This window comes from Balaenoptera musculus, chromosome 21 (genome assembly GCF_009873245.2).
Source record: "Balaenoptera musculus isolate JJ_BM4_2016_0621 chromosome 21, mBalMus1.pri.v3, whole genome shotgun sequence".
Taxonomy (NCBI): domain Eukaryota; kingdom Metazoa; phylum Chordata; class Mammalia; order Artiodactyla; family Balaenopteridae; genus Balaenoptera; species Balaenoptera musculus.
The window spans coordinates 29,049,888-29,338,245 of NC_045805.1; the positions used below are offsets into that span (position 1 = coordinate 29,049,888).

Below are 288,358 nucleotides of genomic sequence, written 5' to 3' on the forward strand. Positions count from 1 at the left end.
GCTCCCTGACTTCAGACTATACTACAAAGCTACAGTAATCAAGACAGTATGGTACTGGCACAGATACAGAAATCTAGATCAACGAAACAGGATAGAAAGCCCAGAGATAAACCCACGCACTTATGGTCACCTTATCTTTGATAAAGGAGGCAAGAATATACAATGGAGAAAAGACAGTCTCTTCAATAAGTGGTGCTGGGAAAACTGGACAGCTACGTGTAAAAGAATGAAATTAGAACACTCCCTAACACCATACACAAAAATAAACTTGAAATGGATTAAAGACCTAAATGTAAGGGCAGACACCATCAAACTCTTAGAGGAAAACATAGGCAGAACACTCTAAGATATTAATTACAGCAAGATCCTTTTTGACCCACCTCCTAGAGAAATGGAAATAAAACCAAAAATAAACAAATGGGATCTAATGAAACTTAAAAGCTTATGCACAGCAAAGGAAACCATAAACAAGATGAAAAGACAGCCCTCAGAATGGGAGAAAATATTTGCAAATGAAGCAACTGACAAAGGATTAATCTCCAAAATATACAAGCAGCTCATGCAGCTCAATATTAAAAAACAAACAACCCAGTCCAAAAATGGGCAGAAGACCTAAATAGACATTTCTCCAAAGAAGATATACAGATTGCCAACAAACACATGAAAGGATGCTCAACATCACTAATCATTAGAGAAATGCAAATCAAAACTACAGTGAGGTATCACCTCACACCGGTCAGAATGGCCATCATCAAAAAATCTACAAACAATAAATGCTGGAGACGGTGTGGAGAAAAGGGAACTCTCTTGCACTGTTGGTGGGAATGTAAATTGATACAGCCACTATGGAGAACAGTATGGAGGTTCCTTAAAAAACTAAAAATAGAACTACCATATGACCCAGCAATCCCACTATTTGGCATATACCCTGAGAAAACCATAAATCAAAAAGAGTCATGTACCACCTTGTTCACTGCAGCACTATTTACAATAGCCAGGACATGGAAGCAACTTAGGTGTCCATCGACAGATGAATGGATAAAGAAGATGTGGCACATATATACAATGGAATATTACTCAGCCATAAAAAGAAACGAAATTGAGTTATCTGTAGTGAGGTGGATGGACTTAGAGTCTGTCATACAGAGTGAAGTAAGTCAGAAAGAGAAAAACAAATACCGTATGCTAACATATATATGGAATCTAAAAAGAAAAAATGGTTCTGTAGAACCTAGGCACAGGACAGGAATAAAGACACAGATGTAGAGAATGGACTTGAGGACACGGGGAGGGGGAAGGGTAAACTGGGACGAAGTGAGAGAGCGGCATGGACATATATACACTACCAAATGTAAAATAGATAGCTAGTGGGAAGCAGCCGCATAGCACAGGGAGATCAGCTGGGTGCTTTGTGACCACCTAGAGGGGTGGGATAGGGAGGGTGGGAGGGAGGGAGATGCAAGAGGGAGGGGATATGGGCATATATGTATAAGTATAGCTGATTCACTTTTTTATACAACAGCAACTAACACAACAATGTAAAGCAATTATACTCCAATAAAGATGTTAAAAATAAATAATATTCAATGGATGGCAATTCTGAATTTAGTGAAATATGATTTATTTCGAACATGTACAACTGTGTTTAAAATCCAGCAGTAAGCAAAGGATAAACATGAAATAATGCATGTTGATGTATACATTTGTCAGTTTTTGCTGTGGCAGCAAGCAAACTCAGGATCTCAGCAGTTTATAACACAAACCTGTCTTTTTTACTCGTGCGTCTGTGGATTGGGTGTTGCTCTTCTGCGTCCAACAGGGCTTGGATGGGCTTGGTGCCACGTTTGGGTTCAGGTCTGCTCTGTTAGTCTTTATTCTGGGAACCAGGCTCAAGGAGCAGCCACTATTTGGGGTGTGCTGTTCTGGCGACCGAGTGCAGAAGTTCAAGAGGATGAGCAAAAACATGGAATTCCTCTTAAATCCTTCACCTGGAGCTGCCAAGCTGCCCACATTTCATTGTTCCATGCAAGTCAGATAACCAAGCCCAGAGTCAATGGAGCCTGGAAGGTGTGGTACAGTAAATATCTATATCTATATCTATATCTATATCTATATATCTATATATCTATATATCTATATCTATATATCTATCTATATCTATATCTATATCTATATAGATATATAGATATATAGATATAGATATTGATATTTTGTCCTTGTCCCTGGTTGTTGTCAGAGCTCCCCAAACTCTTGGATTTTACTGGGGGTTTTTGTATGCTAATGAAATGAATCACAGGGACGGAGGTCCTAGGTAGCTTTAGGATGGGGACTGGTCACCAGAAAAATCAGCCATGTGAATACAGAATGAGAACTTTCAGCCCGACCCCCCCTCCAGGGAGGGACAAGGGGATGGCAGTTGGGTTCAATCACAGATGTCTTAGGATTTAACCAAGTGTGCCCATGTGATAAAAGCCCCATAAGAACGCCTTGATGGGTTCAAGGAGCTTCCTGGTTGGTGGAACCATTGATGTGCTGGGATGGTGGTGTGCCTGGAGAGAGCACGGAAGTTCTGCACCTCTGCCCTCCCACATTTCCCTACCCATCTCTTCCATTTGGCTGTTCTTGAATTGTATCCTTTATAATAAACCGGTTGCTTAAGTGAAGTGCTTTCCTGAGTTCTGTGAATCATTCTAGCAAATTATGGAACCTGAGCGAGCAGGCTGTTGGAACCCCTGAACTGGTAGTCAGCAGGCAGAAGTGTGGGTCACCGGGGCTGCCATTTGCAGCTGACATCTGAAGTGGGGCAGTCTTGTGGGACAGAGCCCTTAACCCATAGGGTCTGCACTGACTATGGTAATCAGTGTCAGAACTGAATTGTTGGACACCCACTCAGTGTTGAAGAATTGGAGACTTAAACATATTAAGAATTGGAGACTTAACATATTTAGTGTTAGAAAAGGCCACACAGAAGGGTATTCCAATCAAGAGAAAGCAAGCCTAAGGAATGAATAAATACTTATGAACAAATAATACAATTGGCCACAAGGGACTTTGGATCAGGTTTAAATGCATTAAAAATATTTAGCACTGTCGAGGATCCTCAAATCCCAATCCCCCAGTCTACTCCCCATCTAACAATATCATCTCATTTTTTCATAAAAACATCAACATCACTCAGCATTAGCCAGAGGAGGTCCTCTGTTTCCAAGTAAACATTTCATGTAACTTGAAATAATAAAGAAGAATTATGGGGATATATTCTGTGTCCCTAGTGAGGCTTTGGGTACCTGAAAGAAGATTCTTCATCTTATGTATTCCCTGGGCTGATTTATACAAACTCTGGTGTGTAGTGCCAGGTACCTTTAGCTCACCGGCATCCTATACTTCTAGGTGGCAGACCTTTCACTCCTACCTGTATAATTATAAAGGTATCTACTTAAGGAGCGTTTAAAAGAGTACCCTGAAGAATATCATGTACTTGTTTTCTCAAGCCCTATACACATCTCTGCTTGTCTCCCACTCAAGTTACAGAGGAAAAAAAAAGACAAAGAAATTTAAAACAACACAAGTTCAACACAGTCTTGGATGCTTCCTTTCCTTACCTCCTTTTGATCCTCATGATAGTTCTGTAAAGCGGATGCCATCACCTCCACATTGACCCCTCCCCCAGTTGTCCAGATAGAAACTGAGACTCAGAGACATAAGGGATTTCCCCACAGTGACTCAACTAGCATGGAATAGAACCAACATTTGAACTTAGTCCTGTTCAACAGAAGCTTTTCTCTCTACTCAACATTGTTCCACAGAAAAGGTCCCAGGCTTGAACTCATCTCAAGAAAAGACCAAGGAAGTAATGCTGGCATGTACATCATGAAATCTATCAAATGCATTTGGAGAAGAAAGGGGTAAAGTAAGACTATGTTAACCTGAATAAAAGAAGCTGGTGCTAGATATCTCTGGCATACAATATTGTTCACACCTAAGGTTTCTTTGCTTCTTTTCCAGAGCCTTCTATGTACCTTACTATGCACTCTACAAGTATACAAATAACCCCCAGAAGTGGGCAAAAGATCTGAGCAGACAATTCACCGAAGATAAACAGATGGCAAATAAGCACATGAAAAGACACCCAACATCACTAGTCATTAGGGAAATGCAAATTAAAACCACAAAGAGCTAGTACAACACAATCCAATACACATATTAGAATGGCTGAAGTGAAAAAAGAACAGACAATAACAGGCATTGACAAGTATGTAGAGTCCACTGGAACTCTTATACACAGATGCAAAGTAAAATTCTATGACCAAAATTGTACGACCACTTTGTAAAACAGTTTGCAGTTTTTTTAAATGGTAAACAAACCATATGACTCGAATATTTGACTACTAGATATTTACACAATAAAAATAAAAATACATGTATACAAAGAATGTTTATATCCAAATGTTCTTAGCAACCTTATTTGTAACAACTGAAACCTGGACAGCTCAAATACCCATCAACAGAATACTTGTTGTATATCCATACAATGGAATACTACTCAGTGATAAAAATGAATGGACTCCACACAAAACAACATGGATGAATCCCAGAATATTTATACTGAGTGAAATAAGCCAGACTCCCCCCTCATGCCTTCATTCACAATGTGAGAGTTATATTAGAAAAACACAGTCTGTTCTGTGTGAAGTTAAATCATTTCTACTAAAGAAGGCTTTTGATAATTCCTAATGAGCCACAGTAATTTAGCATTACTGAGCTCAAGAGTTTTCAGTTTTCTCCCCCCAGCCATCTTCCCTTTTCACCTATCCTGAATGCTGAATGGTACTCAAAAGTTTCTGAATATTTCACTGTTTCTTGGGGAACTGGAAGAGAAGCTAGACCAACTCTCAGGTTAAAGAGAATGCACATGCTTTGGCAGTTGGGTCAATTGCCCAGATATTAAAGAAATAATTATTTTCTCTTCACTTCATTATGCATGCACCATGGTGTTCTAATATCATTGCTAGGTAGTTCACCATCAGGGTGTAGAGATTCCTGTTGAGACCCCCAAACCCTGTAGGAAGTGGCCTTGGGAATGTAATAATTTACCAGTTTCTCTTTAGGTTCAAGCCATGGGCAGGTAAAGATGTGTCCTGAAAGCACTGGGCCAGGAAAGTCACCAGGAAGGTCCCTGTAAGCTGCATCTTAGGTGAGTATGTGCAAGTAACTGCATTTGAAAGTTCGATCAGGGCTGAATGGTGAACTAAAAGACAAGGAGGAAAGTAAAACTCTACAAAGATTAGGCTTGAAGAACACTAGTGCTTTCAACATCACCAAGATTTTTAACTACACTACTCTGGTAACTTTCATCTTCATTATTTAACCTCAAGATCTTTTGCTCTCAACTTTGTCCTGGCTACCTTATACATACTCTCTATATCACAGTCAAGGGACAAAGGGGGGAAAGGGTGAAATTCATGTCATTTTATCTTTATCGGGTATGAATTTTACTGCTTTTTGCCACTTTCTTAGTGATGCTTTGTATGGAAGTTAAAAGAGAAGGTTGAATTCAGGTTGGATCAAATGGGATCCTTGTCCTCATATCTACAAATAATCAAACAAAATGCAACTTCAGTCAAGGCAGGGAAACTATCTGGTTCACCATTGCATCCCCAGAACCTAGAACATGCTGACCAATTGACCACGCTGTACTTTAAAGAGAAACAGAGACAAAATTCTATTTTATATGCTGTGAAATAGTTATTCATCCACCTCTATTTCAGAAATAGGAGAAATAAGATATAGACTATAAGTGATTTTACAAAGAACAAAAAGCTAAAAAGTCACAGAGCCAATATTTTTATAAGGAAACCTTTTATTGGAGTATAACAAGCATACAAAAATGCCCACCCATCATTAAGTATCTAGCTGGATGAATTTCACAGATTGAATATATTTATGTGACTGTCACCCAAATCAAAAAAATTTAAAAAACACCTGCACCCCAGAAGCCTTTCTCAGCAAATACTTTTCCACCAATTAACCATTATTCTAACAACTAGTATCATAGATTACTTTTCCTTACTTTTGAACTTCATATAAATGAAATGATATAGTATTTTTTTTAAGAGCAGTTTCTTTCACTCATCATCACGTGTGTGAGATTCATACATGTTGTACATGCAAGTTTGTTCACTATGCTTGTTGTCTCATACTCTAAATATATCACCATTTATTTATCTGCATTACTGCTGATGGACATTTAGATTTTTTGCAGTTTGAGGCTGTTACAAATAGTGCTACAATGAATGTTCATGAACATGTGTTTATCTCCTGGGTATGTAACTAGGTGTGGAGATGTTGGGTCCTGGGATACACACATATACTCAGCTTTAGTAGGTATTGCCAAACAGATTTCTAAAATGATTGTTCCAATTTACACTTCTACCAGAAGTGTGTGAGAGTTCTAATTGTTTCACATTCTTGTTAACACTTAAAATGTTCATTTTAGCAATTATGGTGAGTCTGCTATGGTACTTCTTTGTAGTTTTAATTTGCATATTCATGATGACTCATGAAGTTGAGTACCTTTAGATATATTTATTGGCCATATGGATAACCCCTTTGTGAATTGCTTCTTCAAGACCATTGCCTATTTTTTTCTACTGAACTTTCTTATTGATTTGTCTAGCATCTTTATATATTCTGGATGTGAATCTTTTGATGAAATTATGTATTGCAAATATCTCTCTCCACCCTGTGACTTGCCTTTTTGTTTTCAAACATATATTTGACAAGTAAAGGTCTTAATTTTAATAGGTTTTCTTCTATCAATCAATTATTTTATGATTAGTACTTTTTTGGTCCTATTTAAGAAATTTTTGCCTAGTCTATTGTATATTTGTTTTCTACTTCATTAATTTCTACTCCCACATTGATTGTTTCATTTTTTCTATTTTCTTTAGGTTTATTAAGCTATCTTTTTCCTAACATCTTGATTTTGAGTCTCAGATAATTAATTTTTAGCCTTTCTTTAAAAAAAAGTATACATATACAATGAATTACACTCTAAAGAACATCTTCCGTTCCATTCCACAAGTTTTGGTATGTTGTATTTTTATTGTCATCCACACAGCAGGATTTAAATCCAGAATTTCTAATTTTAATCCAGAATTCTTTCAACTAAAGTGTACTACTCTTTTCTTTGTCATACATAAATGAATGGTTTTCAAACTTCTATGTGAAAAACTTAGATACCGAAAGGAATACAATTGCCATTTTTAGTTTGCACATTCTGGGCCAGTAAGTGGTCAAGCTTTTTCTTTATTTATATTTTTATATTTAACACTAACAATACCTTGGGGGTATGCACTGTTATCTCCTCTCTACAAATGGAGAAACATGTTCAAGGAGATTAAGGGGTTGCGCCCATCTGACTAACATGTAGTGGAACCAGGATTTGAAGATATCCAAGATAAACTTCGCTGCCTCTAAGGTCTCTGTTCCTTTTCTTTCATGCTCTCCTACTCCATGCCCCTTCTACACACAGACCATGCATTTGAGTCATGGAATCTAAGAATTATAGCTAGAATGAGCAAAGTGTATCAGACCCTTATATTTTGCAGGTAAGAAAACTACATTCCAGAGAAGCTGTGTGGCTCATCCATCCAGATTTCTAGCACAGTGATTTTTCTGCCCTTCCAAATTGCTTCACAGTTCACCTTTCAGGAGAAGTCAACAGTGCCACACCATCAACGACACTTACATAAGCAGTCAGTTCACTTGGCTGCAAAACTTGAAAGGTAAATTTGTCAGTAGTAGTACAAAAAAAAATACAGAACCCTGATACTAGTCCCCATTACCCACTTAAAAATATTTTCGTAACTTCTTTAAAAGTTTTCTTGCCTCTCACTGGTTGTCACTGAGGGGAGTTAACACGGAGAACAGAGAATGAGAGCTCCCAGGTTGTCAGCAAGAGTACTTCCTGGGCATGCTCCAAACTGTCATCTGGGTTGAAAATTGACTTTGGGGAACAGAGTTCCGGTGTGTGGATTCTATTAAGGCTGACTGATAAAACTCCATCTGCTAGTGTTTTGTTTGTTTGTGTGTGTGTGTGTGTGTGTGTGTGTTTTATCTCTTGGCCTCTGGCACTTTTAGTAGCTTACCCCCTTGCTCACCAGGGAATTCTACTAAGGGTACCCAGTGCTTTGATACGGGGTCCCTGTGGGCTGTGATAGGAAAAAGGAGATTGCACCTGCATGATTTAATTTCTCTTCACTATCCAGACTCCTTGCCAGAGAGAATCTCTGTCACATAGTCTAAAGGCAGAGATAAAGCCCATGAGAGAAACTATAAGCTGTAATACTCTATTCTGAGAAAAGACATCATTCCCATGAATGCCTTGTAGCTTTTGCTGAAAGACAAAAAATGTTACTGCTCTACAGTAAGGAGAAATGAGAACTCCTTTTCCCAAGGGAGAGAAAATACATCTCCATGTATGACAAGTAGTTAACATTCTGGATTGCATCTGCCTGGGCTCTTATCATGATGTAAATCTGTTTTCTATTCACTGGCTTGAACAGTAACAAAATCATACTGAAATGTGAATGAAGCACCAGCTACACATTTTATTACAACTTCCCTGGTAATCTGACTGGGGGGGGAAAGTTTAGGAGAGAACAAAAGCAGAGAGCAGTTAATCAACTCTAGTATTTGTACCCTACATTGGAAAGCCAATCTGTTTATTAGTAACAAGCCAAATGCTTCTTGAAATGAATAATTTTTTAAAGCTTTGCCAACATTATACAATCGGAGTTTACGTAAAGTTCCTAAAGTGCTAACAAGTACTAACTTGTTGACAAGACTGTTTATCATCCCTTTTGGATGAAACATAAAATGAAATCTTGGCCACAAGGCTCATAAAAACTAACTTATGCCTGTTTTTCTTTTTCCCCCCCTAGGAGTAGATGTACTAGTTGTGAGGTTCTGGATAAATCTACTTCAGATTTATTCTTCATATTAAACTGCTCAGAGACAGGACTCATATTTCTTATAAACCTAGTATAGCACATAAGTTTAGGTGAGTTTGAAGGTGTGCACTGACAATAATGTATGTACTGGGGACTTTTAAGACTTACGAGATGATAACAAAACTCCTTCTTGAAGTGAACTCTAGCATTTCAAGTGGAAATGGGAGATTTTATTAATTATTTTTAATACTTCATATACATGCTTTCCTCAGGTGTATGGCCTGTTAGAGAGCGGCTCATGTTTATCACGGGGCTAACCACTTTTAAGAAGTGGAGATATATGTTTACTCACTGCTAGGTTAGATGCTTACCAATCCTTACTTGGAAAAGGAAAATATTCGATACATGACAAAGCCTGAGAAGTGAGGTCACTGGATGAGAGAAATGAACATTCCTAATGTTTCTTCTAAGGACATATCAGAGTCAACGTGTCCTAAGGAACTGTAATAAGACCTCTGTATACTGGTGAGGAATATAAGCAAATACTGCATATTTATTTAATATCGTGTGGCCAATAACAAAAATCATAATTTCAAGTATTATTCTCCTTAACATATTCAGTTTTTTAAAAAATGGGTGCTGAAAGGGATACCAAATAATGTAAGGAAGTGAGACTATATTGTTAGGAAAGTCAATACATTTACTGGAAAAATACACTTTTAAGTTGTTGGCATGAAAAAGGTCAATCCTGAGGGAACCTGAGTGACAGTGGCATCGGGCTGCATGAAACATAAGGAGGGATGAGGTTGTAACACAGGTAACGGAGAGAAGAGCAGAGAGAGAGAGAACAGAGGGAGAGACAGAGAAAGAACAGAGGGGGAGAGAGGGAGAAAGAGAGAACAGAGAGGGAGAGGGACATAGAAAACTGGGGAAAGGGCAGGAATAGTAGAGGACTTCAAATGACAGTCAGCCCTGCTATTGGAATTTGGGCAGCTTCACAGATATGAGTGATGGCAGGGCGGGATGCAGCTGACATTTGGACCATGTGTGTGCAGTATAACAACATTGTACAATTTTGTGGAGATCTCCCTCTCTCTCTATATATAAATATATATATATACACACACACTCATATATATATTATGTAATCCCTTCACAAATATATATGAAGGGATTACATACATACATAAGGAAATTACATATATATGTTAAGGAATTATATCAAATATTGGTATTTTTTGTCTCTCTGGGTGACAATGTTATATGAGATTTTCATTTCTATATTGATCCATTCTTTATTTTCCAAATTTTCTATAATAAATATTTATTATTTTAAAATACATAATTAACTATAATTTTCCTAACAAAGTCTAAAGTTATTGAGTATCTGTAGCTAACTTCTGAAAATGTAAGAACTTGAACACACTTTAATCACATTTAAATCAAGTATCTCGCCTCCCTGCATCTTGCTAGGTGTTCAGAGACTGTATTGCTAATTTTTAATGAAAATAGTAATTTTTACCAGTTAACCAAATTTATGATTCTATTTTATTTATGTCGCTGTCACTGTTATTTCTTGCATTCTTGCTTTTTTTCCTCAGCATTTCCTTTCCTCATGCTGAAGTATTACTTTTAAAATATCTTTCAGAGGGAGATTATGAACGAATGGTTAACTTTCTTAATCTTTGTCTATTTGAAAATGTCTTCATTTTACCCCTTATTTTTTAAATGATATGTTAGGTGGGTATAAAATTCTGAGTTGTCAATCATGTTTCCTTCAAACTATAAAGATACTACATTGTCTTCTGCCCTTTATTATACTGTTGAGAAAACTGTCAGTCTACTTTTTTTGTTTTTAGTTAGAAATCTGCCATTTCTGGTAGGAATTTTTTAAATTTCCACATTTAAAATATTTCAGATACATCACACATTCAGAAAGGTGCATTAAATATTTATGCCTTGTTTAAGGAAGGTAAGCACCCATATAACTACTATCTCAGCCAACCCATAAAATATCACCAGCATCTTAGAAGCTAATGATGTGTCCGGTCCCAATCAGAGTCTCTGCTCCTCTCTCGAGAAGTAACCAATATCTTGACATTTAGGATTGTCATGTTTTGAGGCTTTTTTTTAATTAGAGGAGTTTTACCAGGGGGTATTATACCTCTAAACAGTATAGTATAGTTTTACCTATTTATGGAAAACATAATTAAATACCACAAAATAGACCAAGACCCCCTCCATCTCCATTAAGAAGAGAGCCAATTCCCTCTCTTTTCATTCAGTTTTCTGGTAGCTTTTCAACAGGCCCTCTTTCCTTGGTGGGCTGCAGTTTCACTGCATTGTGTCTACAGATTATTTTTCTTCATCCTTCTCATCATACAGACTGCAATTTCAATCTGAAACTCATCTTAGTTTAATATGGAAAATCCTTACCCATTATGTCTCCAAATATGGTTTCTTGGGAAGCTCCTCTATCCTTTTATCATTAAAATTCTTTTATATATATGTTGGTGTCTCAAAATTTGTGCCCCATGCCTCTTAAGTATGCATTATGTATTTTTGAAAATCTCTGTCTCTCCACATATTCTACATAATTCCCTTAGTACTACCTCTCAGTTTACTAGTTTTATGCCTGTGTTCAGTCTAGAGTTTAACTACTTTTTAAAAAAATATGTACTTCAGTAACTACATTTCTAATTTTTCTGCCTGTTCTTGTTTCATGCCTCTGTTTTTTTCTTTTCCATTGATACTCACTATACACTTAACTCCTTGATTATGTGAACATTTATAGAAATTTCTCAGGATGTTTTATTTGTTTAATATCATCTAGAGAACATTTATGTTCTGGTTATTGACATTTTGTATTTTTTCTTAGCGTGAGTTGTTTATTTGTGTTTGGGATTGTGGTTTGAGGCTACATGTGGAGGGGAGAATATCTCCTTTTTACTCTTCACTTACGCCTACTCTCTAGTTGGCAGTCTCTGTCTTTGCTCAGTTTCTTCCAAGCTCTCAGCTCAGAACTTAGTCTTATATTAGTGATCTTAAGATATCATAGATCTCATAACTGTGCCCATGGGTGGTTTGTCTCGAATTTGGTCTTAAGTCTACATCTATGTCCTTTCATCCCCTCTCTAAAGATGCAGCCTCATGGAAGTCACAGATTCTGGTAACTGTCCGCAGTAGATTTTTCCAGCTTCCTTTCACAAATGTGTTTGGGGAAAGGAACACCACTTCCCTAGTTCCTAGTTTCAATTGGTAATTTTGTGCTTTAACCATTACTTTTAAGTGTTTGGATTCCTAGAGACGCTTTTTTTATTCTTTTAACATCTTTATTGGAGTATAATTGCTTTACAATGGTGTGTTAGTTTCTGCTTTATAACATAGTGAATCAGCTATACATATACATGTATCCCCATATCTCTTCCCTCTTGCGTCTCCCTCCCACCCTCCCTATCCCACCCCTCTAGGTGGTCACAAAGCACGAAGCTGATCTCCCTGTGCTACGCGGCTGCTTCCCACTAGCTATCTATTTTACATTTGGTAGTATATATGTCCATGCCACTCTCTCATTTAGTCCCAGCTTCCCCTTCCCCCTCCCCATGTCCTCAAGTCCATTCTCTACGTCTGGAGACGCTTATTTCTGAAAATCATGTATTACTTTTATAAAATAATAATAATAATAATAATACTATGATTTTGTTTCAAACACCATTGAATGTGGGATGCATTGGCCAATGGTAGTGAAAGTCAATTTTAGGATAATCTAAGTACAGAAAGATGATCTCAGGACCTTGAGAACAATTTCAGAGAGGGAAGTGTCCACAGTTATCATGGGTTCAACTTCTTCATTTCAAAAGAGTGGGACTGAGACCTAGGGAAACTGTGAGTTGCTTCTCCAACATTTAGATCCCAAGCATGTGAGAAAGATGGGCAGAGTGAGATTTTATTCTTTATTCACCAAGGCAAAGTCTATGATAAGACTTCAAGATGAGCTCTTCTGCCTCGGAAATGCTGCCCAAGGGCCAAGGGAAATTGTCTGCACTACAGAAGGCAGAAACAAAGAAATCAAATTGTTCTAATCTACACCACCATACAAACTGCGAGGCTGGAGGAGCGAGGTCAATCAATATGTGTATTATCGCATTTAGTCCTGGCTGGAACGCTATTACAGACAAGCCTTAATTCAGGTTGCTGCTCCTTCTACCTGCAAAAGTCTGCCAGGTCCTCTGTGTTGAATTCTTATTGGTAAGTCTTCCCCCCTGCTGGAAAGCGTCAGCATTCTGTGTATGGCCAAGGCTATTCACATCTATATATTGATTCCAGGATCCAAGTGAGAACGCTTTTCAAGTGACAAGGTCAAATTAACTTAAAATACACACACTGAGAGTATATAGTAACTGGAAAAAAATATGAAGAAGATCTTGCTAAACACTCTGGGTTTCTGATCCACTTCAATAAGGAAAAAGGTACTGATAGGAATAATAGAACTTTCCAAAAAATAAATTACTTAATAGATTTAGATTTCTTCTCCTCCAATCCGGTAAGTAAATGTAATATTAAAATCTTAATAATGCTTTCTGGGTTTTACATAACTTATTCTCACTAAGACTGTGGGAATTAGTTATTGTAATAGCTACTGTGGTCCCCACTCAGATCTCCTTGTCAGGACCCATCACCCACTCAGCAGCCACAGGGGAGTATTCGCTCTGGCTGTGCATAGCTGCGCTCCCCTTGCGGCATTGCCCTTGACCTCAGGGAGCTTCCACACCTAAGATTTTGCTTCCTTCCAGAATGAGGCCTATGGCCACCTCCAAAGAGCATCCATGCTATTGATCTGGCAAATGCATTATTTTTCCTCTTTATCAGAAAAGAGGTTCAGAAACAGATCTTGCTCACCTGGGACTGACTGACCACAGAATACATTTACACTGTCACCTGTCATCCCTTCCACCCTCCAAATGGCCCTGGTCTATCTGGCCTTTTCACAGAATATTACATTGGTCCATTCTATTGATATAACGTTAATTGATCAAAGAGGGACAAAAAATGGCAATGACATTGGGGGCCTTGGTAAGAATGGGCTTCAGAGGATGGAAGATAAACCCTATGAACACTAAGGGCTCCCCTATTAGTAATGTTATTAGGGATTTGGTGGTCTGGGTTGTGCTAGGATATTCTCTCCACAGTAGAAGAAACATTGTACCTGGTACCTTCTATCACTAAAAAGGAAACACAATCCCTGTTGGATATCTTCAGGTTCTGAAGCCAGCGTATTCCCACTTGGAAATACTGCTCTTAACCATGATGAGAACCTAGGAGACCCACTACGAGCCAGGCCTGGGTCAAGATTACACATATTATGTGAACCCCATATATCCCACTCTAATGGGGGGCAGGATAACTTTGTATCCCAGAATATCAATGTCAGCATGGACCCAGTACCTAACAGTTCTTGAAAGGCCTATGTACTATTTCTCTTTCCTCAGCATACATTTACCTGAGAAAATGGTGGTAGGTCCCTCCGGGGAAGATTGGGTAATCCCTATGGTGTGTTCTTGCCAGTGTTGAGAATCCGTCTTTATTTCGACCCACCTCTTCTCCATTCTCCATTAGATTCTGGGCCCAAGAACTGGCTCACATCTGGAAACTGAGCAAGGATGCTGACCATTTAGCATCATATGGGGTAGCTTTCCTCAGCCTCCTGATCATCTGTTCTTGACTTATTTGTTGTATAAAATAGGTATCGTTCTTAGTGGCTGCCTGTCTATCTTGCCCCCAAGAATACCGTGTCCTAGTAACCATTTTCATAGCTCCCCACAGGCCAGGCCTCTCTGCTACTGCTCAGACCTTGACACTCATTACAATAATTGTGTGCACTTGACTGCACTCTATTAAGTGCAGCCACCTGGACCCTACGACATCCGATCCTATTATCCCACTGCTATCAAGGAGCCCAGTTGTGTAACATCTCCTGCTCTTCTTCCCTGGCCTGCAGAAGGCAGAGTACCACTCAGCTTTCCCATGATATTTTTGCCCAGTTCTCCAGTGTATTCCTTCTTGCTTTGGGAACTGTAGTGTCTTTCAGACCCTCTAGAATGCGGCTGGCCTTCCTCCAACATGCTCATTTCTCTGGGCGTTTTGATCCCTCCTTCCACTGTGTGCCATGGAAGTTCTAGTATCTCAGTTTAACTTAGTGTGGGCCTTAGCTTTCTCCAAGCTTTCAGGAGCATCCTATCAGGATATTCGTGTCACCTCCTCTGGTCCTCACCAGGGCATTAACTACCACATGTCCATGTCTACAAATTCTTCATAAAATCAGATAACTCTTAAGTCTGCTCCTCTGATTTCGTACCTACTGTGGGCGTCAGTCCCACATGTACGCCCCGTGCTCTTGCCAACGAAATCCTTAGCTCCTTCAGTGTACAGGCCCTTTCCTCCCTTACAGTATCCACTTCCTGGGCAGGTATCTTATGACTTGATCCTAGTTATTCTACTTCAACCAATGAGGGCTATGAAGGGGCGTGAAGGGAGACTTTGAGGGGGAGGGGGTGTTGCCATGGAAGACAGAGGTCTCTGTACAGTCTTCAAACAAATGGGGAGCACTAGTCTTCAACTGAGGGAAGTGATTCACTTCTGCAGTCTCAGAGCTTTTGAGGCAGCCTGAGGATTCAAGATTTTCTCTTTTTCTTATTGAAGTACAGCTGATTTACATATTATCTTAGTTCCTGGCATACAGGCCCATTGCAGGTTGCTTCTCTTCCTGCCCAGTAATGCTTTTTCACTTCCTAAAAGGCATGAATTCCAGGTGTTACTTCCCAGTGAACCTTCAGCATTCAACTGCCCATCTCACAGATTGTCTCCAGGGATCCCAATCTAAAAAGTTATTATTATCTTTCTCATTTGTACAGTGAGGATTGCCAAAGTCCCAGGGGGTAGTTAGCAGAGCCAGACCACTTATCCAATTTTGTTAACATCAACTCAACTCATATCCTGGTCTACCACAACGCTAGCATTTGCCCCCCGCCCTGCATTCTAGCACTGTACCTAAGGATAGGATTGAATTTCCCGTTGGCTTTTCTTTGGGCTGTGATGGCACCAAGAGAAGACATTACCTTGACAGATGGAGTAATATGCCCTTCGGAGTCAAATAACTAACTACTTAGCAGAACACTCAAGAAACCTTTCTGCAATGGCATGAGCCATTCCATATTGATGCATGAATTCACCATCTTTCTTAATACCTACTGGTATCCCACAGAGGTTGAACATCCAGTTTAAATCCTCAAAGGCTTTCCTAACTGTTCAGGTCCCATTTTTCGCTCTCCTTTAGCACAGTCATCAAGTCCTCAGTGGTAAGATAAAGTGCCAAGTGTCATTCTTTAGTAGATTCTTGGGGTGAATACTGTCTCATGTGCTCTTGCAGAAGCAGTATGGTATAGATGGGGAAAGGTTTCAGGTCATGTTGAAATTTTGACTCCACTCTTTATGAGCTATGACCTCTTAACAACTTGAGCATGTAGTAAGTTCTCTGTGTCTCGCTTACCTCGAACTGTCAAATTAAGTTAATAATAGCCACCTCATCACCCCATGATCAATCCTGACATCATAAATAGTGGGATATCAAGCCCCTGACACGCCCCCTAAAGTGTTGTACTATGATGTATAACCTCCACTTATAAATAATTGTTGTCAGAAATAATTAACCTGTCCATCCATCCATGTGGTGATGTCCCGCTCTCCCAGGCCGGACGAGGAATGGGCGTTCATGGCCAACAGGGCCGCTCTTCGTCCTGTCCGCCGTGGAAGGCGGGGTGTGGCATCCGGCCGGACTCTCGGTCTCCCGCCCCTGCCTCACGGCGTGGAAGGGGCCGGGGTCCTCTGAGCAGCAGACGCTCTCGCCTCTCAGCTCCTCTGCAAGTGCCTCGCGAGCGGCCCTCCCCGCGGTGGGGGCGGGGCGGGCCCGGCGCCGCCTGCGCGCCCACGTTGGTGCGGGAGCGTGTCCGCCCTGGGCGGTGCCCCTGCGTCCTCCCGGTCGCCCCCTGTGGTGCGGGGGGCTGAGCGGTGCCTTCGTCCTCTCGGGTGCCCGCTGCGGTGAGCAGCTCCCTTGTGGGGACGAGACGGTAAGGGAGGCGCGCTTGTCGCCCTGGCGGGGCGGGTGCCGCCTTGCCGCGTGCCGCGGGGACTGGCTTGGCCAGGCGCGCGCCGCGTGTCCCTCCTTCGCCGGGTTGCACGCGGGCGTGGGAGCGATGGCGGCGGTCCGGCGACGCGAAGGGGGCCGTCCGGCTTTCGGGACAACCTCCGACCCCGCCCCCCACCCCGGGGCAGACGGAGGAGCCTGAGGCGGCGCAGGCTTTGCCGGGCCCTGACCGTGAACGCGCACGTGGGCCCCACGCTTACGCAGGACGCCCCCCAGCTCACGCCCGGCCGGGAACTGCTTTGGACAGTGTGTATTTTTTAATACCACACATTTTGAATATTATTGGGAACATTTTTTTTTTTAGATTTATTTATTGATTGATTGATTGCTATGTTGGGTCTTCATTTCTGTGCTAGGGCTTTCTCTAGTTGTGGCGAGCGGGGGCCACTCTTCATCGCGGTGCGCGGGCCTCTCACTGTCGCGGCCTCTCTTGTTGCGGAGCACAGGCTCCAGACGCGCAGGCTCAGCAATTGTGGCTCACGGGCCCAGTTGCTCCGCGGCATGTGGAATCTTCCCAGACCAGGGCACGAACCCATGTTCCCTGCATTAGCAGGCAGATTCTCAACCACTGCGCCACCAGGGAAGCCCTGGGAACATTTTAATGTGAATTTGATATTAGATGCTATTAAGGAAATATTTCTGTATTTTGGTGCTATAGTGGTATTGTGAATGGTTATTTCAGGAACTATGCTTTTTTTTTTATGAGATGCAGCCTAAGGAATTTACGGTCAAGTGTCATGATATCTGTAATTTGGTTTTAAAAACCTAGAACAAAATAGATAAAAGCAAAATGTTAACAAATTATTAAATCTAGGCGATAGGTACATGGATGTACGCTACACTATGCTGTCTACTTTTTTACATGTTTAAATTTTTTCATTATAAAATTTTGAAATAAATCTTGCCATCTTAATGAGTATAAAATTATATGGAGGGAGAACAAATAGGGTACAGTGTAAGGTACATAGAAAGTGCTCAGTAAGTGCTCTACAGTATTCTCCTCCTACTGGGAATTCTCTGTTGTAGAGTGAGGACCCATGTGTTCCCTCAGAATAAGTGATGTGGTCCCTCTGAAATTAGTCTCACTTAGCACTCACCTATTAGGGTAATGAAGGGGAAATCAATGTTGTTTGTCAAACAAACACTATTAGCATGAGTACAGCATATGTTAATACTATTGCAGCTTGATGATAAATGATCAATAAGTGAAGTAGACACCTACAATACCAAATGAGCTGTGACTTTCCTGCCATTTGATAGGCATCCATTAAGTGATTGATGCTTATTAAAGGATTGACAGGTCAGCAAATATCTTGATTTTCTGTGCTTCAGAGATGTTCCAGTCCATGAAGGTATGATTTCAGGGGGTTAATATGCATTTAGCATATAAATAGCTTAAAAAGAGGAAGTTGCATGTTTTCTTACCACCCCATTAGGCTATTTGATAATTTTATATTCTGCGAATTGCTTTCAAAATCTACGAGAGTATAGAAATTATTTGGAACAATTCTCTCATTTCAAAGATGAAGAAACTTAAGTTCAGGGAAATCTAAGGGCTGCCCAGACCAGAAAATAGGACCTTCAGTTTTCAGTTCTGTGTCGTGATATATAAAATGCATACCAAGGATGCTTTAAAACAAAACAAAACTTTGGATGGGACTTTAACATAACGTGGAAATTACTCTGTATTATAGTCTCAAATAATTTTGGTTCCATCAAATACATATTAATTGTTTACCATTGTTGACAAGCGCTCAGGATGCTACAGGAAATGAACTGTGTTTCTTGCCTTCAGCAAGCTCACAAGCTAGTGAGGAAATGAAATGAACAACGGTAAACAAGTCAGCTGAGAGCTGTGGCGACATCCAATAGAGAGGAATGGATTATGCCAGAGTTGGCCACGCAAACAGAGTAGCTGTCATGGAGGAACTGGGTTTAATCCAGGTCGCAAAGACAATAAACTTTTATTCCCTGGATGAAGTAAGAATGACAAGGGACAGTATGACTAATGACACAAAAACGTAAAAGGGCTTGGTGCCTTCAGAGAAAAATGAAGCATGTGGTGCAGTTTGGTGTGTGCACTAGGAAGGTGGGGTATCAGGAGATGAAGTTACCTGGGAATGGTCCTCAACTCTGGCTTTGTATTAGAATCACCTGGCAACTTTCAAAAAATACTGATGTCCAGGCCCCACTTCCAAACCAAATGGTACCTGGAGGGCGGCTGCAGGCACGGGTATTTGAAGTTCCCCAGGTGATTCTTGTGTACGAGGTTGAATGCCAGTGAATTTAGGTGAGCTTGCTATGAAAGGAAAAGTTTTTAGGTCAGTAGTTATCTGGATCATGCTGATCTAATCCAAGATCAGATCCTGAATATTAAATGACTTTTTCTTTCTGAGCAAGTAGTCTCAACATAAAGAGAGTAGCTTTGATGACTCAGGGACCTAACTTTTGCTGAAACTACTAGTTTTAGTTGTTAAAACACTTCCTAACTCTCCATAATAAAATAAAATCTCAGAATCAGGGTAAGAAACTCAAAACTTAAAAATTAAAAGATTCTATTTGCTCAAATTTAATTCCCACTCAGATAACTAGGGACACTAGTATCAAAGAAAGCCCAATGTAGGATAATTTAAACTTTCCTGGATTTTCCAGATTCTCATATTACAAACCCAACCCGGGAGTTCTCCAGTGTTGTTTTAATTCAATCATTTAACTTTCATTTATTTAAAAAATATTTATGTGTATCTATGGTGTGGCAGGCACTGACCCAAGCTCTCCAGACACAGCTGTGAATAAGACACCCCAGCTGTGTGTCACAGAGCTCACATTCCATCAGAGGACTCCCTTCTTTCATTTCACTTCAGCACGTCTGATTCCACACTCTACTTCTTTGAACAACATAAGCAACTCAGAACGAATTTTGGATTTGATTAAAATATGTAATCATTTTTTCATCCCTCTTCCTACTGTCCGTCTTCTACTTTTCTTATTAATCTCTTAAAAACACCACTGTCACTACATGTCACTCCCAGTTCAAAGGTCTCCAGTAGATCCCCATGACTTATGGCAGTGAATCTGTGGTCAGTTTTTAACCTCCTCTCCCATCCCAGCCCTTTTTTGAGGACCACTGTTATGTCAGCTTCTGTTATTGAGATGAATAGGGCACGTTCCCCTGGTGTATCAGGTTGGAGAATAAAGTACAAATCCCTTATGCTAACTTCAGCCACACCTGACCCCACAACTTGATCAACCTCTGATACAGGAACATTAGTGCACTTGGTGTTACGTATTTTCTACATCCCTGCCTGGAGTCTCTTTCTTTGCTCTTTTTCTTCTACCGTAAAGGCCCCAGTGCTTTCAGCATCTTCCACTCTTCAGCAATTACATTTTCTGTTTTCTTCAAATATTTTTCATGTTCTTATTTTCATCTCTATTTACTTCAACAGATGAATAGCCTCTTGAGGGATCAGGACGGATTTCATAAATATGTGCATTGTTCATAGCCCATGGAAGTGCTGGGCACACAGAGGCAGTACAGGATGAATACAAGAGCTTTGGGCTTAGAATCTGACAGACTGAAGAAGAGGAGGAAAAACTATATCGTTTTTAAAAATCGCAAATCTGAGTCTGTTAACTTGCCAACAAGGGAACATACAGCAGTGAAGAAATTCACTTAGTTGTTCATTGGATAGAAAAAGAAATAAAGGGATTTTAAGTGCCTGAAAGTCAGAGTTAATGGTGGCTGTGTCAGATACTTGTTAACTGAAGGCTGGCATTGTAGATAGAACAGAATGAGTCCATGGATCCAGCACAATTGGTTGAAATAAGCCTCATTGTTCATTTTTATGGACAGTGTCTTCAGTTAGGTCTGTAGGGATCTAGAACACTGGGATCATTCAAAGTTCATATCTTCTATTTGCTTCAGCTGTTTAGAGTCGGGTATTATGACACACAACAGTGAATTTTGATATCTCCTCCAAATTTACTACCTTAAGTGGAAAGTGTCCTCTGTGAAGGTTTGTTTAAAACTTTTAAAATAGTTAGCATGTATACATTGTCTAGCATGTTGTACACACTTAATACAATTAATGTGACATTTTTATTAAATAATACTTACTAATTGATTAATTTTTAAATCAGTCCCAAAAGGCATGTCCTTAATTTTTATTATCTTTGGAAAGAATTTGGAGAATGAGGAGAGCTGAATGTATTGATTTTAATAAGTATATTAAGGGGTTATATATAATTCATTTGTAGTTGGACAATGCAATCTGACTTAATTTTTCTTTAAATTTATTGATGTTGGATTTATGGCCCAAATGTGGTTTATCTTCTATGAAAATGGATTCTATCCTGATCATTGGTCATATTGAGTTTTTCTATATTCATGCTGATTTTCTGTCCAAGCATTTTACTAATTATTAAAAGAAGGGTGTTGATTTCTCCACGTATAATTATGTCTTCTATTTCTCCTTTCAGTTCTATCAGGTTTTCTTAAAATCGACTTTATTTTTTAGAGCAGTTTTCAGTTCACAGCAAAAGTGAGTAGAAGGTACAGAGATTCCCATATATTCCTTGTCCTGACACACGCACAGCCTCTCCCTTTATCAATATCCCCCACCAGAGGGGTACATTTTTTACAGTCGGCGAACTTGCATTGACACATCAGTATAATCCAAAGTCCGTGGTTTACATATAATTACATACAACACAAAGGTTTTTAGTTGTACTTAGGAGGAATAGGGGAAATTGTCTAATTTATCTTCTCAGAAGTGGGAATCCCAATGCAATATTTAAAAAATCAAAATGTATGCCAAAAATCCATGTAAACAAAACGTCAGAACTTTAAAATAAAGACAGGATCAGTATTACTGAATTTCCCCTTATTTCGAGCTCCAGTGTGACCCTTCACAGCACTGTTATTGATATTCTTTATATTTAAAATTTAGGATTTACCTTCATATAGCAAACAAACAACCAGTGGCTTAAATAAGAGAGCAGTTTCTTTGTTGCATAGGGAAAGTCCTGAGTCAGCAGCTCTGGGCTGGGAGAGAGCTCCATGGCACTAGCAGGACTTCGGGCTCCTGACTTTTCATCCCACCACTTTCAGCCTATGCTTTTTTTTTTTTTTTCCCAAGGTCACCTTGTGATGTGCATCACTGTGTTGAGTGAGAAGAAGGAGAAATGACAGAAGAGCACAGAGGGGTCCTCTCTCAGCTGAGACAGCACTTTTCAAGGAGCCTTTCCACAATTCTACACGTTTCCACATGCATCTTCTTGGTAAAGATTCATCCCTTTGCCATTTCTAGCTGGTAAAGAAGGTTGGGGGTAGAGTCTTTTATTCTGGGGTGCAATGTGCTCAGCCGAAAATCAGAGTTCCCTATTTAAACAAGAGGAGACCAGATGTTGGGGGAAGGGAATTAGCAATCTCTAACAAACATATAATACCGTGCTAGATCCCAAAGTATGAAGGAGGCTGACCCAATTCCTGTTTATTTCATAATGCCATAAATATTGGTAAATAGCGATAATTTTCTTTGGAGGAAAATGTAAAGTCAAATGCACTAAGTATAGGTTCAAGAATTCTAAGGTACATGCATACTGAGAATAGCTGGAAAATATCAACGCTAACAGTTTCGCTCACTATCTTCCTAGGGCTGATTTGGAGGTTCTACCTTATCATCCTGGTCAATATGAGTGGGTGTGACTTTAGATCCAAGGGGTAGTTTGTCCCATTTACTGGGAAAATATATGTGTTTTTTTTTTTCTTCATGTCAGGCCCATTGCTCTGAATATTAAAGAGGCAAGTTCTCATCAGCTTCACGATACTGTGGTTGATGTCAGTATGTTCTCACTTTCTGAGCTTAAATCCCCTTACTTCTAACTGCTGACAGCTGTCTAGCAGGGCTGTAAAGTTTTCCAGGGCAACTATTCAGTCCAGAGCAGCATATCTGTTTGAGGAAGAAACTTACATTGTAACAATTTTGAACAAGGTTAATAGGTTTTTTGTTTTGTTTTGTTGTCGGGCTGGGAGCTCCAAACCAGTGCTAAAAGGCAGGATTTTATTAAATCTTTAAGGGAAAACACAATAAAGCCATGGATCTGCAATAGGAAAAGTTTTGTTTGTTTAAAGGCCAAAATACATCAATCATTTCATCAATCACAGAAAAAAAATATAAAGCACACATGGAGTAAAATATACCATTTTAGTTTCATTGCTTATATTTACCTGATTTATAGATTTTGATGGAACAGAGCATGTTAAAGACAATTTCAGAGAACATTTCAGTATACCTCAATTTGGGGGAACAAGGGCAGAAAAGAAAGAAAGAACTATTAAAAAGACTTGGTTAATCAGAAAACACTATTCAGATGCTAGGAATAGGATGCTGACGTCTCCAAAACATGAGTGATAAACACTTGGTACCATCTCTCAAAGAGATGAAGATAATCCCTTAAAGTTACACGTTAGGAATGAGTCAGAGGCAGGGCTTGAACCTTCTAACTACAGAAAAACATGCTGCTGTCCAGGTCGGGGGACATAGCAGGCATGAAAAGTAGTGGGGCAAAGGGGCAGCCAGGCCCATGCTTGAGAAGAGCAGAGAGGCAGGAGGGGGCAGCCCAAGGGTCCCCCAGTGTCGTTAGATCACTGACGTGCGCTCTGCCGTCCGCTTGAGCTGAGGGTCTCAACATTTCTTTCACCTCTTACCACGGTTTTCTGAAATGTGATATTCCTGCATCACTGTTCATAGTTCTTCAGTTCTCTTCTACTCTTAAGCCACTGAAAGTGCCCACAGTGGTGAATTAGGAGGAACTTGTCCACAGGATTAAACAAAAATGGCCATATCCTCTTAACCCTGGAAGAAAATGAAATTAAGGTGAAGGGCCTTTCCTCTCCTAGGCTGGTGGCTTTGCACCCTGATTTACGGGCTGGTAGGAAAAAGCCATTCTGCGCCCCGCTCCACTTTACACATACATCACATGCCTGCAGCGCACAGCCCCACGGAGGGGGCAACAACTGCCCGATTTGTCTTTGGAAAGTTTCTGTCTCTCCCTCCTGTGACTGGCTCATCTCCGCTTGCCGATGCTGTCCGTGTGGGGGTCACCGGTACCAGGGCCCTCCTGAGATGGTGATGCAGGCTTCTACTCTCAGAATCCATCACGCTAACTTTCCCTTTATCCCTGTTCTATAATTTCCCAGAAAATAGTTGTGTAATTCATTGGTGACTTGCTAGGACTGAGTTGCTGCAATTAATTCTTATGAGAGATGTTAAATTTAACAAGAGAACCCAAGAAAGAAATCTCTTAGTCCACAGGTACTTGCTGGTGAATAAAATGTCATGGAGAAAATAGATAGGGCTGTTAGGATTTCGAGTCACTCTCTAGAGATTTCTGCCAGGATTAACCTGCTCCCCAGGGGAGAATCGGGAGCTCCCTGGCTACCAACAGCTCCCTGGTTGTCCTTCCAACTTGAAGGAAATGCATGGACCATGGCCATATTCTGTCCTCAGAAGCTCCACTGGACTCTCTAGTCACCTCAAAGCCCAGGGGCTGAGAATGGGAAAGAAGAAACTTATATAATTAGGAGAAATGTCTATAGCTGCAACTTCAGCCTCCTGGATTCCAGAAGATCTGTTCCGTGTTCCACATTGTAATTCAAGACTGCATGAGTAGGAAGAAAATATATGTGGCATGGAAGAAGCGTGAAGTAAAGTTTAAAATAGTAAAGTAATATATATTCAGTCACAACACTGTAGATAATCCTGTTTAAGAAATGTTTCTTTCCTTTGTTTAATTTAGTCCATCAGATGTCTGTGGCATCATCGTAAGATTTTAAACCAAAGAGATGAGTTCACTATGTTAAAGGAGAAAAATTCTCTTCAGAAATGTTAGCAAAAATGGGTTGAAATGTTGAATATCATTCTCTCAGATAAATCTGACAGAATACAAATCTCTCTTAATAGGTCTTATCCTCTTTTGAAAAATGCACCGGGAAAAAAATGGTCTCTTCTCTTCACATGCTTTGAATGGATTTAATCCTCCTCATTTGTCTCCTGACTTTTAGCTGCAAAACAAAGGACATGGAAGACCAAGGTAGGAGCTTAGATTCCTGCATAAAATGGGATTTGGGATTTATTCAGGATGTAGCCCAATCCAGAAGAAATCATAACCCAGAGCAGTTGCCAAACTAGAAGCCAGTTTTGAGTTTTCCTGTCACCTGATATTTTCTGACCTTGCATTTTGTTCAGACTCAGAATTCATTTGGACTTTAATCAAATTTGTAGAGTAATCAAGCTGGCAGCATCAACAAATGCAGTGTATATAGATTTTCTGTTCCTCAGAACATGGGCAGTCCCTACCAGGAGTTGATTCTTGTATTTTTTTGGTGGTGGGGTGGAGGGACTGAATTGAATGATTTCTTCTTTATTAAAGAAATAATACTCAGGACTTTGAGATCATACTGTCTTTGGTTGAGTTATAAGCTTTTATAATGCAGTATCCCTTAATGTTGACCAAATTAATAATTATGTTTACCTCTTCCTTAAGTTTCCTGAATTCTTTTTTCCTAGCTTTATTGAGATATAATTGACATAATGACATTGTGTGAGTTTAAGGTGTACAAGGTGATTTGATACATGTATATATTGCTAAATGCTTACCACAATAAGGTTAGTTAACAAGGTTAGTTCACGTAATTACCGTTTTCTTGTTGTTGTTTCTGTTGTTATGGTGAGAACATTAAAGCTCTAATTTCATAGCAACATTCAAGTATCCAATACAGTATCGTTAACTATGGTCACCACGCTGTACCCTGGAGCCCTGGATCTTATTCATCTTTTTTTATTTTTTATTTTTTTTAATTTTTTTTTTTTAATTATTTTTTTTAATGCTATTCTTGTCTGCTTACATTCTTTTTATTTATGTATGTATGTATGGCTGTGTTGGGTCTTCGTTTCTGTGCGAGGGCTTTCTCTAGTTGTGGCAAGCGGGGGCCACTCTTCATCGCGGTGCGGGGGCCACTCTTCATCGCGGTGCGCGGGCCTCTCACCATCGCAGCCTCTCGTTGCCGAGCACAGGCTCCAGACGCGCAGGCTCAGTAGTTGTGGCTCACGGGCCGAGTTGCTCCGCGGCATGTGGGATCTTCCCAGACCAGGGCTCGAACCCGTGTCCCCTGCATTGGCAGGCAGATTCTCAACCACTGCGCCACCAGGGAAGCCCTATTCATCTTATAACTGAAAGTTTGCACCCTTTGACCAGTATCTCGCCATTTCCCCAACTCCTCAAGCCCTGGCAATCACCATTCCCATGGTGATATTTATTTATTTAGTTTTATTCCCGTGGTAATATTTATTTTATTTTATTATTTGGAAACTTTCTGTTTCTATGAGGTCAATGTTTTTAAGTTCCACATATAATTGAGATTATACGCTTGGTAAGAGTTGGGAACCCCCATTCATGTCCAAAACAACAAACTCTTGGTTTAAAATACATACATTTTCCCAGAATAAAGAAGAGAATTTGCTGTAAGATATTCTTCACTTAAAGTTTAAATCAGTAAATATTGAAAAGAACAAAATTCCTGAAACCTAAAATATAAAATATATTTTAACAAGCCAAGGATTCTACTGTATTGATCATATAAGTCACTGGAATAATCCAAATGTGATTCCTTTCTCATATTAGAAACACTATTTCAGCAAGGTAGTCAACGTTTGAGTCAATGTTTGGTAGAGACCTGTGCTTGCATGTGTGAGTGTTACTGAACCAGTATGATCCAATCACTTTAAAAATTTCTTATATTCTCAGAACTAGGCAGTTTGGGCTCGGTGAGGATTCATGAGAATTGCTCTGTCAATTAACAGTAGAAGAACGGAGAGAGTTAGATACCCTAAAGCTCAGAAAATCTTTAGGATTCACAATGGTGAGATATTTTAAGGTAGAAATCAATCATGTGGATTTCAATTTTAGATTCCTAAGAACAGATGCAACAGAGGATGTCAGGTGTGGACTGATGAGCCCTCCTTCTCACGGGTTACACAGCGAAACAGGTTATTGAGAAGTAGGGGCTACGCTGAGACAGAGAGTTATGATGTCCTACAGTTCATAAGTATGTGTTCAACAACAGGCACTCTAAGTAACACGAAAAAGCCTGAAGATTTCTGGAGAAAACTTGGAATACTTCATGGCTAAGCTAAGTCTGTATGAAGATTACTAAGAGATGTCACAACAGAGTCATTATAGCATCGTGCCTGTAATTAACAGTACTGCATTATACACTGAAAAATTTGCCGAGAGGGTAGAGCTCATGTTAAATGTTCTTACCACAATTTTAAAAAACTGATAAACTTATTTTAAAAAGAAGTACAAAGAAATCTTAAACTTTATTCAGTAATTTTAGTCCCGTGGTAATATTTATTTTATTTTATGATTTTGAAACTTTCTTGTGAATATTGTATTATGCTACAAATAGTCATTTCCATATTATATGTCATGATTTCAATGTATGGGAAAAGAGACACAAATCTGAAGTTCAAGAAATTAAGTTAAATCTTATGTTAAACTTGAAATGAAAATTATATAAACTCAAGATTTTTTTAAAAAAATAATGCATCCATGAAAGGGCCCATGAACAGGAATATCCAAGTAGAACTGAGTACCACTTGTATCCAAAGTTTGTTTTCTAAATACTGTTCTCCACTAAAGGGGACAGAGTTCTTTTCTTAAAATGGCTGCCTTCAGATCTGATAGGGAAAGTACAAGGTATTGGGACATCTTTTTGTACCAGAAAGCGAAGAGGCATTCAAAGACCAATGGAGTTCTGTCAGAAGGACCCAGGACCCAGTTGAAAGGGCTTCTACTGACAAAACTTGAAACAATATGAGCAAAAATAATAATAATAAATGCATTTCATTGCAGCATGTTGAATATATACAATTTCAGTCCACTGAAACACACACACACACACACACACACACACACACACAGATAGATAGGTAGGTAGATATATAGATGTATATATATCTCATTGTGGATTGAAATTTGAATTTGAAATTGAAATTACACACACATTAAAAAAAAAAAAGCTTTCACTGGAGATGACAGTTACACCAACTTCTCACTTTAAAAGTAAATTAACAAGAAAGAATTAATTAGGCATTTATACTTTTATTTTAGTGACTATGAAATGTCACCAAATGGCCCTAATTGATGAGGAAACACTATTTTATTATAAAATCAGCTAATGATTATAGATGAAATGACAGGGAGAAAAACACCACCATTGAATAGCTCCAAATAGATACTCGAGTCAGGCAAGGATCATTGGTGAATGCTAAAATCATTAAGTGAAAAGTGGGTGTGCTGAAAATACTGCCACCCTGATTAATTCCCAGTTGTAAAGGGGAAAATGTACCTTTACAGTGGAGAAATCTGTTTGTCACTCTCATGAGTAATGAGTCAACTAGTCATTTTGTGCCTCCAGATATGATGCAATATAAAGTACTCAGCATCACCAATGAGTTATTTTGTTAAAATTGTGATAAAATATACATAACATAAAATTTATTGTTTTAACCATTTCTAAGCACACAGTTCAATGGCATTAAGTACATTCAACATTGTTGTGCAGCCATCACCACTACCCATCACTAGAACTTGCTTTCATCATCCCACACTGAAACTTGGTAGCCGCTAAACTTGACTTCCCATTCCTCCCTTCCCCAAGACCCTGGGAACAACCATACCACTCTCTGTCTTTAAGAATTTGACCATTCTAGAAACTTCATATGTGTGGAATCATACAATATTTGTCCTTTTGTGATTGGTTTATTTCACTTAGTATAATGTCATCAAGATTTATTATCCATGTTATGGAGTGTGTCAGAATTTCCTTCTTTTTAAGGTTGAATAATATTCCTTTCTACATATATAAAAACATATTTTGTTTATCCACTCACTTATTGACAGGCATTTAAATGTGAGACTGCCCGTCATGCTCTTCTTTTTCCATATTGTTTTGGGTATTCAGGGTGCCTTAAGAATCCATATAAAATTTAGAATAGATTTTTCTACATCTGCAAGAAACATCATTGGGATTTTTATAGGGATTGCATTGAGGCTGTAGATTGCTTTGGGTAGTATTGGCATCTTAACAATACAGAGCCTTCCAATCCAGGAACACAGAATATTTTTCCATTTGTTTTCTTTCATTTCTTTCAGAAGTGTTCTGTAGTTTTCAATGTACAAGTCTTTTAACTCCTTGGTTAAGTTTATTCTTAAGTATTTTATCCTTTGGGATGCTCTTGAGAATGTAATTGTTTTCTTAATTTCCTTTTTGGGTTGTTCATTGTCCACCTATAGAAATGCAGCTGATTTTTGCATGTTGACTTTGTATTCTGCAACTTCACTGAATTAGTTTATTAGTTCTAACAGGTTTTACAAAAATCTTGAGTGTTTTCTACATATAAGATCATGTTGTCTGTGAACTGAGATATTTTACTTTTTGCTTTCCAATTTGGATGACTTTTCTTTCTTTATTTTTCTTGCCCAATTTCTCTGGCTAGGACGTCCAGTCCTATGTTAAATAGGAGTGGCAAAAGTAGGGCTTTTTGTCTTATTCTTAATGCAAGAGGAAAAACTTTGCATCTTTCACCATTGAGCATGATGTTAGCTGTGAGTTTTTCATATATGAATTTTATTATTTTAAGGTAGTTTCCTTCAATTCCTAGTTAGTTGAGTGTTTTTATCATGAAAGTGTGTTGAATTTTTTCAAATTTTTTTTGAAATAATAATTTTCTTTCTTTCTGTTATTGTGGTGTTTCACATGGATCAATTTTTGTATGTTGAACCAACCATGCCTTCCAGGTATAAACCCTTGTTAATCATGGGCATATCTTTTTAACATGCTGTTGGATTCAGTTTGCTAGTATTTTGTTGGGAATATTTGGATCAATATTCATTAGCCATATTGGTATGTAGTTTTCTTTCCTTGTAGCGTCTTTGTCCCGCTTTGGAATCAGGGTCATTCTGGCCTCATAGAATGAATTAGGAAATGTTCCCTCCCCTTCAACTTTTTGGAAGAATTTGAGATTCTGTTAATTCTTTTCAAACGTTTGGTAAAATTCACTAGTGAAGCCATCTGGCCTGAAACTTGTTTGTTCTGGTTTTTTTTTTTAATTACTGATGAAGTATCCTTATTTCTTATTGGTCTTTTGAGATTTTCTAATTCTCGATGATTAGACTTAGCAAGTTGTATGCATCTAGGAATTTGTGCATTTCTTGCAGGTTATCAAATTTGTTGGCATGTAATTCTTCATAGTAGTCCCTTGTGACTATTTTTACTTCTGTAAAGTAAGTACTAATGTCCCCACTTTTATTTCTGATTTTATTTATTGGAGACTTTTCTCTTTTTTTGTTAAGTTAATCTAGCTAAAGAGTGTTAATTTTCTGATCTTTTTGAAGCAGAAACAAGGATCTTGGTTTCATTGATTTTCTCTATTGTCTTTCTATTGTCTATTTTATTTCTCTCTGCTCTAATATTTACTATGTTCTTCCTTCTAGCTTTGAATTTAGTTTTTTCTTCTTTTTCTAGTTCTTTAAGGTATAAAGTTAGGCTGTTCATTTGTGACATTTGTTCTTTTTTAATATAAGCACTTAGAACTATAAATTTCTCTCAGCTGAAAATGTCTGATTTTAAAAATTTGTATATGGATTTTATGTTTTCTAATATTATACATATATCTATGTATGTGAGCCGTGTAGCATGTATATATGATACAAATATGGCAAAATGTTGACAATTTGATTTAGGTGGTGAGATATGGAGGATGCTTGTATTGTTCTTCTTGCTTTTAAATATGTTTAATATTGTTAGAAATAAAATGCTTAGGGACTTCCCTGGCGGTCCAGTGGTTAGGACATCGCCTTCCAGTGCAGGGGGTGCAGGCTCGATCACTGGTCGGGGAGCCAAGATCCCACATGCCTCGCAGCCAAAAAAACAAAACATAAAACAGAAGCAATATTGCAACAAATTCAACAAAGACTTTAAAAATGTTCCACATCAAAAACAAAATCTTTAAAAAAAATGCTTAAAATTCAAGAGGTTATCCTAGTTGGGTGGAACAAGATTAAAGAGGATTTGGAAACCCCTCAGAAGAGCTTAGACTATGGTGGAAATAAACAGGGAGCTGAAGTAGCTAAACGAAGTTCATTGTGGTTCAAATGCTCCCCACTTCCAATAACCTCTCATTCACGTCTCTCTAGCATATGTGTGTTTGATGGTTATAAGCGGGGTGCTGATGTTTTTCTTCCCAGTAGATTATAAGGAGCTTGAATATAGCAACATAATACTCCTTGTAGCATCTACACATTCAGGTACTGCAATAATTGTAAGTCACCAAGAGACTCATGAAAACTGCAAGCGGGAGATGCTAGATTACCAAAAAAAAATGCTATACTCCTCCACTCCGACCTTTATCTATGCCTCTTTGCAATGTGACTTTACAGGACTTCCAGCAAGAGGCAGAACCTATTCCTCAGTCTCTGCATCTGGACTGTACTTGCTTTGACCACAGAACATGGCAGGAATGATGCTGTACCAGTTCTGGGCTTACTTCTCAAGAGGCCCAGCATGCCTCCTTCTCTCCCGGAACCCTCCCAGCCACTGTGTGAACTGACAGAGGCTGGCCTGCTGTGTATTAAAAGATAGTTTCTCTGTTGTCCCCGATACCTCAGCTAAGAAGCAGCCAAGCCTCAGAAGCAGAGCCTGCTCACTGACCAGAAGCTGACCTCAGGTGCACTGAGGAACCAAACTGAGCACAGAAGTGCTGACGCACAGAGCTGGAAGCTAAATAAATGTTTGTTGTTTTAAGTTACTCTGTTTACGGTGCTGTTTTGCACAGAGAAAGATAAGTGATGCGAGGGAAGAAGGGGAGAAATAAGAAAAAGAAGAGAGAAGGAGGCAGGAAGGGAGAAGAGAGGACCTGAACATATGGATGACTTTCTTCATGAAGTCCTGAATCCTATATTTTATTTAATCAGGGTTGCTGCTGTATTGGTAGCATTCAGCAGAGTCACAAAAGTTATGTTGCATTCCTTCTATTTTATCAAACTTGAGATTTGAAGTATTCATACAGATAAAAGAACACATTACAATTCAGGAGAAATTTCTTCATTTGCCATTAGTTCAGAGGCAGCATCTGGCTTCCAGCAATGGGGAGGTGCTTAGTCTCACCGAACAATTTTTCCTTCGATTAAGCCCACATACCAGAACATTATTGCTTTCCTGTGTCTATTAGGATACTGATGCTTTACTTTTGCAAGGCTGTTGATAGAGGTTTGAGTGAGGTGATCTTTTGTAAAGACATTGACCAGATTCCTGAATCCACAGGAATTCTGGACGCTAATCAGAAGGCTCTAATTTCTTTTTATCCTCTCCTCCATCCACCTCCTCTGAGTATAACAAATATGTACATCAGGAAACACATGTGGGGCATTATCCAGTGAAAACTACCGATAAAGACCTGAAAAATATTGATCAATATCAAAGTTGAGTTTATCAAAGTTTATAATTATCTATTTGACCTACCATCGGAATGTCAGTGTTCTATCTTGATGCTATGCAAAGACCTCAAAGAATATCTATGGACAGAGGAGCTTAAAGAAAAAAGTAGAAGAGGTAAAATTAGAGAAATATCAAACTGAATAATCACTCAATTGCTTACCTCCCTGCTGAGGGTTTTGAAAATTTGCAAGAAGCTTGGGTAACTAAGAGGCAGAGGTGCTTGTGTTATCAGAGAATAGATTGGAGAAAACAGAGGAGACCTGGGACAGAGACATCTGAGCTGCTTTTGCTTCTGTAATTTTGGCTTCAGCCATCTTTCTTTTAGATCTTGATCTTTTCATTCAGTGGACTCCTCTAGCAGATCAAAAAAACATTACTAATGCCAATAAATTTAATTTTATTTATCAGTTTTCCTGGACCTGTTAAGCAGTCACGTCAATGCATTTCCATGCCCCTCCCATCCCTCCCTCACTCCAGGGTAAGAAGGGCTGGAGGAGACCAATGGTTCCCAACACGTTTGTGCAATGGAATTGCGCTAGACGTTTTAAAACATATAGATGTCCATCTAGATGGACATCTCTGAGGGCAGGAGCCTGATAACCTAAATTCAGAAAACTCCCCCAGTTAATTTTCCTGCAGCCATCCAGGTGCTGGTTCATGACCAGATTTTTGGAAACCACTGGACAAGATGAAATTATGGCCAAGAGTCTATGATAAGGTATTTGTAGAGCTTTTGGTAGATTGATTTCTGTAGCATTAGTTTGGGCACTTACGTGAATACACCATTTGAGTGAGGTTCTAAAGCAGAGAATACAAGCATAAATACCTACAGAATGAAGTGGGCAAGTGGAAAGTATAAAAAACTGGAGACTGATGTCCCCTCTAAAAGTCATAGCCTATTCCTGCCATTTAGGAACGAGGGTGCATTTTTTTTAAGACATCCAGAAATCCGGATATTTTAAAGTGAAATTTCTTGATTTAAAAAGGTTAAGCACTTATTTTTTAAAGCTTAAAACACTGCCTTTGGGCCCAACTTGATATTTCTCTGTGCTTGAACGTAACTACCCTATGAGCTACCTTAGGGTATCTGCAGATGCGATGTTGCCTTTGCGGGTGTCGACTCTACTAAAAGTTCTGAAGTATTCCAAGCATCAGAAGACTTTAAGGACAACAAGGAAATTACACCAGATTGAATGATGACTAATCTTTACAAAATAGAATTTTTTCACCTTGGTATGCATTAGTGAAATATGACCTCATCCTAAAGACACACTGATGGGATTCTGAAACACTGCTCTCCCCACACGTAAACTCAAGCATGAGCACTTATTTCTCTTTCAGTGTCTGTTTGTGTGAGTTTATGTATATGGCTTGTTTGTTTTTGGCTGGAGGAAGTCATGTTATACAGAGGCATTGGGTGTAAAAAGGTAATGGAACAATGGCTCCCACTCTCGGTGTTTTCTGAGCTGCAGTTTTTCAGTTCTCATGGAGAATGGTGTTAAAAACCACAGGATAAAATCATTATTTCCTTGAGACATCTTGTGAGGTTCTGAGCCCAGAAAGCACCCAGGTGAGAACGTCTACACAGAGTCAGGAAGATGGTCATTCTCTCTGTTGCTCTCCTGGTTATCACATGGGTCTAGCACTTGGAGGACTCAAAGACAATACAGCTTCATTTGGCATCTCAAGGATGTGGAAGCTCTTAGTAGGTTGGGTCAGGGATTCAGCATCTTATCAAGGATGGCACTGAAAGTGACAAATGACCTATTTTGCGACATTTGGCAGCAGGCACCATCCACAAGGAGACAGAGTTGACATAAGCCAACTCATTCCTGCATATCAGTGAAACCATCAAGGGAATAACCAGAAAATTGATCCCTGCCCACTATATACCCGCCACCATCACCATCTGTGGCCCTACTGAATGCATCATTCACCCTAATGATATCTTTATTAAGGCTGACCTAGGCTAATCCGCTCTTCAAGTCGTTAGGTTCTTTTCGGTGAATATTGGTTGCCTCTGGTGATTAGTGATGGTTGGAGCCATTTGTTTTCTCTGCAATGTTATTGCCAGATATTATGTTTTAAAGAAAGCAAAAGCCATACCTAAGTACCAATATCGATTAGTGAGCAGGCATCAAGACATGTGAATAATGAGGTCTTGCAAGTCAGGTGAAGTCCCCACTCTCCATCCTTTCCACCCTGTTCTCTAGGCACTCCACGAGTCTCTTGAACTAAAGGCTCATCCAGCCACAACAAGTATTCTGATGGCAGAAACAGCTATGTTCCTCGTTTGATTAGAGCAAAGAATTCTCTCTCAAATGGGGAACTCTGGAATGAGTGGAGTTCTAAACCTAGGATACTACTCAAAAAATATTAGCCTGCTGGGATTGTCAGAGTGTTAATCATGCAAGTGTAGATTTTTCTGTACACATCTTTCTGCCTGACACATACTGACACTATTCATTTCTCCAATGACATAATTTAATATTCTTTACATTAATTAATAAACCCTCCAGTGCCAAATCAGACTGATATGTGTAAGGGGAGCTATACAATAAGGTTTTCAGATTCTAACCAACCAGTTCTGATATATTCTGAAATGTAAGTTACCGAGCAGCTTACTTCACATACTATGTGACCATTCCTGCACTCTAGATCAATGTTAATTTAGATATGCACACACACCTTACACTGCCAAACTGAAGCACTTCAAATAAATTTTAGAAAATAGAGTAATATTCCAAGGAACTCACTTTTCAGTGAATTCACTTTACAGTGAAAGAATCCAAGCCCTTGGGATTCACTGATCTTACCCTCCAATCCAACATCTAGAAACAGCTAGTTCTATAAGTCAGTAGAATGCCTTGTTAGGACCCAGTGTTAACTAGGGGAAAACACCAAGCAAGAGAGGGGTGCTGTACCTAGAATTGGAATTCACTCCACACCAACAACCAGAAATGGGGCTCTTTCTCCCTGAAGGCACAAGTGTAAGATCCAAGAGGTCAAAGTGAAAGGGTCCCCTCTTAGTTTTACACACATAATAACCATCGCACAAATTTCATCTTGTGCAGTAGCACAACGTATTAATCAACACCCATGTTCTTGATCAATATTTCTATATCACAGACAGTTCTTTTTGTTTAGTCAATTGCTGGAAAAGCTCAGGGTAGCCAGGTGTGTTACAGCTTCAGATTCAGTGGGACCATTGCTGAGTCTTTTAGTGGAAGCACTATTCTCCTGAAATATTGAAATATTGAAACCATAGGAGCCCAGGGTCTGTCTTGATATTGGATAACAAAAGAATGGTAGGTAGCAGTAATAACACTTTCTTCCTGATTATAATTTGAATCTCCTTTCAGTATTTGGGGAATTTCTCGTATTATGAGTGGAAGAGACGCAGAGCCTACTTGTCGTTCTAGAAGCTCAGGTGCTCCCTTTCCAGGCCCCCTGTGTAGTTAGCACATGGGCACATGATCGCAAAACCAATAACAAGCACTCACTCTGGAACTTGAAGGCGAAACTGGTAAAGCAAAAAATCAAGACAGGAGGGAACTTCTCTGAAAGTAGATGTGGGATGCATCCAGTTTCCAAGAGCACCAACATCTGAAATGCCAACAGCAGCATTCAGTTGAAGGTCCTGACTCTTCTGGTGTTTAGAGCCCACATCAGTGTCCTGTTGCTGTGTAACACGTTACAGCCATCTTAGCACCTTAAAACAATGCAAATGTATTCTCTTTACAGTTCTGTAGGTCAGAAGTCTGGGTAGACTTGACTGATTTCTTCACTCTGGGTCTTATAAGAAAGAAATCAAGGTGGTGTCCTGCCTGAGGCCTGATCTGGAGGCTCAGAGGGACAATCCGTGTATGGGAATGGCTCTGCCATGCACTCTGCTGACCCTGCAGGTTTCCACGTAGACCAGGCAGGCAGAGGCTTGAACCACAGCTCATCTGAGCCTTGGCAGAATGCCTGTGATCCTCCCAGAGCAGGAGAGCGTGGGAGGATCGTAAGGAGCTTCTGTGAGGTCATCTCCCCCGGACCTGTCTCCCCATAAGACATTTCCTCATCACCTCCCAGGTTATGATGAGGTATGGGGCTTTCTTCCCTGTCCCTTGCCCCCATCAGAATAGATTTGTAGGGTATAAAACTGCTGAGCTGTAGCCTAGAATTGGCTCCTCAGCAACGAGATACTCCACAGTTTGCGTTAGAGTCGCCTGGCCCCTTTTGCTTAGTGTCATCCTTTCTGGTGTGTGGGACAAGGACCGTGGGCAGCCGGAGCCTTTGGCTAGTCTTCCATGTGCTGATTATGTAAGTAATAAACGTCTGAATCCAAAAGTGGCTCACTGTATCTTTGCCAGTCGAAGCAGTCGGGTCTTGGTCTTGGCCTTGCCTTTTCTTGGGTGTGATTGATGATCCACTTCTAAGGTCGTCAGGTTGTTAGCAGAATTCAGTTCCTTGTAGTAGTAGGTTGAGCTCCCCATGCTTTGGCCAGCTGTCATCTGGGACCCTCTCTCAGCTCCTTAAGGCCACGTGCACTCCTCATCGTGTTGCTGCCTCCGATGGTGTAGCGTCTTACTCATGCTTCCAGTCTCTGTGACTCTTCCCTGTGCCATATCTCTTCTGCCTCCAGTCAGAAAAGTTCTCTACTTCAGGGTTCATGTGATGAGATGGGACCCACCCGGATAAAATAAGGTAGTCTCTTTATCTTAGAGTCCATTACCTTAAATACATCTGCAAAGCCCCTTTTGCCATGTAAAGTATTATATTTATAGGTTCTGGGGATTGGGATGTGGACATCCTTGGGGTTCCATTTTGCCAACCACGGTTGGCCATGATGTTGGTTTCCCAACAGACCAGATTTGTGGTGCTGTTTGGACTATTGCTTTGGCTGTGTGGTCCACAAGCTTACTTGTCCAGCATTCTCAGCTACTCAAGCTACTGGGAGTAGCTAATATTCTTATATAAATTTATTTTCTTTTCGTCAGGGTCGTTTTCTGTTTCTTGCAACTAAAACTCAAACTGAAAAAGATACACGTGATTTTCAGCACTGTTGACAAGTATTGGATGAAATTTCTTGGGACTTAAAAGTCTTCTCCAAATTATTACAGCTCCTAGTCTGGCTTACAGATAACTTCTTTGCAACTCTTTGGTAGAAATAACAGCTTACATGTCCTTTTGTTTGTTGAGACAGTTTCGCTTAAGACTTGTGGTATCCGTGTCTATAACTCTAGCTTATGAAATAATTCCTGTATTCATGATTGTCTATTAGAATAGAAAATGATTGAGAAAATACGTACCCAAAGACCAACACCTTGCTTCTCAATCCCAAGGAGAATCTTCCAACCTGCTCCCCCTCCCTCAGTCCTAGCCCCATCGTGACTGTGGTACAAACATCACGTGGAGTTGCAGAGAACGGTCACTCCACATCATTTAGTTAATTTCTTGGGACTATAGCTGGAAATAAGTGCTCTCCTTCCTTTAGGAGAGCACCAACGATAATCCCACAATGCCCTGCTTCCCCGCTTATTGAAGCACCATGTGTACTCTCATCTCTTTACTGCTGTCTCCACTCTCATCCTCTTCCTGTTTAGGACATCTTATCATCTGGTACATTCCCCATACCTCCCTGCCCCTGCAAAGCCTCTGCTGTGAACCTTGGATCCCTTTTTCTGGAAACCGTAAACCTTCCTCTAACTCTTGACCTTTACTGAAATCTGTCTCTCTCTAGAGAGCTCCATTTCTCCCACATTTTCTGAGTCAGAGGCCCCTTATCTCCCTCTCATCCCCGACCCTGCAGGGCAGTGGGGCAGTGTGAGTGTTCTCCTTCCCACTGCCTCTTCCACACCACTCCTCCCTCCTTCCGCACTATCCCAGCCCCTCTGATACTCAGGCCATCAGCACAGACCAGAGGTGCCACCCCTCCTGACTGCTGTCCCCTACAAACATCTTGCTCTTTCTCATTCCTTCGCTGAGGAGGTGACTCTTGTGGCCTCTGCTCAGACGCCATCTTCTTAGAGGAGCTTTCTAGGACCACCCCATCAGAAGTCAATCGACTTCCTCCCCATTTCTTCTCTAACTTATCACCTTGTTCCTTTCCTTCGTAGCATTTATATTGTAAACTGTTTATTAATTTATTTTTCATTCATTTAGTGTGTGGTTCTCTTGCTAGAATAAATCAGAGTTTTTGTCTACTTATTTCACAGTTGTATCCTCGATACCCAAAACAGAATCTGACACTTTAAGTAAAATTGCCTACCTGAAATTGGGTTAAAATAGCTATACACAAACTTCATAGTTATATGAAGTTCTACCTCGATATTTTATCTAAGTAGCCAATTTTCCATACTATTCATAGAATAATAGGCTTCCTCCTCACTCACCTGCAGTGTTTTCTCTATTACACATTACATGTTTACATAAGGTCTATTTTATGATTTCCTACTCTGTCACTTAGATGCATATGCCTGATAGTTTCACCAAAGTCAATCCATTTTAATCACTGTGAATTGATAAATTTTGCAATAAATGAGAAGGGCAAGTTATTACTTTTTCCCTTTTAAGCTTTTCATAGAACATCTTCTCCAGATGAACAGTAGAGTTCAGATTTGGGGGCACCTTCAAGGTAGAATGAAATGGAACAAATCATGAAGGGAAAAAATCCTATATTTGTTTATTTAAAAATATGAACTCTGTACACTGGGAAACATCAGTAATGAACTTGGGGAAAGTATTTGCAGGATACGTAGCAGTATTTGGGTAGCGGTCAGACCGATGCTGTGAGTCCTCGTGACATCGGGTTGTAGCGCCCCCTCCGGTGCTCTGGAGGGAACAGCCTGCTGACAAGCTACCCAACTGCCACGGTGCATTCAGGAGAGGAAAGGGATGCTCCAGTCTGCCTTGCACTTGGAGAGCGTTAGGAGCCAGTCTGAAAGAGAGAATGTGAATATCGAACACACTTAAATGTGTCTGCAGATCTGACAGATGGACTGGACAGAAAGGGGAAAATTGTGGAGTATGTCTGGAAGAAAGTGCCAGAACCTAGAGATCAGTGGGGAGACGGGTTCCAAGAGGAGTGTGAAGGTGGCCTGGCCACCGCCTGCCACAGCACCACCTTCGCACTTGGAGCACCTGTGCTGCCTGCGAAGGGGACACCAGCCTGCAAGATAATTGAGGAATCCGACTACCCTGGTGTGGAAAACTCTTCCAAAGAGCTGGGTAAGAACATAGAGGAACCTATCAGCTGGCCGGCCAGAGAGAACAGCCCCGATGTTGGCTCGGGAATATGGAGAAAAGCATCAGGCTGGGTGTCAAGGACTTGGAGACAGAAGGAGCAGCCACCACGGAAATGTATGGTTGTCTGATCTTTATGTGAGTTCCTCTCCTTCCCTAACCAGGTTCCTAAAGAATAATGTGGACCCCAGAAGTGCCTGAGTAAAGGGGGAGGCTCTGAACATTAAGACTTGTGGAACTGCAGAAAATCTGTAATCACTGGTAGGTGAGACCAGGACATCTACGGATTACCAACAAAAGAGACAAAGGGTTAATAATATCATTAATATAAAAGATGTTCCTGGACTTCCCTGGTGCTCCATTGAGTAAGACTCCGTGCTCCCAATGCAGGGGGCCCGGGTTTGATCCCTGGTCGGGGAACCAGATCCCACATGCATGCCGCAACTAGGAAGTCCGCCTGCCGCGACTGGAGGATCCCGCGTGCCGCAACTAAGGGTCCTGCATGCCAGAACGAAGATCCCGCTTAACACGACCGAGACCTGGCCCAGCCAAAATTACCTAATTAATTAATTAAAGAAAAAAGATATTCCTAACACTGAAACAAAGACAAGACTGTCTTTCCAATGGAAGAAACGTCAATGAATATCAACAGATAATTTACTAGTGAATAAAGGAAACCAGAATATGTCACCCCAGAATATGCCTCTTTGACATAAAAATTATTTTGAGCTGAAGGCAGTTAAGAAGCAGTAAACACAGAAAAAGCTCCCCCCCTTTTTTTTTTGCCTATAGGAAGGATATAAATTCTCCTTTACTGTATACAGACTCTTATCAGCCCAGAGATGGCACCAGTGGACTCTGCAAACAAACCTTTGTTAAGCCCTTAGCTTCCTAGTTACTTCTCCACCGTTTACGACCTCTAGTCCAAACCCTTTTGTCTTGTCAATTCTTTGCAAATGTATTGATTCTTTGTCTAAAAGGCATAAAAGCTTCCTGCTTTGGTCACTTCTTTGGGTCCCTTCCTCTCTCGTGAAGGCTCCCTTGTGCATGTAAAAATTCAATAAAATCTGTGTGCTTTTCTCTGAACATCTTTGTCAGTTTAATTTTCAGACCCAGTAAGGGACCATAAGAAGGTTGAGGAAAAACATTTTTCTGCCCTGCATGAAGAACTGTGACTTATAAATGCACGTGTACAAACATTCAATTTAAACATGAAACAAGAAATAAAAATTAAAATGATAAGATACAATAAATTATCTACTGAACAGACACATGAAAAATGTTAACTACAACAATGTGGGTGGAAGAGAGAAGACCCAGGAGCTCCAGTGGGAATGTAAATGACAGAGCTTTCTAAGAAAAGGTTCGACAATAAATATCAAACATTTTGAAAATGCTCATGTTGTTTGACATAGTAATTTCATTTTTTAGGATTCAATCCAAGGACGTCACTCGAGTAGGGGACAAATATATACAAAGATATTTATTGCAGCATTTTTATAATGAAAAACATTGAAAACCTAAATACCTAGGAAATGGCTAAATAATTAATATAATACGTGTTACACAGTCATTGAAACATGTTTTAAAGTAATTTCAGTGACATGGAAAATATTCACTATCTAATGTACAGTTGAAGGAGAAAAAATGAAAAGATGCACAACTGTATATAGTATGATTACCTATGAGCCATAAAATCACTGAACTGTATCTTAGGCATCACCCAGGCCCCTTCAGTCATTTTATCTTATCTGTACCATATCATCAATAATTTAAGAAATACGCATTCCTGTGGGAAATGTCCCAAGGCCTTCTCAAGTCCGCAAATTTGAAAATACTGCCGTTATCTATCGTTCTCTCCATAAAATGCCATAATGTATAACTTAAAATTTTAAGTGACCCCCTTAGACAACTAATGATTCTATAACTTCAGTACTAAAGTCCTTCTTTATACAGCTATTCAAATTAATCCTGGTGGAAGCAATTGTAAAATAGTTTCACTGATGGCCTACTCTTGACTCTCTGTAGAATACATCATAGTTCTGAGTTGAACTCACCATTTGACTCCTTAATATTATTTTCTGGCTGAGAAACATAACCTTTGGAGCAGCTTAACTTTTATCCCAAACTTAGTTGATTTTCTCTCAAGGTAGTTTTTCAAAAGATCTAAAATTGTCATTTTTTTTGGTCTTGTTTTAATTTTTAAACTTAATCATGAGCTGTAGTGAATAGGTAGGGCCAAGCAGACAATAGAGTTGAGTCGAAGTTTAGATACAGGGGAGCCTAGTAAGCTCACCCACCAAGAGACTTGGCATTTTAGCCAGTTCTAGATTGTCAAGTTCAATTTCACGAGGCCTGCAAAATTACTAATGACTACTGCATGTTCCCAGATAATTGAAATCTTAAATGTTATTCACAAAGGCCAAGAATCCATTGTTTTGTTTTCTTATGGTTCTTGATTCCCAGTAAGATACTTTATCTGTAGTCTTTTTAAGTTATTATTATCCATGACCATCTTATTCCCCTTCCAAATAGCTTAGATAGAAGTCAGTGTCTTTGGGATCTAGCCATTTTCCAGCCTCTCCTTTACAGTAGTCCTGGATGCTGGGTGTTCTGATACCTAATTTACTCAAGGATGCTAGTTACCTTGTCTAAGATCATAGACCTAGTCAGGGGTAGAAGCCCCGACCTTTAGGTCCCGAAGCATGTGTTCTTTCCTTTAAACTATGTCTCCTCTTAATTTCAGTGCTCGATTCTATAAAAGAGAAATGAGATTTACAGATCAGTTTCTAAAAAAGAGATCAGCGGGGAAGGGGGGGATTCATCATTTTTAAAGCATCCCAGATGATTCTAATACGCAGACAGAGCTGAGAACCAAGCTTCCCAAGTGGTCTGGGTCCGCTTACCTTGTTTCTGCTCCCTCTCCCCTCTGCATACATGTTCATTCTTGCATTTCATGACATTTTCTCATCTGTTTCCTTCATCCTCTAAATTCTACCCACTCCTCCTTAAAAATCTTATCTGGTCTCATGTCCCTCTTTAGGGCTGCACCCCTGAGGTTCTAATTAAGTACTAAAAGCCTCTTCATAGTTTCTCACTGTTTTTTGTGTGTTTGCCTTTGCTGCACAGCAATCTCCTCCACTAAACTCATCTTTTAAAGTGTGAACAGTTTCTGCAAGATGCAGTGGAGGAGACAAAAGAAGATCTATAAATCTCAGCTGACTGATTTTTTTTTTTCATTTATCAAAATGAAATGAATATGCAAGAAGTAAATGCCTACAGCTAGCCTGACCCTAAACAAGGAACTTGCACCTTCAAAGTATATAATTCCAGCTACAAACTTCAAGTACTCAATGGCATATGATGTATTGTAGGTTATATTATATGCCCTGCCCAGTGCATTTCAGCGCATTGGGGCTATTTCCCTGTTCTGAACAGTTTCCAGCGTTGAGACCTCAAATAGAAGTATTTCTACGTGACCTGGGCCAGCCGCCCAGCGTCCTCTCCTTCCTGTCTCCCAGGAGGTGGCCACTGCCATTAAAGCATCACACCATCCTAGTCTGACTTCTCCTTAGAAGAGCTGTCCTCCGTGCAGGCTGCAAAATGCTGCTAATTAGGTGTGTTGACTGGCCTCTCCCTTTCAGTGTGCCTTACCTTCCCTTTTCTCCAACCCCCATCCACTTCTTTCCTCCTTAGACTGAAGAGCTCCCCTTAGATACAACGTGATTTCGAAATCAGAGCGGTGGAGGCAATCAGGATAGTTACATAAGGCCATTAAAGGTCCTTCATTAGCATCGAGTGCCCCTTTGTAGTGAACAGTGAGGCCTGGGAGGAGGAGGCTTGAACCTCTCTGCGGGGAAGCAGCCTCAGAAGCTGAAGCCTTCCCCGCCCAGGATAAAGGCAGCAGCCTGTATGTAACAGACCAGTCTGTAAGGCAGCATTGCTTACCAGTGATGCAGAGGGGGGAAAGGTTTGCTCAGTCCTTCTAGGGTCCCTGGCTTGATCTGAAAATTAAACTGACAAAGACAGAGAAAAGCATACAAATTTCATTGAATTTCTACATGTAGATGAGAGAGTCTTCACAAGAAAATGAAGACCAAAAAAGTGACCAGAGCCAGAAGTTTTTCTACCTTTTCGACAAGGAAATAGTAAATTTGTGAAGAATTGGAAAGACAAAGGGGTTTGGGCCAGGGGTAGTTAATGGTGAAGGAGTAACTAGGAAGGTGAAGGTTAGTTTAGCAAGGTTTGCTTATACAGCCTGCTTGGCCCTAAATTTTCTATCTCTGGTGATAAGAAAGTCTTCTTTCTGCCCTGTACAGGGAGGGTAGCTTTCACAGGGGACTTTTATGACCTGTTTCAGGGAAGAAGGGTGACAAGGCAGGGAAGAGTGACCTTCTTGCTTCTGCCTGTTGTTTAAAAATTCCTTAAGATATTTAATATGCCAAGATGCCATATTTGGGGGTGACCTGTCCTGAACCCCGTCAGTGAGAACACTGATTCTGGAGTCAGCTGGACTGGGGCCTGGGCTTTGAATCCACATCACCACTTGTTAGCTTAGAGACCTTGGGCAAATTGCTGAATTTCTCTGGACTTCAAATCTTTCATCTCTGAAGTAGGGGAATTTATATCTATCGTACACAGTTGTGATGATTTAGTGAGACAGTCTGCATAAAGTGTTTAATATGGAGCCTATGTTCAAAAAATGACAGCTATTATTATTGAGTGTCCAAAGTGCTGTCCCACTGAGGGCTTAATTCTTTAAATTTACAAGGTGCTTTTTCTCATAGTACCTAACGTGACCCTCATGCAATCTGTGAGATAGACATTTCCAAGGTAGGTATTTTATCTCCTAGGAGACTTTTTTCCCCAGATCTGGTAAGTAGCAAAGTCAAGACTCAAAGCCATCACTTGAGGGTCCAGGGCACTGACCCCTGGCCACAAAGTACCTCTTGACTCTCCAGGGGAAGAGCCAGCATCTGCAGAGACTGTGGTTCCCCTGTGACTAATGAGTTTCTAAATGATGTGCAGTGGTGTGTTCTGGTTGTTTTCATTCCATCTGCTTGACTCAGCCAGGAAGCATTAAAGCTGAGAACTCCAGCTCTCACATGCTGTCAATTTGTTTAATGATTATTCTAGGAGCAGGTGATTTCTATTAGAAGGCAAGTGACAGATTGCCTATTAGAAAGAAGTGCATGTTTTTCAAACTAGGGACCCTCAGCACTCAGGGAAGCAGAGCTGGCTCTTCCCAACCCCGCACTCAATAGCCAGGTTAATGATGTGATTATCTGAATGTTATTTGGCCAGGGTGGGGTACTAGACTCTGAGCATCCCCATTGCCAACTGCTGCTTCACTCCAGAAGCAGGTGGGAGACGTAGGGTGAGAAAGAATAACAACCAGTGTGTGGCGGGTTTAGAAAAAATCTGGAAACCAAAAGGGCTCCCAGCAACTTATTTGCCAGTTAGAGAAGGGATTAGAGGAGGACTCACAAAGCCAAGGGGGAGAGTCCTGGACCATCTTTCTTACAGCACCGCTGACTTTCTAGGGGACACTTGTTGAATTTCTTCTACCTTTCTGTGCTTTGTTTTGTATCATCTCATTAAATGGGGAAATTTTTAAAGATTCCCCTATTTCTTGATTTTTGGGGTAGACCTGGATTGTCTATGATTGAGATCACTCTTATAAAATGGTCTTTGCAGCAAGAGAAGCCCAAGCAGAAGACAGCATTTTGAGCGGAGACGCAATAAAATGATTTACTATTTTGGTTCTTTCATTAGATTTTGTAATCCAAGGATGGTGCTTCAGGGCAAGGATTAATTTTGCAAACATAAGTAACAATTCTCTGATGTATGGAAATCCAGAGAGGAGAGGTATCCAGAGCAACCTTTCCCAGACTAATGAGATTCCTGTGCACAGCCCCAAACATCTGTCCCTCCTCCGACTTCCCGGAGCTGAGCCGAGGCATTTGCAGACAGAGAGAGACAGGCTCTCCTTTACCCACTGTTTCTCAGGACTCCATTTCTTCCCCCTACTCAGAGCAGGAAACTGCAAAGGTGTGATTTTAGAAGGTTTTATTCGTATGTGCCCCAAAGCAAAAAAAAGCCTAACTTTTCCCTTAAAAAAAAAGGATAGGGGTTCAAGGCGGACCTTCAAGGCCAAAGTTAGTCAGTGTTGCTCCCTAGTGGCAAGATTTCCAAAGAGCAACCTTTGCTTTGGTGAGTACAGTAGTCCCTGGGGTCCCGGGAATGTTGGTTCCAGGACCACCTCATACCAGAATCCCCGGATGCTCAAGTCTCATATAAAATGGTGTGATAAAGTTGCCCTCCGTAGCTGCCAAGTTCCACATCTGCAGATATGGAGGGCTGACTGTAAGTGCAGTGACACTTGTCACTGGCCCTTGGCACTGGTGATTATAGACAGTGTAAATGAGGAGGGGGAGGGGTCCTTGCTCAACGATGGCCGTTCCATGGAGTTTGGCTTTCTCAACCAGCAAATGAAATCTTGCCACCAGATTGCTTTCTCCTTTCACTATCTCTTGGCCAGAAAGGATGTGACCCATATCCCTTTTGTAGCACTCTTCCCATGCCTCACCCCCCTGCCCAACCAGCAATCAGTTCAATGCTTGTTAGAAGTGAGATCAAAAGATGTTTTAAAATACTCAGGAGGCCCAAAGATTTTACTGAAGAAGCTGACCATTAGTGCTTGATGACTACTCACCATCCTAGGGTTATCTTTTTCCTCCAAAATGCTGTGCATTTGGATGGGCGGGGGTAGCTCTGCTTTCACAAATGGAAGACTATATTCCTCTGCCTTGATCTCGGTTTCCTCATTTTAAAAAAAATAAGTAGAACTTGGGGAATGAACAGATTTAATGCTCAGTAATTCTTGTACCTCAGTGCTTATCTATATAGTTTTTACATATTCCAAAAGGCCCTTACTTCAAGGACATACTGAAAGAAGAAAATAAGTGTATTAATGCAGTAGCTACATTAAAACTCTATATCAAGGGTATTGCTTATAGAGGCAGTTTTTCGACAAATGCAATGAAAATCACAATGCTGATGAAGAAAGTCAGAAATACTAATAAAGAGGGCAACATTACCCTGTGATGGGAGAAATAATAGAGCTACGCGAATAAGCCAAGCTCTGTTTTAGCAGATGTTAACCAGTCTCAGAGCATTTCATTTGCCTTGTGCATGCATATCACTTGTTTGGATTTTCTTTAAAAATACGTAGATAAAAAGAAACTTGGTTTCTAGGAAGTTATTTTGTGTCTCTAGAGATTTCATTTCCCTCCTGACATAATTGGAAAACTGCTGGGTTGTTCCCCACACCAAAGATGGAGCTAAAATCCAGTCCTTGCATCTCCTGCCAAAACTCGCAAAGAGACGGGTATTTGGAGAGGGGTGTTTGGGTTAGCGTGCCAATTCAACGGGAGCTGATACAGAAAAGATGGCTTTCATCTCCTCTGCTGTCGGTGACAACTCAGTTTTTCAATCTGATCTCCAAGTTGGATATGATTGCCTGGAGACTCTGACACACAGTTCGTTGAAATTGGGATTTTGGAAACACACTCACACAGCACCCAGAAGAATCATGCAACCAGCTGCTGGGACAATGCTTGGTGATCCACCTTAGCTTGTCCATGGTAGACCAGTAGTTCCAAACAGGAGCAGTAGACAGAATGGGCAAAGCAATGGCCTCGTGATCCCTGCATTGGAACCATGGCCAGAATCGCTGGGTGGAGCTGCCAACATGAACCTCCCCGTTGTTGCTCTCACACCACTCTTGCTGGTGGGCATTAAGCATTCCAGTGAAATCACCAGCTTCATGTTCAGCTGGGCTGATTGCTGAAGAAGCTGATTGCATTATTCATTCTCATGAAAAGATTTTTCGGACTCTCAAGGATCCATGGAGATTATATTGAAAAAAAAAAAAAACCCCAAACTCCAGAGTTATCAACAGTCTAATTTATCCTTCTATTCTTTCAAAAAGGACAGAGTCACAGAGGATAAATAGAGAAAGCCTGAACAGAAAATGGGTTTTTGGTTAGAAGCCCTGTATTAGGGCTTCTAACCAAAAGAAGCCCTGTAATTTGTACGATTTGTCTCTTGGTTTTTGTTTTTCATTTCTCCTTTCTACTTCTTTTCCGGGCGGTTCTTCCATCTTCTTAAAAACAACAACAAAACCAGAACCAACCAACCAAACAAAACCCTGCTGGTTATTTCCCTATGAAATACTTCCATCTACTGGTCAAATGGAGAAGGCTCATGTGTCAACTTGTTTGTTCTACTTGTACTAGGATTTATGAAGACCACCCTCCAAACATCTAGTACAATAATCAGAAATCACAAATCAGAAAATTAAAGAGGTTGAGGAAATTCTTCACTTTGAACCTAGCAATTCACCCAAGTAAACCTCCATGTATTTGACACACATATGCAGTTTGCAGTCACCCAGAATAAAGTATAACTCTGCAGTATCACAGAAAGCAAATTAGTGAGAAGAAGGGATGAGAGGCCAGGCAGAGAGATGGGAAGAGATGGCCTCTCTGGCAAAACAGTTAGCATCTTTCTAATCAGATCACATGGAACGAGGCTCTGGGTTCAGAGATGGAATCAGAGATTATGGCCTAGGTAACCATAATTCCTCTATGAAGAAAAGTAATTCCATGAGAGCTGAAAAGAAAGAAAGTTGTGTTCCAAATTAACTTATCAAAGGGGACACCCTTTCAATAAAAAACCCTCAGAAATGATGCTTCTTCCTTCTTGTTCATTTTTTTTTTTTTTTTTTTACATTTCATACCTGTGCTTCATTTATTATATTTTGCTTCTGGAAGTTTACACCTCTTAATCCCCCTCACCTATTTCTCTTTTCCTCCATCACTTCCTCTTTATCCATTCATCTATTGATGGGCACCTAGGTCGCTTCCATATCTTGGCTATTGTAAGTAATGCTGCAATGAACATAGGTGTGTGTGTGTACCTTTTCAAATTAGTGTTTTTTCGTTTTCTTTGGCTAAAATACCCAGGAGTGGAATCGCTGGATCATGTGATAGTTCTATTTTTAGTGTTTTGAGGTATCTCCATACCGTTTTCCGTAATGGCTGAACCAATTTACACTTCCACCAACAGTGCACGAGGGTTTCCTTTTCTCCACATCCTTCCTACTTCTTTTCGATGATAGCCATTCTGACGGGTGTGAGGTGGTGTCTCATGGTGGTCTTGATTTGCATTTCCTTGACGATTAGTGATATTGAGCATCTCTTCATGTGTCTCTTGGCCATCTGTATGTCTTCTTTGGAAAAAATACCTATTAAGATCCTCTGCCCGTTTTTTAATTGGGTTGTTTGGGTTTTTTTGATGTTGAGTTGTATGAGTTTCTTGTTCATTTTTTTATTTATTTATTTTTTTATTTATGACTGTGTTGAGTCTTCGCTTCTGCGCGAGGGCTTTCTCTAGTTGCGGCAAGTGGGGACCACTCTTCATCGCGGTGCGCGGGCCTCTCACCATCGCGGCCTCTCTTGCTGCGGAGCACAGGCTCCAGACGCGCAGGCTCAGTAATTGTGGCTCACGGGCCCAGTTGCTCCGTGGCATGTGGGATCTTCCCAGACCAGGGCTCGAACCCGTGTCCCCTGCATTGGCAGGCAGATTCTCAACCACTGCGCCACCAGGGAAGCCCCTCTTGTTCATTTTTAAAAAGAATCCATATGGGAAATGAGGTCAGACAGTGGAATACGGAAAGGTGTTTCCAATCTATTAGAGAACTAACCTGGGCTTATAGAATCAAAGATTCATAATGTGTCAAAGCTGGTAGGAATCTCAAACACCAGAGCAGCCTCCTTATTTTACTGATGAGAGAACTAGGATTGGAGGAGCATGAGAATCCTGTGGAAAGACTTCTATTTCAGAAGTAAACCAACAAATCCAACAAAAGGTAAAAACAAAACTCAAGGTTTCTGTATGGATTTTAAATACAAGTACATTGTTTATACCAGCCTCTCCAGAGCCGATAATTTCTAAAAAACAAACCCATATGCTCACCAAAATAGCATGGACATTCTACTGGGCTAAAATAACTACCACAGTGGACCATCTTCTGTGCTTTGTCCACTTAGAATAAATAGGGAATGACAGAGTGAAGAAAAAAGTACGGTGCCTTTTTTAAGTACGGTGCCTTTTTTAAGTACGGTGAGTTTCAATAGATCATGGATCTAAATAGAACCTGGACTAAATCATATTCCCTCAAAAGAAATCTCTCTTTAAAATTGGTTCATCTACTATCTCTCCTATTCCATGCAACTTTAAGGAGAGGAATTAAACCAAAATTGAAAACTGAAGAAGGTGAAAGGTAAAGATCTGGTGCCTAAAATAGCTTCATGGAAATACCTTGAGAGACAGTGCAACGTTTCCAAAGTGATAGACATATTAAGTCAACAAGAAGATGCTTACCTCAGACACAGCTTCCACTGTGATATGAGTGTCCTGGGGAGGTAAAACCATCTTCATCCTTGACTTTAGACCTGATTTTGTCATTGACTAGCTGCCTGAACTGAGGCCTCGTATGTCTTCACCAGTGTGTTTGACCAATGGTGTAGATGTCCCTTGGGGTATGAAATAAACCCCTGCTTTTTGAAATAGAAGAAGGTAGGGTTAAACCATTAACTAGGATGGATGGTTTCAGGCCCTTAAAAGATACCATTACCATATTATTCATTACTTTCAGAAGCGTTCAAAACACACACATTCACGAGTGCTGCTCTGTCCACTTCAAAAATGAAGTTCTTTCTCAGATACGGCACGTTTCTTGAAGAGAGCAAATTTTTGAAATGAAACATTTATTTAGTCTCATTATAAAGTATAATTTTTCCAGAATATCTGAGTGCCCAGAGGTAAATTACAGAGATGTGTACAAAGTGAAGCTGTTTTTCTAATCAAATCACTGGCATGGTAAAAAATTCATCTGAACTGAAAAATAAAAAGTTCATCAGTAGCAGAGTCTTCATTTCTTAAGCCTCATCTTCAAGGCGCAGCAGTGACAGGCCCCAACGACCACCTGGAAGTACCAGCCGGAGGGCGGGGTCAGCCTTGACGCATCCTCCTCCCCACGTGCAGACCTGACCCCTGGACTGGACTTCGCTCACACCTGCCCACTCGACTCCACCCAGCAGCACCTGGGTCTCACCTGCACTAGCCTGCACTCACTCCGACCAGTGTCTTCTCTGTAGGGAAGCCAGGACCATCCTTTCAATCACTTAGCTCCCTTCTTTAAAATCCTTCAGCTGTTTCCTCTTAAGATAACATTTTTTGTTTGTTCGTATTTCTTTTTATCTTAAACTGGAACACAAAGGTTCCCTTCTGACACTGCCAGCCTTCTCTTGGGCCACTGCTTTCCAGCCAACCAGCATCTCCAGAAGTGCCATTTCCCTTCCCACCTTTGCCCACGAGAATCCCCCAGCCTCCCAAGGTTTGTCCCAGCTTCCCGAAGCCCACTGGGGCTCCGGGCCCAGGTAGCTTCTCACGCTTCAGACCCCAGCTTCAAACACGACATACTTGAGGCAGCCTCCTCACCACCTCTAGGGATCCTCACCTGGGTGAGGGTCCTCCTTCCACTACTTGGCTTCTTCCCCAGACACTTTACAAGTTTCTAATTGTAAACGTCTTCCTCCAGTAACTGTATCCCCTGGGAGGGGATGAACTAGGTTTGTTCTGTTCACCACTGTGCTGCCAGTGCTTGGAACATAGTAGTTGCTCAATGCGGATGCGCACATGCGCATAGACACACACATCATGTCACTGTGTACACCCACACATATACACACCACACACCACGCCCTATGCATATACACACTGCTGATGGCACTTCCTTTGGAGGACAGTTTGTAGTGAGACGTGGGAAATATGGAGTAGGAAGGTGTGATTAACTTAAGATCCATGTATCAATAGATTCAGTAATTCATTCACCTAACAAATATTTTGACAAATCGATGATTTATTCATTCAGTCACCAGTTATTTACTAAGTTCATGTGATTTGCCTGGTATGTGCTGGGTGTATGATTGGACACAGGGTACTTGGTGAAGAAGACAAGAGGTAGGATCCCCAAACTTGTGGAGCTTATGGTCTGGTGAGGGAAGACAGAAAATAAACCAGGGAACAAGGAAATAACACAACTATAAGTGCTATGACGTGCTAAGGAAGAGGGGGTTGGGATGCCGTAACAGAATCCTGGAGCTGGGCCCTCCTTTTTGTAGGATGGTCAAGAGGTCGTGAAGGGACATTCAAATGAAGACTTGAAAACAGCAGCTGCTAGAGATGGGAGTGGGTGATCCAGGCAGAGAGAACAGTGTTGTAAAGGCTGGAAAAAGCAAAGCCTGCGTGTTCTTGTAGCTAAGAGGAAGCAGTGCGGCTGGAGCACAGTGTGGATGAGGCAGCATGGGGTGCAGGGTGATCAGCTAGCCCAGTTTGTCTCCCAGGGTGCTGGATTTTCACTACTGAACCTGAGGCAGTCCTGGGGAAACGGAGATGGGTGCACGGCCTAGGTTCAGGATGAATTTGGAGAGACTGATTTGAAACCATCCACACATTTTTGGACTCACCACAGAAGCTAATAATATTATCACAGTAAAAGAACATTAGAGAAACAAACTACCTGTCTGTTTAAATTGAATTAAACATTTTTCTGTTCTCATAGGTCAGTTTCCAGGAAAAGGGGAAAAGGTGCCTAGACAGCATCTTGGAAAGAATTTGTAATACTTTGACAATATTCAATCACAAAAGTTAGGAAGTGAGAAAATTTCATTGATGGTGACAGCTTAATCAGACTGAGTCAATGATGTGAATGAACTTTGACTTGGAAACTGTGATCTTATTTTCCAAATACCTATAGGCGTATAGTGTGTATGTGATATAAACAAATAAATCCCTCCCTTCCTCCCTCCGTCCCTTCCTTCCCCTCCCCTCCCTTCCCTTCCTTCCTTTATCCTCCTGTCTCTTCCTTTCTTTATGATCAATGCCATTCAGAAAAAGAACTCTAATAGCTAACAGTACCTTTTCTTGTATTGAGTTTTATACTTTTCTAAATATGATCCCACTACCTTGTTGAACCTCAATGATTCTATCAAGTCTGTATTATCATAAAATAAGACTATGAAAAATTAAAGTGACTTGGTAGGCACCACACAGTAACTTAACAGAAGAGCTGGGGCTGGAGCTCAGAGCTCTGAACTCCTAGAGCACAGTTCTTTATCATGCTGCCCTCTGCTAGTTAGCTAGCTTAATGACGGCATTTTTTGCAAATTATAGGTAAACTTAAAGGAAGGAAATATACCTGTGGTAGCATTTCTAGGAAATGCTATCGTTAGGTCTGCCACTGGTAGCAGAGTCATGACAGACCCCAAAGGACAACAACATTTCTCCTGGGTCTCATCAGCTCATGTCAGGTCATCTTCACAATAACTAAGAGGAACTAGCCCCTCCCTCGGGCACTGACATTTCGCCTGCCACTCGTGCACGCTGAAAGGCATGACATTTCTTACACCTTTGAAAACATCAGAGGAAATAAAGGCTATTGCTCTCATTTTGAACTCTACCTCCGCTGGACCAAAGGGTTTGCTGACAGGGTGGGGATAAAAGCAAGAAAGGGGAGGATCCCGTAAGGAAGAGATAAGGGGAACAGATTCCTGAGCTCAAAAGCAACCAACCAACGTTCACCCGGGTGAAATTGCTTCCTGCAGCTCCTGCAGTCTGTACCATGCCTTTCCGACTGAGAGGATATGCAGAAATCCTGAAGTACTTTTCTCATCCGTCCTTCTGTGGTTACTGAGAATGTGGCATCACTTAGAAGAATCAGCACGTTGACACACATGTGGTTGGAAGTCATTTCACTCAAAAAGAGTTGTCCTGCTTGAAGTTGTTTGCACAAACCAAATAGATGACCCTTTGACCATAGCCACAAAGGATACAATTTCCTCAGGGTCGTGGAGAAAGTCAGTAACAGCCTCCAATCTAGAATTCTGGTCTTCCGAAGACCTACGTCGTGGACCTTCTGCCGTTCATTCATTTGCGTCCTGTGAGTCGGCACCTCGGTTGGTACTGGACCCTCTGGCTGTTACTGCACGGGGCTTAGGACTCTAATACACCGAAGTCCAAGTCCTGGAATCATTACCATGTGATCATGACATCATAGAAGAAGCAGCCCGACAATTCTGTCTCCTGATGTGTCTAAGCAAGTCAGAGGACAATAGTGGGGAAGCCCTGGGGAAAATGTCTTGTACAGCTGAGATCCAAGCAGCGTTTATTCTTTCCTCCCTTGTGACCTTCTTCAGCGGACTCCTCATCTTATTAATATCCAGGCTTATCTGGAGGAGCATTAAAAAATGGCAAAAGAGCGAGGGAAAAGGAATTTTCTTGGTCAGTTCCCCTGTATGAAGATCAGAGATAGGTTTGGCATGCGTTTGTGTTTAGAAGACCATGGAGGCTTCACTCAGTTTTCCCGGGTTAACCGCCAGCTCTGATGCTGTGGCTTAGACACGGGTCCATCCTGCTCAGGGGTGGAAAACAGGACCCCAGGCCACCATGCCAAAGGGTGCAGCTGCAGGGCCAGGCCTCCTCTCCCACCACTGGGAGAAGCAATGCCTTGTGTGGATGACGATGCATGTGAGCTCTGGAAACAGACGTCATTGTTTTGAAAAAACCATCCGCTAACATGAGGTCTATGCCTCTATTTCAAATTTTAAAATGCCAGTTGTGTTGGGTACCACGAGGAAGGAAGAAAGGAGCATCAGTGTCAACCTCGCCTTCATGGATCATTCACACAGGATGCTCATGTACTCACAAGTATACATTGCCTTTTATACACGTTAATACAACACACGGAGTTGTGCACACATGCAGAAACCCATGCATACGTGCACATGCCATCCAGCCACAAACTCAGGGACACTTCTTTACACCCAAACAAGCTTTGCAAGGGTGGGCACTATTGAATAGCAACTGGCAAATGATGATGGTAAGAATAATGGTATCCTATCCAGGTAAGACTCTGCTTAAGAGAATAAAAACGCTCAAATGTTACATAATGGCTGTTCTGGTACCAATGGTTGAAAGCAAAGATCTGTTCACGGTTTTTCTTTCCCCAATTTTATTTTTCTGATTTCCATAACAGAACACATCAACTGTGTTTTGTAATTAATACTGAAAAGTTGCTTGAAACATTGCCTCTTGATGCTAAACATTGACATAAAATAAAAGAATTTATAACTTGGTAACTTTTTAAGGTCATTGCCAGTGTCATCATATGAAATTCAGGTGTCTGCATTCTAGAAGTGCCCAACATGGAATTTTATAGATTTTGTCGCTAAATGAGTTTATGCTGTGACTAATTATTTCTAGATTAAAGACAATAAGCAGTGGCATAGCAATGGGGGAATGAATCCTGGGGTTCTGGTTTCTTAACAACACTGACGGTGCGTGAACGGGCACTGGATATGGTGAACATGCCTTCTGCCTTTTTTTTTCAGTGCACAACTGAGTTGGTGGAATTGTTTAATCTCCTTAGACTTCTGCTCCAGGAAATGTATCTTCTTCCTCATTATATTCATTTTTGTGTGGTTACAAAAATGTGAGAACGCATTTGTCCATAAACATTTGCTGTATTTTTCATTTCATTCTTTTGATATAATTTATGTCTGCCCTCCAGTCCAGAGGTACCTTTTCATTTCATATAGGAAGCAGATGTTACAAAATGTTAATAAGCAGGGTCTGAGCAACCAGAAGACTATACTGTTCCGCTTTTAAATCTTGAGGAGAGAGTTTCCTAACAGTTGAGTGACTTCTTTATAATTCACTGTGTCTAATTAAATTGAGAGTGTTGTATTTTTCTCTAAGCCTTTGGGAAAGTTGGCCTAATGCAAAATTGTCAGAAATCTAAGTACTGTGGAAAGTTCTTTTAAAAATTATTTGGAGAGTCATAATTTTCTCCTTAAATGTGCATTTTAAAAGATTTACTACATTCATAAGTATGATTTTATTATATCTTAGGGCCAGTTTGTTTTGCCACAAAAGGCACCTCAGTTTTATAATGGAATTCAAATGAGTGTTCCATATTCATGCCATTGAATAGTTTTTTAAAAAGTCAATGCCCAGACCACTTCCCAGGCATGCACAGGATGAGTCATGTGTATTCGTGGCAATCGTTGGTCAAGGTATAAACTCGGTCAAAGAGCCATTTAATGAGACTTCTCTTCTTACCATTCAGAAAATACGAATAGAAAAATTTAATCATTTCAAAAGCCTGGCTCCACATAAAATGAGCTTTTCTAAAAGTCAGAGGTCTTAGTCTGCATGGTGTGGTCAATCCCGGTTCACTTGTGTCTTTCTCAGGGGTAGTTCAAGACTGTCAACAGACACAGAGGCTAGTTCAGACTCCAGACTGTCCTCATTGCCTGCCCACCGGCAGGTCATTTAATTTCTCTGTACCTCGGTTTCCTTATCAATAGAAAATGGATTAAATCAGACTTACTTTGGCTACCTCATAGGATTATTATAAATTTCAAAGACAGTGGTCCCTTTGTATCCCTTTGTGGTTGCAGGACACACCCCCAAAATCTGAGGATGCTCAAGTCCCTTATATAAAATAGCATAGTACTTACATATAACTTGTGCACATACACTTCAAATCATTTCTAGATTAGTTATAATACCTAATACAATGTAAATGCTGTGCAAATACTTGTAAATATAATGCAAATGCTATGTAAATAGTTGTCAGCACCCCATAAATTCAAGCTTTGTTTTCTGGAACTTTCTGAAATTTCTTTTTTTAAATATTTTCTATCCGACGTTGGTTGAATATGCAGTTGCAGAACCCGCGGATACAGAGTGGGGATTGTATAAAAAGTAAAGATAGTTTGTAAATTTGAGGAAGGATCATAATTTCAACAGGATGTGATACCAAATAAGGAATTAAAATCAACATAAAATGGCGAAAAGTTTCCTTCTTCTTTCTCACTCAAAAAAGCAAATACTTAAGTAATCACCTAGAAAGCCATTTGTAATTTTTTCCTTTGTCTGTGTATCTTGATAGAAAAGGATAAGACACTTATTCCCAGAACAGAGAGAAGCTCGCTGCTCCCAACCCTGATCATAACAATAGTGTCAGTGTGAAGGGTCTGGGGCTGAGAGTATGTGAGATGGGCATGCTGAAGACTGCAGAATTCAGAATGAAGATACTGCCAAAGAGCAGTAAAATGCAAACCCAGTAAAATTCATCGTGTGAAATGGGGAATAAGTGAGTTCGGGGTTCCCGGGGTTGGACAAGGTGTAGCGCGTTCTGGCTGACGCTCCAGCAGGAGACACCATCAACACGCATAAAACAGATGACCTTCTCTGAGACCCAGCTCACTCTCGATTTCTTTCTCTTGCCTCTAGGAAGTAATGTCACGTAGCATGGACCGTAAACGTTCAAGAAGTCTCACTTTCCAGGGAGTCTTTCGTGATCGTGTAGAAATGTTGCTCTCGGCACAGACCTTTGTGGGACAGGTGTTGGTGAGTACATTTCCAGTGCTCACGTGCTAACGAACTTTAGCCACGAGTGTGATGTATGGTCAGTGTGAAAGCATCTGCTGGCCTTATCTAAAATATCACTACCTCCCAACGGCTGTCTCCTTTTGTCTATGCTCTCTACTGATGATTCTGCTTGCTTTTTCTTTGGAGTGAATATAATTACTTGGCATTACATTTTCTATTTGTTGTCAGCCTATCCACTAGAAGAAAGACTTTATTAGGGCAAAGGTTGTGTGCATTTCATTCTCCTTGTATGTAGATGGATGTCTGGCATGCAGCTGTTGCTCAAAAAATGTTGGTTTTTAGTGGATTCTCTGCCCTGTGAGGTACAACTATTTTCCCCTCCTTTGATTCCAACAGCTTCCTTTCTTCATTTTACAAACTGGTCTTTTTTGCCCCTCTATGATATTTATCATTTACTTCCTGTTTTAATCTAGGTAAACACTGACATATTAAAACTCAGTCCAGGCATCATCTCCTTAGGCAAATTTTACCTTATCTCCATATTAAGCTAAGAGTCCCCCTCTCTAAGTTTCTATCATTTCCATTGAACGCTGTTAAATTAAAATTATCTGTGCATAAGCCTGTCTACCCTAGTGCACTGTGGACTCCTTGAGAGAAAAGACTGTCAGGGAAATGCTTACACCCCATTGTCTGGAAATAGCAGATGCCCTGTAAATGAATATTGCCCCATCGTCATTTCAGTAGTATCGTTTGATCTGAAACATTCAAAAACAATCTGTAATTTGAGGGTATGCTGCCATCCCATGGTGGCATGGTGGAAGGAGACGTATGTGAACTAAAGATTATCCTCTGCTTTTTGTAATTAGTACAAACATTGTTCTTTTCTAGTTAATGTTGTTTAATTCCGATCTAACTAATTTTTAAACCTTATCTTAAAGTACATAAGTAAAACTGCTTTGATAAACTCTGCAGGGAATACTGAATCATCTGGAAATGTGTCTCTCCTTTTTTTTCCTTCTGAAGTTTTGGTCTCTTTTTTGAAATCCTTGTCCCTATGACCTGTTAGAGAAGAATTTTGTGATTCTCTATGATTTTTATCAGGGATTTGTTAGGATCTCTTCAAGTGTTCAAATCTTGTTGGATTATATGTGGATAATGTTGGAAATAAGGTAGTAAAGGACCCTGGGGTGAGGCAGAAGAGAACTTCCACCATCTACAATGTAAGCACTGCATATAGGGATTGGGTGGGGAAGGAATGATCATTGACTACATATCAATAAAAATTATTTCTTTAATGATGGAAAAATTGTTCTTTCAGTCTGTTACAGCTTATGATTAAATGGTTGGAACAACAGGAAGCATGGAGTAAAGGTTAAATTAGAATGAATAGTCTAGCATTGAAACACAGAATTGAGACTCTCAGTGAGGGTTCCAAGCAAGTGTTTTATGAAAGGATGAGAAAGAAAAAAAAGTGGCTTATAGATTTCCTTCCTTCCACCCATCCGTCCTTTGTAATTTCCTTCCTTCTTTCTTTCAACAAATATTTACTGCTTGCCAACTACATGCAAAGCATATACTCTAGACATGATGAAATATGCAGGCAAAAATCTTGCACTTATGGGACTTAAATTCTAGTGGGGGTAGAGATGATGAATGTGTACGTAAATAGATAAGATAAATTCACATGATGATCAGTGCTGTGAGGGAATGATGAGTGATGTGTTTGTGAGTTTCGGTGGTTTTGGTGTTAGATCACATTAGATACAGTGATCTGAGAGGAAATCTCTGGAAAGGTAAGATTTGAGCTGAGACTTGAAGAATCAGAAAGATAAAGTGATTGAACAGTGGAAGGAGCAGGTTTCCCAATAGAGAGAAGAGACTTGTGGATGTAAAGGGCTCAGATTACTACAAGTACCAAATGAGGTTCCTGTGCTAGAGGCCAGGAGGGCAGAGGGCTCTGAGGTCTGAGTGGAGACAGGAGAACCATGCAGTGCTTTGCACTTTGTAGCAAGGAGCTAGGCTATTCAAATGGAATAATTGTATTCTAGTGCAAAGGGGAGTCACCGAGGGGTTTTAAAGCATGGGTTGACATGGTCTAATTATGTTTTAGAAATTCAAGAGGCACTAAAGTTTGAAAATAAAGGAATTGTCAAAGGCATACTAGGCAAATGACAATAGTGTGAGTTCAAGGCAAAAAAACAATAAACGAAGCCAAGTAGCCTGTATTAGTTTCCTAGGATTGTTGTAACAAAGTACCACAAACTGAGTGGCTTAAACAACAGAAATATATTGTCTCACAGTTTTGGAGGCTAGAAGTCTAAGATCAAAGGTTGGTTCCTTCTGAGGGCTGGGAGAGAGAGTCAACTGCCTGCCTGTCTCCTAGATTCTGGTGGTTTGTTGGTAATCTTTGGCATTCCTGGGCTTGTAAATGCACCCAGGTCTCTGGCTTCATTTTCACATGGTATTCACATCGTGTTTCTTCTGTTCATGCCTGTGTCCAAATGTCCCCTTTTTATAGGGACACCAGTCATATTAGATTAGAGTTCATCCTTATGACCTTATTTTAGCTTGAATACATCTGCAAAGACCCTATTTCCAAACTAGGTCACTTTCTGAGGTACTAAGGGTTAGGACTTCAACATACCTTTTTGGGGACACAATTCAACACATAATTTTGTAATGAAAATTTGTAACTAACTTCAACCAAGATATAACATCATGAGTATCATTATACCAAAAATATAACTTCAAGATAATTAATAAATAAAAAATTACAAGAAATAAAAAAGCAATAGAAAAGGAGAAGAAGGAGAAGGATAAAGAAGACCAAAGTAAATTAATTAATAACAAAGAGCTGACTGAAATGATCAAACTCCATATGGTAAAAACATAAATTAAACCTACAAATGTCTACAAACTATTTGTAAAAATTCAGTATATATTAATAGGCCCCCAAAAAACAATCCCAATTAAAAAACTTACAAAGTAGAGGCAGAGGACATAAACTGAACACAGTACAATAAATGGACAGGAAAATAATAAACTCAGAAAAAAAGAACCAAAAACAAATAATTTACAGCTAAAAAATTGTAAATATCTCTTTCTAAAATGACTCTTGACTCAGAGAAATCAAACTTAAAATTGCAGAATATTTAGAGAGTAAAGATGATGAAAACATCACATATCCCTTGCACCTACATTATAAGTTGGGAATTGTTCTAAGTTAAATGCATAACGTTAACAACTTATCTTGATAAATAAAAAATAATTAAAGTAAGTGAATTATCAATGTCGAAAAGTCAGAGAAAGAAAACACATTAAATCTAAGGAGAATAAATAAGAAAGCTAGAAATTAACAAATTATAAAAGAGCTGATTACTTGAAACAAACAATAAAATAGAGAAATCAATAGGTAGGCTAAACAATCCAAGAGGGGAAAAGCAAAATATACGGAATAAGACATTAAAATGAGAAAATAAATACAGATAAAAAGGAAATTGAAAGATATATCCACAATTAAGTATGAAAACCAAATGATTCCTTAGGACAACATAAATAAGCAAAACTGACCATGAAAAAAAGAAAGAAACTTAAACAGACCAAATAACTGGAAGATACAAAGATATTGTCAAAGACTTTATCAACATCACCACCACTACCCTTCTCCCCCTCTGCCTATGGGAGACCCAGACAATTTCAAGGTCCAGTCTGCTAGATCTTCAAATAGTGAATCTCTCTAATGTTAATTAAATAGTCCCAGGGCATAGAAAATACAAGAAAGAAAGTATCTGATTTTCTTTTTCAATGAAGGCGCAGTATCTATATCAAAACCCACAATGATGGCAAATTTAATAACATCTGTAGACTAATGTCTTAAACACGTGGATACGTGGCCAACAACACAGTGTAAGAAGAAAAAGGAAGGAGGAGGATGAGGAGGAGAGTAAGTTGTTGTTTAAAAAAAAAAGAAGGATGAAATGAAAAAGAAGGAAAATGAAAAGGAGAGGAAAATGCAAATAGTCAAAGGGAAAGAAAATATTATCTTCAAAACCGGAGACCTTCTGAGATCCTTCTAGAGATAAAACACGGCAATGTGCCGATCACCTCTGAGCATCTTTGGGCTTGTTGCTTTAGTTATCACAAGCGTGTTTTTACAGCTACCTGTGGGAGATTTTCTATTGAATTTAGTCCCAAAGAGTCCTATTCCTAAACTGTTCCTTCTTTTGGATGCTATTAATTGTGTAACTGTGTTTCTCTGTTGTTTTGATAGCTGAAACATTTAAGAACCAAAAATATGGCTCATCTTTAGTAAGTGTATCTACTTTTAGCATCATCCTAGGCACCACTTTATGTCCATCTTCTATTTTTCTGTCTTCTCTGGCAGGATGAGTATAAGCCCAGGTTTTTGCAGGTTGTCCTGGTGTAACTGTTTAATAGAGTCTCTTTCATTCTTAAAAGTGTATGTGTTGTGACAACAAATGACATAGCTGCCTTAGCTTTAAGTGAAAAGTTCTGTTTTTCAAAGCCACAGGACATCTTCCAGGGAAAATGAGCCATTGAAGAGAATGTAACTTTGCAGGTCTCCTCGACTGCTCTGTAGCTTCAACTCCACCTTTCTCCTTTGACTAGAAAGCATGATTTTTTTTTCTCTTTCTACTCCTAACTGACACCATTCCCCTCTCATGATGGGCCATGTCCCTCCCTTTTGGTCACATGTAGCCTTGCTGGAGATTTATACATTTCATGATATACATATATATATCGTGTGTAATTAATATCACTTTTATCCTTCTTGATTTCAATATCCTGTTGCTAGCCAACCAGGAAGCCACCGTGCTGGTTGGCTACCATCACTGGGACCTGGTAGGAATGGGCACCTTTGAGGACGGGTCCCCGCCCATCCCAGGCTCAGTTTTTCAGTGCCCCGTGGAAGGAGTGCAGGAGTTAATGTTAGGTGGTTGCCTGTTCCTCTGCAGAAGCAGCGTGGTACTTCTCAGGCTGCTTCTTTTTCAGACCTTCCTCATTCTGTCAGAGGGTCCTGGCCAGTACTTCGTTTCCTCCTAAATCATCATGTTGGTCAATTTCCTGATCACTGGCTTTATTTTCGTCGCTGGGGCAGCTTTGATGAGCTGAGTCTTCCCGCGCTCACGCTCACACTTCCTCCCAGTCAGCTCTGCCAAGGGCTGCCGGTCGTCTTCCTTGTCAACCTGGGGATCCCTGTATCCAGGATCCCGGAGGCTCCACCCGGCAGGGCTCAGCCTGGAAGCCGCGGGACAGCACTGTGCATGCCCAGCACCAGGTCCCGCCAAGCCTGCGCAGCCTTCACCCTGGACAGCCCTCTGGGCTGGCCTCTTTTTAACAGATTTTTCAGTTGAATTTCATTTATAGAATTTTTTTCCTCAGAGCGCTTCTTTGGTCACATCTCATAGACCTTGGCAAGTAATGTTCTTATTTTTAGTAATGCCCAGTTCGTCTTTAGGTTAAGTTTTAATTTTGATTTCTTGCTTGATTCATCATCTGTTGTGAGGAGTGTTGTATGCTTTTGTTTCCTTGGTGTTGGACTGGCTCTCTTTTCTACTTTGGTAAAATTTATGGTCCAAGAATATCACTGCCTTTATGATCCCTAGTTTATGGAATTTATGGGGAAATTCTTTGTTGCCTAGTACATGATCAATTTTTATTACTGTGTAATGGACTTTTGAGAGAATCTGTGTATATTTTCCATATCCTTAATTATTTGCTGACTGAAAAGGGCATGTCAACATTTTTCATTTATGATTTTATAGTTTTATCAAATATCTTACATTTCTAACAGATTTTGAGTTATATATTTTATATAACATCAGTCAATGCATAGAGTTACCTGTTATAACTCCTTGGTCAATGGTGCCTTTTACTGATATGAAATATCCATTTTTGTCACATTGAGTGGGTTTTTGTTGTTGTTGTGTTTTTGTTTTTGTTTTTTTACCCAAGGGATACTTTAGAACATAATGTTAGCCAGTAACATTGCTTTCATTTTATTCATACTTGATTAGGATGTCTTTGCCCAGCTCTCTTTCAGTCTTTCTGTCTTATTACCTCTTAAGTGTGTCTCTTTAAATATCATGTAGCTGCACTTTTGTGTTTATTGATTTAAGAATGCATTTATTTGTTCATTTACTGGAGAATTTAATTATTCTCCTTTATGGTGATCTGTTTCATTGGTCTTTATAATATTTAGGGATTGAATTTACTGCATAATAGACTATCTAAATTTCTGTGGCTTAAACAAACAGGGGGTGTGTTGGTAAAGAAAGGGAGAATGGGTATTGGATAAACAACTAGGACCTTTGTGACATCTCAGTTCCTTGTCTTACTGGAGAAGCGGAATGACATGGTGATTGAGAATTTTGAGAGACATGACCTTAAGCATTGGCTTCTCCACTTCATCTTGAACAAGTTAATTTTCCCGAATTGTACTTCTTTCATATAATGTGAATAACCTCCTTAAAATACTGTAGGGAGTATTGTAAACCCTTCAAGGGTGTAGTAAGTACTGACCCTTGGCTGATATTTACATTCCTTATTTGTTCCTTTTTGTTAATTTTATTTATTTTCTTTTGTATCTTTTGACTTGGGATTTTCCATTTTTAATAGAATATCATAGGTATATCAGTAAATGAAATTCAGAACAAACTTCCCACCTGTATTTCTCTCTAATAATATCTCTGCATGTTTTATATCTATATACTGCTCTCGCCTGAGACCTTTGGCATGTTTTTCCTCCACACCACCCCTCCTTCCTTGCAGAAATTGTTGAATTAATCTGAACACTCAGTTCCAGATTGCTACTGTGTTTTTTAGTTTTTTTGGCTTTTAGCATTGTACAGCTGGTCAGATTTTCTTCTTAATATTTGCTTTAGAGTTAAAAATTCCATTAATTTTACCAGTTTTATTAGGCACCATTTTTTCTTACATAACTTATTTTATCTTTCTAATTTTTTTTTTCTTGAGTACTTGCCATATTCACTTGCAAGGGAAATTGTGGGTAGTACACTTTCCGAATTGTTGAATGTCCCCAAATTTCTTTCCCTTGCTCTCATAAGTGAACAATAATTTGGCTGGGTTTAGAATTCTTGGCTTGTAATCCTTTTTCCTAAAACCTCTGTAAATGCTGTTCTAAGTGTTCTAGCTACTTAAGGATACCAAACTCTTGTCTCTCAGCTCCAAATCCACCCTCTCTCCTCTGCTTTGTGATGTGAGGCTAGTACGCAGCAACCACACGTCTCTTTGGTCAGCTCCCTTGTGCTCTAGAGGAGGGGAAGGGAACTGCCTTTCTGTGTTTTACATCTAGTTTTTTCAGCCTCACTTCAACAATGGCTTTTTCTTCCGGTAGCAGTGCTTGGTTTCAGTTTCCAGGCTTTTCCAACAGTACCAGGACCAGCTCACAGTGTCTCTTCAGATGTACCATTACCAGCCAACCCAGGACCCCTCCTCCCAAGTCTGAAGCCCCCCTCCAAAGGGCACCTCTTTGATGCCCTTTGGCATCAAATGTTTTTAAATGTTGAGAATCCCAACCTCCCTTTGTTGATCTCCCAGCCAGTCCTTGGGGGTGCAGCTTCTTGCAGTTACTACCTCTGTGTCACCCCCATGTTCCTTGGTCTTTCCAGTCCTCCAGTACTACTTAACAGCTTTTTAGAATCTCACCAGCAACACTAATTGTAATTCTTAAATGTTTAATTACATATCCTATGCTCACTCTTTCACTGGAGGTTATCTCATCTGTTCTGTGTGCCTGGTCCTCCTGTTTTCTTATACCTCCCGTATAACTGGCAATTTTCTGGTGTCCTCTCATATTCACAAGTGAAGATTTAGAGTATTCATAGCGCCCCTTGTTAACTGCGTTGGTGGCTGTCTGGATTCTGAACACGCCCATAACCATCCACCAACTAAACGGGCTTTAAGCCCCACTGTAGAAATCACAGCTCAGGTGGCGGGCTTCCTACCCCTCCCAAATAGCCAGCGCTTCCAGACTTTGCCCCTTCAACCCAAGGGAAATTCATAAGTCCTCTCAGAATATCTCCCATTTCTACCTGACTCACCAAACAGCCTTCACAAGCTGTTAGCTCCCAGTGCTTTATTTTGGTTTGGTACACATTTTGTTGCTTATTATATATAATTTCTGGATCATCCTTTTTAGGTTTGTGGCATGAAGTTGATATTGTTCTTAGATTGAATAAAACTAAAATTTTCTTCTTTTATTTATTTATTTTTGTTAACTTTATGGTGTGGAGGACTATAAATATATGACCTTGTTACCATATTTCTGGAAGCCTGTCAGTACATGATTTATAGATGAAGAATCACGTATGGGATTTAGTAAGAGAAAAAATATGTAATCATATGTAAGGAGAAGAAAAACAATTTCATTGAAACTATTAATAAATCTATCTATATATATATATATACACACACATACGCATATCCACTCCCAGCATTTTTCCTGAGCTTCAGACTACATTTGTAACCAAATATCTCCATGAGACCCACAGTCTTAGTGATATCTCCATCAACACTTGATTCAGATGTTAAAATGGAACGGACAGTAAGAGTTGAGACCCCAAGAAAAATAGATGCCACTAACTCCCATTAACCTTCAGCACTGCCACTTACAAAGCAGTTGGAAGAAGACCAGTTGAAGCTCTTAGCATCTTGACCAACCCAATGTAAATTTGGGCAAGCTGGAAATTGAAGAGGATTTGGAACAAGCTCTTATTGTGGCAGAGGTATTGGGGGGGTGGTTTTCCTCCCCTGTCAAGCAAGGGACCACTTAGAAAGGTCAGCTGGCATCTCTTGGAACTCTGGGGACATAGAGAGCTGATGTCTGGCTCGTTGGTGAAGAGGGATGGCCACACTGAAGAGAATCTGTCCTTCTAGTGTTTGTTGGGGCAAAGAGTGCTTGAGCTGGTCCGTGGGCCAGATGTGGGTCACATGTGAGAGTCTTCTCAAACCTGCCCAAGTAGGCATCTGGAGGGGGAAGAGTTCCAGTAGAATACAAGAGTGCAAGGTGCACTGAGAAAAGAATTGTGAGCAACCAGTGAGAGGATGCTTTCACTCAGCTCAAGGGAACCGCAGAGGGGACGCTTAGCGATTAAATATTATCAAGCTGCAGCCCGTCTGCCCCCTCCCCTTGCACTTCTGATCTGTTTAAGTTGCTCTCCTTTATTTCCCTAGCATGCATATTCTCACATACCACCTAAGGTACATATTAATTACTATTTATTGTCTAGACCATAAGCTCCGTAAAGGCAGGGATATTTGTATATGTTGTTGAATGATGTTTCCCAATCACCAGAATAATACTTGAGACATGATAGGTACTAAAGAAATATCTGTTGAATTTAAATATGAATTGAATTGGGAATCTCCAACAACCCAGGAAAATAAACAGTAAAAAGTCCAGCATTTCCTGCTATTAGCTCCCCTTTCTGTTCACGGCCTGACACTGACCTACGATTCTCAGAGGCCAGAGGTAGCCTAGTCAGTAGGCAGCTGGGACTAAAAAAACAAAAAGGGTTAACGGAGAAGAAACGAATCCCTTTTTGCATGCTAGTAGCCTGCTCAAGGAACACCTGAACTGGAAGGGAGTGAAGCTTTAATTGTAAATAAAATACAGTTTTACACAGGACTGAACATATTTTTTTAAATGTTTGGAAACTAGAAATAACTGATTACCTACAGTTGACCTAAAAATTCACCGAGGCTGCAAAATATTTCATCCAAATGTATTGAGGGTTTTAAATGGGCAAATTTCTGATTATATTCCACAAATTCTTATTTTACAGACCAGATATATTGGCAAGTTAAAGCGCTCATTTTCTCTTCTCACTTTATAGCATGTTCCCTCCTGTCAGAATTCTGCCCATCCTTTAGATGGGCATGTTTGGGACTGTTTCTTCTCCAACATCATAGGCAATTCAAGTTCAGAGTCTGTATCCCACGGCCCTCATTTTCTAGCGTGTAATAAAGTGCATAACTCATATTAAGCACTTAATAAATGTTTGATGAGTGAGTGAATGAATAAACAACAGGACTTCTTGAGCTCAGAAAACCTTAGGAGCAGCAGAAAGGACAAATTGTTTATTCTGAAGTGTGTGAAAGTTAAAATTAGGTAGGTAAAATGGATAGGTACATGTCCATTTATTGAATACCCAGTAAAGGTCCAATCAGTTTTTGTTGAGTGAATGAATGAATGCTAACATAAATGAATGTGTGGGGAAAAATGGCTACAGATGTATAGGCAAGGGAAAAAGGTAAAACACAATTTTGTTGGTATGTTTATTCATCTCTGTTCATGCTAATAGAATGGATCTGTACATTTGTCTGTGTTTTTTTTTGTTTTGTATTTTTCAGGTGATCCTTGTCTTTGTGCTAAGCATTGGGTCTCTTATAATCTATTTCATCAACTCCACTGAGTGAGTAAAATCCCTAGTCAATCTTGTCTGCTCATATCAGTAGCTTACCAGCTAATTTGGAATATTCTGTCAGGAATAATGCTTAATATACTTTCACGTAAACTCACACACACAAGCTCATAAGAAAAGGATAAGTGTTTAGTTTCCCCTAGGAAGTACTAAACCCAACTCCACAAACAAACAAAAACATGCATGAGTTTCTCCTGTATCCTGTCATTCTACGCTGCTAGGAGCTGGGGTGCTGTGCATATGTCTATTCTAGTTTCTGTGACTACAAGCCTCCAGCTGTTGTCTCCGCCTTTGGACCGTTTATGTGGGCCTTACGTGCCTTTGGATTCCTTAGGTGTTAAAGCAGAAGTTCTCTAGTCATTTCAGGGTTTCTCATAGGTTCTCGACAAGTTTGGATGGTCTGAGGAAAGAAAATGCTAGACCTCACCGGGGATGTAGGAGCAAACTATCCTCTGTTCTTTTCTGAAGGCATTCCCTTCTCCTGTGCCAAAGTTAGGACAGCTTCTTGGACACAACCCAACCTAATCTGAGCTCCATGCTGATCCTCCGGGAATTTTATTGGATTTCCAGCTAAAGTAAAACTGGGATTACAGGGCCACACAGGTCAGGCCACTTTAGAGATCCTACAGAAACTAGGAGTCCTTGTTTTGTGGATTCCTTACTGACCTTTTAGGAACATTTCCTTGGAATTTGCTTCAGATCAGTTCATGTGACGTAGAGTAGCTCTCTATCAGAAGTATACTGAAGCCAAAATGTTGTCCTGGCTGGGTAAGATGGTCTTGCACACCAAAAAGAGCCACATAACCTCTGTGCCTCTGAATCCCACTGATAAAATGAAAATGGAACCAATAAACTCTATGAAAAGAAGAGCAGGTAATTCTTCTGTTATTTTCAGCTACATTCACGGCCCAGTGGTTTTGTTCATTGCATACCTCTACTCCCAAGAGAAAAGTAATTTCCTTGAGATGTGCATGTAAGTGTCTGGGTTGACCATTCATGGTAAATAAATAGAAAATTGCCCACCCGTTCTCTTTATTTGGTCCTCTGTAGCCACAGCTTTTAAAATGTCCACCTTTATAAACTGTCTTTGTTTCTTTTCCAGCCCTGTTAGAAGCTGTTCTTCATACCAGGACAAAACCATCCCGATTGATTTGACTTTCAATGCTTTCTTTAGTTTCTATTTTGGATTGAGAGTAAGTACCTATTGAACATGGGAGTAAACGGGAATACAACAGGCGCACTGTAAAGAGATCTGTATTATACAAAGAGATGCCTTCCTTAGACAATCTGCCTATGCTTTCAGGCTCTAAAGCCAGAGGGTCTGAGCCCTAAATTGTCAAATGTATAATGAGACCCCCAAACTCTCTCCTGCACTTGAAACTGTAAACCAGGTCAACAATTTTAGCACAAATGAAAAGGATGCCTTGTTAAAATATCATCACCCTATCACCCTGTCCTTCTTATTGGCTTCCCACTTGCCACTCAGAAGAGTGACTAGTAATCACAAGAGAGCAGAACCTGAGTAACAAGCCTCTGAAAATGTCATTGGCTCCACTGATGGCATATGTGCCATATAACTCTATAAAATACTCTTGTGCCTTTAATTTTGTTGCATTCATGTATTCAGTAGTTCTCTCATTCCACAAGCACTTTTTGAGGGCCCACCCTAGATCTAGATTCTAGATTTATCTATCTCATGTTTGTGAGATAGATATACACACACACACACATATACACACACACATATATATACCCACATATACACACACACATACACATATATATACACACACACATATATATAAACACATACACACACACAAATATATACACACATATACACACACATATATACACACATATACACACACATATATACACACACATATACACACACACATATATATACCCATATATACACAGAGACATACACACACACACATATATACACACAGACACACATACACACATATACACACACAAATATACACACATATACACACACACACATATATACCCATATATACACACAGACACACATACACACACACACATATACACAGACACACATATACACACATACGCACACATATACACACACATATATACACACATATACACACACAGACACACACATATATGCACACATATACACACACAAATATATATACATATACACACACATATATATGTACCCATATACACACACACATATATATACACACACACACATATATATACACACATACACACATATATACACATATATATATACCCACACACATATATACATACACATATACACATATATGTACCCGTATACACACATATACACACAGGTATACATGTATACACACACATATACACATACACACACGTATATATATACACACACCTACACACGTATATATACACACATATACGCACACACATATATGCACACACATATATATACACACATACACAAACGTATATATATACACACACATACACATGTATATATACACATATATTCACACAAATATATATACACATATATACACACGTACACACACAAACATATACACACATACATACACACATACATACACACAGAGGTATATGTACGCACATATAAGTGTGTATGTATGTAATATGTATGTGTGTATGAAAGGTATGTTATATATGTATTTCTATGACCTTCCTTCAAACTTATTTCAACCACAGTGGCCATCACAGTCTTATTTTTACAGCAGCCCCTCCCTTCTGGAAGCGCCTGCTTTCTTAATCCAAATGGGGAAGCTCATAAACACAAGCCTTGGCCAACCAAACTTCTAGACCTTTTCCATTGAAGACCATCCTAAATCTTGTATCTTCCTTGCTCACAAATAGGGGGTTTTATCTATGTAATTATATATATATATCAGGAAGTTCTAGGAGCAGTAGGAAGGTCAAAGTGATTATTCTGAAGTAGGAGAGTTAAGATCTGGTAAGTAAGGTGGATTCGTGTTCATTCATTGAATACCCACTAAAGGTACAATCTCTTTATCTATATGAATATATAGGTGTGTATATATATATATATATATAAATGTGTATTTACTTATATAGCTATATAAATATATATGAGTGTATGTATGTATACATTGTATGTATGTAATAGAATGCGGTCAGAGCTTCAGTTGGTGGATGAAGTGTACCTGAAAAAAGCCACTCTTGTGTTCACTGTAAAATTTTTGAGGGTAACAGAATTTGGGGACTTCTGTTTTCATTTCATAGTTTGTGGCAGCTGATGACAAGGTCAAGTTCTGGTTGGAGATGAATTCGATTGTAGACATCTTTACCATTCCACCAACCTTTATTTCTTATTATTTGAAGAGTAATTGGCTAGGTAGGTGAGTTGTGGGAATGAGCAGCAATCTCAAAAAAAACCCCTCAACATTCATCCGTAAGTATCCTTTCATTTTCCTTTAAAGCCTAAATGACGTTTAAAAAAATTCCTCCCCGTGATTGTATGGTTTTGTAAGACATTTTCAGAACCCATTCTTTTTTTTACCCCAGTCCCTGGCGATGGGCCTGATGCCAGTAGGTGTACGAGGTTGTTTATTGTTTATGGATTATCTGCACCTGAGGGGCAGGGCCCCAACATCCTCGCCCCCTGTGGCACCTTTGTGCCGAGATCCCACATGACTGGGAGAAGTGAAAAGCCTCCCGTGGTCTTTAAAAAGTATAAATCATCATATCCAGACACGCGGTGACCTGTTAGAGATTTTTTTAATTAGTTACTTTGTCTTTAAGGTGGATGTATTGACAGTACGTGGGCATTCTGTGGCTTTTGTCAGTTTTTATGTAATCTTATATTATTATTTATTATCTACAAAATATTTCTTACTAGTGTTACTATCAAACTACATAAAGGCGAACAACACGCAAACCCTGGGGAGCGTATCACAGAGACTCTATAGTCAGGAGTTAAAGTGGTTTATGGATCATTTGTTCTCCATTCTAAAGAAGAGTTAAATAGAGTAAAATGTGAGCTGTGCTTATTGCATACTTTGTAATAATAATACTCAGCAACGCTTCGAGGTAGGTGTCATTATAATTCCCATTTTACAGATGAGGAACTAGAGAAGCTCAGGGCGTTGCTTTAGATTACAACAGCCATTAAGTGAACCAGAATTTGAACCAGTGCTCAGGTCTTAAACTGATGACATTGTAAGATATTATACTTGAGCATTTCAGGGAAAGAAAGAACGTAAGCAGTCCCAGGTGTGGTATAATTCAGACTGCTCCCTTTGTGACCCTCATCTTTCGGCAGCTTTCTTTTTTTGATTGCTTTGTAGGTTTAAGGTTCTTAAGAGCATTGCGGCTGCTGGAACTCCCTCAAATCTTGCAAATTCTGAGAGCCATCAGGACCAGGTAAATGCCAGCCCTGCCTCAAGTACTACTTACTCATTCGGATTAGGAAATTCAAATGTTAACTGAACCTTCAACTCAGCTCATTTCCCATCAGAAACTTCAGTGCAGAAGTCACGAAATCCCTTACTTTCCAAGATACCATTTGCTTACTTTTCTCTCACTGCATTAACCTCACACACTGGCTGGAAAGTTTGCAATCATCTTGAAGAGTGTGTTTCTTCTCTGTTTCTTGGACCTACAGTGTGTCAGTCCATTTAGGCTTAATTCTCCCCCGCACCGAAAAAAAAATTTTTTTAATCAAAGCAATTCAGACAAAATAGACTTTAAAATAAAGACTGTTACAACAGATAAGGAAGGACACAACATAATGATCAAGGGATCAATCCAAGAAGAAGATATAACAACTGTAAATATTTGTGCACCCAACATAGGAGCACCTCAATATATAAGGCAAATGCTAACAGCCATAAAAGGGGAAATCGACAGTAACACAACAATTGTGGGGGACAGATCGTCCTGACAGAGAATAAGGAAACGCAAGCCTTAAATGACACGTTAGACCAGATAGACTTAATTGATATTTATAGGACATTCCATCCGAAAGCAGCAGAATACACTTTCTTTCTCAAGTGCACACAGAACGTTCTCCAGGATAGATCACATCTTGGGTTGCAAATCAAGCCTTGGTGAATATAAGATAATTCAGATCCTATCAAGCATCTTTTCTGACCACAACACTATGAGATTAGAAATCAGTTATAGGAAAAAAACTATAAAAAACACAAACACATGAAGGCTAAACAATATGTTACTAAATAATCAGTGGATCACTGAAGAAATCAGACACTTTGAGTCTATACATTCGTTGGCATGAATCAATCCACTGCTGTCTAGGAATGTAAGACAATTCCTCCAAGCCTGAGAGCTGCCCAGCAGCAGCAGTGAGTTCTTGCTTACAGAAATAGAGCTACCTAAATATCTCCAAAAAATTAAAATTACAGTTAAAAAAAAAAATCCAACCTACCTTTAAGCAGCAATCCTGTTAAAGTTTTAGGCAATTTGGTCTAACATTACCCACTCACAATCCCCATGCCTCTGCATTCTCACTAGAAGCATCTAATAGTACCGGCCAGGTGGGTCTCACTGCTAAGGGTTTATGCTTTATGGAGCATTTGTGATCGGAAAGGGCTGTTCTTGTGTGGTCGGTAGCCTTGCTGAGAACCACAGAGATTTCAGCTAAACTCTAGGGCTTCCCTTAGGAGACAGGAGCTTGTTTGATCCTCTTCATTCAAAGATGCTGGTGTGAGTTTAGCAATATGGAACTACATTTCTGTGATCTACTCACAATTTCATTTTGCAAGCCCACTCTCTGCATCCTTGGGACACTGCCCTTTTTCAATATAATATTAGGCTAGTGGAGATCATCAGAACCTAAGCTTTTGGAACACGTGTGTGTGACGGGGTGTGCCTGAGAGTTGTGCATCTCCGATTTTAATATGTAGACGAAGCAAGCAGGGGATCCTGTAACAATGCAGATCAATCGGTCAAGGCAGGGCGTGGGATGCTGCATTTCCAGTGTGCTCCCAGGGAAGTGTAACATTGCTCCTGGTCCATGACCGACACTTTGGGGAGCGAGAGTTTAGAGGACGAGGTATTTGTGTTGTTCGGGAACCTGTCAGAACCCAGCAGCTCTTTGTCTTTCTTCCCCTAGCAATTCAGTGAAGTTTTCCAAGCTGTTATCCATCGTTCTGAGTACCTTGTTCACTGCTGCCGGATTCATTCACCTGGTGAGCATCTCATCCAGCTCCCTGATGCTGCGAGTGAGCGTGAATGTCTTTTATGTGAAAAACGGAGGCAAACCTTCTGAGCGCCTGTCTCCATCACTGTAAGCAGTGTGAGGTTTTTCTTCTCACCTCCTTTGGATGGGTTTTCTCCACCCCATACTTCTCACAGATATGTATCTCCTACACTCACGGTATCGACGTTCCTTCTTCCAACTTTCAAAACCTGCTCTTAGGAGAGGATTTAATAAGTTTACTCTTCTAAGGTATAAGCAATAGGTAACGTTTATTACTGTACCATCATAGGGGTTCCAGCAATTTGAAAAAGAATAAAGGGTCAGAGAAATGAAGCCAGTGAGAGAATTTTGTACTTACAAAAGCTGCAGAGTTGGGTGAGGGAGCAGTTGCTGAGTTGCGAAGGGGAGTTTGGAGACTTTCTTGGTTCTCCTGGAATCAATCTGTATACATACCTGCCTCCTTCGCGTACAAGAAAGGTTAGTTCTCACGCCATATAGTCGGCAACATAATAAATGGACTTCAACAATAGGAAAGAAACTCCTGGATGTTATTGCTCCAGGAAAGTTGAAGAGAAATCATTAGAAAATGCAGAAATTGAAGTGGGATGTTAAAAGCCTGCAAAGGCCTTTGAGAAAAGCAAAACCGAACAAAAAAATAGAGCAGAAGTCTTTTCCACTTGAGCCCTTCTCTCAAAATTAATTTAAAAATCACAAGGAAAAGGAAAAAAAAAGTTTAAAAAAAACCCATGTTCAGTTCATCAAGAAAAGTGTCAACCACCAAATGTGTTTGGTGTTTCAAGAAACAGATACAAACTACTATGCATAAAATAGGTAAGTAACAAGGATTTACTTTATAGCACAGGGAATTATATTCAATATCTTGTAATAACCTGTAATGGAAAATAATCAGGAAAAATTACTGAATCACTATGCTGTACACCTGAAACGAACACAATATTGTAAATCAACTATACTTCAATTAAAAAAAAAAGAAATCTGAAACAAGCCACATCCTTCCTCATCATGCAAGCAGGAGACAGATTTTTCTGGAGAAGAAGTGTCACAGCAGTAAAGGTAGATCCCTGCATCTGGAGGTTTAGCCCAAGGGGCATGGGTCTACACTGGGAGAAGCAGTCACCAGTGTTCCCGTAGAGACCTGTTGGCCATGACAGAACGGTAGGCAAGAGGATGCTAAAGGAGAAACCATGGTACAGGTTTTTTTGGGTTTTTTTTTTTTTTTTTTTGCCTTTAATAGTGGTTCCAATGAGGGGCTCTCAGGCTGAATGGGGCCTACAGGCATATTTTATTGGACCTAAGATGTTTGTATTATCTGTTTGCTATTTTTGTATTGGTTGCTACGTTTTTTAAGAGAGCTCACATTAAAAAAACCTGGATTTCTGGATTCTTTGCGAAAACACAAGATTCTGGCAACCGACTCTCCCAAGGCCACCAACAGCCCTAGCTGAAGATTAGCTGCTCCCTGTAAATCTCACAGGTGTCTGGTTTGAACACGGTCTCAGGCCCCTCTAAGCACGTGATCATGTGCTCCTATGGGGCGTCCGGTCACCCTGGGGAGGAGACCTCCAGCGAGGATGTGTGCAGAGAAAGAGGGAGAAGCCACCAGATGGTTTTGGACTCAGGGCCATCTACTGTGGGTCACACCAACATCTGAAATGTGAAAAACCTAGAAAAGCTGTAACCCAGAGCAAAAAGTTAGCAGATTTTGTTCAGAGGATATTTGAAATGACAAACTGAAATAAAAGCTATGATTGTCCCAACTGTCCCAAGTTATCCCTTCCCGTGCTCACACTGTCCTTCAGCTAAAAGTTGATACCATTGGAGGGTGAGTGTCCACCAGAAAGGAATCAACATGGTGCCTATGCTAAAATTCTGCCCAAAACAGGGAGTGTGTTGGAAAGCAGAGACATCAGTATAACAATTACATCACATAACGGCTGTCAGAGCAACAATAACAAGATAATTTGCCCAACGGAACAAAGGAAATGTTAAGGAAAAGCCCTGCGTATACAAGGCTTTAAAAAACTGAAAATGGTACTTGAAACAAAATACTTAAGGTTTTAAATAAAAGATTACTAAACAATAGCAGGAGAACAGCCCAAAGATACCAGAGAAAAAGAAGAAAAAAGTTTTACAGGGCCAAAAATCACATTAGAGGGGACACAAATGTAATAAGTGTGACAGAAATATGCTCAGAAACATGGTGGACAGGATTGAGGCAAAAACACTGCCATAGAACAGGACAAAGATACTTAAGTGATCTGGAGAAAAAACATGAAAGATGGGTCACGTTGATTTAACATACTGTAAAATTCATGTTCCTGAAGAAGAGGACACAAATATGGTATCAGAAAAATGTTTGAATATAAAGTATTGAATCTGTAGATTAGAGGGTATACGGTATCCCAGGAGAAATAACCCTAAATGAGTCCAACCATAGTTTGGAACAATTACCAACCTTTACGGGTAAGGAGAGAATCTAAGCAGAACAAAGAAAGGTCTATATTAGGGGGGAAATGAAACTAGCCTCAGGTATCTTGCCAACATCAGTCAGTGCAGGAGGTGACAGAGCAGTGTCTGCCAAGGTTGTGTGCAAGTGTAACCCATCCGTCATTTTAAGCACATGGAAGAGAGAAGAGCATCATGAGTCCCTTTAAAAAATGACCTTGATGATAAAATCCAGCCACATAGGAGACGAGTCAAAACCAAGATCTCAAGAATGAGGAAACCATGATAAAAAGGAGTGATGGTGATTACTGACTGAATTGAAAACAGAACAAAGACACGACCAAGGGAATCGTGGGTGCAGACTAGAACACACATGTACCATGTAAAAATAATAAAACCAACATAAATAATGGAGAGGGAGGCAGGGATGGGAGAGTGTCCTCACGTCCTCTGCCTCCGTAGCACAGCTCACCTAAGGTTGAAACATAAGGTTTAAAAGTGTAAAGTTTCAGTTTTGAAATGTGACATTAAAAATAGGTAACAATTCAGTATATTCACATTGGCCCATAATCCTTCATCTTTAAGTTATTTCCCATCTGGGGCTGAGGGTCGACGCTAACATGGTCCAGGGCAAGAGCAGGGTGGCCAGGTAGACCAGCAGGAGCTGACAGGTCTTAGGAGTGGGGAGGGGTTTGCAGCACTAAAGCAGTACTTCCAAAGAGGGTGAGTTAAATGGGAAAGGGTTATTTAACTTACTGTGAAGGAGATTTCTAGGTTGAAATAAGTTTAGTTTCAGTTTGTAAAACATGTTGTACAAGGGTATGATGGAAGCCCTGTGCTAAGATGTTTACAAGACACTATGGAGTTTTAGCTTAAAGCAAACTGTCCCAAGCAACACTTCAACTCCTGGAAAAAATATATATATACACACATATGTATATACATATATATTATAGTATATATATCATATATATGATTTTTAAAGTTGAAGTATAGTTGCTGTACAGTATTATATGCTACAGTGTATAATATCATGATTCACAGTTTTTAAAGGTTATACTCCATTTATAGTTATTACAAAATATTGGCTATATGCCCCATGATGTACAATATATTCTTGTAGCTTATTTTATACCTAATAGTTTGTACCTCTTACTCCCCTACCCCTATATTGCCCCTCATCCCTTCCCTCTCCCCACTGGTAACCACTAGTTTGTCTCTATATCTGTGAATCTATTCATTCTTTGTTATATTCATTAGTTTGTTGTATTTTTTAGATTCCACATATGAGATCATTCAGTATTTATCTTTCTCTATCTAACTTATTTCACTTAGCATAGTACCGTCCAAGTCCATCCATGTTGCTGCAAATGGTAGAATGTCATTCTTTTTTATGGCTGAGTAGTATTTCATTGTATATATATATATACCACATCTTTTTCCATTCATCTGTTGTTGCACACTTAGGTTGCTTCCCTATCTTGGCAATTGTAAATAATGCTGCTATGAACATTGGGTTGCATGTATCTTTTTGAATTAGTGTTTTTTAGTTTTTTTTTTCTCAGATATATACCCAGGAGTGGAATTGCTGGGTCATATAGTTGTTCTATTTTTAATTTTTTGAGGAACCTCCATACTGTTCTCTACAGTGGCAGCACCAATTTACATTCCCACCAACAGTGTAGGAGGATTCCATTTTCTCCACATCCTCACCAACATTTGTCATTTGTGTTTTTTTTGATGATGGCTGTTCTGACAGGTGTGAGATGACATCTCATTGTGGTTTGGATTTGCATTTGATTTGCAACATGATTAATGATGTTGAGCATCTTTTAATGTGCCTGTTGGCCATCTGCATGTCCTCTTTGGAAAAATGTCTACTCACGTCTTTGGCCCATTTTTTAATTGTTTTTTTCGTTTGTTTTTTTGATGTTGAATTGTAGGAACTGTTTATATATTTTGGATATTGACCCCTTATCGGTCATATCATTTGCAAATATTTTCTCCCATTCAGTAAGTTGTCTTTTCATTTTGTAGATGGTTTCCTTCACTGTGCAAAAGCTTTTAAGTTTAATTAGGTCCCATTTGTTTATTTTTATTTTTATTTCCTTTGCTTTAGGAGACAGATCCAAAAAACTATTGCTTCGATTTATGTCAGAGTGTTCTGCCTATGTTTTCCTCTAGGAGTTTTACCTGTGTGATTTAAACTTGGTTTTCTTACAGTACAATAATCTTAGAAAGCAGTAAAGGCTCCAGATCCGTGGAAGCTGATTAGTAGACTTTGCAACCAAATCTACTACCAGCCCTGAGAGTTAGGTATAGACATGCAATCTCCTTATTTGGGAGTGGAATATTAGAGGAGCCCACACTCTTAACCTACTCATCCAACTTAAGAAGGAGGCAGCAGTTGGCACACCACTTTAAAAAAGTGATCGAATACCTAAGCAAACTACATTATTTCTAGTTTTCGTTCTGGTTCTTAGCAACAAAACAAAAAACCTACTTTCCCTAGCCATCTCTAGCATTTTACCGTCTCTCGTGGAAAAATGGAAATGGAAAACATCTAGGAAATAAGTACTATTTTGGGAAAAAAATGTCTAAAAACGGAAACACAAAGGAAATTTTGTATATGTGCTATATAATTAATGTTTGTTATATATCATAACAAATGATATATATGTATAAATTTATATATATATTCTATAAAGTGTAATGCCATTGCCTAAGTTACTCTTTTTGTTTAATGTAAAAAAAAAATCGGATAAACCTAGGTTTCTTAAAATGTGAAGACTTAGGGGGAAAATCAGAGGAAGATTTTTCCAGAGTTTCTTTTTTTTTTTTATTTGAAGTATAGTTTATGTACAATATTATATGTTACAGGTGTACAATATAGTGCTTCACAATTTTTAAAGGTTATACTCTGTTTATAGTTACTATAAAATATAGGCTATATGTCCCATATTGTACAGTATATCCTTGTAGCTTATTTCAGAGTTTCTTTTTTATCACTGAAAAGATTTTTGCAAGGAGAGAGGAAAGTAATCTGCAAAACTTGTTTGCTCTTCCTGAGACTCCAGCATTTATGCGCTTAAGCTCACTGAGATGAAGTGCCCATTTAAGTGCTGCTTTCCTTCATGATGATCCTGATCTGGTGTAAAATGAGGGTGAATAATAATTGCTCAGTCTGACAGCCTCTGAATCCTGTGGCTCCAGGATGGGAGGATGTGCCCACAGGAAAAGAGATGTCAGCCATCCCCCCCATTGAGCATCTCCATTGTGGGCTCAAGCTACACACCCCTCAGATTTGAGCAGTAATCACCATGAAGGGAAACAAGACTTCACAGTTACTACCCACAATCTGCAAACCCTTCACAGTGACCTGGGAATCATTTACTCTTTCATTTGGATTGAATTAAATGAAACAAATCGAAAGTTGTGCTTATTCTTTATAAACTTTCCCTTGGATTCCATTCAGAGACCTTTCCTGAGTCCTCTCTCTTTGGACAGGTGGAAAATTCTGGTGATCCCTGGCTCAAAGGTAGAAATTCACAGAATATTTCATATTTTGAGTCCATTTACCTGGTCATGGCAACGACGTCGACTGTCGGCTTTGGAGATGTGGTAGCCAAGACATCCCTAGGACGGACCTTCATCATGGTCTTCACCCTGGGGAGTTTGGTGAAGAATGTTTTTATATCTTTTGAATATAGCTACATAAACCAAAAACATTTGGTTAATGGTGAGAAACAAAGTGAAATAGGTTTGAGAGTGAATGTTGCATTTTTCAGAGCGGGTGTCAAATGAAAATGAAGAGATATATGAATCCCATATTTTCCAAACTGCATCCCCTGGAGCACATGATGTAATTGTTCAATTGCCAGGGATGAGAGTGGTAGACAAAGGAGAGCAGACTTTCCTAATTAGCCTCTGCATTGATTTGAGCAACTGCATCTTCCTTCATCTTTTGCCCATCGGATTATAGTCTTTCTTCCAAAGAGGAAGGGGATTTGAGATTTGATCTGCAGGAAGTTGTGTTCTTTCCAGCCCAAATGAGTAAACTCTCTCTAAACCAGCATTTTACTGGAGATAAGTGAACATCTGTGCTTGGTTCAGGAGTGTGTCAAGGACAAAGGAAGCCTCCTTTTCTTTTAGTGACTTTAATGTCAATTCCTTAATAACCATGGCCGAGTTCTCCACTCTACCTTTCTGATATCCCCCTGTCCACATCACTGTTACATCCCCTCATTTCTGTCATTTTCCCTTAACCCTACTCTGTCCCATATGCTTTGTTTTTTCCCCAAGCCCCAAATAGTATCAAGTGAAAGAGTCAGAAGGGCAGTTAGAAGTGATGAGAGGACAAAATGGGTGGGGAGGTTGCCTTACTGCTTGTCTTTGCTTTCATCTTTTTGAAGGATGAAAAGCATTTTATTAAATTTTAACCAAATCCAAAGGCCGAAGTAAGGAAGAAAATTGGTCTCCCTTTAAAAGCACAGTTCCCAGTCATGCCTTTCTTAGAAGAGGGAAAGTTTTACGTACCTGCTTTCTCCTTTGTAATCTTGGAATTTTGGAGTATCCTTGGAAGTAATGAGACCTCAGGTTTTATTTGCCGATCATTTTAGGTTCTGTTTGCGAACTACGTCCCTGAAATGGTGGAACTTTTTGGTAACAAGAGGAAATACACCAGTTCCTATGAAGTGGTCAAAGGAAAGAAGTAAGTAGCTTTCAAGTATAATTTCTACAGTTTGAGGTATTCTACTAAGTCACTCTCTCTTTCGAAACACTATTGCCTGGCCTAGGTGGATATATTTGCAAGGTCCTCATTCACTAAAGAGGGCCGTGCTGGAATAAATACCATGAGAAGATATTTGCTACTCGATACACACTACCATCTAGATGCTCATAAGAGGATTAAATAAACTAGAATGACAGATATGTTGTCATTCGGTGTCACATGCTGATTGTGCCAATATTTGTACATTCCGTATCTCAGACTGTTCTCTTATATCCATTACTGATTGTCTTACTCATTTTAACCACGTGGTTGACTCATGGCTAACTTTACATAATGGATCAAATTAAAGTCACAGTTCGAATTTAAAATAATTCAATTCTGTTGTCTTAGCCCAAACTCCCCTAAAGCTCATCCATGGGAAGAGGTTTGCTAGAGTGAGGAGGGGCTTCAGCCTGTCCTCCAGTCCTTCACAGATCACCTGTCTGTCCATGCCACAGCTGTTTGTTCCCGGGAGCGAAGTGGATTTGGAGTTGTTTTTACTCTATTTCTCTGTGGATATGTGTTACCTCCATTGCCATTATGATTTTTCATACCTAAGAAGAAGATAAGGAATTGGAAATCTTAAATTCAAAGCGATTCTTTTTTATTTAGTCTCTTACCTGCTGTAGAGGAAAGAGGCGCAGTGGAGATAAACTCCTTTGGGGTGATGTCTTAACACAGTTGGATAAAAACCAACATTGATCCAGGAGTATGAAGAGGAAGGTAACAAAATGAAATGAATGAAAAACAAATATTGAAAACAATGAAATAAGCTAGATAAGCCAAAGTCTAACCCAGTTCATCTCACACATGCTAAATAGGCCAATGAGGTCTGGAAAATATAAGTTTAACTTAGGCTAAAATTACGCTTTCAGTTTTCTTACATGACTAATGGGAGGAAAATAGCTTCTTTATGTATATGAAACCTAAGGAAATTGACAACTATTTTTCAACATAGAAGTTGCATGCATAGATTTGTGGACCTGTCTCTCCATTGGACTCACTTTTTTTGTGAATACTAGATAATTTTAGATGCAGAAGATAAACTGAAATAACCTAGATTCTGGTGCTGCCTCAGCCATAGTATTTGACTATGGGAAAATCAGTGAGCCATTCTGAGCTCAGTCGTTCCTCAGTGAAAAAAGATGACACCAGCCAATCAGGAGTCAAGTGGAAAATCAAGTGAAATTAACACACGTGCAACTCCATTATAAATTATAAATAACCGAGAAAAATCTAGCAGTTACGATAGTTATCCTTAAATGCCTGAAAAGCTATGTGTAATTCAAATGTGTGGAATCATTCCCTACAGAAATCTGATGCTCCTTTTGTATATTGGAGATGCAGTCCTTGGTGTTTCTAAGTTTAAAATCTAGGTGGAACAAATACCAACTTTTTTTTTTAACATCTTTATTGGAGTATAATTGCTTTACAATGTTGTGTTAGTTTCTGCTGTATAACAAAGTGAATCAGCTATATGCATACATATAACCCCATATCCTCTCCCTCTTATGTCTCCCCCCCACCCTCCTTATCCCACCCTTCTACGTCATTGTCATTGCAAAGCACCGAGCTGATCTCCCTGTGCTATGCAGCTGCTTCCCACTAGCTATCTACTTTACATCTGGTAGTGTATATATGTCCATGCCACTCTCTCACTTCGTCCCAGCTTCCCCTTCCCCTTCCCCGTGTCCTCAAGTCCATTCTCTTCGTCAGCATCTTTATTCCTGTCCTGCCCCTAGGTTCTTCAGAACCATTTTTTTTTTTTAAATTCCATATATATGTGTTAGCATACGGTATTTGTTTTTCTCTTTCTGACTTACACACTTCCTAACACCATACACAAAAGTAAACTCAAAATAGATTAAAGACCTAAATGTAAAGCCAGACAATGTAAAACTCTTAGAGGAAAACATAGGCAGAACACTCTATGACATAAATCACAGCAAGATCCTTTTTGACCCACCTCCTAGAGAAATGGAAATAAAAACAAAAATAAACAAATGGGACCTAATGAAACTTAAAAGCTTTTGCACAGCAAAGGAAACCATAAACAAGACGAAAGGACAACCCTCAGAACGGGAGAAAATATTTGCAAACGAAGCAACTGACAAAGGATTAACCTCCAAAATATACAAGCAGCTCATGCAGCTCAATATGAAAAACACAACCCACCCAATCCAAAAATGGGCAGAAGACCTAAATAGACATTTCTCCAAAGAAGATATACAGATTGCCAACAAACACATGAAAGGATGCTCAACATCATTAATCATTAGAGAAATGCAAATCAAAACTACAATGAGGTATCAAATACCAACTTTTATTTCAAACTAAGTTTAAGCTAATTGTCCATCTCTAAATCTAGACAGGAAGATACTTTTGTTCCTGGGATGATCCACCTCCCATGTTTTCACTTTCTAGGTTCATTGTGGTCTGTGGAAACATCACTGTGGACAGTGTGACGGCTTTCCTGAGGAATTTTCTCCGCCATAAGGCAGGGGAGATCAATACTGAGATTGTTTTCCTGGGAGAGTAAGTGTATCTGTATGACCCGTGGGCAGGGAATACTTGAAATACGTGTGAATATTTGTAATGGAAGAAAATTGCCCTTGCGGTATTAATTTTTAAAATTCGGAAATAATAGTAAGCAATAAGTAAGGAAAAAGCAGTTCATGACCAGAGTTAACCTCTGAAAATATATCTTGCCAGATGTTTTTCCCAGTGAAGCACTGGGAAATGCCTATTTAATACAAAAAGAGTTTTAAGTAGGCAACATGGTTTCTAACTGTTCTATTTTACAATTTTGGTTCCTAATGAGATTGAGCAATTTTTGTGTGTTTTGATGGTTCGTGGTTTTTTTGAAGTGGCTCTTCATTTCTCTTATCCTCTTTTCTATGAGGAGGGTCCTCTGTTACTTTGCTGACTTTTAAGCACTCATTATATTCTTATATTAGCTGCTTTGTGTCATATGTCGTAAGTATTTTTTCCTCTCCCTTTGCTTTTTAATTTTTATGCATACTTTTGTTGTAAATCGAATACGGAAGCATCCTATTTACATGGACTGTAATCCATCCACTCTTTCCTTTTGGCTTTCTGCTTTTCTGACATTCTTAGACCCCTGTGTCCTAGAATTAAGTAACTATCTCTCTAGCATTTTTAGGTTTTCATATTGAAATGTTTTATATTTAAGCTCTCTGGAATTGACTTTGTGTAATGTGTAGGGAACTAACTTCTTTATTTTTTTCCAAATGGTCAATCCGTTATCCAGACGTCACTCACTAAATAAGTCACCCAGATATGAAATGGCATTTTGATTTTATCCAGGATTGCCTATCGGATCACCTCGGCCTTCACGCATTTCGTAGTTGAACACTGTACACTCTTTACATTCTGACACCTTCAACCCACCGTTACCTTGGGCTCTCAGGTGTAAGATAACCAGTAAGCATTTTGAATTTCTTTATGGTGCTGTTGACAGACAGCCAAGAGTTCTTCTTCAGAATCATTGTCATGCCTGTCTGTTCAATAATTTGTGTATTACTTGAATTCTTACTTAAAAAATAGTAAAAAAAAACAAAACAAAACCAAAACCAAAGCGCTTAAACCAGTGATAAGAGGCTAATAATTGTAACCCAGCTGAGACAAAGAGGAAATCATTAAATGTGTGGAAAGTAACTTCTTTTATCTGCTGATGTATTTTCATAGCCTAATGTAGGTTATTGTAGGTACTCGTCGAGGTAATGAATGAAATTTCTTAAATGGTACAAAATGTTGGAAATGTCTATCTAGAATTTTGTCAATTACGTCTATACTCTGAAGACTCCAAAACTGATGTCCCCCACTAGACATTCTCTGTGGCTTCATAGTCACACAACTAATTGCTTACTGGGTATTTCCACCCCAGTGTTTCAAAGACCCCTCAGACTCAACATTTTCAAAAGTAAACTCATGATTTAATGTCCAACATTTACATCTCACAAGGCAAATTAAAAAATTAAAAATTAAAAAACAAGAAGGAAAGGAAACAGCTTTTCCTGTCTCAGCAAGTGGGACCTCATCAATGCCGGTCCTTAAAACAGAAAACTAGGCGTTGTCTTTGACTTTACTGTCTCCCTCAAACCCTGTGTACATGTTCATCATCATCAATTGCATCTCCTACATAAATCCTAATTCTACCATTTTGTCTCCGCTCTCACAACCCTATTCAAAGTTCCTATCTTGTCTCTCCTGAACTTCTGTAAAGGCTACTTTATTGGTCTGTTCTTTCTGCTCAAAAGCTCTTCTGCTTTATGTGACTGATTTATTTTCATCTCCCAGCACTCAGAGTCCTTCCCTGGCCAAGTTATCTAAATTAATGTCTTCTAATCCTCCTATCTCATCACCCCATTTATTTGCTTTAAAGCAATTATCAGAGTCTGTGATTGCGGTGGATTTTCCTTTGGTGCAGAGGTTCACATTACCTTTCCTTACTGTACATTCATGCTGCTCCTCTCAATAAACCTGTGCTGGCCTTTGACTTAACTTGAGAAATAAAATTCAGCAGAGGGAAGACTGTGGTAGATTGTTTTTTAAAAGATGGCTACCAGAAACCCCTTCCAAATGTTTACACATATTCTCCCTCCTCCCACCAAAAGTGGAGTCTTCTAGCTTCCCTTCTATTGATCTGGGCTGGCCTTTTGACTCATTTTAACCAATGAAACATGTGTAAATGACTGAGCCAGTTAAAGGACCACCCCATAAGGAGCCTGTTACCTTCTGCGCTCAGTGTCTTGAAACCCTGGACCACTATGTAAGAAGTTCACCTCCTCCTCTAGGGGGAGGAGGCCCATTTCAGCTGCCAGCTCCTCCAGAAGCCCAGCTGAGGTAACAGACCTGTAAGTGATGCCATCTCAGAGGTTCTGGCCCACTAGAGCTCTCAGCTAAACAGAGTCATGTCTCCAACAAAACCGCATGGAGCAGAAGACTGACTGAGCTGAGCCCAGTCAAAACAGAGAATTCAAGAAATAATAACTCATTATTTTAAGCCACAAAGGTTGTGCCAGATTTTGTGCAAACCTAGGGAACTGATACAGAAATTAACACTTTTCTTTCTTTGGTTACTTGCTTATTATTTAAAGCAAAACAATATCCAAGATATTATGTTCTGAAATGTCATAAAGGTAAAATATTAATTTATGTTTCTATAATTCAGGATAAGTAGTAGCATGCAATGAAAACTAACTATGGCTAAATTAACAGAAAAAAAAATTGATATTATATAGCTGTCAAAACATCCAGAAGAGCCAGATAACTAGGCTTAGAGAATACACAACAATGAACAATGATGAGATATTTATTTCCTTGAGTAATTTGTATTGTTATTGTGCCTGAGTGGGTACATAAATATTGATTTATTATTCTTTATATTGAATGCATACATCCTATACACTTTGTATATGTGCAGTTTTTCACAATCAAATGAAAAGACGAAAACTTTCTAGAGTTGAAAAAAAGATATCAGTTCTCAGATTGGAAAGGTACAATAATGCTGATCAGGGTAAATGAAAATCATGTACACACCGGCACGTTGTCATAACATGTAAGGCCGGGGTCCTCACCCCACCTGTCCGCAGCCTGTTAGGAACCAGGCCGCACAGCAGGAGGTGAGCAGCAGGCGAGCGAGCGGAGCTTCATCTGTATTTACAGCCGCTCCCCATCGCTCACATTACCGCCTGAGCCGTCCACCGCCCCGCCTCCCATCCATGGAAGAATTGTCTTCCATGAAACCGGTCCCTGGTGCCAGAAAGGTTGCGGACCGCTGATGTAAGGGTCACCTAATTCAGCAGTTGTTGAGGGATGGGGCAGATCCGTGTAGGAATCCAGAAGATAGTACTATTCCAGAAAGTAATATATGAACATAACTTACACATCAAATAGCAGAACACTTATCACCAAATATTTAACCCCTTCCTATTTTTCCAGTCTTACTGCTCAGAGATAACTGTTTCTTCTAAGTTTAAATCTATGTTTTATCACTCTTTTGACTCCTCAGTTGTACACAGTATTTATTCATCACCTGATATTTTGCAGATATATATTATTCAGCCCTCTGCACCACTTTCCCTTCTTCAGTTGTTCCATTATAGTTATCTTCTAATTTGTAATTACAGCGACAGTGTTTATATCATTATGGCTAATAAATGTTGGTCTTTGATAACAGTACATTTCCTCAAATTTTTTTCCAGTACTTAATGATCGCCTGCTTTTTATATGTCTATCATTAAATATTTTGCAATAGATATATCACATGCATAGCAATAAATATTTTCCAACTTTTTCAGCATTAAATAATCTCATAAGAACAAAAGTTGAGTGAAAAATTCCCAAGAGTTGCACAGGAGTCACTGGAGCATAGAAAAAATATCTTAGAACTTAACATTTATTTTTAAAATAGCAAGGTAATAATTAAGCAGTATGTTTAAAACTCTTTATCCCAAATTATAACTCAGAAAGAAAATTACATAGAATTACAATATACATTAAAATGAATTACTGTGAAGTGAACACCCATGTAACCACCACCCAAATCAAGATATATTCTGTTGCCAACACCCCAGGAAAACCCTCCCCAATTATAACCCAATCTTTAGTCCCTAGAGATAATTATGATTTTGACTTTATATCTTACATTTATTAATTGTCCTATCTCCTGTGTTTATTTAGAATACTTAAGTTTTTCCTGTTTTTAAATTCACATAAATGGAATATAAATTTATTTACCTCAATGTTGTGTTTGTAAGATTCATCCTTGTTGCAGCTGGGTGTAGCTGTACCTATTCATTTTCATTTCTGTGTAGTAGAGCATTCCATTATATGAATACACCACAATTTTTCTTAATCCATTCTACTGTTGGTTGACATTTCTCCTCAATTTTGGCTATTATGAAGAATGTTGCTTTGAAAATTCTTATATATGTGTCCTGATCCCCAGGCATTAAATTGCAGGGTAGTAAATCTTCCTGTAACAGAACTGTCAGTCATTGAAAATGCTTTTTCTGGTCTGCACTTCCACCAGCAGCCCTGAGAGCTCCTTTCACCATACAGCCTTACTACCGCTTGGAAATGTAGCTTCCTATCCTACCTAACACTTAGAAACGTCAGTCTTTTTAGTTTTAGCCATTCTTTGGGATAGTGTTTTGCAAGACAGTGTATCTTATTGTGGTTTATAATCTCATTTTTCTGGTTAGTAATGAGGCCAAGCATATATTCATATGTATAAGCCATTTGGGTTCCCTCTTATGAAATGGCTGTTATCTTGCCCATTTTTTAAATTAGAATATAGTTGATTTACAACGTTGTGTTAGTTTCTGGTATACAGTAAGGTGATTTAATATATACATATTCTTCTTCCTATTATTTTCTATTATGCTTCTTTTTGGCCATTTTTATCCTAAATTAAGTGCAGATCTGCCAGTGACAAGCTCTTTTTTTTTTTTAATGTAAGGACATCTTTATTTTCTTTTCATTCTTGAAAGATAATTTTATGGATATAGAGTTCTAAGCTGCTGCATTTTATCCTTAAGAACCATGAAAGTATTATTCTGTTGATTTCTGGCTTTTGTTGTCGCTGTTAAAGAAGTCTGTTAAACTATCTTCTTTAATGAATTATCTTCTTAAAAAAATTATGTATTGTACTTAATGTGAAAGTATGTTATACATTTACTATGATGTGTGTAGTTTTGAATTTCTGATAATTTATTGTGCTTAGTATTCATGAGTCTTCCTGAGTCTCGGGGTTGGTGTTTTCCACCATTTCTGGAAGATTCTCAATAATTTCTTCAAATATTGCCCTTGTCACTATGTTCTTTCTCCTCCTTTTCTGGGAATTCAGTTATAAGTATGTTAGTCCTTTTGTTACTGTGCCAAATATATTTCTTACCCTCTGTTTTGTATTTCTCCTCTTTTTTGTATCTCTGTATTACATTCTGGATACTTTATTCTGAACTACCTTCCAGGTTCCTACTTCTCTCATTTTTTAAAAAAAATTAATTAATTAATTAATTAATTTTTGGCTGTGTTGGGTCTTCATTTCTGTGCGAGGGCTTTCTCTAGTTGTGGCAAGTGGGGGCCACTGTTCATCGCGGTGTGCGGGCCTCTCACTGTCGTGGCCTCTCTTGTTGCGGAGCACAGGCTCCAGACGCACAGGCTCAGTAGTTGTGGCTCACGGGCCCAGTTGCTCCGCGGCATGTGGGATCCTCCCAGACCAGGGCTCGAACCCGTGTCCCCTGCATCGGCAGGCAGATTCTCAACCACTGCGCCACCAGGGAAGCCCCTACTTCTCTCTTTATCTGTGTTTAATCTATTTACAAACTCATTCATTGAGTTTTTAATTTGAGTTATTGTGTTTTTCAGTTCCGGAATTTATATTTGGTTCTTTATCAAATATTCTCTGTTTTCATAGTTTCTTGTGTTTCCAAGGTTACCTTTTATTTATTTCAGTAAAATAAACATAATTATGTTGTAGTTTGTGTCCCATAATTCAGTGTCTTAAGTCTTTGGTTTTTCTTGTCTGTTGTTTCCACTGGTTGTTACACATAGTATCTTCTTTTCTTTGTGTGCTTTTTTGTCTTAGATTATGTGCTTATTCTTCTATTAAAAAATATTTATAGAAATAACTTGTAGCCTAGAAAAATATTACATTCTTCCAGAGAGGATTTTTTTTTAAATTTTATTTATTTATTTATGGCTGTGTTGGGTCTTCGTTTCTGTGCGAGGGCTTTCTCTAGTTGTGGCAAGCGGGGGCCACTCTTCATCGTGGCGCGCGGGCCTCTCACTATCGCGGCCTCTCTTGTTGCGGAGACACGCAGGCTCAGCAATTGGGGCTCACGGGCCTAGTTGCTCCACGGCATGTGGGATCTTCCCAGACCAGGGCTCGAACCCATGTCCCCTGCATTGGCAGGCAGATTCTCAACCACTGCACCACCAGGGAAGCCCCCAGAGAGGATATTTATTTACTTCTTCCAAGTACAATGGGGCACTTGTGCGTTAGGACCACGTAAATCCAAATTCAACGCTAGAGGTTCACTGTACTACCCAGGTGACAAACTCAGAATGAAAGTACATCTGAAAACTAATTTATTCAATTTTACACTTCTTCTATGCCTGCATACCTTTGTTATGCCAGGTTAAAATTTGGAGGAGTTACTAAAGTCTTCATTTTGTGTGTCAGGGGAGCTGGAAGTTTTTGGACCCCTTACCTTATGACATCACCAGAATGTTAGCTCAGTTTGGTAGCTGTATCTTCTGAATTACTAAATGCTTTGGTGGGTGGGGGGACTGGACTTAACCTCCAAGACCTAGATTTCTTCTAGATTTTGGCCTGGAAATTCTTCACGGTCTGGTTATGTCTTTCATGATTTATTAGATATTTTTATATTTCGTCCAGCATTTTTATATATCCTTAGTAGAAGGTTGGCTGAAATTACCTAGTTTACTATGCCTGAAAACAAAGGCCCCAGCTCTAGTGATGTTTAATATATGAAAACCTGCAAAGCTCTCACTTGTTCACATATGTTTTAAAGGAATAGGGGAAGTTTTACTCATGAGGATTGACAAGTTCAGAGAATTTCCAAATATTGCAGTTGATAGTGGGCCAGATAACAAAAGTATTGTATAGTCTATTATAAGGTTTTGGCTTTAAGGAAGTTGCCTTTTCTCCAAGTCAGTTCTGAATTCTTGGAGGACTTTCAGCAGAGGGATGACATAACTAGATTTAGTTTTCTTCTTTAGTGTTGGGAAATTAGAATTGGATTTATCGTAATTCTTACAACAGCCTTTGTACTTGACTTATACATAAGCACATTTTGGTTGTTTGTTTTTGTAAGTAGCTGTTTTTAATAATGCTCTAAGCACCAGTACATGAACTCACCATCAAGACAAAATTTAGGACAGAACCCATATCTAACTATATGATCCTACCCACATTTCATACTTCTCTCAATTGTTTTGTACATCATCATCATTCTTTATCTCTCCTATAGTTTTCTTGCAATTATGTACAGTCTTAAAATGTTTAGCTATGTTTAACTTACAGAAGGAAGATCACACCAATGGAATCTTGTGGTACTTAGATTTTCCTCATTTTATATTTCTAAGATACACTCATTTTTCTGAGTGTTGCTGTAGTTGTTTACTGTTATATGATATTTCATTGACAGAGTAAACCTTAGTTTATTTATCCACTCTTGGTGTGATTTGCATTGTTTCTAGATTTTTCTATTGGAAATAATTTTGTTATTAACATGGCTTCTGTGTGGCTCTTAGTGGACCTGTGCAAGAGTGTCTGTGTATGTGTGTGGGGGGGGAGGGTGGTTTAATGGTGTGAAGAATGTGAATGTTCATTTTTAAGAGATAGTATCATTTTTTTACTAGTGGTTGCACCATTTTTCAAGCTTATCAGCAATGTGTAAGTGACTTTGTGTAGCTATACATCTACATTCTTTCTAACAATTGGCGTGGTCATACTTTTTAATCTTTGCAGTGGAATCAGTGTAAAGTGGAATCTCATCATGGTTTTGATTTATAGCCTCTTATCACTAAGTATGTAGTTTCTCTTCGTGTTTATTAGCTAGACTTGTTTCCTCTTTCTGTGAAAAGCCTATTCATGCATTTTACCTGTTTTTCTATTGGATTGTTTGTGGGGTTTTTCTTATTTAATTTCTAGGAGTGCTTAATGTATTCTTGACACTAACTCTTCATCAGTGATCTGAATTGTAACTATATTTTTCCAGTTTATAACTTGTCTTTTCACTGAGTATTAGAAGTATTTTGATATTCAAAAGTTTTTAATATTATAGTTCAAATTTTCAATCATTTCAATTGTATTTAATGATTTTTTTGGTTCTTGTTTAGGAATTTTTCCGTATCCCAATATTTAAAAGATATTTAATTACATTTCCTATTAAGAATTTTTAATTTTTTTTTGATGTTTAAATCTCTAATTATACTGGAATTTGTTTTTTTATGGCATGACGCATGAATAAAACTTCAGCTTCTTCCATAGATAACCATTTTATCAATGCTAGTTATTGAATAAACCCTTTTCCCCTCACTGATCTGACATGCTACCAGTATAAATAGGTCTATTCTGTGTATTTTTTAATCAATTTATCTCTTACTGCACTAATACTATACTTTTTTAATTGCTAAAGATTCATAATTAATCCTTATATATCTTAGGGCAGGTTTTCCCCCCTTGCTCTTCTTTTTTCAATAGTTGACAAGCTCTTCTTGGCCCTTTATCTTTCATATAAATTTTATAATCATTTTACCATGAACTATGAAAAACCCTGTGGAAATTGATGGGAGGAATCTAATTGAAACTTTGGTTTAAAATTGATTCTTTGTGTTACAAATTCTTTCTAACTCTGAATATACTATGGTTGTCTACTTATTTAGATCTCATTTAGTGTCTCAATAATATTGTATAATTTCCCAGGCTTGCTGATGTTTATTATATATTATGTAATTTTACATATGTATATATGTAATAAATATATGTGACATATATATTTATAAGTACTTGATATTTTCTGACATATTTGAAATAGTGTCTTATTGTATTTTCTACTTGTTTGCTTTTGGTATGAAAAACCAGAATTGACCTTTGTATATTAATCTTCCATTCGTCCATATTGTTAAATTAGCCTCTACTTATTTTTCTGTAGTGTTTAGGGGTTTCTATGTAAATAATCATATTAGTTCAGATAAAGAGAGTTTATTTCTTCCTTTCTAATCCTTATGTGTACAGTGTATCTTTATTTTCTTATTGCTCTTGCTAAGACATCAAATATAATGTTGAGAAAAAAGCAATAGTTGTATCTCTTCTTCATTTCTCATTTTAAAGAAAACTTTTCTAATATTTTCCCACTAAGGCCATCCTTTTTATTTTAGAGATACTCTTTATTTGGTTAAGGATATTCTTTTCTCTTCCTAACATACCATGAGTTTTATTTCTTAACTGTGAAAAGATATTTTAATCAATTTTTTCTCTGCATCTGAGGTGGCTGTGTAATTTTTAATTTGTTAATGTGGTGAATTAAATTAATAGTTTTGCTATAATGGTTATTTTGGCTTTGTAATATTTGCTGGGGACCATTCTCTATTTTTAAGGTGTTTGAAAGACTTTGTATAAAAATGGGATTATTTGTTGCTTGAAAGTGCAGTAGAAGTTGCCTGCTAAACCATTTAGAACTGGTGGTTTTAAAAATTTTGTTTAATGTGTGGGTCTATGTATGTGTTTTGTTCATTTTTGTTTCATTTTGAGAGATTTTAAACTAAACTTCATTTCCTTTAATAGTCTTCTAGAGTTAGTTCTGGTAAGATTTATTTTTAGTAATTTGTCTATTTTGTCTAAGTTTTAAAAGCTGTTGCATTTGGTTGGTTGTTGTATTCTTTGATTATTATTTTTCATCTCTACTTTGCCTGTAGGTATTTTTATCTTCTTTCAATATTATGAGTCATTTTTGTCTTCTCTTTTTCTCCATCAATTTTACTACAGCTTTGCCTATTATATTAGTGATTTTTTTTTTCAAAGAACCAGCCTTTGTTTTTGTTCATCTTCTCTCTTTTATTTTTCTTTTCTGTTTCACTGTTTGCACTCTTGTGTATATTGTCTCTTTTCTTCTTATTTCTTTGGGTTTATTCCAATATTAATGTCCAAAGCTGTAACTTTCCCCTAAAGCATGCTTTTATTGTATCCAAAGACTTAGATATTTAGTGTTTTCACATAATTAATTTCTAAGAATTTTATAAACTTCATTATAATTTCTTCATAGCTCATGAGATTTTTAGCAGTCTGTTTTTCAAAATTTCCAACTATGATGAATATTTTTAAATTTTTTTGTTATTAACTTTTACTTTAATTGTACTGTGATCAGAGGTCATTATATGTACAGCAGCTTTTTTTTTTGCAGTGTGTTGAGGCTTTCCTTATTGGTCAAGTAAATTATCATTTTGGTAAATATTTTTGTGCTGTTGAGGAAAATTAGAATTATTCACAGTAGCCATTATATGGAAACAACCTAAGTTTCCATCTATGGATGAATGAATAAAGAAGATGTGGTATATATATTTGAATGATATGAAATATCATTCAGCCCTAAAAATATTCAGCCCTAAAAAAGGAAGGAAGTCCTGTCACTTGCAACAACATGGATGAACCTGGCAGGCATTATAAGCTGGTGAAATAAGCCAGAGAGAAAAAGACAAATACATGGTGTCACTTATATCTGGAATTTTTTTAAAAAGCCACACTTATAGAAACAGAAAGTAGGAAGATGGTTTGCCAGGGTCTGGGGATTGGGGGAAATAGGGAGAGGTTGGTAAAAAGAATACAGACTTTCAGTTTTAAGATGAATAAAGTCTGAGGATCTAATGTAAAACATGGTGACTATAGTTGATAACACTGTATTGTATAATTGAAATTTGCTAGGAGAGTAGAATTTAAATGTCATCACCCCCCAAAAAGGTAAATATGTGAGGTGATGGATGTGTTAATTAAATAATGGGAGGGATCCTTTCACAATGTATACATACATCAAATCATCATGTTGTACACTAAATATCTTACAATTTTAACTGTCAGTTTTGCCTCAATAAAGGTGAAAAAATTTTAAATTAGATATCCTAAATATTGTTTGCAGAATTTATAAATATCAAACTTGATGATTATTTTTTCTCCTTGATCTGTCAGTAATTGAGAGAGATGCATTGAAATCTGTCATTACAGTGGCAGGTTCATCTATTTCTCTTGTTTTGTTAAAATTTTTTGTATATTTAGAAGCTATTTTATCAAATTCATAGTTGTTTTAGAATGCTATGTCTTTTTGAATAATTGAAATGTTTTCATTGATCCTGAACTTCTTTGTTCTTAGTAATTCCCCCCCCTTTTTTTTTGCATTAATCGGATTTGTATTTTTTCATGTCTCTGTGATTGATTACCCCTGAGCTTCAGACCCATTTCTGGAATTAGGCTAGTGGTATCTACATCACCTAAGGACGTGGATTAATAATGGAGGATGGATGTTTTCCAAGAGAAGATTAGAGTTTTTATTAAATGCACTAAATACTACAACAATCTCTAAACCAAAGCCAATCTTCTTTTTCCGTATCTGGCACTATGTTCTTTGTCCAGGGTTCCTCCTTCTTTGGAATTGGAAACCATATTTAAGTGCTACATGGCCTATACAACTTTCATTTCTGGATCTGCACTGAAGTGGGAGGATCTGAGGCGAGTTGCGGTGAGATCTAGTTCTTTTCCTCCTTGTCATTTTCCTAAGCTGCAGCAATTAAGACAATAGTGTGTATTGCTCTTCCCAAAGGATTACTCCAGACTCTTGAATTGGGGGAAATACGACTTCTTCAACTTTAAAAACTGATCATAAAGAAATGTTAGTAATTGACCTCCAAATCCTTCTTGACAGATACCAAGCAGACCTCACTATTTACCTACATTTATATTTAAATTTTTTAATTTCACTAAATTCTCTATCTAGCACAGTTTTATGTTATCAGTCTAAGAGATCTGAAAAAGTTGTGGATAGCAGAAGTCTGTTAAATCTTTCTATCCAAGTGGGATTCTTACCAGATGACAGATTTCTAGGAGTCTGTCAGCTTTTACCAGCTTCTCCTAAACACACTGATATGCCCTCTGATAGGAAAGGCACGAAGGAAAATAGCAGAGATCCCAATTAGGCTGAGACTAAAAGAGATGAGCAACAGCCAACCCTCTAGACATCTTGCGTTTAAGATCAAGGCCAACTTCCTCTCATGTTTTAGGTTTCGCACAATCATATGGAGCAAAAGGTTCAGTTTTTTTAAAGCAGAGATCTATAGAGTCAACACAAAGAATTGAAGCAAAAATTGACAAACACAGTATAATCTTTCTCTTTCCTGCCACTTGGGGTTATAAGAGCCACTTCAATAATTTTTTTGCTATTCTGAAAGGTAAATAAATATACGGGAAGTTGCTTAAAAAGATCTTATTACTCATCACTAGTCATAAATTGATGTTTCTGGATGACAGGAAAAATATCATTATGCACTTGTTCCATTTTAAAGCAATCTACATCTATGTTGGAGACCCTGGTCCGTCTGTGCAGCCCCTTTCAGCATTTGCTGGACTGTGATTCTGATGTAAAGACATCCTTATCACAAGTCCTTCCCAAGTGTGCTCTCTTTCTTATTGGAAATTGTATGATGAAACCATAAGAAAACCCCAAAGGGGAACACGTGAGCATTTCCCATATATAATTAACAAGGTGGCTGCTGTTTAATCTTGAAGAATAGGTGGACTCTGCAGAAGCATGCCTGATTATAGCCAACCCTCTGTGCAGTGATTCACATGCTGAAGACACTTCAAACATCATGAGGTAAGAAGCTGGCACTGTGTCTTACATGCTCCAATGCTGATCTTATTTTTACCTCTTTTAAAATAAAGCCCCGTGCATAGGACTAAACAGATGTCATGTATCACAGCACAGGGTTCATCATATTCCAGGTTTCTGCCTTATTTTTTGGCCCCAGAGACTGTGCAGATGTATGAAAAAGGAAGTCAGGATAGAGTTTACTGTGTGTCAGTGTGCTTCTCCACTTACTTTCCTGGAGTTCTGTAGGGATAATAGCTGTCTAAATTTAAAAAGCAAGCATACGAATAACTGATAACTGTTCAGATAGCACCATTCTAACTAACAGCCCCTCAAAAATAAAGACGGCATTTGTGGTTTGTGAACCTTATTTGTAGACTTTATTTACTGGGGTTTTTCTCCAGTAGTCCTAGTGAAAGATTGTGCATGGTTGAGTATGATGTGCTTTTGACTATTGGCAGTATTTTCAAGATGGCTAGGGTTAGTGTTACCATCTTGAACTGTGAACTATCTGTGAGCAGGAACTCAATTTGTGGTAAGAGATTCAAACTGTCATTGTGAGGGCAATGCCATTGTACCTAACCCAGATGAACTGTTGGCCCCCAGAGCAAAATAAATACACAGAGCTGAAGGTGACTCTACAAAAAACAAGAAAAGGCTGAGAACTTGTAACATGCAGTAAATATAAGATAGATCTTAGTTTCTTAATTTGTAAAATAAGAAAGTTGCATTAGACAGTCTGTTAGCTACTTTGAGCTATAGATAGCAATTCAGTCTTTGTTTTTTTCTGTAATTAATGTGTTTGAGTTTGAAGACTAAAATATATGAAACTGATTATTTCCTCCTCAAGAATTGCTCCCAGAAGACCACTCTTAATACCAAAAGCTTACCTTTCCATAGATTTAATTTACTAAGTCACTAAAACCATAGCACTCTTCTGTGTGTGTGCTATTAAAGATCATAACACTGACCTTTATAATGTGCTGTTTTCCTGTGCTTACCCACACATTAACTTAACTTTGAATTGAATTATATTATAAAGACATTGGATATGGCACATCACTAATGAGCATATTTGTTATTTTTGTAGGGTGCTCTCTATCAAGAACTATTACCCTAATACCAGAGTCATCATACAGATACTTCAGTCCCATAACAAGGTATTGTAACATTATAGCCTGTTCAGTCGCCTCCCTTTTTAGTTTGTAGAACTAAATGAACTTAGTTCATCTAAGTAATGTATGAACTTATTACTTTATAATGAGTCTACACACAAAAAGCTTTTGCCAGTTGCAGGTGAAATTTGGAGCCCCATTAATATTGTTAATCACATAAAAATGCAAATTTGGAAAGAGTTATGTTTACATACTTTAAAAGCTATTGCCTGATGGTCTGGAGTCCAGTCATTCTGAATTTAGGTGCTGACTGAGATCCTCCCCTTTGGGACATGGACAGGTCTTGGCACACCCTTAAGTACTGGGAGCCACTAAAAATAAAGTAGGCAGATTGGACAATGACAAGGGTTTGAGAAACAACCAAGGGCTAGGGCAGGGTTGAACAGTAAGATTCATCTACTGCACAAGTCCACTCATTCAAGACAGGGAGAGGTGGCTTTTTTGTCTCATGCACAGAAACCAACACAGAGAGTCAAATAAAAGGAAGAAACAGAGGAATATCTTCCAAACAAAAGAACAAGACAAAACCTCAGAAAAAGACCTTAATGAAAAGGATATAAGTTACTTTCTGATAGAGAGTTTAAAGTAACAGTCATAAAGATGCTCACTGAGCTCAGGAGAAGAATGGATGAACAAAGTAAAAATTTCGACAGAGAGATAGAAAATATTAAAAAGTACCAAATAGAAGTCACAGTGCTGAGGAATACAATAACTGAACTGAAAAAAAAAAACGTAATAGAGAGGTTCAACAGCAGACCAGAGGAGGCAGAAGAAAGGATCAGCAAACCTGAAGACAGGATAGAGAGTGTAGACCTCACATAATCAGAGCAGCAGAAAGAAAAAAGAATGAAAAAGAGTGAAGATAGCTTAAAGGGACTTATGGGACAACATCAAGTGGACCAACATTCACATTATAGGAGTCCCAGAAGGAAAAGGGAGAGAGAAAGGGGTAGAGAACTGACTTGAAGAAATAATGGCTGTCAGCTTTCCTAAACAGGTATTCAGATCCACAAAGCCAGAAAGTTCCAAATAAAAGGAACCCAAAGAGACCCATATCAAGCACATTCTAATTAAAGTGTCAAAAGTTGAGGACAAGGAGAGAATTTTAAAAGCAGCAAGAGAAAAATAACTTGTTACATATAAGGGAACTCCCATAAGATTATCAGCAGATTTTCAACAGAAACTTTGCAGGACAGAAGGCAGTGCCACAATATATTCAAAGTGCTAAAAGAAAAAAAAAAACAACTGCCAACCAAGGATACTTTACCCAGCAAAGTTATCATTCAGAATCAAAGGAATGGTAAAGAGGTTTCCAGACATGCAAAAGTTAAAGGAGTTTATCACCAATAGACAAACCTTACAAGAAATGTTAAAGGAACTTCTTTAAGCTATAATGAAAGGGGTAATTAGTAAAAGGTAAACATATGAAAGTATAAATCTCACTGGTAAAGGTAAATATTTAGTAAAATTCCAAATATTCTAATGTTGTAAAGGTGATGGATTACTTACAAAGCTAGTATGAAGATTAAAAGACAAAAGTAGTAAGTAACTACAATAATTTGTAAAATGTTACATAAAATAAAAAGATGTAAATTGTAATATCAAAAACAAAACTTGGGTTGTGGGGATAAAAATACAGAGCTTTTGATGTGATCAAACTTAAGTTATTATCAACTTGAAAGAGACTTGTATGTTGTTTTATGCAAGCTTCATGGTAACCACAAAGCAAAAATTTATAGTAAATAAGATAGAAAGGAATCTAAGCATACTGCTACAGAAAGTCATCAAATCAAAGATGAAGAGAGCAAGAGGAGAAGAAAGGAACAGTGGAATTACAAAACTTTCAGAAAACACTTGACAAATGGCAGTAAATACATACTTACCAATAATTACTTTAAATATAAATGGACTAAATTTTCTAATCAAAAGACATAGAGTGGCTGAATACACCAAAAAAATAAGACCCATCTATACGCTGCCTACAAGAAACTTAGATATGAGGACACACACAGACTGAAAGTGAGGGGATGGAAAAATAGATTCCATGCCAATGGAAAGCAAAAGAAATCTGGGGAAGCTATACCTACATCAGACAAAATAGACTTTAAAACAAAGACTGTAATAAGAGAAAAAGAAGGGCATTACATTATCAAAAGGGTCAATCCTGCAAGAGGATATAACATTTGTAAATATTTATGACACCAGCATAGGAGGACCTAAATTTATAAAGCAGATGTTAACAAATCTAAACGGAGAAATAGACAGCAATACAATAATAGTTGGGGACTTTAATACCCTACTTTCTTCAATGGATAGATCATCCAGATAAAAAAATCAATAAGGTAACATTGGCCTTAGACAACATATTATACCGCATGACTTAGACAAATACAGAACATTGCATTCAAAAGCACCAGAATACACAGTCTTCTCAAAAAGTATAAAAAAGAATAAAATGTTGCCATTTGCAACAACACGAGTGGACCTCAAGGGCATAATGCTAAGTGAAATGAGTCAGACAGAGAAAAACAAATACCATATGATCTCATTCATATGTTGAATAACAACAAAAAAAGAAACTCTGAGCTCATAGATTCACAGAACAGGTTGGTGGTTGCCAGAGGTGGGGGTGGGCAAAATGGGGGAACGGGGACAAAAGGTATAAATTTCTAGTATAAAAGAGTCATGGTGACTATAGTTAATAATACTTTATTTTATATTTAAATGTTGCTAAGGGAATAGAATTTCAAAGTTCCATCACAAGAAAAAATAACTTGTAATTACAGTAGTGATGGATGTTAACTGGACTTATTGTGGTCATCATTTGACAATATATACAAATATTGAACGTTGTACACCTGAAACTAATATAATGTTATATGTTAATTATATTTCAAAAACATAAAACAAGCAAACAAAATGATTGCAAACTCTGGGAACTTTCTTGAGGTATATTTCTTTCTAATATTTGACTTTCTTTTCTTTTACTGAAGTACAGTTGATTTACAATATCATATTAGTTTCAGGTGTACAACATAGTGATTCAATATTTTTATAGATTATACTCCATTTAAGTTATTACAAAATAATGACTATATTTCCCTGTGCTGTACATTATGTCCTTGTTGCTTATTTACTTTATACATAGTAGTTTGTATCTCCTAATCCCCTTCCCCTGTCTTGCCCCTCCCTCTTTCCCTCTCCTCACTGGTAACCACTAGTTTGTTCTCTGTATCCACAAGTCTGTTTCTACTACTTTCTACCATGAAACAGGTTTTTCTGCCAAAGATCCCCAGCTGGAACTGGAATACTGGAGACAACATCATCTGCTTTGCTGAATTAAAGCTTGGATTTATCGCCCAAGGCTGTTTGGTGCCAGGCTTGTGTACCTTTCTAACATCTCTATTTGTTGAGCAAAACAAGAAGGTAACCTTGTAAACTGATGTTGAATCTTGGCTCTGTCCCCATGTCCTCATAAATTAATATCAGAAATAGAACATAAAAATTGAGGGAAGCAAGAAGGCCCCAAGAAATGAGATTTGACTTCTACTTGAGCTGGGAAGGGATTGAGACATCTAGATTGAAGTCCCAAGTACCACACTGACCTTGAAGAAGTTGTTTATCTTATTGTTGCCTAAGAATATTTACCTGCAAAATAGAAATCATAACCCTGCTTCCTCCTGGCAATCCATGACATTATGATAGTAAATGTATTCATAAATATAGAAGCACTTTGAGTTATTGAAGGTAGAAATATAAATAATGGTTATGTTATTAGTGGAGAAATCATACATTTAAATATATGTTAAATACCAAGTAATTGACATAATAATAGATTATATTCATCAAAGAGAAATAATAATACAAATAATATTAAAATCTAATTTTCCGGGTTATTTTGGGATATTCTATGCAGTAATAATAATAATAGCCACATGTTGAATGCCTACTGTGTGTCATGCATTTTAAGTACATTGTGTTTCCCTCGATATTTCAAGGTAGTATCCCAGTCATGGCCGCTAACTAACAGTAAGTTAGTGAGTAGCAGATGTAGAATTGTCTGACTTACAGTCTCACCGCTATGCCCTGTGCCTCTGGCTGTTAGATATCTTCTCCCAGTCTTCTACATCAGGTCTTTTGATACCTTTGAGACAAAATAAATGGCTAAATGGACTACTGGGATGAAATACTGTAGCACATAGTATGCCTTCCAAATGCCGTCCCTGTGAAATGCTCTGGGAAAGATGTTCTAACCCTCAGCTGGGCCTGGTATCCTGTTGTCCAAAGCCTCTCCAGAGGGTCACCTTTCTCTCCATTTAATTATGCATCCACATTTGCCTCTTCTTATACCCAATTTTCTTCTTGGCTTCTCTTTGCACTTTATTTCTTTTGTCCAATAAATTAAAAAAAATCTGTACACCTTTTCTGATCCCTTCCTTGGTGCTGTTAAGGAAAAGCAAAAGAGGTATAAGATTCAAGAGATACTCTGGTCAGCAAAATGCTAACTGGAAACCACAGCATTCTCTAGTAATTCCCCCTGTGAATGTGAGGAGATGCCAAATACAGAGAAATAAAATTGACCATCAGGCAGTAGGAATGAGCCTTGGTGATGATACAGCAAACATGCTTTAACCTTCGCTTAGTGGTCACTGTGTGTAGCCCAGGAAATGGCTTGTGAGGACATTGCCTGTGTGTTGTAAGCTTAGAAAGTGCAGAATAATTGCAATATGTGTTGTGAGGATTGTGATTTTTAATCTCTGCGTCTAGAGAAAATGGAGTGTGAACTCTATATGAAAACTTTGTCTCCTTCATGGAAATATAGAAGGTAAGAGATGTACAACCTGCCCTGTTGTGGTTTTATTGCTGTTGTTGTTTGTTGGGTTTTGGGGGTTTTTTTTGATTGTTTGTTTATCTAAAGTTGGAACCTCCTCAGTGATGATGGTCACCTGTCAATATTCATAAGGTGGCTTTTGGAAGATAGGAATTAAGAGAGATTTGTGGTCATGATAATTTTTTGGTCTGGGGGAGTGAAGTCTGAAACTCTTTCAGAAATTCTAAACAGGGCAAGATTTTTTCATGTTGTACTCTGCTCTGGTGATTTAGATTCTGTAATTAATTAAATTAATTAACTAAAATTAATTTAGTTACTTAAACCTATTAACTTAGGTTTAACGATCAGGATGCTAGTGTCTTATGTCCAGTTTTGCTCAGATTAGGCACTTAAACTTTCTCTTGTCAGTTTCTGCATCTGTGAAATAAGACTTGCTAATCTACTCATAACCTGATTTTTTTCCAGGTATTGAGTGAAGATTTGTAAACTTCTGGGCAGTCAGATTAGAAGGCCTTGGGTCAATGCCACGTATTCTGACTCTGTTGATCTATATTGATTATATGGAGAGAAATTGTAGTCTGAGGAGCATCTCCAGTTGGTTCTAGGCACAGAGAATTGCCTTAAGCTTAAATTTAGATTAGATCTAATCTAACTGATTTTTTCACGCTCCCGATTCTACTATCCAAATCCAAAATCCATCTTGTCATCCTGTTTCCCTTTCTGATTTTAAAAAAACTGACTCAGGTCCATCCATCTCACTACAAGTAACTCAATTTCATTTCTTTTTATGGCTGAGTAATATTCCATTGCATATATGTGCCACATCTTCTTTATCCATTCATCTGTTGATGGACACTTAGGTTGCTTCCATGTCCTGGCTATTGTAAATAGTGCTGCAATGAACATTGTGGTACATGTCCCTTTTTGAATTATGGTTTTCTCAGGGTATATGCCCAGTAGTGGGATTGCTGGGTCATATGGTAGTTCTGTTTTTAGTTTTTTCTAGAGTCTGTCATACAGAGTGAAGTAAGTCAGAAAGAGAAAGACAAATACCGTATGCTAACACATATATATGGAATCTAACAACAACAAAAAAAGGTTCTGAAGAACCTAGGGACAGGACAGGAATAAAGACGCAGACATAGAGAATGGACTTGAGGACACGGGGAGGGGGAAAGGTAAGCTGGCACGAAGTGAGAGAGTGGCATGGACATATATACACTACCAAATGTAAAATAGATAGCTAGTGGGAAGCAGCTGCATAGCACAGTGAGATCAGCTTGGTGCTTTGTGACCACCTAGAGGTGGTCACCACCTAGAGGGGTGGGATAGGGAGGGTGGGAGGGAGACGCAAGAGGGAGGGGATGTGGGGATATATGTCTATGTATAGCTGATTCACTTTGTTATACAGCAGAAACTAACACACCATTGTAAAGCAATTATACTCCAATAAAGATGTTAAATAAATAAATAAATAAAATAAGTCTTTATTGCAAAAAAAAAAAAAAAAACTGACTCAGGACATCTTCATCTCTACGGTTATTTTTTACCCTCTTGCAAAACCTGGAACATTTGGATTAGCAGCACTAAGCCAGTTTCTTTGGTCACGAGGACTTAGTGACTTGAACTGCACAGGGAGAGGACTTTAAGAAAGGGGGAAAATGCAGGAGAGTCAGCTGTATCTTGAGACGGTGATGAGGTGTATTGGAAAGAGGTGGTCCTTTTTATCAGCAGGGCAGAATTTTTTTGTTGTGTGTTTGTTTTTGTTTTGTTCTTCCTAAACCACAAGATGGCCATCTGAGGAGTGTTTCTGAGCTGGCCTTTACTCTCCACTGCCATGGTGTTTCTGAGTTCCTAGGAATTCCAGGCTTTCATTGGAGATTCTGGGCTTTAAGGGGCCAGTCGTGCCCGGTCAGAGCAGCGTGGTGGTGATTCTCATGGCTGCGGATGGAGGAGGATGAGGAGGATGCAAAGAGAGCAAAACAGAATCCCTGGGGGTCTCACACGGATGTCAGAGATGAGTTACTCAGCAACATCTGCCCCCCGCCCCCCAGTTAGACAACATTTAGCTCTTTTTGAGAGAAATCCTTTTGTCACATCCCCCATTTCTCTAGAAGCCTACCACTGCCCTTGATTTTTATGTGCTCATTTCCATTGATCAGGATGTGAGTAGAAAACTAACATGTTCTTTAAAAAAATCTTAAACAGCCGTATCTAGGGGGAGACGAGTTAGATTCCACATTATTCTTCCCATCTTACTGTTCCTGACTCAAACAGGACTTACTGTTCCTGGTTCAGTCTACCTTGCTGAAATTATTGGAAGAAGAATTAATTTCCAGCAGGAGGGGTGGATGCCATCTGGGGAGGAACTAAGTCGTGACGCTCCTACTTCATTCTGGAAGTAGTTGAGATGTATGTTAGAGTTTTTGTTCTTCCTTTGACATTTCTCTAGTTAAGCACGAAGACAAGTCTCCTTTCTGGGACCTGAATGCAGTGGGTACTGGTTTGGTGCTGAGCAGAATACACAATTTGTATATTGAATATCCCATTTCCCACATCACTGTGCCTCATGTGGTCTGACTGTGTGTTACAGATCTGCCCTAAAGAGCCCTGGCAGAAGCATTTCTTTAGCGGCCTGAGGAACAAAATCCTGACTCAACGCCTCTCTGATGACTTTGCTGGAATGAGCTTTCCTGATGTTTGCCGGTAAGTTAAGGGAAACACTTTCCTCATTTTCGTGCAATGCATTCTTTCCCCAGTGTTCACAAAGGGCTCACTGTAGACCAGGCTCAGTGACAAAACACAGAAGGTATAAGGATGAATAAGTCTGAGTGTCTGCAGCCTGGAGGTTTACAGTCTGTGCGGGACAGGTTCACCTCTGTCCCAGTTGGTGCACTGGCTCTGCGTTACTCCAGGATGGATTCAGTTTCAAGTGAACATTCCATATTTGAGGGGCTCTCCCTGCGGAGGGGGTGGTGTCCTCCCAGGCAAAGAGCATAGAGTGTCCGTCGTATTGTTGTGACCTGGTGCTGTGCTGTCCTCTCTTGCCTCACCGTTGCTTGTCTTCCTTCCCAGGCTCTGCTTCGTGAAGATGCACCTCATGCTGATAGCCATCGAACACAAGTCCGTGTGTCACGGTTACTGGTACCAATGAGACTTCAAATCGCTTCAGAGTCTTTGAGGAGAATCTTTATGATTAAGATTCTTCCAAACATACAGCCGTAACTAAGCTTTTTGCTATTTGTTGAGAGCCGGCCTCAGGCTCTCAAGGCACCCAGGCTGCTGTGGTGCATTTAATACTGTCTTTAATGATTGAGGTTAGAATGGTTGCCCTAGTGGGTGGGCAGGAGCTCTGCCTTTGTTCCTATGGCCTTGCCCCAGTTGTGTCTCATGATCAGGAGACAGAAGAAATGGTCACCTTCTCAGATCTGTTCCTCAGTATATTACCAGATCTTGTAAGTCTTGACCATGAAACCATACCATGAAATAGAATTATTTGTGATAAAAATGTTCCCACAAACTCTAGCCTTAGAAACTAATCCACAAAATATGGAAAAATGGGAATTTGGCCTGCTGGGCAAAGTGTGCTGTTGATAAAGGAAAGAGGTAACCTTATCAGACCATCAGCATTTCCTGAAAATACGTACTGAATAATATAAGTAAGAGAAGTTATCATATAATAAAAAAGAAATCCAGAATCAGCCACAATGATATAGAGATAAAAGATGCTGAAAAATAAGAAGTGAGGCTTAAGTGGGATGGGGAACAAGAAACACTTACGTTGGCTTCTGTGTGTTTTTTAGTGAAAAACTACCTTGGATTAAATTGGAATCAATAGGCTAGATTCTGATCCTGATTATGATTTGCCAGCCCAGTGGCCGTAGAGAAGTGTCCATCACCTGTAAAAGGAGGGAGCCACATTAATTAATCTCTAAGACCCCTTCCAGCTCAAAGACTGACATTACCAGGAACCCTAAAATCATAGGGAAACAGTCAAAATTCAATAATTTTGAATGATATCAGAGGGACTACAAAGTATATGAAAGGCTAGAAAGAAGAAACTGTGTCAATTAGAGAGGATGTAGAAGGTATCTGAGCAAAAGGGGTCAGTGGGATACAGTACAGAGCAAGTGCTTAAGGAGAGTAAAGAATAGTACCATCTGGCTGGCTGAATCTTACTTAACAATTCTGCCATGCTCATGGAAATCTCGAAATCGAAACCCATGTACAAGTGCCCTTTCTACAGGAAATAGGTGAGAGTAAAGAGGATGGTGTCTTAGCCTCACGAGCCAGGTAGTTTGGGTTTCAGACCAGCCCAAAACTTGATCAGGTTTTAACATCTTTGGCCTTCAATGACCTGGGTTATGCATCGGAATTATTTGCAAAGTTTGAAAGACATAGAATTCAAAACCTCACTTCTGACTTTATAAAACCAAAATCTATGAATTTTTTTGAGTCCCCATGATATAGTCATTTTATTCACTGGCATTCAGAAACTTATACCAAGTGCTCTTAATATCCTTTCCACATTTAACATCCTAGATTTCTATAAACTTTATTAGAATGACTGTCAGGACATTGTGGACCAGAAACATGAATAAGCAGCTAAGTTCTACATATATTCAAGAAGTTCTGGTGCTATTACTACCTAGCGTACATCTACCTCCAATAAAAGAGGCAGCTGCTCCAACAGAGATTTAATTTTGGTTTCTCACCAAAGAGTCAGATGCATCAAAAGAATTAAATCCTGATTTGGCAAAGATATTGGTAATAGCAGTCTTACATGATTGCTACTTCATGACTGACACTGCTTTAGGCACTTCACTTACATTAACTCCCGAATCCTCCCAACAATGCTGTAAGAAGGGTACAATTAGCCCCATTTTTACGGAGGAGAAGCCAAGAAAAGTTAAATAATTTCCCCAAGCTTGCACCACACCCAGGGGCCAAGTGAGAATGTGAACTTACTCTGGGGGCACTTCTGATCACCAGGCTGTGCTAAATCCACCACAGTCACTGTACACGGAAGGAAAATAGGGCATCTCAAAGCTGGGCTTCAGGCAAGTATATTGAAAAACTAGGGGAAAACCTATTTTTTCTCACCTTTTATTTTTTCTTCTAATTGATGCGCCTGACTAGACTCTAAGATGTGCAAAAGCTCTGGATAATCCTCAGGATCTGTCTTAGGGAACAGTTTGTCACCTGGTAAGAGGTGAAGCTGGATCTGACCCCAGTCAGAGAATGTTGAGTTAGTTCCAGTGGCCTGCGTTCTCTAATAGAGCAGCTGGCCGTGGTTCATGAAGGGGGCGGGGGGGAGGATCCAGCAATAACTTCTTTGAAAGATGTTCACCTCTTCTTTCAAATGCAACCAGAGAAATTATTATGACAGTATCTTCATAACTAAGCATTTAACGTGAGCTCAGAGGACCCTGCCTTTAAAAAAGGAGGTATGAAGATACAACTTAAACATACGCATGTTAGGTAGTGAATATCAACCGATGATACTGGGGTGAGGGAGGCACAAATCCATGTCCTTTCCTTTTCAAAGTTAAAAGCAGTGATTGCAGGGACATGTGAGTGTCAGTCAGTCAGAAAGTGCCACACGATGTCTCGTGCAATCATCTGCCTGACCTCAGCTCTTCAGCATCTTTTGCTCTTGGCACAGAGCTGAAGACCTCTTGTTGCACAAGCTCTTTTGTTTTTGTAAGGCTCTGACGCCTGCATGTTACTTTGGAATATCCTAACAACAGACTAAGCTTTGCCCAAAGGAAGACTTGACCTCTTTCCAATGTGAATACGAAAGGAGAGGTGTGTTTTAAAGGAGGAAAGGAGTACTTTGACCATGCACACACAAAGCGAGGGGAGGTATAGGGTTGTAAGACCTCACCTTGCTGGAGGTCTGAATGAAAGGAAATGAAAACGGGAGATCCTGACCAGCAGGGAGAAACGTGAGGAGCTCAGATAATCATAATGGAGCACCCTATCAAAAAATATCACGGATGAAGTTTATAAGGCAGCGTTTTCAAACACACAAAACCATAGTAAAATAGACAATCAAGATATTCAAGTAGTGTAGAAATAGAAACAATTCACGTGGTTCCTGCTCTCAAAAATCTTGCAATCAAGATACACAAAAGTGAAGTCAGGGATAAACAAGTTCAAAAATTGTATAGGCAAATAAAAGGAACTTTTGAATCCAGCTAGTTAATTAGATGAATTTAATTTTAAAGGACAAATAGCCTAAGGATGTACACCACTAGGATGACCATAAGACTAGCAGCTGTGTGGCCTTGGCCTGTTTGGCCTCGGATAGTTTCCATCAGCAAGGCCTCCTGCACCTGAACTGCTTTGACCATTTCTGATGCAGGAAACAGTCTGGGGAGTGTATGCAGCTCAGCAGTTGGGTTGTGACCTGGCCCCCCTCAGTATATTCAGCAGCAGTCGATGAATTAAATGCAGTCAGATTCACATTTTCTACTGTAAATTTTGGCAGTCAAAAGGGATTGAGTCCTATTAACTCTGCAACTTAGAGAATCCTTTGGTAAAAACAGATATTGCCCCAGAAATTGGAGGGGAAAATTACTGTATTATTATTTTCTGTTTCCAGTGGGCTGATACTAAATCCACCTGCTCAAGTTAAGCTCCGTAAGAACACGCTAGGGTTCTTTATTGCTGAATCTGCAAAGGATGTCAAAAGGTAAATTTTTTTTTATTACTTTAACGGGGAGAAAGTCCTAAAGCGAATACAACTTAATGGCAGGCAGACTGAGTCAGCCCCGTGTTTCTTTAGTGTGAAGCCTCACATAAGTCATTCTTGATTTGCTTTCATTGTCCAGAGCCTTCTTTTACTGTGCCGTCTGTCACAGTGATGTGTATACTCCCGAGCTAATTGGAAAATGTAGCTGCAAAAGCAAGAATCCTCGACACAGGACAGGTAACTGCGCTTTCTGTCTGGCTGTCCTCAGCCCAGCTTCTGGGGGCGTGGCCAAGGAAAGGGGAGGGACTCTATCTCCTGAAAGACAGTGTCCACTTGAACTTGGCCAAGAAGTGGCAGATACTTCCCCACTGGGCATCCAAGACCTGAGAATCAGTCTTTTAGAGCTGGAAGAAACCTTACTAGTTCTCTAGTTCAACCCCTTCACAGGCCATGCAAATGAGCTCCAAAAGAGATTCAGTAATTTTGTCCAAAGTCACATAGCCAGCTGGAGGCACCTTCCAAGTCAATTCCACACATGCTGATGATTAGCCTCTTGCTTTTTCTCTACGTCACGCAGGTCTTCCCACCTTCAGTCTAAAAGTTCAGCCTGTATCTGACTGCTTCGTTGGGTATAAGGATACCCCCTCATGACCATTTCTATTTTTTTTTAATTTTATTGGGATGTCTTTGACATACAACATTGTTGAGTTTAAGGTGTACAACATGATTTGATACATTTATATTGCAATACGATTGCCACTGTAGCATTAGCTAACCCCTCTATCACCAGCATAATTATCATTTCTTCTAGTGTTGAGAACAAAACCGTTCCTTGAGTAGTCTGTTCCTTAATGGATTGTAGGGAGCTTAAAATGTACTCATTCTGGCATAGTGATGAAGAAATGAAACTTTTCCCCTTTGCTCAAGCTGAACTCGATAGCTCACCAACAACCCTTACCACTTAAAGCAGGAAGAGAAAAGTTGATCTCGAGCATTCATGATAACTTAATCACTTCTGGTTTGAAACTTAGTCTCTTCCAGGTATGTTAAGATTTTTTGGGTAAAATCCCAGTGTTTTAGCGTTTAAACTTAATTCAGAATTTGAATTTCCTATCAGGGCTCTCCTTCTCTCTAAGGTTCTTCTCTTCTGTTCTCCCCAGTAGTATTCTGTCTAAATGCAGGAGAAAACTTGCCTAACCATATGGTATTCTCATAGTGGACAGCCAAGCATCCTTTCATGAGAGTCCTCCTTACTGGTTCCTGAGGTCTGTAAGTGTCAACTTCTGTGACCTCTGCATTGGCAACCAGTGACTCTGTTCCTCCTGGATTTAGGTCACGTACTGTCGTTTGTTACTGAAATCCATCGTCCCTGCCATTGCCTCTGGTCTTTTTTTTCAGATAGAATTTTCTTTTTTAAAAAAATTTATTTATTTTTTGTTGAAGTGTAGTTGATTTACAATGCTGTGTTAGGTTCAGGTGTACAGCAGAGTGATTTAGTTATATATATATATGTGCATGTGTGTGTATGTATATATATATATATATATATATACACGCACATATATATATTTTTTCAGATTATTTTCCCATATAGATTATTACAGAATATTGAGTATAGTTCCCTGTGCTATATAGTAGGTCCTCATTTATCAATTTTATATATAGTTGTGTGTATATGTTACTCCCAAACTCCTAATTTATCCCCCTACCTTTCCCCTTTGGTAACCATAAGTTTGTTTTCTATGTCTCTGAGTCTGTTTCTGTTTTGTAAATAAGTTCATTTGTATCATTTCTTTAGATTCCACATATAAGTGATATCATAAAATATTTGTCTTCCTCTGTCTGACTTACTTCACTTAGTATGACAATCTCTAGGTCCTTCCATGTTGCTACAAATGGCATTATTTGGGGTTTTTTTTATGGCTGAGTAGTATTCCATTGTATATATGTACCACATCTTCTTTATCCAGTCATCTGTCAATAGACATTTACATTGCTTCCATGTCTTGGCTATTGTAAATAATGCTGCAATGAACATTGGGGTGCAGGTATCTTTCTGAATTATGGTTTTCTCTGGATACATGCCCAGGATTGGGATTGCTGGATCCTATGGTAACTATGTTTACTTTTTGAGGAACCTCCATACTGTTCTGCATGGTGGCTGCACCAATTTACATTGCCACCAACAGTGCCAGAGGGTTCCCTTTTCTCCACACCCTCTCCAGCAGTTATTGTTTGTAGGCTTTTTGATGATGCCCATTCTGACCAGTGTGAGGTGGTGCCTCATTGTAGTTTTTAGCCTCTGGTCTTGAGGTCTACAAAGTCCCCTTTTCCTTTACTCCTAGTCTTTTTATTCCATATGTTATTTCGGTCTCTCTGCTCTGTGGGATTTGTCAGTCTCCCCACATTCGTAGGTGTGCGTGTCAGGATGTGGGAACCTAGGTGGTGCCCTCAGGCCGTCTTCTGCTTAAACACACACGTGCCGCCATCAGCTCTTCTCTAGTCATCTTGCACTGTTACTAAATACTCCTCTAAGTGCGCCCACCAGGATCCATATGAAGAGGGTTTTCCTATGGATTTTCTCCCCTTACACACCATAAAATTATCCTATGTTCCTTGTCTCACCACCTCTCACCTTCCTGAGACACCAGGTGTGTGTGTTGGTTGGGAGGGACTAAGGGTTTTCTCAGGGGTCCAGGCTCTGTCATTTTTGGTTGATAGCTTTATCGAGATATAATTCAAAAACTATGAAATAAATACCAAATCCTTTTAAAGGGTCCAGCAATTCAGTGGGTTTTAGTATATCAGCAGGTTTACACAACCATCACCACAATCAATCTTAGGACATTTCCATACCTCAAAAGGAAGCTCCATACCCAGCAGCAATCATTCCCCGTCCTCCTCTCCCTGGCAGCCACTAGCCTACTTTCTGCCTCTACAGATTTGCCTCTTCCGGCCACGTCATAAAGAGGGGGTGATACAGTACGGGGCCTTCTGCATCTGGCTCCTTTCACATAGCCCTGTTGTAGCATGTATCAATACCTCACTTCTTTCCATGGGGAATAATGTTCTATTGTGTGGATACACTTCCTTTTGTTTACTCATTCATCTGTCGATGGACACTTGGATTATCTCCAGCTTTTGGATATTGTGGATAATGTTGCTATGAATATTGGCACAGAGATATCTGTTTGAGTTCCTCTTTTAATTTTTGTGTATACATCTAGAAGTAGAATTGCTATATCAAATATTAAGTCTATGTCTAATTTTTTGAGGAACCACCATAGTGTTTTACACAGCAGCTGCATCATTTTACATTCCTACCAGCAGTGCACAAGAACAAGGGTTGCCATTTCTCCACATGCTAACCAACACTTATTATTTTCCTTTTTTAAAAAAAATAATAGCTGTTCTAATGAGTGTAAAGTGGTATCTTACTGTGATTTTTAACTTAATTTCCCTAATGGCTACAGATGTTGAGCATCTTTTAATAAGGATCTTATTAGCCATTTGTTTATCTTCTTTGAAGAAATGTCTATTCAAATCCTCTGCCCATTTTTAAATTGGGCTATTGTCTTTCTATTATTAAGTTGCATTAGGTCTTTAAATATCCTAGATACATGTCCCTTATCAGATATGTGATTTGCAAATATTTCCTCCCATCCTGTGGTTTGGCTTTTCATTTTCTTCAAATAATTTGAAGCACAAACTTTTCGTTGTAGCAACTCTGGACACCAGGGATGGTACTGTCGTTTCTTGTTGGGTTAGTGGGTTAGTGGCTTGGCTGGACTATTTCATTGAACTCTATTTCCCCTGCGGTGTGAAGCCTCTGGTGTTGCCCATCAGAGAGTATAGCCTTGGGATGCACATAGTCACCCTGGGATGACAGTGGTTTTAACTGGGCTCTTTTTAATTGTCTCCTTTCCTGACTCTCTGTTAAGCTCTCTGCCTCTGTTAGTATCACACCCAGCTCTTAGGCTACACTCATTGGCTGCCAGTGACTCTTATTATTTTTGACAATACCCTGAGGCATATATTGCTTTACAATATTATCCAATTAAATTTGAGCCCCTTTGCAGGAGTAGTTTCTGAGGCTAGTCTGAGGTTTGTTCTGACTCTGAGAGAGCACTTATTAGCTGTCTCTTTCCTGGTTCACTATGGTAAATTCTGGCCCATGGTTTACCTTGTTGCTCTCATGGAACTACCAGCATCCACTTAATGATTTGCCACCAAAATCACTATTGTTTTCAAGAACATCCTTGGACTTGAGCTCCTCCACACTCTACTCCAAGTAAAGCCAATTCCCTTGGGAAGAATATCAGAGCTCTGTATTGTAGTGACCTGCCTCTCCCTTTGGGCAGAATCTCTGAGCCACTGCCCAGGAGCTGTGGGGTAGAAACGGTCGTCCACCTCTCTGGAATTGACACATCTGCTTTTTGAGCGGGTCTCTGGGCAGTGGCGGTAGCTTCTGGTCTTGGTTTGCCTCTCCCACTGTAAAACCTTGGCCTTGGGTGTGAGCTGGGATGAGGCTATTCAGTGCTCCATGGTTTTCACCCTGTGATGCTGGGGCAGGGCCTCTGCCCCATGAGTGAGGGCTGTGTGGAGGAAGGGAGCCTCCATCCTCTTGGTTGTACTCACCTGAAACTTAGCCTCTGCATCATGGGGCTGGGAGAATGAGAAATGCTGGTGCCCTGCCCCTCCCCGAGACACACCATAGCCCTCGCCTGGAAGCTGGAGGGAAGGGTAGCTCTGTATTTCCGGGCACACGTACCCAGAATGGAGCTTCTGTCACACTTAGTTGGGGTTGGAGGAAAGGAAGCTGTTTGTGGCTCAAGTGCCTGTGGCTCTTGTAGCTCTTCCTAAGGTTTGGTATAATTTTTTGAATAAATTGTCTACATTTGCTACATGCCTGTAGGACAATTTCTAGAGATTTTAATTGGGCTTGTATGTGTGTGTATGTGTGTGTGTTTCAATTTTCACTAGTTACTGTTGTTTCATGGAGAAGCAGGTCCATGGAACTTTTCATGCTTCCATCCCACATTCCGAACTAAAGGCTCTATCTTAACCATATCTATTTTTTCTGACTCTTTAACTTTTTTTGTGAAAATCTAAGACAGTTTTGGGCATAGAAGGAAACTATTCCTATGCCATTTCCTGAAATCCCTATTACCTAGAGGGCTTGCAACGGAACGCTTGACTCTAAAGAATACTGTTAATTAAATGGGCTTCAAGAGCCTATTTGGGATTCAAAAGTTAAACATTGACTCTTTTGCATTCTATAACAATATGAGTCATTCTTTTTTTGTAATTTATTTATTTTTGGCTGTGTTGGGTCTTTGTTGCTGTGCGTGGGCTTTCTCTAGTTGCGGTGAGCGGGGGCTACTCTTCGTGGCGGTGTGCGGGCTTCTCGTTGCGGTGGCTTCTCTTGTTGCAGAGCACGGGCTCTAGGCACGTGGGCTCGGTAGTTGTGGCTCGCGGGCTCAGTAGTTGTGGCGCACGGGCTTAGTTGCCCCGCGGCATGTGGGATCTTCCCGGACCAGGGCTCAAACCTGTGTCCCCTGCATTGGCAGGCGGATTCGTAACCACTGCGCCACCAGGGAGACCCAATATGAATCATTCTTGAGGCAATGGGTGAGGCTGACTAAATGGAGAAATGTCCCATTAAAGAGGTGTGAATAAGAAATAAAAAAATAATACATTAAGATTATTGTCTCATTACACATATCTTTATCCCATATGAAAATGCAGCATTGTTTCATGCAGTAGACATACCCCTGTAAACACAGTGTACAAATCAAACTTTTGCACATAAGTTATACACTCATATGCATGCACTGCTGTCAGTCATTTTATAAAACAAAAACTTTTATAAATTGAATAATCATTTAGCTGACTTTTAAGTGTGTTTTTGTTATAAATATTTTAAAGCAGGAAGTTAGTTGGTCTAGTATAAAGATGGAAAGATTTTTGTTTAAAGAAAAGGGCTCTGCATTCATATTTGTAGATATGCCAAATTTCACCCACTTCTATAACAGGTAATTTAGAGTATCTAGGGAATCAGTAAGACTTTCAATTTATAATCTGGCATTTGATCTTCCCAGGAACCTTTCATTCTTCTCATAATAGAATCATTTTTTTTTTCTTCTTGCTCCATACTGATCCTCCATCACCACTTCTACTACATCCAGGACAACTCTAATTAATCTGGTACCAAGATTCTTAAATAGCAGGCTATGAGTGAGCCAGCTGTTCTTACTTCACTCTGCCAGACGATGGCAGCAGAGTACCATGAAACACTCAGGGTCTGGTAGCCAGGGGAGTGCACTTGTGTGTGAATTTGAACCTGGAGAGTTAGTTCTAGCCAAAAATGTGCCAAAGAGGACATCATTGTAGAAGGGGACTACTTGGCCTTACAGATTTAAGAGTCATGATAATGTCTTGGAAATTCTCCCAGAGAATTAACTTTCTAAAAGGACTAAGGAACTTATCAATAGATGATAGAATAGAAAATTTACTGACTTAGAGATAGTTCAGATTCCAGGTTGAATATTTTACATTTCAGAGTCAGATGAAATGTATCCCCAGTCCACTCCCTTTAAAGAATTATCTCTTCGTTGAGTTAATTAAGCTTGCTCAGTCCCACCAACTTCTTCCACCTCCTGTACTCAACGAGAAGTCAGAAGGCTTGAATTCTGATGGCGGCAGTGCCACTGATTGGGTGCGGTTTAGGGAAGACACATCACCTTCTGGGATCTCAGTGTCATCCTTTTGAAATTCAGCAGTCCTCATCACTGCTATGGCTCTTTTCAGTTCTGATGTTCTATGATTTATAATCCCTCTTCTTTGATCACTTCCTTTTTTTTTTTTTTTCTGAATAGAACCATACCAGAGGTTCTCCCCTTAAGTTCATAATCTAACATTTTAGAGAGGCAGCAGGGTGCAGTGGTTAAAAACGTTGGATTCTGCATTGCTCACTTACTTCTTAGCTGTGTGATCTTAGGCAAGCTATTTAAGCTCTCAGAGTGTTTCAGATTTCTGGAAAATATTGGTGATAATATTACATATCTCAGAGGGTTAAATGAGAATATTAGTACATAAAGAGTATACAGGTTGAGTCTATTCATATAGAAAGCATTAAGAACAGTTCTTGGCAAATAGTAAGTACTACCTATATGGTAATTATCATAGAACCTATGGGAACACAAACTCAAAAAACAATCTCACTATTTTTCTCATCAATGAAATTCAGATGAAATAAGAATTGGCAGAGAAGTCCTGGTAGATTATACTTATCTGAACCCATTCCCCAATGTGTTTTGGATCCAGAGCATGAAGACCAGGCATAGTAGGGCCAGCCTTAAGAGCAGGAGGAATCATGTGTAATTAGATAAGTTACTGGGCAGAAACTTTCCCAGCTCCAACTCAACAGTTCACTGCCTGCCATTTCAGCACTGAATCCTCTAACGCCTAAGATTTTAGAGCGGTGGTCCTCAACCAGAGCAGGGAGAAGCACACACCGGTCTCTGGATGTGATGGCGTGGAGAGTGGGCAACGGGAGAGTGGCCTTAGGAAAGTTGTGTCCAAATTCCCCTAATCCTCACCCCCTGAGAAACGCTTTAGGTTCCTTCTTAAAATGTTAATGTTTGTGATGGAGTCACGCGTAAATGAGAGGGGAATTATGAAGAGGAAATTGGAAAGAGGGCGTGAAAAGGGGTCAGGGATGCGCAGAAATGATAAGAAATAGCTTGAATAGGAGGTCCAAACTTGAATTTACTCTACTTCATAGTTTTCTTTAGGTTTGGCCTTGGGTCATTTTTTTCGTCAGCATCCCAGACTAAGTGACCTCTTTAAGAAGGGAGTCAGCCCAGCCAGTGTTCCCTAGGGATGAGCATTCCTAACCTGGAAGGTTGAGCTCTAACCCCCGCAGTGAATCTGCCAGCTCTCCAGCTTGGCTCTCCTCCTGCACCAATGGCTATAGGTAGCAGAGAGAGCAGCGGTGTTCCTAAATGCCTCTTCTTCTCTAAAGCAGGGCCAGGGACCACATGACACCCAATTCCAACAAAAAGGAAGACAACCTGGTAATAGTCCACAAAGACCATGCACCAGTATCTTGCATTCCTGTATTCACGACAGTTGCCATCGTTCTTGTAGTCAGTCCCACCGCTGGCGGTGCGGCTTCATTTTCTCGAGTCCTTGGTGTCCATCTCCACTTTGGCCGTGGCCCTCTTTATTTCTCATCCCGATGATTATAATAGCATCCTGGCAGGTTTCCCTGGATCTAGCCTCTCTTCATGCCAATCCATGCCATCTTTCATAGCTCTAAGAATTTTCCTGAAGTTCTGATCATGAACAGATATATAAATAAAAAAATAAATAGGTGGATGAATGTTATCCCTACTTTTGCAAGACGAAGGCATCGGCTTGATCTCTTGTCCTGCTTCTTCTTCCGCTCCTGAGAGGAGTGTTTCTTATCCAGAATACATGGTATCACTTCTTAGGTGTGTCACAACGACTGGTAGATACTAAATTTTGCAACAATTGAGCTACTTAGTAAATTGGAGCAGATTCAGAATCAGCCAAATAAGGCAGGAATTATTTTCACTCATTTGGGCTATGATAAGATTTCCTGAGGGAGAGAGAGAGGAGTAGCATTATTGCTCTCCATATGGAAATCGTGTATGAGGCGTGTCTTAATATGCAATCCTATCACGTGTGCCAGGAAAGGAAAATGGTTGCCTGTAGCTGTCAAGGAAATCACTTCTTGAAGAAAAGAGAAAGATAATCAAGATGCTGGCCGTGCATAGGACTTTAATTTTTTTTTTCCAGTCACCCACAGGTCTTAGATGCCATGTCTTTTTTGATGTCTAATGCTTTATTCGGAAGCCCTCTTTAGAATATCCATAGAGAAGAAGTCATAGTAAGCCATGGCAAGCCATTAACAGTCTGGTTAGGGCGTCAGGCAAAAATCCGTTTCATTTTTCCCTTGCCTAAAATATGAAAACATAACTACTTGGACACTGTCAGCTGTAGCTAAATAGATTAAAATATAAATAAATCAAATGATCAAATGCTCTTAGAGTAAAATCAGAGAAACTTCAATTGCTTATCTACTGCCTTGAGAGAAGGGGACTTTACTTCCTAGTTTTATTTTATTCTTTGGTTTTTCTCCCAAGTGTTTGAAGCAGCAAAGAAACTGGGAGAAAGGGCAGTAATTGTTGTTGCACTTTCTTAACAGCCCTCTCTGCAACCTGGTAGAGAGGACACTTTCAGACTTTTTTGCGAAATTCATTAGGATTATAGAACTTAGAGTTGAAGGAACCAAAGAGATCACGTGGACCAGTTCTTTCCCCTTCGGGCAGCCAGCAGCACACAGCCAGAGCCTCCACCCATCCCCACGAGACTGCGCCTTCCAACCCCCGTATCCATGGACGTACTTCCATAATCATGAACGCTTCCAACATTATGCAGATCATTCATGTGTTTTCAGGAGAGATTTTATTAAGAAGGACACAAGGGAAGATTCAAAGCTTTATTGAGCAAAAATTTCTCAGGGTTCATACCTAGCACTCACCTCACCCGCATGTCCCCTCCCACCTTTTCTTAATACCTGGCAAATGTTGTTGGCTGGAGAGTGAGGCTCTGAGAAAACAGAGACTTCCCGAAAGTTCCATTGTTCCCAAGCCAGTTTAGGCATGTTGCCTTTTGCATTCCACAGCTCAGTTTCTATCACGAGTACTAAGCCGACTAGCCTTTAAAGACTGACAGTTGGTAACACGCTAGTCCTCGCTTAGATTTTTCTTCAGAAGTTCCCTTCCCAAGCTGTTCCCCCCAGGGCAAAAGGTAACCACAAAATAAGGAAACATCAATCAACCTGAAAGCCCCATCAAAATTCCATATGTAAGTGAAGGCTTCTGAGGATTACAGATAGGGAGCAATCTTATTCCATACTTGGCTGTTAGTACACCTGTATGATGCAATTACTGCTGATTTAAACCGACAAATCACATATGCAAAGGATGTCCCTCTTCTTCCAAAAGTGTGTTTTGACTCAATTGATATTTTCTGCAGATTAAAATGGCTTAGAAAGAGTTACATCAAAAGAAGAGGGATACCAAGATGTCTCTGTGGCTCTTTCTGTCTGCCATTGTCCAAAACCTGGCTCGGCGTGGGTTTAAAGGCTTGTTCCAGAGGAACTCCCCATTCTGAGTAGTCTTAAGTACAGAGAGATTCTGAAATTGACACAGGAGGAAAGGTCATGTCTCTCTTCTCCACTTAGGTGGGCAAAGGAAGAGGAGTAGCAGTGATGGCTCCTCTGACTCTGTCCATCTCCTCGATGACTTCTTCCCAGGCAGTCTTCCCATCTCTGATCACCTGGCAGTCAGGTTCAGGCAAGCAGATCATGCAGGGTTTTTGAATAGTGAAAGAAAAGCATTTAACTTCCAAAGCATCCTTTAGAATGTTACTTTTCATCACAGTACCAAGTGCCAATTCTTATTGAGCAAGGATGGCTTCCTAGCCAAGTGCGTTGAAAGGATTCCTAGGTTAAATCTCTGTTCTGGAATAAAAATGGCGTGATGGAGTGTCAACATATGGCTGCAGGAGGCTCAGGTGTCAGCTTTTTTCCATCTCAAAGCAGCTTCGGGTTGCTCATTTAGTGTTGCTCACACATTCTTGCATTTATCCTCAACAATCACCCTTTGAGGTCCTAGTCTTCTCCCTATTTTGCAGATGAGAAGATTATCTGCTTTTGTGTTATTTCCAGATGTGGAAATTCACAAATGTTTTGAGACATATCCCAGGTAAGATCAAGATTCTTCAAAAGTTAAAATAAATAATAAAGGAAGCCTTGAAGGAAAAATGAAGTAGAAAGAAGCAGTATCCAAGGAGAATGAATTGCAGGCTGACCAGTATCTGCAGAAGGGAGTAGGGGCCTTGTATAGCGATCTTTTCTTAGAGTCCTGTAGTGGCTGTAGACTGCTGGCAGCCAAAAGGCTCCCCAAGTGCTATACTTCTGGATGAGATGGGAAGAATGATGGATTAGAAAGGTGCAGAATGGGTAAGAAAGTACTCAGTAGGTACTTATTTTAAGGATACCATATGGTATTAACATCCTCACAATCATTTTCACCCACTCTCTAACTCTGTAGGAGGAAATTAAAAGAGTTTTCTACAAACCATACTCTTAGGACTAGTCTGTAGCTGAGGATTCTCAGCCTCTCCCTAGTCAAGAGGCTAGAGCTCTCTCAGCCAATAGGAACAGTCCAGAAATCCCTTATGAAGGGGTATTATGCCAACTCACCAAGATGGCTATGACATTGCAGGGGCAACAGTCATGGTGATGAGAAACAACGGAAGGGAACACTCTGGTCCCAAAACACAGGACTCCTACCCAGCGACACATATGAGCATGGCTAGCAACTTGAGCTTTACCACCAGGTAAGAGATGCAGAGAACCCTGGTCCTCTATGTTTTTTTTCTAAGAATCACTGGGCAATAAAAATTTGACTTAAACAGGAATATTTGCTTTATCAGCTCCTATACTGACTAATACAATTGTTCCTCACCAACATGAATTCATCCCAACTTCTCCCAATATGACAGAACTAAGCAAATATACCTCCCACAACATTGCTGAAATAATTTATACTTATGACAGCCAGAGGTTATGCACCCAGTTTTCTTTCAGATCACCCTCCAGGCACTCAGGAAATGTGGGTGAGGGCAAAATTTCAACTCTTCCCCCATGTTTTTTCTATTATTAATCCATGCCTTATTTCCAACAAATTGTTGATGAGATTGCTTTTGGTTTTTAAATCTGCAAAATAGGGCCAACAAATTCTTCCTCCCCTACTCTCTTTTCCCTGCATCTCTCTACTCCAAGATAACCCCGATTAAGCAGAATGCAGGGTTGGAGGTGAAGAGTGTGATCTGTTTATTGAATAATTTTTAAATAGAGGGTTGATCTAAAACTTCTGTCACCCCAAATCTTATTGTGAATAACTCTGTCATGTGTTGGCAGCATTTCAATTTAGTAGCTATAAAATACCAGGAAAATCTTTCATGATTGAGAATCGTGATTGGCAATGGGTAAGTACTGTATCGTCTTCTCTGGCATCCCACAATGTTCCATGCAAACGCTGGCCTTCCCTAAGCTGTGCGATCTTGGGTAGCTTGCATTACTTCTAGGTGTCTCAGTTTTGATATCTTAAATGAGTATAATGGTAATGAATACTCTGTAGGTTCTTTGTAAGGACTGAATGAGATGAGGTATTTAAAGCATTTTGCTTGATTCCTGACTGAGAGTAAGCATTCATTAAATGTTCCTTACTATTGCAGTGATCAATTATTGTATCTAGGAAGATGTACGAGATTGGACTGAATATGTAGTAGGCGCAGAGCCCTCCAAGGATGTGGATCTTGAAATAAATCCTTGATCCTGTTTTTGCTATAATTCACCTCTTTCTTTTAATGCATGAAGGATCATGCTTCTGTTTAACTGATGATTCTGGATAGATGGGTCTGGTTAACGGAGGTTTTGCTGTACCTGTCCAGCAGGTGAGGCAGGCGTCAAATATCTGAGCCACCAAAGGTGCCACCGCTTCATGTGTGTGCTTTCTAAGAGGAATACAAAAATCTAGGAATTATGTTTTCTGCCCTTCCCTGCCTTCCATTCCAGGATTTTATGAAATCTGAGTGGGATAATCTGTGGGAAGGGAGGGAAAGGATTAACATCTGTTTGGAGGAAAGGTTCTATGGAATTTCAGGAATTTTGCCTCACTCTTAATGACAACAGAACAGCTAGGGGTTAGCATTGGGATTTGTAGATTTTTCTTTCTTTTTAAAATGGTTGGTAAAGAGCTAAGTGTTGAGTAGCTCTGTGTGCTAAGTAGGCACTATGCTTGGTGTGCCCTTAGATGCAGAAATCATGTTTCCACCCCCATGCAACCTAGTTGGGTAAACAAGATGAATTCAGATAAATTAAATCAGAGGCCAAATGAGGCAGCATCCCTTCCAGTGCTACACTGATGATTCTGACAGCAGATCAAAGAGGAAGAGGTCAATGGGGGCTGGGTGGATTGTTCCAGAATGCTTCCTGTAGGAAGTGGGATTTGGAGAAAGGTAAGAGAAAGGGAACCTCAGTTCCTGTGGAGAACGGAACACGGGCAACGCATGGGGAAAACATGGAGCCTTCCATGTACCGAGTAGCCTGACTAGAGGTGTGGATGCGTGATGGAGTGAGAAATAACGTCTCAGATTTCTCAAGAATATGTTCTTGGTTGTTGGTATTGTGCGTGTGTGTGAATATAAGCGTGTATGTTATGTTCCGTTGATGCAAAGTTGTTGCAAAAACATGATTCCAATCTGAAAAGTGTTTTGAGACTATAAAGATAACATATGTGGTAACACATAAAATGCTCCAACCATGTTTATGCTTTCATTTATTCTTTCCCTTGTCTTCTCTGTGATAAGAGAGGATTAGCAAGTCATGGATAATCAAAACCCACAGAAGATCCTTAAATGCAATTTCAGCCATTGAGTTTCACTGACTTTTCCCACCATTCTTTAACACAGCTATACAAACAAAATCATTTAAGTTACTGATGTTTTCCCCATTTTCTTTAATCCCTTTATCGTCTATGATAAATAAGGAAATGGCCTAAAGCAGGCATCTAAAAGGAGAGTTGGTCCAGATGGCCTGGTCCATCTGTAACCTGGACCCATCAGCCCTCTCTATGGCTGGGGGATCCCTGAATATGCTTTAAAGCCCCTAAAGAAGGTCAAAGATAGTGATAGTTTGCCATCCAGATCATCTGTAAAGATGATGCTTATTCACTTGCACCTCTTAATTCAAAAGCAAGACAGATTCTCATGAACTACAGAGCTTAAAAAAAACTAATCAAAGCCAGACTGCTGATGAGATGGTCGTATGCACGTTGACAGATAAGTGCTATTTGTGAGTGAATTTCTGTGATATTTCCTCAAGGGAGTGGTCAGCTCAGTTGTTTGAAATCCAGTGTTAATGGGATATATGACAGGTACTGCTCCCACTTGGGACTACAGAATAGGGTGGGTTTTGTTTTCTGGTTTTGGGGGGTTTTTTGTTGTTTTTCTTTTTGTAAGGCAAAGATATTCCAGCTAGCAAATTAGCAAACACATGTCCTGAGTAACAATCGCGAGTGGTAAAATAGACTTGATGACTTAATAGAGACAAGTAGGCATTATTGGGGAAAAAATGTAATATGTGTGGTAGGCGCTATTTGTGATCCATTTTCGATGTGTTAATAGTATTACATGCACACTCCAAAACCAGCCTACGATTATTTATAGTTTTGCTGACAGTGGGCTTGGTGCTTTTAAAGATGTAATCTTCAGGCCACTAGTGGGTTTTCTGGTAAGTTCAGAAACTACTATCTTCTATCCTCAGTACTCGAAGCAGTACAGAGAGCCCTAACTTAGGCGAAACTTATAGTCCAATATTTCATTGCATCCCTGGTATCTTTCTTTTCCCACAGAATAAGCAACAACAAGTAACGTCATATAAACAGCAGTTTGGGTCTCAGACTAGCACACAAAACTCTGTTTAATAGATGGGGGTTGAATATGTATTCATTGAGCAAATAGACAAATACTAGTTCTGTTCACCAGCGTTCTGCGTCCTTAAATCGAGAGGTCATATAATACGAGAGGGGGAAGATGAATATTTCCTCTGACTTTTTTCAGGGTGATAAGCTTAGACCTACACCTATGCAAAATGTGGTGATAAATAAAAATGCCTCTCAAACCCTCTTGGAGCCCCTTTGCCCTCACTTCCAGTTTCTTTACTGTGGCCACCCCACTTTGGGCGAGCTTAGGAAAGTTCTGACCATTTTACTGTTGTACAGTTGTTGACTATTTTCTGTCTCCATCAAAATCCACTTCTTCAGGAAACCCGGTTTTGATTAGATATTAGAAAGAAAAGATTTAGATACAACTAACTCATGTTGTGACTGGCCAGTAACACAACAACCATACTAAGTCATTCAGTGTTTTGAAAAGTGGGTGTTTATAAACTCAAGTGGACATGGGTAGATCGCTAATCAGTGAAACAAGGAGAGGCAGAAATTTCCAAGTAGTGTCTGATAGATCTGGGTCAGGAGAGGAAACCAATTCTAATAGAAAGGTTTGTCTTCTTTGGGAATATCAGCCCTTCCCTAGAAACCCTCCCTCTGGGTCTGCCTAATTTCAACCCTTACAGACTCTACTGAAGCCTAAATAAGTTTCCACACAGTTTCCCTTCCCACTTTGTCTCTGTGAAACCCGTGACTAAGATTGCATTTATAGCATCAGCTTTGCCTTCATACTGCCCCGTTTCCTTTTAGAGATACCAGAGACCATGCGTAGTATTTTGTTCTCTCTTTCCTGATGTCTGGTCCAGCCTTAGCTCTTTAAAAGGCAAGTGGCCCATCAATACCGGCCATGAGCATTGCCCCACAGCAGGCATGAGCCCTAGATCACCACCTTCCTCAGCCTTTAGGCTTCAGTTTCCTCATCTTCAAAACAGAGATAACATTAGAACCGAAATAATTGAACTGTTATTTGTGAGGATTGAATGAGATAAAACAGATTAAATTCTTATCTAGTAAAAATTGGGCAAGTGAAAAAGGGTTCCCTGCTTGTGGCTCTGTGCCCCGCCCACCACCTCTGCCATCATTTCCCTGGCTCGTAGATGCCCATGCTTCTGCAGCCAATTTCTTTCTCATTCAAGGGGAGAGGGCTTGAAGTTTAAGACCTTCCAAAATTTCATGCACTGTCTACAGCCCCCCATCCACGGAGTGTCAGCTCAATGGAGCAGATCAACAGGGTTTTCAGTGAAGATACCTAATGTGGTACTTTCCACTGGCGCACTCACTTTGTTGCGCCCAAGTCTGTCTGTTACTTGCCATTTCCCCTCCAGAACACTCTTTCCATGGCGGTTCCAGCTCCTTCCTTAGCTCTTTCCCAGCGTCTTCCAGCTGATCCCACAGCAGTCTTCAGTTTCTGAGCAAATTACAGTCCATCAGAAGGACTGCCAGGGCATCCTCTGCCAGGCATGGCTCCTGGGACATCTGTTCCTACAAGTTCTCACTTTCGAGTACTATGCCCCTTACACACACACACACACACACACACACACACACACACACACACACACACACACACACAGACTGATGTTAGGGAAGGAAGCTGAGCCCTTCTTCTCTTTCTATTCTCAGCTCTTCATATTTATTGAATTCTGTGCCCCAGATGATCCAGGCAAGAGAAACACCATCTTTTAACCTCAGAGATGCCTGAACTCCTACTGAGGACCAGCTTCCAGTGTCTTTCCAGGGGGAGAAGCTTGGATACGAATCACCATACGTGGTTCTTCTCTCTCCACATCCTATCTGAGCTTTCTGCAGAAACTAATCAAATGAGATGATCTGAGCAGGTACTTTTTTTCCCCCTTTCTGCCATATTAAGCTTTTAAAATAACTTTTCCTCTAGACAAGCATAGGCTTTTCTGTTTGAGTACAGTATGGTCCACGACCAGTAAATCAGAAGCAGTCTTTGATTTTTTTCCTTCATGCATGCTTATTGAGTATTCTCTTACTGTAGGATTTCAAATCATGTTCTAGAGTCCATGTTTACTTAATGCCGTATAGCCAGTAATTCATCCCCAAGTTACCTTTCTCCAAGAGTCCAGGTAGCACTTATGTTCCCAATCCTATGGTTTCCTACCTTACATTTCAGAACCTCTGAAGATGCCTTCCTCATTTCAATTGGTGTTATTTGGATACATAGGAATCACTAGCAGGGGTGTATTTCGGCCATGAAGTTTAGTAAGCATCTTCATCAAGTCTCAATTAACAGTTCAAAGAAAACAGTAAGGCAAATGTATCTATGTTCAATTATAGGTATAGATACGGGGATAGGTATAAAGATAGACACAGACACATCTAGAAGTGCTATTTTTAAGTACCACGAGCCTGAGTTCCAAAGACAGATGAAAGAGTTAGGGTACCAGGGAATAGAAGAATAAAAGAATAAGAATAAGGAAAGAATTAGTAGATGCTTTCTTTTAGATCCTCTAAATACCGCCCTTCTAGTTCTTGTCCTGTACCTATAGGCAGAAATCAGATTTCTTGAGAAGCGGTGTGCCATGACTCTAGCAAAGTACCATATAGATAGGCATACCTTGTTTAACTGCGCTTTGCAGATACTGCATTTTCTACAAATTGAAGGTCTGTGGCCACCCCACATCAAAGCAAGTCTGTTGGTGCCATTCTTCCAACAGCATTTGTTCACTTTGTGTATCTGTGTCATTTTGATAATTCTTGTAATATTTCAAACTCTTCATGATTATATTTGTTATGGTGATCTGTGATCAGTGGTCTTTGACGTTGCTATTGTAATTGTTTTGGGGCACCATGAACCTCACCCATTTAAGACTATGAACTTAATTGATAAATGTTGTGTGTGTTCCGACTGCTCCACCGACCAGCTGTTCCCCCATCTCCCTCCCTCTCCTCGGGCCTCCCTCTTCCCTGAGATACAGCAATATTGAAATTAGGCCAATTAATAACCCTGCAGTGGCCTCTAAGTGTTCAAGTGACATGAAGAGTCGACGTCTCTCACTTTAAATCAAAACCCGGAAACGATTAAGCTTAGTGAGGAAAGCATGTCGAAAGCAGAGACAGGTCAAAAGCTAGGCCTCATGTGCCAAACAGTCAAGTTGTGGATGTGAAGGAAAAGTTCTTGAAAAAAATTAAAAGCGGTGCCCCGGTGAACACACGAATGATAAGAAAGTGAAACAGTCTTATTGCTGATATGGAGAAAGTTTCAGTGGTCTGGATAGAAAATCAAACCAGCCACAACATTCCTTTAAAGCCTAATCCAGAACCCTCTCCCATTCTGTGAAGGCTGGGACAGGTGAGGAAGCTGCAGAAGAAGTTTGAGGCCAGCAGAGGTTAGTTCATGAGGTTTAAGAAAAGCAGCCATCTCCACAACATCAAAGTGCAAGGTGAAGCAGCAAGTGCTGATGTAAAATTGCAGGAAGTTTCCAGAAAATCTAGCTAAGATAATTCATGCAGGTGACTGCACTATAGAACAGATTTTCAGTGTGGATGAAACAGCCTTGTAATGGAAGAAGATGCCCTAGGATTTTGATAGCCAGAGAGGAGAAGTCAATGCCTGGCTTCAAAACGTCAAAGGACAGGCTGACTCTCTTGTTAGGGGCTAACGCAGCTGGTAACTCTAAATTGAGGCCAGCGCTCATTTACCTTTCTGAAAATTCTAGGACCTTTAAAAATTATGCTAAATCTACCCTGCCTGTGCTCTATAAATGAAAACAACAAAGCCTGGGCGACAGCACATCTCTTTACAACATGGTTTACTGAATATTTTAAGCCCGCTCTTACGACCTACTTCTTAGTAAATTATTCTTTCAAAATATTTCTGCTAATTGATAATGCACCTGGTCACCCAAGAGCTCTGATGAAGATGGACAAGATTAATGTTGTCTTCATGCCTGCTGACACAACATCCATTCTGCAGCCCATGGATCAAGGAGTAATTTTGACTTTCAAGTCTTATTATTTAGGAAATACATTTTGTAATGCTATAGCTGCCATACATGGTGATTCCTGTGATGGATCTGGGCAAAATAAATTGAAAGCCTCCTGGAAAGAATTCACTATTCTTAATGCCATTAAGAACATTCATGATTCATGGGAAGAGGTTACAATATCAATATGAAGAGGAGTTTGGAAGAAGTTGATTCCAGCCCTCATGGATGACTTTGAGAGATTCAAGACTGCAGTGGAGGAAGTAACTTCAGATGTGATGGAAATAGCAAGAGAACTAGAATTAGAAGTGGATCCTGAAGATGGTACTGAATTGCTGCAATCTCACGATAAACTTGTATGGATGAGGAGTTGCTTCTCATGGATGAGCAAAGAAAGTGGTTTCTTGAGATGGAATCTACTCCTGGTTAAGATGCTGTGAAGATGGCTGAAATGACCACAAAGGATCTAGAATGTTAAATAAACTTAGTTGGTAAAGTGGCAGCAGGGTTTGAGAGGACTGACTCCAGTTTTGAAAGAAGTTCTGCCGTGGGTAAAACGCTAACAAGCAGCTTTGCGTGCTACAGGGAAGCCGATGTGGCAGACGTCAGTGCTGTCTCCTTTTAGGAAACTGCCACGGCCACCCAGCCTTCAGCAACCATCACCCCGATCAGTCAGCCGCCACCACCATGGAGGCAGGACCCTTTAGCAGCAAAAAGATTACAACTCACTGAAGTTTCAGGTGATGGTTGGAATTTTTTTATCAACGAAATATTTTTAATTGAGGGATGTACATTTTTTAGACATAATGCTATTGCACACTTAATAGACTACAGTGCAGTGTAAACGTAACTTTTACATGTGCTGGAAAACCAAAAAATTAGTGTGGCTTGCTTTACTGCGATATTCATTTTATTGTGGTCGCCTGGAAATGAACCGGCAATATCCCTGAGGTCTGCCTGTATAGGAATAATTCATCAGATATGTATTGAATAAATGAGTTCTTTATATTAAAAAACAATATTTTATTCTCATTACTTAAAAATAGAAGACAAAATAGCTTTAGGCTTCATAAAAGTGTCAGAGTAATACCATGGACAATTCAACATATTCCTTTCATTACTCTTGTCTTCCTCGCCCTGTCTGTTTGACTAGCTTAGAAGGCTGTAATGAAAGAGAGACAAAAGCCCTTTTTAAACCTCTCTGTGAATATGTGGACAGGTCTTAAGAAAAATAAAGTCACAGTCTCCTAGGACTTACGGGTACAGAAATTTCCATTGATTTAGCTGGATGGTAAGATGAGGAAGCAGCCCGGGTAATACAGGAATAAAAATTCCTGTAGGACAACTGATTATTTACTGTGTGTATGTATTTATTTGCATTAAGTAGTTAGTTTTTACATGTTTTCATTCTTCTCACTTACAGTCTCCTAAAAGGCAGGGATGAGACCTTGTCTGTTTAGGGTCATATATAAAAGACCAACTAACTCAACAAGACAAAGGTGAAGATTATGGGAGGCTTAGTCACTGTTTCTAAGTAAAACTCTATTCAGGGACTAAGGACATGCCTAGGGAAAAAGTAAATGTGACTTAGGCAGGTGCCACAGACTTTTCATTCTGCATTCTGTGCCCTCTGTTTGATGCCCATCGTCACCTCTACTCAGGACTTACAATTTCCAGCTACTCCCCATCCCCGTCAACATCTACTATTTGAACCATCACTTGCGAAAACAGAAGTTTACGATATTAATCCTTCCAGGGGTAGTTCTACTTTCGTGAGGATCAAGGACTTCAGCTAAGGGACAGAGTCCTATGTGGGAGATTTCCGAAGGGGAGGTGTTATTCTAGGCAACGTTTGGTAAGGGCATCCTGGGTGCACCTAAAACCACACCTCAAAGTTTATTGTGTGCAGTGCTGTCTTAGTTTTTAGGTTGAGGCAAGAGTGATAAAGAAGGAGGCCACCCACTGCCAAGGCTACGGTGGGAACTCCAGAGATGGACAGGCCAGGGTCCTATCTCAGCTCGGTGACTTCCATGCTGTATGATGGTGACCCAGTCACTCACTGCTCTGGGGCTTAGCTCTTCCATCTGTAAAACAGGTGGTACCAATCTCACAGGGCTGATGAGAAGACTGAATGTTAGACTCTTGGCAGAGTTCCTAGCAGAGAGTAAGCGCTCAATAAATTAACATTTATTATCGTTATCATTATCATGACCCAGAAGACAAGATTGGCCCACACAGTAATTGAACCCATGGTCTGGAGACTCACTTCAAAGCAGCTCTCTGCTAAAATTGTACTGGCATTCTACATTTGTGTTAACACCAATAGCATTAGTAGGAAAGACAGAGGCCTTAGAGATAAAAGTGATCTTCATTTAAATCTGAGGGGTGGTAAAGCTGCAGCAGAACTCACCGTGAGTAACGTGAGAGGTAGACCCAGTTCCTGTCTCCCCATGAAGCAATATGGTCTCTGCCTGGTAGGAGCATTCTTTGTTTTTAGCCTGTTCTCTAAGGACGTGAGAATATAAGAATTTCCAGCCTGTGTTAGACCCATGCTGGGGTTCTGAAGACTACATGGGCTTTGACAGTGAAATTCAAGGACAGGACCAAGATTGGCTTCAACTTAGCATCAAATATCAGGGATGTTGACCTAAGATATTACTGGCTTTCATGCAGTTATTTATAACTTTTTATACAAACTTGCCAAGAACAAGTTAACTTTTGAGTCTATAACAGCCCCCAAATAACTGGAAAAATCTTTCTTGCCAAAGGGGGATTCAGAGAAGACATCTTTAACAAACTCCTACCCTCCCCACCCCAGAAACCCTTTCTCTTTCCCTCCTGCTTTCTATCCTGTTTTACAGCTGGTTGATGAAGGCAAACACAGGGCAGGCAAAACTTCAGGGTCACCGGGTAGCTTTACACCTTAGCAGCTGTCTTCAGCACATGCACAGCTATCAGGACAATAAAATATTGTTCATTGCTTCTACCCCACAACCAATTAGGTCAGCTGTAAATATTGGAATTGCTTGGTAAACATGCTGGAAGATTGTGCTGACTTGTTAATATAAGTGAAAATGTAATTAGATTTATAACACTTTTTTTTTCCAAACCATAATTTACAACAACAGCAGAAGAAAAAAAATTCTCTTGCAACCTGCTAAAATATCATAATTAAAATGCACATGAAAAGTCAATTACGCCAGAGGGAGGTATTTAAGAGAAGTGAGTTTCCATACCCTGGGATTACACCACGGGGATTACATATCTCTTATTTATTTTTTTTCCCTGTAATCTTTGCGGCTGCTAAATGAAAAGGAACAGGTATTTTCCTTATTTTGCTCTGAAATATTGCTGCAGATAGTGCTAAAAAGTGAACTAAATAACCTGGCTCCCTGGAAACCTACTCTGTTCCCCTCAGAGCCCCAGGAAAAGCCGAGTCGTCACCATTCTTTTTTATTTATGAGGCCGTCTCTCTTTAAGCAATAGTCATGTTCCTTAAAACATGCAGACGTCACATATTTTTTCTTACTATTATTCTGTTTATTGCTCTAAATGAATAGTTATTTTATGTAACTTGATGGAGAATCCTTATGTAAAGACAAGAAATAATCCCCCCCCCCTTTTTTTTTTCATTTTAAAACCTGGAGTTTCTTCTACTCCCAGTGTTGTGTTGGGAACACAGCTCTGTCTTCAGACAAGATGGCACGGGTGTCACCACTGGCCTTCGCTGGGGGGCTTTCTCTGCCGCTGGAGCCTCCGTGGGTCAGGCGAGGCTCTGCCCCTCTTCCCGAGGCTGTGATTCTAACCCCAGTTCCAATTTTAGTCCAGACGGCTTGCTGCCTCCCTGCTTTCTGATCATAAAATGTAGCTATTATTATAGCTCATCCGTGTTTAAGGTGCCAGTGGGGAAAAGCTAGTTTAAAAAAAAATCGTAAAGCAATTTATAAGTGTGAGAAGAGATGCCATTTTCAGACTCAAACTTCTCCTAAAATGTTCAGTTTAGATAATGGAAGAAATTTTTAATACATATCTTTTAGAATTGCTAACGCATATATTGCAGATAAATTAGTCTTTGGGGGAAGTTTCTGGTGTTGCTGTATAAGAATCAATCGGTAAAGTAAATCACATATATCTGTGCCTATATCTGTATATGGTTCACTTTACACATTTATACTTTATACACTCCTGTACACACATACATTGCAGATGTACATGTTTACAAGAAGATCTAGGAGAGATTGAAATGAGGAGAGGCAAACAACAGACTTTAATTCAAACTAGCCCCTTAATCCATTGGTGAGGCTCAGTAACAGAAAGCAGTGCAAATGGTCTTCCAACATTAATAAATAAAACGCTCTCAGTTTTTATTTATGTATTGATGTGATCATTATGATTAATACCTTTATGCTTGCATTTTGTTACAAGTAAAGGACATATTAATATTTCCAGTCCTTAAAATATTTCATAAAAAAACATTTTCATACCAATTAGCTAGATTTGCTTCTGAACTGAAATATTCCGTTAGATATTGCAATCAGCCAAGCCTGGTGCCTGTCTTTTACACTGCTTGGGCATAAATCTGAATATTCTTGGACCTTTCTAAATATCCCTGGTTTTAGCTTTAGCCCACAGTGTAGGTATTCAGCTGCCAGGACCATGGGTGACATGTTTCCCTTTTTTCCCACTTCTGTTTTAGTCCTTTGAGAAACCCTTGTTGTGGATCAGGATCAGAAACCAGTATTAGGAGGCTTAGAGACGGCTCAGAGGTAAGGACAACTGGAAGGGATTTGTAAGGCCAGGTCAAGTATCTGCTTGTCCTATGAGCTCAGTCTTCCAGGAGGAGTTCTCAGGACTCACACTCCACCCAGAGTAACTGATTTCCATTTGCATCCCTTAAGCTCACCCAGGAAGACACTCTGAAGGAAGGGGAAAAAAGACAGGAAGGGAGGGAGGGAGGTAGGAAGGAAGGAAGGAAGGAAGAAAGGAAGGAAGGAAGGAAGAAAATCAATGAACCTAGTGGCACAAGGCTCTGACTTCTCCATACGGATTCTGTGGGGTTTTTTTTTAACAGCTAATTTGTAGGGAAAAAATGGTGAACATACTAAAGAATAAAACAGGCAGAAACCATCCTGGGTGAGCTTACATTCATCTGCTCTCAAAGTTAAAGGTTTTGGTCAGATGACCAGGAGAAACATGTTTTTATAATCCACATAAGCAGAGTGTCAACCAGATGGTTTTTCAAGGTCCACTTTCCCACCTAGAACCCTTTTCTTTCTTGGGGGGAAGGAGTGTAAAGGAAAATTGTTCTTAATCAACCACTCTCTCACCAGATATTCCCATCTCCACCTCCAGATCTGTGGCATGACCTCCTTTGCCTGGCTCCTTCTTTGCTCTTCTTCATTTTAACCATTTCAGCCACTGAATCTTGTCATAGTATTTGTCCAGGTGTATTTTTTTCCCAAGCCAAGAAATAGCAGAAGAGTAGAGAAGGAAGGAAACTAATTCCCAGGAGAATGGGTGTGTATATGCGTGGATATATCAACTTTGGGGACAGAAGGCTGCTTTGAAACGTCTCCCGACCCACACCCACGATCTAATAGCCCCCCTGGCTGGCTTGTCTCCACCCTGAGCCTCACAGTGTACGTAAGGGATGTACAGTGACGGGAGTGCTAATGTTGAAAGGAAGAGGAGGCAAGAGAAGAAATAGAGATGTAGGAAAAGTAACCAGATTCTGGAACGATATCCCTGTGCCAAATTAGGGAAAAAAATTATAAAATGAAAACTTTCCCCAAATACCTGCTTTCTAGCCTCCCTCTATTAACTGCACTCAGAAACACACGGTGAGGTAGGCAAACACAAAGGCAAAACGAGCAGTGAACCTAGCCGGGTTTATCATCAGCCAACACCTGGGCTGGCAGTCCTGGTAGGGGTTGAAGAGTCAAGTGTGGATGCTGTGAGACGGGTTTCTCACCTAAATTCCACCAAGTCTCATTGTTTTCTGTTTTACCTCTAAAAGTATCTTGCATCTCTATACCCTTTCCATCTCTAATTCTAATCCCAGGCCAAGCTGCCGTCTTTCCTTCTTAGGCCACTACTGAAATGGCCTTTGACCTGGTCTCCCCACATCTCCTCTTGTGCCTTCTTTTCTATTCCTGTATCATACATAGAATGACGTATGAAAAATGAAAATATGACAATTTTGCTTCTCTTCAGTGGGTTTTCAGTGTCTTTAGGAATGAGCTCAAAATCTTTAACAATGCCCTTCATGGTGTGGCCCCTGCCTCTCACAAAAGTCCTCTGAATTTGAACAATATTATATTCTTTCACTTCTGAAAATACACATCATACTTCTTTTCCTGTGTTGGGCCTGTGCGTATACCTAGAATGTGCTTCCCTTCTCATGTTTGTGTCTCATAGACATCTTGAAGGATTTACTCCAAATAAACATAAGACCATAATCATAATAAATAAATACATTTAAACAATATCATGTCAATTACAATATATATATGTGTATGTGTATATATATATGTATGATATACATGATGCATATACATTTGTATGCATAGATACATGATACATATGTGTATATCATTCATATATGTGTATATGTGTGTGTGTGTGTGCATGTGTGTCACAAACCTACAGGGTACCCAGTGGTATAGGAAACACTCATGGTGCCCATTAAACACTAAATCTGTCCTCAAGGAGCATGTGTGTGAGAAGCCAGAAAAAAACGAGGCGTCAGTTAACTGTAGAATGAATCGAATAAATCAATGCAATGCATATTTCCATCTAATGTCTGGTGAGCACCTTGGGTGTGCGTTGTGCTTTCACAGATTCATTCATTAGGAAGTTGGGTTGAGGGGTGGGTCAGGCACTGTGCTAGAGATCAGAAAATTAGTGAAATTAATAAGGAGGGCTTCCTGCAGGAAGCAGATCTGGAGCTGTGTTTGAAATGCCAAATGCTTTAACAGCTGGCATAGTGTGACCTGCATGAATGAGAAGTAATTAGCACAAAGCACACGCAATGGAAGGAAAACACAGGTTGGCTTTCCCTCACATAAAATTTACATGGCCGCTGGTAAACCATGAAGTCACTTTCTTAGGTATTCTTGAAGGCCCTCCTAGAGTGGGTGTCGTAAAGCTTGGTTTATGGCTCAGATAGCTGTTACATTTTAATAAGCCTTGGAAACTTAGATGTTATTCACTGCAGCTGCCAATCAAGTACCTGCGTAGAAGCAAGACAAACAAAACAATAAATGCTAAGCACTCCGGAGTTCAGAGCTCTGGCAGGATGCACTGCACTGCAGGCTTTATGAATGTGTGAGAGCGAATATACAGAAGCTTGGGAAAAGGTCATTGGTATTTTTGGAGCAATAAATCAAGTATGGAAAGATTTGCATTTTGGCTGTATAACATACAGGACTGGATTAGAGGGAGAGAATACTTTGAAGTAATATTTCTCTGCTGACTTGTTTTATTAGCTTCTTTTAAACATGTTACATTATTGCCTATAGAATTTCATTTACTCGGATTGACAGCTTGATAAATACGTCTATTGGCGATGATTTGGATTGCTCTGGGCATTAATATTATTAAAACCTGTCACAAGGAAATGTCTGAAAGATGACTTACTGTAAAGATTACAGCATGAAATAAATCATCCAGTGGTATTTGTTACCATTTATGGCCTCTTGGAGCTGAGTCAATCCCTTTTTATGTTGCATTATTTTTCAAGTTTTTATAGCCTTATATTATATATTGCTGTCAGGAATGAACAGATGGGGTGTCGAACACGAGCTTTCTGAATAATTCCCACCCTCCAGTTATTTGTATGAAGGGCAAATGCAAAACTGTGCGTTCTCGAGAAAAAAAAAAAAGGAGAGAGAGAGAGAGATGGAGAAGCTGCTGTTGAGGAAAAGGGATCCCTTTTGTCAGATGGTTTAGGCCAAGTCCTCCAGCTGGTTGGAACCCCTGACTGGCAGTCACCCTGTTTGGGTTTCAGGCAAGAGCTGAGGTGGCTGCGTCTGGCCCCAGTGAGCCAACAAATGCCGTTTTCAAAGGCATTTTCTCAGAGTGCCTCTCGCTGAGACATCTCCACATTTGGAGGTGAGTGTATCATATGTGCTTCCTAAAAAGCTGAGAAATTTGAAAAAAAAAAAAAAAAGAAAACCTCAAAAAAACCCAGGAGTACAAAAAGAGAGACACATTGAAAGGATTTAATATGTTTTGAGTGAGTGACGAATGTGCAAGCATCCTGGGGGGGTGTGCACAAAGGATTCTGTGCAATCTGAATTGTCCGGCAGGGCCCTTGGAATCGATACAAAGGGAATCCAAGGAGCCCCTGGGCTTTCCAGGCCCCCATGGAGGCAGGAACAGAGGTCTCCAAGGCCTCGTGCACTTTGAGGCTAGGCGCATCCTGGGGAGTCTGTAGCTCCCCTCCTCCGATGATGATGATGGGTCAGGCAGCTGCCTAATTGTCACACAAGCCCCCTTCAGAGTCCTGAGGCTCCGCCACCATTGGAGAAGGCGAGAAAACGAACCCACTAAAAAACCCACCACCTTTTTTTTTTTTTTTTTTAACTTTGGGTTTATTTATTTATTTTTATGGCTGTGTTGGGTCTTCATTTCTGTGCGAGGGCTTTCTCTAGTTGCGGCAAGTGGGGGCCCCTCTTCATCGCGGTGCGCGGGCCTCTCACTATCGTGGCCTCTCCTGTTGCGGAGCACAGGCTCCAGACGCGCAGGCTCAGTAATTGTGGCTCACGGGCCCAGTCGCTCCGCGGCATGTGGGATCTTTCCAGACCAGGGCTCGAACCCGTATTCTCTGCATTGGCAGGCAGATTCTCAACCACTGCGCCACCAGGGAAGCCCCCACCACCTTTTTAAGAGGAAACACGTGTGGTTTTCTTCACTGACCTTCCTGCTCTCCACTATATCCATTCTGAGCAGTTCTGTAAAGTACCAGCAGTGTTGTAGAGGAACACACAGTAGACACGGAGTCTGAGTGACTGGAACCCAGACTCAACGCTTACCATCTTGCGACTTTGAGTCGCTTAACTTTGCACCATCCTAAATTGTGGATAAGATATTTTTCCTGCTCACCTCATGGCATTGCTGCGAAAAGTCAGAGCAGACAACACACACACGCGCACACACAAACACACACACACACGCTTTAAAGTTTACTGGCTCCTACATCTGTCAAAGGTGGGTATTTTAATCACCATGTTGCAACCAGACTCTTGCCTTCCCTCCTATAAAGCTCTCCATTTTCTTGAATTTATCACTCTCTTACTCATCTCCTCATCCCCAGATCCCTTAATGTCAAAGCCTCCCTCCACCATCTCTTAAAATTGTTACCTTACTAGGAGGGATTTGTAGACAAATAAGCTGAGCTTCAGCAGCTGCTTCCCAAGACCAGACCTGTTCTCTCAAGCTGAACCTCACACTCCTTTGTCCCCCTTCTCCTCTTCTTCTATGTCACCTTCCCAAGGACCTTCCATACGAGTTTCTGTTTCTTGATTTGTCACATTTGCATGAGGATGCCAGCTGGGTACACCCAGTCACAACTGAAGCGGGCAGGGCTGAGGACTGGTTCATTCTGGGCAAAGTTCACAGCTTTGCTGTCTTTCATTTCAGGTCTCTCTCTCCAGCAGCAAAGAAAGTTTTCTGCAGAGTTGAATTTCTGTATCCCTGTTAAGAGCTACACATTTCTCTCCCCTACCCTCTGTTTTCCCCATTGCTCCCCACAAAGGAACATCTGCATAAGTCCCATCATCAACCCAACCAAATTGGCAATGCTGAACCTCCGTAATCTAACTGATACATAAATGTGTAACTCTTGAATCTTCCATCCATCTATAAAGTATGCTTTTCTTTTTGTCTCTTTCTTCCTCTCTCCCTCCCCCTGCTTTTTACATCCCCCCCTTATCTTTTAAATTTTATTTACTTTTGCTTCCCCAGAGATGTACTGAATCAAGGTTCTTAACCTCTTTTGGATAGGCATCATATCTCTGTTTTTCCATATAGTGCTCTCTTATCTCAGATGAGGCTGTGATTCTCCAAGCTAAACAGTCAGTGACTTACCTTTTCTGTTCTCTGCAAACTAAGTGTGGACCTGCCTTCCATGTTCTCTCACCCAGTCCCCTGCTGAGAAAACCCTGATGCGCTCCAGTTTCCCCACCAGTCTGTGGAGCCTAGCTCTCTTATTCACTGGCAGCCACATAATTTCTCTACGCTAAGTCCTCTATCTGTAAAATTAGATGAGATGAGACATGATCATCTAAAGCTCCTTCAAGATCTAAGTTATCACTTGCTCCTGTTCCAGCTGCCATAGCTTGAAACATCCTCATAGTAAATGATTTCTCCTTGTGGTGCTTTGCCTTTTCTGGAGAGAAAGGATTCCCCTGATGATAATCACCAAATCTCTTTCTCTAACCAATTCCAAGATAATACTCATGCAGCATTTGCAAATCCTTCTCCTCCTGGTTTTAGCTGTCATTTAAAACGTTATCATAAATCAGCTAAAACCATTAAGTCATTCATTAAACCATCTTATAGGTGTGAGAGTGTGTGTGTGTGTGTATGTGTGTGTGTGTACGTATTATGTTGTTGGGTGCAGGGTCAGGAAGAGGTGCAGTATGACCCAGAGCGACCTGACGTAATAAAGTTTCATAGTAATGTCTAATTACTGCTACTCACCTCTTTATTATTAATTCCAGAATTCCAGCACATAAAATAACTTAATCATTTTCAGAATTTGCATGACTAATGGAGTGAGTTCGGATAGAATAAGGATAAGCTTCATAATTAGGTTTTGCTGGGAACTTCTGCAAACCAGTCTGTTTATAATTTGGTCAGCTCTTGATTTTTAATGAGGGCACTGAGAGTGACTGAAGCCTCTGGCAGCATTCACTTCATGTTTTAATTACCCACAGTAATCCTGACAATTACATTCATGTCATAAATCACATCATAATGACCCAATAAGGAAAGTATATTCAATTGCTGAAGGGGGAGTTCTCAGATTAGACAGGTAGATGGGATGTGCTGAGATGTGAACGATATTTGAAAACTGAGCTGCCTGATTCCATGACACAGAGGAACCAGACCCTGAAACTTGCATCAGAGAGAATGAGGAAAGATATCGCCACATCTCCAGTCTCAGCTCATATGTAAAGATGTAAAGGGCTTTGAACTCATCACTCCTGTCCTTAAAACAGGAAGAAATTGAACAAACTGAAAATTAAAGACTTTTCTTCACCCATCAGAGAACTGAGGTTGCAGGGCAAACCATCACCCTGAAATTTGGAGAGTCACAGCTGAGCTCTGCTTTCCTGGGGAAAAGGTCCCTAGAACCATAAACTGGTAGGAACACTTAAATAGTAATTTTTGTTAATTCCTGGAGGTTGAGTGAGGTCTAGGTGAAGAGTGACAGCCTCCTTGGGGCTAGAGGCTCAGAGGGACCGCCACACTTTGGGGGGTTTTACCTCCAGGGATACTACCAAATTCTCATACGGAGGAGGCAAGAAAAATTCCCTCAGTAACTCTGGCAGAAGGAGGGGAAGAGTAACTATACTGAAATACACCCAGAAGTTTCTCTGTAACAAAGAAAGACCGACTCTCCAGGAGAAAAGAGTTTCCCAATGCCTTATCCCAGGTGAGGGAAGGGCGTTTCTCCCACTCTAGCCCCCTCTCGCCTTCCTGTCTCACCTGAGGGGAACAGGTAGAGATGCTTAAAGATTACAGCCCCAAGATACAGAGCCACTGAAAAACTGAGATTTAATCACAAAATTACATAACCTTCCCTTCTCCCACACATTACTACCATACCAACAAGGCTCCAGTATAACAAGAGTGAATTACAGTTGAAAGAACTTCAAGGTACAGACTATTCAAGAAAGAGTTTTTGAGAAATCCAAAGACAAGGAGACAAAAACAAGGACGTTAGAGGAATTGGAAGCCTCAGGAAACTACAGCTACAGCAAACATTAAACATAGTGCAACTGCTAGCCAGAATAACATAAAACCTCACACTACAGATCTGTTTACCTTAGTTCCTATTATCTAATACATCATACCCCATTGCCAAAAAAATTACAAAGCATGCTAAAAGGCAGGGAAAAACACTGTATGAAGAGACAAAGCAAGTATTAGAATAAGACTCAGATATGCCATCAATTTGGAATTATTAGGGAACGTAACATGAGTATGATTAATATGTTTAGGGTTCTAAAGAAAAAGGTAGGCAATGCAGAAAAACAAACGAGTAATGTAAGCAGAGAGATGGAATCTCTAAGAAAGAATCAAAAGGAAATGCTAGAAATTAAAAACACTGTAACAGAAATTTAAAAAATATCTTGATAGGCTCAACTGTGGACTGGACAAAGCACAAGAAAGAATACGTAAGCTTGAAGATATGTCATGAGAAATTCCCAAGCTGATATTGAAGAGAAACAAGAAGGATAAAAAAATAACCCAGAACTATATTGAAGACATATGGGACAAATTCAAAATGTGTAATATATGCATAATTGGAATATGAAGAGAAGAGAGAATGGAGCAGAAGAAATATTTGAAGTTAATATTGGCTGAGAACTTTCCAAAATTAATGACAACAAATCACAGATCCAGAAAGCTCAGAGAATACCAAGAACAATAAATACAAAAATATCTAAAACTATGAATATCATATTCAAACTGCTAAAAAAAAACAACAAAGAGAAAGAGAAAATTGTGAAAGAAGCCAGAGGAATAAAAAACACCCTACCTCAGGAGAAACAAGGTTAAGAATTACAGTGCTCTTTTTGTCAGAAACTGTAATAAAGAAGAGAGTGGCGTGAAATATTTAAAGTATTGAAAGAAAGAAAAGAAAAATTGCATCAACCTAAAATGTTGTATGCAGTGAAGTTGTCCTTCAAAAGTGAAGGAAAGGGCTTCCCTGGTGGCGCAGTGGTTGAGAATCTGCTTGCCAATGCAGGAGACACGGGTTCGAGCCCTGGTCTGGGAAGATCCCACATGCCACGGAGCGACTGGGCCCGTGAGCCACAATTACTGAGCCTGCGCGTCTGGAGCCTGTGCTCCACAACAAGAGTGGCCACGATAATGAGAGGCCCGTGCACCGTGATGAAGAGTGGCCCCCGCTTGCCACAACTAGAGAAAGCCCTCGCACAGAAACGAAGACCCAACACAGCCATAAATGAATAAATTAAAAAAAAAAAAAAGTGAAGGAAAAATACTTTCTCAGACAGACAAAAACTTAGGGAATTTACATCACCAGAAGACCTGCCCTGCAAGAAAAATCAAAAGAAGGTAAGAAAGTAAGAAGGTCTTTTCAGGAAGAAGAAAATTGATATAGGTCAGAAACTCAGATCTACATGAAGAAAAGAAGAGCATTAGAGAAGGAATAAATGAAGGGAAAATAAAATATTTTATTTTTCTTCATTCGTTTTTTTTTTTTCACACACACACACTGTATCTTCATTCTTAATTGATCTAAAACATAACTGTTTAAAGTAGTAATAGTAAAATTGTATTGGGTGATTATAGCATGTAAATACATGAATAACAACAATGTCATAAGAGATGGGAGGGAGGAATTGGGGATACACTGTTATAAGCACCAACACTACACAGGAAGCAGCACAGTGTTATTTTAAGATGGACTTAGATTAGTTAAAAATGTATGTTGCAAATTTGAAGGCAACTCCTGTTTTTTAAAGAAAAATGTGAGTAATATGCTAAGAGATAAAATGGAATCTTATAAAATGCTCAAAACGAGAGAAGGCAGAAAAAAAGGGTGGGGGAAGAACAAATGCCACAAATAGCAAACAATTACAAACACGGTAGGCAATCCAACTATATCAATAATCACTTCTAATGAGAGTCATGTAAATAAAATAAAAGATATTGTCAAGGTGGATAAAGGAAAAGAACCCAATTATATACGATCGATAAGAAACCCACCTTAAACATAAATATTTGGATGGGTTAAAAATGAAAAGATGGAGAATGATAAACCTAATCAAAAAGAAAACTTGAGTAGCTGTATTCATTTTAATCAAAGAAGATTTGAAACAAGTAAAATTGTCACAGATAAAGAGGGACATTACATAGTGATGAAGAGGTTAGTCCTTTAAGACAACAATCCTAAATATTTATGTACCTAAAAACAGAGCTTCGAAATACACAGAGCAAAAAATTGTTAAAACCAAAAGGGAAAGTACATAAATCCACTCAAAGTTGGAGACTTCATGACCCCCTTTTCAGTAATTGATCAAGTTAACAGAAAATCAGTAAGGATATAGTAGATCTGAACAATGTTATCGATCAACTTGTTGGAATTGACATTTGTAGAAAACTCCAGCAATAGCAAAATGCACATTCTTAAGTGCACAAAATAGACTACATTCTGGGCCATAGAAAATACACTAACAAATTTAAAAGCATTGAAATCATACAAAGTATTTCTCGGACACAGTGAAATTAAACTAGAAATCAATAACAGAAAGAGAGCTGGAAAATCTCCCAAATACATGTAAGTAAACAACTTCTTAATAACACATAGGTCCAAGAAGAAGTCTAAAGGAAACTTTAAAACATTTTGAACTAAAGAAAAATGAAAATACAGATTATCAAAATTAGTGGGGTGCAGCAAAAGCAGTGCCTAAAGGGAAATTTATCACATTAAATGCATATATTAGAAAAGAGGAAAGAACTAAAATCAATAATCTAAGATTCTACCTTAAGAAACTAGAGAAAAAAAATTGTAATCCTAAAGCAAGCAGAAGAAAAGTAATAGTAAACTTACGGGATAAATCAATAAAAATGAAAACAGGAAAACAAAAGAGAAAATCAATAAAAACCAAAGGTAGTTCTTTGAAAATATCAATGCAATTTATATACTTCTAGTCAGACTAAACAAAGATCAGACTAAACTGATCCCATGGACATTAAAAAGATAATTCAGGAATCCTTTGAACTCCCTGCAAAGAATTTCATAATTTAGATGATATGGAACAATTCCTTGAAAGAAATACCAAAACTCACACAAAGAGAAAAAAATAATCTGAATAGCCTTATATTTATTAAACAAATTTAATAAATATATTTTTATTGATCATTGGATACCCATTGATTAAACCTCCCCCCCCCACACACACACACAAAAAGCACCAAGCCTAAAAGTTTTTACTGGTGAATTTGACCGAATATTTAAGATGTGACGCCCATTCTCCACAATCTCTTTCACAAAATAGAAGCAGAGTATATACTTCCTAACTCAAGGCCCACATTACCCTAATACCGAAACCAGATATAGATATTACAAGAAAGGAAAACTATAGATCAGTATCTCACAGGAACATAATGCAAAAATCTTCAAAAAAATAAAGGCAATTCAAATACAGCAATGTACAAAAAGAATTATAAACCACGACCATGTAGGATTTATTCCAGCTGTGCACGTCTGGTTCAACACTGAAAATCAACCAATGTAATTAACCACGTCAAAAGACTAAAGCAGAAAAATCATATGATCATTTCAGTCGATGCACAAAAAGCATTTGACAACAACACTCACTCATGATAAATTTTTTTTAAATCTCAGTAAACTAGGAAAAGAGAGGAACTTCCTCAGCTTGATAAAGAATATCTACAAAAAACCTACAGGTGACATCATACTTAATGGTCAGAAACTGGTTGCCTCCCCCTTAAGAAAAAATCTAATCCTAAAGCAAGAAGAAAAGTAATAATAAAATTACAGGATAAATCAATTAAAATGAAAACAGGAAGACAGAAGAGAAAATCAACAAGCCCGAAGGTACTTCCTTGAAAATAATCAATGCAATTCATAAACTTCTAGGAACAAGGCAAGGATACACCCTTTCCTCATTCTGATTTAACAGCACAGAATGTCGTAGTAAGTGAAATAAGGCAAGAAAAGGAAAATAAAAGTTGTACAGATTGGAAAGGAAGAAATAAAATTATCTTTCTTCACAGATGATATGATTGCCTCTGTAAAAATCCTAGAGATTCTACAAAAACATACCTGCAACTATTAAGTGATTATAGCAAAGCCACAGGATACAAAAGTCAATTGTTTTTCTATATACCAGCCACTGGTATATAGAAACAACAGGAATTTAAAATTTTTTAAATACCACTTACAATAGCACCAAAATATTATGCATAAATCTCACAAAATATGTGCAAATCTATAAACAAGAAACAAAACTCTGATGAAAGAAATTAAAGAAGCTCTAAAAATTGCAGATATATTCTATATTCATAGGTTGGAAGACGCAATATATTAAGATGTCAGTTTTTTCCAACTTGATCTATGGTTGCAACACAACCTCAATCAAACCTCCAGTGAGTTGTTTTGTAGATATTGACAAACTGATTCTAAAGTTTATTTGAAAAGATAAAAGATCTAGAATAGCCAACACAGTACTAAAAAAGAACAACATTGGAGGACTCATACTCCCCAATTGCAAGATTTACTATAAGCCTTCATTAATCAATACATACTGGTATTGATAAAAGCATAGACACATCAATCAGTGGAAGAAATAACAAAGTTCAAAAATAGGACCACACAAATATGATCAACTGATGTTTGAGAAAGGAGCAAAGGAAATTCAAGTGAAAAAGGATAGTCTTTTCAAGGAGAGGTAATGGAACCACTGTATATCCATAGGCACACACACACACACACACAAAGCCAAAAAGAAAACAAACAAACAAAAAAAAGCAACATAGATGTAGATATTACACCTTTAACAAAAACTGGCTCAAAATGGATTATATATGTAAATGTAAAAATGCAAAAGTACAAAACTTCTATCAATAGAAGACATAGGAGACCATCTACGTGAACTTGGGTTTGTGGATGAGTACAGAAAATATATTGTAATATCAATCAATAATTTGGAACTGATTAAAATCAAGAGCATCTGCTCTTTGAAAGACTCTGTTAAGAAAATGAAAAAGTAAGACAATATTTGCAAAATACATATCTGATAAAGGACTGAATAAACAAAGAACTCTTAAAACTCAATAAGAATAAACACAATAAATAACTCTTAAAACTCAATAAGAAAGCAATTCAATTAAAACATGGGCAAAATAACTAAAAGGACACCTCACCAAAGAAGATGTTCAGGTGGAAAATAAACATGAAAAGATGGTCAAGTCATTTGTCATTACAGAATTGCAAATTAAAACAACAGTGAGGTACCACTACCTACCTATTCATTTAGAAAAAATTCAACAAAATTGACAATATAAATTGCTCCCAAGGATGCCTAGCAACAGGAACTCTCATTCATTGATGGTGGGAATGCAAAATGGCACAGTCACTTTGGAAGACAGGAGGTTTCTTATAAAACTAAACATAGTCTTACCGTAAAATTCAGTAATCGGGCTCTGTCCGAGGTGTTAACCCAACTTCTTTGAAAACTTATGTCCACCCAAAAATCTGCATGTGAACGTTACAGCAGCTTATTCAGAATCACCAAAAAAACTGCAAGCAACCAAGATGTTCTTTAATAGGTGAATTGATAACAAACTGTGCTATATCCACAGAATGGAATCTTATTCGGCAATCTTTAAAAAATGAGCTACCAAGGTGCAAAAGACATGAATGAATCTTAAAGTTTGTCTAAGAAGTCAGTCTGAAAAAGCTATATACTGTATGATTCAAACTAGTGATCTTCTGGAAAAGACCAAACTATAATGATAGTAAAAACAGAAGCCATTACCTACCCATCAAAACTCAGGCTAAATGGTTGCTTATAAATGAGATCAAATTTGTATCTATTTTGAAACATAGCGTTACATCCCATTTGTTCTCCAGTGAATTCATTATACTGCAGAAATGCATTTTTTCAAGGAATTTCCAATACTTTTGCCTTTCTAAACGTTGATATCAGTATTTAAGTTGGAGAAGTTGGCAATATTTGCTTGCTTTCAAGCCCTTTCATAGAATGGTATTCATATTGGTTATTTGCTACACATTAGAGTCTGCTTTTCAGCTTGATAGCCTTTGATTTGCCCTCCAGGAAAAGATGTGTACCAACCAAGCAGTCGTGTGTTACTTTACAATAAAACCACATAAGAACCTAAATGCTCATGTTGGCGTGGCCAGTGCATCCCTCCTTATTCACAGAGCAACAACAGAATCTTAATTTACCTAGCTTCTCCTCATCTGAAAAATGAGGTAATTGCAGAGTTGCTGTGAGGATTAGCAATAATAAACGTGAAGCACCAAGTGTAATGCCTTCCACGTGTGCTCCTTCAATACATGGCACCTATGATAAAACAGACTCTCATCTGAATTTGCCTGAAGAACATGAAATTAGAGCAGAATGACTTGGTTGAAGGACTCTTAGACTAATCACAGCCTGTTGCATTTGCATGTCAGGATCAGAGCCACCTTCCCAGCCTGTTCCCACATGAGTTTGAGCCCCAAAACAAGAGAAACTTTTCCTATGGGAAGAGGTCAGATAGGTGATGTTGGCTACAGTTACTCTTTTCATTTCCTAGATCAAAGGGAGTTTATTTAGAGAACATTTCTTTGAAAATAGTATTTATTAAGTTCATTACTTAAATTACAATCACATTCAACCTGCTCTCCTGAACCTTTTTTTCTCAAGGAATCTGGGAGCTTTAGATAATCCCTTGGTTTGTTCTCATGTGTATCCCATGGTATTCATCATGTGGCTTTAATTACTTTAAAATTCACCTGTTATTTCCCAGTTTGTGGGTAACGGACACATCTTGCTGTAATTACCATGTACCTACAAATAGATGGTGAATCTCCCTAAAATCATGGAAGGTGTAAACTATAAGGAAGCTTAATTTTGTTTTTGATTTTGAATTTCCTGATAGTAGGAGAGATGGCCTGGACTTATTATAACTATCTTAAACCAGTAACATATGGCAACACAACTGGCCAAGTTTAGAGATACAATCAATGGCTCTCATCAGCTACTCATTCTCCAGTCAGTAAGTCAACAAATATTGATTGGGAATTCAGTGAATGTCCTCAATAATTGCATTGTGCCAAACACTGTGCTAGATGCAGATCATACACATGATCTCTGTTCTCATGGAGCTCAATCAAACATGTGGAAGTCTCTGTAAGCCTTAGAGAGGAAATGTCAATAGCTTCTTATAGTCTATAAATTTCAGTGTCATATGAGATACTCACAATAGTTGGAAGATATTTTCAACTTCAGTGAGTCAAAAATCTTGGAACAAATCATTCTGGCTAGCTTTGCCTAGAACTTATCTAAGCATCATTATTGTTTACATAATTTTAGATGAAAATAATCCTAGGAACATAGTAGGCCCTTTTCCTGATTCTTTATGGAAGGATGTATTGACTGTAGTTCAACTTCTTCTAGATTATTCAGTTATCATTATGAATGTCAATAATTATATGTGTCATAATACACAGTACAGTTACAGTTAATTGAATTGGAGAAGAATTTGACCCTCTGGGAAGACAAATAGAATACCTCGCTTTGTCCCTTCTGTGACTACTTTGTTGTTGTTTTTATAATGAAAACTTATTGAGATATAATTCACCTACTATACAACTCAGTACAGTGGTTTTTAGTATAGTCACAGAATTGTGCAGCTGGCACGTCTAAGTTCAGAACAAGTTCATCACTCGCAGAAAAAACTTGGTACCATTCACCCCTTCCCACATCCTCTAAAATCACTAATCTACTTTCTGTCTTTATGGATTTTCCCATTCTGAACATGTCATAAAAATTGAATTATGTAGTATATGACCTTTTGTGTCTGACATCTTTTATTTAGCATAATGTTTCTAGGTTTATCCATGTTGTAGCATGTCTAGTCTTCATTCCTTTTTAGGACTGAATAGTATTCCATTGTATCAGCACACTACATTTTGTTTATCCTTTCATTAGTTGATAAACATTTGGGTTGTTTCTCTCCTCGGCTATTATGAATAATGCTGCAATGGACATTCATGTGCAGGTTTTAGTACAGATGCATGTTTTCAGTTCACTTCAATATATACCCAGGAGTAGAATTGTTAGGTTATGTGATAACTCTATTCATAGCATTTTGAGGAGCTGCTGAATTATTTTGCAAGGCTGATGCACCATTTTGCAATTACACCAGCAATGTGTAAGGGCTCCACTGTCTTTACATCCTCTCTGACACTTGTTATTGTCTGTCTTTTTTATTATAGCCATCCTAGTGGGTGTGGTGATACCTCATTGTGGTGTTTATTTGAATTTCCCTGATGCCTAATGATGAGAATCTTTTCATGTGCTTATTGGTTATTTGTATGACTATCAAGCCTTTTACCCATTTTTTAATTGGGTTGTCTTTGTTGTTGAATTCTAAGAGTTATTTATTTTTCCTGACCAAGTTCCTTATCAGATGTATTATTTGCACATATTTTCTCACATTCCGTGAGCTGTCTTTTCACGTTCTTTGTGGAGTCCTTTGAACCACAAAGGTTTTTAATTTTGATGGCATCAAAATTGTCTATTTTTTATTTTACTGCCTGTGTTCTTTGGTGTTATATCTAAGAAACCATTGCCTAATCCATGGTTTTGAAGATTTATACCTGTTTTCTTCTAAGAGTTTAATAATTATAGTTCTTACATTTAAGTCTTTGATCCATTTAAGTTAATTTTTTATAGAAAATGTAAGGTAAAGGTCCAACTTCTTTCTTTTCCATGTGGATATTCAGTTGTTCCAGCAGTATCTGTTGGAAATACTGTTCTTTTCCCCACTGAATTATGTTGGCACCCTTGTTAAAATGAATTGACCCTTAAAGTAAGAGTTTATATCTGGCCTCCATTCTATTCCACTGATCTATATATCTATCTTTATGCAAGTAGCACACTGTCTTGATTAATGGAATTTGTAGTAAGTTATGAAATCAGGAAGTGTGATTCCCCAACTTTGTTCTTTGTCTGGATTGTTTGGTTTTTCTAGGTCCATTCAATTTCCATATTAATTTTAGAATCAGTTTGTCAGGTTCTGCCAAAAAAAAAATACAGCTAACTTAGAGATTGATTTGAAACTTCAGATCAGTTTGGATAGTGTTGCCATTTTAACAGTACTTAAAAGCCTTGAATCAGTAAGTCTCTCTGCCAAGGGGCTCTGTGTGCATGTTGGGGAATGCCTTCAACACTCCATCAGTTTATGTCTCTGCCTTAGCCTTTACTTCCTTCTTGCCAGAGTCTCAAAGTCACCCAGATGCGAGGGATTAAGGATGTCTCAGGTGTTTCCTGGGTATCAAGTGCACAGCCTTGCACATGCATGTGGTTTTCTTTTAGATTCCTAGAATGAATAAGTAAAAGCTTTTCAAACCCCCCACCCCCGTGGACTTCTCCTTCTCCAGCTTTTCTGTTTAAGGATTTTGATTAGCCTCTTGTTTGCCACACTGTTATCTCTGCCTCAAGTATCTGCAATTTTAAACAATTGCTGCTCATCATTTTTGGAAAATTCCCCAGGGGAACCAGCTATTCCCACTGAGGAGGCTCGGAGTCAGGTCAAATAAAGACAAGTCCTGTGATTGAGTGTCTCCAGGGAGCTGCCATAAAGCTAAATAATGATATTTTGTGTGAATAGGGCTTTGGGGGAAGTTCAAATCCATTCTTCCCTCTCCAGTAGATGCTAGCCTGCTGGTTTTCATGGCTACTGTGATTTTGAGGCTTTTGGACTTCAAGGCTACTGTAGAGCTGGGGAGAGGGGGATGGGAATAGGCAAGTTAAAATGCAACAAAACTTACTGTTCTTATCAAGATTCTGTCATTTTTGTTGAACATGTCTCAGATTGCTTCAGGCATCTGGCTAATTTCCAGAGTTCTGAAATAGTTGATTTTGAGAATTTTTGTCAGTATTCTCATTGCTTTTATGAAAGAGTGGACTTTTGGATGTCCTTACTGCCATCTGGAAGTGCTTTTCTCCATGGCTACTTTTTCTAGTTTTGTTTTTTATCTTTCTATTAAAATTTCAATGATTACTTAAGCTGGTATAAAACTATCTCTTTGCAGCAACTCCTCTCTTCAACTGTAATTTGCCACTTTTAATCTGCAAATCAAAAAACCAAGCATGTTAGAATTATAGTTAACGCATGCAAAAATTTACCATGATGTCAGGGTGTGTTCTAGATCAGGGGGCTAGAAAATTACATCGTACAGGCCAAACCCCCAGCCCACCACTTGTTTTTTTATAATGGCTTGCAATGGCAAAGCAGTTGAATTTGCAGTGACAGTATATCTGTGCTAAATGAATGAAATATACATTGACAGTATCAGATTAGGCACTTATCGCAGTATTCCTAATTCAAAAGCACTTGTTACAACAGTTAGAAAAATTTAAAAGACTATCTCATCATAACAGAATTTTCAAAAAAGTTTGTTTATAAGTGGCTCATTTGGTAGCCAAGCAAGGGAAGTCATTTTCTGATGGTGAGCCCATTATATTGTATTTGATTGCAGCAGTCAACAAATGTGTCCAGAGAAAATGAAATTGTTTACTACCATTAATCTTTCAGCAAAAATGGTCGCTTGAATAGTTGACATTAGAAGCCATATCAGTAGTCATTTAAAAAATAAGGCAAATGATTTTGAGTGGCTTCCCTTAGCTCATTGTGAGTCGATAAATGTTACTGATACTGTTTAATTGTTGTTTATTAAAGAAGCCAATGCTGAATTTGAAGTAACTGAAAAATTAGCCTCTGTGAATGGTCTGCATGGCACAATTACCACGTGAAAATATATTCAGAAAAGGTGAGACAACAGTAATTCATTACAATATGAAGTAGACTCTACTAAGATGTATTACAACTGATAGTGGTAAAAATATATGTGGAGCAGAAATTCATAGGCAAATTTACAAAACTTGTGAAATGCAAGGTGTGTACCGACTATGTATATTCATTATATGTATGAATATAATGTATGTGTTTTTCATCAGCTGGTATCTTGTGGAAAATATTTTAATTTATCCTGAGTTATTGGGCCAATAGCATCAGCGGTGAATTTCATTTGCTCTTATGGACTTCACCATTGTTATTTCTGTGAATTTTTTCAGAAATAGAAGCTGAATATCCTGACTTGCCCTATGGCAAAGCCATCTAAGACCTTAGCAGTGGTAAAGATTTATTGTCAGTTTTTGAACTCTGGGTCAGGACTGAAATTTTTCTGAATGAGATCTGCCCTTGATCACTTACTGAACACTAAATGGCTTCAAAACTTGGCATTCACTGAAGGTTTGACTGTTTTCCTTAAAGAAATCAACATAAAATTAAAAGACAAAACAGCTTATATATGAAACTCATTTTATGATAAAGTCACTAAAATGACAATTACTGTTCTTTGAATCACAACTAATGTCATGCTCTTTTATACATTTCCCATGATGTCAGAAGTTAAAACAAAAGGTGTGATCACTATTTCCATACATATTTCCAGTGGATGTATTTTCTGATCTCAGTTCCAGTAGTGTCTGTTTGTTTGTTTGTTTGGACTCTGATGCAAGTGCAAGGGAAATTTCTGTATTTTAAGTTCATTTAGCTGTTCAGTTGAGGAGTTTCCCATATCCTTCCATTGCAAGTGGTTAATCTGCCGTATAATGACATGCTAAAGGCAGATATCGAGAGAAGGGTCTAATAATGTCTTCTAAGCGATGAATATCCTCGACTAGAATCATACGTTCATGGAGCACTATCAGTATTTGGCAGTACCTACCTATCTGTGTGAAAAAACATTTCCAAAGATGATAAATCTTTGAATTAAATCTCATTAACATTAACATGTGAACATTTGCAATTGAGTTTGATGATAAGAACACTAACTTTGAATGCCAGTTTAGCAAAATACCTTTGAAATTAGCTCTGTAATACAAAAATATATTTATTATGATGATTATTATATTTTGAACATCATCAATGAGAAATTGTGAAAATTTATTTTCGGTCTTGTTATATATCTACATAATATCAGTTTTGTGTCTTGGCCCGCAAGCTTAACATGTTTACTACCTGGCCCTTCACAGAAAAAAATTTTTGATCCTGTTCTAGATAGTTAGGTTGACCAGTATCACATCACATGTCTGGAAATAATAGGCAGAGGTTAAGTTCGCAAAGGCATTAATTCTCATCCCAAACTCTTACTAAAATTTTGAGTTTAGAGTAAAAGGGTGTTGAACAGCTTGGAAAAATAGAGGTGAATAAAGAGTGCCATGAAGTGCAATGGACTCCTTAATTATATAATCTTAGTTTCCCATTGAAACTAAAAAAATAATATAGACGATAAAAGAATCAAAGAGTTGAATAAAATCAAGACATCTGAAATTTGTTGTGGTTTTGTTAGACTTCTGCCCTAGAATCCTGAGTAAAAGAGAATGGGTTCCTGGCAGATGGTCAAATTGAAGAGGTTGAGAGAAAATTTCACAAAACGTGTAGTTTTTTTACTTTCACAGAGTGATGAGAGCTCATGCATAACTTAGAATCTTTTTCCATGGATATTTTGATAGGGAAGAGAAAGAAATTATAAGAAAGAATTTGCATTCTTGCAAAACAGTCCAGAAATGACCAACCAGGAAGTTAAATATTATTTATATTTGTGTTAAGTATCCGTATAATTCTAAACAGATGCCAGTTTACTCTAGGTTATAAAAGCCAGAGCTTCTTAGCTGAAAACCTTGACAATGCATTATTTTGAGTCATCCATTTGGTCTACAAGGGCAGTGGAGCCCTCTTCATGCATGCACTTCTGCCTGCTGGGTGACTAGTGGTGGACCATGGGGTGATCTTGTTTGTGCTGTGAGACATAGCAAGAAAGATGCAAGTCACAACTCACTTATCAGCATACACCATGGTTCCATGGGACAGGAGACATTTATGTGTGTGAATGTTTCGTGGTGATTTTTAAATTATAGGAAGGTTCCCAGAAAGTTTGTAGAAACTCTCTCTCTCACTCTCTCTCTGTCTCCCTTTCTCCCTCTCTCCCTCCTATAAATGGCTGCACCTAAGTAGACAATTTTGGGAAGGCAATGCATGACTCCCCAAAGTTTCCTTCTGGACCTTAGGCAACAGGGGGAAGTGGTGGGGCATCCAGATGGTGTTTGTTTTTTTTTTTAGCATCTTTATTAGAGTATAATTGCTTTACAATGGTGTGTTAGTTTCTGCTGTATAACAAAGTGAATCAGCTATACATATACATATATCCCCATATCTCTTCCCTCTTGAATCTCCTTCCCTCCCACCCTCCCTATTCCACCCCTCTAGGTGATCACAAAGCACCAAGCTGATCTCCCTGTGCTATGCGACTGCTTCCCACTAGCTATCTATTTTACGTTTGGTAGTGTATATATGTCCATGCCACTCTCTCACTTTGTCCCAGCTTACCCTTCTCCCTCCCCGTGTCCTCGAGTCCATTCTCTAGTAGGTCTGCGTCTTTATTCCTGTCCTGCCCCTAGGTTCTTCATGACCTTTTTTTTTTTTTTTTAGATTCCATATATATGTGTTAGCATACGGTATTTGTTTTTCTCTTTCTGACTGACTTCACTCTGTATGACAGACTCTAGGTCCATCCACCTCACTACAAATGACTCCATTTTGTTTCTTTTTATGGCTGAGTAATATTCCATTGTATATATGTGCCACATCTTCTTTATCCATTCATCTGTCGATGGACACTTCGGTTGCTTCCATGTCCTGGCTATTGTAAATAGAACTGCAGTGAACATTGTGGTACATGACTCTTTTTGAATGATGGTTTTCTCAGGGTATATACCCAGTAGTGGGATTGCTGGGTTGTATGGTAGTTCTATTTTTAGGTTTTAAGGAACCTCCATACTGTTCTCCATAGTGGCTGTATCAATTTACATTCCCACCAACAGTGCAGGAGGGTTCCCTTTTCTCCACACCCTCTCCAGCATTTATTGTTTGTAGATGTTTTGATGGTGGCCATTCTGACTGCTGTGAGGTGATATCTCATTCCAGATGGCTTCTTGATGCAACAGACCTCAGCTTCAAGAAATCCAGAAATGAACGTCACCTATGTAGTCACACATAAGAAAAGTCAAGTACTTGATGTGCTGCGGAAACTTAATCTCAGAGGCGAACAAGGCAGTGTGGGCATCCTCCTCCTTTCCCATTGTTCTCATTCATCTTTAATGTAAAGACCTAAAACACAGGGGCCACCTCGGTAACAGTGCTCGAGACCTTCCTTCCCTCTCACCCTGTGACTCCTGCCTCCCACCTAAAAACCCCGACTCTTACCTTTCACCCCTACAAACAGCCCAACTTTGATCACTTCTTCTTGTTAAAGAACACTAACCACAACCATTTCCCTCCCACCAGAGACCACTAATTCTAACTTTTCACCTTCAATCGAGGCAGGCCACTTTTAAAAAATAGCCATCTTGTAACACATAGCGGGGGAGGAGGGCTCCGTGTCACAACTGGTTCCACGTGGAGTCCATCTCCATTCTCTTCGTTGCTGCTTGACAGGTCACGGGTGCTAAGGACAATGCTATAGCACCCAGAATGCCTTTATTCCGTAGGCTTCCCTCCAGAGATGGCTTCCAGATGTGGGGAAGTTTTTAAAGTCTGTGGTCCTCGACACATCATTAGGTCCTTCCAATGTTTCCAAAAATCTGTAATCACCAGCATGCTAATAATTTGTCTCCATTTTGACCTTCAGACCCTGGGATTTCAGAGAAACTAAGGAATGTGGATAAGAAGACTTCACAAATAACACCCTTTTTCTAGAAAAAAAAAATCCATTAGTATCCACATATCCTGGAATTATGTCCTCTACACAGTTTGTGTACCTTTCAGTTTGATGCCCTTCCCTCTCTTTCTCTTTCTGTCACACACACTCATGCACACCCACACCTGTAACATTTTGATGGATGCTATTTTTTCCACTCCTAATGTCTTTGGTGGGGGGTATTATTAGTAGTAATTGTCAAGGCCAAGCCTCTCACCCCACTGCATAAGGAAAGCATTTTTGTCACCCTAAACTCTGACCCAGGCTCAATCCCTTAAAACCTTAGAAAGTATATCAATACAATGAAAAATGAACTAGTTTTCAGATATTTCAAATTCCTATCTCCCATTTCCGTTATCTCCCCACAAAAAGTAATAGTCTTTTGCCTGAAATTTGCATTTGTCTCATGTAATGTGTTTTTTAAGATCAAAAGTATCGGAATAACTGACTTAATCGTTCAGCTCCTAGTTCATTGAACAGGGAAGATTGTATCCCAAACTGTCTAAGGGAGGAAAATATTTTTCATTCAGATCAACTTATGTGTTTACTGTGTCGTTTGATATTTAGAAAGTGTTGGAAAGGGCACCTGAAAATACAACCTCATGGTGAAAAGATTGGCTGAGGAAATCGTTCCCAGGAGGGGTGAGGCTTGCCCTGCGCCCTGGCCTCCCCTGCCCAGGGCACAAACTCCAGCCTTTATTAAAGTAGCTGCTGCTCCGGGTATTGTCTCATTTGTCCTCACGTTGTAGGAAATCCCAAATGCAGTATCCATAAAATATCAATATAAAGGGATTTAAATGAGGGTCCATCTGGGGAATGGGTGAGGAAGAGGAAATTGTCCTTTTTTATCTTTCTCCTCCATCTCCCGTCTGGTAACAATTTTAAGTTCTCAGATGCCTACATGAATGCTTTCACAGAATACACTCTGCAGAGAATCTGTCAGTTTACACTCATCAGAAATAAAGCAAAACTTAGCAGAGAACCCGTCACGTGTGAGCTCAGATGTGGGTTTGTCTAATGGAAACACCCTCCCCTTCTTGCCTTAACCTGGGCCGGGGCCATTCTGACCTCGGGTCTAACTTCTAAGGCAAGAGGGTGGAAAAAATGTCTTTGCGGAGATTTCAAATGGTAAACATGGAAAACAGAGGGCATGGGCTTGATAGACTCCATCTGGAAAGCAGCATTTAAAGGCAAACAGAACGCCCTACTCACAGCTGATTTGGTTTACGCTAGAACACAGTTTACATTCTGCTGTGTAGACTGAAATAAGATTACACTGAATACAGTGATGTCCTGAAGTTTAACACCTCTCTTTTTTAAAATACCATTTTCAGATTTTTTAAAAATCATACCAACACTCTTTAACCACTGAAGTCAATAATTCCTCAATAACTTAGGGAAGATTTTGTATATGCCAGGAATTAGGAGACAGGAACAAGACGGAATTTGGAAGATACAATTTACTGGAACCTTCTTGTCGTAAAACCTCCAGGGCTCCAGCCACCCAACTGTCTTTCCTTCCACTGAACATCAGCCAGAATTACCTATGAACGTAGAGGTATGGAAGGTGTTCTGGGCATAGCGTTTCAAGGCTTTATTCTTCCTTCCCCCTTCTTCCTCTCTCTCTAGGAGCTTTTCAAATTATCAGGGAAAAGTATCCCCATTCTGGCCATCGGGTGACCAGTGTTGGTACTGAAGTCTCTTACCCGGAACACTGGAGTCTTAAGCCGACCAGCAGAGTCGGTTGCCCTAGCTGCCCCACAATGGGTTTCTCTTTTTTTATTATTAATTTTTACTGGAGTCTAGTTGATTTACAATGTTGTGTTAGTTTCTGCTGTACAGCAAAGTGAATCAATTATACATATACATATATCCACTCTTTTTTAGATTCTGTTCCCATATAGGCCATTTACAGAGTATTGAGTAGAGTTCCCTGTGCTATATACAGTAGGTTCCTTTTTTTTTTTTTAATTTTTATTTATTTATTTATTTTATTATTTTTAGCTGTGTTGGGTCTTCTTTTCTGTGCAAGGGCTTTTCTCTAGTTGCGGCAAGCGGGGACCACTCTCCATCGCGGTGCGCGGGCCTCTCACTATCGCGGCCTCTCCTGTTGCGGAGCACAGGCTCCAGACGCGCAGGCTCGGTAGTTGTGGCTCACGGGCCCAGTTGCTCCGCGGCATGTGGGATCCTCCCAGACCAGGGCTTGAACCCGCGTCCCCTGCATTGGCAGGCAGACCCTCAACCACTGCGCCACCAGGGAAGCCCACAGTAGGTTCTTATTAGTTATCTATGTTATATATAGTAGTGTGTCTATGTCAATCCCAATCTCCCAGTTTATCCCTCCCACCCCCCGGGTTTCTTATTCCCCTCCTTCCCTAAGGTTTCCCACATGACTACCAAGAGGGCTTGGAGCTTTGGAGATAACCAGCCTGCTGTCAACGTATGTCACGCCCCATGAGATCTCGTGGCAGGCTTTCTCACTTTTTACCCGGTAAAGGAGTCTCAGCAGGGAGGTCTGGTCCAGCTGGGGGCGGGAGGCGCAGAGCCTGGTGCTCCGTTTGCCCTTCTCGTCAAAAAGGATGTGATCACAGAGCCCTTTCTAACAGGGAAAGTGAGTTGTGCCCTCACCTTCCTGAGCTCCTTCCCCGGTTGCTTGGTCCTGAGGCTTCTCAGCGCTCACAGGAGCCCTTTTCCACTTGCCCGTGCCCAGGTTCCTAGGCGAATGGGCTGCAAAAAGTGATCCACATTTTTACGCCTTAAGTTTCCCTCCAAAGTAAAAATAATGCTTTGTAATGAGTAAGCGGCATCCAGGTGAAACCCAGGAAAATGAAATCATAATGTGACCATGAAGACTCATATTCTGAAGTTTGACTACAGCGTGTGTGTATGTGTATAGAGGTGTGTGTATATGTGTGTAAGTCTGAGAGAGAGGTGGGGGGAAGCAGAGATTATACAGCGTGCCCTCACATTCCTAAATTTTAGGTGATTTCCTCTTTCCCAGAACACGAAAGGTGGTAGTCAGAATTGACGATAAATGACTATTTCCAGGTTAAGTGTGAAGTAGTCATAGCCTTGTCACTACCTGTGCCAAAGTCCCTGGGCAGAAGGCAGCTGTAGCCTGCAAGATACAGAATCCTCAGCAGCACCAAAGGCATCCTGGGACTGAGAACTTTCCCTCCGTTCTTGGTGGGAACTTGATGGCTGCTTTCAAGAGGCAGTGGCGAGAGATTTTTCCAAAGACTGAACCAAGAAGGGCCCTGAAACTCCTGGAAACAGGCACACATCCCTCCTCTCCTTCCCAGCACTCAGCCAAGGGACTTGTCCTTCTCCCTGTGCTAAGACTTGATGAAACATATTGTTTTTATTCAACTCAAGTCTTGAGCAAAAAATATATTGTCCTGCATCCAGGCCAGAAAACTCTCTCCTAAGAATTTACAGGCCACCTGTGGAGTTTTAAAGAGGTTTCAGATGGAATGGTCACGTGCCAGGATTTCCTAACACATCCAAAAATGAGACCTGCAAAGACAAAAAAAAGGAACTGTAGGTGCATTTTGAGCTTTCTAATAGATATTGTGAAAGGGAGGATCTCATCCATTGGTGGATCATTTTCAAGAATAATCTGAGTCAAGTCTGTTTGTTGGAGGAAATAAGGAAGCAGACTTACACTCTAGGAAATCACGCTTCCTGACCTGGCACTGAAACCTACCCCCCACCTTCTTTTTTTTTTTTAATTTATTTTATTTATTTTTGGCTGTGTTGGGTCTTTGTTTCTGTGCAAGGGCTTTCTCCAGTTGCGGCGAGTGGGGGCCACTCTTCATCGCGGTGCGCAAGCCTCTCACTGCCGCAGCCTCTCCCGTTGCGGAGCACAGGCTCCAGACGCACAGGCTCAGTAGTTGTGGCTCACGGGCCAAGCCGCTCTGCGGCATGTGGGATCTTCCCAGACCAGGCAGATTCCTAACCACTGCGCCACCAGGGAACCCCCCCCCCCCACCTTCTTAATGGAGGTGTCCCTGCATGGCTGGATCTCTGTCTCATCAGGTGCCACCACTGGAAACAAAAGGCACACGGTGCTTCATTTGTATTTTCCTTTAACTGATAGGATTCATACAAGATAAGTTGCTATGGGCACAGGAGGAATAGAAGTTCTCTTCAGAATGGTTCCAGAAAGCAGAGAGGAAAGGAGCCTGCCTTCCTTAGCTGGGCTATGTCCAAGCTTGTGCTTACAAGATATTTGCTTCATGAATGTCAAAGTAGACTGAAGAAGGCAGTTGTCAGCAAAGAGAGCTGGCGGCTTCCTTCACATATGGCTCTGCACATCCACAGGTCCTCACCCAGCACACTCAGCCTATCGGCTTCCAAAGGTGGAAGGCAAGACCTGACTGAGGACATTTCAGGGTCCGTTACCACCTCGGTTCTCCCAGGGAAGGTACCACACTTTGCTCGGACAGTAAGAAGCCTATCTTGTGACCAGTGAACCAACCCCACCATCACCCCAACCATGTCCTGCCGAGGGCACTCTCTGATAACTCCCACCTTATTTCTCCCAGGCTGTCTTATACAGAAAGACCCCCTCACCCAAGAGGATTCTCCCTGTGGTCAAGATGTGGCTTTTCTTCTTTGCCCTGAATGACCTGGATGGTGCCCTGTGGCTACCTTTCCCTCCAGTAGAGTCAGCCTTTATGATACAATCCTTGTTTCCAAGTTCTAAGACTGCTAGTACTGCACATTCTCATAGATGATTTATTAGTCTCTCTAGGGAAGTATATTTCTGAAAGGATCATGTCATTTGCAAGGCATATGGCAAAAGGGAGCTTTAGTTAAGGGATGGTGAACTGAATCGCATCAGGTTTTGCTTTAGCAAGGACACTGGATAGATGCCTTTATGATGAAGTGGGTCTCCTCCAGCCTTTTCTTTAATGCAGGTCTCCAGCAGGTGTTTCCTCTAAGGCATATCTGTTTTCCATAACATCAGAATGAAGAAAGATGTTTTCTGTGACATCTTGGCTACATAGATCATGCTTTTTATTATGATAGAAAAGTGTACAGTGATTTATTTGCTACTCTGAGTCAAGTTAAATGTGCTTGGGAGAAGATCATCTTCCATCTGCCAAAAGGGCCTTTCATTTCCAGACCAAGGTCTCTTTATTCATTATGGGGGGTGGGCGCGGGGAAAGGAAGCATTAGAAGAAGTGGCAAAAAAGCTGAAGAAAGTGACCAGAAGAAAAGTAGGGGCAGTTATTGTAGACATGGGTGCTGAGGGCAGAGCAGGAAGCCACCTCCTGAAGGTAGCTTGGGTATATTATATCAACACCTGAGGGACGGTGTCTAGGAAACTACACATGGAGAGAAACAAGCTGCTATGAATGAGTAATACAGCAATTCTCCAAATCCTGATAAAAATCAAAACCAGACTAGGGTCTTGGTGTGCTCCCCTTAACAAGCTTGGCATAAAGCCATCACCATTAAGAGAGCCTGTGTGGCTTTTAGGATGCTGAGTTGGGACTCATGACTTATGGATATTTAAACCACCAAAAGCTGTTAATTTGAATTAACAAGATAACTCATTTTGGTCAAGCTGACCTTGAGTCTTAACTTTACAACATCTTCTGCCTAGGTAGATGACTAGAATCCACTAACTTTGTAGGTAGGTCTCAAATGGAGAGGAAAATAAAGGATTGCACCTAGTCCTTGGCTGATCTCATTAGCAATTAGCCTCTCTACTTTTCTAAACCCTTCTCCAGTGCCTCAAGTCCCTCACCCCAGCTTCTCTGTCTGGGTCCTCTCTCTATCCCATTAGTTTAGGTCTGATGTCGATCTAAGTTTAAGTTCCTTTGTCTGAAAAAGTATGACTTCAGATAGTAGTTTAGAAACTAACCTGGTTAAAGAGAGCAAAATACTTACGTTGGATCTGAGTCTTTGAACCAGGTGTTGAATAACAAGCTGTATTAATTCACAGGGAAAACCCCTAACCCTTCAGCACAAAGAACAATAGGTCATATTAGTCCCATGATGTATAGTAAAATCTCACAGGAGAATGCTGTCATAAGCTACTGGTTACCGGGACTGAACCTATAGTGTGACATAGTACAGTACATCGGAAAAGGCATTTCAAGGCATAGTAACAGATGTTTTTAAGTAGTAAGTACCTAAGTAAATAGTAAAAGTTTTTGTGATCCAAGAAGTGTGTGAAAAACACTGGATTATACAAATTTTAAAGGATATCTTTTTTGCAAGACTTTTCAGAACCTTTCATATGCTAAGCTGTGGGGTGAATTTCAAAGAGGGGATACTTTTCTAAAAATTTATTTGCTTACAGAAATCATTTCCTCGGGACTTCTCCAGCTGCTAATATTATGGAACGTGCATTTTGGAAAAGGTATTTGTATTAGGATAGGGCAGACTAATGCTGTGGGAACAGCCGTGAAATCTCAGTGGCTTAGTGCAACAACGGTGTCTTTCGTGTTCATGTTACATGCCCAGCGCAGGTCAAGGAGGCAGGGACTCGGCTCCACATAGTCACTCATGTACTCAGGCTGGCCATTTCTGCAGCAGGTTAGGAGGGAGCCTGAAGAATCACATGAGGGCTTCTCCCTACATCAGCCATCACTTCTCACATGTCATTGGCCAGACTGAATCATGTGGCCCCACATAACCCCTCCATCTGCTAAGGCAGGAAAGGAAAATTGGACATTGTGAGCACCAGTAATCTCAACCTCAGCATTACATTCAAGTGTCAGCTTTACAGTCTGTTAGCTCTTTGACTTTTATCCATAAACTAAGGGGTGTTCTTTAAAGTCTCTGAAAGAGACAGAAATGCTCAGCAGATATTTCAGATGCTTCCCACGTTCCTCAGCCCTGTAAAGTCAGCAGGAGCCATGTGACTCATTCTGGCCAGTGAAATGTGAGCGATGTGACTGGTTCTGGCCAATGAAATGTGAGCCATGTGTGACTTATTCTGGCCAATGAAATGTGAGCCATGTGACTCGTTCTGGCCAATGAAATGTGAGGTGCAATGACTTGTCGATTTGGGCCAAGGCAGTTAAATGCCTGGGCTCATCTCTCTCTCTTCTCTTGCCTTAATGACCAAGGAGGATGCATGTTCCAGGGGGTGTACCCTTAAGATGGTAGAGTCTCTGTCCCCCTAAGACTATGAATGGCTGTGTAGAGCAGAGACACCTGTTCACCTCAGTAAAATACATAGGGTGGGTGAGAAATAACCTGTGTTGGGTTAAGCTCTTGGGATCTGAGGTTGTTTCTGCAGTCTATGCCTGGATTCTCTCGACTTGAACAGGTCCTTTCTAACCCAAACCTCTCTGTGATTCTTGAAGTGTTTCCTTTCTCCTCTCACAAGCACATATATATTCCTTGGGATGGGAGTGGGATTTTTCAAAAGCTCCTCCAACCCTTTTGGTCATTGAATACATGACATGACAAGCATTGTGCCTGATGGCAATGTAGGGTGATCACATGGAAGGCTTTGCCAAGACTTATACCAAGGTTTGAGCAAATTTTAGTCAAATGAAGGCTGGTGATGGAAGCTGTAAAGGATGCAAAATGCATTTAATAAGTAAGGATGTTTCAAAAGAGACCCATAAGAAAAGATAAGGAAAGGAGACAAGAGGAAAACAGGTTCAGGAGAGAGGTATACCACTCATGATTCGATCTCACGGCCTTTTAAGTTCTGTATTCAGGTGCGCAAAACACCTCTCGTGATTTCTCCCAAGCAGCAGTAGCACCAGAACGGTAGCAAAATTAAGAGCAGAAGTGACCACCCTCAAGGCAGTTAATCTAAGTTAAAAAGAGACACTGGTGTGTCTGTTAAACATACACACACACATGCGCACACACACATACACATACACACAATTCTTGATGGCTTTTGCCCAAAGTGCTTAGTATGTCTTCAGCTGTGAAGACATTCAGCCCTTGGTGTCCTTCAGACATGCATCTTTATTCGGGGGTCTCATAGACCCGAGGTCATTTTCCTTATGTTATTCTTCACTTTGGGCTTGAGGCTCCAATGAGTTTGACGTCATGCTTTGTTACACCAGAGCCCCAAGTGTTCCCAGGCTAACTCTCCATTCTCCGTATCTAGGGCTTTTCTATACGAAATGGAGCGAGAGTCTGACCGCCTTGATAGCAGTGGCATGTTTCATTGGTGCAAAGCCACCCCTTTGGACAAAATGATTCTGGTAGGTGATCTTGTACCAAATCTCAGGTAAAATAAAGCTCCTTTTAGGGTAGATGATGTCCTTCCACTAGTCATAAGCACTTGCCCTTTCTCTTTGTAAACTGTGAATTTTGAAGGAAAAACATACCTCATGAGCCATGTAAATGTACGCAGAATAACAGATGTGGCATTTGACAAGGACCATGTGGGTAATATGATGCCGGGATTTAAAATAATTAGATCAGATTCTTCAACTACTTTTCCCCTCCTTTAATAGTTTAGCTGAGTCAGTTATTCAGAATAATGTTCTTCTGAAACTTTGCTGTTTTGCTAGTAAATCTAATTGATTTAAATGCACCAGGGGAACAGACTATTTACAAGAACTCTGTGGTCTTTCTTTTTTTTAATTAAATAAAAATTCCCTTAATTAGTTTTTAAAGTTTGGATTTTCTGTAGTATTTTTTCTTAAAGGTGGCTATACTTAAACACATTAGCAAAGGATGTGTCTCCAAAATGCTCAGTCCTCCCACCCCACACAGCATAAGGGAACCCTTATAGGTGTTAGAATTCTGTCCTTGTCTCTGTCCTCTTAAGGAGACAAACTAATTCAGCTCACTGAAATGCCAGCAACCAAGATGCAAAAGCCTTGCATATTATCCCAGGCTCTGATACCTGCATTCTGGATCCCCATCTATTCTCATTTTCCAGAGTTGGAAACTCAAGGATAATCTCAGTGGTTTACCTTGCTTGCAAGCAGTAGCTGGTAAATTTAAGTAATAAAAGAGGAGTTTTTTAGTTAAAAATAAACTAATAAAAGATGTTTGCATGTTGTAAAAACCCTATATAATGTGTTCAACTGTGACTAATTGATAATTTTATATTTTTCTTGCTTTCCAAAAGTAGTTTAGTTCACTTTTTTCTGTTAAACACACACACACACACACACACACACACACACAATTTTGTAGCTCAGTGCCAATGTCTTGACAGAATATGTTCCAATTTTTGTAGAAAGCATGATCAATCATTTGATCAGAAGTACAAAATTGTCAGAGCTGTCATATCAACTGGAAAACTGTTAGGGCTGCTGAAACTCCCCATTTTAGCAAGTATGTCTTATTCTAAATGAAACAAAATAAACATCCGTTGATCAGGAAGGCAAACATGTTTCCAGTGGGAGGGAAATCTTTAGAAAGGTTGGGAGGGGGTTGCAGATGGAAGCATCCAAGAGACCAAGAGATGGCAATAGCAGACATTTTCTTATACCCTATTTACTGAGCCCGCAGACAGGTTGCTGTGATAGAGCAACTCTATGTGGAATATAGTTCAGAACACCAGCTGAGTCTTCTGATAAATTTAGAAGGGCTTTTAGCTTAAGAAATCCTAAGAGTTTTGAAACTGTGACTGTAGAGGAGAAATGTCCCGATTACAAAATTTGGGCCAACTTTGAACTTGGTTTGGTTTGCAGAAAAGTCAAATGGAAGTTGTCGATTTGTTACTTGGAGCACATAGTGCATCCTCCCCTTCCCCCCAAAAGCCACCATCTTTCTCAATTGGGAGACAGTTTTGTGCTGCAGTTCCTTGGAGAAATTGCCTCTCTAGCTGTGCCCATTAATTGCACTCTGCCATGTATCTCGTTCCTAATTGTTTAGGTCTACTTAGAAGAGCAATTTCTGGACTTCAGGCCTGTTACATTAAATACTGTTGGAGGCTTCATTATTCAAGTTAAAACTAACCGAATTAGCCAGAGACAATTATTCAATAGATTTGGTTAAGATTCATATCACTCTCTAGAAAGGCTCTCCAGACAAGTAGCTTCGTTTCCCCCCTGCACAGGGCCATTCCCTTTGGAATTTCCCAGTCTATGCTAATTGGACAAACGATGCTATTTCCCAGTCTATGCTAATTGGACAAACTCTAATTGTTGAGATGTCAGGTGTGACTTATTTATCCTGTTAGATTTCAACAGCCCCTGTTTCGTAGAAGCTTGTCCTTTAACCCAGCAAAAAACTGGCATAAGGATGAATGATACATCCCTTTGAAATATCCTGAATCTTCGTGTGCTTGGGAAGGTAGAACACACTCAAACAGGAAGTGCTTGTAAATATATTTAACAAGTTCTCTACCAGCTTCCAAGGGTCCTCCTCTGAAAATCTAGGGATTCAGTGAGATTCAGATTTGATTAAATAGTTATTGAACAACCGTTAAGGAGCCGAGCGCTGAACTTTCAATATATTATTTAATTTCCACGAAAGAATTAACTTTTATTTATTTTTAAACCATTTAAACAAAGAAATTAGGGGTCAGTGAGGTTAACTAGTTTGTTTATGGTCATACACTCATGACTACCAGAGTACAAAATCCGTGCTTATTCTACCTATCGTAGCACCGGGAGAGTAAGACATCAACTCATTCCCTGAAATCAATCACAGAGACTTAAAATAAGTTTCCTACAGGAATATCATTCCTTTCTCTAAACGCTACACTTATTGTTTTTAAAGGTCTCTATGAATGTGGGGAAACCTAATCTAAATATCCGTCACATATATTATTTTGTCTTCAACTTAAAAGTATAGGGGAGCTGTTAAAAATTGGCCATGCTGATAAGAGTATGAGACATATTGAAATGTCTGGGATCAAATGGAACTTTTGTAACCTTCACATTTATTTTGTGCACTTTTCCTGATAAATTTTCTCAACTCTGGAATCTATTGAATCTGGGCAGTATAGTAGGTGGGGCCATATGAAATTGCCAATATTCAACCATTTTTGACCCAGAAATAAGGCAGTTTTATATGGTTCAAGCTAATATATATATTTTCATATGTATGAAAATCCACTGAAAACTGCAGCATGTTGTACAACTTGGGGTTTTTCAGGGCTCACTAGAAGACAAGTTTAGCAATGGGATTTGGAATGTTTTAGTTTTTCAGTGAGTCGTACTATAGCACATACGAGGCTAAAAACATGTAATGAAAATGAGAGCTGTTTTCCCCATTTGGTTCAATGATTTCACGATTTCAATGATGCCGATCTGAGAGTGCACTGAGGCACTCCAGGCTGATAGAGAACTGGAAAAAGTGAAATAAGAAGGAACTCCCGGAAAAGATACATAGCTTAATTGTCCCATAGTGGATAAGTTCCATGTTTTTTATGAGTAGTTTGCAAAATCCGATCATCCTTATGAAAGTGCTAGTGTGAATGTAAAGACCTAGAAGAGTTGGGATGTGGGGAAGGAGCCCTCTTTAAGGGACTCTCATCTTGTTTCTAAAAATGACCAGACTCTGGCCTGCTTATGCTTAGAAACGAACTGAGAAGTCAAAACATGAGTTTCGGAACCACATCGTGGCATGTGTCTTTGGAGATGCCCACTCAACACTGATGGGGCTTCGGAATTTTGTAATGCCATTGAGAGCTAGCAACTATACCCGTCAGGAGCTGAAGGACATTGTGTTCGTTGGGTCTCTGGATTACCTGCAGAGAGAATGGCGATTTCTCCAGAATTTTCCCCAGATATACATTCTGCCTGTAAGTGTCACAGTAAGGGATAGTGAATATTTATAATGATAATAATACTAACAGTACTAGGATTAATAATGATAATAATAATAAATCAGTAATAGCTTGCAGTTATACAGTGCTTACTGGTACCAGAAACTGTTCTAAGCATTTTGCACGTATTAACTCATTTAACCCTCCAAATAACCCCATGGTATAAATTTTAAAGATGCTGAACTTTAGGCACAGAGAGAGTAAGCAACCCGTCCAAGTTTACACGGCAGGTAAGTAGCAGGACTAGGGTTTAAATCCAGACATATTTCATATTTTATGTCACTAACCATGTTTATGGTCTTTATGTAATAGAGTTTCTTTGCATTTCTTATGTAATAGAGTTTCTTTGCATTTCTAAGTCCGATTCTGACCTAATGGCTAAGCCTAAGCTGATACCAGCCAGCCTTTGTGCTCTAACTTTCTCATCTTTTCTGGAGACTCGCCTTTTATGGAACACATAATGCCACGTAGTCCTTGACAGATGTATGAAAAGGAGGAATTCTGAGAAATGGATCCATTATGCATATGTGGCATTGTGGTTGTAATTGTATTTGCTCTGAACCATCATGGAACTGTATCTCATTATATGCCACCATTTCCCTGGATTAATATATATATGCAGTGTGAAATGCACCAAAACTTTTGATTTTTCAAGAAATAATGCTAGCAACAGATTAGGAATATTCTTCAGAAACGGTTGTCTCAAGAAGCAAATTGTTTTTTGTAAATGTCACCATAAATGTCCCTGCACCACCACTTATTTTAGTCCGTAGAAAAGGAGGAAAGAAAATGAGCAGGAGTCTCCAGATCCAGCTAGCGTTAGAAATTGCCAGTGTTAGCATCTCAGCCACCTAATGGTGGGATCAGATCTATCCCTATTTCTCCACCAAAGGAAAGAAGCAACTGCCACTTTGCTAATTAATCCAGGGTACAAATGCAGTCACCTACAAGCAAAACTGTGAGGACGCAGAATTGGCTTTTAGATCTGGACCTTCTGTGATTTTGTTTCCCCTCACCACTGCTACCCTTACTCTGATTCTTTTCTTCCACTTGAATCATCTAAGTGGGTTTAGGCTCCCCTCTTTCCACTCCACTCTGTCTCATCCAGACTTGCTCTCAGAAAGGATCTGCAAAATTTAGTCACGCTCAGGTATTCATGAATGATAAGGATAAAAGTGTCAGATATCAGGTAACTAAGTCTTAAAACCAAGTCAGTGGAGGCTTTGGCTCAAAAACTTGCATCATCCACAAAAAGCCACCACCATCTACCCGGTTTTCTCTCAATAGGGATCTGCGCTCTATTCTGGAGACCTCCATGCAGTCAACATAGAGGAATGTTCCATGTGTGCTGTCTTATCCTCGCCATCTAAGTCAGCCAGCAGCCCGACCTTGGTGGACATGGAGCCTATCATGGCCACACTCAACATCGGATCACTTCGGATTAGCTGCTCAGCCCAGACACCCTCAGAGCCACGTAAGAACAATACCCTGGCGGGAAGAGGCTAGAGAGAATGGGATCAGGAAGAATTAACTCCTCTCTGAAAAACTTTAATGATGGAGAGGAGGAGAGGTTGGGCCAGATGACCTGTAAAATCCCGTCCAGCTCTGAGAATTCTGTACTAGAATTAGTGGACAGTTCAGTCCTTGGGAATCCTAGTCAAATGAAAAATGATGTCCATCTTCTAAATGGAACGCACATAACACTGTTTTTTTCCCATGTTAAAGACGATCATGGAGTTGTAAGTGCTGTTATTGTTATGAATCAAATATCAGTGAGCATAGCCATTGGTATTTTATTATCATTAACAACAGGTATTATTATTGTTAATCGGTTCTCATTGGATCCTGTAGGTGTTCAAGTTACTATTCTTAGTTTTGTGATTGAGAGGATGAAGAACACTATTCTACCACACTATTTGTGGACTAGACTACAAATAATCTAGTCCAGTCTTTGGTGGGTGAACTTTGGTGGGTGAGCCAGCTACTTCACAGACCCTCACTAAACAACCAAACACCGCTCAGCACCCAGGATTTCAGGGTGTTTTGCAAATAAATAAATAATAATAATAGCAGAGCACTTCCTGAATATCAAAGTGCATTGAAAATCCCGACTAAGGAAGTGTGAGCCATACCTCTGCTCAGCTAATCTGAAGATGCATAAAAATGCCTCTGTGTTCTGCATGTCAGTCCTTAGCAATTAGGGTCACTCAGATTTACACAAGATTTGTGTGCGGGTTGAGTGTGTGTGTGTGTGTGTGTGTGTGTGTGTTTGCATCATGCTTGCAACTTTCTAAAACTGGACAGAAAAGTATTCACTGTGTAGGCAGTATCATCAATGTACGAATGAAAATGCCCGCTCAGTAAAAGCAGAGGGTAATCAGCTGACGACACCGTAAGCCACCTAGCTAATCATCGGGTGACTTGTCCTTCCTATTATCATTTTTTTAAATCTCACATCCTATACAGGCTAAAAAAATATAAACCTATGATTTTAATTCTGGTTTCTTTTATATCTGGTGATTCTCATCCTTTCACTTATTCATTTATTCATTCAACAAAAGTATATTGATTTTATATGTGTCACATACTCTGCTAAACTGACAGGATTGGTAGGAGGAAATACAGGAGAGAGGGGAAAAGGGTTGGGAAGAAGGAAGAGGAAATGAAAGAATGTCACAGTATGTGAGTCATCATGCAGTATGAGTAGGTGCTCTCCCCAAGGGCAAAAGGGAAAGTTTAGGGAAGAACATACTGTGTAGACCTGGCCCCTTTCCTTGTGTGGATGTCATCATACCCATTTGTGTGACAGGAAATAGAGGTCCAGACAGGCTCTCCTGTGCTACCTAACAAAGGTAGCAGTGGTAAAGTCACATTCTGAGCACATAGGAATAGCCAAGGACTGTCCCTCAGAAACCTCACCCATTACTCCGGCATCACAGGAGTCTACCTGGAGTTTGCATGTAGAAATTCCCAACCTTCAGGGAAGCCTGTTTGGTTCTCTTAACCATTCTTCCTATCTCATACTAATACTCCTCTTGCAGCATGCCAAGCAGGTGGCAATGGGAATGCCCACCTCCAAGAATTATCAGTATAAAGGATTGTGAAATTCTGCCAGGAGGGAGAAAACATCTTCCACGCTGAGCCATTTTCTTTCCCTTCTTCTGAGACAGTGGTTCTCAACCAGGGGCGGTTTTGACCCCAGAGATTGTCTGACAATGTCCGGAGACAGCCTTGGTTGTCACCACTTGGGGGGTGCTATTGGCATCTAGTGGGTAGAAGTCAGAGGTGCTGCTAAATATGCTACGGTGCACAGGTGCAAAATGTCGATAGGACCAAAACTGAGAGCTCTCACTCTGCCATATCTGCTGAGCCTTTTGTGGGCTCAGCGGGCTTTCCCATATCTTCATGGTCATGACAAGGTTACACGTAAAACCCATCTAGGACCACCAAGGCTGTTCCATACAGTGGTTCACCAAGGGATGGTGGAGGTGGGGGGACAGCAAGAAGGAGGGCTCTCCAAAGGACCAGGCCTCCTGGACATCCCCGTGGAAAACTAGGTTTCTCACTGATGCTCTAATTGCTGCCCTGTCACGTCACAAGAACAGGTTGGCAAACCTAGGTACTGAACTAAATAATCTGTGGCATAATCTAAACATATAACAGTAATTAAGTCTGACAACTTAATATGCTCCTGAAATTTAAACGTACAGTAGTAATCTACAATTAAGCAATCTTTTGTAATAGCACCCTGCCAGCCTGGAAGAATTTCAGGTATAATACTGTGTACTACTAGGTAGCAAAAATATTGACATTAGTAAAATGTACCCAGGCTATGATCTGACACATATTCAAATTAACCGTTGCTCTACCAGAAAAGATGGAGTTAAGGCGGAAATTCTGTCGCTGTCCTCCAGCCAGTGTCAGAGCAGATATTTATGCAGTTACATCAGCTGATGTGAATCTGTCTCTATCCAGTAAGAACATTTGACTCTGAAAGTCAGGATATTCCAAGCCCGTTATTAGAGGGAACTGGAATCAAAGTGCAGCTCAAAGGAGAATTTTCCCCTTTGAGGGAAACTGATCTCAATATTTTATTGAAATTGTCAACCAAACCTTATGTATTTTAATACATATATAATATATAAAGGGCATGGGCATGGGCTTTGAGCTTGGTGCCAGTTGGGGTGTGAAAACCCATCCATCCTTTACAAACCATGTAGCCTTGGGCAAAGCATGTAGACCCTTAGTCAGTTTCCTCATCTTCAAAGGTGGTCTAACTTGACTTAATTCACAGGTTTGAGGGCACTGTGGTATCGTTCTTACCTCCCAGCTCACAGCAGCCCGAGGGATCTTTTACAAATATTTACTGGATAATGGCAGTTTCCTCCTTTAGACCCTGTAATGGTGACTCATGACAATTACAGGAAAATCATGTAGGGTCTTGCAGGCCAGTAGGGAGCCCGAACTTCCTCCTCCTCCAGTCTGTTTATACTGGCTCTTTCCTGCCTTAAGTTCCTTATCCCATTCCCTCTGTCTGGATGGCTTTTGCTCATCACTCAGGATGACATTCCAATGTCAGAGAAGCCTCTTCAAACCCTATCTGAGGTCACCTCCCCAGGTCACTCACTAGCCCCTGAAAGTTGGGTTTTTTCACAGTACTCATCGCTATCTGAAAACATTTTGTATTTGCAGCATATGGCATGTAACCGGGACAGGGACTGTTCATAGGCCTAGTCTGCAGTCGATACTCTTTAAAGATTTGTAGAAGGAGGATAGCAAGGAAGGAAACGAGAATGGAAAGAAGGAAGGAAGGAAAGGTACCTAAAGCAGATAAAGCATCTTGCACGTTTCTGAGAATAAAGTAGAATCTCATTTCCCCCAAGTCTCCCTGCATTATGAAAATCCCAGAAGTTTGTTTAGGAAAAACAGTTGAAGGTATTCAGATCCCATCAGCAGTAAGATTTCCCAGTGAGTTTGGAGATGTGGTCTCTAGCCACCACGCAAACCCTCCTCTTCAATAGATGTGTGGACGAGGTTAGCCCCCGGGGCTTCTGTTTCCTCACCTGAAGCTAAAGGGTTTTGCTAAAGTCCTAAGGCCATTTCTTGTTCTAACTGTAAACTACACGTGTTGGGCTCCTCCTGTGGCGCTTCCGTGTTTACCGTGAATCTACCTGAAAGCATGACTCAGAATTTTAGTGGCAATCAGAAATGCATTCACCTCTACTCTGCGTTAACAAGAAGTGGCTCTTTTACGGAATATTTCTTGGGGAGATGGAAGAGGTGGTAAATACAGTAAGTCCTCTACATACGAACCTTAAAGTTGCGAACTTCCAAAGATGAGAACGTGCATCTGGTTCCAGCAAGGAACCAGAACCTGTGCCATCAGCGTCAGGCGTGAGGGAAATGGCAGCTTGCCCTCTGTCTCCTATTGCTGATGATCCTTCAGCTCTGCCATCTCCCACCTCCTCTCCCTCCTCCAGTCAGTAACTCTTCTTGCCTGTTCACTCGATGCCAGCCCCTGTATACCAGCTATTGTACTGTACTACTGTACTTTTCAAGGTACTGTACTGTAAGATAAAAAAGGATTTCTTTATTTTCTGTGTTTTTTTATGTATTATTTGTGTGAAAAGTATTATAAACCTACTACAGTACAGTACTATATAGCTGATTGTGTTAGTTGGGTACCTAGGCTAACTTTGTTGGACTTATGAACAAATTGGACTTATGAACGCGTTCTCGGAATGAAACTCGTCTGTATGTAGGGAACTTACTATATTGTAGAGCATAGCATTCTATCTGGGAACAAAACCTCCCTTTGGATCTCCTCTTTCCCCCGTCCCCATCTCAGTGGCCAGTTTCCCCACCCCCGTCCCTTTGTCTGTCTCTCAGGCTGTCTGTCTGACCCACTCGCTCATCTCACCCACCCTCCCCTACCACTTACCTGGCTTGGGAAACAAAAGACCCTCCACATATTTCACCTTCTTCAAGGCAGCAGAGAATCTGAATGACAAGCAGAATGTTAACTTTCACAGTATTATTTCCCTGTTACATACACAGCATTCTCAGAAAAGTTCAAGAAAGGTAACCAGTAGTTTTAAAGCATAACTTTTGATGAGATCATCATGTGTTTGGTTTGGTTTGGTTGTTTTTTTAAAAAAAATCAGGATCCTAGTTTCCTCTTTCTCTTTTCCCTTTTCTTTCTTTACCTTTTCTGGGGGGGTTTAACTTGGAGACCAAAACTCTGGGGTCATCCTTGTTTTTGAAACTCCTCACCTGTCCGCGCGTGCTAGGGCTGTGTTCCAGACCAGAGCCGGGCATGGAATCTCCTTGGGATTCCAGGCTCGCAGAGGGAGATGAAGGGCCTCACCTCCTAAGGCAGGAACTGAATGCGAAGACAGAGGCCCCGTGACCTCCCAGCCCAGTCTTTAAGGAACTCCCAAGACATTAGGGGTTGGGGAGGCCAGCCAGGATTGGGAGGCAGAGACAGTCTTGCTGAAGAAGAAGGAGACCCTCAGCCCAGAGAGGATCTCAAAGAGGCAGAAGCACCAGGAGCCAGGAAGCCAGTCGCTGTGTCTCCACAAGCTCTCCTGGGGCAGCACCTCCTATTTATTCACAGTTTCCTGAAAGTTCCACAAGCAAGTGGATGTGGTTTGAGGCACTGCCTTCCTGAGCCGTCACCCGGCACTCCCAGTCGGTAGAGAATAATTGGATGTAACTTAGGCTGCCGATAAGCATCTACAGGGAGAACGTCACCCTTTTTGTAATTCACTTGAAGTGCCATTTAGAAAACATCCTTCCCACCCACACACGCACACACACACCAAACTTCTGGAAAGGAGAGGCTGAGGCCATTGTTTTTCTAAATATAGAGAAAGATTTGGGATTTGGGCATGAGAGTCACTTTGCTAAGATAAAGCACCAAGCGCCACGGTGTACTTCCACATCCTTGTCTGTGTCGCAAGCCACTTCGTTTGCATCTATCCATCTCATTCCTCCCTTGTTGCTGTCTGTGTCTACAGAGTGTACTCGGTGCTTCGGTGACAATCCCGGGAAATCCAAGTACCGAAGGATCCCCATCCTCACCGAACTGAGTAAGTCGTGTTTCAAGGACAGAATTCAAGGGAGAAGTTTTTGTATCTGTATATGATGTCCCCAGGGTGTCTTTAGGATCCACAGTCAAAGGACTGAGGACCCGAATGGGGCCCAGAGACCATTATGTGTTTGACTGGATGTTATATTGGGCTTTTACCTCTTTGGTGACATCCTCCAGCAGAGCCTGTCATATCTGGGTGTCAGGCTGCAGGAGTAGCTCCTGCCTTCTCCGTTCTTCCAGGGGAGGGGACATGGATTTGAAAACTGCAAGAAAGGCTCTCCCTAAACCAACTTCTCTACCCATCAGACGTCTTCCTCTCCTGCGGTGCTACCAGGGCAGGCACTAGAGTGAGGCAAGTGAGGGCCCCAGGGTGTAGACTTTAAGGAAAGGCTCACTCTTGGGGTTTTTAAATTTTGTGTCCCTGTGTCTTCTTAATCCCAGCCCTGAGCGGTGCTCTTCTAAAATGGAAATACTCCCTATGCAGAAATAACAGGATGAGCTCTTACCTCTCATCAGCACCTTATGGAAAATGCACGTATATGAAACTCTCCTAGACGTGAGGAGCCCTGGGGGCAGCAAGAAGGGCAGGGAAGGCAGGTGCCTGTGTGCATTGTTTGTGAGTCACCAGGGTAGACACTGGGATTTAATACTGATAATAGTTGGTGAGAAAAAGGCAAGTTACCGAAGAGGGAGTGGTACCTTTAACACAGTTTGGACCAACTCAAAGATGATCTCCAAAGCTGCTCCTGGGCGTGAGATTTGACTCGATTCCATAGCGTAGCAAACGTTTTAGCGGGATTTTTATGATTCAGCATGTGGAGGCTGAGGGAGATTTATACCAAACTAGATGAGCAGACCTCATAGTCCCAGAAATGAAGCAGGCAGACGTAGAGAGGAACCAGTAGGGGACACCACCACATGATTTGGGAGTGGCAGTGCAGCAGGCGGGCGACAGTCTAGCCACCCTGGATCCCAGAACTGCAGCTCTCCAAATCCACCTCTGAAGGTCTCAGATCCCTTGAGCCTGACTCGTACCTGCCAGCCTATGTGTAACCACCCTAAAGCTGTTGGCTGCAGTTCTTATTTATATTTCATTTTTATTTTGCTACCCTTCTGAGCCATCTCTGACTCTGAGGTGTATGTACACTGAGGACATTGATCAGAGGACTGTCATGTAAGTTAGAGTGGTCAGGAGGGACCAGCCAGCTTCTCACCGGCCTCAGAAATGCATCTGGTCTCTCTCCAGGGACGTGCAGCTTTGTTCAAGGAAAGACTTTCTGGCACCAGGCAGCGCCTGTCAAATTAGCCTAACAAATCACCTGCCAGCTCACTCAGTTTTCGTTCTTTGGCCAGCAAGAAAGGGTCACAGTGACATGAGAGCTGCAGGTCTGATGGCCAGCACTTTGGTACAGAGTGTACAGTGGCCTGCAAGAAAATGTCTGGGAATGCTGAGGCCACTGGTTTAGGATGACACAGCAAGATCTGGACAAAGGCTCCTGGGGTGTGTGTGTGTGTGTGTGTGTGTGTGTGTGGAGGGTTGGCAGTGCAACAAGAGGAATGTATGTGCGCATAGGAAATGTGGGTTGATACTAGTCATACCTCCTTCATCTTTTATAAAGATGCGTAGTTCTTGGAAGAAAATGATTCCTTAATACCAGCAGTCTGTCACTTCCCCCGGATGTACTAAGGAATAATTTTAAGAATTAGAGACTAATGCGGTCTTAGTTAGGAACGTACTCTGAGTTGTATGTCCAGTAGATTTGTTTGGATCTGTAATATGACGGTCAAGAAGTTTGAAGGGTCTAAGACTTAATGCTGCTTGCAGACTAACAGGTTAATCTGCCCAGTTTCACGGATGTGGACAGAAGATGCGAGACCACTGGGTCAGAGACAATGAACAGTTTATCACTCACATCACTAGCAGTAGCCAGAGTATCATCATTTTTGTGCTGGCTTCCCAAGCCCTAGTTCCCACAGGGGGACATGAAAAGGTCCAAGCGATACCTGGACCCACCATGAACTGCTTTGTAAGAGAGGAACCCTGAGCTTCGGGAACCAGCATCTTTTATGATGGGCAGGAAGCGTGCCTTCCCTTTGCTCTGGTAGGAGATATCACTATCTTCCAATGCTATTCTCTATACAAACATTTTTGAAGCAGTAGTCTTGGAACGAAGGCAATCAGCGCCTCTGCTGTCCTCTTAGAAATGACCGATTTCACTGACTGCAGAGGCTGCCTACAGGGGGTCTGAGTTGCAGCCTGGGGCCAGCGTAGGTTTGCTAAGGGATGATTTGCCCACTGCTGCACTGGCCTGATGAGGGTGATTCTTGAAGCCCTTGCTGCTCAAAGCGTAGCCCATGAATCGGCAGCAGCAGCAGCGTCTGCAGGCTTGTTGGACATGCAGACTCTCAGGCCCCACCTCAGACCCAGTGGATCAGGATCTAGATTATAACAAGAGCCCCAGTTGATTCTTAGGCGCATTAAATTTTGAGAGGCACTGATTAACCCGTTCTGGGCCCGAATAACTCTAAGGACCCAAGTAAATACCACGCCACCTATGACGTAGTATATGGAGAAAAAGACGATAACGGGGGTGAGCAGATGTCCCATTTATGTCTCTTGTCCCTGTGCGATTATGTAAAGTGGCCCCTTTTTCTTCCAGAAGTGTCCTGTCTTGAAAGTTAAATCATAAAGGGTGACATTCAGGACACTTGCTTGGAGAAACTGAGCCTGAGGTACAGGGATATCTCCTTGATGATGAAGGTCCCCAAGCGGGCTTCCCATCTTCAAGGGATGAAGATATTAATACTTGGAAAGAAAAAACTATATACTGAAGTTGAGGCAGGTCCCACTTGGACCCTAAAGTAGGCATCAAATCCTTTGAGCGATGGTCCCTCCTTGGCCTGCCTGGTCCGGAAGTCCTGTATTCTTCGTCTTGTCTGCCCGCCTTTCCTTTTTGCCTCTTTCACTTGCAGAAAATCCTTCCAACATGCACTTTATTGAACAGCTCGGTGGGATGGAAGGAGACTTCTCGGGAATGAGCCTGCACCTCAGCACGTCCTTTGCCACTGGCACTGTCTTTTCCGGCAGCTTCTTGGATTCCCTCCTGGCCACGGTAGGTGCGCCGAAGCCGAGGAGCCCCACGACCGAGCCCCTGCCGTGGGGAGAGTGCGTGGCTCAGGACTCGGGTGGGTGTTGCTCACTAACGCCTCTCAATTCTGCGTGCTTGTTGATTTTCCAGGAGAGCTTGTCCACGCACATTATTTCACCTTTGCTCATGACTACCTGGCAAGGGAAGCCAAATGCTCACACTTTTAAAATTAAAAAACGTGAAGCCCTTAGAGCCAGAACACTCAATACCGGGAGGAATGAACACATCCACAGAACCCACCTTTCAGCTTCAAGTGCATCTTGGCTGACAAGGCTCTTTGGCGTCAGAGCTTGGGCGGTGATCCTGCTTTCTCTTCTCTCTAAAATATTCCCAAGCTATACAGAAATCGGCCATGAAAGGACACGGGGTTCAAGGAAAGGGCTTTGTTTGGCCTTTGGTGGTGTGAGTTTTATTCAGAGCTGAGTTCAGTCTCCCTCCACGTTGCCCCTCTTGTGGGATGCATTTTTGACTGCACTGTCATTCTTTCTCTGAGCAGCTCCCTTGCATGGATTGCAGGATTTCCATGAGTAGAATCCATTCATTGCGTGAAGACCTATTGAACACCTTGTAGGGTGCTGTCCTAGGTGCTGAGGACACAGCAGTGATGAACCAGACCAATCTCTGCCCATGTGGAGCTCATGCTCACGGAGGAGGTTGATACACACATAAGTATTATGTCAGATAGACAGACGGGCCACGGTGATGTGAGATAGGACATGTAGGGTTTGCGGAAGGAGTTGAAAATTCAATAAGGCGGCCTAGGAAGGCAGCCCTGAGTGGGTGGTATGTGAGTCAAGTTCTGGGAACAGGAGAACACATGCCTTTCTGATCTTTGGGGAAGAAACATTCCAGGCAGAGGGAAGGTCAGGTGGGAGCACTCCCATTGTGTTCAAGGAATTTGACTAAACCTTAGGAAATCTGTGCGTAGCCATTTGTGAATGGCTGCGAGAACTCCTGCAGGGGAAATCCATGTAACCCCCTCCCTCACAGATGCCTCCTACCCGGACGTTCCAAGAGAAGGGCTGCAAAAAGGCTGAACATCTGTGCACAGATGCTGACATAGCACAAGGCTCTGAGCACAGTTTGCTAGATTGGCTGCCTTCTGGAATTCTGCATAGAAGAGGCATTATTCCTGAATCGTATAAGTGCCTCGAAAGTGCAGTTTGCATTTTAGGGGAGCGTGGTCAGGGCACATGCATCACCCTTATGGCATCAGTGGATTATGTTGCCCGGCTCGGCTCTATCTCCCTAAGCCTTTCGGGGGAGGGTCCTCACAAACCCCATTGAGCTCTCAGAAAGGTAATACCATGTCAGTGATCGTTTAACATTAAACAGGCTGATAGACTTCGAATTTCCTAAATTAAGCAGGATTCAGCCTTGACTGAGCCAGAGAGAGAGTCAGTGAGGGAAGTCAAGTCAGGTCACTTTCCTGGGAAGGTAGCTCCGTCAGGGAAAGGATTTTAAAACCCTGCCTGTCATGGATACTTCAGTTACCCTGCCCATAATTAGGGACCGGAGTGTCAGGCAGGAGGTGACGTGATGAACTGGATCTGTCTGCAGGACACATTTGAGAAAGGTTTAAGGTCCCCGCTCTCTTCAGAGATCCCTAGACAGCAGGCAGCTTTGTGCCTTAAATTAAACTCCAGCCTCGGTTAAACTCCACTGGCCCACACGGGTAGGAGCGAAGTCACAGACTCTGTTTAGAGTTAGTGGAAGGAGCAGGCTGGGCAGTGCGGACCGAGAGAGTGTCCAGCAATATGCACATCCCATGAGCCAGCACGGGGAACACGAACTTGGGGATGAGGCTTCTCAACGCTCACCTTATGAGAGTGACCCTGCGACCTCTTCGAGGAGTGCCCCTTCCTCCCAGGCTGCCTTCAGCCGTTGTATCTCATTCTGCTGGAAAATGAAGTAAGCTGTGTAAAAATTCAGGAGTCTATTCTGAGGCCCCATGGTGAAGTCTGTGGGAGAGAGAGAAAGCCACATACGGTGGCCTGGGATGGGGGACAGTCACATGAGATCACAAGCCACATTGGACCCTCAGCCTGCCCTTGGGGACTCCTGGTAAGTGCCTGGTTTGGGACTGGCACTTGGTCGTCTGACGAGGCCATGAGGACGGCATTGGAGCTTCAGGGTAGAAGGCACCCTGTACGTCAAGGGGGCTGGCTTGGATCTTGAACTTCTTAATCTCTACCTAGTGGCCTCCTGCCCCAGCTCTCAAATCCTTGATGACGAATGGCTCAGCAAAACCAACACACTTTAACACTGTTTGGAGCTCCAACTCCAAATCTCTGGCCCTGATGAGCTGAATTAGACCCTTGAAACTGCTCAGGGGATGCTGCCCACTCGTTTCCCTCCCCCTGGACCTGGTACTACTGGCTCCACTTGGCTTCTAAGGATGGGGGTGACTTTCTATCATATCAGCCACACAGAAAGAAAGCGCCCAAGGGTCAGGCCTGAGCCTCCAGTTTCACTGTCTCTGCTCATCCGAGGACAGTTTGGTCTTGGCTGGCCTCCTGACCTTCCACCGGCTCACTGGCGGTGAGGGCAGTAGCCTCTGAGAAGAAGAGATCATTTATCCTCTTGCACTGAAACCATCTGGGGCCACTGTGGTGGCTCCACCACATGTGTCCAGCGCGCCACTTTATTCTCCATACGTATTGGAGCATCTCCTCGTGCAGGCATGCGGGAGGAGGGCCAGGGTCCCAATCTCCCCATAAAGTTAGGGTGGCAGTCACGGGCCCTGGGTCATCACTCCCTCCATCGCACGCCCACGGCAGACACCGCTGACACTCACGGGTCTCCTCCTCCACATCACACCTGCGAGTCTTTCCCAACACAGCCCTTGAGGCGGCATCTTCCAACAGTTTCATTGTTGAGATAATATTAATAATTAGAGCAATATCTGGGGTAAGAACAATGGTAACATCATCTCTCAGGTACTTACTTAAGGTCTTTGCTGAATGCGTTACCTGCATTATCTGTTGAATTCTCCTGTCAACCTAACCAAGAGGATACAGTTGCTAGCCTTGTTTTACAGATCAAGACTCTGAAGCCTAGAGGGGCAAATAATGTGCCAAAGGTCACAGCACTTACAGATGACAAGTTGGTTTTCAGACCCAAATTCCTAAGGTTCCAGAGTCAGACCAAATCCATTACGACCAAATCCACTGCTGCTCCAGAAGGCTCTTCCTGTGATTACGAGTGTCCTTTCAGTACACTGAGGTTGAAGTTCTACTTGGAGGAATCCGCCTCCCGGGGTGCTCCGGAGTCCCTGAGGGATGGGCAGGGAGGAGAAGACCAGGGTGCACCCACCCTCCCCAGTGCCCACCTACCCCTTCCCCCTAGTCAGAACTACTCTACTCTCATCTTGGTCTCATACGAGACCCAGATATATGCTCCTGCATAAGATTTGATTCAAAGAAGGATTTCTGTTGTTGAAAAGACTTTAAAAACCACTGCCTAGAAGTTAGAGAATCTGACCAACAGAGAGGCGTGAAATAAGAGAGCCAGATTCCTGTTCTCTGTCTTCTGAGTCAAGTCTCCAGCTCCCAGTTGGGAGTCTTGTCCAGGAGACAGGAGTCAGCCATTCCACCCCATTTTGCACATCCATTTTGTCCCATAATTTCCCTCCCCAAGGAACATCTTCCAGATTCGGCTCTTCCCACCTGCCGTCCAGCTTGATGCTCCAAGAGGTCTGTTTCCCATGGCTGCACAGTCAGAGGTTATACTTAGAATCAAAATGTGTGTGTCCCTGGTGCCCATCCTCTGCAGAAGGGAAAGGCTGTGGACTGGTGCGTTCCAAACAGGCTCCCTCAGGATAAAGGGGGCTGACACCTCAGCAGCTTCTGGAACAGGATGAGGTCACCTCCTTGACTCACGTCTCAGTGAACTCTGTTTCGACCTGATATTGCGGGGCCCTCTCTTCCTTCTCACCTGTCCCTGGAAAACTGCACTGTGCTTCCGGGTTCCGGTTCCAGGAGGATGAACTCACAGGTCCCGAGGAGAGAACAAAGCCTGAAAAATGTGGCGTGAGCTTGTCACTGCCTGAAAGTACTGAAGTTCTGTTTTAGACTGTCATGTAGTTTTCCCCTTCTATCCCCTGATATCCCTGTGATTTTTTTTTCCAAGATAAAAATAATGGATTTTCCCTCCAAATCTTCTGATTCAGCCAACGCTGTGGCTTCAAGTATCCCCTGGAATACTACTGTAAACTCCTGGCCCAGGTGGAGAAACATGCCCCTAAGGTGGAATTCGGATTCACTTTTAATCCTCAGCTCAATGCTATATAAAAATAGGGAGGCGCCCTCAGACCCCTCCATATGGGAGCAGGACTCCCATATGGCTTTATAACAATAGGATTTCAAAACTGGACATGAAGTAGGGAGCATTTTCCTTTACTTATAAGGGAGGTAAGGAAAATAACAAGAGTTACCTGGCTTTCTCAAGTTCACTCAGCTGGTTAGTGGCAGTTTTCCTACCATATAGCCTCATTCTCAGCTTAGAAGTATTTCTCAGAAAATGTGGGCCTTAAGACCTTTTGAGATTCTCAGAATTAAAAGTAGTGAGTGGCTAGGATGTTAGTATCTATGTTATTAAGGAGTACTATGAGAGAAACCTCAAACTTCACTGTAGCTAAAAGTTAAAACACTTTGGGCTGCAACATTTTCAAGCATCAGAAGTTCAAATTCTGATTGAACTGATTACATTAGATATTAGATATATTAGATATTAGATAATATAAATCTGAGTATGTTAGAAACACTATTCAAGTTTAGAAGTCCTAAAATGTTTCATGCACATTTCAACTTTCATATTTTCTTGAGAAAGAAAAAAAGAATGAAAAAAAAAAGGAAAGAAGGGAGAGAGGGAGGGAGGGAGGAAAGAAAAAAGAGACCCATAATGGCAGTGCCATGGAACCCCGAATAATAAGAATATAAGATGAGCTCAGAATAAGGGTGACATGTAAATCCCATTATTTTCCCCAATATAGAATTGCAAGCCTTTTGATGTCAAAACTGAAGAAATGATATAGTCAAAAGCTAAGCCTCTCTCTGTTAAATATGTAAAGTACATGTTTCCCTAGAGGCATCGATACCAGGATAACCCTACAAATTACACCTTTTTTTTTTTAATCAGTGGAGAAATATTCTAACAGCATTATGTTTGATCATTCTACATTACGGCCACTTGTTCTTAAACGGATTGTGGTCCAATCTGGATTTACATCCTCCACTCCCTCCTAGATTTCAGGGGGCCAGATCCATAAGCATCCTTCTGGGTAGCAGAATGAAACAGAGAGGGAATATAAGGAGGTGACTGTCACTCAGGGGGTTCGTTCTTTCAGTCTGGACATTAGGATGGAGAAGGCGTTTGAAGTCATCTTTAATCTGAAAAATATTGTAAAAGTTCTTTTCTTTTTATTTTCTCTTAATTTACATAGATTATATTATGTCTTAGGTCTCCTTCTCCAGTGGGCTCTACATTTTGCTAACAGTATTTGTTTATTTGTTAAAAATCAACTGCCAATTGCACTCAGTATTCTGACAGCTGTTTTTGCACTCAATTTTTAAAAATTATTTGTAATAATTAATTGTTTACAGTAATCTTTGCACTGAATATTCTTACACCTGCCTGGTCCAGTGTGCTCCTGAAGATGTGAATGTTAAGTAGACAAAGTCTGTCTGAAAGAACACATCATTTAAGGCATGTTGCTCAGAGTGTGATTTGAGGACCACCAGTGTCAAAACTACCAGAGGTGCCCTTTAAATTCTGATTCCCACTCCCGTACATAAATTCTGATCCAGTAGATCTGGGATCCCAGAAATCTGGTCTCATGAATATCACTCCAGGTGATCCAGGTACATGAACACCAGTGTCAAAGACAGCACAATTCAGTGGTGTGTGCTGTATATCTCATTTAATCCTGCAAACAATTCTCCAAGGTGGGTATTATCATGTCATCTTTAAAATCATAAAACTATGACTGAGAAAGAATACACGAATTGTCCAAAGGTGTTTCGGTCTGCTAGGATGTGCCAGTCCAAGATTCAAACTCAGGTGTGTTCCGTACAAACAACTAGCTCTAAAATGGAGAAGAATAAAATAGAGTAAAAGCCAGTGGCCATGGGATCACAAAGAAAGGAAAATTTCATTCTGATGAGGAGGCCAGTATAGAGTCTGCCAAGAGGAAAGATGAACCAGATGTTCTAAAGCAAAGGCATGAAGGAGTAAAAGTGTCACTTGAGCAACTGCAGATAGACTAGTGTGCACCGGAGAGAACGATGGCTCATGGAGATGAGCTCAGAGAGAGCGCTGGTGTCAGATCTTGAGGGCTTTGAAGACCGTGGAAACGAGTCTGAGCTTGGTTTTACTGCAGGTTCAAGGGATGGGTGGCGGAATCTGATCTGTGTTTCTAGACAATCTCTCTGGAAGCATTTTGAGCAATGGATTGTAAATGAGAAAAAGACTAGTAAAGAGGTCTGTCTCATAACCCAGACTTCAGAAGACAAGTCCCTGAATTGGGGCGTGGAGAAAGTGAATGGTAAAATTTCTCAATAACGATGGAAGTCATTCTTATTATTTATAATGAAAACAAAATTACTGATTTTTATGTAGGTGCTATATAACCATGTAAATTCTCATTTCTACTGGAATAAAAGTTCGATTTAGATAAGACAAAGGGTAGGAAATTTAGAACATTATATAGATAACAATGGATTTAAGAAAACCTCATGGGCAATTATTACAATGATATTTCCATGTATGTCACTGCCTAGTCAACACTGAGTGTGTGGGAATCCTTTGGGAAAACAGTTTAAGAAAATGGCTTGGCTTATTCAGACTCAAGCTGCTTTCAAACTAAGTTGACCCACACGTCAATCTCTGGCTACATTTTGATGCCAAATATTCTGAAATTCCATTCATTTTATACTCCACACCTACTGTTTTCAAAGTACACCGTAACAGCTGTGGGAGATTAAGTTAATACCTGTCCTCAAATAGGTCAGAATCAAAAGGAATATAAGTAGATTCACATCCGGAAGATTCAAGTGTAGACGCCAATAGTAATATCAGTAGTCCCCTAAGGAAAATCTCTAGAAGTCTCATTACATATTTTAAATACATGTTGATGATTATTAGGGTATATGTGGCCTGATACACTCCTCTGGTCGTTTTTGGAAGCGGGGACACCCTTGGGGTCAGTGTCATTACCACTCTTCTCCTACTATTACAGTGTAAGTCCTCCCCAAAAGAGCAGGAACGGGGTCAGTGCTATTTTCTCTGCGCTTTGCCTAACCCAGTGCCCTACCCAAACTGCCAGCTTTTGGATGATTTTAATAATGATAATGAGAGACACTGCTTTGTGCCATCAGATCCATTTCAAACAACGATGCCCCCTAAATCGCCACGTCTCTCCTTCTCCACCTTCTGACTTTGCACATGCCTCGTCCTTGCTTTCCAGGCATTCTACAATTACCATGTTCTGGAATTACTTCAGATGCTGGTGACAGGAGGGATAAGTTCTCAGCTGGAACAACATTTGGATAAAGAAAAGTTCTGTGGGCTGAATGACAGTTACTCTACCGTTTCACCTGGAAGGATGCGGTGTAAGCTGGGGCTTCTGTCCTTAAACCAAACCATTTTGTCAGACATTCAAGTGAGTCAACTCTTCTCGTAATAGAGTGTCCTAACCTCCCTGAGTTTTGGAAATTGATCCAACCTGTTTGGGTTCCTAGATCACCTATAGCATATAAATAATAACAATAATAATGACAAAAATTGATTTATATTCATAGTGTATCTACAATTTACAGTGCATTTTCACGTGATAACTGTTTTTTGCAACAATTCTGAGAGATCAAGCCATTGTTAGTATCCCCATCCTCTGGGTAAAAAAGTACACAGGAAGCATCAGAGAGGTCCCATAACTTTGTCCCTTGACAAGGATTTTAATAATAAGTGTAACGTTAATATTCACTGAACATTTGCCCTGGGCCTGTCTGCTTTGTTTGTTTGTTTGTTTCTCACTTAATCTCTCCAAGGGTTTACATGGTAGGCATCGTTATTAATTCCATTGAACAGATTAAGAAGCTGAGGTGCAGAGAAACAAATACTTACCTGAGACCGTATTGCCTACCAGTGACCAAGCAGGGTCCCTCTAAGGCAGTCTGACCCAGGGCCTGCCCACTCTCCCTACACTTGAACGACTAAAGAAATCTGATCCGGACTTCCCTGGCAGTCCAGTGAATAGGACTCCACGTTTCCAAGGCAGGGGGCACAAGTTCGATCCCTGGCCGGGGAACTAAGATCCCGCATGCTGCAGGGCATGGCCAAAAAAAAAAAAAAAAGAAAGAAAGAAAGAAATCTGATCATGTCACCTGAAATCAGGCAGAAGGATTCCATGTTTGGGCCTAAGAATCTGACTGGGCTAGCCAGTGAAAAATGCTTGCGTTTTCTTAGTCCTCTGAGCTAACAAACAGTAGATTACAGCAAGGAAGAAAATAATTCTGGCAAATTCCAATGAGGCATCCGGGCATTTGGGGATCTGTGTCGAGCCCAGGCTGCAGTGAGGAATCTACTGGTCAGCCTGCCTTTTGGTTTAGTTTTGAGTGACGTGGCATTCGACTCCGCGGTGTCACCGTCAGGGGCCGGCCTGTAGAGGGACCTGAGCAGAACCCCTTCTTCACAACCCTCTTCCTGCCTCTGTGTCTGCTGGGTCTCGGCAGGTACTGCCAATAAGGGCGAACCCCACGCTCTGTGCCTCTGAATTCCAGGTGCAAACAACATTCCAAAGCTCCCACCATGGTCCGGTCCTTCGAATTTCTGTGGTCCTGGGTTCCTCGAATTTCTGTGGTCCTGGGTTCCTCATCTCGGGTTGTCTTGTGAGTGATTCTAAGCCCAGGACAGCTGCCACTGGCCACTTCCTGTGGGAACCAGAGGTGGCAGCGGACTGGTCAGCCCTTTCTTCTCCATTTATGTCTGGCCCTCTGTTCTTTACCCTGAGGAACCACAGAACTAAACGGACTGTTCTCTTTCGACTTCCCTGAACGCACTGGCTGCTGCTTTGGGGCCTGCAGTCTACTCGTAGTGCCTTGTTGGCAGTAGCTTGAGAGCAAGGTCAAGAGGAGGATGAGAGGGCCGCTCTCTCACTTAACATCCCAACTCATTATGTGCCTTAAAAACGGAATTTTCCAACCTGGTGCTCACTGTGACTTCTTGATCGTTACCAAGACAGCAGTAGTAATAAAAGCGAGCATAGCCCCTTGCCACACCACGCCCAGACAGGCTCCTGAAAGACCAGAGTGGTAAAAACAGCTGCCGGTATTAGATGCTCAAAACTCATGGTGAACCTGATTTCCAACCCACTTGCTACTGCCACCAGAGAGGTATTAGGAGGCAGCTCTTGGGTCTTCCAAACTTCCACTGGGAGAAAAGGCAAATGACACTCCAGTAAGTGCTTGTTACAGCTTGATTCGAGTGCCACCAGACATAAGCTTTTCTCTCTTCTCTCCCCAGCCAAGAAGGACCTTTGGGCAAATATTCTGCGGCTCGTTAGATAATCTTGGAGTCCTGTGCCTGGGCTTATACCGCATGATAGATGAAGAAGAGCGCAACCCGGAGCATAAAAGGGGAGTCTGCTGGTGTAGAAAGTGCTGGCCACCACCCAAGCATAGGGGCCAAAGTGACTTCATTCTGTGTGAAAGAGACAGCCAGAGCTTAGGGCCCCCAGATGCAACAAAGGGTGCTGGGGAAGTAGATAACGGTGTAGGATCAGTATAAATAATATGAATGAACCCTGATGATTGGGATCCAGGTAGCATTGGCCATGTAAGGAAAAGGGCTTCTCTGTCCCCAGTGAAATTTGAAATGTAGACCGAGATTTTCAGTCAGGGTTCTTTTGTAACTTACCCCTCATCGATGCCTGTGTGACTTTTTAAAGCTGAAAAGCCACTGTCCACACTGGAAAGATTTACTTGTTCGCTGCCAGACTCACTGGGTAAATATTTCTTGAGTGCCTTTTTTCTAACCACTGTGCTTTGTCCATCTAATATATGGGAGTGATATGTAGAGATTTCAGTTTAAAGAAGATCATTCTGACAGCGGGGAAGAGAGAGAAAATGTGTGTGGAGGGGGGAGGAGAAAAGAAAGGGTACTGGGTACCAGCTACAGACAGCACAGTAATGTAGGTCCAGACTAAGAGTCTCGTGGTGGGAATGGGCAGCACTCAGTAGAGAAGAGAAATTAAAAATAATAGAGTGGAAATGGATTGATGAACCTGTTTCAGGAGGAAGGGGAAGGAAGTCAAATCCCTGAAAGCGGAGTAGTCATGAACACGAAGAAAGACAGCTTCTCTGCTCGCAGGAGAAAGAGAGGAAAAGAAAGGATGCCAAGGCAAACCTGGCTGTGGATGAGGGGTGTGCTTAGGGAATGTTTACGTAACACTAGGATTTCTCGGTGACGTACAGGCATAGCCCTGGCTGAGAGAAAAGAGGGGGAAAGTTTCTAGGGAGTTGAGAAAGACGTAAAAGTTACATCGGTCACTGAGAGGAATGGAAAAAGGAGTTTACTGTGGATCTGTAGAAGCAACAGTGCAAAGAGAAAGGACGGGGGATGGAAATAGCCTGAAGAGCGGATGTACCCAAGCGTAAGGAAATGAGAGAGAAAGAACGAGGGGAAGTTGTGGTCAGAGAGTGATTTATTGAAGGGTAAGATTTTAGAGGCAGGATGTGTCAGGAAATTACAACATCAGTATGTGGCCAGGAAAGTGGTTGGGAGATAAAGATCACTGGGTAGTGGAAATCAAAGAAATTGGTCTGCGTGTTGGAGTCGTAAATCACAGAGACACTGCAGGCACGTAAGGTGACGGTGGCACTAGAGTTTGAAAGAAAAAGTGTCCCATGTGCCAAAGGCCTAAATAAACATGGAGGTGTGTGGATAACACAGATGAGTCAAGAGGAGGGTGACAGGGCTGTAGAGCATGGACCACAAAGATGGGGGGAAGCAGGGATGCTCTGGAAACAGCACTCGGAAGACTGAATGATGCTGACCCCCCACCCCCGTCTCTGTCTGTCTGTCTGTCTGCCTGTGACGGAGCTCTCTCCGCTTCCCCCAACACCTCTGGAAAACCTGTGGACCGTGGTAATTGGGAGAAGGTGCAGCCCATACTTGGGCGGACCTCAGGGAAGGAAATGATATTCCTGTTTGAAAGAGAGTACGTGGTTACAGCAGATCACAGAGGTTACAGGGGACTCGGTGGGCGAGAGGAAAGTGGGAAGATTATTCAGTGAAAGATCAGTGGTGACTTGTGATGGGTGCTTAGGGAAGAAGAGGTGATTATTCGGGGCAGCACTGAAAGTCATGCAGGGTTCTGCTGCCTTAGCGTTCTGACAGGGACACGGGCGTCTTCATGAATCTGACTCATGTTCTCTGAGGATTTGCCGTGTGCCTGATTTCCTGCTAAGACATCCTGCCTCTCTGCAGAGTCTGTCCACGCAGGTCCAGGCTCTGGGTGATCTTTGAAACTCATTGACATTCACTATTTGCTTACCGGTCAAGGTTTCAAGTAAACCTTTGGTTACTTTTCTTTTTTCTCCATTGGCCAAACTACATTCTGTGTGAAAGTTGGCGGCATAAACATGAAAATAGGCCTAACCCAGGATGGAAATATCTGGCCTGCACGTAATCTTCCAGTTTTGATAAAGCTTGGCTAAGTGCTCAGAACTGTGCCAACCGAATTCATTAGGGTCGTGGATATTAAACGCAGAGAAACATAGTTGGAAAAGCCATTAGAAATCAATTAGCCCAAACCATAGTCCCATCCCTCTCCCATTAAAATGATGAGAAAAGCAAGGCCCGGAAGGGAGATGGCATGCCTAAGGTCAGAGGTGGCTGGTTTCAGAGGCAGGGATGAGGACGAGTCTCCCGGTTGCTAGCCTGGGACCTCTCCTGTCGCACTGTGCCAGAGAGTTGTGTTTTTTTTTTTTACTATTAATCAGAAACCAAATAAAGCAAAGCAAAACAAAAACGTTTCCTCTTTTGGCCCAGCAAAATGGCTTTCTTGTCCTGGCCACTGCCTGCAGCCACACTGTCCCAGCTGCAGGGGCTCAGAATTCATCTTTGGCTTTTCTTACAGGTTTGTGATTACCCGGCCAGAAAACGAGTTTATGCTGCTGCCCTCGGATCTTGTGTTTTGCGCCATCCCTTTCAGCACCTCCTGTTACAAAAAGGATATTTCACCTCCAAGTCCGTGTGAAATTATAAATATGGTGCCACTGACCGAAGAGACGCTTACAGACGTAAATTGTCCTCCTTCCGTTGACCAGGTCAGCGAGACTGCAGCCCAGCCACGCAGTATATCAGTCCGTTCACTGGAGCCAAAACCCATCCCCGCTGGTGATCCTAAGCAAGCAGTATTGACTCCAAGTGGTAAACTCTCATCCCAGACACATCCAGGTGAAACCACGAAAGAAGATGCAAAGGAAACCATGGAGGAAACCACAGTGGAAGATGCCTCTGCCTATCCAGAGTCAGACTAGACCTGCTGGTATTTCCCAGGAGCTCCTGGCTCACTCCTTACAAGGCATCTCCAGAGATGGTGACTTTGAACAAGGAAGGAAAAGATGGACGCCCGCCATTTTTGTGCCCATTGCTGAGGGGGGGATCAGCAAGCCCACACTGTCTGGGAAGAGACAAAAGTCCGATCTAATCCCACTGGATCTGGTGTGATAAATAAAGAAATAGATGAGAAATGCCTCTAAGGGAAGTTCATTGCTCTGTGGCTCTTGAGCAGAAAACATGATGGTTGGACCTGTGTTAAAGACATTCTTCAGTACTTGCTGGGTTCCTCCACACAGGGAATATAAGAAGTAATCAAGGTAAAAACGAGAAGGATTTAGACATAAGAGACAAGAAATAAAGTGCCCCCACATCAAGCGTCTTACATTCTTTATCCTCAAACAGGCAAGTAGTGAAGTAGTATATTATCATCTTCTCTTTTTCCCTCATGCTTTTTCTTTCCTCATCTCTTTCTATAGGAGGTGAGAAAGACCAGACGGGGAGATACTTGTTTGAATTGGAAACAAATTTGTGTATAATTAAAAGCTAGGCACACCCTAGCACAAGAATGAATATTAGAGTATACTCAAGATGGGGTACCTGGATGAAGTCAGGTAGACTGAAATATACAGCCTTTCAAATTCCCTAATTCAAGAATAAAGACATCATCTCATGAGAGGTAATAAAGCATTTCCCCGTGTTCCAAAAGGAACCAGTTCACTTCCCTGTAAACCTCATCTTAAAGTCATTTCATCTCGGTATTAGTCTGTTAACACAGTAAAAGTTCAGCACATCCTGGAAGTATTTACTCCCAGTTGGTGAGCCTTGTAAGCCTTCTTGTGTTATAGATACAGCATAGGTAGAAGGGGGGAAGAAAGAAAGTAATAAGCCATATTTCTCATAAATGGTTTTACGTAGTGTTTATTATATCCTTGACATTTTCCTCAACATCCTTGCTGATTTGGTATCACTACCTCCATTTTACAAAGGAAGAAACTATGTCACAAATAGGATTCCCACATAAAAGAAAGGATACCCAGTTAAATTTGAATTTTAGATAAACAACTTTTTTAGTATGAGTGTGTCCAAATTATCGCACTTAGCTAGTAAGTGATCAGATCGACATTTAAACCTAGTTAATTTGACTCCAGCACCTATAGACATTTGCCTCCAGGCAAAATAGAAGAAATGAAACAAAAACATTCATCCACAGGAAATAAAATTTTGTATTAGTAAAGCTTTGGTTGTAATGAAATCAACTTAATATATGTGGAAAAAAGAGTAATTGTAAGGAAAGTTGTCAGAGACCAAGGAAATCCTCTTTTAAATTTTTTTTTAAGCTTACCTAGATCATCTTCATCCTTCTCTTTTTACAGATTGACTTTCTTTGTTTTTCCGTATACATGGCAAAATATATTTTCCTGCAATTCCAAATTTATAGATAGAGTTATAGGCACATCAAAGATTTAACTGGTCCATCTCTGCCTCTCAGATCCTGATTTCTATAAGGAAGTATGTAGTGGGCTCAGCTTTGGCTACTCCATCCCAGCTATCAATGGATGAGGAACAGGGTACCTCTGAATGGAGGACTTGTCCTCGGGGAAGGGAGGATGGTTCATGGCCTGGGAGGACATGCCACCAGACATGTACTGCAAGGACAGTACCATTCCTCTGGCCCATTCCCCGAGCCATTTTATACAAAAGCATGTTTAGTAGAACCAAAATATTCCTAGGAAGGGATGGATTAGCCCTACGCATATTCAAAGTCCACAAACCCACTGCTATACATATATTGTCTAATCTAAATTTAGCATGTGAACCTCCAGAGTAAAAGCTTAGCCGTCAAATGATCTCATTTCCAATGCAGCAGAGAAATTTGAATGAGAAGTTCTTTATTTGGCAGTATATTAGGTGAATGGGTACCAAAAATATGGCTAAAGAAAGAGTGAGGTATATGCAACTATATCCAGTATTTAAGCATTCATATTGCCAGTCTTGAAAAATAAAACTGACGGAGGACCCCTCATGTGTCAGGTGATTCCATGAGTCCAGAACCAAACCCTTTACATATAGATGGCAACATTTTAATACAAGTCATAACTCTACATCCTTTGGTAATATGGTAGATACTTAATTCATAATGATGTTCAATTCTTATCAATAGAAGAACTGATATGAAGACAAGAGAAAATGTGCAAGGAACTTAAGAATATGTGGCCCAGTGGTTTTTAAGATTTTTTAAGACTTTGACCTTTGTGAAATTGTATGGAAGCTACAGTCTACCTCGCCAGAGAAAAATCATATATGCACGTATTACACAAAAGTCATTATATAGGTCAGAGGGAAGTCATGGACCACTCTACAGTTTCTCCATCACCTTCCTAGATCCCTGATGTAGGCCTTCAATAACCAGTGGAGTGATCACCAGAAAGAACACAGGGCAGGGGAGTCAGGAGACCGGAGTACTTCATTAAACATTTGTGATCTTGGGCAAGTTCTTAAGTCTCTCTCAGCTACTTTCCCAGCTCATTTTACTTTTTTTTTAAAGCAGAAAGTTGAACTGGAAGATTCTGAACATTACATCCATCTTCATTCATTTGCACCTATATTTATTCACGACTTGCCGTGTGTCAGGCACGGTGCTAGATGCTGAGGATAGAGCAATCATGAAGACAAAGTTGCTTTCCCCACGGAGCATAGACACTATATGGAGGAGGGAGAAAATAAATGAATGAATAAATGAACAAGATAATTACAGATTGTGTCAAATACTGTGAAGAAAGTAAACATATTGATGTGACAGAGAATTGTGGTGATCAGGAACCACTGAAGGGTGGCAGCGTCCTGTGGATAAACCATTTCAGGAAAAAGAACTTGGCATGACCAAGAAAAGAAAGCAAGTCAGTGTGGTTAGAACTCAGCACATAAGCCAGAGGGATGTAATCTCTTAATCAGGAGAACAGATTACATTTTACTCTAAGTGCAATGTGAAGCTCTTTAATAATTTTAAAGAATGCAGTAATGTGTTGTCATTTATATTTTCAAAGATTACTCTGGCACTTACGATTTCAGCAGTATGACTAACTGAATTCAACTGGATTTTCTTCCTCCTACAAACACTCAGAAATGGTAGGTAAATTATAACAAAAGAATATATAAATGTATAACACTACTGTACAGTACATTGAAAAATGGTTAAGATGGTAAATTTTATGTTTTTGACCGCAATTTCAAAAATCGTGGTATACATATAAATCAGTACAAAGAAGTGAATTCGTAACCTTATATGCATCCCTGGAAATAGACGAAAACTAATTAATTAAAAATGAATGAGCTAATTGCTCAATGTAGCAAATTGAAGAAATATTAGTAAACTAACATAAATCTAAAGAGATTTTACATCACCTTTCATATTTCCCAACATAGTTGTCCAGAACAGGAAACCAGAACACAAATCCAGAGTCTGCTTTACTTAATAGCTAAGCATTTGTTATTTTGGGAGATAGCAAAAATGCCCCCTCTCCAATGGATCTTTCACATAGCCTAGAGAAACACTGGAGCAACAATTAACAGAACTGGGGAGCAGGATGACTAGGTTACCATGAAGAAGCTGGAGGGGAAGATGTGAAACTCTCTTCAGGATTTGCTGTTCAAAATGTGGTCCCCAAACCAGCAACATCTACAGTACCTGAAGGTGGGCTCCATCCCAGACCTGTTGAATCAGAATCGGCATTTTAGCAAGATGCGTAAGTGATCCACATGTTAAAGTTTGAGAAGCAGGGCTTTCAAGGGGTATGTATGTGTCTTTGTATATATGTGCAATATAGGTATGTGTAACATGTATCTGTAATATACATTACACATCCACACAGACACATACATATATACATATGCATACATACATAAATACACACATGGTGGCTTCTGGTAAGTTAAAAGATCTGGAGGTTTGGTTTTAATGAAAACTACGCCCTCCAACCTTTAGCTATTTGGCATGTTCACTTCTGTTTAAGACCTACAATACATTCCAAACATCTCTAGTTAGCTATAAAACCCTTAACCTGACTACCTTCGAACCATAAAGGAGTTAAGGGAGGTTGGAGTTCAGTCAAGTTGGTGTATATTTTCCTGGAGGAACAGTAAATAACCTACAGCTCAAAGGCATGGGTTGTTTCTTCCAAGGCAAAGAAACAAAAAAGCCCACCCTTTAAAAGCACTCTGATTGGGTTCCTAGACTGGCATGCTTAGGGAGCACGGGCAAGACAGGAGAGGAAGGAGGGCTGTGGGGATGGGCAGGAGAGAGGGAGGGAAAGCCCTCACACTAATTAGGTTTGAAAGAATACAGGATGAGTCCAGCCACTGCCTGCTGAAAAGAAAGGAACCGGAGCAGCTGATGCTATGTTCAGACTAAACTAACCGCAAGTCCCCTGAGGACGTCACAAGGTAAACCTGATCGTCTCTGTCATTTACAGTCATTATCAGGCAGACTGCTTCTGTAATTTTACTGGGGCGCCAATTAACAGATCCCTGAAGCTAGGGGGAAAATGTCCCAGCCCTCCAAAGGTATTTGAAAAGGAAAACCCAGGCAGCCTCTGCGCTGCTGTCTTCTGATTGTTGCCTCTGTCAAGGCAGGGAAGGGGGATGACTTCATACAAGGCCGGGCTGCTCGGGTCCAGTGAGTGGCTGGAGCCAGCCTTTTCTCCGCCTTTGTTTTCTCTCTCTCTAGCAACCTCAGTTAGCCTCCGGAGAGCCCAGCAAGCCTTATTTCTTTCTTTTCTGAGATATGGAAATGCTGACCAGCTTTCCCTCTTTCTCATCTTCAAGAAAATATCTTTGCAGCATTTCATCTTGCAGGAAAGTGGGGAAAGGCCAGCTGATGTACCAAGAAGGCAGCCAAGAAGGACCACTCATCTCTGAAATGTATTACTCAGCTCCCATCCTTCCCAACACCATTCTTTCTCTTGCCTTCCTGACACAATCAGACTTTTTAACTAGTTGTCTACATCACCACTTTACTTCCACAGCTCTGATTCACTCCTTAAGCCACCCCAACCTCTGTCTGTAAACCCCATGATTCTGCTAAAAAGACTCTTTCTAAGATCACCAATTCCATTTAAGTCACTCACTAGAGAATATTTAGTACTAGCCCAACTTGAAGGCTCGGCAGAATTCAGCACAGATGATCCCCGCCGCCGAACTCCGTTCTGAAACATTGTCTTCCCTCGAGTTGCGTGATACAACAATCTTTTAATCAACCTTTTACTTTCCTGACTATGCTTTCTCAACGTCCCCTTCAGCTCTCCTTTTATACAACATGATTAGGTATTAATATCACTCAAAACTCAATTATGGTCTTTCTTCTTTTTTTACTCTCAGCGGTCACTGAGTAATCCAGATAATTAAACTGGAGAGCGTATACCTGAAATTAAAGGACAGGGGCTACTTACCTCTAGCCATTATTTCTATGCAAGAACGTGGGCCTGGTTTTGCTAGAATTTTTTATTTTTAAGAGAAAATGAGAATTCTGATTTTTATATAAAAATATGATGTTTTTAAATTTATGTTTCTGGTCATGAGAGAGTAGCTGTAGCAGACCAAGCCTCATTCCAACAAAAAAGTTTAAAACTGGTTAAAAAAAATTTTTAAATACCTGTTTGAAGTAATCATAGAGCAACACAGTCAGTAAGAACTTGAAAGTCTAAGATCCAAGAGGAAAGAAAACCATTGAGGTGAGTTCACCATTCTGTGCTGTTTTTCCCTCAAGGCATTTGCCAATCAGTAAGTGGTACCAAACAAGAGATCAACTTGCATTTCAAGGCTAAGGGCTTTCAGCAGTTTCATGGGGGTAGGAGGGGGAAAAATTGGGGTTGAGTGTTATCAAGGCAGCTAGGAATTGAGAGGACTAAGTTTTAGAGAAAAGAGAATGGAAACACTGAGCATGACTCCGTGCTGCTGTTTTCGTTGAGGATATTATTTATTACTAATATTTGCAACATAAGAGGCTGAGAAGACAAACGAAAAGGCCAGCTAAGAAGCTAGAAAGCTAAGCAGAGCTTTGACCCGTCTCAGAGTGCTGGGGAGGTGAAGTGGCATCTGAGGCCTGGCAAGGGTGATGGGCCCAGGTTAATAACCTTTGCTCTCAGTTGAGATTCTTGAAAGGTCTTCCTTTAGGATTACTTAAAACTAGAAGTAGACCAGTTCTCACAAAGCCTGAAACCAGCTTTAATGCCTCCCATCCTCTGATTGTATCAAGGGGACCAAGCCCTACTCTAGCTAACCTATGAGTAAACAAATAAATAGATTCTAATCTGCTGGAAGTTAGCATTATTCAGAGTTTCTACACGTTTTATACACAGTATCCAGTACTCAATCAAAATGGCTGGATTCAGTCTCATCTCTGCCTTATTTGATGCTTTTCCCGAGCAAGCTACATTAGCCTCCAGACACACCAGCAAGCCTTGCTTCCCCCTAGTTCCTGAGATACAGCAATGTCGCTAGCCTCTTTTATTCCATTTTGCCTTCAAGAAATAAATAAATAATTACCATGAATGATACTAGAGAGACTCAAATGACCAAATCAAGAGAAAAGAAATAGGTAATGTAGACAACTCACAGATCTAGATATAATACACAAGACATAGATTTTAAAGTAACTGTGATGAACATGTTCAAGAAATTGGATGACACTTCCAGTCAGGCGCCGGGTGGCAGTGCCAAGGGATAACATTGCTCTGACGCGGGGAAGGGTGGTGGATTCCACCTGCTTTTTTTTTTTTTTTTTTTTTTTTTTAAATGCACAACGTGAGAGTTGAAAGTTAAGGTTTTTTTAAAATTAATTAATTAACTTATTTCTAGCCGTGTTGGGTCTTCGTTTCTGTGCGAGGGCTTTCTCTAGTTGTGGCAAGTGGGGGCCACTCTTCATCGCGGTGCGCAGGCCTCTCACTGTTGCGGCCTCTCTTGTTGCGGAGCACAGGCTCCAGATGCGCAGGCTCAGTAGTGGTGGCTCACGGGCCTAGTTGCTCTGCGGCATGTGGGATCTTCCCAGACCAGGGCTTGAACCCGTGTCCCCTGCATTGGCAGGCAGATTCTCAACCACGGCGCCACCAGGGAAGCCCCTTCCACCTGCTTTTTAACCATGAAGGAGACAGACCAGGAGGATGTTGAAACAGAGACTCAAAAGGTCGCTGGGATGCTTCTGTGCCTGGACCAGCAGGGCAACGTGGAGGGGAACCTCAGAAGAGAGGCCTGGAGAAAGGCGTCCGTGGAGGTCACACTGCAGGTCGCTATCCAGTCGTGGTTGGACGGGGTGCCGTATGGGGTGCCACATGGGCCGGAACCAGCTCCAAAATGCACTGGATGATGTCTTTGACATCCTGCGGTCCCTGGCCAACGTCAGCAGAGACTTGAGACGGAGCATCCACACCATCCATCAAGAGCATCAAGTATGTCAAGGATGAAGGATGCCGTCGTACAGCACACCCAGCTCGCTGCAGCTGTGGAGAGCCTCAAGAACATCTTCTCGGTGTCCAGATTGTGAGGAGTGGGGAGTGGGGGCCCTGGACCTCACTGAACAAGGGGCACTCCTTCAGGCCCACTGGAACCTGATGGACCTGGGACAGGAGTGTGCTCCTGGGAAGGGCTGATGTACGAACACCACCATGTGGACATGACCCTCATCCACAGTGACTTTGGGAGCACACAGGGGCTCTCAGACGAGCTGGCCAAGCAGCTGGGGATGGTGCTGCAGAGGTCGCTGCTCACCATCCCCCAGGACCCCGTTTTTCTGGTCTCTGTTGTCAGGATCATGGAAAGGGAAGAAAAATTGATCGGTGCATACTTGACCAAAAAAAATGCAAACTAGCTTTGTTCCTCTTGGGAGGTCCAAGAATTGGAAGGAGGAAATGTTTGTCATCTTGGACAGAATCATGAGTGCTAGAATTGAGGGCACAGAGGCAGAACCCCAGGGAGTCCAACAAGGTGTGGTTCATCTGCCACCCGGAAATCATATGGAAGCATGTCCTAGATGACCCCATTGTTGCCAAAAACCTGATGGTTGCGTGCTTTTCTCCCCATTATGAGATTTTCAGAAACCTCCTCAACCACCAAGCCCTGAGAACCTGGATGCAGATCTCGTGGGAAGATCTAGAAGCAAGTGAGATTATGAGCCTGTTTGACCTGGGTCTTAAACCCCTATACAAGCGCAGAGATGACTGGGAATGTGGAGCTGGTCCCAGAAGTGGACGTCAATGCCCTGGAGCTTTTACTTTCTTCAAATGTGGTGTCTGAGCTGCTCCATCTGTACATGTCAGCTCTCACTTCAAACATCATTGTCTGGCTGCAGAAAGCACTAGACACAGACACTACAGACCGAATGAAAGAGACTGAGCCCAAAGCGGGCCCAAGTGGGAACGCTCCCTACCACCATCTTCCAGATGTTCCAACAAATTTTGTAAATTACTACTCAGATAAGTGAAGATTTGAAAACAAAGTACCAGTTTGTGTCTTCAGCAAATGAATTCTTTCTTAAGTAGACACAGAGTTGACGCTCAGTTGTATATAGAACATCTGAAAAATTGGCAACACCACACTGCTATGTTCAGGATATGATAGCAATCATCACAACTGTCAGAGCTTTAAGGAACCCCTAATCAATTTTAAAAGGAAGTATTTTTAAAATGAAGTGGAAGAGGGCACGTCTCTGAGCCAACCAAACATGGATGGGATTTTAGACACCGTTGTTGCGAGGAGGCTGCAGCAGGTACCAGGAAGGGGTCTTCCAGGATCTGGAGCAACATCTCGATGAGCTGATAACAAAGAAGTGGCTGTTAGGCTCAAATGCTGTGTCACATCATCTGTGTCACTGTGGAAGAATATTTCAATGATTTTGCTGAAACTAAAAATCCATCCAGAAAGAGGGTGAGAGTGAGTGGTGGTGGGTACCTGTGGGCCATCATGCAGAAGCACGTCTCATCCTGGAGCACCAAGGAGTACAAGGAGGTGCCGAGAAGACAGTCAGGGAGGCTGAGCTGCTCCACTTCCTATTCCAGAAGCTGGCCTCTGGATTCAGCAAACATGCAGGTGAGCACAGTAACACTCCTGTCACCCTTGCAGAAGTTGTGCCTGGAAGTTTCAACTCTGGTCAGCAAATACCCAGACATCAAGGATGGCCACATTGGCACACTGCTGGCCACCCAAGGGGACGGCAGCCAGGACATGAAGCAGACCATCGTCAGGAATCTGGAGCAGGGTCCAATGGCAGGAAAATCCAAACTATGTGCCCATCTTCAAGGAAATCGTAGTTCTGAGTCTGAACGTGGTGAAGCTTCTCAAGTAACCCGTCGGTTTCCAGCTTTGTGTACATTATTCTGAACTCATCATCCCCACCCTCAGAAATGTATTAAAGCAAAAGTGACTCTTGATGGTTCTCGTCAGAAGTTTCAGGTCCTCAAGCCTGTCTCCTGTCATGCCAAGCGTGTTGTATGCAAGGTGCCAGGGCATGTGACTTCTTGAAGAACAAGTGTCCTGCTGGCTGTGGTTCCTCAGGCTTTCACATTTCTGTTGTAAACATCCTTTGTGAGGCAGGACTCTGATGGAAAATGCCTCATGGTTGATTATCATGGTGGAAAAGGTGTGTGGAGAGGGAAGAGGCGCTGTCTTCATTCACTGTGGGTCTTCACTCAGAGACATGAAAACAAAAATTGGAGAAATTTACCAGAGAATGATGATCTATCAAAAAATTAGTTTAAAAGTACAAGAAGTAAAATTATAAATGTAATAGTTGGGTTTAACAGCTGTTTGAGTAGAGAAGGTAAAATTAGTGAATTGGAAAACAGGTTAGTAGAAAAAAGAGTAAATCACGGAAAAAATGCACAAATGTGTATACGAGACACATGGCACATGGTAATAAGGTCTAAAAATGTACTTAAAGTTTCAGAAAAATAGGGGGGAGAGACAGAGCACACGGGATAGAGAAAAATATCTGAGGAAATACTAAGAATTATCCTAAACTGAAGACGTCAACACACACATTTAAGAGGAGTCTCTGTGAACCCCAAGCATGAGAAGTGAAAAAAACTCCTAAACACATCATAGTAAAAAACCTTCAAATTAAACTAAACTAGAAGATTTTAAAGGCATCCAGAATTTTAAAAAAGACACGTTATATGTCCAACAAAGTTACAAAAGGATTGAAGGTTGACTTTTCTACAGAAACAATGGAGCAACGGAATAACACATTTAAAGGTCTAAACAAAGAAAACTAAGGACCTATCATTCTATACCCAGTGAAAATATCATTTATAAATAAATGCAAAATACAAAAATTACCAGATAAACAGAAAGTGAAAGAATTTATCACCTTCAAACTAATACTAAAAGAAATACTAAAAGGAATTCTTTAGACAAAAAGAAAAGGTTCATAAAAGGAAGTACAGAAATGCAGTAAAGAATGAAGAGCAAAAAAGGGTAAATATATAGATAAATACAAATTAATATTGATTTTTTAACAATAGTAATATCATTTTGTGGGATTTAAAATAAACATGGGAGAGAGATAAATGGAATTTAAGATGCCTAACATTTGTACATTGCTGGAAAATGGTAGAAAACAGTGCTGAAAATACTAATTCATAGTAACTTCAAGTGAAAGATGCACATTATAATCTCTTGGGTAAAGATTAAGAGAATAATACAAGGCATGCATAATGAACTATGAAAGAGCAAAATGGAAAGAAAAACCCTTGATTAATCAAAAAAGAGGACAAAAAAGTAAAAAAAAGGCTAGTAACAATCAACTGACAAAATAGTGGCTGCAGCAATTTACATTCTTTTGTGGTTTCAAACAAATTTTAGAATTGTTTGTTCTATTTCTGTGAAAAAATGCCACTTGAATTCTGATCGGATTTTAATCATGTCTTTAGATGGTGGGGAGAGTGAATCAGTAATCAAAAACCTTCCAACAAAGAAAAGTCCAGGGCAAGATGGCTTCACTGGTGAATTCTACCAAACATTTAAAGAATAAGTAATGCCAATCCTTATCAATTGCTTCCAAATAGAAGAAGCTAGCAATGGCTCAAAGCACATTTCCTCTGCAGGGTGTATTTATTCTTCAAGGAAAGGGCCCTCCCAGAACACCTATCAACCCCAACGACAGAAGCAAAAGTTCTAGTTGATTTTGGCTAGAAAACAAATGAGATGTTTTCATGTGTAACTTTGATCAACTCTGGCCAAAAGCAATGCTATGTAGGGGCCAAATGAAAGTATGACACAGGGGTGATGTAGGTGGATGCCAGTCAATTAAAATATTTTTGAATTCAAAACTATCTCACATTTGAGGAGTGACAGTTTGAAGGAAATTAGGTAGGAAAAAGCACTCTTGGCGTGTATACTGGCATCCTTATGGAGGGCTTCCCTGGCAGAGACGGTGGCATAGCAGCTTCACAAATCAGATTGGATGCTGTCTGTTTGGGGGGAACATATACATTTTATGCCATAAAATTGTTTATTTGCTTCTATAGTTCTTATATAACTCTCATATTTCTATGCCCTTTCTTTAACTTTTCTTAAAATGTGACTTAAAGTAATCTATTATAGAACCAACGAAATTATACTTCCTCTACATGGATCTCCTCTGGGACCTGGCGGGTTGTTGTCTCTCCATGGTGACTGAGTAGGGTTGGTCCTGGAAGACCAAACTAGTGCCTTTACAACCAGGAGAGAGCTAAGCTCCTGTGTCCCCCCATATCTGGCTGTCTTCCACCACAGCAGGGACTGTTCCATTATTTTGAACAGAAAAGGCCAATCACCTTAATAGTTTAACAATTCTTCTGAGTGGTCAATCGATTGTATACATGGATTGTACCTGGGTTCAATGCTTGGATCTGCTAACGGTAAAGAGCGTCTACATAAGGACATCCGCTGACTCAGGGTTAGGTGGTGGGATGTGGAGTCCATGCAACACAGCGCTGCACAGAGCAACGATTAAAATCTGCTTCCATCTGACCCATGGGGATCGAGTGCACAGATGTTTGAGAGACGGTAATACTTGCTGTGCGGTGCCTGAAAGTCACCCTTATTCTCATAAAATCCAAATCAGGCAGGCAACTATTATCCCAGCTGACTGATTTCTGTTGTCCTGGATCCTAGAATAACCTTGAAATAAGTTTTACTTTGATAGTAAAGCTAGGAGACACGTACTCCATAAGCCCTGGACTTTTGCTGAAGGGGCCAGAAGCTTAATCAGGAGCAGGAGAAGAAACTCTGATTCTTCTGCAAGTTCTGTAGTTAGGGATTTGATTTAGAAGTTTCCCTTAATAGATATCCACAAAGTAACCCACACTAAACCCACTTACATCTCTATAAAATTATAAGTACTGAGTTGACTGCTACTGGCATTGGAAGTCATGGGTCTAAGCAGTAGCGTGCTCTGAATCATGTAGATTACAGTCACCAAAAATCAGATTGGATGCTGTCTGTATAGAAGGAGTAGAGCCCTTGATCAGCAAACCCTGCCCAACTTTGGTGGTGGTTACATCGTTGTTGAATTCTGCATGGCGCTAGAAGGCTGGTCGCTTTGTAATGTACAAGGGAAACTAGGGTCACTTAAGGCAACGGCTATTTATCAACCATCATGGAAGTGTTTTAATAATACATCAACCATGCTTCTTTTTACTAGAGCCCAGGGACAAGACATCCCTCTGCCCAGGATCCAGACAACTCGAGGACAATGAGAAATCGGGGAAATCTGAGACAGTTGTAGAAAGTCTCACTCCTTAAATGAAATCTAGCCACCTGAGTGGACTGCAGTCACACTGGAGACAATCAAGAAACTTTTCGGAACAAATTAATAGACGGAGATGGATGTTTTTTCTTCATCATTTACCTACTAGATGCATCTGGCCACATTTTCATCAGTTTGCACTGCTTCACAGGTAAGGAGCTCTTAGATTTGCAGGCTGGTACACAAAGGAGGGCAGCAGTGCCGAATGAACGGCTAGAAAACAAGAAGAAACGGGGGGCTGGCGGGGGGGTTGTGAGTTAGGGGAAAGCAGAGATTTGATTCTGAAGAGAAAATCCTTACTGGGTCAAGGCCGCTTTTGCATAATTCTATTATCACCAGGAAGAGGAGAAATAATCATATTAGGTGAGTGCTATACTGCTTGACGTGGCTTGTCTTACGTTACTTTTGAAGTCAGACAGGTTTAATTGCTTTGTGTGAGCGAGTTGTTCAGAAGGCACCCTATCAATAAGGCAGTTGCTGCCAGAGCAAAGCAGGGAAGTTTTTGATGTTGACAATGACATACAGTGTTGTGCAGAAAGGAGTAATTCATTCCGTCACAGTTATGAAAAAGTCATATGTGTGTTGCCTTGGGGAGCAGAGGCAGTGCCATCTGGGAGGGTGGCCTCCAGGCGGGCCGGCCGCGGGGTATCAGCATGCTGGTGGGTCAGCCCATGAGCAAGGGCAGACCTTTCTGGAGCCTCCCTGTCCTCTGTGAGGGAAAGCGGGCATCCCCACCAGCAGCTGCAAAGGATGCTATCAACATCCGCTCCAACTCATCTTCTGTTTACAGAGCCCGGGCAGCTCATGAATCTGCATTTAGTTTCTGCCCACCATTGCCTCTCCCTGAAGTCCAGCACAGTCCCCAGTAAGGCTGTCTTCATCCAGGGCTTGGCTGACTCCAGGTGAGGCTTGTCAGAAAGTTACCCACAGTGTACCAGAAGTGGCCAGGGAAACGTTTTGGTTCATCTTTTTCAACCTGGATCCCACTGTAGAGATACTCAGTATGAGGAAAGAGAACAAAAGCTGTGGTCTTGTGAGAGCCAGCTGCGAATGTCTTCCAAACTCCAGTGATGTTGGTTGCTTGAAACTGGCCCTAGTGGTAGTATGTGCACCATGGAAAGCAGCACACTCTACAAATAAGGGGTTTGTTTGTTTACTTGGTGAGAGTTGGTTGTTAAGCATCTAGTAGCACGATACCAGGTGAGGTGCAGAGGGCAGAAAGGGGAAGCCTGGAATTTAACATCCTTAACAAATAAATAAATAATAATAAATAAATAAATAAATAAATCCTCTGTACCCCCTCTCCCAGCGGCTGCTCAGATGGCTCAGCTGAACCTCTCCTCTATAGCTTGACAAGCACCGCAGGCCATGGCTCTCCATAGAAGGTTCCGTGTGTGCCTTTCTCTTCAACCAGATTTGTATTTTAGAAAGGTAACCCGGGCCACACTGTGTTGGGTAGACTAAAAGGGTATAAAATCAGAGATCATAACAGAGGCAAAGACATCAGATAGTAATCTAATTGCCCTTGTCCAAATAAAAGATGATGAGACCCGAATTAAGGCAAGAGAAATGGGAATAGAGAAGAGAGGACAGATCTAATAGAGGTTCGAGAAATAGAGCTGGCAGGACTTATTGATCGATGAGGTGTCAGGGTGAGAAAAAGACAAGAGTAGATGATAACATCCAAGTTTTGTATGATACTGCCATTCCCCAGGACAGAAGGAGTTGCAGATTTTGGTGGAAAATTGATGACTTTAGAACAAGCCGAGGAGCCTAAGAAGCAGGGAGACGGGGCCGGCGCTCATAGGAGCAGAGTTGACTTGAACGCATTTTGAATGTCAGCACATGACATTGTGACAAGTGACAGCAGGTGACAAGAAGGGATCACTCAGTGATGGTATGAAGTAAGAAGAGTCCAAGGAAGGAACATACATAGAAAAACACAATATGCAAAGACGCATGCAGAGAAATAAGAGCCCACAGAGGACAGGAGAAGGATGGTCAGTGAAGTAGTGGAGATCTAGGAGAGAAGCAAAGAGAGAAGAAAGTCAGAGAGTTGGACAGCCATTAATAGAAAATGTCGGGTCAAGGTCAGGAAACATGAAGTCAAACAAAGACTGCAGGTGTTTGAAGAACAAGTGAGCAGAAGGTGGAAATAACAGAAAACAGTGAAGAAGAAAGAATTCTAGGCTTGGAAGGTAAGGAAAGCCACTGCCAGTAGATTGTAGATGACATGCAAGGTAAAAAACTATTTGCTCTTCCAAACCTAAGCGCTAATGCTAGTCCAACGCAGAGTCAAGGGAGGACTTTATTTTTGCCCACAAACTTGGTCATAATTGTATGCTTTGCGGAAGGGACCAATTACGACAGAGTTGCCAACTTGGGAAGGAGAAAGGGAATCTCCCTTCCTCCTTCAGTAAGGTCTAGATAAGGCAGGAGAGTCCGTCAAGAGCACAGGTCTAAAAGAGCACAGGCCTTAACACGAGAAATTACATCTCTTTCTGCAAGACCAGAAAAATGGAGGTGAGAATAAGTGCAACTATAGATAGCTTTTGGATGCTGGGCATTGAGGGAGCTTATGCCTAATATTATCAGTTTTCTCATAAAGTTCCCAAAGTTTGAGAGTGGCAGGTTTCTGATACAAGCATCCTGAGGAATGGGAGAGGGCATGGCACTCCATTGTAAATTAGTAAACCTACCTTATATGCATTATATTTGATGCTCTAATGAACAGACATAATTTTATTGTTCTGTGTTTTTTGTATATTTTGTGCCCCCTTTAGCATCTTACTATCACAGATATAATAGCACATCTTACCCAGCATTACTATTACTCATTTGACTACCTACCTTTCTATCTAGAAGTAAACTTAGAGTAAAAAGAAAGGCTTCTAGCCCAGATTGCCTGAAGTATAGTGGGTGATTAACAAGTATTTGTTGAACTGATGAATGATTGAGTAAATGAGTAGATGTCTGAATGTTAGTCCAGTCTTCCCAGCTAAACTGTCAACTGCGTCGTGTCTTAAATTTGGTTTGATTCCTCAGCGTTTTCAGTACATACAAGCTGCACAATCAGGAAAAATTTAAATGAACCGGGCAGCTTAAAGACCAAAGTGTTGATGTAAAAATCAAGAAATGCATTCTAAGAGAGAAGCTTGAGATGAGGGAGGAATGGAGCTCAAAACCAGCTTGACCTGTAGAAGAAAATACAATGATCTTCCCCCTCCCAACAGTTTCAGTTATTGATTGTTTTTCAAGTTTAAAGGAAAGTATCCTTTGAGCATCCAGAGCCTCAGGGTTTCCGTTTCTTAGTGGAATCAGCAGGTCACGTGGAAGGATTACCAGCATCCCTCACCCAACCTGTTCTCTGGCTTCTTTTTTTTTTTTTTTTAATTTTATTTATTTATTTATGGCTGTGTTGGGTCTTCGTTTCTGTGCGAGGGCTTTCTCTAATTGCGGCAAGTGGGGGCCACTCTTCATCGCGGTGCGCGGGCCTCTCACTATCGCGGCCTCTCTTGTTGCGGAGCACAGGCTCCAGACGCGCAGGCTCAGTAGTTGTGGCTCACGGGCCTATTTGCTCTGCGGCATGTGGGATCCTCCCAGACCAGGGCTCGAACCCGTGTCCCCTGCATTGGCAGGCAGACTCCCAACCACTGCGCCACCAGGGAAGCCCCTCTGGCTTCTTGAACCATAGCCACCATGGTCTAGAGACTGAGGCCCAGAGAAGGTAATCAGTTAGTGTCAGATGTGTCCCTGTGTCATGGATTTCCTAGCTCTAAACCTGTGCTCCCTATTGCCAGCCGTCTGTACTGACAGACAGAGAGAAACGCCTCGGGCAGGCAGTAAGAGGCGGTTTCTCTCTGCCCTGCTCTGAGGTGTCCCATAGCAAATGTTAGTGGCAGGGAAATGTCTTAATACAGCATGTTGTTTAGCATAATTGATGTTCAGATGCAGCCTCGGTAGAAACAAGCCCTGTTAATTGGTCTCTCAACCTACATTAGCTTTTGCATCACAGCCAATTAGGTAGGGGCCAGAGGGCCCTTTGCTTGGCCATTAGAGCCCTCCATGCCGAGGCCGGGAAGGTGCTGGCAGTCAGGTGTAAATGACTCTGATGTGCTGTGTGTACAGCTGCACCACAGCCCGAGCCATCTGTCCGCTTAGGAAGAGGAGACGTGATACCACCAAGCTTAAAGGTGAAAAAAGGAAGGTGATGTTCAGGAGAGGGAAATCTGGGCTCTTCCAAGGGATGGAGTGCTGGATGAATCTTTGAAGAGTCTAGATTTGAAGGGTATAAACCTAAGACTAGTCCTACAGCGATCTTCCTAATGAACCAATAGCCCGTCTCTATTCTCTGAGCCTCAGTGTTATTGGAAATGCCCTGGACGCAGAAAGGAAGGACATTTTCCAAGGAGACACTGTAGGATTGCTGCTCAAAGTGAGGTCCTCTGGTCAGAAGCATCATTGACATCTGGTCAGGAGGGTCAGAAATGCAGATCTCGGGCACACTCCCGACCCTCAGAACCAGAATCTGCATTTTAACGAGATACCCGGTGTTCCACGTGCCCACTCAAGTCTGAGCAACAGTGCTCCAGGCCAGGGGGCAGCACACGCGTTTCATTGGTCCTCAGTGTGTCCATTCACTGGCCTCTTCGTTAGGTGGCTTTCACACTACAACCACAGTGTTGAGTAGTCGTGATGGAGACCTTGTGTCCCGCACGCCTAAAATGGTGACCCTCTGGTTCTTTATAAAAGGAGTTGGCCAACCCCTGGCCTGGGGGGAAATCTCTGCCACCATCCCATGTGGCCAACGTTCCTGTTAGTCCTCAGAGGGCAGGTGAGTATCAGATAATTGAATTTGCTCTATAAATATTGTCACGGACAGTGGAGCAAATATTAGACGATCTCCAGTCTAGGGGCTGAGGAGCTTGTAAGATTATACAGACACCAGCAAAAGCTGGCCAACGCTTTGAACTTTCTGCTACCTTGACTGAGTCAGATGGTTTGCAGGATCCTTTCTCTCCCTCATTCACAGAGTATAAAGAAAAAATGACAAGCTGGCTCTCTGAATCAAACAATCACCGAATTTCTCTGTTGCATCCTTGAAAGCACGTTCATGGTGACCGGAAAGAATCACTTTTTTTTCTAAATATACCAAGGGGTTACATTAACTTTATGCCAGTGTTGGGGGATAACTTCATACGCAATGAATTACCCAAAGAGCCTGCATTCCCCCCTTCTTGAATTTCACCAGGGTGAAATGTTAAAACAGGTGTGACTGCTCTGCTTTATATATAGCAAAAGGCTTGTTGAAAATACACATTCCGTAGTGCATGTCATAAAGAGAGCTTATGCAAAGACTCCACAAAGACTGCAGTGATTCATGGTGAGGAAGAGGACTGCTCAAGCAACATTTCTGAAATTGCTGAGATATTTTGGTAGAAGGTCCTGGCCTGAAGCTTCTAGACTTGCACTTGCAAGGATAAAAAAGCAACTCGTGTTTTGGAAACCTTTGGAGATTTTCAAGCTATTGCTTCCCAAGTCTGTCTCTGTCCTTCTATCTCTGTCTCTGTCTCTGTCTCTCTGTCTCTGTCTCTCTCTCTCACACACACACACACACACCCCATCAACAAAAGCCAGGCTGCTGTCTCAGACTCCAGACGCATGCATCAATCATAATTGCAGTAGTGCCAGCAGTCATGTAACTGCTTAAAGACCTCAACAGCCTTCTGGCACTTAAAGGAAAAAAAAAAAATCATCTAATTAATCACAGGTGAAACAGCTTGGACTGTCTCCAAAAGCCCCTGAATTTACTGCCAAGCTTTGATGCTAGTTTTCTAAGTAACCCCCTAAAGAAATTTACGATTAGGTAATTAAAGTAGTGAATAAAGAGACACTTAGGTGCAGGGGAAGGAGGAGAGGGAAAAAGTATATGTCCATCCTGCAATAAACACATCTGGGCATGCATCATTTGTGAACCCCAACTTAAAGGTCCCCAGGTGGCTTTCTCTTGAAGAATATTTTAAAAATCAATATTTGAAATGCCAAAACAAAGTATATAAATGAGGCTGGGAGCAAGTCACTCTGCTAGGATCTGTAGGACAGGGAAGGAAATCTGCCTTCTGCCACATACTTGCTCTTGAATTGTTTTTAAATGCCACAGCTTGTGTCCTAAGGGGAGGTTGGTGGATTTCTCCCTGTGAGCTGATTGGCTTGCATCATGGGGTTTATTGTTAGCAAATCCCCCCATGTCCCTGCTGGGATAGATCCTAGATTTCTGAGTTTAATTGGCTGGAAGGAAATTGCTCCCATCTCTTGTTCAGGAAGTGTTCAGGGGAGGGCCTTGGATTTTATCATCCCAACCCCCATCCTTCCCTCTGTCTCTGACACTCAATATTGGAACACTCCAGGAATGAGAGCTTTAGTTAACTGGCTGTTTTAGGTTTCAGAATTAAACAGAAATACTCAGAATGAGTAAATAAATGAATCAGACAAGTTTCTGCTAACCTCCAAAGTGCCTAGAACTTCAATCCTTGCTGAAAGATCTTGCTAGCAAGTATTTTTTGGTCTTAATAAGTATAGTGTAATAAGCATAATGCTTTTTAAAAATAATCCAAAATCTTGAATTTTTGATTGGAAAGCTCTTTGCTCTGATTTATATCTACCTTCAAGATTTCTTTTAAGTTTTTTGCAGATCAGATCAGAACGGGTCTCCATTTCATCTCTTTACCAAGTCTAGCAGGGTATGAGTACTAATTACTCACTGTTGCTTGCTTGCATCATAGGTTTATTTTAAGAAGGTGTGTATAGTAGAGCGTACTACATAAATACTGACTCAAAGATATACCCTGGAAATTTAGTTTTTGTTCTTTCACTAAGTTACCATATGAAGTTATGTGTTTACTTTTTCCCCTCCTGAAAGGGGAGGGGTGAAAATAATAGAATCAGAATTTTGGTTTAGAAGTGAGGTTAGAGATTTTATCATCTTCGGCTTCATTTCAGAGCTGAGGGAACAGAGGCTCAGAGAGGTAAAATGATTTAGCAAAGATGCACAGGCACCTAGTAGGTAGTTAAGATTATAGACTCGGAAGCAAGACATATCTGCATTTGTAAACAGCTCTGCTACTTACCAGCTGTGGCCCTTGAGAAACTACTTGCCTTCTGACCTTCTTTTTCTGACTTACATAATGAACACAATGATATTTTTGAGTTGTAGTAAGGATTAAATGAGCTAATATAGGTAAGATCATTAGCATCATGCAAACACTAAAAAATAGCTCTTATGAGTTTTATTTACTGATTTTTAATTATCATGTATTTCATTGTAATTTTATTTTTATGGAATGGATTCTTTTTCATTATTCGCAATTCCTCAGTGCTTTCCAAGGGAGGCAGGGTCACCATCAAAGGTGGCCCTTTGGTTGCTCAGGCTGGATGGGGGTGGGTGTTCCTGTTTAAAGGAGCTGAACCAGAGCTCAATCACTCTGTATAACGAAAAGTTACCCATTTAAGAGGTGTCTAATTCAGACCTTCATCTTCTTCCTAGCCAACACACAATGATATGAGATTTGAAGCTCATTCGTAACTGAGGAGTGAAATATCTTCTTCCCCAGAGAAAGCAATGTCAGGACTTGAGTGAACCCCAGAAGAGAGGTGGAGGGTGGATTGGGGGTCATCCAGGGATTTATGTTCCTTCCCGGTCCTCTCGAATGAGCCGTGGTTGAAGGGCATCATCTACTCAGCCCTCCATCTCCCTGATCTACTCCCCACTCCTAGATGCCTCAAGGCCTAGTTCTCCTCTGAGCCTTTATCTAGAAAGCCAGGGGAGTTGGAGAATCCTGCCAAATAGGAATTAAAAATGACAAAACAGCTGATTAGATCTGAGGTGACAAGAATGAGAAATAAAAGCCATTAGAGCCCATTTGCAATGTGCCCTCAGCGAGTCAAGTTTCAAGGTGTTCCTCCGAAGATTATTAATGGCATGACAGTGTTTTCCATGTGGGAATCTGATATGTGAAATAACACCAGTGTACACGCACTGCATTCTAGATGCTAAGAGGGGCCTGCCCTCATTTATTTAGCTTCACAGGTTTGAAGAGACACCCTAATTTGGCTGTCACGGTGAGAGCTGGTGTAAGTACCTACCCAGTGCTCAGAAGAACAGATTCCCACAGTAAACAGTTTTCTTCTATACCAGGGGTTGGCCGGCAAGCTATGGCCCTCGGACTAAGCCTGGTCTGCTGCCTAATTTTTGCATGGCCAATGAGCAAAGTATTTTTTTTTTTAACATCTTTATTGGAGTATAACTACTTTACAATGGTGTGTTAGCTTCTGCTGTATAACAAAGTGAATCAGCTATATGTATACATATATCCCCATATCTCCTCCCTCTTGCGTCTCCCTCCCACCCTCCCTATCCCACCCCTCTAGGTGGTCACAGAGCACCGAGCTGATCTCCCTGTGCTACGCGGCTGCTTCCCACTAGCTATCTATTTCACATTTGGTAGTGTATATATGTCCATGCCACTCTCTCACTTCATCTCAGCTTACCCTTCCCCCTCCCCGTGTCCTCAAGTCCATTCTCTATGTCTGAGTCTTTATTCCTGTCCTGCCCCTTGGTTCTTCAGCACCATTTTTTTATTTTTTTTTAGATTCCATATATATGTGTTAGCATACGGTATTTGTTTTTCTCCTTCTGACTTACTTCACTCTGTATGACAGACTCTAGGTCCATCCACCTCACTACAAATAACTCAATTTCATTTCTTTTTATAGCTGAGTAATATTCCATTGTATATATGTGCCACATCTTCTTTATCCATTCATCTGTTGATGGATACTTAAGTTGCTTCCATGTCCTGGCTGTTGTAAATAGAGCTGCAATGAACATTGTGGTACGTGACTCTTTTTGAATTATGGTTTTCTCAGGGTATATGCCCAGTAGTGGGATTGCTGGGTCATATGGTAGTTCTATTTTTAGTTTTTTGAGGAACCTCCATACTGTTCTCCATAGTGGCTGCATCAATTTACATTCCTACCAACAGTGCAAGAGGGTTCCCTTTTCTCCACACCCTCTCCAGCATTTATTGTTTGTAGATTTTTTGATGATGACCATTCTGACTGGTGTGAGGTGATACCTCTTTGTAGTTTTGATTTGCATTTCTCTAATGATTAGTGATGTTGAGCGTCCTTTCATGTGTTTGTTGGCAATCTGTATATCTTCTTAGGAGAAATATCTATTTAGGTCTTCTGCCCATTTTTGGATTGGGTTGTTTGTGTTTTTGATATTGAGATGCATGAGCTGCTTGTATATTTTGGAGATTAATTTTTTGTCAGTTGCTTCATTTGCAAATATTTTCTCCCATTCTGAGGGTTGTCTTTTTGTCTTGTTTATGGTTTCCTTTGCTGTGCAAAAGCTTTTAAGTTTCATTAGGTCCCATTTGTTTATTTTTGTTTTTATTTCCATTTCTCTCGGAGGTGGGTCAAAAAGGATCTTGCTGTGATCTGTGTCATAGAGTGTTCTGCCTATGTTTTCCTCTAAGAGTTTTATAGTGTCTGGCCTTACATTTAGGTCTTTAATCCATTTTGAGTTTATATTTTGTGTATGGTGTTAGGGAGTGTTCTAATTTCATTCTTTTACATGTAGCTGTCCAGTTTTCCCAGCACCACTTATTGAAGAGGCTGTCTTTTCTCCATTGTATATTCTTGCCACCTTTATCAAAAATGTGTGACCATATGGGCGTGGGTTTATCCCTGGGCTTTCTATCCTGTTCCATTGATCTAGATTTCTGTTTTTGTGCCAGTACCATACGGTCTTGATGACTGTAGCTTTGTAGTATAGTTTGAAGTCAGGGAGCCTGATTCCTCCAGCTCTTTTTTTCTTTCACAATATTGCTTTGGCTATTCAGGGTCTTTCGTGTTTCCATACAAGTTGTGAAATTTTTTGTTCTAGTTCTGTGAAAAATGTCATTGGTACTTTGATAGGGACTGCATTGAATCTGTAGATTGCTTTGGGTAGTATAGTCATTTTCACAATGTTCATTCTTCCAATCCAAGAACATGATATATCTCTCCATCTGTTTATATCATCTTTAATTTCTTTCATCAGTGTCTTATAGTTTTCTGCATACAGGTCTTTTGTCTCCTTAGGTAGGTTTATCCCTAGGTATTTTATTCTTTTTGTTGCAATGGTAAATGTGAGTGTTTCCTTAATTTCTCTTTCAGATTTTTCATTATTAGTGTATAGGAATGCAAGAGATTTCTGTGCATTAATTTTGTATCCTGCTACTTTACCAAATTCATTGATTATCTCTAGTAGTTTTCTGGTAGCATCTTTAGGATTCTCTATGTATAGTATCATGTCATCTGCAAACAGTGACAGCTTTACTTCTTCTTTTCCAATTTGGATTCCTTTTATTTCTTTTTCTTCTCTGATTGCTGTGGCTAAAACTTCCAAAACTATGTGGAATAGTAGTGGTGAGAGTGGACAAACTTGTCTTGTTCCTGACTTTAGAGGAAATGGTTTCAGTTTTTCATGATTGAGAATGATGTTGGCTGTGGGTTTGTCATATATGGCCTTTATTATGTTGAGGTAGGTTCCCTCTATGCCTACTTTCTGGAGAGTTTTTATCATAAATGGGTGTTGGATTTTGTCAAAAACTTTTTCTGCATCTATTGAGATGATCATATGGTTTTTCTCCTTCAATCTGTTAATATGGTGTATCACATTGATTGATTTGCATATATTGAAGAATCCTTGCATCCCTGGGATAAACCCCACTTGATCATAGTGTATGATCCTTTTAATGTGCTGTTGGATTCTGTTTGCTAGTATATTGTTGAGGATTTTTGCATCTATGTTCATCAGTGATACTGGCCTGTAGTTTTCTTTCTTTGTGACATCTTTGTCTGGTTTTGGTATCAGGGTGATGGTGGCCTCATAGAATGAGTTTGGGAGTGTTCCTCCCTCTGCTAAATTTTGGAAGAGTTTGAGAAGGATATGTGTTAGCTCTTCTCTAAATGTTTGATAGAATTCACCTGTGAAGCCATCTGGTCCTGGGCTTTTGTTTGTTGGAAGATTTTTACTCACAGTATCAATTTCAGTGCTTGTGATTGGTCTGTTTATATTTTCTATTTCTTCCTGGTTCAGCAAAGAATGGTTTTTATACTTGAAAATGGTTTAAAAAAATCAAAAGAAGAACATGTTATGGCATATGGAAAATTTATGACGTTCAACTACCAGTGCCCATAAATATAGTTTTATGGGGATATGGTCACACTCATTTGTTTCCATATAATCTGTGGTTGCTTTTGTGCTGCAATGGAGACTGGGTGGCCCAAACGCCTAATTTATTTACTATCTAGACCTTTACAGAAAAAGTTTGCCAACCCTTGTTCTCTAGGATTTCTCAGCCAAACTGCTTTCCTTTGCAAAAAGAAAAGTAGTCACAACTTAGCCAACTACTATGAAGGCTTTCTGTAGAAGAGTATAGCCTCGTTTTAGAGTCACAGAATGAAGATCAATATATCCACCGTTCCCAGGGACAACCACCCAACCCCAAGAGAAGCACGTTCCAGGTTTTGTAAAAGGTCACTGGAGTTGAGGTCCAGCAGGCCCCCTGTGGCAATCCAGACACATGGGGAGGCAGCAGTTCCAAAAAGCAATGTCAACATCCTATTTCTTCAGAAATCCTCACAGGCTATTGATCAGAAATGCTCTGTAGTTGGTGCCCTCACATTTTACCTTCATCCATGAAAGATAAGTGAGAGCCCAGGAAAGACCTAAATCCTCATTATGTTTTGTATCTGCCTCTGCGCCATCTTGCATTCCTATCTCATTCCTAGATCTACACGTTTTGCCAAGGTTTCTCCATGATTTACCTCCCTCCTCAAAAATGGTTGTGGTTTTCAGCTGGCACTAGTGGTTGTGTCCAAGAGACTTGTTATCCTTAGTTCTCAGATTGCTTACAAAGTCCTTTTCCAATCAGTTTTTATAAGTGAGAGCAGATGCAGTGATCTTGAGATGGAGAACAGTGTGGCTGTTGTTTATAGGACGGGATGAAGGAAGACTGGCCACGAATGGCTGCGGAAATGCTAGCCTGGGAGCCTCAGATGCCACGTCTTCCGAGGATCAATCATGAAATCCTTCACTCAAAGACGTGTTCAGAAGAGCTGTTAGGTGCCAATGACCAATGGGCTTATCATACAGTAGGACAGATGCACACACACGTTCATAAACACCACAGGACACATCGAAGAGGAGGGACAAACAAAATAAAAGGGCTTTGGTAGGGGCACAGCCCCTGGACAACTTAATGGAAGAGGGGAAGATGGAATTGAGTGGAAAAGTGGGGTTGGATGACACTAGTCAGAGAGGGGACTTCATGGAACTTTTACAGCGAGAAAAACCCTTCAAAACTGAGTTATTTAATACCTTCCTGATAGTGAATTGGTGGCAGAGCCAGTCTCTTGACTTCCTAATTGAATCCTCTTTCAGAAAAGTGAGGAGTAGACAAGGAACCTTTAGCCAGTGTCTCAAGTGCTTGAGGTGGGAGGTTTTGTCATTATGGTTTTTAGAATATAAAATGCTTCTTGGAGAGGAGCCCTGTCTGGTGAGGTGGAGGGAGGACCGTGAGAAGGATTTGAATCCTGCTGTTTTATCAGAAGAGATAAAATATGCACAATCTCACTCCTGGACTGATGGAATCACAGTGGCTTCAGTGCTCAGGGCTCCTCTGCGGGATAAATAGTCCCTGGATTGAACTGTGGGGTGCAGGTCAAGTGCCACCCAAGAGAGTCCTGAGCCAAAGGTAGGAAGTGGATCCTGGAAATGACTTTTCTTCCCCTTTCGTTTCCAGAAGCTCTTTCTCATCAGTCTTCACAGTACTTTTTCCCTCCTTTCCCTGGTACAGAATCTCTTATTGATGATTCTGCACCATGTTTCTTTCCACCCCAGTTGGAAAAAATATATTTCAGATGGTGACCTCATAAATGTAGATGGGAGGGAGAGTGTAGGGTTCATTTAAATGACATCAGGGAGTTTTTTTTGCTTTTCTCTAAATTTCATTCTTTTAAAAATCCATCCCAGGTTAATAAGCAGGTACTGTCACATCCAACGGGATGGGAATTGTGAGACATTCAAGTTAATGGTCTCGCAAAAAAGCAGGTCATAGAGGAAACTGGCAGAAATGGTGCCTGAAAGCAGGGACCGTGACCTAGTACATAACTCTCAAATAATATCATCATCACAGCCGAGCATCACAGGGAAACAGGGCCTATGAGCAAGGGGCTCCACTTTAAGCAGGACCCCCTGTGCCTCCCTTTGGGGTACTACCGGCAGGTAGACAGTTGGAGGTGGAAATTTCACGGGGATGGGCCCCTGCCTCAGGATCTCTGTGCAGCTCTGCATATGCCGTCAAGTTTCCCGTCCTTTGAAAAATGCAGAAGACTGTGCATGTCAGCGGGTTATGTCCAGTGCTTCAGGGTAAATCTCCCAGTAATTGAGACCCCTGCCGGCCCTCCCCCCTGGTCATCCAGCTAATAGCAGGGCAGCTTCACCAGAGGCTCAACAGTGAGCGTATTGCTCTGCTTATTCCCTCCCAAATAGCCGAAATGAATCTTCCAAGAGGCTCGAGACCACCTCTAGCAGAGAAAATATCAACAGAGAAATGAAGGCAAGAACAATCGCGCTATTTAGGCGTCAGTGGACACTTCTGTCTATAGAAGGCTGGTACCCTTCCTCCACCACGTGGCCGGGAATGTATATGTGTCGCGTAGGGTGACTACCCTCCAGGAAAAACCCCCCACTAATTGGCAGTGTGCAATTGTTATAATTAAAATCCTCTTGAACTCGAACAAAGTTTGTTCCTGTTGAAACTCAGAGGAGAAAAAGGAAGCTGAGAGTTTCACCCGAGGAGTGTCAGCAGGTTTGAACTTGCCTCTCTCCTCTGCTCTCTCCTGCCGGTCACAGGGAGCCTGAAACTGCTCTGACACTCACCGCACCGATGACAGATCCTCCCCAAAGCCTCGCCCGCCGCAAACAAGTGCATTGTTCTCCCTGTCAACCCGCTGTTGAAAGGTGATCCACAGCCAGCTGCAATTGGCCTCATTTTTTAGTGTTCACAAGTGTGAGGCAGAAGCTCATTACCCGGAGAAAAGAAAAGCGAGAACGGGTTCCTGAAATCAGGACGTGTCAGCAAGGCTGGGGTCTGAATGTGCCACCTCTGCTGGGGCCCGCATATCCCTCCCCAAGCTCCAGCTCTTGCCCATCTCGAAGAACCCATCTCCAGGAAGTGCAATCACAGAGGTGTTTGGCATCCAGAACATGGATATTTTGCTTTCTCATCCAGTTTTCTTTCCGTCACTGCATACTGCAACGGAGTACCAGGGACTGTGACTTTTAGAAGCACCTTGGACACATGGCCTCAGGCAGAAGTGGTCCCTCTGTCATCCTCGTCCCCGTGCACCTTTGTAATAAGTTGGCAATCTAGTGAGTGAACAGGTTTCCTGAGTTCTGTGAGCTGTTCTAACCAATGAATGGAACCCAAGGAAGGGGTGGTGGGAACCTGTGATTTATAGCCAGTCGGTCAGAAGCACAGGTAACAATCTGGGTTTGCAATTAGCATCTGAAGAAATGGAGGGTGGTCTTGTGGGACTGAACCCTTTACCTATGGAATGTCTAGGTAGACAGGTTCAGAATTGAGTTGAACTATAGGACACCCAGCTGGTATCTCCAGCATTGCTTGGTGGTATGTGGGGGGAACCTCCCCTCCACACATTGGAATTGGGTGCAGAACCCAAAATAACAGCCCTGGCAAACTAGTACAGGGAGGTCTGAGCCAGAGCTCTTTCAGTCCTAACAATCTAGGCTTGTGGTTTATAACTTTGAGGATCACACACCCTTCTGAGAAGGTGCTGGAAGCTATGGACTCTGGGAAAATGTGCGATCGCCCAGAAGTTTGCAAACTGTTCATGGCCTCAATGACCCACCAATGGGTTCTTAATGTCCTAAGGTCTCTGGAAGCTTCATTGATGACTTGATCTTTCAAGAGGCAGGAAGAGAAACAGAATGAAATCCTCAGGAGGGAATGAGACATTTCTGTAGAAGTAGGCTCTTAGAAAGAGTTAACATCTGGAATGAAAGGATGCCATTCTCACTTTAACTCACATTTCCTGAAAGTGACTTTATCCCTTCTTTTAGGGAGAAAACAAATTGATCCTTGGATTTTTAAAAACTTATCTTTGCACATCAGAAGACCCCCTTAGAGCATTTTGCCCACTTTTCCGGCTTTGCTTGAAAACACGAATAAATGAGCTGAACTTAATATGCTATGATTTCCAGGGAAATGTCCCTTCTCTGCCCAGATCTAAAGGATGAGAGCATTTGGCCAGGTCACTTATTTGAAGGAAAATAGTATGGGAAGGGCAAAGGGAGGGAGTGACCTGGGTTCTAGTTCTAAAATGTTTAGCCTTTTCAATCACAGAACGTTCATAAACAACTGGAGACTCAGATGTTAGCTAGGAAACTCTAAGATTTAGCACGTTTACCCTTATTCTTCCCACCTGGCTGGCCCACCCCTTAGTCTAGCACTTAGAGTCACCACCAGTGTTTCTGGTTCTAAGCTCCCCTCCACGCTCTCCTTCTGTCTCCACCTCTACTTCCCCATCACATCATGTAAAATCAGCAGATTGAAAAGATCTCAATGGTCCCTTCCAACGAAAAAAAAATGCTAGGATTTTATGATTCTCTGAATCCCAGTGCTGTGGTAGCTCTAATTTCAGGCTTGTCTTGAATTCTTTGCTTTGCTTCACAGAGCAAGAGAATAGCTTATGTTGCAAAATGCATCCCAGAGAGTAGCACCCCAGAGACCAGAGCAGGGTGAATGCAGGCACAGCTAATGCAGAGCACAGCAGCTGACCAGGTGGAGGAGGAGGAACGGGTCTTGTTTGTGGATTGTAAAAAGCTTTGCTTGGCAATTTGGCTGTGCTGATAATTACAGGGCAGGGGAATTTGGGCGTGAGGTGATGGTGGAGATGCGGTTAAGAGAGCTGTTCCAGGGGTTTCTCTCTATGCTGGTTCTGTTGGAGAATTGGGAGAGCTGGCAGAGAGCGAAGGATAAAGCTTGAAGGGAGCATGTCAGCTTCCTTACCTACCTAATTTTGCGAGATAATCCACATGTCCTGTGCACCCCCCTTTTTTTTTTTTTTTTTTTTTTTTTTTACAACCCTGGCAGGGAGCTTCCCTTGACATGAGATGAAAGGTCATTGACTTACCCTTCCACTTATTGTAGCATGTCTTCTCGGACAATCCTATCAGACAGAACCCAGGATAAGTAATGCATAATTTAAAGAACTTCTGTAAGAATTACATGAGATAAAATGGAAGTTGTCATATGCTAACCCAATGAAATAAGGTACAGAGGAAGCACTAGCTCTTGTAGACAAAAGAACAGTTTTAAGATCTAGCTTTGCACTTGGCACTTAATGAGACCTTGTAACCAAGGCCTTCTTTAACTCACACTTTCCCTAACTTTAAAGTAGTGTAGAATTGCAATTGTAATAACAATAACCATGTGAGTTGGGGTGGTAATAATAATAACGATAATAATAATAATAATAATAGTAATAATTTCCTTTCAAAAGAAAAAGGAACCACATTCTCCAAAAACTTCAGTTTTATTCTTGATTCTGGAGGCTTTTCTCCTTGAAGTTCTCTCCCACGGAGTTTGCTGGGTCAACAAAGTTCTGGTCACGATAGCTACAGATAATATTTTCAAATTTCAAACTTCTGAACCAAACCCTATGGCAGCCTTTTAAATCATCCAGTGAAGAATCATTCACCCTGGGCCACCAAGGAGTGATTTGACTTCTTGTCTCCAGAAGGCATCAAAAAGATGGTGAAACTAACTGGTCAGTCTTTTATGAGGCTGCCACAAAAACAATTCCAAGTGTAGCACAGGTGTAAATATTATATTTATGTGTTACGGTCATATATAAATACATGTTGTAGAGACACGATGGATATCTCTGGGTGATGGAATTGTGAATGATTTTTGGCATCTCTTCTGTTCTCTTTATTTTCTAAGTTTTCTTCAATGAGCATGTATTTCTCTTTTGGAGGACGATATAAAGAATAAAATTGTCCCTAACAGTCATTGAGTTAGCCCAGCATTTTGTTCAAGCATGATTTCCTCTCTCAATAACAATTACAGCTCTTTTTCACTGAAAGGCTCCCGTGGTCCTTTAATCCAAAGAAGGGTTTTTCCCTGAGGTTCCCATTGCCTTAAAGATACCTGGGAGAGGCCAATTGAAAAGGCCACTCACTTCTTCCCAAACGTATTTCCCCTTCCTTTACAGACTCTTAATCAAAAAATATGAGGCCTATTTCATGTCAAAAAGCAAACAAACAAACAAACAAAAAAACCCAGCACCTACAAAATCAGAAGTGCTTAGCATTGGTAAAGAGTGGGATTGACTCAGAGTTAGGGTTTTGCCAAGTTAATATCATGAAGGGAGAGAAGGCAAGGGCGATGAGGGCATATGCAAGAAAGGAACTGAGTGATGGGCCAGGGGATCTAAGCTGCTGGGTGAAGAATAAGATGACGTTACTGCAGGTGGAGATCTGTAAGAACAGCGAAAAAAGTACTAGGGTCCATAAATTGGTGATCCTTGTTAACCCAAAGATTTGTTGGAGTTAAGTTGCTTGGAAGAAATGAGCAGAAATGTCAGGAAGTGGTGATCAAAGGGTGGGTTGCTAGAAATCAAGATTGGAGGTGGGGAGATTAGTACTATTATTGAGAATGACAAGGACTGAGCTATGACCAAGGGAATGTGTGGCGAAAATGAAGTAGAAGATGCATTCTTGCTGAGGAGGTTAAGGAACTGAGAGGCCAGGTATTAGATGATTTTCTGCTCTTAATGTTGAAGTTATCAAGAATGAAAACAAGAATAGTGGGTGGGGGGAAGGGGTAGGACCTGCTGTAGTAGGGGAGGGGCAGGGAGGAAACGGTGCTAAACCTTCAGTGAATGCAAATGGGATCAGGAGCACAGTTTGTAACTGAATGGAGGTAAAAGCAGGTGAAAGAGCAGATAAAAGCCTGGAAGCTGCAAAGGTGGGGAAGGTGGGCAGTACTCTACTCCAAGGCTCTGCTGGGCAAAAAAAAACAGCCACCATTTGAGAGCACAGTGGAGGTCAGTGCCCGGTAGGCACCCAGATCTCAGGGAGAACAGGAGAATGAAGAAATCAGAGAAAAATCTGAACAAATCCAGGTTTGCTGATGGCAAACAGCACTAGGAAAGGATCTGAAGGGATGGAGGAGGGTGAAAGCCTGTGGTGTGTTAAAAGAGAAACTGAGGTGTATTTAAAATGTTGAGTTTATTTGAGCAAAAGTCAATTTGAATCAGGCAGCACCAAACGGGAAGTGGTTAGGAGTGCCCCAGGGACAGGAGACGCCGGGGGAAAGATTTTATAAGAAAGATGCAGAAGCAGAGTAAGGAAATTATTAGATTGGCTATAGCTGAAGCATTTGCCTTATTTGGAAAAGGCTCTTGTTAGCTTTTGTGATTGGTTGTCCTCAGGCTGTGATTTCTTAACCTTGAGGCATTTCGGGCTAAGTTTTGGTTAGCTTACTGGGCTACTAAGCCATGAAGCCACCTCAGTTTAATGGCCTCTTTGTTTAATTAAACAGGTGGGTTAATGTCCAGAGCCCTGTGGGATGAGAGTGTGGGTGTCAGGAAATGCCAGGGAGACTTCAAAGCTTCTTGGAGAATGAGGTACAGAGAGGAACATTGAACATAACCGATGGTCCCTTGTGGTGAGCTAGAAAAGTCTTTCTTGGGGTTGATCTCTCCAGAACACTGAAGCAAACAGATGGAACCTTGTCAACGGGTGAGAGGGTGAGTAGGAAAAAAAAGCCTGTGGTACTCTCACTGCTATCGACAATTTCAAAGTCTAGGTGAAGGTCACGAGAAAGCCTGGTGTTCTTTGGAAAGGACCTGCAATGATGTAAGGGCAAAGCATTTTTATATTCCCCGTTAAGAAAAAAATTAAGGAGACCTCAGAACAAGAAATAGGCAAACAAATTGAAAAATACACATCTAATCCATGAACCTGGCTTCAAATGCCTAATTTCTTAACTTTCCCCCAGCAGGCAGGGGAAAACTAAAAGCCCCACCTCCCAGGCGGCTAACGGCTTTTTCTTTTATTCTATACTTTTCGACTGATTTGATTTATTCTTTGGGATAAGAAAAAGAGAGAGAAATAGAAAAAGTAAAAGGTCCATAACCATACCCAGGTCTACTTCCAGGGGCAACAGGACGCCTGACTTTTAGCAAAGGAGACGTGTATGTGTCCAGTTCTTCCTGAAAGCCAGCCCTGTTTTCTGTTGCCTCGTGGCAGACACATGAGTGATTTATTGCTTCTGACGTCTCTTAGTTTGTAATAAAGTTTTCAGCAGCTCTTTTTAGCTGCTGCAACCTCTGCCCCTACAAACATTCTCACACACATGCACTGACCTCACTTTGTTCTTTCTTCACATAATGTCAATTCATAAAGCTTTCATCAAGTCAACCAGGTGGAAAAATCCCGTTGCTGAAAGAAGCGTTCATTCAGGGTGGTGGAAACGAGCCGCTGGGCCAGAGAAGGGAGTGGTAGACAAGGTGGGGAAGGGAAGAAAGTGTGTTGATGGGAAAAGTGTGTTGTGTGTAGGGAAGTGAGTATACGCCTCCCAGGGGTGTGCCCTCCCGATGAAAGATCTTCTCTCCTTATACCCGCCTGCCAACATCCACAGAAGCTGACATCTATCATTACAGGAATGGCAGATAGAATTCATAATATACATATTCAAAGACATAGAGCTTTGGACCTAATACCCAACGATGATAAGAAAGCTTAAGGGTTTTCCTCCCTGCATTACAGTGCAGTATCTTTGTGAGGTGGTTGGTTTCTGCTTCCTTCCTCCCATGACCCTGCTCACCGCTTGGTTTCTATCTCCAGCTCTGATATAACCTGCCATGGTCATCCCAACCACTGGACCCCATCCGGCCCCTTAGAGTCTTCTCAGCCTCCTCATTTAAGATTAGTCATTACATGGCCTCTATTGATTGCCTTTTCTTTTAAGTATGGCTCATGTTACATGTTTAGTAATTTTGGATTGCATCCTGGACATTGTAAATAATAATTGTAGAGATTGTAGGTGCTTTTCTATTCCTCCTATTCCTCCAAAGAGTCTTGAATTTTTTTTTTTTTCTTTTTTGCATGTGTGTTAATTTAATCAGTTAATTTTCAGGACTTGGTCTCCAAACTCTGTTTCTCTGTAATGGATAGCAGCTAATATCTGCATTTAGTTCTTTTAGACTTACCTGGACACTTGGAGTCTGTCCTGCACATGTGTAGTGCAGATACAAACCAGATATTTGGGATGTTTATGTACAGAAGTTGTGATTCTTGCTCTCTGTATATCTCGTTCAAAAATATGCCCCCTCACTTTCTGGCTTCTGTGGTCACTTTTATGGTTCTTCAGTCTGCAAAACTGCAAGGGTCTATCAGAATTTTAGCTACCCTACATGGGGTCAAACTAAGGCCTACTCCTAGCCAAAGAGCCTTAAAAATCAGAAAATTCACCCAATGCTATTCCCTTCTGCCAAGTGTAGACTTCCACTGTAGTTTCTGGTTTGAGTCATTCATAAATGTCTTTGGGTAGTTGTTTTTTGTATTCTGTCCAGAATTAATAGTTGTTACCTGTGGAATAGTAGGCCCAATAGAAGCTACTCACCATTCCTAGAAATAGAACCTTGCTACTGCTTTTTTTAATGAGCTAAAGATTTTATTTTTTAATTTTATATTGGAGTATAGTTGATTTACAACTACTACTTTTTAATAGTAGAAAAAAAAAAAGTCCACTGACCCTACTATTGCCACATTTTGAGTTGTCTAGAAAATAATTTTAAAACCTTAAAAACAAAATTCCATACTGTACACATTTAATAGAGCATGAGATTTCATCAAGAACTTGTTTTCAACATCTATGGATTTTCCTGGGCACACCTTACACTTATGACCCTGTAATCTCCATCTGCCTTCAGAGAGATATGGTCAAATCAGAAAAATAAGGCTTAGCCATAACAGATAAGCAGCAGCATGCCACAGCATAAATAAATACTGACCAGGTGATGTGATAATAAATACTGAACAGGAGGAGGCCTTAATGGGCTGAGATAATTCAGGAAGTCTTCCTGGAGGGAGAAAAAATTGAGCTAACCTTGAAGGAGAAGAAAGACTTAAATAAATGAATAAATAATGAAATAAATTTTCAGGAGGAAAATAAATAAAATCACAGTTTGATTTAGGGACAATAAGTAGACCAGTTAGGCTAAAACAGACAGTTCAAGTATAGAAATAATGATATATAACGTCAGAGGGTAAAATCCAGGACTCCAAAGAAAAGTTCTTTGGACTCCATGCTCTTATGAGCAACGCAACTGAAATCCATGATACAGGTTATGTGGTAAACTCAGGACAGGATTTAATAAGAGTGACCTGTGTTTCTACTTTTGGCTGTGCTCTGACATGACAACTGTAAAATATAGGAAGTAGCCCATAACCCTTTGGTTGAGGGTGAGGTCTCTTCCTGAAGTGGGTAGACTTCCTGAAGGTCAAGTATGTGTAAAAGAAGTGAATTTTAGAAAGGAAACTGGAACTAGTCTTGAACTACCCAGAAAGGAAAGTTACCTTTTCCTGACTCTCACTCTCTCAAGTCTCCACTTTTACTGTATTTCTAGACGATTGGAGAAAGATGATCCCTTCCACAAAGGACAAGCTGGAAGTTAGGTAAGGAGACAGTCAGATTGTAAGTTCCATAGGACCAAAGATACACACATCCACGTGGTTCAACAGCCACAGGGCATACGGCATCTGGCAACTAGTGGACACAGAACAAGTATGGGCATATGTTGAAGATGCATGAGCTAGACCATACAAGCTCATTGCATCTTACTCTCTATGCTTATTTTCCCCACTTCTCATTTTTTTTCTTTCTCTTTCTCTCTTTTTTTTTTTTTTTTTTGTCTTGTTAAAAATAACTCAGCCTATGAGTTTAGGCTTAAATATTAATTCACAGTGAGCATTGGTGCTGGGTGTAGAAATTAGTGTGAAATCCACAAGGAGAAGGTAAATCTCCAGAGTCACAAATTTTGTCAAACATGGAGTCTCTGGGTTTGCTTGCATTAAGGAAGCTGAAAAATTCCCCAATGGGTAATTCAAAATATTCTTTATTTTAAATTTACTCCAACTGTGTGAATGTGGTATCATCATTCGCCTATTAAAGATGGGGAGAATAAGATCCTGAGAGGTTAAATACCTCACCCAACACACACAGCTAGAAGGTAACAAAGCTAGCATTTAAAGCCAGAGACTTCTCAAGTAGATCATTAGTTAGAACTAAAGGCTTGGGCTTATGGGCTTGGCGAGGTGTCATGTCAATGACAGAGTCTAGAAATGAAGGGAAATGCACCCTAGAGAGGGATGCTGAGAGGAACAGGCTAGTGACGGAGTCCACAATGGGGCAGACTGGGGGTTAATGATGAGACTAATAACATCAAAACGCTTCCTCTTCTTGACACAATCCACAATAAACAGTCAAAGAGTAGAGTCTGGCTGACCAGATAAAATGTAGACCGAATTTTCTTGAATCATCTCAGTTATTAGAGCTTATTTACTACAGGCAAAATGAAGACTGTAAAGAGATCTTCAGTTGTCATAATGAGAAAATTACTATGTCCTCCCTCTTGGAAATTCAACATTTCCTATTATTACTTTCTCCTCTTCCCCAGTTCTTCCAAATTAAAACTAAGTTCAGGCTAAAACACAGTTCAGAGCACCGAAGACCCAGAATTCATCTTCACTAGATTTATCTCCATAGAATAGACCCGCTGAGGGCAGCTGAATTTGGTCCTAGTTCTTTCTCATTTAATTAACTCACTCAGCAGAATTTATTGAAGACTTACTATGTCCCAAGCATTTTTTATAGGCATGCAGGTCATAAGACGTAATCCTTACCCTCAAGGAGTTCACAGTACAATTACATGATCTGAAAAAAATGACTTCCCTTCCTTAGACTCAGTTCATCTGCAAAACAGATAGAATAGTCCTCATCCTTTTATGGGAGGCTAAATATTCCCTTAGGTGTCAAAGCAGCCTGTACTGCATTGCAAAATGAAAAGTAACCTATGAGAAAATTATTTTTACCTTTTATACACTGCTTCATTTAACAGTCAATAAACTAAACCTAAACTATGTGGATAAATTAGGTAATTTTCTGTCAAATGCTCTGAATTCCTATGAGATGACTAGCAGTGTAATATGAAATCACCTCCTCTTCTTAAGGATCAGGGAAGTGAAAGTACAAGAAAGGGTCTGGTTTCGCAGATTCGGTAAGGATGACATTATTTAGGATTGGGTTTGTCTATCAGTAACAGGGACCCAGAAAAGAGTAATTTAAATAAGGTTTATTTCTCTCACATGAGAGAAGTGGAAGGTAGATAAGTCCAAGACTCAAACAGTAGTTCCAGAGTTGTCTGGATTAAATCAAGCTCCTTCCACCAAAACCCAGGATATAGACTTTGTTCACTTGGCCCAAGAGAGTTGCCATCATTCCAGACATCACATTCATATCCAAGTAGCAGGATAGACAAAGATAATTGGGAAAACATTCCCTCTTCCACATGACCTCTCCACTTGCAGTCCATTGGTCAAAACTGAGATAGATGGCCATGCTTAGCTGCAAGGGAGGCCAGGAAATGTATTCTTTAGTCAAGGGACAATGTGCCTAGCTAAAAATCGAATTTCCTTTGAGAGGGAAAATTAGGACAAGTATTTGTAAGGCAAATAGCAGCCTTTCCCACAGGGAGCATCAGAAAGACTATGGATGAATATTCATTGTCATGTCCTTTCCTGAGTGCTACCATCTGCTACTGCCTAGAAGAACACCAATGCCCAAGCGGTGACTGTCAAACTTTAGCAGACATCAGAGTCACCTGGAGGACGTGTTGAAACACAGATTGCTGAGACCCATCCCCGGAGTTTCTTGTTCAGGAGGTCTGAAGTGGGACGAGATAATTTGCATTTCAGTAAGTTCCCAGGTGGTGCTGATGCTGCTGGTCTGGGAACCATACTTGAGAATTATTGCTCTAAGCAGATGTACAGAGCAGGAGCAAAAGGAAAAAGAGGGAAAGCAAGAGATCGATCGTGAGTATTAATCATGGGGTGGGCAATAGAGAGTAGAACTGATGATAAGAGTAACATCAAGCCATGAAGATGGAACACTATACGTCAGCACCTCTAACCCACCTACCAAGCCTTGGAAGAGTTCTAGTGTTCTAGGACATTTGGGCACATAAAGTAGCCCAGACACTGTGGTTCAAGAGATCCTGGGTGTGACTGTGCCCTGATCTGATCTACCTGCCTTTTTGGAATTAGCAGAGGCCACACTTTATTGCTCCAAATTGCTGAAATGTGATGTCTTCCTTACTTCTGACACATCATCAACAGCCCCACTGGAATTGCTGACCTATGACCTGTTGGGATATTTGACTCAAGTTTTCCCTCGGAGAGTAGAATGCTGGCACTGAAATAGCCATCATCAGCTTCCCCTCTCCTATAGTCTCATGAAATCCGTGGCCTGGAAGATCCCACTTGTCATCTCGCCAGAGTCCCCTAATCATGACCTCTTCCATTTGTGGGGCTGCCAGGATGCTAAGTCAGGAACTTAGCCCTTGGTCAAGAAGGACAACAACATTCTCCAGTTGGATGGGGCATCTTACTTTATCATTGACGGTTTGTCTTTCTATTTGTTTTGCATGTTTCCTCACCCTGAACATAATTTTACTCATGGCCACGTATGCATACATTTGATGAGCCCTTATTCTGTACCTGCTATCCGCATACTCTAGGTGTTTGTGTATATACTCTCTCCAGCCAATGTGAGCGCCTGAAGCATCCAGCATAGTGCCTGACATCTAGGCAATATGGAAGTTTTGAAGGGTTGACACTGAGCCTGGGGTTTTTATACACACAGTTTGTCAACAAGGCTTTGAGAATCTGCTGACTGCCGTGCCATTACCTGCACCTGTGACCACCACCAGATTGTGGTCACATTCTCTTTCCCCCTCCCTCATCTGAAAAAAGGCAGTGTGCAAAACAGCGGGCACACTGCTTTTGGAAGAGTGGTGGGCCCTAATGCAGGACTTTGGTAGGGATAGAGATAAAAGGGGCAGAATACAAATTTCTAAAGAGTTTCTGTGCAGGAGGAATGGCAAGTGCCTGGACGCCACCAAGGGGACCCCAAAGGCAACAGCAATCTCATGGACTGATCCTGACCTATTGGGTCAGTGCACGGTCAATGAGAAGCTGGATAACACTGTTGTGTGAGTGTGCACGTGTGTGTGTTGCAGATAAAATATAGAATTAGATTTACCAGCTTCATTCCCTCTCTGACTAATTCTGCTCTAAATCATCACCTCCCTTACAAGGCTGCCATGTCCAAGACCTCCTGGAAATGACTTACTGAGAGATCTTTGAAGGAGGTATAGGAAATCAGGAAAATACTAATCCTCTAACAACCTGCTTCTTCCTCCTTCTTCCCTGTTACTCTATTTGGCATTAGAAAGCTAAAGCTCAGCCAGAAAGCACAAATGAGTTTTTAAAATCACCCATATCTCAGGTGCCAGGCTGTCTGTGGAAAACAAAATTGATCTGTTTTAAAGACTTGATTGGGCTTAGGAAGATAGCTCCCTGAGCTCTGTTCATCTGCCCTAATCAGCTGCATTTTTTTTTTCAGTCTCATTTAACTTTTCTTGCCACAGGGATAAAATGAGCGAGAACAATAAAAAGGGAAGGAGTGATGAAGGGGTAGGAGGAATTAAAGCCTCCTGTGTGAATAGGTAATTTGATTCACTGTTTACATTGCTGGTAGAGATATTTAAACAGTTGACCTACTCATGACCCTTTAAATTGAGATTTCAGAGAGATTTTTAAAACCAAATAAACTTTAGAGTAATGAAAACTATTTTGTGAACTCTAAACTAATCCAGGTGGTCAGACTAGGAAGGGGTTGGGTAGGGGTCATTTTTGGGGAGGGATCTAAAAAGACAGTTTTTCTTCTTCGTGCTTAAAAGCTATTTGTTACAAACCATCAAAAATGTATGGCAACCTATTATGTGTAATGCATTGCATTGGGGAACTAAAATATAGAAGATAGAGTATAGGGCACACAGAAAAATAGTATATCTTTGTATGTTCCAGGTACCAAATGTTTTACAGTAATAATGCAAAATGTTGAAGAGGGAAACATTACCACAGGGTGTGATGTTCAAGAAAGATTGCACATAGTGGGAGAGACTCTTTTAGGTTTTTTCTTGATATGTAAAACTCAGACATAATGGAGGTGGTTTCTAGGAAAAGGAAAAGACATAAGATTAGTTAAGGAAAGAGAGAAGGCACTAGAGATTATTGTGTTAATAGCTGCTTAGCAAAGTAACAAACAGAATTCCATGGAGAATTTTGGGGAAGGATGGTAATGTAAGTGAAGGTTTACAAAACTCCCATCATCTTATATACTACTGAAAAGAACCAAAAAGAAGCAAAATAGAGAAAACTACTTTATTATTTCTGAACAGAGGGAATGATCCTTACTTTATATCATTAAGCCCTGAGAAATATATGTCAGATACAATCTGGTCCAAATTGAAATGAGTCATCAAAGGCTGACAACCCATCTCCACTTCCTAAGAGATCTATGCAGTGTCATGGGAAGATTAAGAAATTCTGTATAATATTTTTTTAAGACTGTGATCCTCAATTTATGAAAATGAAGATTGAGTATATGAATCAGCCATAAGCAAAATAGCAAACAACCTACTCTGATTTTCTTTCCTGGCTGAAGTCAGATGTACCCTGAAAGCCCAACAGTTGGGATAGAAGTTTGCATAGTCGTGCCACATTTTTTTCTCTCTAGCATGACTTCCTAATGGTGACACAGGCTGACTCGGCAGCAAAGACAAACTCTTCCTAATATGGAGAACATGGTTTGAAGCAGAAACATCCCTGGTAGAGTTGTTTCCACTACTGCAGAGAGACTGAATTTATACCAAGTTCTTTTAGCTGCCCGTGGCTGCAGCTCCTTGACCTTTGACTACTGAACAACTGAACTAATCATTTCAATCCATCATCCAGGCCTCCAGCTCAAATTTAAAGGGGAGATTAAAATGGTATACAAGTAAACTGAAAATAGAAACAAGAAGAACTCACTTCAGTTGGGCAAATGGCAAGCCCAGAAAGAGTTTCTCTCATTAAAAAATGATGAATAGGAAAACAACACAAGCAAATGCAAACCTGTGCAAAAATCCTGCAATGATAAATGTACACCCCAAAATGAAAATGAGTATACATCATACATTTTATTTATTTATTTATTTTTCTTTCCATCATACATTTTAGATAGCATTCATCCTCTAGAATAAGATTTAATACTGAAATATAAGAAAATGTGAACTCCCTCACACTTTCAGGGCAATTAAAGAAAATAGACTATGAAACAAATTGAAAGAGGGATAATTAGTTGACTGAGTTTTTTAAAGAGCGTTGCTAGAAATAATAAAACAATTTGATATGATAATGCCATTGCATTTAAATGTCATAAGATCCAGCAAAGATCAGAGTTAATAATACAACAATAGAATCAGGGCTATGGACTAGTGCTTGCAAAAAGAAAGCACCTAAACTATAGAGACAAATCACAAAACATTGAAAACAGTGATGTTTGTGTAGAATAGGCAGAAAACAAGTGTATAGGTGATAAGTGGGCTTGAAGAAGAAAACAGAACACATGAGACAGAAATAGTATTCAAAGACATAATAGAAGAAAATGTATCTAGAGTTAATGAAGATGTCAATCTACAGAATGAAAAAAAAATTACCTTATTTCATCAAAATTACCAATAAACTTCAAGATATATCCTAAAGAATCTTCTGAATTTCAAAAGTAAAGAAAAAAATGGTACAGGCTGCCAGGCAAAAATTAACTTACAAAGAAAAACAATGAGACTGGCCTCAAAGCAAAACCTCAAAAACAAAATATTCCAGAAAGAAATGGCACAATATTTATAGAATTTTAAAGGGGTGGGGGAATGTGAACCAAGAATTTTTATATCCAGCCAAATTTCTATTCATGTGTATTGATAATAAAAAGACAGACTCAAAGATTGAAGCATTGTGCCCCCTGAAAAACCTACTTGAGGTTGGAGTCTAACCAACTAAGTAACTACTCAAAATAAAAAGGCCATGAATAAAGAATATTTGGAAAAAGCAAATGTCAGACATTTAATGTATGTAAACACAGAGTTGGACCCAAGTAATTAGATATCTACGATCTTTTCCTTCAATATAATTAGCAAAAAGTTATATTGAAGGAAAATATTGTAGATATCTAACTCTTCAAGGTCAAGGTAGGTAATATAGAAAATAACTGAAATATAATTTAATAATTTAATGTAGTAATAATAATTTCACTAAGAGAGCCATACAAGGATAGAACAAAACCCAGACAGCGAAGTATAAATGACCTAATTTCTGCCTCTTTAGTAGAAAAAAACTAATCTATTATTTACTTTCTCACTTTCATTAAGTAATGATTATAAATTTTGGCACAATAGTTAAACACACCAAATATTCACAATCAGAAGAAACAGAGTACAAGTCTCAAAAAACTGATCCACAGGAACAAAGCATATAGCAAAAGATACACAAGCAAGCACAGATCACAAGGCAATAGGGAAATTATCCAGAATAAAAACAAATGATGTATATTATATAATTTAAAACTCTGTATATCAAGCTTCATATATGATAAAAATATACCTACTTTTTACATGTAAGCGCTACATTAGTTTTAAAAGTTGATTATATAAAATGTGAAGAAAATTTAAATAAATTCCAAGGATAATTTGACACCTTTTTTAACCACAATGCAACAAAACAAGAAATAAATAACAGAAGTACAAATAATTCACAAATAGAAATATTTTAAACTTTAATAAAAGCCTCAGGTCAAAGAGAATGTCAAAATCTTAAACATTAAATAACAATAAAGGAAACTTCACAATCAAACTTACTGAATGTGAACAAAATTGTACTCAGAGGAACATTCATAGCCTTAAACAACATCCTTACTAACCAAAACTGCTATACATAATTAATATTTAATTCAAAAAGTTGGAAGTATAAGTGAACAAATCTACGTAAACATATGAAATAAATTCTCATGGATTAAACCAAAAGTCAACCAATTAAGGTGTTGTAAAATTTAACAGCAAAACAGATGAATCCACTAACTTGTCTATCAAGAAATAAAAAAGAAAACACAAGTATACAATACCGGACATTTAACGGAAATTGGATGACTTTAAAAAAAGTCATTTGCTACTACACTAGTAAAATTGAAGAATGGATAAAAATACAGTTATAAAATAAATAAGTCACAGGATATTATGTACAGCATAGAGAAATATAGTCAGTAAAGTCATAATAACTTTGTATGGTGACAGATGGTAATTAGACTTGTCGTGGTGATCACGTAATGTATAAAAACATTGAATCACTATGCGATACACCTAAAATGAACATAATGTTATGTCAATTATACCTCAATAAAATTTTTTAAAAGAAAAAGAAAAATGGATGAAACTAAGGATTTTATAGAAAAATATAAATCTTACAAATTACTTCAAAAAGTAAGAACATTTAAATGATGAATGACCACTGAGGAAAAAAATCAAGAATACTACAAAAACAAAAATAACACTGCCTCTAAAAAAAAAAAGACAGTTCAGATGTTTCCAAATGTGATTCATAGGAGCTTAGTAGTTTTTGAATGAAATACCTAATTCTGAAAAACTGAGTATTCTTTCTAATGTTTGCCTGAGGCTGTAGTCCTGGGAATAGCCTGGACTCACGGCCAGCTAAATCAGAAATAAATTTTAAAACCTTTATTTTTCTAGGCAGCATCAGGAGCCAGGAAAAGGTGGACAGTTAAATAAAACATCAGTTCACACCTATTAAAAGCAGTCGAGGCAAGGTTCCGTGCCAAACTGGCTTGAAGAAATAGTGTGGCAGGTATGCTTTTAATGAAGATCATTTCTCCACCTTCCTGTTTTAATTTGATTTCCCTGGCAGACTTGTGCTTCCTTGGCTTGGAGGAAATCTGCTTAACTACCACCATCTCAACTGGGAGCCAGACAGCTGGATTCCTTCACCGTTTTTGTAAATAGTTTGCCTTTTGATGTCCACAGGGATCACCGTGTTGCCTCCACCGGAATCCTGGAGAGGGTCCAGCAGAAAAGAAAAGGCCGCTCCATTTGCCTGGGACAAGCCCCACGATGTCAGTGGCAGAGGCTTTGCCCACTTTAAGCTAAATTATGAACTATATCCTCTTCCTAGATTCCTGGTGGCTATGTAGACTCTCTTTGTTAATGGCTCCAAACCACCCAGCAAAGTGACCCTCAGGCTAAGAGCACAGCTAAGGCCCAACAACTGTTAGTTTCAGAGCAGGCTGGGGCTGCATTCTTAGCCAGCCTCCAGGGCTCGCCATATACAACCACATTTTCTTTATAGATTACATAAAAATTTCATGGCCATTTCACTGTTTTCCAAATAGGTTCAAAATTCTATCAGCCTGCAGAATGTCCCACGAGGCCTTAATCCAGGCAGACAAGTGTTTGCTGAGCGAGACTGTATTTGTTTCCTACTGCTGCCGGAGCAGATGGCCACCAGCGTCATGGCTTAAAACAACACACATTTTTGTCTCACACTTCGGGAGGTTACAAGTCCAAAATAGGCCTTATGAGCGAAAATTAAGGTGCCAGCAGAGCTGCATTCCTTCCGAAGTTTCTAGAATATATGTTTTCTTACCTTTTCCAGTCTCTAGAGGCCAGCTGTATTCCTTGGTACACGGCCTTTCCTCCATCTTTAATGCTCATCACGCCAACCTCTGCTTCCTTTGTCACATCTTCTCTCTTGAATATACCCTCTTGCCTACCTCTTAGAAAGACCCTTGTGATTACACTGGGCCCACGCACATAATCCAGGGTAATCTCACCATCTCAAAATCCTGAACGCGTCTGCAGAGTCCTTTTTGCCATGTAAATTGACACATCCACACGTTCCAGGGAATAGGATGTAGATGTCTTCCGGGGCCACTTTTCTGTCTATTGCAACATCCTTAATGGATGGTCCATCCTGGCCAATATAATTCAACCAGCTAAGAGCTGCCACAAGGTTCTATGTGATTAAGATCCAGTGAAACAACGAGAAGTGTAACAAATGCTAAGATGTCAAAGGAGAGAGAGGACATCTCATTTGGGAGTTGTCAGATAAGCCCTCATGGAAGGAAGGCCAGGGAATTGAACTGGATCGTGAAGGATGAGGGGAAACTTTGCTTCCCTGGGTCCCAGAGGGAACCTTGATGGACAGCAGACAGTTAAGAATATGAAATGCCAACACTTTCATCACACTCCTTGTAGAGGCATTTTCAGACACACAAACACCAAATAAATTGCTCTTGAGAGAGAAAGAAGTCAGAGTTTATCTTTGGAGCCACCCTTATCACTCCCATCTACACCCTTCCTCTGCTTCCAGGGAAATCAGTCTTTATCCCTCAGAATACACTGGGAGTGATTGGGACGGAGTTATGCCCGAATGGAGCGTAACCTTCCTCTTGGAAGAAGGCTCATCAATTCCTCTATTCAACAGGAAGGGGATGTGTCCTGATTTCCTCAGTTGGAACTCAGAATCCCTTTCTCGCTGAAGCAGTGTTTATAATGAATGTAAGATGCTGTCAGATGAGTCACAGGTTCTTGGTGGGAAACGACTGCGAGAGCCTCTAGTCCAACCTTCCTCAGAAAGCCAGCTGGTGGCACAAGGTTTAATTTTCCCAGCTACACCAAAGTGTGTGAAATTTCTGTTCTGCCCTTACTATCCTATTTTTTTTAAATTTTATTGGAGTATAATTGCTTTACAGAGTTGTGTTACTTTCTGCTGTATAACAAAGTGAATCAGCTATATGCAGATGTATATGCCCATATCCCCTGCCTCTTGCGTCTCCCTCCCACCCTCCTTATCCCACCCCTCTAGGTGGTTGCAAAGCACCGAGTTGATCTCCCTGTGCCATGCAGCTGCTTCCCACTAGCTATCTATTTTACATTTGGTAGTGTATATATCTCAATGCTACTCTCTTACTTCGTCCCAGCTTACCCTTCCCGCTCCCCATGTCCTCAAGTCCATTCTCTACGTCTGTGTCTTTATTCCTGTCCTGCCCCTAGGTTCATCAAACCTTTTTTTTTTTTTAGATTCCATATATATGTGTTAGCATACGGTATTTGTTTTTCTCTTTCTGACTTACTTCACTCTGTATGACAAACTCTAGGTCCATCCACCTCACTACAAATAACTCAATTTCTTTTCTTTTTATGGCTGAGTAATATTCCATTGTATATATGTGCCACATCGTCTTTATCCATTCATCTGTTGATGGATACTTAGGTTGCTTCCATGTCCTGGCTATTGTAAATAGTGCTGCAATTAACACTGTGGTACATGACTCTTTTTGAATATGGTTTTCTCAGGGTATATGCCCAGTAGTGGGATTGCTGGGTCATATGGTAGTTCTATTTTTAGTCTTTTAAGGAACCTCCATATTGTTCTCCATAGTGTCTGTACCAGTTTACATTCCCACCAACAATTCAAGTGGGTTCCTTTTTCTCCACACCCTCTCCAGCATTTATTGTTTGTAGATTTTTTTGAGGATGGCCATTCTGACTGGTGTGAGATGATACCTCTTTGTAGTTTTGATTTGCATTTCTCTAATGATTAGTGATGTTGAGCATCCTTTCATGTGTTTGTTGGCAAAATGTATATCTTCTTTGGAGAAATGTCTGTTTAGGTCTTCTACCCATTTTTGGATTGGGTTCTTTGTTTCTTTGACATTGAGCTGCATAAGCTGCTTGTATATTTTGGAGATTAATCCTTTGTCAGTTGCTTTGTTTGCAAATATTTTCTCCCATTCTGAGGGTTGTCTTTTCGTCTTGTTTATGGTTTCCTTTGCTGTGCGAAAGCTTTTCAGTTTCATTAGGTCCCATTTGTTTATTTTTGTTTTTATTTCCATTTCTCTAGGAGGTGGATCAAAAAGAATCTTGCTGTGATTTATGTCATAGAATGTTCTGCCTATGTTTTCCTCTAAGAGTTTTATAGTGTCTGGCCTTACATTTAGGTCTTTAATCCATTTTGAGTTTATTTTTGTGTATGGTGCTAGGAAGTGTTCTAATTTCATTCTTTTACATGTAGCTGTCCAGTTTTCCCAGCACCACTTATTGAAGAAGCTGTCTTTTCTCCATTGTATATTGATGCCTCCTTTATCAAAAATAAGGTGACCATATGTGCCTGTGCTTATCTCTGGGCTTTCTATCCTATTCCATTGATCTAGATTTCTGTTTTTGTGCCAGTACCATACTGTCTTGATTACTGTAGCTTTGTAGTATAGTCTGAAGTCAGGGAGCCTGATTCCTCTAGCTCCGCTTTTCTTTCTCAAGATTGCTTTGGCTATTTGGGGCCTTCTGTGTTTCCATAAAAATTGTGAAATTTTTTGTTCTAGTTCTGTGAAAAAATGCCAATGGTAGTTTGATAGGGATTGCATTGAATCTGTAGATTGCTTTGGGTAGTATAGTCATTTTCACAATGTTCATTCTTCCAATCCAAGAACATGGTATATCTCTCCATCTGTTTGTATCACCTTTAATTTCTTCCATCAGTGTCTTAGAGTTTTCTGCATACAGGTCTTTTGTCTCCTTAGATGGGTTTATTCCTAGGTATTTTATTCTTTTTGTTGCAATGGTAAATGGGAGTGTTTCCTTAATTTCTCTTTCAGATTTTTCATCATTAGTGTATAGGAATGCAAGAGATTTCTGTGCATTAATTTTGTATTCTGCTACTCTACCAAATTCATTGATTGTCTCTAGTAGTTTTCTGGTAGCATCCTTAGGATGTATAGTATCTATGTATAGTATCATGTCATCTGCAAACAGTGACAGTTTTACTTCTTCTTTTCCAATTTGGATTCCTTTTATCTCTTTTTCTTCTCTGATTGCTGTAGCTAATACTTCCAAAACTATGTTGAATAACAGTGGTGAGAGTGGGCACCCTACCCTTGTCTTGTTCCTGATCTTAGAGGAAATGGTTTCAGTTTTTCACCATTGAGAATGATGTTGGCTGTGGGTTTGTCATATATGGCCTTTATTATGTTGAAGTAGGTTCCCTCTATGCCTACTTTCTGGAGAGTTTTTATCATAAATGGGTGTTGAATTTTGTCAAAAACTTTTTCTGCATCTATTGAGATTATCATATGGTTTTTATCCTTCAGTTTGTTAATATGGTGTATCACATTGATTGATTAGCGTATATTGAAGAATCCTTGCATTCCTGGGATAAACCCCACTTGATCATGGTGTATGATCCTTTCAAGGTGCTGTTGGATTCTGTTTGCTAGTATTTTGTTGAGGATTTTTGCATCTATGTTCATCAGTGATACTGGCCTGTAGTTTCCTTTTTTGTGACATCTTTGTCTGGTTTTGGTATCAGGGTGATGGTGGCCTCGTAGAATGAGTTTGGTAGTATTCCTCCCTCTGCTATATTTTGGGAGAGTTTGAGAAGGATAGGTGTTCGGTCTTCTCTAAATGTTTGATAGAATTTACCTGTGAAGCCATCTGATCCTGGGCTTTTGTTTGTTGGAAGATTTTTAATCACAATTTCAATTTCAGTGCTTGTGATTGGTCTGTTTATATTTTCTTTTTCTTCCTTGTTCAATCTTGGTAGGTTGTGCTTTTCTAAGAATTTTTCCATTTCTCCCAGGCTGTTCATTTTATTGGCATATAGTTGCTTGTAGTAATCTCTCATCATCCTTTGTATTTCTGCAGTGTCAATTGTTACTTCTCTTTTTTCATTTCTAATTCTGTTGATTTGAGTCTTCTCCCTTTTTTTCTTGATGAGTCAGGCTAATGGTTTGTCAATTTTGTTTATCTTCTCAAAGAACCAGCTTTTAGTTTTATTGATATTTGCTATTGTTTCTTTCATTTCTTTTTCATTTATTTCTGATCTGATCTTTATGATTTCTTTCCTTCTGCTAACTTTGGGGGTTTTTTGGTTCTTCTTTCTCTAATTGCTTTAGGTGTAAGGTTAGGTTGTTTATTTGAGATGTTTGTTTCTTGAGGTAGGATTTTATTGCTATAAACTTCCTTCTTAGAACTGCTTTTGCTGCATCCCATAGGTTTTGGGTCGTCGTGTTTTCATTGTCATTTGTTTCTAAGTATTTTTTGATTTCCTCTTTGATTTCTTCAGTGATCTCTTGGTTATTTAGTAGCATATTGTTTAGCCTCCATGTGTTTGTATTTTTTACAGTTTTTTTCCTGTAATTGATATCTAGTCTCATAGCATTGTTGTCAGAAAAGCTACTTGATACGATTTCGATTTTCTTAAATTTACCAAGGCTTGATTAGTGACCCAAGATATGGTCTATCCTGGAGAATGTTCCATGAGAACTTGAGAAGAAAGAAGTGTATTCTGTTGTTTTTGGATGGAATGTCCTATAAATATCAACTAAGTCCATCTTGTTTAATGTATCATTTAAAGCTTGTGTTTCCTTATTTATTTTCATCTTGGTTGATATGTCCATTGGTGAAAGTGGGATGTTAAATTCCCCTACTATGATTGTGTTACTGTTGACTTCCCCTTTTATGGCTGTTAGCATTTGCCTTATGTATTGAGGTGCTCCTATGATGGGTGCATAAATATTTACAATTGTTATATCATCTTCTTGGATTGATCCCTTGATCATTATGTAGTGTCCTTCTTTGTCTCTTGTAATAATCTTTATTTTAAAGTCTATTTTGTCTGATATGAGAATTGCTACTCCAGCTTTCTTTTGATTTCCATTTGCATGGAATATCTTTTTCCATCCCCTCACTTTCCATCTGTACGTGTCCCTAGGTCTTAAGTGGGTCTCTTGTAGACAGCATATACGGGTCTTGTTATTTTATCCATTCAGCCAGTCTATGTCTTTTGGTTGGAGCATTTAATCCATTTACATTTAAGGTAATTATTGATATGTATGTTCCTATTACCATTTTCTTAATTGTTTTGGTTTTGTTATTGTAGGTCTTTTCCTTCTCTTGTGTTTCCTGCCTAGAGAAGTTCCTTTAGAATTTGTTATAAAGCTGGTTTGGTGGTTCTGAATTCTCTTAGCTTTTGCTTGTCTGTAAATGTTTTAATTTCTCTGTCGAATCTGAATGAGATCCTTGCTGGGTTGAGTAATCTTGGTTGTAGGTTTTTCCCTTTCATCACTTTAAATATGTCCTGCCACTCCCTTCTGGCTTGCAGAGTTTCTGCTGAAAGATCTGCTGTTAACCTTATGGGGATTCCGTTGTATGTTATTTGTTGCTTTTCCCTTGCTGCTTTCAGTATTTTTTCTTTGTATTTAATGTTTGATAGTTTGATTAACATGTGTCTTGGTGTGTTTCTGTTTGGGTTTATCCTGTATGGTACTCTCTGTGCTTCCTGGACTTGACTGACTATTTCCTTTCCCATATTAGGGAAGTTTTCAACTATAATCTCTTCAAATATTTTCTCAGACCCTTTCTTTTTCTCTTCTTCTTCTGGGACCCCTATAATTTGAATGTTGGTGTGTTTAATGTTGTGCCAGAGGTCTCTGAGACTGTCCTCAATTCTTTTCATTCTTTTTTCTTTATTCTGCTCCCTGGCAGTTATTTCCACCATTTTATCTTCCAGCTCAGTTATCTGTTCTTCTGCCTCAGTTAATCTGTTATTGGTTCCTTCTAGAGTATTTTTAATTTCAGTAATTGTGTTGTTCATCACTGTTTGTTTGCTCTTTAGTTCTTCTAGATCCTTGTTAAATGTTTCTTGCATTTTCTCCATTCTGTTTCTGAGATTTTGAATCATCTTTACTATCATCACTCTAAATTCTTTTTCAGGTAGGTTGCCTATTTCGTCTTCATTTATTTGGTCTTGTAGGTTTTAACCTTGCTCCTTTGTCTGTAACAAATTTTTTTGTTGTTTCTTTTTTTTTTGATGGGCAGTGCTCTATTCCTGTCTTAATGGTTGTTTGGCCTGAAACATCCAGCACTGGAGTTTGCAGGCAGTTGGATAGAGCTGGGTGTTGGTGCTGAGATGAGGACCTGCGGGAGGCCTCACTCTGATTGATATTCCCTGGGGTCTGAGGTTCTCTGTTAGTCCAGCGGTTTGGACTCAGCACTCCTACCACAGGAGATCGAGCCCAACCTCTGGCTTGGGAACCAAGATCCTTCAAGATGTTTGCTGAGGGTTCCTCCCATCCCCTTAGGTGTCTGTGGTCCCCCACTGGTACCTGGTAGGTGCCCTAGTTGTGAGGAGACGCCAACTCCGTGTCCTCCTAGTACACCATCTTGACTCCACCCCCATCCTGTTTTTTTTTATAGTTATTTTTAGTTTAATTCAAAGCCATCTTAACTCTACTATTTATTCAACAAGTATTTATTGATCCAGACACATACTTATTCACAAGTCTAAGAGAACATGGCTGGAGGAATGTGTTTCCTCTACTAATAAACGCAGGCAAATCAAACAGGTCCCTTAGCAAGCCGGCCCCAATACTATCTCACTGATGTGCAATTACACTCGTCGTCCTAATTTCTAATTGAGATTGTCAGTCCCCTCCTAGTTCATTATCTGACACATTAATTTTACGTTCCATGCAGTCTTTCTCCAGATTTACCTACCAATGCCTACATCCATTCACTCTTCAATCGCAGCTCAGCCCTTCTCAGTTTTTTGTATCTATTCTCAGAGTTCAGCATATGAGTGAACAGTGTACACCTGGACCACAGCCCTCTTGCTGTCATCGACTAGCACGCCACGAGAACAGGGATGATGCTACAGGGCTAGACACTGAATATGCAGGAGAAGAAAAGTCAAGCATGGTCCCATGCTTGAAGCATGCATCCATGGTCTCAGAGGAATCCTAGTCCAGCTCAAGAGGTAAACAAGTAATCATGCAAATGAACACATACAATGATTCCATATTTTCATAAGTGTTATGAATAGAGCATGTACTCTTAGGGAGGAGAATGGGCAGGTGGCAAGGTTTCTTTTGAGGGGGATGGTGTCAAGGATGGCTATACAGGTACCTGAGAAATGGATATTGAACAGGGGAGGCTCAGCCAAAAGCCACCTGGGAGGGAGAGAAGCATTCCTGGCAGAAGGAGTGTGTATGTGAGGGTCATACAGCAGGAAAGAGCTGAGTTGTTTGAAGACCTGAACAGAAACCAGTGTGACCTCAGAAATGCATCTGTCAACCCTCTCATATTTCCACCCAGTAGAAGTTCATTTAATTTTTTATTTACTTATAACTTTTTATTTTATATTGGAGTATAGTTGATTAACAATGTTGTGTTAGTTATAGGTGTACAGCAAAGTGATTCAGTTAGACTTATACATGTATTTATTCTTTTTCATATTCTTTTCCCATTTAGGTGGTTACAGAATATTGAACAGAGTTCCCTGTGCTATACATTAGGTCCTTGTTGGTTATCTATTTTAAATATAACAGTGTGTACATGTCAATCCCAAACTCCCTAACTATCCTTCCCCCCAACCCTTCCCCCAGGTAACCATGAGTTCCTTCTCTAAGTCTGTGAGTCTGTTTCTGTTTTGTAAATAAGTTCATTTGTATCATTTCTTTTTTTAGATTCCGCATGTAAGCGATAACCATATTTCTCTTTCTCTGTCTGACTTACTTCACTCAGCATGACGATCTCTCATTTATGTTCCTCATTCCCATGTGAAAGAGCTGCTCACTGCAGAGTTGCAAATAAATCAACCGACCATATAAACATATGTCTCATAACCGGCTGGTCCCCAGGTCATCAGCTCCATGGTCCCAGGGAACTTGCCTTCAGAGGCGGAAGGCTCTTACCCTTCAGTGCCGCCAGCCCTAGTCCAGGGCAAGGCTTCACCCCACTGCACCAGGGAGGGCAATGCCAACCCTCACTTGGACAGGACCTTGCATCATTCTGCCTCTGGACGTTCCCCTCTATCCTTTGAAGGTTAGGGACTGGGGGGCAAAGTCTGCAAGGCCCTGGGCACAGAGCACATAGGGAGAGCTAGTTCAAGGGTAGGACAGGTAAGCCTGGAGGAGAGGAGGTGGAGGAGAAGGGAAAAAGGAAGCTGTACCTACCATGTGTAAGTCCCTTTACACCACTCACTTCATTAAGTCCTAGACAACGGGCATGTCTACTTCAATCCTTGTTTTACAGAGCAAAGGTCCTGGGGGTGGGAGTGAATGGGTAACTTTTCAAGCTCTCAGTTAGTAAATGACTGTGATTTTGAACCCAGGACTGTTTCCAAAGGACTCGCTCTTTCTGTTACATTGAATACAGTGGGTCCCATCCACATCAAGTTGTCAAGTCGCAATCAGACTCGTTTCTGCTCCCTGGAAGTTCTCATAAGTGCTGGTTCTCTCTTAAGGCGGGGGCAGTATGTCAGGATAGATGCTTCTAGGCTACAGTAGATTTATGCTTCAGGGATCTGTCAGAACCACATGTCTAGGGAGAATTGTTCAAGTTAAGGTGGAGTCTGGCCAGTGAATATCCAGAGTGAATCTAACCTCAAAAGTAGGGCTGGAAGTTATCAGGCAGAAGGTCAAGGTCACCAGCTGAGCAGGCAGGCTCCATTTCCAGCAAGAACCAGGATCCAGTCAGACTGTCAGCACACAGGGGACCATAGCCCCATTCTCAGTCGGCCCTTAGGGTTACATTCACCTGCAGACATTCCCCAGACTTTCACTCCAGTAAACAAGATGCTCCTGGAAAGGTCTGCCCTTCAGTGGCTCCAGAGAAAGGGATTTATTATATTCAGAAGCTGGGCATGCTAGAAAGGCAATGACTCCAGCTGAGACCAACGTCTGTATTTGGAAATCAGTTGTGTTCCTTTTGCTTCCTCCTGAATAGGATTCTATTTTCCAATCCAGGTATAGCTGCCTGGATATTGCAGGGAGTAGTTCCCTCAGCAAAGAGCAGAAGAGATGCATCAGCAAGGGGCACCTGCCCAGGTATGTGAGACCAGGGCAAACTGAAAGCAGCGTTCAGCTGGATCAGTGGGTGGCATTCTGAAATGTTTGAGAAATTCTCAAGACTTTTCGGAAGATGAAGGCCATTTCATGTGAGTTCTTTTTCTCTTCACCTTCTAAATTTGAGGAATAGATACCCATCCTGTCAAGGCTCTTTGTTTATGCTTAGGACTTTCTGTGATGATGGAAAGTTTCCATACTCGTGCTGATAAATATAGTAGCCACTAGCCACCTGTGGCTGTCGAATACTTGAAATGTGACTAGTGCGACTGAGGAAATGAATTTGTAATTTTATTACATTTTAATTAATTTAAATGTAGATGCAAATAGCCACGTATGGTGAATAGCCACTATTGCACAGTACAGTTGTAGATATTCCAGCTGTGTAAGAACAGCAGTCATGATTTATTCATCCTCTATTCCCAGGGCTATCACAATGCCTGGGACATATTTCACACTAAATATTTCTTAGTGGACCAAATGAAGAGAGGAAAGAAGAAATAATTAAATGATCCTACTGGGCTAACATGGGAAGGAGACAACAATTCTTTGCTTGAATTTTGTCTCTACCTCTTACTGTGGCAAGCTATAGTTTACAAATGACATAATAATAATATTAATACTCATTGCTAATGTGTCAAATGCTCAGTGTGTGAAATCTCTTATGAGCATTAGTTTGCTTGATGCTTTCAACAAGCCCCTTTTTCATTTCAGGAAGCTGAAAGTAATGAGAGGTTAAGTCAGGGATTTTCAAACTGAAGGTCATGACCCATTACTTGGTATAAATTAATCAAGTTGATTCCACCCGCTTAAATGTGTACAACATAAAATGCATATGCATACATGTATGTATATATGCACATACATATGTATATGTAATATATATATACACACACATGATGTGTGTGCATATGCATGTTCAAAAGTGTTTGAAAGCCACTAGATTAAGTAACTCTGTCAAGGCTATTCAGCTAGCTCATGGTGAGTTGGGATTTGCACCCAGACTATCTGACTCCAAGTCTTAGACCTTAACTGGTATACTCTATAGCTTCCTCTGGTTTTGTACGAAATGTGTTTAAACTTTAAACAATTGACTTACACATAAATCCTAAGAACCTCACCCATCCATTAGGTATGGAATGTACATGTGTGTGCAGGTGCACACGTACTCACATCCACTTGCTTTGAGTAATGCCTAATATCTTTTAGATATAGTCTATTGCCAATGGCTATGGAGCAAGCAAAATTGATCCTAATTTAAATGTCTCTAAATCAACCTGTACGATTCCACTTTGGCAGAGCTTGCTAGGGCTCACCAATGTGTGTATTTCTCCCTTGTGTACTAGGTGTACCACTGGACTACATTTCCCTTTTGCCTTAAAATTAGGTGAGGCCGTGTGCTTGATTTCTGGCCAGTGGGGTATAGGTAGAGGTGATGGACACCATTTCCAGGACTGACCTCTAAAATCTCCCACATAGTCCTCTAGACTGTCTCCTTTTGCTCGTCAACAGGCTGGATGCATAGAATGAAGTGGAAGGTTCTGAGGCTCAAGGTGATGGCAGAGCCACAGGATGGGAGGAGCCTTGACCTTGAATGACTGTGGAGAGCTTAGCCCCCAGCCCTCTCCCTTCACCCTGCTTTGGGCTGAGGCATGAGTGAGAAAGAGTCTCTTGTTGTATTAAGCCAACTGAGATTTGTTGTTTGTTACAGCAGCTATCCCATCCTGACTAATGCACCACTCTAGTGGGTGAGATGCACAAAAGAGGACAAACCTGAGATGTGTCCTTCAGCTCCCAGCCCAGGTCCACTGTCACACTAAGTCAAGGCAGAGTACAGAACGCACCATGGCAGAGTACAGAACTGACCTTGGGTCAGGTTGGGTGAGAGGTCTACATCTGATAGCTTGTCTTGGTTTTTTGGGTATCCAAAGAGAGGGACAATGAGTATTCAGTGATCTTAATAACATGACCTTCAATTTGTGTAGTGCTTTGTCATTTCAAAAAGGGCTTTCTCGATACATGATTTCACATGACTACATTGAATAGGGACAAGAATCCCCATGCTTCTGATGCAAAAGCTTAGGTTCGAACAGAGTAATATTTACCTGCGATCTCACACACATTAAGAGCAGGGCTATGATTCATACCATGTCTGCAGACTCTAAATCCAGTGACTTGCTGAGGAGACGGTGGAGTGAGAGGCAGCAGGTCTCCCAAAGCCAGGGTTGAAGTTGGTCTACATAAAGCAAGCTCAAGCTCCTGTCCGCTTCCTAGAAGAAAGGCACACAGTATCTGTGGTGTTTCAAGCTACCCCAAGTATTCTCACAACTATCATCTCGCTTGAGCCTCACAATAACCCTGTGAGGCAAGCAAAGCTGACACTATTAACCCCATTTTACAGATGAGTCACCTGAGGTCCAGAAAGATACAGTAACTTTCCAGGTATATAACTTTTTAGTGAGAGAGTTAAGATTAGAATCCAGGCCTCCTGATTCCCAGGTCTAAATGATTGTTGCTGGATTGTACTTCTTCTCAATCCCTGATCTTAGAGAATTTCTTGCCTAGAATAATAATTCATCACCAGCCAGGGTTTTATTTTCTAGGACTCAATAGCTCTGCATGAACTGGACATTTTTCTCATGTTTCTTCTAAAGCATTTTCATTCAGGGGAAATCAGTGGTTTAAAGGAAGATGGAAATGTCCCTTACTAAACTAGTTGCTTCTTTTCTTAATGTTTCTTGATGTTCCTCATCCAGGACCAAGGAAAATTTCAGTTTAGTACTGCAGTGTTTGATGTTTCTTGGGTGGTGTTGCTGTGGGAAGTTGCCATTGTTCTGGTGGGACAAAGCATGGGATGGGTCAGGGAAGGGGAGATACAGTGCATCATAGGCTCTTGAGCAAGAGACCATGGGCTTATTTTCCATCTTGGAATCCAGCAGCTGATTGACAAGAAAGAAAAAAAACTGAGAGAGAGAGAGTGGCCACCACTGTCAGGTGCATGTATGCACCATTGCCCTTAGGATCTGAGGAGATGGAAGATCATTCTTGGGACAAAAGATCATCCATCATTTCAGTGATGCAGCTCAAGAAGGAACAGACATTCCATGCTGCAAGGATTGATGGCAGGAGATGGGGATAAGGCAAGATGTGGAGATGGTGTAGTGGGCGGAATGGCGGCTCCCACCACCTCCCAATCCTTGGAACCTGAAAATAATACATTGTACAGCAAAAGGTGTAATTACTTTAAGGGCTTTGTGGGAAGTTTTCCTGGGTTGTTGGGGTGGACCCTAAATGTAATCACATGTATCGTGATAGGTGAGAGGCAGGAAAAGTTTGAGACAGATGCACAGAGAAGATGATGTGAAGTTGGAGAAGAGAGAGATGGGTACAAGCCAAGGAATGCCGACAGCTATCAAAGGTTGGAAGAGCCAAGGAATGGATTCTTCCCCAAAGCCTCCAGAGAAAGTGTGGTCCTTCTGACACCTTGATTCCAGACTTCTGGCCTCCAGAACTGTGAGAGAATAAAATTTCTGTTGTTTTAAGCCACCAAAGTTGTGGTAATTTGTAGGGCAGCTCTAGGAAATTCATAGATGGGTTATATTAGCATGTGAGTCAAGCATAGAGGCAGACCTGGAGGATCTAACCCTTGCCTGTTTCCAGAATGTGTAGATAGCAAGAGAATCCACTATGAAAGACCGAAAAGACATCAGCCTCAAACTATTTAGCTCAGAAAATAATTCCAAATTGAGTTCTACTTTGAAACTACAATGAAAAGTGGAGTATGAAAACTGAAATTCAAGGTTCCTTTGGAAGCTGAGACAGCAGACAAGTGAGTAAATGGTTATAAAAATAAGGTGATTATTATCTCTACACACCCCTCACCCCTGCAAAGACACCTCCCTGCCTTTGATATCCTCTTCTGCAGCCAGGGGAGAAATCCAGGAATTTGGGAGAAGTCAGATTCATGGAAAAGGATTTTGAAATTTCATTCATAGTTAGTCATGTGTGTGTGTGTGTGTGTGTGTGTGTGTGTGTGTGTATGTATGTGCATTCCCTTTGCAGAAAGGGTGGCCAAGGACATATCTAGAATAGGGAGAGTATCGACCCCTCCCTGGCCTATGGGCTGGAGGTGGGAGGAGGGTATCTACCTACAATGGACAATCCAGTGGGAGAGACTGTAAGGTTGATCCTTCCAACTCCTCTACCCAGAAAACACCATAGAAAAGGTGGTTACACATCTTACCTAAAAACCACAGTATTTGTTAAACCCCATCACATTTTCCCATGCCCTTTGGGAGGGATAACAGAAGGGGAACAGCATTGTAATCAGACCTATTAAGTCCCAGCTCTAATACTTAGCTGTGTGTCTTTAAGCAAGTTACTTTATCTCTCTGAGCCCCACTTTCCTCTGTAAGTAGGGCCAGTGTCTACTTCACGCAGCTGCAGAACAAAATAAGTGATATATGTAATTCATTTAATATATACACTCAATCCACATTAGAGCCCCTTGAAAGCAATATTGGCTTCAATATTCATGGAACCTGATATCTGAAATGGCCTTCTTTAAATGGGGAATTCAGAACTGACCCTGCTTTTCTTAATCAGCAGCAATGACTTACTTCAGACTTCTTGTTCTCCATGGAAATCTAAATCTAAATCTGATCTATTCCCCTCCTAAATCAGATCTCATGGAACATATTTCTTCGCACCAAAAAATCTCAAGATTTAAAACTGGACTTTCTATCCTTTCATCTGATGCCTTCGTTAAGTTTTACGTTTGCAAAGACCCCACCTACCATTTATAGCCATTTTCTTTTATTACCAGGGGTGGCCACAGGGCAGTGAAAACCTCCTGAACAGGGGCTACCAGCAAATCGGGGGCAGAAAACATGAGAGAACTCAGAGCCCAGAATTCACTCTGCGGCTGCTCCTGGCCCCTCTCTGCAAGCTTTCTTGCTGCCAGGGGAACAAGCAAAGGCCTCAGACCTCAGCTCTCTGCCGCAGAGAGAAAAACATAATGAAATCACCAGCTTTTGCCTCCTGTCTCTTTCCATTTCTTTAGGCCAGTGGAAAGTAGAACCAGCAGAAAACCATTTTTTCTCTTAATTTTAATATTGTCAACTATAATAAACTCAACGAAGTTTCACTAGCAAACTGTTTTCTGTTTGTTCATGGGAATTAAGCTGTAGTCTTCAAATCCTGCCCTAACGAGGTACTTGGTTTTGGAATAAGATTAGAGCCTCTCACTACACTGATGAAATCTGCTAGCTGCTGAAGATCTGGAGCTAATGCAGAGCTTGTGGGGCTATTTGATTCATTTACCACATGTGATTCACTTAATACAATATGTGAACACAAGGGGACCTACCTTTTGAGTCATGGGAAACACTTATGGCATTACTTAAACAGGGGCCCGGTTATCTTTGCAAAAACATGCAATTGAGACTTAAGCGTTAGGTCAACAGTTGAGATGAATAAAACTTTATTAAGTTGGGGCTGAGTGTGGGGTGACCCTGGACAGCTGAGGCAGCCAAACCAAACCCCAAGGAGGGGGTTTCTTGTCTCCAAGGGGTCCCCTGGTTTCTTCCCAGGACCTCCTGATCCGAGAGTCTTCTTTTACTGGCAGCCATGGGTGGGTGTCCTGCTCACGTCTGGGTCAGAGTGACAGCAGAAACACAATCATTGCTCCCAACATTTGTTATTTCCAGGTTGGGAGAAACAAGGAAGTTACAGAGGAATCTGAAGGCAAACCACAAAGCCACAGGCTTACTCAATATCTTAAACCTGAGAAAAGAATAGGAACACATCGGCCAGTAGGACTTGACAGTTCTTCTCTGAAGTGAATTTCTGACCGTGCTTCTGGGTTAGAGAGTTTCAATGGTGTCATCTGAAACAGAGATGCTGACAAATTCCTTAATACAAAGGGCAAGCTATGGTTAAGCTATGGTTAGATTCCTGTCTGTTTCTCCACTCTTGCTCTGCTTCCAGTTCTATTTCAAAACTCACTGGCAGTCTCTCAGGCCCTCTACCCACCAGCCTCCCTCTTCTGAAGGGTCTAGAAGAACTATCCTCTCTGCCAGAGTATCATCCTTCTCCTGAACATCTCCTATTCACTCCGGCTTCGGGGGTTCCTTATCCACCCTCTTTGCCCACGTCTGAGTGAAGTGCTTGTCCAACTGTGTCCTCGGTTTCAGTTTTCTGCTTCCTTTTCCTTACGTGTCCAACTCCAATCTGAGTTTCATGAGGCGGTGGGGGGAGGCATGTCTACCTCATCTACTGCTGTAGCCCTGGTACCAGGCAAGGCTTATGGCAGACGCGTGAAATATTTGCAGTCTGCGTGGATAACAGAAAAGCTGTGTGTCTATAGGTATATATGTGTTTGAGCCCAACGATGGGGGTAGGGAAGAAGAAAAGGACCCCAAATCAAACTGCTGATGGTTTTATTTCCTGAGAACAGACCATTTCTGCCTTTACCAATAGGCATTTGAACATTAGAGGTATAAAAACCAAAGAGGCGCTCTGGTTGTTTTAACCATCCTTTAAAAATGAGACAGGTCAGTATGCCTCCAATCCTCATAACCTGTAAAATACTTAGACGTTCCCAACACGTCTCCCTGGGCTCAGGGTACCCCATCTAACACACCACTGCAGCCCACCCTCCGTGCTGGGATCATTTCCTCTGTCCAGCTAGCCTGATTTTCTCATTAGGCTCAGCCCCTGAGTCTTGGACTTGGGCTCTGTTCTTTGGCTGGGTCTGAACCTGCAAGATTTTCCCTTCATCAGGCTAATGAAGTAAGAGTCTTATGTCATCATTAGTGCTGGTGTTAATCCAAGCAGAACTAATATTGGTGTTGTTCCAAGTAGAATGAACAAAGCCCAGCCCCCCACAAGACAGATGTTTGTCAGGCATTTCTTACTGATGTTAATGATAACTCCCTTGGGTTCCACAAACAGCTGAGTTCACCAGTTGAACTTCAGGGCCTCAGAAGAACTGCCTGCCTAATAGAGATTGGTCCTCGGAAGTACCGAGGGCTTAGAACTTCCAAGCTGAAAGCAAGAAAGAGTTCCCTTTTCTGCAGAGCGAATGACCACAGCACTTTCAGCTGTCCAAAGAGCAAAGAGAGGGCCACATGGAGGCGACTAGCTGGCCCCAGAGGCCGCTTAGGGAGTGCTTCTTTGCAGCTCTCTCTTCTTCTGTGCCAGGCTCCACAGGGGTTACGTGTTTGCGCATTTATTCCCTCCACTGTGGGTGCAAACACTGTGTCTTTCCACCTCTGCATCTCTGCACCAAGTAGAGAGGTTGGCTAACCATTGTGTGGGAATAAACGATGGTAGAAGGTCTTCCTGAGATGGTTTGCCTCATTGTCCAATTCCACGTGGCTTTCCTCTCCCTCTCCACCAATAACATACATCAGCCGTAGACTTTCCATCTATACTTGATCACTGCTATCATAGGGATGTGATACACCAATAAGAATATAAACCTTTTATTGCTTCCGTGTCCTAGCTATATTGTAAATAGTGCTGCCATGAACATCAGGGTGCATGCATCCTTCCGAATTATGGTTTTCTCCAGATACATGCCCAGGAGTGGGATTGCTGGGTCATATGGTAGCTCTGCTTGTATGTAGAATCTAGAAGAATGGTACAGATGAACTTACTTGCAAAGCAGAAACAGAGTCACAGATGTAGAAAACAAACTTATGGTGACCAAGGGGAGAAGGGAGGGATGAATTGGGAGATTGGGACTGACATATACACACTACTATATATAAAATAGATAAATATTAAGAACCTACCCTGTAGCACAGGGAACTCTACTCAGTGCTCTGTGGTGACCTAGATTGGAAGGGAATCTAAAAAAGAGTGGATATGTGTATATGTAGAACTGATGCACTTTGCTGTACAGCAGAAACTAATACAACATTGTAAGGCAACTAAACTCCAATAAAAATTAATAAAAAAAAAAGAAACCATTTATTGGAAGGGCGAGGCACTGTGCTAAGAAATCTGTATGCATTTTTTAACAAACCATGGAAGCAGTATATCAGGATTTTAAAATATATGACCAATGCTTGGGGACTAGGTGGGGGTGGGCTGAGAGGTTGCTTAAATGATGTGCTGATTTGCTTAAGGTCACAGGACTAGTCCAGAGCAGATCCAGAGTGGCTGGTGACACATCTGTCCATTCCACTAATAGTTGGGTGACCTGATCTGCAGGAAGTTTTCTACCTACCTCACCTGGAAAAAATGGGGCAGGTGTCTGTAGTATTTCCTCCCCATGCCATCAAATCCCCATAGTAGAAGAATTTGTAAATGAGAGACTTAAAATATTATGGGAAAAATTGAAGGGGCCAGGGGATAAATAGAAGCCTTTGAGAATATTTTTGAGTTTGCTAATGAAGACAATACACTAACGAGACTATCAAAAAACTATTATTTGCAGATGTTTAATTATATACTATTGGCTACTGTACAGTTGACTCCCATTCACTCTACCACTGTCCCCATGCCAGAAGTTTTTCAGGCTCTCAGTTTCAGTGAGAGGTATATAAATGTCTTTTCTTAAGTGGTAGATAATATGGATACCAAGAGGATTTTTCCCTCTGTGGTTGCTCCATCCAAATGTTTACAGTCTTATCTACAATGACTCAGCTGTTGACTCCCTCCTCTGGGATCCCACCATGGACCAGAGATGAAGAAGAACTTGGACTCCTGCACTGGTAAAGGGGGAGCTTAATCAATCCATCACCCCCTTATACTGAAGCCCTGCTCCACCCCTGATAACTTAATACAGTAGAACCCTGACCTGACCCTAACCCTGACCAGCTCTGCCCATCTTCTCACTCAAGTCTCAGCTCCTGCCTTGCTGTGAGGACAAGAATGTGTCCCAAAGGCCAGGTTTAGTTTGTCTCCATGGCCTTTTCCCCTCTTAAAGAGGCATTGTAGGAATCTCTGTGCCTATTCTTTCTATTATCTCTTCTGCCTTGAGCCCTTTCTTTCTGCCCAACCTACAGGTTCCTCTCTTTCTAATTATCTTTGTCAGGAGTGACTAAAAGTTTCAGAACACTCAAACTCAAATATTCAGTTGGAGGACACCTATATAAAAGCACATCTATTTATAGCAGGCTTTTCTTAAAAGACACTGGTGGTTGGGGACCGTTACTGCCTATAGATTCTTTCCCTGGGTCAACACCCAGTCCATTTGTGCAAATCTGTTTTCCGAGAGCCAGGCTATGACGATAATAATAGACCCACTTATTGAACACCCAACCCTGTGCTCCAAGCACTGTGCTGGGCTGGGCACTTTCCAGACAATATCTGTAATTTAATGACCCTCTAAAGAAAATGTGGTCCTCACCATGTTGCCAACGAAGAAACTAAAGCCCATCAATGTTAACTGATTTGTCTTAAAGGTATGTTGTTGGAGATGAGCTCACCTCTCTTCCCTTTGTTTATGGAACAGCTGTTCATGGCAGAGAGGGGGAAGCACGCTGGTGTGCCTAGAAGAGCGAGCTCCAAACTTCTGCAGGGGACCCCTGAGGGCAGCCTCTGTCCTGGAGAGGTGAAACTTCAGAGCCCCACAGGGCCACCGAGAAACACACCCCACGGTCTGTCCCTCTGTGCTCTCCCATGCCAGTGCTGCTCTACGTGATCTGAAGTATAACGCGATGAGGTATTTTCTGACAGGTAAAATGCCATATTTAGAAAGCTCCACTTTGTACCTGGTTTTTTTTTTTTAATATTTATTTATTTATTTATTTATGTCTGTGCTGGGTCTTCGTTTCTGTGCGAGGGCTTTCTCCAGTTGCGGCAAGTGGGGGCCACTCTTCATCGCGGTGCGCGGGCCTCTCACTGTCGCGGCCTCTCCCGCTGCGGAGCACAGGCTCCAGACGCACAGGCTCAGTAGTTGTGGCTCACGGGCCCAGTTGCTCCGCGGCATGCGGGATCCTCCCAGACCAGGGCTCGAACCCGTGTCCCCTGCATTGGCAGGCAGACTCTCAACCACTGCGCCACCAGGGAAGCCCCTGTACCTGGTTTTTATACTTACCCACAGGTCATTCTATCTTCTCAGCCCTTTCAATCCTTAATTTTCTAGTTTCAAATTGAGACATAGTTCATAAGCCTGTATGACACATTACGATGTTAAATGAAAGTTCAAGGTAGTCTTTCAAAGGAAAGGTTTCCCAGATGGGCATAAGGAACTAAAGAGATCAGTGAAAACTTTAGGAGGGAACTCTGTTCTTTTGAGACCCATAGATCCTTTAGTCTGAGATGTTCCTTAAGCATCTGCTATGTGTCAGCATTTTTATGTTGCAATATAATACGCTGTCACCTTCAATCTTTATGTCTCAGAGAAGTAATTATAATTATCCTTATTTTATCCATAAGGACATTGAGAATTCAAAAGCTAAAAAGTGAAGGAGCTGATATTAGAACCCAAGACTGTCTGACAACAAAACCAGCAAGTGGGGTGGCTTGGGAATTCTAAATCCTTGCCACAATGCATAACTCTTCTTCCCAAGAGAATTCTTTGACTGTCATAGTTGTCCCACTTAGCTCGGCAGTTGACATCAACTTCTTGACTAGCCAACTGTTGGTCTAACGCCTGATACTTTGTCTCTAACCAGCTTGTCCATTGGAATGAGGAGCACGTGATCCCATCCTAAATGCTGAAGGCTGCTGTTACCACACAGTCATTTGTGTTAGACCTTTATCCTGCACTAAGCCCTCCCTTTAAGACTAAATTTAACTCCAACTTGAAATAGTCTACCTTGCAGCATCTTTGCCCTCTGATTCCACGCCATGTGTATATTCTCAACATACGGTATATCAGTGATCCTCTAACCTCCCCAAGATCCTCCAGGGTCATGGCCTAGAGCCGACAACACCTAGAAAGATTCTGGCAAAAGCAGAGCTGATGAGCAGGAACGCCATAGATCTCCTTCCAGGAAAAAAGGGAGACTCAGGGGCAGGAAGAACAGCTGATGGTTGGGCTGGAGGCTGATGCTGGGCCCACTTGAGCTGCAGGCTTTGTCCCCTCTGTGGCTCATGAACCAGGAGCTGGGCTTTCTTGTCTTGCCAGTGAATGCCATCAGTGCTGCAGCTGCCCAAGGGGACCCCTCAGGGAGAATGTTTGGGGTGCCAGCATGGCCAGGATAAAAAAAAGAAAAGAGAGAACAAGTCAAGGACTGAAAGTTTTTTGAGTTTTAATTTAAAGCAAATGATGCATTTTGGCTGGTGGTCTGTGGAAATAGCCAACTGTAAGGGATTTAAGAGCAAAGAGTTATAACTGAAGGTTATAAATAGGCCTTGCTGTGATCAACAGTACTGTAGTATATACTTGAAAGTTGCTGAGACGGTAGGTCTTAAATGTTCTCACCACAAAAAAGCAATGGTAATTATGTGACATGATGGAGATGTTCACTAAAGCTATGGCGGTCATCATTTTGCAAAATATAAATGTATCAAATCAACACGCTGTACACCTTAAACTGACACAATGTTACATGTCAATTATATCTCAATAAAGCTGGGAAAATAATTAGTTAATTAATTAATATGTATTCCTGTAATCTCTTTGTTATATCCTTTATTCCTCTCTCCCCTGTGTCCTACTCTAGGTCATAGGAATGACACAGACTGTGAGAAATTCATGCCACAGAATTGTTTATCCCCTACCCATGTCTATGACTTTCATATACTCAGACACATTCACAGGTCCAGCATGGTGGTTTAATGAATGGAATCAGGTAAATTACCAATACTTACTAGCCAGAACTCAGTGGGTACTGGATGACAGCATCACCAGTTACATTTAGGAAGGTCCAATTTCAGGCAATGCTCTAGTTTTGGAAATAATCATTGAAAGTTTATCACATGTATGTGTGAAAACATATTCCCAAGCCTCCAGTATATTTACCATTTGCCTATTTTCTCAGCGAAACCCCATTCATCTCAATAAAATGATTAACGCGTGCCGAATGCAATTTCAAAGCCCCCAGAGATCTAGTCCATCCAGACACGCGAGAGCCACACCTACGCACACCCGCCCACGCCTCCGTCCAGCGGGTCCCGGGACTCGGCACCCGCTCTTGTCTTGCAGACTGTCAAATCGCCAGCCTCCTCTGATCCCTGCCCTCCTTTGCCTCCAAATTAAATTTCAACTTTTTGTAAACCTCTGTGAAAATGACAAGCCAGTGCCAGAGCTGTCTTTTAATACACAAAAGCATAAATAATGCCATCCATCAGTCCTGTCACTCAGAAAGATAGATTGCTACTTGTCCAGACCCTGGAATGACACCAAAGCCAAAGTTAGAAAGTGTCTCTTTTCTTTCCCGGAGTCGCTCTCTCACTCACATGCTCGCTCTCCTTTTTATTTGCCGGACTGCTTGATTCTGATTAATGGTCCTGTCAGGGTGGGATTCCACTTGCCCGGATAATGAGTCAAGAATGTATTCCCTGTCACAGACGCAGCAGATGTCAGGGGCAGAAGGGCTCCAGGATGCCAGAAACAATATACAGTTTCTTCCTAGTCCCCTGACAGGCCAATATGCTGCACAAGGTCTAATTTATGTAGACAAAATGCAGGCGGGGCCACGGCAACCGGAAAACTGCCCCCCGAAGCCCCAGCTACAATGCAGCTCGAGCGCCCGGGCTGCTTGTCGGCTGGGCCGGCTGGAGGTGGGGTGGTAATGAACATCAGCCGCGGACTCAATAGCCCTGCCTTCCGATGTCTGAACACACCGAGAGGCCCGGGACCCCTTTGACTTCATTAAACGGCACTTTATATCGTTATGGGAAGAAATCAAACAGGGCAGAGGGCTTCTGTTTCCTTGAATGGCTTGATTAGATTATTCACTGCTGGGTTTGGGCGTTATTTTACAGGAGCTGCTGCAGGGGGCTGAGAAGTGTCAGCTGGCCTAGCTGCTACAGCCAGTCACCCTCTTTGCTTTGATGGGACTAATTTGATCTCAGAAGTTTGTGCACCCACAGAGACCATCAGAGCTCCCGACGTTCCGTTCCAGTGGGGCTCCGGGAACCAGAGCTGCTCCTTGGCTAAAATGTAGATGCCTGGTCTCAGCCCAAAGGTGGACACGCTTGCATCTAATCAACTGTCCACATCGATTTTGTGCATATGCACACATTTCTTTGTTGAGAAAAATCTCTAGGAGTGTTTCTTGAGTTGCAACATTAAATCAATGTATATTTCCCTTAGAAATTACAATACAACCACATTCCTTTGACAAACAACTCAAGTAGTTAAATGTGAAGGACACACTGGAATTAGACAAATCAAAATCAGGCAGGGGGACTGTCACATCACCAAGACTGGGAAGGTAAAAGTCATGTTTACCAATCTCCATTTTAATCTTAAACCAGGTCACAAATATCTTCCATTTAAAAAGATAAATTCAAAAAAATGCTAGAACTCTGTGTATTAAGCGGGTATTATTATTGCATGGCTTCTAGACTTCATTCCTCTGGGCCCGATAGGGTCTGATGGTGGACTCAGCTGATAGGGCCTCTGGCATCCGGTACTAGGTTGTGCATCGGCTGCTTAAAAGGCAGCAGGCAGCATGAACTTGAAAGCCCATTCAAAATGTAATAAGCTCAGCTGTTTCGTTCTTACTAATGGTGTTTTTTCCTATTTTATGAATGTGGCTTTCTCCTTCACAAAGACTTGTTTGATTTTAAAAGGATGTCGCCATCATGGGAGCTGAAGGGACGCGGCAGACAGGGTGTGGATTCCGGCGGTGGGCAGGCTGCTGGCTGACCAGATAGCAGTTCACACGAGGTTTGAGGCTGTGGGCGAATCAGTTAAGCTCTCTGAGCCGCATTCCTTTTAACTGCAAAATGCAGCTAATGACAGCTACCTGCAGGCATCTGGGTTCATGCATACACAGTGCAGAATATGTGTGAGGTCTTGTGTGAGCATTTTCTGAAAACCAGGTGGCCAAGAAATGGTAGCAATTATTGTGATAGATCTTGTCCCCGTGCCGAACCTTGTACCAGGCAAAAGCTACCACATGTGCAGGTCTGACACCTTTCCCACTATTTAGTAGGAAGAAAAGAAATTAAAATGGGCCCCTACGGTCATCATGCCCTTCATCTGAGTTCAGATCCACCAATCTTGAGTATAATAGTACCAGTCTCGTCTTTACTCACACCCTCCAAAGCCCATCCTTGTTCTAAACACACTTCCCAACTTCTGCCTCTTAACCTACACATTGAACCCTGTTCCTTCCTGATCCTGAGTCCTAGCTGGGTTTCTCCTAATTCCATCCATATACGTTTCACCACCTGAGATTTTCACAAGAGATACAATGGGAAAGGAAGGCAAGAAGAAGCTTCTGAAGTAGCTTCCCTCCACTAAGGTGAAAAGATATCCTGTTTAAATGGGAGAAAAGCAGGTTGTGGAAGGGTATGCATAATAAAATCCAATTTCTATTGAATATGTGTGCGTTTATTTAAATTGACTTTATCGATGTTCTGGAAGAATACATAAGAAATTTAACAGTAGTTACCTCTGGGGGGTAGGTGGGAGGTCAAATTTTATTTTTAACTTTTTATTTTATATTGGAGTATAGCAGATTAACAATGCTCTGATAGTTTCAGGTGCACACCAAAGCAACTCAGCCATACCTATACATGTATGCATTCTCCCCCAGACTGGGAGGTCAAATTTTTTGTCATGACTCTCTGTTACTTTTATATTAAAACCCAATTTTAAAATAAAATAAAGTAGCGGGAAGGCCAAATTAAGCAAAGCTACTTGCTGAACTCCCCCCAACATAGAATACTGACCTCTCTCTGATGGTCTAGAATTTACTAGAGAACCATCAGGCCAAAACAAATATCCTGTTATAAATGAGTCCCACTTTATGAAAATTCAGTGTTTAAAAAACCAAGCACCAGGCAGTGCTCCAGCAAGAAGAAACTGCCGCAAAGAACCTGCCTCTGATGTGGCGAGGAGGGAATGTCGGATGGTGGGAAATGAAGTTGACAGTGGACAAGGGCAGCCACGGGCAACAGGGCTACACCAAGGTCACAGAACAGAGGGGTGTGTGTGGGGTTTAATGATTATTGGAGGGTTTGCATGTTACAAATGATTCTTTCAAGGCAATCTCCTACAATATGTTTGTACGATTGCATATATCACTCAGGGGCTGGAGCAGGGCAGGGCAATTAACATTTGCAAGACTTCAGGGCCATATCACCAGAGGATGAACAATCAGTTGGCTAGGTTAGCAGATAGCACCTGCCTCCTCCAAAAAATAAGCCCAGAGAAGCCATTTACACTTGTGGGAAACAACTGATTGTGTAAAATGAGCTACATTTGCACCGGCTTGACCTTCGAACACGCCTATTTTGATTTATCTGAGTGGCGGTCATTCATCACAGACTACAAAATCCCAGAGCTGAGGCACGAAGCAAGGTCATCAGAAAGATGCCAGGGTGAGCACCTTGGAACAAAAACTGAGAAGAAGAGTGGAATGGAAAATTAATTTTAAATCCCAGTTATTGAACTGTTTCCAAAGGCCTGTCTGTTCCAGGTGCGGGGAAGTGTGGTGTGTATACTGGCCCTGGCTGATTTTATGTCCCTTTCTAGGGCTTTACTAAAGTGTGCTGGGACCAGAGGTCAGCCCCGCAGTCCTCTGTAAAGACAAGCGTTGGGAACAGTGATGTCGTTGGCTGCGAAGGGTTAAGAGCTGCAGAGATGAAGGGCATTTCCCTTATGAAGCTGTCTTCCTCCAGGCGTTCCCTGAGACGTCCCTACACAGTCCTACTTGGGGGGAAAGAGCTGGAGCTGAAGGCTGGTTCATCTAAGGCCACACACATGGTATTTCCTGCCTCACTGCCAACACCCGAGTTTTTCCACTTCCCGGGGGGAGGGGGGATCCTCAATTTTCCTTTCCTTATTAGTAAATTAATTCACCCATGTTGCCTTCATGACCAGTTCAGATCCCTCCTTCTCTGCCTTTCTTGGTGCGAGATCCTGAGTTCCTTTTGGAAGCAGACTCCCAGATGTGACATCAAAGCTGTGCCAGAAGCCTTCCTGGGCTGTCCCTTGGGAGTCACTCTCCTGTGACACTCTGCAGGGGGAGGTTGGAGGGACTGGCTTTGCTCTTTCTCCGGTCAGGGAAGCACAGGTCATCTTTGGCAGGTGCCATGGTGCCTGGTGAGGCTGCTGTCCACGGGATGACGCTGGTATTCATTGGGGGGGTGGCAGGTGGTCATTAACGCAAATCTGGAAGTTACTGTCACAGTTATCTTTCCAGATAAAAAAAGCACATGGGGACCTGATGACAGTTTACACAGTCTTCCTTGAAGAAGGTAGTGATCATCCCAATTCACTTACCATCTCCTCGGGGAGGCCTCTCTAGTTAGAATAGTTCCCTCCCAACTCCTAGTCACCATATTTTTTATTTCCTTCATCAAGAGTGTCTTAAGTCTGGGTTTCCTTAGAAGCAGAACCTGAGGCAAGGTAGGTCATTTATTTGGCAGGTGATCCCAGGAAGCAGAAGTGAGGAAGGGGGAAAAGAGGAAAAGCCAACATGAACATATATTATCATGGTCCCTGATGTAGGCAAGAGGGAGCTCGATTCCACTCAGACTCCTGAGAAGATGAGGAAAGTTTAGAACACAGCCCGGCGCCATGCCCCTAGAAGTTTGGGAGACTAGGGCACTCACGCATCCATCCCTGGTGTCCCCTGTGAGTTGAGGCCTGCCCCTGGAAGCATGGACCACCCCTCACTGCTGGCCTGCTTCTGGTCAAGGAGCTCCTAGGAGGCATCTGAGAAAACCCTGTGGCAGACAGAGGGAGACACAGGATGTAGGCTGGAAGGGGAACCCTGGCAGCTCTAGGAAAGTCTGTCCACCATGGGGACAGGCTGTAATCAGAGGTGGGCCAAAAGGACAGAGTGGGGCGTCAGAGGTATCACGTATGGCACTTCTTACGACATCCTCTCATTTACAAAATGTCCACCTATTTAATGCCTCTCTCACCCCACTAGAGAGCAAGACCCCTCCGTGAGAGCAAAGACCACCTTCATGACCTCTAAGGATGCATAATAAACCCTTGTGAGAGTTAGAAAATGCCTCTGCCCCACCCCCACTCAGGTGGTCACAGCTCCTCAGGCACAGACTCGGCCAGAGGAGCTCACCTTGCGTGCAACCACCCACTTCATCCCTCAGTGGGCCGTTCCTGCCCAAGGCAAAAGCCTCACAACCACAGGAGGCGCCCTGAACACTTCTCCTGTGCTGTGGGCTGGTAGCCACTGCACCGAGGATAGTAATGTTACGGAACACAAGTTCATATGCCCGACTCACAGTGAAGCCAAACAAACCAAAACATCGGAGTTTGGAGCAGAGAAAGGTTTATTGCAGGGCCATGCAAGAAGACAGGTGGCTCATGCCCCCAAAACCCCGAACTTCCCAAAGGGTTTCAGCAAAGCATTTTTAAAGGCCAGGTGAGGGAGGGGTGTGGCTGGTTGTTACAAACTTCTTGGTGTCGGCATCCTTTGTTCTCGCAGCTGTCCATGTAGGTCAAGGTCACGATGTTCCTGTAAACATCCAAAAAGACAAATGTTATTCTCTGTTCTGCAACTTTTTATCTCTCTATGAACGGACTCTTAAAGGTCAGAGCTTTGAGAATAGGCTATCCTGTATATTTCAGACTATAGGCAACATTCTTTTATAAAAGGTGCGGAGTCAGCATGACTAAGCACAGGCAACAGAGCGCAAAGGTTAAAGAAAAAGGAACAGATCTAATATGGAGACAGGCTTGTTCTTCCCTATTACAGTTACTGCCACACATAGGTGCTCCATACATTCTGTTGGGTGAAAGAGTCCAAGTCACCTTGGCCAATCTCACTACGTGAATCACAAGTTTTAAAACCTCTTGCATCCTTTGAACATCAGAAGTAGTTCCCTTCTCTGGACTTCTGGTAGTCCCGTGGAAAGGAGCCATGTGTTTCGACCTCAGGGTCTGCTGGCTCCACCAGGGCTCAGGGGAAGGATGAGGTCTGCCATGAATGGTCCAGGAGTCCATCGTGCTCCACTTCAGGCTATAGTTGGATTTGGGTCTAAATCATCTGAATTTAAACACACTTCCAAAATACCCAGTCCAGCACACATACTTCTAACTCTATTTTTAAAATATGTACCTTCTGCCATTTTGACCTAACTTTGATCATATTTCTTGCAAAATCCTGGCTCTGGCTTTATGACCTAGGTAGCATTTAACCCACCCTGCTCTGAGTTGTTTCATAATGATAACTCATATTAACTATAATGAATGGTACACTCAGCTGCTTAAAAAAAACAAACAAACAAAAAAAAACAGACATTTTTCCTGACCATAAGGCAGAGACCATAGGATGATTCTAGGTTAGGGTAAAAGTTGGATTTCACCACCACTAAAACAAACAAAAGGCCCTACATTTTCTATCCTCGTTTGTGACTTTTTCTTGAATTTTCTTAAACTTCAAAAGTAGACGAGATGAGCAGATAGAGTCCTAGTATCTGAGAGACATGGGAAATACTTGTTAAAGCAGGGGGCGTCACTGGGGCTCTCAGATACACATGTATGTCTTGAGCTCACATATGTGTATGCATAACCTCCAAAGAAGTCATTAGGAGTCAAAGTGATTGTATACCATGAGCTGAAAATCAAGTCACAGTTACAGGCAGAACTGTATTATCTTGGACCCCTCACTGCTTAGCATCCTGAACTCCAGCCCAGTTCAATTACAGGCCTTTGTTTTACATAAAGGTCTGCCTTTTCCTCCTGCTTGAAAGGTGCTTCCTCATCTTCACCCGATGAACTTCTATGCGTGCTTGTAGATTCAGCACAAACTTCCCCTCCTTTGTAAAGACTTCCATCGCCTCCCCCTTACCCCAGCTGTGGCAGAAGGAATTTTTCCCTTAACTGCCTTCCCGTAGAACTTCAAAAACAGCGCCTACCACACTGTGTTGTGCTTATCTGGCTATGGAACATTTTGCCTCAAGAGACTGTCTGTTCCATGAGCACCTGTTGGACCACAGTGTCCCAAGGCCTGGGGTCAGGTCTGAAATGTGGAAGGTTTTCAATAAATGTTGAAACAATGAAAGATACATGAATGAGAATAATGTACTCCCAGCTCTATAGCTTACCCCCATGGTCCCCACAAGCTGGCCAGATGTCCTCCATCTGGTGACATTTCCCAAACCCAGAGGAGAAATTCTCCTGATCTTTGGACATGACTGCCATCTTCCCCCCTGCACGTCTGCACAGGGCTCTCATCAAGTTCAGGGTTGGCTTCAGTCGAGGAAAAGTAATAGGCCCCCCATTAGACACTATAGAGCCCTGTGGGCTGCATCTCATTTATATGAGATGGAGATTCCAGGTCCCCCACTTCCTGGCCTGGGCAGAGAGAGCAAACACGTCCCACCGTGAGTTCCTGCACTCAGCCTGGTCCTCTCTAACTTCAGGGCCTTATGCTTCTTTGACAAAGGTTTATATTCTAAGTCATTAAGGCTTCCTGCCAAAACACAACATGTTTCTCTTTAAAGGCCCTTGTTCCCACTCTGAAGCTTCTTAATCAGAAACAGTGACTTACCGTTAAACTCCAAATAAAGGAAATAAAATTAAATGTCCCTGTTGCTTTTTGCTGATTTGGGCTTTGGTTTCATTTTATTATTTTCTTTACAAGGCTTGGGCTTATGGAGGAACTCCCCGAAGCCCAGCTCCCCACTCTGCTGTGGAGGGAGAGAGGTGTAATGCCCGATGTGACCTGTGAATTATAGTTTCTTTAAACGATATGCAAACATTGACGAATAAAAACGTAAAGTGCCGACGTTTAAAACTCGCATCCCTGGTGTGTGGTTGGGAGACTGCTGTGGAGCCCTATGTGCAAAAGTGCTGGGGCATTTCCAGAGCCAAAGAGACAATGGTTCAGGAGGCAAGAACGGGATTCTGTCAACTTACACCTCTTGGAATGGACGCAAGGTGCCTTTCCTATTTATGAAAGACCACTTGTCGCTGACCTCCTTCACCTAATCATGGAAACACTGGCAATATAGCCATTCAGGGACAGTCTGTAGAAAAGCCCAGAAAAGAGGGAGCCAAATCCAGAGAAGAAAGAAATAATAAGAAAGAGAGGAACTGGGTAGAGAGACTTGAAAGGAACTGGGTAGAGAGAATCATGAATGTTAGGGCCAGAAAACATCTATTTCATTGTCTACAGTGTACAAATAAGGAGCGTGGGGCCCAGAGAGACCTAGACTCCCAAAAGGGAGTGTAAATTGTTCTATGTCATCTTATCTTTACTGGATGAAAGAAAGAACGAAGGAACAGGGCAGATCAACGTCTGAAGCTTGGCACGGTTCCTGGCACAAAGTGGGCAGTAAATACTTGATAAAATAATGTTAAATAATAGTTCACACAGGGATAAAATAATCCAATATTTGCATGGTCTCTCAGGCAACAGCCCACAAAGAAAGGCTGGAACATATCTCGGAGATATTGCAAGTGCGGTTCCAGACCACTGCAATCAGTAAATAGTACAATAAATTCAGTCACAAGAATTTTTTGCTTTCCTAGTGCATATAAAAGTTATGTTCACACTATACTGTAGCCTATTAAGTGTGCAACAGCATTATGTCTTAAAAAAGTACATATTTTAATTAAAAAATACTTTATTGCTAAAAAACGCTAACCATCAGCTGAGCCTTCAGTGAGTTGTAGTAGTGACATCAAAGATCACTGACCACAGACCATCATGGCAAATATAATAATAATGAAAAAGTTGGAAATATTCTGAGAATTACCAAAATGTGACACAGAGACATGAAGTGAACAAATGCTGTTGGAAAAAAATGATGCCTATAGACTTGCTCAAGGCAGGGTTGCCACAAACCTCTAATTTGTAAAAAGTGCAATATCTGCAATAAAGTGAAGCGCTTTTCTGCTCCATCGGTTGCTGAACCCACACCTCTGGGAAGAGCTAAACTGAGCTTACCAACACCCACAAACCAGCCATTGTAACGTCAATCAGAATCTCTCGGGCCCTCACTGACCAGGGTGTTAATGGTAGAACTGAAGAAGCAGCATGGATTAAAAGGAAGCTTTTCTCCTTCCATCCTTCCTTACCTACGTCTACCTCCCTAGGGCTCCCTATCCTTACTAGGAAGGTAGGGGAGATAAAGAAGAATAAAAAAAATAAAATGAACAACTGAAAGTGGAAATTCTATTTGCCAAGTGGTGTGTTAGGTGTTTCATATAATTTCCAAGACAAATAAGGTTGATGTTGTATTTCCATGTTATAGATGAAGAGATGGAAGCTTAAAGGACTCAAGTGAGGGTCTGATTTGAATGAGTGCGGGTCTTCTAATTGGACGCTATGTGTTCTTTTAATGGCACCAGCCTGTCTGCAGGCAACACACTTGAGGTTGTCTCCTATATTAGGGGTCCCCAACCCCCTGGGCTGTAGACCGGTACCAGCCCATGGCCTGTTAGGAACCGGGCCGCACAGCAGGAGGCGAGCAGTGGGCAAGTGAGCGAAGCTTCATCTGCTGCTCCCCATCTCTCCCCGTCGCTCGCATTACCGCCTGAACCAACCCCCCCCCGCAACCCGTCCATGGAAAAACTGTCTTCCACGAAGCTGGTCCCTGGTGCCAAAAAGGTTGGAGACCACTCTCCTACGTCATTATTCTTTTGAAAATCTAACACAAACTTAGCAGGATTCAGTGGAAGCCCATTGTCTAGCCCAGGTACCATTAGATCCACGTGAGATTTCTTGAAGTCCATAGCTTGAAAGTCAGAGCTCATCTTCCTGCCAAAAGATGTACCTGAGAATGACTGAGAAATTAGCTTCGGCTCAACGCAGCCCAGGCTCCCAGGGCACCATGCATGCCTGCATGAGCGTGAGTGAGCACCTTAGTGGATCACGTGACTAATGTGAGCAGGAAGCACATATTGTAAAGATCAGCCCCATCTCAGCTTGTGTGCAAATCAGAAATGCCAGAGCGTTCTTCCATAGTCTTCTATAATGTTCATCACAAAAGCGTCCCCAGATGGCAGATGGCTATTAACTCACCATGACCTATATAAATGTCAAACGTAGAACTATGGCTCCAGCAAAAATCTCAAAATAAATAACAGGAGGGATGAGATTCTGTTGTCATCGGTATTTACAGTTATGCATTTGGGCCCTTCCGTTCTCAAGCCAGCTCAAAATGCTTTCATCTCGCTAGGGAATTCAATTAGCCAGAGCAAAACAGGAAGTGGAGTTCCACAAGGAGAACTGGCACGGATGAAGAATGGCTCCCCTAAAAAGGTAAGCCAGTGGCTGGGAAGAGTGCAATGGCTCGGGGGAATTGCTTAGCCCACATTTTAAAGGTTTATCACCAGATCTTTATCCTTATGACGAGGCTTACTAAGGCAACAGAAAGGTTGGGTTTTCTAGCTTTACTCCTGGATAACCCAGAGCAGGGGCATACTTTACCATCCAAGGGGAGATTCTAGATTGTAAGAAATACAGAATAAGTTATTTTTGTACAGGGCTTAGAGGATCAGCTTCTTTCTTATTTGAAAGTCACAGGGCCTCTGCCTGCCAACTGCCAAATCCTCAGAGACCTGTTCTCCATCATGATGCGTGTGTGTGTGTATGTGTGCGTGTGTGTATATACACACAATTTATATATATATATAAATCTATATCTCTATATATGTATATAGATTCTTATATATACATTTTTATATATACATTTTTAACATATCAGTGTTTCTAACACAACACGATTTAAATCTGGTTCTCCAGATGAACAACTGGAAAAATTTTCACTCAATCTGTTCAGTGAACTAAAATCAGCTTGCATTGCCTTGTTGGCTTTGTGGTGTAATGATTCTGTATGGATTTTTCTCTTGTGTTTATGAAGATCTAGACGATCTTAGGGACTAAGCCATTAAGATAAAAAAAAAAAAAAAAACAACTACCCCTAGGGCTTGGACAAAGGATTCACCAGGAAGTAACTGAATAAGCAGTGTGATCTACAAGTCCAAAGAGAGGGTGACCACATAATTTACCTTCCAGACTGGGACAATTCTGAGAGTGAAAGGCAGTGTTATTAATAATTTCACCAAGGCAACAGGCATAATCCAGGGGTATCCATCCAGGGCAAACCAAGACATAAGGTCACCTTATTCAAAGATGATTTATAAACACCACAAAAAAAGCTTATTTAAACAGTGCATGTATCTGAGGAATAAAAGTGTTCATTATAAGAAATAACCAAGGCAGAAAGACAGCAGGATGTAGTAGAAAGAACTTAGTAATTTGACAGCGCTTTGTTTTGAAACTGGCTCTCTTTCCTAACTAGCTATGTGACCTCAAAGCCTCTAATTTCTTATTTGGAGAGTGAGAATAAGATACCTTGAAAAGCTGTTATCAGAATTAAAAGAGACAAAATATGTGAACTGTCTAACACATTGCCTGGATAGAAATCGTGTATAATACTTTTTATTTCTCATCCTTAGGAATCTGCGGATCCTACTTCGAATCTGTTTCATTTCATTATTCCCTGGTTTTAAATCAACAACTATTAAAAATGCACTTGAAAGTTAATTTCCAGCAAAGCTTTTTCTAACAACTGACAGCTGGCAGACTGCAGCGTGGCTCTGCGTATATTTCTGCGAGTCCCGTTGTGAAATAGAAGTCTTTGGTCCAAATATTTTTGTTTTTACATTTGAAAAAAACATGCGATGATGCAAATAACACCTCAAGCCACGGTGTCAAACCAAGGCCTAGACCGGAAGCAGAGATGTCCATTTCTTAAGAAACCTCTCAATTCGGGGAAAGTGTCTGATGTGCAAATCATGGATCGTGAATCTCATGCATCTCTTCACATGGGATGATGGCATTTTGGTGTAGTAGTCCAAATACGTTTCATAAGATGCAGAAAGTAAAGGTTTTATCACACACATTCAATTTATATTAGTTCATTTAACTTCAGAAAAGCTCTCCAAATGGCCAAGGAGTCCCAAACAGCGGATGGCCCATCTTCCATGTCAATGCCATATCTCCTCCAGCTCCCATTTTTCCAACTCAGGGATCCTGCTGGTGGATACTTTACGTGCAAATCCCTCATAAAAGCAAACCTGCAATTGTTCCATTGGAGTCACATGCCAAAATTACACTCATGCCATGGAAAAAAAATCTAGAGAAACATTTGGCCCTGAGGGTCTTATTACTAAAGTTGGACTCACACTCCGAAATGAGTTTTGAAGTGAAAACATTTCTTTATTATTCAATAAGTGCTTATAAAATGCCCATTACATGCCTGCATCATGGTAGGTCCTGAGAAGACCAGACGAAAAGATTCTATCTAGACATTCAGGAAGCTTAAGGACTTAGGGGAGAAAGCAGCAATTAATTACAATACACCAAGAGATTGCTTGAATGGGATTATGAATAAGCTAAATTGCGTAGAGGAAGAAACATCCAAGTAGATGTGGGGAATAAGGGGAGGTTTCAAAGAGGGAGTGATATTTAAACTGGGATTTAAAGTTTGAGTTTGGAAAGTGGTCAAGATGGAAGAAGAAGAAACAGGGTATGCAAAGGCACGAGGAGGCTGGGGAGAGGCCGGGGGCTCTGGAGGTGACACGCATCACTGTGGCACAGGCAGTGCAGGGGCGGTGGGAGCCCACGAGGCTGGCACGGATGAGGATCTGGTCAGGGGAGACCCTCTGGGTTTTTGTAAAGGTGTGGATGTGTTTCTTTCCCAGACGTGTAGTTTTCCGACAGTGCCCTGGATCGGCACCGAAACTCCACCTCTCACCCTTTTCTCTCCTGCTCAGCTACCAGCATCTCTCGCGGGTGTTCAGGTCTGTCTTGTAAAAGGTCTCTCTGCTTCCACCTTTGCTTCCCCATTGCCTACCACCAACACACCCGTTTTATTTTCAAAACCTAAATCACATCGTGTTGATCTTCTCAAAACTCTCCACTGGCTGCCTGCTTCACTCAGAGGACGGGGGGCTCCAAGTCCGCACAAGGACTTTCCACGCCCGGTGCAGCTGCCCCGCTGTCCCTGCACGTCTCTGACCTCACGCGCTGCCCCGTCCCCTCAGCCACTCAGCCGCACTGGCCTCCTGGCTTTGAGACCTCGGGGTGTTGGCACTCCATCCCCTAGGCCTGGAGGGCTTTCCAGCAACACATCCACGACCCTCTGTGTCACATCCTTCAGGTCTCCGACCAAAGATCAAGCTATTGGAGAAGCTGTTCTTGGCCACCTTATCTTAAGTGATAAACCCACCCCCATTCCAGCTTTTCCTCGTCTCTTACTGTGCATAATTTTTCTTATCACCGTCTGATGTTGTGTACATTCACTTATTTTTTGTTTTCTCACCCATCTCCTTATGTGTCTACCATGGCTAGTATGTAAGCCCTATGAAAGCAGGGCCACAGGCCTATCTTTGCTCACTGGTTTACTCCCAGTGCCTAGGACAGGGCTCGTGCAGAGCTGGCACTCAGTCGGTACACACCAATGAGTGAGTGAAGGAAGCCACTAAGGGAAGCGGGAGGGGGCCAAACAGGTGACCTTCAGTGCCTCGTTCCCTGCTTCTATTTGTTGTGTTTTTCAGGGTTTCTCATAAGTTTTAAATGCAAATAGGAGTCCACTGCTGTAAAAGAAGAGAAGGAAGGAAGGAAGGAAGGGAGAGAGGGAGGGAAGGAGGAAGGAAGGAAGGAAGCTACGGTGCTAGCCCTGAAGAATTCAGTACGATACTACACTTGATATTGAAAAGATCACAACGTGCAGATTAGATAGAGGTCCTCAAGCTAAAAGGCAGGAAAGCAGGTAAGGAGAGTCCTGAACGGGCTAAACGGGAGAACCTGGGAGTCTGTATTCAAGTGCAGGCCATGAGAGCAGAGGGCATGGAGGGGAAGCGTGAGAGAGATTCAGAAGGATTCTTCTAAATATCCTGCCTTGGATGTGAACAAGTCAAGAGAGTGAGGACGCTAAGGACGCCTCCCAGGTTCTAGCTTAAATAATTGCCTGAAAGGTGACAGCCTCAGCTGTGACAGGGAGAAGACAGAGGGAGCCGTCGGGAACCTGTTGAGTGTGAAGGCCCTGCGGGGGTGTCCAGGTGACAAGGTCCATCTCGGCAGCTGGACTCAGGGTCTAGAGCTCAAGAGAGATGCAGAGTCATTGACGTTTAGGAGGTAGAGGAAGGCATGACCTTGAGTGAAATGACTCAAGTGTGTAGAGTGAGAAGAGAGGAGAGTGCAGTATGTCAACAGGCACAGGGATCCCAGCCAACTTGTGATTAGAGCCTGACGACCTCAGCTGTTATCCTGGCTCCACGGTTTAGTGGCTGCATCACTTTATTCCATTTATGAAACTTTTCAGAGCCTCAGCTTTCTCCTCTGCTAACTGGTGCTAATAATAATTACTTCATAGATGGACTTCCCTGGTGGCACAGTGGTTAAGAATCTTCCTGCCAATGCAGGGGACACGGGTTCGAGCCCCGGTCCGGGAAGATCCCACATGCTGCGGAGCAACTGAGCCAGTGCGCCACAACTACTGAGCCCACACGCCACAACTACTGAAGCCCATGCACCACAACAAGAGAAGCCACCACAATGAGAAGCCCATGCACTGCAACCAAGAGTAGCCCCTGCTCGCCACGACTAGAGAAAGCCTGCACTTTATAAAAAAAAATAAAAATAAAAAAATATATTAAAAAAAATAGTAATTACTTCATAGAGTAGCTCTGAAATTTAAATTGAGAGACAAGGGACAGTATTTAGAACATATTAATAAATATTGCTATGAACATTACCATTTGTTATAATTATATTAGATAAAATGAAGACAAAGAGGTCAACACTTTGGAAGAATACAGCCACCAAACTTCAGGAAGGAAAGAGTTTCAGGAAAGGAGTGAATGGTCAGCAACATGAAATACTACTGACCAAAGAAGGAAAATGTTCAAAAATGCTAGTCAAATGGGGCAACTAAGATTTTTGGTGACTCCACCAAAAGCAGTGTAGACAGACAGGTGAGTATTAAGGCCAGAGGGAGTCGAGTGGGATGAGGACAGAGGAAGGAAGATAGACCTGGTTTTACATCAGGCTCAACCTCTCTCTAGAGGTGCGGTCTTGGTGAAATTACTCAACCTCACTGTGCCTCAATGCCCTTATCTATAAAATGGAAACAAAAACAATAAAGTGTTTTTGACAGTATCTGGCAAATGGCAGGTGATTAACTAAATGTTAGCTCTCTTTCACTGCCTCTTCTCTTCTCCCTGATGGTGCAAATACAAAAAGGACCAGAATTGTGTTAGATGCTGCCTCAAACTCTCCAGCACAAAGATGCACTGATGGTATAAGAAGTAGGGACACTGGAAGGGAACATTAAATAATGTAATTATAATTTGCATATGGTATTCAGGTAACCACTTCAATCATCCTATCCCATGTTTTTCTCTTTCCTTATACCAGATTTCCTCACTCAACAGTTACTTTCAGATATAAGTATTCGTAAAGCACTAAGCATAATGATTCCTAGATAGACTTTTAAAATGGCTACATTCCCTTCCTTTTATTACACACACACATACCCCTTACATATAAATTCCTTTTAAAGAAAATATTTAGACAGAGGTTTTATGTGAACCATTTTTTCTGCCTACTCATTTCAAAACAATTTATATTATAGGAGTCTAGTATAACACAACGTTGTACTGTACTTCAGCTTTTTGTTTTTATCATGAGATTGACTGGTACACGATATACCACATATAAGAGGCAGATGTGAGTTCCAGGTATTTTTGCATCTATGAAATTCTGCTAATATTTTTATATGTAAAAATGGTTAATTTTCTTATAAAATTCATATTTGTCTTTTTTCTTCTCATTGCTTCACAAAATCAGGTACCTTTACATAAAACTCCTGGTATTGCCATTCTAGTAGCAATGCCTATAGCAAACTAGAAATTCTTGCAACTAAAACCAGAAGCCCAATGATTTCCACACATACACCTTTTGAAAGTCAAGATCTCTATTTAACAATGTATGAATATGTATGAATAATACAAATAAATACTTGTGGTAAAATTAAAAAAAAAAACATTACTCTCAGCTTAACCAGATGTAATCACATGGGGACTGGATCAACTCTCCAAATGTATTTTCTTAGCATCTATTCATCAGTGACACCAACTAGCCTGCTCACGGCCATTACTCAAATTTAACTCCCTTTACTTCAAAGGACCTTGTTTTGAGTTTGGCTGTAAATTTCTGTGTTGCCCTAACAAGGAAGTATTTATAAGGTTTCTGGGTCCTGCTATTAAATGACAAGTCTGCTTATTTTCTTGCTCAAATGACCTCATTTTCTCAGAAAAAAAAAAAAAAAAAAAAAAAGGGCTCAATAGCCTCCCTTCCTTTCTTAAGCAACCTGCTGCTTCGGGGAACCTAAAGAGAAAGGGTGAGAAACTACATTTCCCTAATTTTGGAGCAGAGTCTCAGAGTATTCATTTCCTGCCCAGCTTCCCTTCAGGGAAAAGGAGATCCCTTTGTTCTTCTGTTGGTGAGGACAGAGCAAACATGACCCAGAAGAAACAGAATAAAGGCTACCCCGACCCCGCCAACGTCATTCTTCTGGCGTGCCCACTCGCCTGCTCCTTGCTTCAGTGTCCATTTGCACCATCATAAATTCTAAACTCAGGAGGATAATCCCAGCCAAAGCCTACATGTGCCGGATACCATAATGTAAACTGCATATGTTGTGAGAAGCTGTTAAATGGAACCAGTGAATGAAAACAGGGCCAGCCCCATGCTTGGGCCCCTGTATTTCCTCTCCTCTGTAAACCAAGGCCTCTCCCCTCAATCCTAACTTTCTGACATGCCCATAAATAAAAGCATTTTTGGCTACCAGATCCCCTTGAGGCATTTAGGTACAGCCTTGACTCCAGTTAAAGTTCAAGCTCTGCTCAAGAATACAAATAGCCAGGCCTGGAGCTCCCTCCATCCTGACTGCCACCCACAACAAAATGCAAAAGGCTGCATTTCCATTTCTCAAAAGCCTGCTGCCGCTGTCTTCTCCCCTCCAGCTTTGCCCTCATTCCACGGTAAGGAGACCCAGCTGATGGGCGGACTGATTTAGCTGGAAGGAATCCAGTCCACGACATCAGTTTAATAACAATATGCACCCCCAGTCAGCCTGAGAGCTATAAACTCATCATCAAATGAGTCATTTCAACTCTTCTTCCCCTACCTCCCTGGGGTTGCACCCAAGTTCAAGCCTATTAAGGCTAAGGCCTTTGGGACAAACATCTGGACCTTCATGTTTTCTGCCTAGAGGGGCATCAACTGAAGTGCACATCTCCCTTCCTGGTCCTTGGCTGTTGGTCTGTGCAAGGTGATACTAAGACATCTCTATAGCCATGTGGCCCCTTGTGCACCAGCTCCAACCTCTTAGCTTTATTTGTGCTACTATATTTATGATTTCTTCTGCCACCTCCACGTCCTGCTGGGTTCTCAGTTGCTGTAAAAATTGCCTTTATAGAGCTGTGTTGCTTTCCTCAGGCCTCTGCTCAGGAAGCAGAGGCCAGGCACCCCACGACCTGCTAGCTTCTATACTCTCATGGCTTTTCCCTCAGAGCCCTGTGTCCGGCTCTGTAGTTATTGCGAAATGGCACCCTGTAGTTCAGTACAAGTTTTGCTCAAGAGAGAAGGAAAAATTACACTCCTAGAGGCCAAATGTAAATCACTCTCAGAGCTGGTAGTCTGTGTTTCTATGGTACACTATCCCCAGGAACCATCATATCTCATGTCACGTTCTCTTTTGCAACACAGGGTCTGAAACAAATTCAGTTATATGTGTCTCTGAGCAGCAAGAACTGAGATATGCCTGATGCTGTGAGTGCAGGGTTTCAGTGTCCATTGTTTAGGGACAGGCAACCCTGAAGGATTGCGCTCAATGGCCATTCCACAAAACAAGAAAAATAACGAAATGGAAATATAACCATAATGATCATTTTAAATATTTCATTCAGTATGAAATATAGATCTTCATTCATTAATATTTTATTGGAGAAATGAGTTACTGCAGGTCAGGCAGCCGGTACACACCCACATACACAGAGAGAGGAAAGCAGGAAGAATCTGGGTTCATAATACTGGGGTTCCATAGAACAAATACTAGAATCATATGCCGCAGTGCCAGAAAGCACTGGCTCCTCTAGGGTTTCGCCATGTAGGCTCCAGAGACGGTAGTTTCTGTATCTTTAGCCCCACCCTATCACCAAGATCCTAGAGTCCATGTTCAAGTGATAGCTGGATGTCCCATTATCACTTTAGCATGAAAAATTGAAATCACCCTCTGCCGCTCCTCTCTCAAGACTGCCCAACTCAGATCATCCCACTTTGGTCAAATGAATAAGAAGTTGAGTGATTAAGAGCTCAGTATAACAGGGATAATGGAATTAATAAGAAAGTAAAACATGTTCAGAGCAAAAAAATAAATAAATAAAAAAATAAAAATCACCCATAATCTTCTAACTCAGAGATACCTGTTCCTAATACTATGGGTTATATTCTTCCAGTTTCACTGGTGAGTAACCACCATATTCTTCCTGTGTTGAAAATATTTATTATGCTTCTTGCCCATTTTCTACTACAGAATTTGATATTTTCTTCTGGTTTTTCAAATATATTCATAGCTTCATATTTATACACTTGTATTTATACATTTATACCTTTGTCTATATAGGTAGTGCAAATACTTCCCCAGTTTATCATAAACCTTTTAACTTTGTTTATAGCTTTTTTGGTTAATATGAGTTTTCAGTCTTTTCTGTTTTAAAATCTATTAATATGTTCCTCTATATTTTCTTATTTTGCTTTTATGTGATATCAGATAGATGCCTACCTACATTTTCTTCTAAGCCATTCATGATTTCATTTTTTTATGTTTATCTTTTTAATCCATCTAGAAATTTCTTTGGCAAACGATATGAAGCAGGTATCTAGATGTTTTCTCCAACAGTTAGCCAATTATTCCAACACCATTTATTTAATAATCATCTCTCTTCACTGATTTAAAGTATTAACTATCATTTGATTAATTATACACCGTGGTCTGTTCCAGAGTTTTTAATTCTATTCTATTATCATCCATGCTTAATTACAGCAGCTTTATAAAATCTTTTAAAATCTACAAATGCAAGTCTCCATATGTATTTTCCTTCTTGGAATATTTCAAAAACCTTCCGGATGAACTTTCTGATTACTTTGTCAAGTTAAAAAAAAAGATCCTCTTAAAATTTTGTATTAGAATTGCATTAACCTTATCAACTCATTTCAAAACCCAAGCAAATGAGTTCCATTTACACATTTTAAATGTTGGTAATTTTTTAAATTCTTTTTTTTTCATTTTTGATGACATGTATTGTTTTCTTTCTAATAGTACAATCAATTGTCCATTACAGACATCTAGTGAATGTTGGCATTTTTAAACAGGAACATGAGTGTCTAGATTCTGGCAGGAAGATAGATCTAGATCTAAATAAGGGAAAATTCTTCTTAAATCCCAGATTCCATCAAGCGTGTCTAAGGTATTATTTTTATTCACTGCTGGTAGTGCTCTGTGAACTGTCTCAAGAAATTTTTCTTCTATGGTTTTGCTGCTTGCTTTACTTTCTTAGGCACGCCCTGCTACGAATATTTTGGATTTCCCAGATCACTTCACAGTTCCCTAACCTCTTTCATTTATTATTTGCTCCTTTGAATTCTGGCAGAATGTCTAGAATATGCCTTTATTTTCAGATTCAGCTTGTTGGCAGTATCCACTGAGCTGTTCACTGCCACATGGAGGTTTTAAATTCTACAGTTGCATTTTTTAAATTTCATTCAGTCTTTCATGATTTCATATTGTTACTTCTATGATATTGCTCAAATTTCAAAAATGTAATATCTACTTGAGTGTTACGGAGAACATACATTAGAAATGTTCAGCGATTTCTCCGTTTATTGCAGCAGTTTGAGTTTTATAGGAAGAATCTTGCTTGTATGCTGCAGAATGGTATCTTTTTAAACTGTAGAATATGTTTGTGCTAGTGGTTTTTCTCCATTTGTGCATTTTAAAAAAGAGTTATATATGAGAACAAACTAGCCGTTACCAGTGGGGAGAGGGGTGGGAGAGCGGCAAGGTTGGGGAAGGGGATTAAGAGGTACAAACTACTATATACAAAACAAATAAGATACAAGGATGTAATGCGCAGTACAGGGAGTGCAGCTAATATTTTATAATAATTTTATGTGGAGTATAATCTGTAAAAATACTGAATCACTATGTTGAACACCTAAAACTAATATAATATTGTAAATCAACTATACTTCATTTCTTAAAAATCGTGGCAAAAATAAAAAAGAGTTGTGTTAGTTAATAGTTAAAGATATTAAGGTATTATGAGCTGACATGGTTTCTGTCATCGATGTTGTACCAAAAAAAATCTTTTTAATACTTTTAGTCCCCCCCAAAAAGAGGGAATTCACTAGCACTGGAATTCACCAGCATTAGAGAAATATGGAGGTACTGGCTTGGAGGTGACTTGGTCTTTTTGCAGGTGAATTTGTCTTAGGAGTGGTGAGGCAGTCAGAAATTGTAGGGACCATTCCCCATTCTCTGTTGCCTGTGCCAGGATTAAGAATTGCCATCGGCCACCTGCTTGGTGCAGCCTCTGGAACCCAACTGGTACCAAGAACAATTGATGGGGTGCAGATGTCCTTCCTGGCCACCCCACAGCCTGTCTATTCTCAAACTTCCACTTGCCCAGAACCTTTGGTGGGTGGGGAATTGAAGGGATTTGATTGGGTCTCTTCAGCTTACTTCCCAGGCAAACTGTTCTTTCATATGCAGAAAAATGCATGTCTTCTTGGCTAGACACAGTAGATTTCTGCCCTCGCTTGAGCCAGTAAAATTTCCTCCAAGTTTCTGGAGCTTGTCTTGCATCCTTTCCTAGTTTCCAACGCAGAATAAGCCACGTTATTATCTCTTGGTAATTTCTACAGGATTCTAGAGGCAAGAGGTTAAGTGTATGTAAGTGATTATCTTTCTTGAAAGTTTGAAAATGCATCTTAGAAATTAGAAAACACTAATAACCTATTCCAGTCAGTGTTGACCCCATTCTAGCAGTCATCCAGGTTTTAAGTTGGTAGAGTCACTTTTGACTCCTTCTTCTTTTTCCTCCCCATCTCAACACAGCCCCCAAGTTATTAAAACACTGCTTGCAGGTCAGTTTTTCTTTTCAAGTGACAAAGCCCTTCTCTCTAGTGGAATCCCACATTGCAATGTGTCCCCAGGACTGGTCCCCTACCCCAATCTATCCTACACGCCCATGAAGTGAATCCTCCTAAAACATCTCAAACTACCAGCAACTCCCACTTTCAATTGGATAAAATTAAAATGCTTTTAGTTTTCTCACTATCTGATTTCTTCATGTAGAAACAATCTTATTTCAAGCACTCCCTGACACAAAACATCCTCACCTTCCAGCATGAGCCCCAAGACACACAATGCTCAATTTCAACACCAAACCTGCCTCAAATGCCCTCCCCACCCCGCTGTGAGACTATAAGTACCTGGAAGTGAGGGTCAAGTCCATTTACCTTCACAAGGTCACAATATTAAACAAATACGTATTGAATCGTACTGATTGCTACCTTTCACATCTTTTCTAATCCAGCACCATACCGTCATCAGTGACATCTGTTACAAATACTCAGGCTTATCCATTGATCCAAGTGTCTGCTTTTTATAATTATTTCTTAAGTTTTTCTTTGAGACGTAATGTCGATCAATATTTCATAAATGTTTTATTAATGATGAAAATAAAGAGTATTCTCTGCAGGATACAAAGATCAATATATACACATTTACACGTACTGCCTTATTAATTATATTATTCAGGACTTACATAACTTGGTTTATTTTTTCTGTTTGGTCGAAAAAAAAGTACAGATATGTGTTACAGTCTTCTGCAGTAATTCTGTGAATTTCTCCCTTCCTTTCTAAAACTCTTTTCTTTGTCTCTTCCAATGATAACTGTGTCAATCGACGTTCAGTCAGATAAGCAGAAAAACTATGAGTTGTGGGATGACGCACTTGGATATGACACAGTTATGGGACGAGTGGGGAGTGCATGTCTGAAAGGGGATGTGGAGGATCAGAGGAGTCGGTAATAGGCTACTTTGAGAAGTGAAGTACCTCCAGCAACTAAAGTGAGGCCGTCAGAGGAGAGAAATCTTGGAAGATATCCGTAAGTCCCAGCCAAGTGTCTGACGATGCACCAGCTGAAGAGAAAAGCTGGAGTCTGAACATGGACCAGCTGAAGAGAAAAGCTGGAGTCTGACGATACACCAGCTATAGAGAAAAGCTGGCCATGGAGTTGAAGGATCCAAAGACAAGCTGGAACCCTCTGGCTCCTCTAAGTCTGTCACCACAGCTAAACCACCATAACCTTGTACTTCCCCAGTCTCATACTAGTACCTCTTGTGGCCGTCTCTAACTGGGAAGGGGATTCTAGGAAATGTTAACAAAGTTGATGATAAAACAATCCAGTACAGTCCAACCCTTGTCAATGTGGACTCCCTGTATACATCTTTTAACCATATTAACTTTTAAATAAAGATAATAGAAAAATAATACTCCACCCAATATACAAACATATCCCTCATACAACCTAAAGAAATCCCTCTCCCCAGAAGAGGACACGAATGTTCCTTGTCATTTCATTTGGAGATTATATATATATATATATATATACCTCTCCAAGTAAGGAAGAAACGATGCTCTTTTATGTAACTGGTTATGTCGTCATGGCTAGTGTTTATAAACTCTTTCTTCCTCTATTCATTCCATATTCTCTTCCCCTCAGCTAGTCATAGTTCCTTGCCTGAACTCAAATCTTTATTTCTGAAGCATCTATACAATATCAGCCCTGCCTTTATTAAGTATTTGCCACTGGTTATCTGTCAGTGTCAAATTTTGGTGGTGGCATGAGGTTTTTAAAAATCTTATTCTATACATTAATTTGTATTTCAGTAAGAAGTATTTAAGTAAGAGGCTACCAAAGGAGCCTTAAGCCAAACACCATTTTGAATCAGAACTGATATTTACTGATATAGACAAACATGGTTTTTTTTTAAAACAAAAAAGTTTTATTTAATGGTCACTGTCTTCCAAGAACACTGCTTGTCTTGGGGAACACTGAAATGTTCTCCAAAGAGCTCAGACTCAGTAGGAGGCATGTGCAATGTAAAGCAGTGATTGTAGTAGAGTGGAATCTATTATAATCTGTGGAAGTGCAAAGCTGAAATAATTGGCTTGGCTGAAATGCTGAATGAAAACATCACTGAGCAATGGGTATTTTAGCTGCATCTTGAAAAATGAGAAGGAGTTTCCCAGAAAGATGTATTGAGGAAAGATAATCAAGGAAAAAGAGTAGCAAATTCACAGATAAGAAGAAGTAACATAGCAGGTTGAAAAATCAACCTTGATGATATAAAAATAAAAGCATACCAAATGCTGGTTAAGAGGTAGAAGAGGATGTAGAAATGAAGGGAACGTTGGGATATTAATACCATTGCAAAAATGGGAAGCCCAGAGAACTATTCTTTACAGGATATGATTTGGATGTTTAAAGTTGCAGACTCGACAGAAGAAGAAACTTAGGATTCTTACTTAACTGTATTGGGAGAAAGGGTGGGAAATCAGGAAGGGTGTGAGCTACACCAATCTCTAGAAAGGTAGGAAGTCAGTGGACTCTATATAACAATGATAAATAAAGAAGATAAAGATATAATCATATTATTTAGGTATTGGCAATAACAAAATAGAAGAAAGAAATGGTTGATTAGTTTGACCGAAATCGTCAAATCAAGACACTTTTGAGAGTAAAAGTAGGTGCCATTAATAATTATGCTGGGGAAATGAGCATTGAGCATAAACCTGGAATGAATTGGGCAAACTGGGAAGTACAGTCACCATATAGGGAAGGGACCAGTTGCTTAGCCTTTCTGTACTATTTTTTTTCTAACTATGTGTATGCCTTTGTATATTAAAAAAAATATCCTTCATTGTCTTGCCTTTTTACTTTTTCATATGTCCAAATGATGTGACTCTCTTGTCTGTCTGCCTAATATGTTTGTGAACTCCTAGAAAACAAGAGTCACGTCTGACTCATCTTTTGATAACAGCAGGGCTTGAGAGACAAGTTGTCACACCTGTTGAGTTAGCAGATTAACCTACTCCTTCTGAGTTCCTTATATGGCTTTCACATTTTACTGCATATTTTTTTCCATTAGTCAAAAATATCTAGTAGGTATGAGTCCTGGAGATGGAAAACAAACAATTCCTAAAGCGATGATAAGCATCACATGAAAGGAACTCTGCTTTCTAACTGTCCAAAACATGAGGACAAGGGTTATTTCGTTTGATCTTCATGAGAACGTTCCTTGGAGAGACTGTACTGTATTTATCTTGCAGATGAAGAAGAGGAAGCTCAGAGAAGTCAAGCAGTTTGTCAGGAGTCACACAGATTTTTAATAGGAGAGTTAAGCCCAGATCACAAGAATGTTAATTGCCGTCCTGATTCTCTGCCCATCACTAGCACCGCCTTTCCAATGAATCATTTTTCTATCTTCACTGAAGAGTCCTGGCAGAAGTAAGATTTCTGACTGCAAACAACAAACTCTGTATTCTCCTTTTCCATTTTCTCCTCCGGTCTGGCTCCTTTTCATTCTATGCTGCCAGTTCCTTATGATTGAAATTTGAAAGCATGTAACTGTTAATCTAGGAGTGATGAAAGAGTTTCATTTCTCAGAAGAGTCAGTACTCATCATCAGCTGTGATAAATGAGCCCCTAACATCCCCTGATCCCATTATATTGTGATTAATTGTGCCAGTTTAAGTCAATAATTCATTTGTTAAAAATAGGCCTGCAAAGTATCATTTGTCTCATGGGAGATATCAGAATAAAAAAAATTCATTTGATACTTCTCATTAAATTAGTGTTGGAAGTTATATTGAAGAGCCCTGTTCATCAAATACTTATTGCAGGCTGATTTGATAAGAAGTTGTATTTGTCTAAAATTATGTCTGCTAACTGTCATAATGGTCTGCATTTTCCCCGTGTTAATGAAGGAATAAAAATCTAAATACGTGCATGACTGGAGAAAAGGATGGGACTTGAAACTGGGATTAGGATAATTCCTAAATGGTCTGGCTTTCATTGCATTAAAATTAAAAAAAAGAAAGTGAGAGAGAAATTGATTAGAGTGTCCTCTTCCTGGGCCGGGGACTGTCCAGGGAGGTGCCAGGCTGGTTTCCTTCCTCATTGTCTCTTATCTAGAAATTATTATAAATGGTGCAGTCAGCCTCATTGGGCCAGTAAGACATTTTCATCTATAAATGATTTTAAAGAAGATAGAAGCGAAGAGCAGATCCAGTGCAAATGATAATGGTCACCATCAAATGAGACACAGGACTCACGTCTTATTATTTCCAAAGCAATATCATAGCCACTATGGAAAGATGGCTCAAATGCTCCTGGAATATCTGGATATGAGATGGGGGATGATGACTTATGTGAAAGATGCTTCTGAAGATGAGGCTGCTTTCTCACAACTTGGGGTGTTTGGGACTGGATAGAGGCAAAGGAAGACTGAAAAGTGGGGTGACTCTAACACAACAGGGCAGGGCAGCAAGGGTATGAGGCCACGTACCAGGCACATATTGGGAACTTCATATCTGATGGATGAAAAGGGAAAGAGAGAAAAAAAGAAGAAGGGAGAGAGGAGGCAGGATACATATGGGGGAAGGGAAAGAACAGAGGAAATTGGACTGACCACAGCGGACCATTGTGCTTTATGGGAGCAGCTCTGAATGGCCGGTCCTGAGACCAGCTACCCAAGCATAATGTGTGAAGAGTTTGAAAATTTCAGACTCATGGGCTCTGAACTCAATCAACCCCCCTCCCCAAATCCTTCTTATTAGGCTTAAGATGGTACCCAAAATAATGCATTTTTAAAATGCTCCTCAAGCCACTCTCCATGAGAAGACCTGGGTGGAGAGGGCCAAAGCTATGGCGGCTGTTAGGATGGGAAAGCAGACAACCATGCCAGCAGGTCTAATATGTGCATCTGTAAGTGTGCATGTGGCCAAAGAAGAGGAGTCCAAAAAGCAGCTAGTGAAACCAAAGCAGCTCCCCATATATACTGCACCACCTCTCCAGTCTAAATATGTTGAAGAACAGCCCGGTGATTTACAAATGGGCTTTGTGTCCATTCGCACTACAACTGGTCATTATATTAGCTGGTGCAAGGGTGTTTATGTATTTTTGTGAAAAATGGGATAATGGATACAGTACAATTTGGAAAAGATGCATATGTCTGTTTGAAGAATCCACCTCGAGACTTTCTTCCGAAAATTGGAGTGATTACAGTTTCAGGATTGGCAGTCTTCATTTCAGCGAGAAAAGGTTCTAGGTTTAAGAGAATTGCTTATCCACTGGGACTGGCCACTTTAGGAGCAACTGTTTTCCACCCTGTTCAATCAGTAATAATTGCAAAGGTAACTGGGAAAAAGGCATGTGCTATGAGCCAGCAAATTTATGAAGCAGTTCAATCATTGTGGACAAAAAACAACAAAAAAGAGTCATTTCCTGAACAAAAAGAAAAAACTAAGCTAGGAAGCTCTGATGAAATAGAAATACCTGCAAAAACAACTCACAACGTGAGTTGTGCCTTGCCAACAGAACTCAGCTCTGAAACAAAGACCAAATCAGAATCCACCTCAGGTGCTACACAGTTTATGCCTGACTCCAAGATCATGGCTCATGGGCAGTCCCATCCAGAAGATGCAGACATGTACAGCACTAGAAGCTGAAATAGCCTGCATAGAGAACTACAAGATGTGTGAAGTTGGGAATAATGATGAAAAAAATCATGTAATGGGTAACTGTGATGCATAACATATAATTTAAACCAAGTTTTTCCCTTATATCTTTGAATGTACAGTTAGACAAATCACATAAGTGATCAAAACACAAATTGAATACAATCCAAACAATATTAAATGACAGGTGAGGACACAGAGGTAGAAGTATTAAGATGCATCTGGTGACTTTTAAGGGTATTTATAAAAAAATAAAAATAAATATATGAACACAGATGAGACTAAAATCTGAAAAAATATGTATGTGTATCTATAAATATGTATACATATGCACATATATATTTGCTTTAGCTTTTCTGAATTAATGTCAGCTAAATTAGAATAGTGTGTGGAAGGATGTGTTCCCTCCTCCTCTTTGTTTTTCATTTCCCAGAGCTGGAATAAAATATCCATATTTTATGACAAAAATAAAAGAAAAGAAAAGAAAATGCTCCTCAGGTTACACTGCTGTACGGTCAGATTTGGAGAGGCAAAGGGAATATTTGTATGCTCAGAGCTGCTTGGGTGGGAGATGTTGGCCACTGGTACCAAAATATGACTCAGGCCACTTCGGATGACAAAAATATGACATCATTATGAAGACAAATATAAGGGGTTATATATACATATGTTAAGCAAGAGGAAAATGCCATTTAGAAAAGAAAGTATTGAGGGGATGCTGGTCACTCAGCCTCTCTGGACTCTTCTGATTATGCAAAAGTAACAGAAGCCTAATGATTAAGGGAAATCCAACCCAGAAAACTTCCACGATATTCTCTTTGATGCCTCAGAAGAGAATGGGGATCCTGAGATGGAGAGCAGGAGAGGAAACGAGACAGTTCTAGAGCAATGGTGAAAGCTGTCCCAACCACTGGCAGGACCAAGATATTTCTGAAAACTTTTCTATGGCAAGAAGGCTGAAAACATGGCTTCACGTTACATGTGCGTCTGTACTATCCCGCAGAGCTCTCCATTACACCCCAAATATCACAAAGTCTATTACACACAATCGCATTGGCTTAGTGATGCTTGATGAATCAAGAAGGAAGGTGTGTCCACACATGGGGAAAGGTCCTGTAGGGAAGGGACAGCAGAGGTGGGGACTGAAAGAGAATATGGAAAATAATCTGAAAGAAAACATATATAGATATATAACTGAATCGCTTTGCTGTACACCTGAAACTAACACAACAGGGTATGTCAACTATACTGCAATTAAGAAAAAAAAAAAAAGAGAGAGAGAAAGTAGAGGCTCGTGACTCATTCCAGAGCAGGAACTTGGTGCAAAAAGTGACTGGACAAATCAAGCCTTACCCTGCACTTCTTTTTAATCCTGGAAACTTCTGGATTCTTCAAAAAAATATTGGGAAGGGTATTGGAATTCCCACAGGTAGGCTTCTATTATCTTCAGACAAAGGATTTGTACAAGAAAAGCATTTTTACTTCTTCTACTCAAAATTCTTTTCAAGTGGTGACTGCAGTGGGTTAGAGATATATCTGAGAGAACTAGCATCTGTCTTTCCTATGTTTCACCTCTTTCTGAGGTGTTTCATTTGTCACCTATTCTTTCTTCATAATTGACTCAAAATCTCTTCTTTTCTGATCTTTCTTAAGGGCAAGTAAAAAAAAAAAAGGTAATATGTTAATCTAGTATTTCCCTTTAATGACTATTTATACCAACCTAACCACATTCACTCATTTTTAATATTTGACAGAGGGGAAGAGCACTGCCAGTATTCATATTTCCCTCTCTCTAATTTTAGCCCTAGGCATTGAATTATTAATGCATAAATTAACAATGCAGCTTGCATCACCCACCACAGAGAAAGATGTTAAAATTCTTAATGGGCCTTAGGAATGCCATTGACTTAACTTATTGTAAGTATTTCTTAAGACAAGCCCATAACTTCAACTTTATTGTTTCCCTTGTATAGTAATTGAATTTGTACAAAACCGAACCCCAGATATCTTGAAATAAGAAAAAGTATCTTAGAATATTGGAGTGAAAAGCAACTTCCAAAATCATTTAGTAAAAGTCCTTTTGTTTTTGAGACATAGAATTAGATACTTATATATATGAAGAAATTTGGCTAAGGTTATATATTTCTTTGGTGTCATGCCTCAAATCAGAATACATAAATTTCATTCATTCATTAATAAATATTTGTTAAAGAAATTCCATGTGCCAGGCTCTTTCTGAACACTGATTTTATTTTTTAATAAAATGAAAAGATATAATCCCTGGCTCATGTTGCTTTCTAGAGAGGAGACCAATATGCAAAGAATTACATTTTCAGAAATGTAATTTTCAATAATATGAATTCCAGTAATTTAACTGGCCAGGGGATGCATGAGGAGTGGGACAGAGAGAAGAATATTGTCACCTTTAGGTCACAGTGGTCATGCCTCCTGACCCCTAAGTCACAATAAAAATGGTGTGTTTCTGAACCCAGCAGTAGTGATGATGGCTTGCTCTCATCCCAAACCCCTTTGGGGTGCTAGTGTTAGTAATTTGTAAGTATACACTTCTGTTTCAAATATAATACCATGCTCCAAAGACTATCCTGATAGTATGTTGATGACATCGTGACTCACTTCTAAGTGATACAGAGACTTGGCAATAGTTGCATTTCCAAGGTCTGAAGGTGTGCGTTTGACCTCAGTCCAAGAGCAAAGAGTTCAAAGGAAACATGATCCCCGGGGTCCTGAGCCTGGAACCTCTGCAGGTTGGTAAAGAAGGAATGAGAGGATAGGAAGTCAAAATCAACTTTGGAAACACCAGGCAAGTTAGGACTACACTGAAAACACCATCAAGCTACTGAGGAGCTCATATCCTAAAACCGGGAGGGAAATGAGGACCCCAGCCATGCTTCTACGGAGACAGTCCACGAATCTGGTGCTTCAGTCTCTCTCTGAAACCTGGATTCCTCTGGCACATCACGATGGTTCTGCGGTGCCTGGCAGATGTGTGCACCTCCTAAATCAAACCGCCTGGGATCTGCCCCAGCAGGCTCTCTTCTCCTCCACAGTAGCCTCATTGTCTGGAGGGGACCCGCTGTGCACTGACAGAGCCTCTGAAAATATAGCTCTCCTTCCCCAATTTCATCATGAAACCATAATGCAGTAAATCTCAGGCCAAAAACCTATTCATACCCAAGAGGGGTTACAGGAAAGAGCTTTTTTGATGTAAAGTCAAGTTTCATCTGTCAGGAGTGGGACAATGGAAATGCACTGGTCCAGAGTCATGGCAAAGCATGAGGAGTCACTAACCCACTGTGAGGACACAGGGACCTTGATTGTGGCTATCTGGTCAACTTCTAGGAGGCATTCAGCCATATAGTCCTAGCTCCTTGCCCCTGTGCCAGAGCAGAGATGGTCTAAGGTTTCGAGATGTTTCTTGAGATTGTAGATCACTTTAGCCCATAGGTCATGTTCAATAAATCTCATGTGCAAAGGAATGTTGGGATAACTGTCATGATCAGAGTAAGAAGTAAGTGTGAGAATGAAGTTATCTAGTTCTCTCCTCCGCTAAAAGCAATCTTTCCTCAAATGGTTAAGATTTGGAGAAGCAACAGATGTATGTTACAGAATATATGCTTTGTTATGTGTAGGACCAGTGGTTCATTGTCCTTTTCAAATTAGTGTTAGAAGACCCTACAACTATACTTTCAAAATAATTAAATGTTAACTTTGCTCGTTTCACATGGATGCCTTTTAGGAGCTCTGAGACACTCGATTGGCTGCCCCAGACACAGACCATCTCTTGGACAGAGGAATGTTCCCACAAGTAAATATCATGCCTACTTCATTAAAGGCCACACATCTGATAGTAGCTGCAGGGTTTCTGCATGCTCATGGCCTTAGACTAGGACACAGGGTGTCTTGCTTTCTCTCCTCAGATATCATCTATTCCTGCTCTGTCATTTTACAAACAAGGAAACTGAAGCTAAGAGGAATGATCTTACTTCACAGGTGGCAGAGACTGAGCTAGAACAACACTCCAGGCCTCCAGATCCCTGGTCCGAAGTTTTTCATGTATGACAGTGATTCATTTAGGGGCATGATTGGATCGCTGACTGACTCCATTTTCAACAGCATTGGTAAAAAGCTTAACAAAGAGGGAGATGAACAATGTAGAAAAGTGTTGATAAATAGCATTCTACCCCTAGTTAAATTTAGAATAAATGTATTGTGGTCTTGCACACCCTCCACGGGATCGGCCTATTCCAGGGGAAGGACAGGGAGTGGGGAAGCAGGGTTATGTGAGCGTATGTACATGCACAGGCTGGGGAAAGAGTGGGCAGAATGGAAGACAGACCAAAACCACAAGAGGGGCCTTCCCTCATAGATTCTGCTTTTCTCAGCTTCCCACAGAGCCTAATAGGCAGAGAGAAGGCCCGTGCCTTTGCTGTATGTTTACTTTCCACTGAACTATTTTACTGCCTCCTGTTTTCCTCCCCCTCTATTTATTCAGGTTAGGTCCATGCTTGGGAGATGAGGCTGGGAGGAAATCCAGAGCCATGTGCTGGGGCCTCAGTGCCTCCCCTGAGACTTCCAGGGCTGGGTGGGACCTCTTCCTGTTTGCCAAGCTTTCCATGGTTGCTGTAGAGTAGGGAGTGGCTACAGATCCAAACGTGTGCTTAACTGTGCTCTCCTCAAGCTCTTGCACCTGTTCATTTTGATGAGGAGTGAGTGGTGGCTTTAACAAAGGTGGTGCAAGGGGAAACATTTTAAAACCTAGCCTGGGAAGGATGCCTCACTGAGACGTCCTGACCACTGACAAAGCAGGAAGATCTCTACGTGAGCCTGCTCTTAAGTTTTCCAATTGTGCACAAGATGCTTCCAGGTCTCCATGAGCATAGACCCAGTCTTTTCTGCCTCTAGGAGAATAACCAGGGTACTTTTTTGTAGCCATAGAGTTTGGAGAGAAACATATCAGTACTGAGTACCTTTCTTATGCCAAGCTCTGTTCTTAACATGTTTACATGTATTACCTCATTTTATTCTCATAGAAAGTCTAGAAGACATGAACTCCATTGATGTTCAGAATCAATGCTTGAATTAGTGTGCTTGTCTGTGCATTCTGCACCAATAAAATGCCATCCTTCCAGAGTGAGTGACATGACAAGAAAGTGTGATTGAGTAAGTAGATCCAGCATTATCCACATACCTAGAGAGGTGACCTAAAGCAAGTCATGTAATCTCTCTTTCTGTCAATTTCCTCAGCAAATAATAAGAATAACAATGACCTGTACCTACCTCATGGGGTGGTCTTGAGAACCAAATGAAATATTCTAAATACAAATGTTCAGGAAAACATAAAACATTAAGCAGATTTTAATTATTAGGACAAGAGTTTTTTGGTTTTATTTCAACAGATATAAGGATATTAGAAATGGATGAACTACATATAAGCTCTACTCTTCAAGTCCACGTAGTAGAATCAAAGGCTAATTTTGTCCCGACATGAATACAAATGTAATCTTCTATGGTCAGCCTCTCATGAACCCCTTGATACTTTACCTCAGTGGATCTCAACCCAATTACATCTAATGTCCTTTTTATATTAAGTATTTTAAACAACTCCATTTGTTATTCTAAAGTGAAATTCATAAATAATATAACCTACCTATAGACATAACTTTAAAAATCATATGAGATCCTGCTTTTAATAATGGAAGGGAGAAATCCAAGGAGAGGGTTTCAATATGTAATACTCAAGCATGACTAGAACACAGCAGGTAATACTCAGATACCTGCTCTTCTACATGTAATCACCAGAATGTACTGACCATGAATGTGGACTGATATGGGAACATTTTATTGTGATTCAAACAATGCAATGGCATTGCTGTTAATGATGCATTTTCTAAAACGATGAACAACTTTTGGTGAAGTTCCAAATACAATAAAGTACTGCTTTCTGTCAATTTACAGAATTGATGCTTTACTGAAAACTTCAGTGAGTTTTAAAACAGGGTAAAAATATGTTCTAGTGTTTTATAGACTACAGACCCCCAAGTTTATTGATTTAGGCTCAGATAATTCTAAACAGGGTTTTCACCCAACTATATGTCCAGTGGGGCATCTGAAAATTATGTGTGGAACATGATAATTCTTTGATGTGTGGGGTTGTCCAGTGCATTGCAGGAGGCCTTGTTGTTCTTGGCCCCATCCATCAAATCCCAGTTATTATGATGATGAAAAACACACAACTGATGTATTCCCAGCCACACCAGGGGTGGCAGTGCCTCCTCTTCCCCACCAGTACTGGGAACCTGTGCTTTGCAAGCTTTCTCACCCTACAGGGGGTAACCATGCCAGAGGGCAACTCTCTCCTCAGATTATCCAAGATCTCTCTCCTTTGTTCTTTCTCTATCTTTTATAATCTGATGCTTCAACTTAACTAAGCATATCTTTCTCTGTTGAATTAAATTGTTAACTGGGCTCTCTGTGAATTATTTGCTTCCAACCTAGAGCCCTAGGGATGTTCTTGGAGTAGTGGGCAAGGCATGGAACTGGTTCTTAGAACCAGAAAGTAACATGGAAGTCATTTAGATCAACTCTATAAATGATCAAGCTGAAGCTTAAATACATGCAGTGGTCCCACAACCAATGCATGGTAGAATCAGGACGAGAACCTGAGTCTCTCTCACTATCCCTATACCATCCTCCATCTTTATCAATTAACCAATAAACCAAGCAGCAAACACATATTTAGGTCATATACAAGACACCCTGTTAGGAATGTCTGAGACTTCTGAGTTCAGGGTAGGATTGGAAAGACAAGAAATGTCAATGAAAAACAAGGATTCAGTTTAATGAAGCTTATGTCTTGTATTCCAGTTTTGTTCAAGACATCGTGTTCCATATTTCAGGACATACAAAAAGCAGCCGTGGCTTTAGCCTACACTTCCTCTCGAGCACATGGTCTGGTAATGAGCTAAGACCTTATTATAATACAAGATAAAGTGAAAAATGTGCCTTACAAAGAGGTGCAAATGCTTTAGAAGGGGGAAGGAAGTCAGGGAAGACTTCACGGT

The 288,358-nt window shown here is 40.8% G+C and overlaps 2 protein-coding genes and 1 pseudogene across 2 annotated transcripts; all 3 read left to right on the top strand.

The window, feature by feature from the left end:
• The first annotated feature begins 54,160 nt into the window (after positions 1-54,160).
• On the top strand, positions 54,161-189,328 carry KCNU1 (potassium calcium-activated channel subfamily U member 1). The gene is made up of 27 exons (XM_036838630.1): positions 54,161-54,355; positions 57,374-57,490; positions 67,868-67,929; positions 69,041-69,131; positions 71,197-71,308; positions 72,261-72,336; positions 74,048-74,123; positions 80,108-80,278; positions 81,220-81,311; positions 83,796-83,906; positions 95,548-95,653; positions 96,702-96,784; positions 97,869-97,938; positions 101,227-101,379; positions 105,378-105,490; positions 105,860-105,928; positions 109,392-109,481; positions 109,621-109,718; positions 120,803-120,917; positions 162,921-163,017; positions 166,299-166,523; positions 167,835-168,021; positions 173,567-173,638; positions 176,614-176,753; positions 184,255-184,449; positions 186,309-186,433; positions 188,926-189,328. The coding sequence occupies exons 1-27, from the start codon at positions 54,161-54,163 to the stop codon at positions 189,326-189,328; spliced, it is 3,444 nt and encodes a 1,147-aa protein (XP_036694525.1).
• A 7,142-nt stretch (positions 189,329-196,470) lies between these two features.
• On the top strand, positions 196,471-198,681 carry LOC118888032 (annotated as a pseudogene).
• Positions 198,682-280,464: 81,783 nt separating this feature from the next.
• Positions 280,465-281,267, top strand: LOC118888011 (MICOS complex subunit MIC27-like). Its single transcript, XM_036838962.1, is given in 2 exon segments — positions 280,465-280,716; positions 280,719-281,267. Coding segments are annotated over 2 exon segments (801 nt in total).
• Positions 281,268-288,358: the final 7,091 nt, after the last annotated feature.

Excerpts from the sequence above, each read along its gene's own strand:
- KCNU1 (XM_036838630.1), top strand. The coding sequence starts at position 54,161 with ATGTGTCTAAGCAAGTCAGAGGACAATAGTGGGGAAGCCCTGGGGAAA. Across the intron at positions 96,785-97,868 it reads GACACTTCAAACATCATGAG|GGTGCTCTCTATCAAGAACT; the intron begins GTAAGAAGCTGG and ends TTATTTTTGTAG. Across the intron at positions 109,719-120,802 it reads GAATCCTCGACACAGGACAG|GGGCAACAGTCATGGTGATG; the intron begins GTAACTGCGCTT and ends ATGACATTGCAG.